The sequence below is a fragment of the Pleurodeles waltl genome, chromosome 1_1, assembly GCF_031143425.1.
Source record: "Pleurodeles waltl isolate 20211129_DDA chromosome 1_1, aPleWal1.hap1.20221129, whole genome shotgun sequence".
Classification (NCBI taxonomy): domain Eukaryota; kingdom Metazoa; phylum Chordata; class Amphibia; order Caudata; family Salamandridae; genus Pleurodeles; species Pleurodeles waltl.
In genome coordinates, this window is record NC_090436.1 from 231437804 (window position 1) to 231700356 (window position 262553).

Sequence of the window (262553 nt, forward strand, 5' to 3'; positions counted from 1 at the left end):
CTCCATGCTTGCGGAATGATGTTAGTGGCAAGAATGCAGTTATGGAGTGTTGAGGTGCTTTGCCCAAAAGTCTGGGTCCTTTTTGTACAGGGTGGCAGGGATACCATTGGGTCCCGGTGCTCCCTCATTGTACCACTTAATAATTCTCTTCCTCGCTGTTTCTGAGAGAATCGGAAAGCAGCTGCATTGTTGTTTTGAAGAGCCAGTGGAGCCACAAGCTTGTACTTTTGCCTGGGGGCGGCGTCCTCACCTATGGGGCCCTTGGTTGGAAAGCCAAAATAGCAGGAGAGGTACTGATACCAGATGGGCTCAGAGATGTTAATTGTGGGGTGTGTGTGTGTTGCAGAACTTAGGTTATTTATATGCCTCCAAAGCTGCGTGTGCCAATTTGTCTTTGATGCATACAGGAGTTTTCCTGCTAGCCATTGCTGCCTTGTCTCTTTGGTGTGCCCATAGGTGGCCTCTGTAGGCCTGTCTGGAGGTGGAGACCAGCTCTCTCAGGGCCTCATTTCTAGGTTCTTTCTGAAGATGGCGGAGGGCGATGTTTAAGTTCCGTTGTCTCTGTGCACCTTCTGGATGGAGGGCTTTGTGGGCTGTAGGGTCTTGTGCCCTGTGACTGCTGCTGGCAGGATGCCAGAAACTCTGCTACAAACTTGTCCCAGGCTGCTTGTGGTGTTTGCTCGGGCCTTCGATGTTCAGTTTAAGGGATCACATTCGCTTGGCTATTTCTGCCAGCGCAGGAGTCGTCCCCCTGGTATTTGTATATGTGGCTCGCTGCAAAGTGTCTGTAGGTTCATGATGTTCATTTGGGTGAACAAAATGCAGCTCTTGCGGTAGGTGATCACTCTCCCCTCTCCTTGCTACCTGGAATTTCAAAATTCGGCCAAACAGGGGAGAGACAAGATTGTATAATCTATTATCGTTTGCGCCTTTTGCTCAAAAAATGTAAATGAAGGGGGTTGATCCTTACCTTAGTGACCATTGGTGGATCGAAGGCCCAGTGCTTCAAGATCTGTTATAAGTTGTTTCTCTAGCCTGCCCCCTTTGCAAATTCCAGGTGGAATTTGGTCTGGCATCTGCCAGAAGACGTTCTGCGCTGTGGTGGCTTCATCAGAGAGCTCAGTTACCAGTAGGTTCATGTTGATATCACCGCTTAGAATCAGTTGGGGACATGGAATGTTATTAAGTAGTTCTTCAATATTCTCTTTCAGCAGTCGTGCAGCTTCTAGTTTGCAGGTTTTCCTTGGTGGGGTATAGGTGTTCATTAGGGGTAGATTGAGGGTAGAGAATCCTTGTGTCTCAGAGAGAAAAACTGTCAACAGAGTTGTGCACGTGACCAGGGGAATGTCGTGGTGCCCCTTCATTGTTGAGCTAAGATATGTGATGAGCCCGCCACTTAGGTGCCCAAAATGAGCCCCCCCTTGTTGCCGGGACGTGATAACTCATAAATCCTGAGATAGTAGGTTTTGAGTGATCATCTTCCCCTTCAAACCCTGTTGTAAATATCATTAACTAGCAGGAGATGGTTGGTTCCACTAGGAGAATCACTGGCATCTCCGGTCAAAAGAGTAAGGGCACTTCCATTAAGCAGGAATCTGTTAACATTGAAACTTTCACATCCCAATTGCTCAAGGGTAATTGTACTTTGTTTGAGCTTTGCTTAGACGCTGAGGCTGATGAAGCTAGTATAAAGAAAGCATTTATCACACTTTCAGAGGCAGTGTCAGGGGCACTCTGCAGGACAGCCCAGGCGGGCCCAGACAAGAAAAGGGGGTGATTTGATGCAACATGCTCCAGGTCTCATAAAGAGTTAATAGTCTCTCTCCCTAGGTCTGCTACTGAGGTTGCCTGCTGTAGGGAGACCTATAAAGGGGTGATTGCATACAGGAAGAATGTCCTTTGATTAAAAGCTTGAGAAGATCTCCAGGAATCATGCCTCAAGAATGATCAAAAGTATTTCTGGTCTATCATAAACCAACCATTCCTTAAAAATTATGATTGAACCTTTGATTGAATGTGCCATATCTGGCCTTGAGTGGGCTACTTCTTTTGGGGAGGGGTTATTTCACTAGCATGAATTAGGCAATGACAGTGATTCCACTGGTGCAGCAAAGGAGTGTTTCCTCCCCAAATATTATCCATCATTGGAAGAGTTGTTAGTGGCTATTAAAGCTAACCCTAGTGGAAAAGCCCCTGGCCTGGATGGGGCCCCTTTAGAACTATTTAAGCGTAATATAGATCCACAGGACCCTTTGGAAGCTAACAAGATTCCATCATGGTCTAACTCGCTAATCGTCCCGATCATAAAAAAAGGGAATCAAGAAGACCACAGTTTTTAACGTCAGATTTCTTTTGTGGACTCTACTTTGAAAGTGCTGGGTAATGTTCTACTCTCCCTGGTTCAATTATTTGGTGTGAGATCTTCTACCTTGCCCATGTGATCAGAAGTCAGCACAGAGCACTTTACATATAGTGTTTTTTTTGTACTTTTTATTCTTATATGTCTTCTGTTTTAACACCTTATTGATTAAGTACTTTCTGCATCATTGCACAGAAGCACTGCACTTTCTACAGTCTTTGGGCTCAGAGGAGATTGTATCTACGATATATACCTTTTTGAAGCTGGTGCTTTAAGGCAAGGAAACTGCTTGGTTAGCCCTCTTCATAGTTATGTGCCTAATGCGTGCTTTGGCTTTTAAATGCATTCCAGCTTTCCTATTCTAGTGGCCCAGAAACTCTTATATTATTGTTGTGATGAACTACATTAATTGCAATTTTGGAATAAAAATGGAACATGCCCTATTGTTCTGGCCACAATTCCACCGTGAAATATAACATTTCACTTATGATCACTTTTTTTGCGGTTCACTCTTCCGCTCAGAAGTCGTAGGTAGGCATTTAAAATTGGTGTTATCATATGCATTGTACTTGCTGTTTGTGTTTTGTTTGTATTTTAATTTTTCTCCTTTTTTTAAGGATTTTTTTATGAATTTGCAGTGTTTTGTAGAATAAGTTTGCATCTTACTTATGTGATCTATATTAATATGACCGAATAAATATTTGATTGATTGACTACTTAAGTTAATTACAATCACACTGTCTGAAAAGCCTGGATATACCCATTTCAGAGAATCAATAGGCAAAAAGCAAGGCTTATGTCTCCAGTCTCTCCAGGAGACCCCTTTGAAGTTTGATGGGAAACGATCAGTGTGGCAGTCAGGAGCAGATATTAGAGCACTCAGAGAACGGTGACCAGTAAAGATGTGAAGTCTCCAACTTGGAAAGTCCTACGAAGCTGTGCAGGAGGGATGGTACAGTGGTGGATTAATGATGTGGCATCTTTGATTTGGGTAGAGAGGCCCACTTTCTGGAACTTTCCATTCCCTGCACAAAGGACAGTCTTGGAGGTGCACTGAATTCTGCTAGACATAAAGGTCAGACAGACCCTTCATGAATGACACTCTGGACTTGTACTTTGTAGCTCTGTCTCTCTGAGGGCTAGTGGTCTCACACAATCTCTGGGGATAGTAGAGTAATGGACTTGATGGTGACCCTGCAGAAGAGGATTCCTATGGACTTCATTTTGGGCATGTCCAAAGTGCTCTTTCGCCAAAAAAGTATGCCCTCTTCCCCAGCGCCCTGATCATTGAGCCCCTAGAGAGAATCGGGGCCCTGGTAGCTGCTGCAACACTTATCACCTAGCGCTCCTCTCCTCACAATCTACTGGTCATTCATGGAACACTAGTGGCCAGAGGTATGGTGGACCAACACTGTGCTTTAATGAGAAAGTTTCAGAGGTCAGCCACATCCAACGAGAAGTGACCTGTGAGGTAGAGGGCAACCCAGGCCAAGATAGGCTCCTGGCATTTGCCCATGCAGGAGAGTCAGAGCAGCTGTTCCTCCCACCCAAGTGGGTGGTAGAGTGAGGAGTACTGGTTCTCACACTGGCACACACACAGCTATATCAGCTGGCAGGTTCATGCTTACCCAGGGGGCATGACTCTGCAATGTATGTCCCACAGAAGGGATAGAGCATCTGGATATGAGATAAGAAAGGGTGTTCTCATGAGTGTATTTGGTTAAAAAACGAATAAAATAAATAATTAAAACATAAAAGTTGACATGGCTCACCTATACACATAAAAAGAAGCCCACAGGGCAAAGAAGTGCCCCAGAATAATCTTGTGTGCATTTTTAAATGTGCATATTTGGTCAGTGGCATAGCACAAAATGATGGGACCTCCCTGCAGAATGTGTTGAGGCTCATCAGCGTCTCCCTGGTCTCACAGATATTCATTAGTCTTGGCCTCATTGAGGACCCCCTGAACAGTGGGGTCCCCCCTACTTTGCAGGGGCCTGTTCTGGAAAGCAGAATATTGTTGTTGACTGTTTAACTATTTCTTATTCCATGCCATTGCATGCATTCTGCAAGGCATGCAATTGAATGGCTTAGAGTATCAGGTGCCCCCCTCCAAAACAAGGAACCCTAGGTGCTCACTGCACCACGTATTACATCCCTGTGTTAAATATGCATTTGCCCAGGATGGCAGGGAAATTGTGAATGGAGGGCTTTGTGTTGGTGGCCACCCAGGAGCAATGGTGGATTTACTAGAACCCCTTGGGAACCAGCTGGATTGCAACCACCCTGCACCCCACTGAGCAACATTTGAAAGGTGTTTCAGGTTAATATCAATCCTTTGAGATATCACTGAGATAATTAGAGCAACACAAATCTTTTTTCATCTTTTTATTGTGGAAAGAGACACCTAAAAATACCAGGAAAACATGAGTATATTATATAAACAAAATCTAGTTTACTGATTTTTTAAAAATATTTGTAACAGTCATAACATCATGAATCTTTTATTCTAATGAAAAAGATAGCCAAACATGTTATGCTTTTAATTAACTGAAATAAAACCTCTCTTCTTCATCTTCACTAGAAGAGTAACAAATGTAACAAGAAAATAGAGTTGTAACATAGTGGAATTTTTGTTTCTTTACTTACAATCCCATAAAAGAAATGGCCTAATTTGAGTTTCGAAGAAGCAGTGTTCCGTATTTTATCAATGTTTGCTATTCTCATCTCAGTCATCAGGCAGACAGATAAGCCTGCTGAAAATAGGCAAAATGTGCTTCCCAGTAGCCTCCAGCAAAGCAATGTCAATCAGTTTGGCAATTATTGCAACAGAGAATCCATTCAGATAGCATAGCATGAATAAATTCAACCAGATGTGATTATCATGTTGCAGTAAACAGTGACATGAATAAATGCACATTTTATATTTGATTTATAATGTGTGTGATGCTAATTCTTGTATTGTGTATCATTCATTACAACGTTGGTCTTTTCAAAATAATCAGGGACACTTTCAGTTTTTTCTGGGAGCTTTGTGCAAGCTGTGCTTTGAACATTCATAGCAAAGGCCATAGGCTTCTCGGAACCAGGTCCTTATCAACTTAGGAAACCTACATGAGGCAGAGAGCAACCTTCAAATATCAAAGGTAACTAATAAGAATGATGCTGTTCAACTTAACTGTGTGGGCTAGAGGCCATCTCAGAAACACTTTTGCTGCTAAGAAAGGAGTAGCCATAGGCTAGATAGAAGAGGTTGGTTACCAAAGACTGATATCATCATTTGATGCAATGAATTATTAAAATACCACAACAACTGCCACTATTGTGTATATTGCTATTGGTAAATCTATTCATATAATCTGCCATATATTTGGGCATTCATATTAGGAATGTATTTAAAATATACAGTGTGGATTTGCCATCCTTGGGGAAAAGAGTTTTAGAACTCACTATTATAAGAAATAATCCTGTAGTGTCACATGAGTGATAGCTGCCTGTATCTCACCATTCTCAAGTATGACATATGTGGTTACTGGGGACACTTCACCAGATTCCTTGGGTCGAGTTGTTAAACTGGCTCAGCATGCACTTTGCAGAGGGTGTAGGGTTTGCAAAACTGAGCCGTATTTGTTTAAATTGTGTACATTGCAAAAGTGTATTACCATTGTGTCTGAACTTTGTTGACTACACACATGTCGGAAGCTCATAGGGCTATTGCAGCTTTAGGGTCAGGGCTTCCTGGTGTGCAGACTATTAGAGGTGCCTCCTAGATAAGTACAGAGGTAAATAATCATCCAGAAATTATTAGTGTGTGTGTAATTCAATATTTTCCTTTTATAGTAAAAATACTGACAGTGCAGCAATTTATTTAAGGTTCTTTGTTGTGGTTCTCTTGCCCACTGCAGCTCCCCTGAGTAAGCCTTGGTCTGGTCTGTCATGCTACCCTGAAAGTGAAATGCGAAAAACAGATATTGGTTCTCAGCAAAGGGCTAGTCTCGGGGCCTCATGAGACAAGTGGTGAAAGACCATATTTGTTACAATGAGAATCCAGTACCCTCTTTCTGCTCCTGGGACCCGCTCTAATCTGAATTCCTGACAGAGCTTTATATCTATATTTCGTTAGTATGATGCAAGGTGAGACTATTACACCCTGTGGGTGTTGCAGCACTGCACCACTTGGCTCAACTTCTGTGAAATGAAGGGAAAAGTAAAAGGAAAAACACTGCTACCGGAGCCAGCCACTGTTAATATATCAGCCTTTCAGTATACATGGATAACACCTCAAAGACCATTGGCATGGGCTAGAAAAGACGTCACTTATCTGGATATTAACCCCTTTGCTGCCAGGCCTTTTCCCCCTCAGGGGCCAGGCCTTTTTTGGCTATTTGGGCAGTCTGCGCTTAGGCCCTCATAACATTTTGTCCACATAAGCCACCCATGTCAGATATGCATCCTTTTTTTCCAACATCCTAGGGATTCTAGAGGTATCCAGAGTTTGAGGTTTCCCCTGAAGGAGACCAAGAAATTAGCCAAAACAGAACATTTCTTTTTTTTTAAATGGGAAAATAGGGCTGCAGAAGAGTGCTTGTGTTTTTTCCCCTGAAAATGGCATCAACAAAGTGTTTGTGTTGCTAAAATCACCATCTTCCCAGCTTTCAGGAACAGGCACACTTGAATCAAAAAAACACATTTTTCAACACATTTTTGGCATTTTACTGGGACACACCCCATTTTTACTATTTTTTGTGCTTTTAGCCTCCTTCCTGTCAGTGACAGAAATGGGTGTGAAACCAAAGCTGGATCCCGGAAAGGAAAACATTTCTGAAACGTAGACAACATTCTGAATTCAGCATGAGGTCATTTGTGTAGATCCTATAAGGTTTTCCTACAGAAAATAACACGTAAAAATAAACAAATATTGAAATTGAGGTGAAAAAACAGCAATTTTTCTTAACATTTTACTCTGTAACTTTTTCCTGCGATGTCAGATTTTTTAAAGCAATATACCGTTATGTCTGCTGGACTCTTCTGGTTGTGGGGATATATAGTGCTTGTAGGTTCATCAAGAACCCTATGTACCTAGAGCCAATAAATGAGCTGCACCTTGCAATAGGTTTTCATTGTATACGTGTTATACAGCAATTCATTTGCTGAAATATAAAGAGTGAAAAATAGGTATCAAGGGAAAATGTGCACAAGATAAGGTGTGGAGAAGCAGTGGTTATTTGCACATCTCTGAATTCCGGGGGCTTCATACTAGCATGTGAATTACAGGGCATTTCTCAAATAGTCGTCTTTTTTACACACTGTCTTACATTTGGAAGAAAAAAATGTAGAGAAAGACAAGGGGCAATAACACTTGTTCTGCTATTCTTTGTTCCCCCAAGTCTCCCGATAAAAATGGTACCTCTCTTGCATGGTTAGGCCTAACGCCTGCAACAGGAAACGCAACATCACATTTTTACTTTGAAAACAAATGTGTTTTTTGGAAAGTGCCTAGCTGTAGATTTTGGCATCTAGCTCAGCCGGCAGATAGGGAAACCTACCAAACCTGTGCATTTTTTTTTAAACTAGACACCTAGGGAAATCCAGGATTGTGTAATTTGTGGGGCTCTCACCAGGTTCTGTTTCCCAGAATCCTTTGCCAACCTCAAAGGTTGGCCAACAAACACTTTTTCTTTACATTTCGGTGACAGAAAGTTCTGGAATCTGAGAGGAGCCACATATTTCCTTCCACCTAGTGTTCCCCCAAGTCTCCCGATACAAATGGTACGTCACTTGTGTGGATAGACCTAGTGCCGGTGAAAGGAAATGCCCCAAAACACTATGTGGACACATCAAAATTATCAAATACTAAACTACCTGTTTTTGCTGGGGAAAGTGGAGACACCTGCGTTTTTAGTCCTGGGCTCAGCAGCCATATAGGGAAACCTACCAAACCCAAACATTTCTGAAAACTAGAAATCCGAGGGAATCCATGGAGGTTTGACTTGCGTGGATCCCCCAGACTTTTCTTACCCAGAATCCTCAGCAAACCTCAAATTTAGCTAAAAAGCACATTTCTACCACATTTGTATGTGGGATCACCGCACTGGGACAAATTTCCTACCACCCAACGTTCCCCTCAGCCTCCCAGTAAAAATGATACCTCACTTGTGTAGGTGGGTCAAGTGCCTGTGAAAGGGAAGAGCAAGAAAACATGTCAAAATTGAGGGGGAACCAAAGCGGGTCGAAAAGGGCAGTTTGAAAAAAAACATTTTTAGGCTGACAAGTCAGGCAGAGTTTTTATTGCTATAGATGCGACAATGCTGGGTGGTAGGAATTTTGTGGATTCCTGCAGATTCTGGAAGGTTCCATCACAAAAATGTGGGAAAAATGTGTGATTTTCAGCAAAGTTGGAGGTTTGCAGGGCAATGTGGGTAAGAAATTGGTGCGGGTGAAAGTACGGTTGTTTCACTAGAATTAGAGAATCTTCAAAATTATTGTATGGCTATGAACTCAGCTTCTCTTTTCTCTTTTGTGGCAATTAACTTGGCTTCTCTTCTCGACGTGCGTTTCGGCAACCTTGCCTTCCTCAGGAATAGCCATTAATCTTATTTTTTATTATTCTATGTTGCCTCTTGATGTGTCATCTCTCGCCAATTTATATCAGCCTCATTCTCCAGAGCCACTACTGTCTCCTTGATGAATCTTCACTATATATCCTGCAGTTTGTGAATTTCCCGCTCATTACTTTTTCTCCTCCTTCCAACCGTAACCGGAGAACACCTCAGATTTAATCTTCAGAACCTTTTCACACAAAATGTCCTGAACTTCTTTTCCCATGGGGCTCCCAGCATAATACCTACTGGCAATGTTCCCCTTTGGATGCATTAAATGCAGAAGGGCTCCCTAAAAAACCTTTCTTTTTTAATCCGAATAAAAGTGAAACCTACCTTCCACGTCACTAGCCCTAGCACTACCTTACCCCTGTTAAACACTTTGTTTAGGAGGGTGGGATTCACCATGGGAAACATTTCCTTTCTATATTCCCTACTACTCAACACACTTTACACCCTGTGACCTTTTGGAAACAGGCTCTTGAAGAGGAGATCCATGAGGCTAAGTGGCAGAAACTCTGGTGAGACATCCAGAAAAGTATCCACTCTATTGGCATGCGAGAGGCACACAACAAAATTATTTTTGATTGGTACCTATATACCACCAAACTTTAAAAAAACACCCGACCTCTGCTGGAGTGGGTGTGACTTACTAGGTGATTTTCACCAAATACGGTGGGGCTGACAAACGATTCACCCATTTTGGTCTGAGATCCTAGCACAAATCAGAGAAACTCAATCCAGTTAACCCAGACCTTGAATTACCAGGCCTCCGTGATGACATGCTTAAACTGCAAACTAAAGAAGATCAAGCCATAATGTGGCTATGTCTGGGCACAGCTAAGTTGGTGCTAAGCTGCGGCATGGAAGGGAAAAGATGCTTTGTCATTTGCACAATGGCATGCACTTCTCTGGGAAGCCATTACGATGGAAAGAATGGAAGACATCTTCCTTGACAACTATAAAAACTTTGAATTAATTTGGGGAGCCCTGGTAGCATACCTCTGCAGAGGGCTTCAATTATGTGCATATTGGCCTCGTTCGAGGGTGCTCCACCTCTTTTAATTTTAACAATGTGAGATGAAGCTCCTCGACTCGAAGCGGGCCTCCCCATTCATGCACAAAGCCACCTTCATTCCTGCTTAGCCTCCCAACACCCAGATGTAGTGGGATGTATAGCATCCACATACCTAATTGTTTTTTTATTTTCTCTGTTTCCTTCTCCCTTTATTTAAGGTTGGAGGGAATTTTTGTTTAAGAGGGTGCGGATGTTTTGGGGAAATGTTTACTACTACAGACAAGTAGTTTGACAGCAAGATCTGAAGCGGCTTTGAACAGATGTACTCCCCCTTTACAACAGATACTCTAAATTACAATAGCATGTTTGGGAAGACTTTGATGGGATCTACATCGAATGTATTGCTATTTGACACTATGCACAAAATTAATAAAAACTATTTTGACAAAAAAAGACCATTGGCAGAGCTACACCAATCAAGTTCAGGGTGTGGATATCCAATTTTGGGAAATATTTTGTGGTCAATGGTGGTAAATATTCTGAAGTGCAAAAACAGCAAGGTGATGGATGGAATGCTTCAAGTGATCACAAGCACCGGCAATTTCTTGGTCTCCACCCCCAATCCATTGTTTTTTTTGCCCACTATGCAACCTCAGTTTGGACCCAATAGCGCTTGCCAGTGGCTGAGATTTATTCAAGCATTCCATCCATCACCTTGTTATCTCTTGCATTTGCTGCCCTAATTGCGCTGAGTATGCCAGATATGGGCCCTGGGCTCACTGTGCCACTGCAACCAAGTTATACCTGACTGAAGAGCCCTAACAGTGGCGAAACCGGTCCTAGGTTGCTTGTGTTCCAGTTCAGGGATGACCTGGCCTGGCAGCTTTGGGGTGGACGGCTTCCATGAGGAGCTGGGTCAAGGCTACTTTGCATATGGCTGGGTTCAAACTGAGGTGGCATGGTGGGGAAAAAAATAGATGGATTGGTATGTGGCCATTGGGATTGTCAGTGGCTGGGATTAATTAAGGCATTTCATCCCTCTCCTTGTTGTTTTTGCAGTTGCTGCCCTAAATGTGCTGAGTAAGCCCAGATGTGGGTTCCAGGTTCACTGTACCACTGCAACCAAGCCATACCTCGCTGAAAAGCTCTAACTGTGGTGACACTTGTCCTAGGGTGCTTGTTTTCCAGTTTAGGAAGGACCTGGACAGGCAGTGTGGGCAAGACTGTTCCAATGAGGAGCAGGGTCAAGGCTGATTTGCATATTGCTGGGTCCAACCGAGGTGGCATGGTGGGCAAAAAAAGGTGGATTTGCATGCAGATGTTCTCAAGTGAACAGTTTTTTTAGAAATTGAGGAACATTATAATGTGTAGTAGCAGTTTTTGTACTCTCCATACTAGATTTATATGATTATGATTTTGCCGAGCTGCCAATCTTGACTGCTTTAACAACCAATGAATTCCATGTACATTAATTGTTCTATTTTGGAACATGGACAACCCAGGCACGAAGAAACCAAAAAATTGTGAAACGCATTTCTCCAGGTTTCCACAATGCAACAGAACATAATAATAACACTGCTCTGTTATTCCAAATTAAAACAATACAACAAAGGACAACATTCCCTCAGATTTTCATTGTACCACCAGAGGAACAAACTAAACGTAAAAATACCAAAAAGGGACGTGTAGGAAACTGGATTATTCATCTATGAGGAGAGCAGGCTCAGTCTTGATATAAGCTGCGGCTAAGTCTTGACAAATTTGAAATAATTGAGGTTTATTTCAGGAAACCTGGAATCACCTTTGGTAACTTAGCACAAGAAGCATAATCTACATTAGAAAATAAATGCATGCAGTGAACGGATAGCAACACTAAAACAACATTGTAGTTTAGAAATAATAAATTCCTAGACCAAGTGAAATAAAGAGCATAAATATAATATAATATAAAATTATTGTGATGACGTTCCTGGACCTAGGTACTCTCCGAGGCAAGTGGTGATTGAGTAGAATCAGGTTGTAGTTGGTGGGTTGCCCTATTAGAGATTCAAGCAGGACTTGGTCTTAGGCATGCTTCACAGCTGACAAAAACTGTAGAGCAGTCAGGCAAAAATTGGCGCTTCACCCAGGACTTGGTATTTCATCTGGAAGCCAAAACCAATCAGTGTTGGTAAGCAAAATATGTGGCCAAATCGTGCTATACAAGTCACGTTAATCTGCTACATCACTGTAGCCCTGAACCTTACTGCAAAAAGCTTGGGGATGGGACATGCCTGGAAACCATAGCCACTGATGTCCCATAATCATTGGGCCCATGTTTGGAGGCTTTAACGCTCTCAAGGTTTAAACTGGAACTTAAAAGTTTTTCTAGACTGCAAAATTCACCAATGATGAAAGATGAGCAGAGGTAGCAGGATAGGGCTCTACAAGTCTGGTACCTTGTTTTCACATTACAGTTGGAGCCTTGAATCTTTCTGCAAAAGCTCTGAGCAGGATAAAACATAGAATCATGTCCGTAGAGGTAATGTCTTTGTTAGGTAGGAACTGTGTCTGGGTCCTTCAGAGTTGTCACATTTTTCAAAGTCCTAACATTTTCCAACGTTCTGTAACTTCCACCTTGATGCTCCAAAAGTCCAGAAGCCTCCATGATTGCTTTATGGGAATCAGTTCACTGATTCAAGTATGAAAAGGAGCCTCATTTTGATTATTCTGTTTGCACAAATTCCAAGCCACAATAAAAGAAACTACAAAGCAGACATGATCCTTCCGGACATTTTTGACTCTCTTATCCTGAGGGTTAGCAGGAGGCAAGCTCCCGTTGCCCACAGAGAAGATTTTCAGGTCAAGATAATCAGGGCAAAGTTAGAGTCATTCACTCCAGATGTCCCTTCACAAGGCATAGGGGACTTCTATCAGCGTGCACCCATCCATTGTTCTACTTTTCTTCTTTCCCAAGAATTTCTCTCCTCGAGAGTTGTTGCAACGGCTTCTATAAAGTGAATCTAACAGCAATTGGTGAATCTTACTCTGAGAATCAAATTAGAATTTCTGGGCATGGTTTTCCTATCTTTCACTCAAAAAATTTTCAGCAAGGCAATTGATGAATAAAATTAAGTAAGACCACAATCCCATATTTTCAGTTTTACAAAATTACAGAACTGTTCTTGCCCTAGAATTACCCTCATCTTTTCTATAAACTCTCCAAAGGCCCACCTATTCTAGCTCCGCCAGGATCAAAGTAGAACCCATCTCTCTCCCTAGGAACATCTCCTATCATTACCTGGGCAGAGTATTCCTCCTAGTCTGCACGGTCATTTACATGCAAAACAGTGAAGCATCATGGGATTCCCTTGGCAGCTGTCAAAATGTAATTTAATTAAGGCTTTTGTTAAGGAAAACTTTTGTTGAGTGGAAGTAGGGCACCAGTCCAGGAGCTGCTGCTAATTAAACAAATATCTTGTGAGTCACAGGGTGCTAAACTGGAAATGGGGATTGATATAGGATTCAAAAATAAGCTGTAACTGGACCTGAAGAATGATTCTTATTTTGAACTGCGTATGTATGAAACTGTAACACATCACTACAGAGCACATAAACACATACTAATGAGTAGTTATTTTAATTGTATTTAACATTCGCCTGTACTGCACCAAGTGGTATTACCTTTCTTTACATTGTAACTACATTGTGACTGAATCATACTACTGAAATATTATTTGATGAAACTGTAGCAGCTCATGAAATACTTCTGTATATTCAGTTCAGTACTTACACAAAGGACAGCTTGATATGTAGATAAGCATTTTGATTACTGCTACTTCGTAATGCTTCGCAATGTGAAAGCAGCAGACAAGAGGTTATATGCTGCCAATGGAATCTTGTTGGATTAGGGGGCATATTTGTGAGGCCAGTGCGCTGCCGGAGCGTCACTTTTTGTGACTCTCTCGAGTGTGCAGACTGCATAATCATATCTACAAGGCCACGCAAAGCCACTTTGCGTGGCTTTGCATGGCCTCATAAATATGGAGCAAGGCAGCGTAGGTCGCTGCGTTTCCTTACTCTGCGTCAGGGAGGTGTTCCATGGGTTTTGCAGTGTGTTTTCCCACACAACATCCGTGGATTTGACGCTGCCCCAGATTTACAAAGCCACGTAAACATGGGGAAGTGCCGAAACCTTATGCCTCCCGAGTTGAGGTGTAACGAGGAGAAACATTTTTATTTCTCTTCGTTTTTTGCCCCTTCCATGTGTGCTGCATTCTACAGAGGAAAACGCCTCTCAGGGTTGTTTTTGTACGGGAAGTTACCCCTTCCTGCGCAAAGATAATCCTGTATGCAATGGAGGCACCATTGCAACATGATGCAAGGGGGCCTGCGTTGGTGCTAGGCTGCTGAAATGGTGGAAAGTACACGAATGCACCGTATTGCATAGATATGGTGCATTCCTGCCCTTTCACTGCCCTGTGCCAAATCTTCATGAACATACCCCTAGGTTTTTAGGATCAAGTAGTGTCAAATTTAATATACTGCTTTATTCTCCAACTGAAATCTGCTCCAATGTATGCACACAGTGGATGAACCACAGTTGAACCACAATATATAGACGCACAACTAATTTCCCACTTAACTTAAAACTACTTAACAATTCCTCTTCAGGAATTCATTATGTCTGCTAAAAAAAATTGTCGCAAGGCTTTCTCCATTGCGAGAGGAGAAACGTCTCTGCAGGCTCTGACGTTCAGGCACGTTTTCCCCATTTGTGATCACTTAACACAGGATGTATTAAAATATCAAAAACACCAAAAAACTGCTTATATTTTTCAGGTAAAGCACATGTAGTTAGGGCCTATTTCGCAGGCCCAAAATGCCTACAGGCTCAGAAATATCAGCCATTAGATGTACAAAAATAAATCAAGAATGTCAAACACATCAAAACAAAAGGAGGGAAGGGATAAACATGATTTATATGGTGCCATGCTATTAGAGCCACACACTCAGCATGCCGAAAAGTAGACACAACATAAATTCACTTCACGGGTAACATCACGTGCAATATTTGTCAAAACAAGGCAGACCATATTATCACGATCAATGGTTATAAAATGAGAAACAAGTATAAACACATACACAAACACCAGAGAATTAACCCAAGTCTCACGATCAAAATGTTAGTCTGCAGAAAGATGAAAGAGATTTCACTATTGCTGTGCGATTGGTTGCTGTAGAAATGGGGAAACGAATGTAAGAAAGTGTGCAGTGGAAATGCTCCTCATGTTCAAATCAAGTAGAGTGCTAACCAGGGCTGGTCTTGAAAATGTGGACATGGCAATTTGTAGATATTACAACCACCTATTGATTTCTACGCAATACATTTGAAATTTTTGTTATAAAATAAATTGTTTGGCCCAGGTCAAAAAGATGTGGGCAGATCCTCTTAAATCAAACTGGGGAGGATACAGACAACTTGCTTCACTTGTCCAACATGGATCCTGGATAAAACACTTTTTCCAAGGACGCGTTAGGGCTTAGTCCACCCGTGGATATGAGAGGGTACATAGGGTGACGATGGGATATGAGAGTGCGACTCGGAAGCTAATGGCGTTTTGACCACCTGGCTGGTATTGTTACAGGCGAATAGAGGGTCAGTTCTGGCGTTTTTCATAATAATTCAAAAATACACCCCATATCACAAAGTCTGTCAGGGACATTTTGGGCCTACTACTAACAATAGCAACAAAGCTCATTCTAATTGAATGGAATCGGCCGATTAGATATCTATACACACCTGTTGGGCTTGGACCGCCTATCCTCGAGGTGCACACAGTTAATATCAAAACCCAATTCACAACCTGAAGAAATCCACCAGCTTATGCAACTCTATAGGCAGATTCCTCCAAAAGCTTGTCTCTCCTTAGTGACTCTGTAGCTTAATGACAGAATATTTTTTAGGCCGCCATCTTCTCACATCTCAGCTTAATGTTTGCAGAAATTGCTAATTTAATTTTTGAGTTCTGCTTATCAGAACCTACGTCCTCTTCCATCCACCCTCCTTCCCTTACTCTACTTTTCCTTTACCACTTACTGTCTGCTCTATCCTGTCTCTCTTTTCATCTTCTTCTCTTTTTCAGTGTACAAAATTCATGGTAATTTTAATCTATGAAATGTTGATTGCACCGTGCCAGTCTCTATTACAGAGCATTAACAGTACTACCGCAACTTCCTTTATTGCTGAGTTGTGTAACTCTTTTGTACCTATTGACTTGTTGTTACATGCTCTTTACGCATGTCAATAATATCGTATCTTGCTGTACCCCTTCCCTCTACAACTGAAATCACCTATTACCTAAACACTTTCAATAAAAAATTCTGAAATAAAAAAGTGAACAATATATTTGTTTGGACAGGAATGTCCCTTGCATGGTGTACAATTGTTTTCCCATGCTCTGCCCAGCTGTATCTGGTAGCCTGGATATGATTTTGCCCCCAGTGTCACAATAATTTAGTGTGAGTGTGAAGGTCCAACCCTGTCCTTTGATAAGAGGGAAATCCTGGGCCATAAAGGGTGCACAAAGTGTGCTGTCAGTGACTAGACAGTGGACTGCTGCCCTGATCATTAGTTTTAGTAGTGGTGGTAGCATACCATGTTTTGTGAATCTGTAGTTGCGGCCAGACTTTTTCATCTGTAGCAATCCAGTGGAAGTGTAAAGGTCCACAAGTGTAGAGTTCCACTGTGACAAACTAACCAGGTCCTAGTGTTGACATCCCCATGTATGTTTGCTAGTCTGTCTCTCTGTGTGGCCTGCATTGTGCATAAATCATCTATGTGAGTGAACCAGAGTAATGGAGGACTGTGGGTTTCATGGTCTGTTCATGGCCACAAAATGTAGATGAGTTTTTTTTTTCCAGACAGTGGAAGTTTACCACTGACATTCCTGAAGTTGATTGGGGGAGACCTAAGCAATGAACTAGGGAAAAATGAGACAGGTTCGGTTTAGAAATTTCATTAGGTCCTTTAGTTGTAGGAGCTACTGCTGCAACTTCCGACCACTACCATTTGGCCAGATGGCGGGGATGAAGGGTAGGATTGCTGTCTGTTGTTCAATATGTGAAGAGCCATCCTTTTGTCTCTCCTTCTGATCACTGTTAAGTGTGGTTGTTAATTGCCAGGTGCAGAATGCACATATTTATTTGTGCCTGATCACTCTACACAAAGGCTTAGTCTGGAAAACATCATGGAACGGACACATGAAAGGAGAGCCGACCTACATGGGTTTGAAAGTGCATACAGAGAATAGACATCGCTTGTGAGCTTTATCTGTATAAAAGTGGGAGCTAGTGGCCCACTTGATGTAGTTTCATGTTCACTTTAACCAAGGAAGGAGGTAATTGAGTATCCCAAGGACTGCTGTGTAACCAGAGCTAGTGTCTACCTGATAGCCAACATCCCAGATGTGAGAGGACATCATCTGGACTCTAACCTGGAAAGACGACCTGCCTTCCTCTCCTGGAGTGCCTGGATGCCGGCCTGTCTGCAAAGAAAAGGGAAGGAGCAAGCCAGCACTGCAGGAGGAGGCTCTGACTACCAAGCAAGCACAAACCAACTGACTCCAGAGCTGCAGGAGGTGTTGAAAACCTAGGTAAGCTAGAAACTGCTTACCCACAGCTGTTGGTCCATCCACCCAGAAGATACTCTAGAGTGAGTGACTGGCATGCTGCTAAACTGCTGTGCCATTTCATTTGCAAGCAGAGACTTATGCAGAGGCACTGTTCTAAAGTGTCCCTAAAGCAGATTTTGCTGTTGTGATTTCAAAGAGGCAGGACCATGGCACTGCTAAAGTGTACCTGACCGACCTATGAGCTGTGACCATGAACATAGCTGCCCATAGTGGACCAAGCTGATGTGTCACCATAGAGTAGAGTCAGAGAAACCCTGTTGCTTGTGAAGTTCGGACGGAGACACCATGACCTCAGACCTTGCCCAGTGCACCTGTGCTCAGAAGAAGGTCTGTGAGCAACACGTGCTATCAGTGATGCTGATGTCTGCTGACAGCCATTCCGTGGCTAGTGGGCCAGCAGCTGCTACATCCAAGACTGGAGCCAAAGTCCCACTACAGCCAGCCAGCCTGCATGCAGCTCTCCCAGGGGAGAGAGGAGAGACCGGATGTATGAAGTAGACCCGATCGCAGTTGGCAGAGAACTAAAAGCCTTGATTGGAGAGATTGACAGTGATGAAGCAGAAAATGAAGGTTTTCATTTATTAGCGTTTAAACGTAGTGCTGCAATAATCATGTGTGACTTTAACCAAACTAATAAAGATTGTACGGGGACAAAATGTGCCCTCAGAGTAGTTTGCCAACATTTATAAGCATGCTTTATATAACGTGGTGTATTAGAATTGCACTAATCCGACATAATCATAAACGTGTGCTACGATTTGCTTGTTTGAAATGTTTTAGCTTAGCATAACTTTAGCGGAGGCTTCGGCCTAGTTGCCTGGTCTCACGGTTTAGATGCTCGTATTTTTCCAATGTGCTAATAAACGTGTATTTTTGCTTGAAGCTGTACTTTTCCACTGAGATCGTTCACATGCTTATCTTAAGGTTTCGTGCCAGCCTGGCATATTTCTCTTCTTACTCCAAGGTCAATCTGCAGGTGCGGACAATGGAAGCTCTGAAAGTGAGTTAATTGGTATAAAATGTTGCAACTTGCGTACTCGTCTCCAAGGATAATGTATGCTTAAGTAAAAGCTTGAGAACTGTTGTTTTTGATTGGACAATTTGAAGTCAAACTATGAACCCTCCAATGGAAGACCCTACTGGATTTGAACTGTTGTCTATTTAAACCAGGTGCACGAGAAGAAAGTAGCCATTGCAGCCATTATTGGACATCCCGCCATTTTGTAGACTTTGCAGCTATTATGGCCCACTTTGCTGCGACGCCATTTTGAAAGAGACTTTGAAGCTTTCTCTAATCGGGAGAAAGAGACTTTAAATTATTCTTGCCCTAGAGACTTTAACTTTAATCCCTTGCATGAAGTAGTAGTTTTATCTTGCCGCCGTGAGGCAATTGCCCCGTCCACCTTGCCCCTTTGCCCCGTCCCATGCTGATCGAGAAACGGTACCTTTGAGACGAAGACTTCCTTGTATGCTGATCGTAATTGGTAAATATGAAAGGAAATTGTAAAATTGCATTGTGTTTCTTTTAGGTAACCAACTGCTGATTTTGATAAGATCCCTAGCTAGGAGTTTTCTAAATTAATGTTGCTAAATTGTTTTTGCATGAAGTCCCACATGCCGATGCTAATTTGTGGTTAGATGAGGATTCCTTTTGTTGCACGATGCAATTTGAGACCTTGTTATGCTGACTAAATGTATGCAATTAGTTCATTACAGATTATAGTATTGGTGATTTGCATTGCTATTATCGAATGCCTTGTTATTCAAATGCTACATAGATTGCACCTGTTTCGCCGCTATGGACAGCTATTAATGTTCATTTATGTTTATCATTTGGTGTTGAGACACATCTATATTGTGCTAGCTTTGTTAATATAGGGAAATAAATTCACTAACTTTGAATAAACTGGTGTGGTTATTCCTGACTGAAAGGTCAGGGCTCGTCAAAATGTATTCTGGATTAATTGTTAAGTGTTATGTTGATCAAGGTATTGCTTATGTTCGTTATTGATTATTGATTTAATGAAATTGACTGATTAAGGGTGCCGAGGGTCCCACTTAGCCAAAAGATTCATCGGCCTAAAGAGCGTCCAAATACAGGTAAACTATTAGTACGGAACGCTCTATCAGTAGATGGTAGCAGAGGACGGCTTCGCCTTTTAGGACCCTGTACTCTTAAAGTACATGGTGTTGAATTAACGGTTACGCCCTTTGAGACCCCACTCGAGAAGTTGAATTAGATTTTCTTGGATAAAACTGATTGAGAAAATGATGATGGGCTAGGTCCACCGCGACTTTCCCGGGATCTCGGAGTTTGCGAATGAAGAGAATGGAGGTGTGAGATCAGCGTTGGCGGTACTAGTGATGGTATGAGTGAAGTTAGGGTTTTGCGCTTGCACAGCTTACTGCCGCAGATTGTGTGAAAAGGTTGCGAGGAATTTTTTTTTCTTTTTAGAGGATAGCGGAGGTGCGACTCCGAGTGTAGAAGTAGAGAAGTCGTCGAACTTCATAGAAGATAGCGGAGGTGCGACTCCGAGTGTGAGAGTAGGGAAGTCGTCGAACTTCATGTGCGTGTGGCGCTTTGTGCATAAAAAGGTCCACGTGGTTGTTGTTGTTGAGACGGGCCCTGCGAGGTCAAGAGACTCCGGAGTATGTTGTTTTATGTTGTGGTCTGGGCGGTTTAGTGGGTTGATCGGGCGTGGTCAACGAGTCGGTACGTGTGTTAAGGGAGTGAAAGAAACTTCGACTTCGGGCTTTGACAAAATTCTAAGTGCACTAGAATAGATCATTGACAAGTTGAGAGTAGGTCTGCGGGTCAGATTTGCTTGCGAAAGTGGGGACCGAGAAGGATGGAATAACTGCCGAGGCTAGTGAAAAATCCCTAAGGTCCTGAAGCGATTGTGTTACCCTTCCTGTAGTAAACCGACAGATCTGTTTTAGTTTTTGTAGCTCGCGATACATGCAAGAAGTTGTTACGAGAGGAGCTGAGTGAAGGAGGACTAGCCGCGAGGCTTTGTCAGCCGCAGTGTGTGTGAGTGTGACGTCACTAGGAGCCGCGCTGGGATAGGTTGGTTGCAGAGAAGGGTCGCGCACGGATTGGACGCAGTCCGTGGGGCTCGATTGGAAGGGGAAAGGCAAGCGAAGAGTATTCCGGGAATTAAAGTCACCTATTGATTACAAACTTTGTGAAATAAAAGACGAGAAAATGAATTTTTTTAAAGCATTAAGGAGTGCGATGAAGGGAGAGTCTTACATTAAAGCGAGCGTAGGAGAGGAGACGCCGCCCGAAGGCACACCAGCTTACATTGTAATGGAGGAAAAGGGGGTAGCTCCGTGCCTTTGGCTAAAGCAATGGCACAAGCTGACAGAGAAACATGGGAGCGTAGCATTCCCGATCCACGGGACATTCAATATAAGAATTCTAGAGAATTTGAGATTCGCAATGTACGACATGAAGGTGCCTCCAAGGCCAGCACAGTTTGAGGCTCTAGCAATTTGGGAACTAATGGCTAGACAGCAGCAGCAGAATAAGTTCGAGACCAGGATAAGGAAGGTAGAAAAGACACTAGCGGACGCTAGGTGGGATAATGCACAGAAGGTGTGGAGGTCAGATGTATTGCAGGGGATAAAATTGTTTCCCGCAATTACTAAGGAAGAAGAGGAGACAGGTAAGAAAGCTACCTGTAAGACAAACAGGAGGTGTTCCAAGGACAGAAAGGACAAGGAAAAGTTGAGAAGAGAAGAGGAGTTAGAGGATGAGGAGTTAATAATGCAATTGCTGAACGACCGTCCACCACCTTATGCGGAGAGTGGACAAGGTCCAAGTACCAGTTCCGCCCCTCCGGCACCGGTACAGAACAGTGAAACTCAGAGTTCAGGAGCATCATCGGGGTCTAAGGACCCGAGTTTACTGTTCACCCCGCAGATACCGCAGGTTAGGAGAATATATCCAGATGTGCCCATGTTGAAACCAGCAGAAAATTATCAGCCGCAGATGCCAGGGTACTACAGCAGTGACAACAGTGCAGGAATGATTCTAGATCCAACCGTAAGGGGAGTACAGAATGGTCACAGCCAGACATTGGCACAAGCTGAATCAACTCAGTTTTTGATGCCTCAAAAGCAGATGCAGGGGGGAAACGCACATGCTCAGATGACGGGGAGTCAAATGGGCATGCCGGCAATGATGACCCATAGTGTGGGAATGAATATGCCTCAGAACATGGGAAATGGACAGAACCCAGACGCGATATCGCTACCCATTACTGTAGGTCCACCGGTACCTCTGTACAGTCAGCCTAACTTAGGTATGAGCGGTCAGGGATCAATGCTGCAGAATGGGACCGAAAGGAGGTGCATAGAAAACACTCCAGGGATAACCCCTATAGCGGCTCAGCCAACTGGATCTGGGTCCTTGATGGAGTTTAGTCCCATATGTGCTCAGTCAACACTGGTGAGGTCGAGTCCCCCACTGGTGATACCGCTGTCATCGAATACTGAAAAGTTGCCGCAACCATCAATGGCAGTCAATGTAAATGCTACACTTATGGGGTTGAATGCGCAACAGCTGACACAGTGGTTCAACAGTCTGAATTCCACACAAAGCTCAGCCAGTGGGAAGGGAGAAGACTATCTGAATAGGGTCAGGTTGAGCATTGAAGCACAAGAATTGGTGGAAGGGACTATGGGTGTGAATAGGTTAGAGTCCTACTCGGAAGAAGAGCTGAGGTATCTATGTCCCAGGATTACGAGAGAAGTGGACAAGGTACATAGAAGGTTGCAAGAAATAGCAGACAAAAACGGGGTGGAGATAGACAAGATGAAACACTTGAGCAGGAGCTACAGGTTGGATTTTGGGACCACAGATTTTGAACACATGAGGTCAGCAGGCATGAAGGCGCACCTTAGAGAATTGTTGCAGAGTGCACAAGTGTGGAGGTGCTTAGACAAATGGGAAAGCAGATGGGTAAAGAGAAAGGAAAAGAGGAAAGACAGTGTCCCAGAGATCAACGAGAAAAGACCGCAGAGTAGTGATGCAGTAACCATGTTACCAATGAGGGAGACAGCAGGGGGAAAGTTAATACATGTACCATGGCACAGAAGCGACATTCAGTCTTTTACGGATGATTTTCCTAAACTGAGAGAGAAACCAATTGAGTGGTATCAACAGACTGACAGGTTTGTGAAGCTTGCAAAATGTCTTTGGGAAGACCTGAACACCCTCTTTGAGATTGTGGTTCCGGCAGATTTGTGGGAGGATTGCAAAAGAGCTGTAGGTTGGCCGACAAGTGAACCAGAAAGAGACAGGGAGACGGGTGCACCATCACCTATGGTGATGAGCCTGTACTATAAGGTGATTGAGCATTTGAAGACGAAGGTGGCCGCGAAAAATGTGGATTGGCAGAAGATCGATCGAACTGCCCAAGAGGCTAAAGAGTCGATTCATAGTTACTATGAGAGGTTGTTGAAGGCGTTTAAGAACTACAGCGGCACGGAAACAATAGAGGCGAAGGACATGCTTCATTTTGTGTTTAGATTTGTGGAAGGGCTGAGACCAGAGATAAGTCAGATGATAAAGTCGCATTTGATTTGCTGGCAATCGAAACCGATTGATGAGGTGTTGAATTATGCGAAATACTGTAGCGACGAAATTGAAGTGAAACAGAAAAGGTTGAAAGAGAAGGTGATGATGATGCAACTTAAAGCAGCTCAGACAGGTCTGCAAGGTTTGCAAGGGTTGCAAGGGTTCCAACAGCAGGTACCGCAACCGCAGCCGCAGATGCAGGGAAACATGGCGTTTCAGCCACAGGCCAGAGGCAGAGGCAGAGGAGGTTTTGTGAATAATGGTCCGGATTTGAACACTGTTGTGAATGGTGTGCAGGCAATGAAGAAGGTGATGCCGTGTCACGTGTGCGGAATTGTCGGTCATTGGAAACGCGAGTGCCCGATGGTGGTGCAGGAAGGTGCAGGTGCAGGTGTTGGTCAGCAAAACAATGATGTCAATGCATTTCAGACAATGAGGGGACCGAAAATGAGAGGTCCAAACCCAAATTTCCAGACCATAAATCAGCTGCAGGGATTACAACCTATGCAGCCGCAGCAGATGCAGATGTGTCGTATGCAGGTGACGCAAATGCAGCCAATGCAACAGCAGTTTCCCATGGTACCTAATCAGCAAATGCAAATACCTTTGGCACCAATGAGTCAGCAGCAAGTGATGGTTCCTCCACAGGTCTCGGGTCAGGTAATGAGTACAAATGGCACCGTACAACAGTTCCCACTACACAGTGAGAGTGGAATAAACAATGTATGGGAGAGTGAAAGTTCAGGAGAGGAAGGAGATTGTGTGCTTGCAGCATCTTTGGAAGTTGATCAAAAGGGTCCGTACGTGGAGGGAAGAGTAATGGGTCATTGTGTCTCATTCCTGGTTGACACAGGAGCAACACGTTCAACTGTTAAGAGCATTGAAGTACCAAATTTGCCACTCTCAGGGAGGACAGTTCTAGTGGTGGGAGTAGCAAACAGGCACCTGACGAACCCAATCATAGATCCGGTACCAGTCTGCATTGGTAACTATCAAGGGTTACACCAATTTGTGGTATGTGACTCAAGCCCGATAGCACTGCTAGGGAGAGACCTGTTGTGCAAATTGGGTTGTTCGATTATGTGTTCGAACGAGGGAATAAAAATTCAGACGAGCAGTGATGGGGAAGAAGAGGACAGTGTAGAGGGGGATGAGATGGAAACTGTCGATGAAGATTATCCTCTGATTTGCCTTTTCCCGATGATAACTGAAGAAGATATTCCAGCCGAATTACGGGAAACAGTCGGAAAGGAAGTGTGGGATATGACAGGGAAAGAGGTGGGATTGATGAAAGGAGTGGAACCAGTGAAAGTGACTGTAAAGCCCAATGCAACCTTTCCCCAGACCCCACAATACCACATGGCACAAGACACCCTTATGAAAGTTGCCCAACTCATTGACGAATTTGTAAAGCAGGGAGTACTGAAAGAAGTGTTGAGCAGTCCATGTAATTCACCAATCATGGGACTAATAAAGCCGAGTGGAAAGGTCCGAATTGTGCAGGATTTGAGGAAAATAAATGACATCATAGTCAAGTGTTGCCCTGTTGTACCAAATCCAGCTGTGATAATGTTTCAAGTCCCTTGCGATGCCGAGTGGTTCTCAGTCATCGACTTGTCACAAGCATTCTTTTCGGTGCCTCTTCATGAGGACAGCCAATTCCTCTTTTGTTTCAAATTCTTAGACAGAGTGTACAGTTGGTGTCGAATTCCTCAAGGGTTTTCTGAGTCACCGTCAATCTTCAATCAGATTCTAAAGAAAGATTTGGAAGCATTAGAATTGCCATTCGAGTCAACTCTAGTACAGTACATTGATGACTTACTGATTGCATCAAAGACAGAAAGTGGCTGCACAGCCGATACCATTGCTCTGTTGAACCATTTGGGAAGGAATGGACATAAGGTGTCTCCTTCCAAATTGCAGTTCTGTCAGAAGAAAGTGAAATACTTGGGTCACCAGATAGAGAAAGGGTCACAGAGAATAATGAAGGAAAGAATAACAAGTGTACTTCAAATGAGTCCACCAAAGACAAGGAGGGAGGTGAGGAAGTTTTTGGGAATGGTGGGCTACTGTCGCCAGTGGATTCCCAACTTCTCAACTCTAGCAAAGCCTTTACTGAAGCTGACCCAGAAGGATGCCTTGGATCAAATTGAGCTGAAAGGAGATGAGATGGATGCTTTTGTTGAATTGAAAGAATGCATGTGCAGGGCTCCAGCTTTAGGTATGCCTGACTACACAAAGCCTTTCACATTGTTTTGTCATGAACGTGATGCATGTTCTTTGTCTGTCTTGACTCAAGCCCATGGTGGCATAAACAGACCAGTAGCGTATTTTTCAGCTACTTTGGATCCGGTCGCAGCAGCACTTCCAGGGTGTTTGCGCGCCGTAGCAGCAGTTGGTATCAGCCTCACTCAGAGTGAAGGAATAGTGATGGGACACCCAGTAACAGTCATGGTCCCTCACTCAGTTGAGATACTTTTGATCCGCTCTCGAACGCAACACATGACTGGAGCAAGACTCACAAGGTATGAAACGGTAATTCTGGGCTCACCGAATGTGCAGCTGAAAAGGTGCACTACGTTGAATCCAGCAACCTTGCTTCCTGGAGAAAATGCTGAAATTGAGAACGCTGAAGACGTCGAGCATGACTGCCTTCAGGTGACTGAATTTTGCACAAAACCTCGACCTGACATTAAGGATACTAAGCTTGATGAAAATGACCAAATTGTTTTCGTTGATGGTTCATGTCAAAGAGATGGGATGGGAATTTTGAAAGCAGGATATGCCGTATGTACTGTAACAGGTGTCTTGGAAGCGGCCTGGCTTCAAGGAGTCTATTCTGCACAAGTAGCAGAACTTGTAGCCCTTACAAGAGCATGTCAACTGTCTGCATTGATGAAAGTCACCATTTACACTGATAGTCAGTACGGGTTTGGGATTGTGCATGACTTTGGACAACTATGGTCACAGAGAGGCTTCCTGACTTCTTCAGGATCCCCAGTGAAAAATGGGGAAAGAATAAGGGAATTGTTACACGCCATTCAAATGCCAGCCGAAGTTGCAGTGGTAAAGTGTAGTGCTCATACAAAAGGACAGGACTATGTTTCTCTGGGAAATGCATATGCGGATCAAGTTGCAAGATTTTGTGCCTTGAACTGTATATTACTCAGAGATGAATGGAATTCGATAAGTGAACCAGAACTCGAACCAGCTGAAGCATTTGCCTTGAAGGTTGTAGATACAATAGATGAATTAAAAACATTACAGAATAACGTCAGGGAGGATGAAAGAGAGTCCTGGATTAAATCACAATGTATAAAGAGACCAGATGAGTTATGGGTTTCAAATGAGGGAAAATTTGTTTTGCCAAATAGTCTCTTATCACAGCTTGCGCGGTTCTATCATGGGCAAGCTCACCTAGGGAGAGATGCCATGATAAGATTGTTCAAAACTGATTGGTTTAACCCCAGATTTCGTCAAGCTGCAGAAGCAGTTTGCCATCGATGTGTCACTTGCCAGCAGATGAACCCAGGAAAGGGAACAGTTGTGAACGCGAGCCACATTGGCAGGGCCAGCGGCCCGTTTAGTCGAATGCAGATAGATTTCATTGAGATGCCTGTGCATGGAGGTCTGAAGTATGTGTTGGTGATTGTGTGCATTTTTAGTCACTGGATTGAGGCATACCCCACACGTAGAAATGACAGTCTTACAGTTGCAAAGCTATTGTTGAGGGAGTTAATACCACGTTTCGGATTCCCGATCTCTTTAGAATCAGATAGGGGAAGTCACTTCAATAACGAGGTAATAAAGTTACTTTGCGAAGCGCTGAACATTGAGCAAAAACTACATTGTAGCTATCGCCCTGAAGCATCAGGACTGGTGGAGCAGATGAATGGTACACTGAAATCAAGAATGGCGAAAATATGTGCATCGACAAATTTGAAATGGCCTGACGCATTGCCCTTAGTGCTAATGTCAATGAGAAACACCCCTGATAGAAAGACTGGATTGTCTCCGCACGAAATTCTCATGGGCAGGGCTATGAGACTTCCTGCAGTTCCTGCAAACGCGCTTTTGAATATTACAGATGATATGGTGTTAGACTACTGCAAGGGTCTGGCTGACGTGGTTCGCTCTTTCTCTCACCAGGTGGAAGCAACCACCTTGCCACCGATCCAAGGTCCAGGACACGCACTGAAAGCAGGTGACTGGGTCGTGGTAAAGAAGCACGTGAGGAAGTCGTGTCTGGAACCCCGTTGGAAAGGCCCTTTCCAAGTGATCCTGACGACAACTACCGCTGTGAAGTGTGCGGGGGTTCCCAACTGGATTCACGCCAGTCACACAAAGAAAGTGTTGTGTCCCACAGATGAGGAAGTTGAAGCGCTAAAACTGCCAGTGCCTGATAAAACAGTGCTGAGTGCTGAGACAGAGCAAAACCGAACTGAAAGCGAACAGGCAGGAACGGAAGAGAGAGAGATATTCTCTGAGGACGAAGAGACCAACTCACTTGGGGAAGACCAAGGAGAAAGTTCAGACAGCGACGAAGCAGCTGAAGGTGACAAAGAGCCTGAAGCAGCTGAGGGTAGCAAAGAGCCTGAAGCAGCTGAAGGTGACAAGGAACCTGAAGCAGCTGAAAGTGATAAAGAGCCTGAAGAAAGTAACGGTGACGAAGGGCTCGAAAAAGGTGAAAAAGCAGGAGAGCCTGATCAGAGGAGGGCTTTCCCAGAAGCAGACGATACAGAAAAAGAAAAAGAGAACGTGATTGATTCCCCAGAGGGAGGGGACAAGGCAGAACAGAACAAAAAGGTTCAAGCTTCCTCAGAAAAGAGCGCAGGTCCATCAAATGGACATGGTGCAAAGAGGAGACTAAGCATATCACCAATAAAACAAAGGACTGAAGAAAGTTTGAACGACGGAGAAAGGCCAAAAGTGAAAGAGAAAAGAAAAGAAGTAACTGTCGTGGTACCATCCCCGAGTGAAGAAAAAGACTTGACAAAAGTGGAAAGTACCAGCGAAGCAGAATCGAAAAGAGAAGCAAAATTGAAAAGGAAAAGGATACCGAACAGAAGATATTCCGGTCCCGAATGGGCATATGTAGTTCATGACGATTGGACTGACGAGTTTGTATCTCTTAGCCTCGAGAACGAAGAAGAAGAGATACCAATAGAAAAGAAAAGTTTTATGGACTCTGTCGATTAAAAGGGTAATAAATTATATTGCTTGCTACAATCCAACGTGATACAAAAAAAACAGCTGAGACATTGCTAAACTGGATAAGACTTTTGCTGAACTGATAAAAGACTGAGTTATTGCCGAATTGAGACAAATGCTGCTAACCGATAAGTGACTGGCCTCCTGAAGAAGACGGTGTGAACATTGCGCTTGTTCAGCTTCGTAACTGAATTGCCAAATAGTTTCTTTATAGGTGCTTCTAGCTCTCTGATTCTATACAGATCATGACGCAAAACAGGAGAAAGAAATATTGTAAATATGCGTGTATAGGCTTGATAATTGCATGTGTACTAATAATAATGGCAATAGTGCTTGCAATGCATGGAAAGGGTGAGAATGAGAAAATAGATGCTTCTACTTTTGCTCCTGTTACTGTCACTGAACTAACTGCATTGAAAAGACTAGAATTAGATGAGAGACACTTGCATGATAAGAAAGAGCTTTCATATAATGTTTTCTATCGCTTGCTAACAGAATATGTTGAGACTATGGATGCGAAAGATTGTTATGTATGTACACAGATACCGACATTAGTAAAGGAAGGGGTGACTTATCACCACATGCCTCTTACATACGGGATTACATGTAGTATAGTAATGTCTAGATTTTATGGTCAAACTAACATACAGTATTTTTACTCAAATTATGATGTTACCTTTGCATATGTTCCTATAATAGCGCAGCTAAGCCAGATTGCTAAAGATTGGGATGCTAAAATAATGAGGGAATTTTTCGAGCCAATGCAACCGTTTGAAACGGCTCACGCTCATAGGGAAAACCTTACCTGCTCGCTCTCTGCAGTAGAAATAAGCTTTTTAGATCGCACAGATGATAGAAGGGCACAAATGAAGGCGAAATTAGAAAAAGAGCTACATAAGAGGACTTCAGTAGACAATTATGATTTTGCCGCAATAAAGACACAAGGGAGAATAGCTTTAGATGATTGGCATGTAGGGAAATTTTGTATATATCGAGGTGAATCTTATTATGATAACATTTTTGTAGGAGCGAGTGAGTGTAAACATACGTTTATCTTTAAGGCCAAATGGACATTCATGATGAACGGACTTGACCCTGTCATTCCAGGTGTATATTACATTTGTGGGTATAATGCCTATTATCGTCTTCCAAAGGGATGGTGGGGGAGATGTTATTTGGGTATAGTGTTCCCAAAGGTTTATCAACTGGATGACCTATCGATGATTCAAAAGACATCTGGATCCCATCGTATCCAGAAAAGAGAGACCGCAGCTGCTGTGGTAGGAGATATATTTGGAGCCATGATTCCTTCACTGGGAGTCGTGTTGAATTCCATCAAAATAAGAAAATTGTCTACTATAGTGGATAACATGTTGACAAAGTTTTCAGGTGCTATAATCCTGATAGATGCTGAACTTGCAGCGGAAAGAGCTATGACTCTTCAAAACAGGCTTGCCTTAGACATTCTTTTAGCAAAGGATGGCGGCGTTTGCAAAATGCTTGGTGCACGACACTGTTGTACGTATATTCCAGACAATAGTGTGAAAATTAAAACTATGCTTGCTAATCTAACAAAAGAGAGTGCAGATTTGAAGGAACTGAAAGAACCAGGAGTGTGGGAGAAGGTTGGAAAGGGAATTGCTTCAGTGGGAAGTTGGCTTGGGGGAATTTGGAATGGAATATTGCTAAAAATAATACAGGGAATTCTAATAGTTCTAATTTGCATTTTTGGAATTTGGGGAATAAAAAGGGGAATAATAATGATTATGGAAAGAATTAAAAGACGGAAGGAAGAGAAAATGATGAAAAGAATGGCAGAAGAATACAAAGCGAAAACTAGGGGAATTAAAAGGAAAAGAGAACTGACAGAATTTTAATGGAATAAAATTTGTGGGAATAGTTTGTGTGATGACAAGTAGTCATCAGAGGAGGGATTGATGAAGCAGAAAATGAAGGTTTTCATTTATTAGCGTTTAAACGTAGTGCTGCAATAATCATGTGTGACTTTAACCAAACTAATAAAGATTGTACGGGGACAAAATGTGCCCTCAGAGTAGTTTGCCAACATTTATAAGCATGCTTTATATAACGTGGTGTATTAGAATTGCACTAATCCGACATAATCATAAACGTGTGCTACGATTTGCTTGTTTGAAATGTTTTAGCTTAGCATAACTTTAGCGGAGGCTTCGGCCTAGTTGCCTGGTCTCACGGTTTAGATGCTCGTATTTTTCCAATGTGCTAATAAACGTGTATTTTTGCTTGAAGCTGTACTTTTCCACTGAGATCGTTCACATGCTTATCTTAAGGTTTCGTGCCAGCCTGGCATATTTCTCTTCTTACTCCAAGGTCAATCTGCAGGTGCGGACAATGGAAGCTCTGAAAGTGAGTTAATTGGTATAAAATGTTGCAACTTGTGTACTCGTCTCCAAGGATAATGTATGCTTAAGTAAAAGCTTGAGAACTGTTGTTTTTGATTGGACAATTTGAAGTCAACCTATGAACCCTCCAATGGAAGACCCTACTGGATTTGAACTGTTGTCTATTTAAACCAGGTGCACGAGAAGAAAGTAGCCATTGCAGCCATTATTGGACATCCCGCCATTTTGTAGACTTTGCAGCTATTATGGCCCACTTTGCTGCGACGCCATTTTGAAAGAGACTTTGAAGCTTTCTCTAATCGGGAGAAAGAGACTTTAAATGATTCTTGCCCTAGAGACTTTAACTTTAATCCCTTGCATGAAGTAGTAGTTTTATCTTGCCGCCGTGAGGCAATTGCCCCGTCCACCTTGCCCCTTTGCCCCGTCCCATGCTGATCGAGAAACGTTACCTGTGAGACGAAGACTTCCTTGTATGCTGATCGTAATTGGTAAATATGAAAGGAAATTGTAAAATTGCATTGTGTTTCTTTTAGGTAACCAACTGCTGATTTTGATAAGATCCCTAGCTAGGAGTTTTCTAAATTAATGTTGCTAAATTGTTTTTGCATGAAGTCCCACATGCCGATGCTAATTTGTGGTTAGATGAGGATTCCTTTTGTTGCACGATGCAATTTGAGACCTTGTTATGCTGACTAAATGTATGCAATTAGTTCATTACAGATTATAGTATTGGTGATTTGCATTGCTATTATCGAATGCCTTGTTATTCAAATGCTACATAGATTGCACCTGTTTCGCCAATATGGACAGCTATTAATGTTCATTTATGTTTATCATTTGGTGTTGAGACACATCTATATTGTGCTAGCTTTGTTAATATAGGGAAATAAATTCACTAACTTTGAATAAACTGGTGTGGTTATTCCTGACTGAAAGGTCAGGGCTCGTCGAAATGTATTCTGGATTAATTGTTAAGTGTTATGTTGATCAAGGTATTGCTTATGTTCGTTATTGATTATTGATTTAATGAAATTGACTGATTAAGGGTGCCGAGGGTCCCACTTAGCCAAAAGATTCATCGGCCTAAAGAGCGTCCAAATACAGGTAAACTATTAGTACGGAACGCTCTATCAACAGTGAGGCTAGAAAGTATGAAATCAAGCACACCAACTCTCAATGGTACCGGGATAGCACTGTACCTGTGCTTAAAACCTGTTACACTATCCTCACACTGAGTTAAGGGGGACGTGGGAGCAGAAGCACCCTCTCAGTGGATTAGTACCTTTATATTGTCATTTCTTTTCTAAAAAGATAAACACTGGGTTATACACCTAGTTATTATGCTGTTGGGTGAATTGTTGAGTTCTCTTCTTGATGCAACACCACACTACCTCTCTGAGAAACCTGCAAATGCTTGTGATCGCTATGTCTGAGAGTCAAACGCTGAAGGGGTTGCACTTGACCCGGTTTGCAGAACTATAGTAGGATGGGACCTGGAACGTCAGAGGCAAACATCCCCAGCACTCACTGCGATGGCCCAGCAGCCCTGCTTGCCCAATGGCCACCTGAGTGGTGAATGGTGTCTTATAACACTATTTCATGGTACTTACTAATAACTAATTGTATTATTCACCAAGTGTTGTGCATTGGGTTGACTTTGCTTTGCTATGCTTTAAACGTATGAGCTAAAGACTCCACATGTTTCTGAGCAGGAGAAACTTACCCTATTCAGCTATTGTGATGGCCTTCAGTCACCACATTTCTATCGTTGAAAACAGAAAACTGAAAATGTTTCTTTTTTAAATCTCTTTTAGAGCAACAGTCTTGTTGAGCTAACAGTTTTGGGATCTATTTTAGCTTGGCAGGGTGATGCCGGCCACTTCGGTCCAACAATGTCATGCCACCCACATCCCTGCTGGCAATTAGTAGACCAAGGCACAAAACCTTCACTTAGATTGCAGGATTCCCTTCTAAACCACCAGACCACCTAATAATGGCCAAGTTAGAACTGGCTAGTGGTGTTTACTTATAATTCTAGCATGGCATAGCAGAGAGATGTTGGTGAGGGTTTGTGGCTGTCAGCTTAGCTTAGAGCTGGCGGAAGTCTTCTGTACCACCCATTCCATAGCTTAGACAATTTGTGGGGAATTGAACAGGCTAAGGGAGTGAAAACTGGCACCTGTCACCCTTGCTGCCCCAAGGACCATGGTACACCCTGATTTACTTTTCTTGGGATGTGAAAACACCCCTGACAAGAGTGCATAACAGAATTCCCTTTTTTGGGCATGTGTGGTAAATATGAGGGTATCTGATGGATTTCCTTCCTAAAAGTTGTTGTGTGGTCAGTGATTAATTTGAGTCGATGGTTTTCAGTGTGGGGCACCAGCACTTCTTTTTGAGGGTTGGCACTTATTTTTCTGCCTCAAGCATTTACTGCGAGCAAAAGACACATATGGGAAAGACGGAGGAAAAGAAAATTGACAAAGCTTCACAAAGGGAGAAAGCAGAAAGCTGCAAGAGTGAGCTGAAGGGGCAGGGAGTGGCTGTAAATGGATTAAAAAGCTCCAAGATGGCCTCAGGATGATGCTGCCTCAGTATTATGTGCTCGCACATTTAATTGCAGCAGCTGCATGTTTCAGAGGAGAGCTTTGGGCACCGGCACATTTTCATTTACAAATTAAGCACTGATTGTGGTTAACAATCCTAGGGATTAGCATGGTCCACTGGGCCCTTGGATAACACCAGGACTCTCCTAAGTGACAGTGTGAGGGGAAATCCTACATATTCCTCTGGCTCTGATGATTATTTGCAGTTACAAATGCAGCCTGAAGACCTCGAGCACCATCAAGTACAACAGGGGAATCTGTTACATTGCATGATAGTATCCAAAACCACCACCATTCTCCAGTGGTGTAACAAAACTTGATGGCCCCTCGGTAAAGTATATGGAGGGGCCCCCCTCTGAACTCACTCAGGAGCTTGCAGGCTAGGGTACTGTGCTGAGGGGGCCCCCTGAAGCTCAGGGGCTCCCCGCACTGCAGGGGCCTTTGTTACTCCACTGCTACTCTCCTGTCATTGGCTTGGCTGCTCCTGTAATTGAAGGCAGTACTGCCAATGATAGATGGCAGCCTGTCAGGTGGGTGGTGTTGATTAATGCTGGTAGAATAAAGGTGTCTCCAACCAGACATAATATGTGTTTACTATCAGATGGTTCGCCTGATGGCTTTGATCAGAGGAGAAAGGTATGGAAATAGCGCATTTGTGTATGCCTTAATTCATGTAACACATATGTAAATAATTAAAAGTTACTTAACTAAATAATAATTAGAAAATGCATAAGAAGAGATCTTATTTTCCAAATTTTTATTTCCATTTAGAAAGTCTGTACCAAACACATGTTGATGTTTAGACACCTCACAATATAGTTAACATAAGTCTTTGTTTGTAAGATTGGATACCAAGCCAACACAAAAACTAGATTTTATAGTTGTTGACAGTGGTAGACATAGAATCAAAAAATATTTTAACCAAAATGTATGTTCATTTTTTATATTCCTAGACCTGAAGATCTCGGTGTTTAGTTTCTCGTGAATTCCATTTTGGCCTCGAGTGGTCATCAATTTATCTTCTTATTCTTGCCATGATTAGTAAAGTGATATCAAAAACACAACTATCAATGTACTCAAGTAACAGTGTTAGACAATATTTCTTGGACGTGCAGCTGATGGCATGTTTTCCAACAAGTACCTGCCAAAACAAAGAGCAAAAATAAAATATTATAGCTGATTGGTGAGCACATGAATAATTGGCCCTAATACACCGCCACACTATGACACATTGAGTAAAACTAAAGAATAACATAAGGAATGAATACAGCAAGGAACACCGAACCCTATAGGATGCAAAAATAATGATTTGATACACTGCAAAAAATGTATAGTAGGACTTATCTTTATGTAACTCCCAATGAAAACTCTAGTTCTAAACATAATCCTAAATCTAACCCACGACCTTAATACTGACCCTAAACCTAACCCCATCCCTAACATCCCTAACATTAGCCCCAACTCTAACCTTGAATCGTGCTCTAGTGCAGATTCAGAATTATCTTTATTGTTTCAGCGATTCGCCCCACAATTTGCAATACACAATTCAAATTAAACACTTAAAACAATTCCATTCCCCTAAAAAGTACAGTGTAAATAGCCAATTAAAGTGCTAACATTTGTGCAAATTTGTAGTTTCATGTATGTCCATGACATTATCCATTAAAATAATTAAAATATAATAACTAAGCTTTGTGAATCATCCCTTACACAGTGCAATCACAATAAAACAAAACAGAATAAAACAAGTAATATATACGTTCACTGTTTCGACAAGCACAGCTTTAATCAGTAAACACATTACAGGGGGAATACTGACCGAAGCATATCCAATGTACAGAATTGGTCTATAAAGCGCAAGTACTTATGCAATTTAAAAATCACAAAATATACATCCTGTCTAAACCAATTTTTCATGAATGAATTAATTAATTAATGCATCTATTATTCAGAAAAATATGCCGCCTAATAATTAGTCAGTTTCAGTACTCAGCTGATGATCATAGGTATCCCGTACATCTCTGACTAGTGGCCATGCTGCCCATAAATAGGAAGCTACAGAGTTAAAAGTTACTTCATCATCTGACCTATAGCAGAAAAATAGTGCTATCCTAGCCATCCTAGCTGCACGTATCCTATAGGACCTAAACAGGGGCAGAAACCATTTTTACGTGCACTGACAAACTTGGCGCAGAAGAGCAGATGGTGCAGTATGTTATCCTTCCCTCCAAACAGTCACAGAATTTGCATCCCTTTGTGAGCATGGCATACCCTCAGAGTTATTCTCTGGTAGGAAAAATCTGAACTCTAAATTTAGGCCTGAATTTAAGAAAAGTGGTGCTGCCTCCAATGCAGCGCCACTTTTCTTGCGCCCCTTAGCCCCACCACTGCCACCATGTGAGCGCCATATATAATATATGGCACACCATGGCGCACGGTAGGGGCAATAGCCTCAACATTTTTTATGCAATTGATGTACTGTGCGTGATTAGCGCCAACATTTTGGTGCTAATCCTGCAGAGTACATAGAGGCCCATTGAAAACAATGGTATTCCTCCTTTTAATGCCTGCTCTGTGCAGGTGTTAAAAATAGGCGCTAAAAATCTAAAACATTCCACTGCACCATTTATGTGATCCTCCTAATGGGGAAACGCCCACTTGCATACATTATGCCTGGCGCAGGCATAATGTGGCGCAAGGGGTTACAAAGTAGCGCAATGCATGCATTGCGCCACTTTGTAAATATTGCACAGCAAATTTGGCCTCGTTGGGCCACATTAGCATCATTAAAAATTATGCTGATGTGGCGCTAGGCCCTCTTAAATCTGGGCCTTAATATTTAAAGTTTGTTTCTGTTCAGGATGAATCTGATCCAAATAAAATGTATACCTCAAACCCATTTTACAATCAAGTAATCAGCCAATATCGTGCCTCGTGTTATGATGGCAGACTCTGGTTCCCACTGAAATATCTGATTGTGTTCCTTCACAATTTCCAATGTAGCACATCCTACCTTACCTGGATCAGTACATAAAAACACCAGTTGGAAGCCAGTTAGAAAGCTGCTATACGTCCACCAGTCAATTCTTTACTCCTATCCTATCACAGCTTTCCACGTCCCCCAGTTGTAGGTATGTAAGCTTTTGCATTTCTGACCAGCCGATTCCATTATAACAAAAGCTTGATTTCACCCAGGCCTGAAATGTGTGTGAGATTAAATATTCCATAGTCAGCCAACAGCGAAGTGTCTAGTCTCAACCTTAACAGGGCCCTTAGAAAGGTATTTTCAACTATTTGCAGCATATGTAGGTTTCCATAACCCCAGAGCACAGCCCTATAGAGCTTGACAGCAAAGGCTTTCTGTTTGCAAATTTGAAGTATGGTGCTGAAATATTAGAATCCGCTTTTTGTTTAAATTGTAGTACAGCCCCGATGTCTGTGATAGAATAGTACTTCGATATATGCTCCTTCCAACTTAGCTATACACTGAGCCGTCTGCCCAAGTAATCATAACACCTCTCATTCTCAATTGGCTCATCATTCACAATTAACTTCCTCATTACGCTGGAGGACGATTTAAATGACAAAATGTTAGAAATTGGGTTTTTGGTTGGCATCAGGTTGCCCTCTGTCCAAGCAAGAACCCTCACTCTAGTCAGGGTAAATCACACACAATCCAAAATCAGCCTGTGCTCACCCTCCGGTAGCTTGGCACGAGCAGTCAGGCTTAACTTAGAAGGCAATGTGTAAAGCATTTGTGCAATAAATCATACAACACCATAGCATAACACCCCAAAAATACACCACACAGTATTTAGAAAAATATATAATATTTATCTGGGTATCTTCAGGTCAAAATGATCAAAGTTGCAATACGAATTTGTAAAGATATCACTGAAAAGTGATATAAAGTGTCTTAAGTCTTTAGAATATTAACAAAGTCTCTTTCAAGCACAAGTACCTGGTTTAGCGTGGAAAAATCTCCTCAGAGGGCCACAAGAGAAGAGGTGCGCGGAAAAAGGGTGTGTGTGTCGATTTCTCCCCAGCACACACGGACTTGCGTCGTTATTTTCCACGCGGGGAGGCCGGTGTCGTTTTCCGGCGCGCGGACTGTCTCTTTCTGTGGATCGCGGGGATTACCAGATGTCCCGGGTCTGTGTGTGGATTTTCCTGCTTGTTCTCCGGCTGCGCGTCGGTCTGCGGGGCTGCGCGTCGAAATTACGATCTCACGGCAGGCGTCGCGTCGATTTCTCCTCTGGATGTCGATCTGCGGGGCTGCGCGTTGAAATTACGATCTCACGGCAGGCGTTGCGTCGATTTCTCCTCCGGATGTCGATCTGCGGGGCTGCGCGTTGAAATTACGATCTCACGGCAGGCGTCGCGTCGATTTCTCCTCTAGAGGTCGGGCGGCGTTGTCCTTGCGAGGCCGTGCGTCGGATTTTCCATCGCCCCAAGAGCGTCGTGTCGGTCAGCGTCGGTGTGCGGCGTTTTTCTCGCCGCCGAACAAGCTGTGCGTCGAAATTTTCGGCGCACGGAGCGTCCAAGTAAAAGAGAGAAGTCTTTTTGGCCCTGAGACTTCAAGGAACAGGAGGCAAGCTCTATCCAAGCCCTTGGAGAGCACTTTCACAGCCAGACAAGAGTTCAGCAAGGCAGCAGGGCAACAGCAAGGCAGCAGTCCTTTGTAGAAAGCAGACAGTTGAGTCCTTTGAGCAGCCAGGCAGTTCTTCTTGGCAGGATGTAGTTTCTGGTTCAGGTTTCTTCTCCAGCAAGTGTCTGATGAGGTAGGGCAGAGGCCCTGTTTTATACTAAGTTGTGCCTTTGAAGTGGGGGTGACTTCAAAGAGTCTCTAAGAAATGCACCAAGCCCTCTTTCAGTTCAATCCTGTCTGCCAGAGTCCCAGTAGGGGGTGTGGCAGTCCTTTGTGTGAGGGCAGGCCCTCCACCCTCCCAGCCCAGGAAGACCTATTCAAAATGCAGATGTATGCAAGTGAGGCTGAGTACCCTGTGTTTGGGGTGTGTCTGAGTGAATGCACAAGGAGCTGTCAACTAAACCTAGCCAGACGTGGATTGAAGGGCACAACAAGATTTTAGTGCAAAGAAATGCTCACTTTCTAAAAGTGGCATTTCTAGAATAGTAATATTAAATCCGACTTCACCAGTCAGCAGGATTTTACATTACCATTCTGGCCATACTAAATATGACCTTCCTGCTCCTTTCAGATCAGCAGCTGCCACTTCAACAATGTATGAGAGCAGCCCCAATGTTAGCCTATGAAGGGAGCAGGCCTCACAGTAGTGTGAAAACGAATTTAGGAGTTTTACACTACCAGGACATATAACCACATAAGTACATGTCCTGCCTTTTACCCACACAGCACCCTGCTCTAGGGGTTACCTAGGGCACACATTAGGGGTGACTTATGTATAGAAAAAGGGGAGTTCTAGGCTTGGCAAATACCTTTAAATGCCAAGTCGAAGTGGCAGTGAAACTGCGCACACAGGCCTTGCAATGGCAGGCCTGAGACAAGGTTAAGGGGCTACTGAGGTGGGTGGCACAACCAGTGCTGCAGGCCCACTAGTAGCATTTAATCTACCTGCCCTAGGCACATGTAGTGCACTCTACCAGGGACTTACAAGTAAATTAAATAGTCAATCATGGATAAACCAATCAGTAGTACAAGTTACACAGAGAGCATATGCACTTTAGCACTGGTTAGCAGTGGTAAAGTGCCCAGAGGTCAAAAGCCAACAACAACAGGTCAGAAAAAATAGGAGGAAGGAGGCAAAAAGTTTGGGGATGTCCCCGTCAAAAAGCCAGGTCCAACACAAAACCTTTGTCTTTTTTACATAGTTCATAAGTCATAATTTATATATTGCATTTTCTGTTTGTGCCAATAAAACTGCATCGTTAGCAAACATTGGACTGGATATTATAGGAACAACAAGCCGGTATCCATAATCAAGCAAAAATAATGTATCTTTAAAGTGGTGTTTTTTGTCTTCATTACCCAAAATACATAGTTGTTGTTATCACTCTTTTACATTTTTTCCCAATAATGTGTTTTGCCATTTTATTTTCTTCATTATCATAGAATGCCACTGTTATATATTTTAAGAAAAGGCAGAGTTGGAGTCAGTCAGTCAGACAAAACTTTATTCAGCTGCGGCCACAAAAACACAACAAATATCATACAATACATTAACATTTCTACGTTAAAAAACAACTGTCAATTAAAAAGCAATACAATTCATTATACATGCACATTTTCAAAAAATCCACAAATATAAGATAGGTAAATATATACCATAAGGTGGATAGCTAAGATTCATATCTTTTCCTCATATAAAAGGCTGATCGTATATAATTTAAAATGGCATAGCAAATTTTAGGGGTTTCTCAACATGCAAGAACATTAACCTTTCATTGTGACACCTCAAACCTGTGTTGCGCAGAACAGAAACTAAGAAAGAATGTCTAGGTTCACAGTACATGGTACAAAACAGCATAAAGTAACTTGTGCATTGGGAAGCAGCATTGTCACACACACAAGGTGGAAGAACCCGATGCCATGACTCTGAAAAGAGAAAAGCTAATTTACGGTGCAGCGTACCCATTCTCATAAGAGTTAGCCACTGGTGATGAGTGGGTTTGACAATCCAACCTAGGTAAGGCTCGGTACCACATTTTGTTGATACTACTTCATATTTAGCAAATTATTCCTTTGCCTACGCCGTTTCAATATGAATATTCCTACAGTGTGCCAAATAGCGTTCTTTGATGCACAGCTTGTATTCAAGTACAATAATGCATGGGGTTTCAAATAACTAGGTTAAACCTCATTTGTGAACTGAGTCTTTCAAATAAGAAAACCACAATATGCATTCGGACCTATCTAATGACAGACAGTGGGTAATATATGTTCTGGTTTAACCGGCTTCCGATGTGCCCCAGATTTTAATGCAAAGCGAGAAAGGTGTCATGCAGCTCAGGTCTTCAAAGAATGTTAACCCTAGTTCTTCAAGACATATTAGGGTGGCGCTGCCTCCCTATACAGTCGGCAGTCTTTTTAGTACAATGATTATCTGCTCTTTGAAGAATGTCAACATTGTTATAAACCACAGACCAGGACCATATGTTCCCACTGCTATACACTTACTGCTATAAAGACTCAACATCTTTGCTACTGGCTTATATTTTAACTTTTTGGCAAATCTAAAAATAGCCTCGATGTTCCTGTTCGGAGACTGAAGTCTGGAAGTTAAAAGTGAAGACCAACCAGAAGGGTTTGAGTTAAAAGAATCCCTAAATAATTAGAACTCTTCACCTTTGCTAGATTACCCTCCCTCATGCTAAGCTGCTTGGACTTTGTACTAGGACAACTGCAGGTCAGAATATATGATTTAGGATAATTTACATTAAGGTCTAAATCATTCATATATACTAAAAACAAGTCCATCAGGGTCTGAAGGTCATTTGTTGTGTGGATAATGAGCACCTCATCTGCATACAATAAGATGGGGATATGCTTATCCCCCGATACGGGGGACATCCTTCCCATTTTTGTTCAAGTAGTCATTAATCCCATTTATGTAAAGCATTTCGAGGAAGGGTTCCAAAATACACCTCTGCCTAACTCCCCACAAGGAACGGATTTAGGGCGAGCATTCTCCTGAAGAACCATACCGAACCATAACTGTAAAGTCTTGATGGAGCAGCCTAATAAGTGTTAAAAGTTCAAACTCCACCCCCATATTTGCCATTTGATCCCATAGCCTGGAGAAGTTGACCAGCTCAGAAAGCACTTAACAAATCAATGAAAGCGAAGTGCACAGAGCTCTTTTGTGCTTTGACATATTTGCCCACAATTAGGTAGAGGTTTAAGCATTGTTTAATAGTCCCTATACCAGTCCTAAACCCAAGCTGGACATCTGTCAGAACATTGTTCGACAAGGCCTACTTTTTGAAGTGGGACAGTAAAACTCGTCCAAGTACTTTGGGGCTAGAGCTATTTTGGGAAATGGGTTAGTAACAATTTGGCTCAGACTAGTCCCCCTTTTAAATATCGGGGCTATAGTGACAGATACCCAGGAATCTGGGATAGCTCCCAGTACAACTGATTTAAAAACATTAGTAAGTAGAGGAGCCCGCATGTGGGTTTTAAGTTTAAAGATGTCAGCTGGGACTCTGTCTGGGGTGCATTTATTTATTGCTGCAATTGCCTTCTGAACTTTGATCGAATTTTGAAGTTCACGAGGTTCAATGGCCAGGTAGAAACTAATCCCATCTGTCGTGTACGTTTCTTCATGGGTGAAAATGTCTGTAAAATGGGGCACCCAGGCATCTACTGGTAATAGACTATCAATACTGAGTGTGTCTGATTCCTTCAAAAAAGGACAGTTTACCACCTCACAGAATTTGGAACTATCCTTAAGTCTTCCTGCCATTTACAGATCTTCCCATGCCTTTGCTCTAATTTCCACTTTTTTTTACTTCCAGGATCTGCTTATATTCCTTCCTGGCATTCTTGACATCGCAGGCAACACCAAAGATTGATCTTCAATACCCACAATCAATTTCCTATGAGCAACTGAACAGGCTGTGTTAAAACAACGGCATGGTAATTTTTTCAACTGCTAGGTACCACAAATTCATTTAAAAAGTGAGATAGTTCAGAAGATAAAAGTATGTGGTCTATTGTCCTCCCAGTGTGGCCTCCTGTAAAAGTTGGAACACAGGACCTTTGGGAGCCACAAGTATCAACTATAAAAAACAAGTTGCATTTGAGCAGTAATTTATTCAAGGCCTCACCATAGACTGCATTGGCAAAATGTGTGACATTATTACATTGGTCATGCTAAAACCACAAACCTGATTATCCGAACACATGCAAGAAGCAATATTAAAATCAATGACACATATAATACAGACACCCTGCATGCAACGCAGACACCCTTGCACCTTGGTGCAAGTTTGCCTGCATTGGTGCTAGGCAACCAATTGCGAGCCAGCACAGGAGGAAGGAACAGGAATGCATTGTATTGCATAAATACGGTGCATTCCTGCTCTTTCACATTGGCGTAGGGAAGCGCAGCAAGAAGACTCACGACACTGCCCTATGCCAACTCTCCATAAAAAAACCCTGTATGTTTGAATGTATTTGGACCAGATCATTTACATCATCACTAGATGTAAAGAGGCAGCGTTTCTGGAGTCTTTCCCCAATCTATATGTAGTGGATACCACCAATAATGTAACTACGAACACTCACAAACTTCTCTGTTCCATGGATTAGGATACATTTCTCTGAACGAAATATTAGTTGTCTGTAACTTTTCAGCAAATTGAGTAAAATGTTTTTTGTGCTATATTAGGGAATGCCTGAGTTTAAACTTAAGGAGTAAAAACTCATGATATTTGTAAGAGGTAGCCCGGTGGTTTGTACTTTGTCCATAGAACTCCATCTACTTTTGAATGATTTGACACGCGAGGGCAGAGATTAGTTTTATCCTGCTTATTTGGTATCTCTCATTACTGAGTCTCAAATGTCATCTGGCCTATTTGAGAAGCTGCCTTTACAATTTGGTACATTGTGGGCTGTCTTAGAGCACACCATTGCGAGGGTATGGAAGGAAGACAATACTGCCCACATGTACTTCACACCCATTGACATCAGTGCAGCAGGTTTATTTCAGGGATGTCAACAGAATGTAAAGTAAGGTCTTTGTGATTTGCTCCAGTTTGCTCAATTGTCCATCACTTATCTGCCCTATAAACAATAATGGAGAGAAAAAAGAATGCAGGATTCAAAGGTAACACAGGATCACACATGCACATGGTGACCCACACAATGGATGTAAAATTTTGTTAGATCTCTATTATCCATGAATGGAGGACCTTTGTGCTGCCCCACAGTCTCCTCATTGAGGTGCCTTTTCTATGTTGGGTGAAGCTGCAGTGGCATCTTTAGGTGGCTAACTCACCTCCAAATGCACTATTGACAATCAATTAAATTGTCACTGTATATTACGTGGACAACAAGGTACCTTTTTAACTGTGCTGTTTCAATGCACAAAGACCTGGTAAATCTCATTACAGCCCTTCTAGGAGACTTACCAGGTACCCAAAACCATTTTAATTAAATGGGCACAGATTGATTTTTAAGTCACCCCATAGGTGAGGTGATTTGCCTCTAGATCCTCCAGATTGCTATGCATTTTAGGTGTGCCATCTTTGCTACTCAAGCATGCTGTCTCAAAAGGTCATTAATGTCCAAGGTGACCGCCCACAACCCCATGAACTTGAAGGAGAAAAACAAAGCAGAAGTTGGCACAAAAATGTGATAGCAGGTAAAAAAGAAAATGAGCAAGAGGCTAGGAAAACAACTAGTAGTGAAGGAAAATAAAAAATAAAAATGTGAACTAGAAATATGGAAAGACACAAGACGGAGAAAAAGAAGAATGAAAAAAGATATGAAGAAAAATAAAATACAAGGCAAAGTAAAGGGGAAAGGCATAAATAAACATTATGAAACAGAGAGAATTTGCATAGAGGACATTGATAGGGTCAGAAAGATAGGAGAGACTGATTATGAGAAAGATGGCAGAAAAGGAGAAAGCACCAACAGGAGACTGAGAGAGGGAACCCTAGAGAGGGAGAAGGAGAGAGTGAAATCCAGCTATTCAGTACAAGGTGTACAAGGGGTGTTTGGACAGAATATTGAGTTGTATATATTGTGAGACACAAATATTGGAAAACAATATTGTGGCACAATAATATTGTGATGCAAAAATATAATTGTAAATAATATTATTTTTTAGGTAAGTAATATCGTTTTTATAAATATTGTTTTTTAAATACCGTTCTCAGTAATATGGCAAATATTTTATTTTATTATTTTAATGTGGTTTAGTTCATATATTATTCTTTTGTTAGCATTGTTTGTGTAATTGTTATTAATACTTTTAAATTTAGTTGTGATGTTAAGTGATTTAGAATTTTGAATTTCCTTGTTAATAGTAATTTATAGTGATGTAGCGGGTTGTTGGGTTTGTTGGGGGATAAAGTGGGAAGTTAATTAAGCAAATCCGAATTATTCATTAATTAATCATTTTGAATTAATTATATGATTGGTATTAATTATGTAAATGATGTAATACTGATTTATTTTAGTTATAATCTAGGTGCCGGTTGCTAGGTTTGTAGGGGTTTTGGGTGGGAAGGTAATGAAGTAATAATGAATTAACAATTACATATTATACTTCATTATTAAGTATGTAAATTGTACAGTAATTATATTTTTGTTATGTTTTTGGTCCAAGGTTTAATTAAGTGATTATGAACAGTTAATTATTCATTGTTCATTAATTATTTAATTGTTTATCACTTACATACATTGTACTATACTTATTTAAATTTTATTTGTGGAATGCTAGGTTTGAAGAGGTCTAGGGTGGATAGTTAATTAAGTAATAGCTAACAATTATCTATTAAGTGTTAACTATTTATGTAATTTATTTCAAATAGGTAAGTTATAGAATCATTTTTTTTAGTTTTATTTTATGTGCAGACTGCCACGTTTATAGGCATATATGGTAGTAAGTTAATTAATAATTGATTAACAATTATTTATTAATTAATAATTGTTTATAGTAATTATGTAAATTGATTACATTTTACCCCTCCAAAGCCCAATACTTTCCCTATTGTTGCACTGACTGGAGTGGGAATAGTAAACCTCACCCCTCTGAAACCCAACGCTTTTCCTACTGTTGCAGAGACTGGTACATTTTACCACTCCAAAGTCCAACACTTTTTCTACTATTGTTCAGTTTGCAGTGTCAATAGTAAATTTTACCCCTCTAACGTCAAGCACTTTCCCTACTTTTGTGTTGTTTGGAGTGGAAGTAGTAAATTTAACCCCTCCAAAGTCCACAACTTTCTCTATTGTTGTGAAGATTGGAGTGGGAATAGCAAATTTCAACCCTCCAAGGTCCAACAATTTCCCTACTGTTGTGTAGGTGGAATAGGAATAGTATATCTACCTCCTCCGAAGTCCAACACTTCCCTTATTATTGTGGTGACTGGGGAAGGAGTAGTAAATCTAACCCCTACGAAGTCCAAAACTTTTCCTACTCTTGCATAAACAAGATTGGGAATAGTATATTTAATATTTTTGGACTCCAATAGTTTTCATAATATTTTTTAAATATATTTTAGAGCATTAATTGTTTATTTTTACATTTTAATTTACATATTTTTTTGAAATCTTAAAATGTAATTTTGTTTGTAAATGTGCTCTTTGGATTTTTCAAATGTTAATATTTTATTTACTGTTCACATTAATTGTTATATTTTTCTTATTCAATTGTTTATATTTTTTATTGCTTTATTGTGGATGTATGTTATATACATATACATGTGTTTATATAGAAGTGTATATGTATATAATGTAATATAATTTCTAAAATATATATATATATATATTGTGTATTTATATGAGTATATTTTTATGTATATCATTAGATATGAGTGGGATATGTTTAATTTGCATTATATTACATTTATATAGGGAAATATTTAATATGTACTATTTTAAACTATATTTGTATAAAACAAAATTGATATTTCTGTCTATTTTTGATGGCATTATTGTCAACAATATTTTTTTCCGATATTTTTGTACTTACTACCATAAGCATAGGAACACAATATTATAGTAAATAATATTTTTGACACAATATTTTTCTCAACTCCATTGTTTACCGTGGTATTGTGTCAATGATCCTGCACAAGGCAATAAGAAAGGTGAGTAAAGACATAACAGGATGAATGAAGATATGGAATGGGAAAGTTATATGACAGAGTAATTTGCAGGTATGAACCATCAAAAAAAGAGATAGGAGTGAATAAAAAACGTGACCCAGTAGAAGGCAAAATGGTTAATAAATAGAAAGAGTCAAAGAGGAAATTTTAAAGTGTCCACTGATAGAGAAAGACTGGAACAGGAACAAGGCGGAGTGAGGTAGAGGGAAGAGAACTGGTAAGAAGTTTAAGTGGGTGACAGAGAATCACTAAAAACTAAAAGTGGTAGAATTGGTGGATAGAGGCAAACTTTAAGAGAGATGGAAATAAATGAAATATGTGGATGTACAAACAAACACAAGAAACAAATGAAAGAGTAAAAACTGGCAGCATTAGAGGGCAAAGATTACAAGAGTGGTAAATATGAAGATTAACAGGAAATAGTATGAAATAGATGGAATAGAGGACAGATATGGAAGGAAGAGAGAAACTGGAGAGCAACGCAGGACAAAGTAGTAAAACTGGTAAAGGTAAATGTAATTATAATAGAAGAAGATGTGGAGATGAGGGGAAGTCTGAGTACAAGGGTGATGAGAAGACATCAACGAAGATGAGAGACTGAGGCAGAGATGTTGCTGAAAGTCAATGGTAGAAATTGTAAAGGAATAAAAGGTGGAATGGGAGGTTAAATGGTGAAACAATGAGAGGCAGAGATAGACAAGAGACAGACACTGGGTGGGGTGGACCAAGAAATGGATGTAATAGAACCTCTTACAAAATGTATTAGGACCAGATTTAGGAAATTCCGGCTTTGCGACTCGCAATTTGCCTGACACCATCTGTGAGTCGCAAGGGGGTCGCAAAGGCCCACCTCATTAATATTAATGAGGTGGGTCGCAATTTGCAACCCCCTTGTGAGTCGCACCACTCACAGGGATGGCGGCCTACTGGAGACAGCAGACCACCATGTCTGTGACTGCTTTTAAATAAAGCAGTTTTTTATTTGTAATGCAGCCCGTTTTCATTAAAGGAAAACGAGATGCATTAAAAACGAAAAAATGAAACGTGTCAGTTTCATTTTTTCAGATCAGGCAGTGGCACTGCCTGCTCTGAAAAAATGTTTTCAGGGCCATTCACAAAGGGGAAGGGGTCCCATGGGGACCCCTTCCCTTTTGCGAATGGGTTACCACCAGTGTGACACTGGTGGTAACAGCGAATTGCTTTGCAACCACGTTCGCAGTCACAAAGCAAGTCTGCATCACGATGTGACTCACAAATAGGAAGGGGAAAACCCCTTCCTATTTGCGACTCGCATTCCCATTTTATGAGTTGGTAACCAGGTTACCGACTGGCAAAAAGGAAATGGGCATTGCGATGTGGCTATTGCGCCTCGCAAACAGCGATTTTTGCTGTTTGCGAGGCGCAAAAGCCTTGCTACATCTGGCCCTTAGTTCTGTGAAAATGCACTTTGCACATAGGCAGCACTAATGGGCAGTAATACATTTTAGGGGCAAATATCTTTATCTGGTTCTGTTCAGGGACCCCAAGAACCTAACCAGAGACTGGTACTCTGTGAAGGTGTATGCATTGCATGTTGACCAGAATATTGTGGCTAGATTGACTGTTGTCTAGTCAATACAAAAGAACCTCGGTTTCAGTTTGAGAGCTTCCATTAGAATCTTAGAACACAACTACACTAGTTTTGGGCAAGATATGTGTCACCTCTCTGAAGAGATATGTTATGCTGGATTTAAATTGCACAATTAAACCCCTCTGAGGTGTAAATATTCTAGTTGAAACCCCACATATCTGTTTTGTTTGTGCATAAGCACAGTGTTTTCTTCTTTCATTCCATTAACCCATGCCTAGTGCATGACCTGCATTGTAGCAATGTAGAAACCCACATGCAGGGTGTGACTTATACAGTATGGCAAATCAGCTCATGCTACTATATGTAACTCATGGTATAAAGTTGATGCTGAACTATGTGAGATCTGTAAGACAAGATCAGTCACTGGTCATGATATCTTTAACAGCACATGCAAATAAAACAGCCCAGGAAATAAGCAGCCCATGTATATTTGAGCAGCACTGTTCATACAGTGAACATCAGTATCTAAGGTGAGGGACACTTTGATAGGCTGTTGAACATTGTGTTAACATGAGCGCCATCGGTCATTTGAGCATAACTCTGGAGTATTCTAGCAAATCACATGAATATTGAAAGTTATAAGATGACAGCAAACATTCGTATAATTTTGCCTTCCAGAACACTGAATACTGCTGCTATTATACTTTAATAACAACAATCCAATTGTATTTCATCTTCTGATATAAGTATTTTGATTGGCTAGTAACTGGCAAACAACTAAAAGGAATAAACAGTATCACAAACTGCTTCTGTTGTGGCACAGATATTTATCTTTAATTGCATCCAGTGTTGATAATTGTCACATTCATCTTTTGTGATTAAAAAAACATAAGGCCCAAATAGGAGTTTGACTGACGGGAAAGCCTGTTCATGAATCTCCCTATAGGCTGGCCGCCGTCTTTGTGATGACCACCCGCCAGACCTATTAGGTGTTTCCCGCTAGGCTGGTGAGCTAAAACTTCGGGATCACCGATTCCGGCAGAGATGGCAGAACCCTGGCGGTTTGACCACCAGGGATTTTATATGGTGGTCGGACCACCACAGCAGCGGCGGTCCTGACCACCACCGCGGGGCTGGCACTCTTAAGATCGCCAGCCTCGTAATGGGTCCCACAATGTTTATGGGTACTAAGACAGACTCTAAATTACTGGACTGGACTTTCAGAACTGCGTGTCAATTTTTGGATTATATCCTAATTTTTGTGTGTTGCAAAACAAACATTTGGTTCACTTTTTCTCCAAATGTTTTAGGGAGTGGGCCCTAAAGATAATTTCTTTAAGGACTGCATTGATTTTAATTTCCTTCCTGTAATGGAGAAAACAGTGAGTCCTTAAAACCCTCTCATGTCAATAACACTGAAATCAATTTTAATAGTGGAATATTGTCTCTTACTGGAGAAATGTATATGTCACATACCGATCTGTTTTTCCTTGGATGCTAACTCTACAGCTGGAACTCCTCCTTATTTTGTGAGGTCTTTGGCAGCATTGAGGTATTGTCAAACAACAGTGAGCAGAGTTATTGTCTGAAACCCCTTCAGCATACCTTTCAGGGCTCTCCCTTAAGCTTTCATTATGGCACTGCGTTTGGTCTCCACTCAAAATATTTCTTCCATCAGTAGCGGTCCACATTCTTGAATGTAATTTTGTTGTGGCATTTTGCGTTAGTCTCATGACAGATGACTCTGGTATGTATGAAAAGACTCTGGTGTTTGCTACTTCTCTTCTGTTGTTATTTATTTACAACTGTCAATATCTATAATGTCATAAATGACTCTAGTATGGTTGAACATAGTGTAAGTTACATTTCCTTAAAATAATATAATTAAACTAGCATTAACAATGAATCATGGAAATTCAAATCTAACAGTGAACACTCCCTGTAAGAGTTTTATTAACACGTTAAGGTCTTTATTGTTTTTGCAACTGCCTTAGTACAGGGCTGCAGCTAAGCAAGTCATAATATTATACTTTTTATCTTAGTGATATAATTCTCTTACCTGTAGCAATTCACATAACTATTTGATTATGACACTATATAACAATGTTTACAATGTAATAAACACCCTTACCAGATTGGCAGCCCTGTGGTGAAGGGGAGGATATTAACAATCTTCGGTTTCTACATCTATTCCTTGGCATACGCTGCCCCCAGGTCCTGGTGCCGGATTGTTACATTGGCGACGGCGTGTTTTTGTTTTGTTAACACATTCTGACCAGGCTGACCAACATCCCCATTTTCCATCAACCGGTGGAATATCTGAGCACAAAATCAGATGTAATTAGGACAAAGGCTTTTTAAGCAAAATTTACCTTTCAACATTTGCTATCTGTACTCTCTCCTCTTCCAAGTTTATACTGATCACTAAGATCAGAAATTGTGCAAGAATCTTCAACACATTAGCCTTCAAAAAGTGCTACTTCTCCCCACGGTTAAATTACCTTTATTGAGATTTGGAGCAGCCACTAAGATCGTGCCTTTTTAAACTGCAATCACTGATCCAGAATACAATTTTTTAAGCCCACGAGCTCTAAAGGCCAAATTTAAGAGTGACATTTCAAGGTGTGGATCAGAATTATTTGTGGAAGAAGGTATAACTCAAGTATGAGAAATGTAAGCATGATTTACAATGCTATAAGCATATGAAGCATAGAACCACAGAAAAGCCTGGGAGGGAGAACCACCTCCTACAAGGTGTAAACTCCACCACATCCTCAACATCCACCACTGCAGAAGATGTTGCTTTCAGATTTAGGGGCTGCAAGACTATGGTGGAAGGTGGTAGACCACACAGTAACAGTGCAAGCAGTGGTTCCAAGTGGAGACCTTTTGGGCTGATTGGAAAGGTTAGCACATGAAGTGATGCTCTAGACCAATAGTCCTTAACTTTTTCAGTTCTGAAATTATGAACTAACTAATTTAGTCCTGGGACCCCACTGAATCACTGGGGAACCCCCCCCCGCACCTCATTCAGTCATTACTGGAAGCTCGGGACCCAGCCTAAGCAATTTTGATTATTTGAACTGCAAAAGAGTCACAAACAATCTAACAACAAGCATTCATCAAACACAAACAAATTATGAAATATATCATCGAATTAGCAAACAACTATAACAAATCAAAACTTTAATTTAATGGGAAAGTTGGAGCTTTTCTAAATTCAACTGAGGCCACTCACCATCCATATTATATTCTGCTTTATGCACTTGTACTGACTGCTCCAACGAGTCAATCTGAGTATACCAACTTAAATTTTAGCCCCCAATTTCAAATTCTTTCACATTTACAGAACTCCTATAGTTTCCAATGTTCTTCTTTATTTATGCATACGTAAATGATCTGTTGATAATATTTAATTTTCTAAGCAGTTGGGGACCCCCTGAGTAGGCATCGTAGACCTAGAGGGGTCCCCGGATACAGGTTAAGAACAACTGCTCTCGGTCTGGGAGGAATTCCACAACTTCTTAATCCCTAGGATCCCAAATCACAATGATAATCTCTGGGATTACCTTCCTTGGGGTGCCCAACTACTTACAATCAAAAGATAAAGCCAGGGATTCCACTGTCAGCATTGTGCGTGTCAGACTTATAGAACAGATGATACAGATATAGATATATCACAAAATACACAGAACCATTTTATTATACTCTATACAATCATCTGGATGCAGAAGACAAATTGTTGTTGTGATGGGAAGACAGTGACCTACACCAAAAGCATCAGCTATGATCACTGGATGATGTTAACTATCATATTTATGAAAGGGTGGTACATTTACACAATTTAGTAAAGTGAATACTTGCAGGTTGCAGGTATCATATGCAGATCAGTAAAACCTGGCTATGTGCAAGTGGAAACAAGTGGCAGACCAGGGTCAACATGTCCACTAGTGCATTGGCTCTTCATCAAAATGGGCTTCACAGGGTTTGAAAGTAGTAAATGTGGAACACTTACACATGTGAGCCACCAACTGAGAGTAACTCGAAGGGGATAATATGTTATCGCAATCATCTTTTGTAAATATTTGTACATGGACAACATTACATTACTATCCCTTTATGTCCCTCTTCGTCCCCTCATACTCCCTCTCTTCTGACCCTGCCTTGTCCTCACCACTCTCTCTTCCCAAAAATCTTTCCTCTCTCTTCTCCTTTCCCTCCACGTTGCACTTTTCCAACTTGACCAACTATTTCCTATGTCTTCGTTGATCTCCCCCTGGCTCTTCTTTCTTTCAATAATCGCTCAATGCAGCAATCACAGTCTCATCTTTGGATATTGCAGTACATCTTGTTTGTAACAGCGTAGCCACAGTAATAATTCTTGTTTGTAACAGCAAAGCCAACACATGTTTCGTCATATATGGTATGATCACCTACAACTTAATCTGGACATAAATCCAACCCAATTGTGAGTAATTGAAAATTATATTTCTAAATCCTAGGTCACAATCTGTGCAACTAGTTCTCATATATCCATTGCACAAGCCAATCTTTCAGTGCATATATTGTATGTAGACTTAAAATGAAAGCAGTTCTGGTCACATTGGGGAGGGTCCTGATATACAGCATATAGGCTGTGATAACTATACAGATACAAGCAAGGCAATGCTGTGATTTCCAAGATCAACACTACGAATAAAGGACCAACTGAGAATATATGGCTAGTTGGTGTGAAACAATATTTGGGATGCTCGGAGGGTTGTTTTGTTTTTGTGTTTAGAAGCCTTGTGCTCCTTATACAAGGGCCTAAGTTGGCCCCTTCATCCTCCTCAGAGCACCATATCATGTTGTGTATTTCATACATGCAGGGTATGGAAGGGTTTGCGCCTTCTCATATCTGGTCAGGAGTCGATCCAAGGTGGTGGTGGTGTTGCGGAAGATCAGCACTTCTGCTTTGTCCGAGTTTCAGGCAGTTGTTTTTCTTCCAGTAGTTGACACTCGACATACACTTGTGGAAATTGGCTCTTGTGGTTTTAGGGTCTTCTGAGATCTTGTTGTGGAAGAAGTCAGTCAGTGTGTTGCATAGTTCTTGGGGGGAGGCGACGTTATTTTCGGTAAATAAGAGGTTCAAGAACTCTCTGATAATGTTGAAGAGCTCTTTCCTGTGGTTGACACTGACATCAATGTGGTCTTCAGGGGCATTTTTTTTAGTCTTTCTCAGTAGCTGTTGGCAGTGGTTGAGGGCAGTCTTGAAGGTGGTCCTCTCTGCGGTTTCCTTGTTAGTGCACCATTTTCTCTTCAGCTGCTTGCAGTCGTGTTTTGTCATCCTCAGTTCTTTGGTATACCATCTGGCCTAATTGATGAATCTCTTGTATCTGCCAGGCCTGATGGAGGTGTCATTGTTGGTTCAGTTGGTGATCCAGGAGGTGAAGTTTTTGACAGCCTGGTCCAGGTTAGTCAGGGTAGGAAGTGTTGAGGATGTTGGTCCACTGGCTCTCTCACACTTTGGTGCAGCTGTGGTACAGGCTACAGGAGGATTAGAGGAGGTGGTGGGGGGGCTGGTGATGTTGAAGGAGGCAAAGGTGTGGTCAGGCCAGGTGAGTTCGTGACGTGGCTGTACCTGTATCTGTTGCTGGTTGTGAAGTTAGGGTCAAGAGTGTGACTGGCTGTATGTGTGGGGCTGGTGCTGAGCTGGGTGTGTCTGAGGTTATTCATACTGTCGAGGAGGTTGGCAGAGATGGTCGTTGAGGTCATCGAGGTGGATGTTTAGATCTCCAAGTAAGATGTAGTCTTTGGAGTGTATGGCAAGAGGAGCAATGAGGTCATGAACAGTGATGCAGAAGCTTCAGCGTGGTCCCAGTGGTTTCTAGGCGAGGGTGTCCTTGGTGGTGGATTTGGCATCAGTTCGGAGTCTGAAGTTGAGGTGTTCCATTGACGGAGTGGTGTTGTCTGTGGTGGTGATGCAGTGGGTATTTTCTTTATGGATGATCGGAATTTCGCCTCCATGTTTCTTTGTGTGATTTTGTGTCTTTTGGGAGTTGCTGAGTCGATGTTGGGAGCGGATACAGGGTGAACCAGATCTCGGTGAGGAAAATGACATTGGAGTTGAGGGTGATGATGAGGACCTAGATTAGAGTGGTGTGTTTGCAGAGTGAGCATGTGTTGAGGAGGTGGCAGTTGATTGTTCTGAAACAGGTGCATTACATTGTTTTGTATGTGGGGTGGTGGTCATCATGAAGGCTGGTCCTCCGGTGTTGCAGGAGAAGGGGCTGTGTAGGCAGGCGAAAGGTTCTACTGTAGATCTGGGAGATGTGCAGCAGCAGTTGATGTTGGGGTGTCAGGGGTCCAGAGCTCAAAGTTCAATGGTGGTGTAGTTGTGTGGGAGTCAGAGAACCAGGATTCCTGGTGCTGGTCTCCTTTGGTGTGCCTTTGGTGCACTAGAGGTGTGCCCGCTGAGCATGTCCACTGCACAACTGTGATGTAGTCTCCATTAGGTAGGTACTGGGAAGAAGAAAGAAAGCTGGGTGGCAGAGACGTTGGGCTAGTGGGAGGCAGGAAACAGCTGAATTGGAAAAATGAGCAGTCAAAAGAGTCAGAAACAGGCAAAATGGCAGAGAAGAAAAGAGAGAAAATGATCAGAGGCAAAGAGAGAAAAAGCGATCAGGGGGGAAAGAGAGACACCTGAGCACAAGGTAAATAGAGACAAATGGGGCAGCATGGGGCGCGCTCTCTGTTGAAAACCTAAAGAATACAGACCCACATGTCTCCTACGCACATAGAATATATGAATGAATGAATTACATTTTTATTGCATAATAATTACTTAAAATATCGCATTCATTGCCAAAGTCAAAACAATTACATAAAACCGCAACTGTACAAGGTGGCATTTCAAGTCTTGATAAAGGCACATAATACCTAAAAGCCATCAAATACCAAACTGGATGCACCCTTCCTTCTAGTGGGAGTGCTTACAAATAGAAGGATTTTTTACACGGACCCCCTGCCCAGTCTACTAATTCTTTCTAGAGCTGATTAATACTAATGCACGTATTGCACAAGATGGGTTCTCTACCCTAAAAGGTGCTTGTCTACTATTGAAGGCCTAATGTAACCCCAGATCACCTCAATCACAAGACTAATTGTAGTTTTTCAAGTTGCAACCCCCTCCTTTCCTTTTGTTAAAGTAAAAACATTTTTGTCATCGCACAGCCATCCCTTGTGCCTCAGAAAATGCTTGTGCCAGGAAAAAATTAATCTTGTACCACAGATTAACCACACCTTATAAAGTGCTTGTGCGGTCTCAAATTTTACCAAGCCATTCTTCCCCCGTGGAATGTTTTTTTAAAACCCACCCTACCCTCCAAATCCACTACACTGTTTAAAAAAATGAGTCGGATATGTCCCACAGATTTAAGTTTGTGCCTGCCTATTCCTCTTTGCAAGCAGGCATAACAGAGAGAGAAAGCATCAGCTTTGTCCATAGGGACCGCCGCTTCACTCTGATTTACACTTACATAGTAAGCATATGCAGGTAATGGAAAAGTTATATCCCACTTAAAACCCTCTATTTATCATATGATGCAAACATCAAAGTGCTCTTTGCACTTTTAAAGTGCTTCATACTAGACCTCCAATTGAAGGCAAAATTCCCGATGCGTGTACCAATGTGTGTCCTTATGATTGACTAATACATTAACACCTTTGTTTTCTTTATAAACTGTACCTCACTTAAAGAGCCCGTGCAGCAATCATATACCGTCCAAACCCAGCCAGCTCTGAAGGCTCTGTGAAAGCAAAAAGCCATGAAACTGCCTCAGCGAATGTCCTGATCCCATGCTTCAGGGACAGTGCTCTCGTTGTTGGAGCAAGGCCGGGCAGCAACAGACAAGATGGACCAGAGTTTCCTTGTTGAATCACACAGCTGGCATTTGGCTCTCTGTCATAGATTATTCCAGCCTGGATCCAGCTCTGTGATGGGAAGTTTCACTACCCCAACCCATTGTATGTCTTTCGAGCATTTCTTGCCCACACACTTGTCAAATAAGGCTGAATTACATTGGCCTTATAGGAAGAGGTTAAGCCAGATGGCCTTCCACGTTGTTTGCATCTGGTGAGAGCCTCTTCTCAGAAAGCTTGAGATTTGTCTATTTAGCGCTTTCTTTATAGCGGGGTAATTTACTTCCTCCTGTGACCAGTTAGATGTTACTAACTGGAACTTCAATACTGCAGTTATCAAAATATTACCCCGGCAGTTAGATTACCCTGTTAATATTGCCTAAAGCACTTCCTTTAGAGTTCCCATGTCTGCTTTGAGGATCTGGAGGGAGTACTTTGCCAAGTTGCCTAGGCAGTCGTACTTCTGCTGGACCAAGCCACATTCTAACCGAATCAGGCTGTTGCTTGTGTATCTTGGAAGGCTGAAAATGCACTCATATTGCGGCATTGTGCTTTTTCCATAATTACCTCAATTTGTCCTGGGAATGCCTGCTGCGCGTAGCCTGCCACTGCTAACAGTTTTGCATTTGACACCCTCCTGATTGCTATTGTGGTGGGACTATGCAAATTCCCCTGTAGTTTTCGCAGCATGCATATGGTTGCCTGAAATTTAGAGCTCAACTTTGTGCGGTGCAGTGACAATTTACCAGAGTCACTTATCCAAGCCCCTAAATAATAATAGGAACCCCTGCCAAATCTAGATTTCAGGGCTGTTTCCTGTAATATTTCCCAAAGACCACCACTTGTCTTGCTTTCGTTGGCTGCTACCTCATTAGCCTTATTATATTGGTTCAGGGTATTTGGCCCGTTTTGTGGCCCAACTCTAGTGTGGTCAAAGATTGCCAGGTCATCTGCATATTGTAATATCTGAATTTTATACTGGCCTATTCTTGGGGTTATCACTGTAGCTCCCCGGAGAGCACCCCCCACCAGGTTCTCCTTATACAGGTTAAATAGAGTTGGTGCAAGAACATAGCCTTGTTTTAATACTATCTGTATACAGCTTCTGAGTGACTGTGTCCCTGTCCAATTTTATCCTCACCCAAGTAATATTTATAATGAGATAATGGCTCTCAACAGCTTATCCAGGATTCCCCAATTTTTTCAACGGATCCATAATCTGTTCCTAGGCATCCCATCAAAGGTCAATGAATAATCCACAAAGCAAGCAAACAATGGCAGGCTATTCTTGTTATTCACTTGCTGTGCTAACTATGATAACACAACTATGTTATTAACTGTTGCTCAGTCTTTATGGGAGTCCCTTTGGTAAAAATGAAGGATATCATAGGCCTTCAGCCTTTTGTGTAATATGACAGTAGCATGCTGGCATTTGCTTTACCTTCTATGTCTAAGGGGGCGATTAGTCTATAGGTTTTTGGTTCCGTTCTTTCGCCCTCTTTAAATATCGGCTGCAATATGGAGCCTTGCCATGAGTCTGGAACATCCCCTTGAGTCCTGTATGCACTATACAAATTGTCTAAGGTATGTGTCCAATATTCAGGTTGTTCCTTGAACAAACCACCAGGGAGTCCGTTGGGTCCTAGTGCCCCGTATTCTCTTACGTTTTTTATTATTTTGCCTACCGCCAGCGGGCTTTGAGCCTTGCCACCTTTCTCTGCTTCAGGGCCAATACAAACTTTACAACCATATGATGCTCGTGTCTCGTGGGCCCATTGTCCCGATGCCCCATATGCTTGAATGAAGCTACTGAATGCTCTTTCAGCTGGAGCAGTGCACCTATCCTTTGTCTCCTCATTGCCTAAATGATGCAGATTGAAGTCTCCTCTTATCACGGTAGCCACTGTTGGATGTTCACACAGTAAGTTTTCTAAGGGTGATATTATCTTTGCGGTGATTTCTAGCTTCGAGGCTCCCTGGCCATTCAAGTAGACATTGAAGATTAGAATGTCTTTGCCACCTTTTCCATCATATATGCCTTGTAATAGCACACTCCCGAGGATGTTGGAGTTTCTCCTATTTTCTTTAATTTTAACTTGCAAATCATATCATACATAAATAGACAGGCCTCCGAATGGTCTCCCATAGATATGATCTTTGCTTGCTGGTGAGTACAAGCCTCCAAAGTCTTCTAATTGTATGTCTCAATTGCCCATGTTTCTTGGAGGCATAATATCTCCCCCTCTTGCAGTTCTTTCCTTGCTGAATTATTATTAAGCGTACTTGTAATGCCTGCTACATTACATGAGTAGATTAGAAGAGTGGCTTTTTTTGCCCTGTATTGAGCTATTTCAACTTGATTTGATTGAGTTGCCACCCCCTACTTTGACATTGGAGGGATGGGGCCAGGACTGGACTCCTTTGGCTTAATTTGATCATGTTACCGCCTGCTGCTCTAACTTTGGGGGGAGGAGAGGGGACTTCTCCCTTTTGCAAATAATAATTGGAGTGACCACCCCACCAGGTGGTGGGCAAATGGTCCTCAGTTTCACTTGCTTTGGCAGCTGCTGTCTCACTTTCCTTGACTGTTCTCCCAAATTGCCATTTGGTTGTTCTGCATTCTATACTTAAATTCTGGAAAAGTATTGAAGATTGTAACAATGGCGTCCCGCTTAGGAGACTTTTCATACTTTCACCTTTGCTGTTAGAGCTGTATAGATTGCCTACCTGGTTATTTAGTACATGCGGGTATTTTTCTACTGGCGTTATCTGGACCTGGATACCCCAGTCCTCAAAGCATTTTTTCTCTTGCAGAACCAGTTCAGCGATCCCAGCTACCCTCCAAGTGGCAATCGCATACTCTGTTGTGCATGGCGATTTATCCCCCTCAAACTAGATACCTAGCAGATCTCTAATAGATATATGAGGCAGGATAGGGATGTGTTGGAGCAGTTTCAAAATGTTGGCCCTATTAAGGATTTCGTGCCTTCCCAGGGATTTAAATAACAGGCAAAAGATTGTTTTCTGCATATCCCCCGAAGTAGCCCACAATGGTGTCATGTTGTTTGTGGCTGTTTGTTGGGCCACACCCCCTGTCCATCTTACATTGACTCTAGCAATTTGAGGTCCCCTTCGATACTGATCACCCAGGACACCTACTGGACTAAATATTTTTACATCTTGTTGCTCAAATAGTATTACTGGTTGAACTTGTCTGACAACATCTGCCTGTGCTGCCCTAAATGTCCTCTGCCCCCTGGAGGAGCCGGTTAACTTGCTGAATGATCTTCTTACACCATTTTTTGGCCTAGCTTTAAACCCCTCTTACTACAGGTGACCTTACGTTATTCCTTTGGTTCCCTCTGTGCAGTCTCCTGGCCCAGGCTTAGCCCCTTGCTGGTCATTCTTTCATCACTTTCATCGCTTTGGGGGTCCCTCTTTCTTACACATATCGGGAAGAGATGTGTGTCTGCTTTTTCCTCCACTATTATGTCCCTTTTCCCCAGGTTCTGCTCCCAACTACTTCATGTAAGTGTTAGTCTCAATTATTTTTGCCTCCTTTTCAGCCTTTTCTTCTCTTGCTTTGTTAATGGTTTGCTCTTATTATTAGTGGTGGCCTTCTGATTGCCTTTGCTATTGTAAATATTGTTATTGTTATTATTGGGAGTGCTGCTGTCATTGAAATCCATTAGATTGCTCTTATTATTTTGATTTACTAAGTTTTTGTTCTTTGGCTGAGTGTTTTTCTTGGTGCTAATTGAAAGGCTGTTTAGTTCATTCAAGTTTGTCTGTTCCTTGCTGACCTCTGTTGTAATACTATTTGGGGGTTGGCCATCGCCACTGGGCTTTACCATTTCATCCCCTGGCCTGTTTCTCCTCCTAATGGTTACAAAACTCTGTTCTGTGCAGTCACCCTCTTCTTTATCAGAGATTGTGGCTTGCATTGTCTTTAGACTGTGCAAGTCCATAATTATTGTTGTAAGGACCTCTGGTAGTGTTGATAGCTTCTCCACTATGTTCTTACAATGGCATCCATTTACTTTGAGTCCTTCTTCCATGGCTTCCAATTTTGCAGCTATATATGCTATTGCAAGAGCCAAGGTTTGCATTGTGTCCATTTGTACCTCCAGCTTGTGCGATTGTGAAATGAGGGCATTTGTAGCTGCTTCAAGGATAGCATTAATTGTTGTCAGTAATATATCTTGAGATTTAACTGTCTTGTGACAGTTTGGCCTTGATTGGAAGCTGGCCTCCTGAATGCTGTGGGCTAACTTGATGACTTTGTTTTTGGTAACTTTTCCATAACACCCAATATCTGGGCTTGTGCAGCTTATGCAATCCTGACTTGCTTCAGCCCATTGTCCTGCACTATCTCCATCTGGCCTTTCCGGGCTCCTTGGAGGCTCTGGGTGATTCACACTGCTGTCTTTCTGCCCACATGCACTTCTCTATATATACTTCCGCCATGGTCATCCCTTGGCTGATTTGTTGTTGCTCGGTCTTGTGCCCTGGCAGTCGAGCCAATATATCAATATTGTCTAAGTCATCTGAAAGGAGCATTACAAGTGAGGTCAAAGACAGTTCTATCACAGTGGAAATGCTTTCCACCACCCATACAAGCTCTTGGGTTCCTTGACAACTGGGGAGGACGCACTCTGTTCCACTACGGTGCTGTCTAGCATCACTCAATGCAACCATCTTATATGTTGTATGATTTGCTTTGTGATATTGTCTGACCAAATCTTCTCCATAAAGAGAGTCACCCCCAGCTTCCAGTTTTAGGCTCTTCTTCTGGGTGTTTCCCCTTGCAAGTAATTTTTCTTCCTCTTCTTGGGTGCCTGGGAGGCATCTTGCCCCTCTTCTGGATTAACAAGTTTGATGGACTTGCCTTGTGTTTTACCAACAATTACGTTTGTGCTTCCTGCAGTGGGCTGCTCCAGAAGTGCTCAAACAATGATTTCCCTCCATTCTCACTGCCGTTGTATCTTTTGGGGCACGCCCTATGCCCCCAGATTTCAACTGCTGTTTACTTCTCCTCCCTCTCGTGATAATTGTCACTCTTCTCTGTAGGAAGATTCTGTGGTCAACTTTCCAGCTTGCAAAAAAAACCCTGCCGCCACTGAGGTGCCCCAGCCAGTCCAGCCATCGTCTCCCTCTATTCTGCCACAGGATATGTCTTTGACTGCTATCTAATGATCCAATGACTTTCTTTAAGCTTTTCTGGGTGCAGTCCTTTGCACTGGTCATTAGAGCGCTTATGTTACTTAATCGGCCGCACTCCAGGCACCAGGCATCTATCGTACTGTGGGCCCTTTTTAATGCTTTTATGACGTTGCTGCTTCACTGCCTCTTTGCTGCTTTACTCCTTTACTTCTGCTGCATCAAGACCCCTTCTTAATCCTCAGGTGCACTATGGTGATTTAGTGCATGGTGTTGCACTCTGATCACATGGGTTATGGGGATTTTGTGGGGCTTCCTGGATGCAAATGACAATTGGTGAGGGGGGGGGAGCTCACCCCCGGGCCACAAGCCGCGCCCATTTCTGGAAGAGGCATCTGCATTTTGAATAAATGCATATGTCGCAAGTCTGACAAAGGAGAAACTTCCATAAATAAACAAGTCAGCTTTCAACTGAGTAAACTGCATGTCAATCAAAATGAGTTTTCCCTAAAATGTATCACAAAGGAAGAAAGACCAGAAAATACTAGGTCCACCTTTGAGAAAAGGAAAAAATGAAAGTGATGGCAGTCAAAAAAATTAAAAACAGAAATGGGTACTGTACAAAAATGTATTCATATTTAGGGTAGGCGACGTCCCCACCTCAATGAATAATTACACTAGCTTTTCAGGATAAGCCCTCAACATCACTAGATGAACTTGAATTCAACCCTCTAGTTTCTATGGTACAGAGTAGACAGGCTTAACTAGGGGCAATGTAAAGTATTTATGCACTACCAAAATAGTGATAAAATCAAAACACCCCATAACAATAATCCTGAACAAATTTTTGAAAAATGAATAAATGTAATAAACAAAATGACACCAAAACAACACAAATTCAACAGGATCGGGAGATATACATTTTTAAATTTTTTAGTAAAGATAGTGCCATAGTAGTGCTAAACACCAATGACAAATCTATAGAAAAAGTAGACTAAGACGAAGATACAACTTCAGGTCAATCGCAATGGAGCTCGGGTCAGGTACACCAAGTGGACTGGTCTTGGTAATAGTCTGGAAGTCAAAAATTCCAAAACAGCTTCTAAGTCCCACCACAGGAATGGACGTTCTTGTAGAAGCTTCAGCAACCAGACAGGTGTCGGATTCCTTTTAAGGGTGCAAACGTTTTACATGTGCCTCAGCCAGTTCTTTCTGGAAGGATTTTACACTGTTGTGTCAAAAGAAATGATAGCAACTCCCACTCTGAATGTGCAGCTGAGCTCAGGGAGTCATTCCTGTCCATTCAGGTTGGCCTTTTGCTCAAAGTGGTTTATTGTGTAGCTCCTGGAAGGAATTTTACACCTCATTAAGGTCAAGCACTTGACTGACAGCTACTTGAGAGCTAACGTAGATTCACCTCCAGCAGACTCAGGGAGGTAAAAGGTGACTTTCTAACAATTACTGTTCCTTAATTATAAATCTGACTTTGCCATTGAATTGTATTTTAATTAACCATTGAAGATAGTGGTTTAAATATTTTTCTAGCAGGTCCCAAACTCGAGAGATCAATATTATTGTGTTAATGTTAATCTGCACTATGGTTTTCTGTATATGACAGCCACAGTGAAAATTGCTTTTGGGACCTTGTCACTTTAGGGACACAGTGATATTCATTTTTACATCTCCCACTCATAAGTACCATTCATCCTACATTGTCGGCAATAAGACCTATATAGGGGGGACATGTTCATTTTTAAAATGGATGTTTTTGACTGTCTAAAAGGGATATCTACACTGCAGCCTGAAGTTATGTTTTGCAGGCCCACTCCCTCGCACTGCAGTCCACAGAAGGCATGTCTGCTATGCATAAGATGACACATGTGATTACTATAATGAAACAACTCAGACTAAGCACAGAAGACTGAGCCCTCATTGCTTAAGACATCTTAGAAAGAGCAATAAGTGGAAGCATTAACGACATCAACACCCCTGGCAAGGATTGGCTTCCCATTCTTCTCCATAAAATGTGTGAAGGTATGGAAGCACAAGCAGAAATATTAAGTAGGTTACCAGATAAATAATACAAAAAACAAACTAGGATTTCTCTTGTTGTGAAAACTACCCCTCCACCTTGATAATCAATATAACAGTAAAAATCCTGGCTAAGATAATGCGTAACAGTCTCAAAATTGTGGTGACCATTTTAATATACATAGCATAAGTCATGATATTGTAGAGGGGCTCTTTATAAGATCACATATGAGTACCTCTGCATATACTATGGATCATATGAACTTACTATATGTAATAGACTCACTCACTGAGTGGCCCTCACAGCACAGAGGTAATTTATCTTAAGGAAGCTCATGGAGAGTGTTGAAAGTACCCTTTGCTGAATGTACATATATATGAGTAGGACCACATGAGTTATATAAAAGAGGTGTACCTAGTTACTCTACTTATAGCTGTTACATTTCAAAATTGGGTGTTAAGGTCCCCCCCCCCAGAAAACAACAGCATTTTGGAAAATTAATACAAATGGGGTAGTTCCAAAACTCAGAGTCCTTGTCTCCATGTGGCACATAGGGCCTAATTACGAGGCTGACGGTGTCGCGGTGGCGGTCAGCGCTGCCTCTGCTGTGGCGGTCTGACCGCCTCATTAAGACTCTGGCGGTCAGGCTGCCAGGGTTCCGTCATCTCCGCTGAGATCAGTGATCCCGACGGGTTGACGGCGCGTGGACGTCGTAATCCGCAATGGCCATAGATGCATGCAGCGCTGCCCTGCTGATTACAACCTCGTTCTCCGCCAGACTTTTCATGGCAGTTTCACCACCATGAAAAGGCTGGTGGAGAACATGTGCAGGGGGCCATGCAGACAGTGAACCTTGCAAGGGTGCTGGTGCACCGTGCAGGCAACAGCATTGCCACAGGCTCAATTTCGAGCCAGTGACAATGCTGCTGCCTGTGTCCCGCTAGGCTGACGGGAGGAAACCTGTCAGCCTAGTGGGAAACACCTAATAGATCTGGCAGGGTGGTCACCACTATGGCAGCGGCCACCCTGTCTGGAGTTTGGCAAACAGGCTTTCCCATCCACCAAACTCCAAATGGGGCCCATAGTCTTTACCAATGCAATAACAACAAATGCATGTCAATATTTACTTACTGCCTAATTGTTCTGATTTGAGGGTCTGGCAGGCGATGCCTTCAAAATATGGTGAGCATTCGCAAAGGCATTCACCATCCACTTGAAGCACTGTCCCGCCATTCTGGCATGGCTGGCACCTGCATTCACTGTATTCATCAAGGTAATTCACAATGGATCTTTCCAAGTTCTTTTTCTTTTCATATGCATTTTCCATTTTCACAGGAACAAGGTTGTATATTGGAGTGGGCTGCAATCCAAGAAATCCATAAAATTCATTTAATTAGTTATATAGGATGCATATTGAAAACAACATTTAATTTAATATGACTTTGTAACCTGCACACCATGCCATAAAGATTTCAGATAGCATACATTTCTGAACAAGGACATGGGGAGAGGAGGTTGAAATGTTACAGAGACAAATTACTATGGCCTGATTTCGATTTTGGAGGATGGGTTACTCCTTCACAAAGGTGTAGAACATCCCATCCACCGAAAAATAAATCCCATAGGATTTATATTTCGGCAGACGGGATATCTGTCACCATTGTCACAGAGTAACCTGTCTGCCGAAATCTAAATCAGGCCCTATATCATCGTAGAAAAAAGGATGGCAATTCAAAAGGTTCAAGGCATATTTTAGAAGACTGAAATAATGGGAAAATATTTACAAGCCCCTAGCACCACCGGAGCATCACTTTTTTTGATGCTCTGGTGGCGCAGTGTGCCGGCCCATTTGTACAAGGCCATCCAAAGCCACCTTGCATGGCTTTTCATGGCCTTGTAAATATGGCCCCTTTTCACGCATTACTCTGCGTGAAAGAAGCATTCCATGAGTGTTGAGGGTGTTCCCACGCAATACCCATGGAATCTGATGCATTCCTCGATTTACAAGGCTGGGAATGCCTCAGACTTCTATGTTACCTCAGGGGTTGTGTAATGTTGGCACAACGAGGAGTGCCTCAGACTTCTATGTCACCTCAGGGGTTGTGTAATGTTGGCACAAAGAAGCGAAATGTCTCCTTATTTTTTTCATCTTTCTATGCATGCTGCATTCCGCAGCACACATAGAAGGAGGAAAACAGCATTAATGATTGTTTATGTGCAGGAAGGTGTACCTTCCTGCACATAAACAATCAACCCTGCAATGCAGGCACCCTTGCACCATCTTGCAAGGGTACCTGCATTGGCGCTAGGTTGTCAATTGTGCGACAGTGGTGAGGAAAGTACAGGGATGCAGCATACTGCTGTAAATACGATGCATCCCTGCACTTTCATAATGGCACGTCATTATTTTGTAAATATGTCCCTTGGTTCTCAGTTTAGGGGTTGGGAGGTGAAACCCTTCTCAAGCAAGAACCACACTCCTTGTCAGGATGAAGTTGCACACAGTCCCTAAAATAAGCTGTGCTCAAAGATCGGGTAACTTGGCACAGAGCAGTCAGGCTTAAATCAGGGACAGTATTTGCGTAACACTTCAAAAGGCAATAAAAAGAAAACACACCGCAAAAGAGATTCCACACCAGATTAACAAAATAGAATAATCTTTTACAAATAAAACAAGACTAAAAAGCCAAAAATGCAATCAGTAGAACAGTAGATATGCAGTTTTAAGGAGTTAGGTAAAAATAGCTCCAAAAAGCATGAAGCAGCTACTCTGGATATCTTGTTGTGCTAGAAAGGACCAATGGCACAAGTTCATGTTGACTGTAATGGAGGGAGGACCAGCTACTGGAACCTAGTTAGGACCTCTGAACAACAGTACCTTAAGTCCTGGTTGTGAAACGTGTGAGGTGCGTGTCGAGGATGAAATGGCGAGGCCACTTCCAAGGGTCCAGGACTGGGTTGGCAAGGTAGGACTCACAGATGGCAGATTCCCAGTGCTCAGTTCAAGGTTGCTGGAGACTTCTGTTGCTGAGGCTGTAGCCAGGAGGTCAGCCAACAGATGCTGGTCCAGCCCTTCTCACCCAGGGACGAGGCAGTAGGTCAGCACAGCAGGGCAGTAGTCCTTCAGAGCTGCAGCTCAGCTGAGTGCCAGTCCTTTCAGAAGCATATCAGTCCTCAACCCTGGTAGCGTTCATAGGTCCAGGTGTGTATTAAAGAGTTGGTATCTGAGGTACAATATTTATACCAGGTGCCCCCTGTGAAGTGGGAGTGAGAGAAGCTTCTAGATGTTTCCATTTGAATTGCACAGGTTTCCTGCCTTCCCTGCCCTTGCTCCATACTAACTAAAGGGGGTATGCAGCTCTTTGTGTGGAGGAAGGACACAGCCTATTCAATCGTAAGAAGGGCTGCACCCAGCTCACCCTCCCAACCTGCCAGTGATGGCCCATCCAGGCACACCTAAGTCCTCTATTATGTGTGGCTGTCTAGGAGGAATACACAAACTCCAACTGTCAGATACACCCAGTCATGTGACCAAGCAACAGGCTGGCAGGCACTTAATGGCTGAGGAAGGAAAATGCCACAAAAAAGGATTTTTTTACAATTCCAAAGACACCAAATATGAACTCCTTACCTTTTCCCAATTTGGGGTTACAGCTTATTAATGTCTCATGCAAAAAAAAAACATACTGTTAGGTGGTTCAGGGATCATGCGTGTCTGGCGGAAGGTGCCATCCTGTAGTCAAACATTTATCAAGGACTGACTACCACTGCTGGGACCTACAGCCGTCTCTCAGGTAATGGGTTACTTTTACATGAGAAGTCTCAGTTTCAGGTGAGAGCTTTAGGCCTCATACATGTGCATGGAATGCATGAATAGGTAGGCAGGGATATACAGTCAGCCCTGATGAAGGCCCCAAACCCGGGTGGGCTCTTAGCAAGGGCCCCAAGCATGTTGGCAAAAACCAGAGGCAACTGAGACACTAATGCTCAATTAAACCCTGCACTTGTTTTCATTTATTTTCGTTGTACCCTACTAATAAAAAGGAATTCTTTTGGGATATACTATAATGCATTTTTAGCATTTTCACCTTGCAGGTTCCCTGCTTTATCCAGACAAATACTTTGTATAAAAACTCCCAATTCTGCTTGAGTCTGCCTTAGTGGCCCCATTCTACTAGGGAGTAGATAGGCACTGATGATGAAGCATGCTTCTATTTAGTGGGTGAGGCATCTACTCCAAAATCTTTGGATGTTTTAGTGGGACTTTAAAGTTGTTTTTCTATTTTCTTTTGTTCTTCTTTGCCTAGTAGCCCTCTTGTGTATAAAATATTTTCTGGGAGAATGTAACCAGGACTTTGTGCAAACATGAAGTGACAACTGCTATCACCTCCATGAACACCTGAGGGGCACTGGTGAGGCAAACTGAAAATGCTTGTGGCCACCTTGAACTGCAGGTAGCACCTACAGGCATGCAGGATGGGAATATGGAAATCCTGCAGGTCCAACGTTACCATGCAGCCTTATGGATGCAGTGCAGAAACAACATGGGCTAGTGTGAGAGTCTTACATTTGTCCTTCCACAGGACGAAATTTAGAGGTTGAGGGAGATCTAAAATAGGGTTGAGGCCTCCTCCCTTTTATGGCACTTAGAAACAATGGGAGTAAATCCCAGTTTCCACCTTCGGTGACAGGAACCAGCTTTTAGGCACCTTTCTCCACAACATCTCGAACTTCCACTAGAAAAATGGAAAATAGTCCTCTGAAAGCAGCAAGATGGAAAGCAATGGTAGGGTGTAGCCTTGTTGGACTATCTGTTGAATGTTATGGCTAGCTACTTGAGGAGAAAATTACTGATCCTGCCTCCTACCATGTGGTATTGTGCTGTTAAGAACAAACTAAAGTGGCTTGGAGGCTGTTGCCTGAAATGCTGAGGACTGGAAAGTCCTCTGACCCTTTGGGTCTGGGCGCTGTCTGTCTGATCCCCGACTCTGAACTCAAAAGGACTTGGGTGCATGTTAATGGGCTGGTGGGCGTTGAAACTGTTTGAAGATGAAGTTCTAGCATTGCCTCAATAAGGGTGGCACTGTCCTTTAAGGGAGCCTAATGCTACCTTGTAGCACTGTTCCTGTCAGTCTGACCTGCAGGAATACTCAAATGCAATTTTCCTGTCGGTCAGATCGGCAGGAAAATTGTAATACGGCAGGGGTGATGCCACCGCCATGGCAGTGGTGTCCTCCACTTGGCTTTGGCAAGCGAGTGGTGGGACTGCCAAATATGAAATGAGGCACAGAGTCTTGCAAGTGTTGAAAGGGCAAGGGGGTTCACAGTAACTCTAATCTCTTTAGAGTGCTCGAAGGTGGAGTCATACTCGCCAAAGAGGTGAGACTCGTCACAAAACTGATCCATGATCGATGTCTGAACATCACCCATAAAGTAGGTGGACCTCATCTATGAGAGTGTGCAGGAGCACCATACTAATGCCAACTGCCGTGCCTAAACAGTTAGTTGTGTCAAGGGTTTGACCAGATAACATACTTGGCCACATCCTGGCCATCTTGAAGGATCCGTGCCAAATTGGAGCAAATTCTTCTTGGAATGCTGGTAAGGGCTCAGCAAATGTCCCATAACGCGAGGAACTACCTTCTCAGCACACAGCTGTCACTGACTGATCTGAGGGAGAGGCTACTTATTGGAACAAAATATCCTCCTCCCAAATGCCTCAATTCTTTTAATGCCCTGTCTGGTGTGGGGAGGGTTTAGTAGAAAAATATTTGTGGTGAGTGGAAGCATGTACTTCCAGGCTCTTTGGAGTAGAATGGCAGTAAAGGTTCAGATGACGATTGTCTGGGTTGTAACACATCAGTGAGGACACTGCTGTTTAATTCAAAGTAAGCCAGCTGCAGGTGTAAGACTTCAGCGGCCTGTCTAATGATCATAGCAAATTAATCAGACTCTTATGTAGAATGACCAGAGGGAGAAACCTGCCATGTGCCAAGGGAAGGATCTAGCCCAATGGCCTCTTCTAGGTCCAGTTAAAAATTGTCATTATCACAGTGAGGAGAATGTATCCTCAATATCACCACCATCACCAAAATCTGGTTGGCTTCGGTCAAAGTATAATCTGAACAGTTGTTTGAGCACTGGGACATGGCTCCTAGGCCATATCAGAGTCAGACAGTATGGGGGCTGAACGTGTAGGAACAAAACTAGAATGCAGCTCTGGCTGAGGTTGGATGGATTCAGTTCCGATTCAAATAGGACAATGAGATTGACCTCCTTCTCTAGCATTGGCAAAATTGTGTTGACAAAACAGAAATTGGCATGCATCTTGGTGCCAGGTGTGAAGCTGGCTTCGGAGGTGGATCTGAGCCCGGAGTATGATAAGGAAGCACAAATGACACCGAGGGTGGGCCTCCTGGCGGTAATTCTACGGGAGGCCTCCACAGATCCTTGGGGGCCCAAAGTGCACAAGAGGAAGCCAAAAAGGCTGCAGAAGATGTGTATCATGGCTTCCTTAAATGCCTCAGTCTGCTGCTAAAGGATCCTGGAATTTGAGGTGCATCAGAATCAGCTGCAGAATCGGCTCTTCAATAGGGGACTGGCGATGAGAACATAGGGCAACGTTATGCCCATCCAAACTCTTAGAGGGAGAGTGATGAGGATGGAACAATGACTGCTTGGACTTCTTGTACTTCTTTTTTTATGTTGACTTATATGCGACTCCAGCTGACACTTTTGGGCTAGGTGGATTTGACATACAGCAGCATGATACCACCTCCTGCCACTCAGGGCCTGTGCTGAAAAGTATTCCAGATCCAGTCTGGTACCAGAGATATTCTAAAGGTGAGGACTCTGAGGTTAGAAGTATCCATCAGAATTTCAGTTATTAATTAACACTGCTTTTAATGCTAAATAATAATAATAATATAATAATAATAACAACTAATCATTAATACTGTAACAACTTTGATAATCAACTCTTCTGTCAGCAATCATGCACAGTGAGAATGCACATATTGATTTCCACTTGGATGTTGCCTGTCTGTATTTACACAGCATAACTTCCAATATCCAAAAATGTAAAAAAGGTTTTCTTGTTTAAGTGAAAAATGACATTTGCTTAAAATTTTTACTTGGATTTCTCATTCGAGTTGGTGCTTGCTACTGAAAAATAACACAAAGGCATTGTCTTCTCGCCCCAGTTTTACTCTGGACCATCTCTCTACCACATATTTCATATTCATATTAGTTCCTGATTCTATCTCACCCTCTTGTTTACAGTGAAAACTCAATCCCATAATGTAACAAAAAAGTCTAATAGATGCAGCCATGTGAAATAACCTAAATTTGACCCTTTTGCAAATGTTCTTTCCCTCTTCCTATCTACAAATACTCTTTCGAAGTCTGCTCCTCACTGCACAGCTTGGTCACTTGACATATCACAAGTAAAGTAGTTCTTAGTAAAATATGTCAGGTATGTCTTTTCACAAAACCATAATGTCAATAAATACCCTAATAGGAAAGGCATCTTGAATGGCATAAATACAAACTCTGGGTTGAGGGATTAATTTATGGTAAGGGTGAGGACAAATGTTCAGACCTTCTGGGTGATCAAATTATCAAAGGACATGGATCTGAAAAACCTAGACCTTCATGAAGGAAAAGTGAGGGCCACAAGGTAGATGCTACATCTCTGCAGACTGTCTGGTGGGAGACAACAAAAATGGAGTGATTGATGTCATCTTTTATCTTGAATGATGAAAACATGTATCAGCTGAAGTTGTAGGCTGAACACTGATCATCTGATTAATTTACGAGTAAAGGTGCAGGTTTGCCATGGGCAGGTTAATGTCCAATTTGTGTGTTTCATAAAAGGTAGACAGTGAATGATAGATTTCTGTATCACAGTCTTTGGCCTTCTCTGAGAAGATGAGAAGAAGTTACTGGGCATGGACTGAGGTGAATGTGTCTGAGCAGATTATTTTAGATCTGCTTAGTGAATGTTTCTCTAAGAGTACAGCGTGCTTACCCCGGAGTGGTCAAACTGGGATGCTGGTCCCACACGTTTTATTTCTAGTTTCCATGGAATGAAGCAACTATATATTTTCCTGCTTTCATCTTGGAGTTAGATATGGAGAAGTTGGGTCTTCCCACCATAAACGGCAGGTACATTGGGAACTACAGAGTGACCAATAAGTGGGTTTTTCTCACCTCCTGAAAGTCCTTGGAATAAGTAGTCAAGTCAAATGTTGTCATTTCTTGCAAAAATCCTTAAGGTGGCATAGCAGGATTTTCTCCTCATGAATTGAGAGACGCCTTTTCAAGGCTTGTTCTTAGATCCAGTGACTCAGGATGGATTTGTAAATACTGAGGTTATATTCTGATAGGCAGGTGTACTAAAACAATTGTATTTGTCTTTAAAGAGTACACGCTCTCGCTATCACTTTGGTACAATATGTCTATAAGAGTGTCTGTGGTTGAAGATGCACTGTACCATAATGTAAACAAGGCCTATGGACATTTCTGACATGAGCACTAAAACAGCCATAATGAGTGAGGCACTCAGCCAGTGCACCTGCTGCACTGTTGATAACTATGCTTCTGGAGAGAGTTTCGAATGGTAGTGATAAAATCCCTGCAAGATTTAAAAACAAATTGCTGAACACTCACTAGACCAGTAAAACCTGCCGACATTTTAAACTTGCCTCTTGTTAACAGGACTGCTATCCTCCTTACCTTTAGTTTTATCACCACAGGGGCATCCACCAGGGAAGATGCCCAGGCTACATAGTCATCAACATCAATCGTGCTGTGGTCAGATGCCAGTTTTTCGTTCAATTTGGCAGCAAAGCCAATGCTTCCTCCCTTAACAAATGGGATGATTTTTTTAATAACTCCAGAACTTCCTGGGTCAACTGAAAAAAAAGAAGTAAGCCAATCGGTTAATAATGTTTATAGCTTATTTCCCTGTAACCTGATAGATGTTAGGGTGCACAATGCTGTTTACCTTATGGAGTGATTGTTAGGTATGTTCCTTTAGCCTGGTTTAAGGTATTCAGTGTCGAGGATATGACAGAGAGAGGGTCCTATCTTGATGTTAGTTGTCACTAAACTCCTGCAGCCCCTAAACAAAAGGTTACCTCAGAGGCCTCAGTTACCTACAGGCGCGCAGCATGGGGGAGGTTACACGCGATCACGGAGAGCTGACAATAATACCTCCTTGGTCGAGGGTAGCACGATCCTTGGGAGCTTTATCTCGAATTTGGGATGGGCGACTGATTGACCAACTGACTTTGACAAATGGTCTCCAACTTGTAAGTGACACTCCAGCACTTCATGATTATATATATATAATTTTTTCGAATAGGAGAAGTAGTTTTCCGGGTCCTGACGAAGCATCATGGGATCATTTTTTGACCAAAATAAGACGCGAAACATGTTGACCATAAATAGACAGGATTAGGAGTACTACCCTTCCTTCTTTATAGAGTACAGCGGGACATTATTCCCGCCAAGACTCTGAATGTTTTTAATCTTGGCCTGAACCTTTCCTCTGATTCATTAAAATGATGTTTTAGGCTCAGATCCAATTTTATTTTATTCTCACTCTCCTTCACTTACACATCCTTACTTATCTTTTTAGTCAGTTTTCATTCCAGACCTCCACCTGGCAAATTGCCTTCGGTTGAGTACCAACCCTATCTGTGGGTGGCCCGCCAGACATTGCAGCACCGGTCTGACGAGGAGATAGCCCAATGATGAAACATGTCACCCTAATGGGTGTTTGACGGCTCTCCTGATACTTTCTGTATCTCTGTCTTCACTCGCCCTCGCTTTCCTATATATTAAATAGGTTGGTTGTTGTTTGGAACAGTGTACCTTTCTTTATAATACCTCAGAGGAAAGCCTGTGTGGGAACTATTTGCTAAGGGCTTAATTTGGAGGAAGCTCTGAATACAGAGTAGAATTCACCACGTCAATATATTTTTACATAAGGATATTACTTTTGAGGAACCTCAGGTGGTAAATTCTATATTTATTTTCCTTCAAGTATTGTATAATATTCAGTTCTCATCAAATAATAAATAGGGCCCCCTAGTTCTAACAGGGAAATTACTCTGCCGAGTGAAGGCACAATCGAATACATGTGTTAATCAGCACCCTAGATGACCTTCACTACTCTTATGACAAATATACCTGATAAATGTGTAACACAGCATGGATATGCTGGCGGCGAAAGAATAAAGGAAAAAGTGCTGTGTTATGTATTCAAGATTGCAGCAACCGAAATCAGGCCACTCACATATACATACATATATAACAAGTCGCTGCTCGCCCTGCTGTAAAGGGGCAGGCAGTGCATGGCGAGCAGGAGTGGGTGGGGGACACAAAGCACAACATTAGTTTTTTTTTTTTTTAAGTGCAAAACTTACCTTACTACAATGTACCACACTTTGCTGCTCCGCTCTTCTGGCTCCACTTGCAGGCACAGGATCCCAGCATGTCCGGTGGCCAATCCTAATGCTGCTTTCATGCTGCTGGCAGCATGAAATCAGCGTTAGGATTGGCTGGAGCGCCATGGTTTGGCACTCTGAGGAACACTCGGAGCGTATGCCTGCTGTCTCCAAACCAGCAACAAAGTGCCAGGCTGGAGAGGGCTCTGTGCACATACATACAAGCTGAGGGGAGGGCTGTGAACCCCTACCTTTCCTTGTCATGCCCCATGGCCCTGCCCCTTTTACGATAAAACAATAATAATCATAGTTTATTATCATTTTATTGTAAAAGGTTTGCAGCTCCTGCTGCTAGCGGGGGGTGTAAATGGGGTGATGCTCCTCCACCATAGTGGATGAGCCATCACTGTATAAAACCAATGTCTTAACCAATTTTGTCTTTTAAAATAAACATCTGAATACCTTCACTTTAATTAGTGTTTTCAGTGCTCTTTTCTTCATTTATTTTGCAAATGGGTGTGGCCCTGAGAACTTCACAAAGGGGAGGCAGCCGTCTCCAGTTTCGATTGTACTACTGAATATCAACCACCAGAATATTGTGGTACAAGAAGATCGAGGACAGAATATTGAGGGACAAAATATCAAATGGAAAGTACAAGAAAGAGAAGTATAGATTTTTTATTCCATATCTATGTACCTGGAAGCTATATGTCCTGAGTAAGTACATATATGTTGGGTTAGCTATAGAACATCAAGACTTGCTTACCTGTTGATGTTATTTTTGCTATTTTGTCCTTAATATTCTATCCCATTGATATTCTAGGATCAATATTTATGGTACACACCTTCTATCTACACTGCCCACTCTTTTTTCATATTAATTTGGCAGTGTTTGATGAAGCACCTTCATAGTTCCTTTAATTTTTAGGTAATTGTGATGAGTGTACTATCGCATCTCAGGGCAATGTCCATACTAGAATTTCATTCTTTTAATTTGTGGTTTCTTAAGCTCAGATTTACTAACACTGCACTAGTTGTGTGTCAGCAGAAATTGTAAAACTGGAATTTACTTTGAAATGGAAAGCAGCCCTAGAGTAACGTAAATTAGCACTATGTGCTACTTTGTGCTACTTCGCATGAAGGGGTGTTCCATTGTGTGTGGGGGGAGGGAGTGGTTCTTTCCATGCAACCACCTATAAACCCTACCAACTCAAAATGATACACACGGCTTTGCACCAATAATTTATACCTTCCATAGGAATGTCTAACATTGAAAAAATTGTTTTCTTTTCTTCAAATATTTCCAACTTTGCACGTGTGCTGTACTGTACAACACACATACAACACGGAAAAGCTTAAACTGTGCCTAGCAATAATAGTTTGCACTTGATGGGTACCCTTGCAGTACACAACCTATGCTAATTATTATGCACACATCCTGTGGTGCAAGGATGTGTTCATGGTGCAAGGCAGCCTAAAGTGCAGCACCACAGGGGGATAGAGAAACCGCAGCATATCTTAGTTAATATGGCACTGTTATGGTCGCTCTCTCAAACACAACACAGTAATGCAGCTTTGGTTGCTGAGCTGAGTTGTGTGGAAAAGCATGTACATTTGGCCCATATTCTGAAATAGGACATGCACACTTGCACAGCAAATATTATTTAATCACAGATTAATTACTTATTTGTGGCAGAATACAAAATTCAATCATTCAGTTGGATTAATCTTGTTGTACCAAGGAGCCACTGTCTTAAAGGTGTATCCGAAGAGACCTACTGCTTCCACTTGATGCTCCCACGTGAACATTGTCAACAAAACATTAGTGATTCAATTGTTATGCTGCAGATATTTAGATTTTATTACATTCACACACACGCACACGCACACACACACACATCAACAAAATACAAATAGTGCCTTGTTATGAAACATATGCTTTAGTGCAGAAATTGGCCAAAATTAATTTATGGCATTTTTTCAGTGTTTAACATAAGCACATGTGCAAAGGGGTACTGCTGATAGCACATGCACAATGACATCTCACTGTGCCATACATGTCACATAGAGAGAGGTACTTTCATTAACCCAATCTTTATTCATCAAATGTATCTAACGTTTGGTTAGTTTACTTCCAGGGAAAGCTTGCTTCTGACCACGCTGTTGTGAGCTAGCAATTATCTGAATTCCTTCTTTTATCCCTTTCACATCCAGTTGGAATCCTGAAGCAAACAGTGTCCAGTATCAACAAAGAAAGGAAGGTTGTCCACAAGGTCTTGTTCCCCTGCTAATAATTTACAAACACCTGGCAGCCTGTTTGATATGTGCATTAATGTGAAAGGAACAAAAATGGTGTTGGACAGAGCTGCTGCAAATTTGCACCATGGTCAAATATAATTCCGAAGTTTGTATTACCTTTCTGAAAGTACTGTCGTGTAGCGGATGTAAGAAGGACACAACAAGTAGAATCAGTGGGCACTGCTTTATTACTTATGCAGCATACAATAAATCTCTCTATTTCACTCCTCTGCTATTCTCCTAGTGATCCCTACCTTTCGGAACCAGCCTTTTCAACTTATCACCTCCGGCTGTGACTGTGATGACACAGCCAGCCAGAGGCAGGGTCAGAGTCCTATAGAGCCTGACTCAACACTTCCCCCAGTTCAAACATAGCACTAATGTTCTTAATATATCAGATGTCTCCAATAAGTCTGTGAGGTCTGTTAACAACTCTGCCAGACCAGGTGGTCATCACTGGGAACATCAGCTCAGTGCTCCTGGAGTCATTCAGGACAGTCGCAGGTACTTCAGAACTAATGGCCTTCGTAGAAGTGTCATCACGGTCGTGACTGTGCTCTGTGGTCTTGAAGAGTAAGGTGTTTCTGGTGATGGATTTTCTAGGGTGAAACACAGGGACCATGCTCCCTTTAACTGCTGTGACTTGAAATGGGTGAGTGCTGAAAGGAATGTCTGCTTTCTTCTGTTGCTTCTGCTTGACCATTACCCAGTCAACTGGCTCAAAGAGTGTTTCTTGTGCTCGTCCTCTGCCATCAGCATAAGTCTTCATCTTCCTTTTCTTCTGTTGGTCAATTATATTGACCATGTCAAGATTCATGTGTCGCTCTTGACTCCAATGAGGTAATTTGATGCCAACCGATCTGCCAAACATTGGTGTGGCCAAACTTTCTCCAGTTGTTGAGTGCGGCGTAGTCCTGTGAGCCCTCAGAACCTGACGTAGAGCTTCTTCAAGCGCAAGTCCCTTTTCAGTGGCCCTTTGCACAGTTCGCTTAAGGGTCCTCCTGAGCCGTTCTACTATGCGATTGGGTTGGGGTCAACGTGGGATTAATCATTGGTGTTCAATGTCAAGCCCTTTCAGAACGATACCCCTCGTGAATGGCAGCCCATTGTCGTATTTCAAAACTAGAGGTGATTCCCAGGTTGCGAAGACATCATTCAGAACTTTTTGAACCTTGCACTAGTGGAAGAGTCTATGATGTATATAGAGACTCCCTGAAATACTAAATGGTTCCTGGGGCAGGGGAAAAAACAATGTATAACACAAAATGTTTTATATAAAGAAGTGGATTCAATTACCAGTTAACATTATTACAAAGAAGTGGATTCCGTTATTGATTTTAGGAGAAATAGAGACATTGACAATTATGAAACCATAGACGCCAAAGTAAAACAATATTTGAAAACAGCAGGAACTACCAAATATACAGTTATTGGTTCTACATTATAATTTTGTTTTAGGAAATGGAGACATAAACTGGACATTTGATTATTCACTGTCAGTATTGAAACATTGATGCAGTATAATCTTGGATTTGTTCTATCATAGGTCAAATGACCTTGTAAATAAGGGGATAGGTTGGTCATCTATAATAAGTGGCTGAGGTGTGTTTAGGATGCTCATGAAGAGGTATTAATGGTAGAGAATGGGATTGTTGTTTCTAGAGTTCAATAGAGTTTTTGTATAGAGCTTTTTGATATTATGCTATGCATATTAGATGGTATGTGAAGAAAAATAAAGACAAGTTGAGAATTATACTTATTTTATGTGAGCCTTGAATATTGTGAAAAAAGGTAGTGGAAGAGACCATCTTTACTAGCAGGAGCCGAGAGTATTCATTCGTGACTAACAGGAGATACTTATCAGACTCTAGTGGGCCAAAGAAATCAAGCGCTACTCTCTCCTACACACCTTCTGGCATCTCTGACATTTCTAATGGGGCTTGATTGGAGCACCTCAGATGCAGAGATGGCATTTCCAGAGCTCCGTTTCCACCATAAGGTTTAGCCCATGGAACCACGGTCTGTCTCAGAGTGCTCTCTTTGTTGCAACTGTCCCTTGATGTCCTTCATGGGCTACATCCCCCGCTGTTTGTGGAGTGTCTTGGGATAACTATGCATGACCCTCACAATGAGCCCATCATGAATGACCATTAATTGTTTTTCGATATTGTAGAGTGCCTTGACCTCCTCAGTCTCATTACTCCACTCCTCGCTGTGTTTCCACTTATTTTGTTTAATGAGCTGCCTGACTAGAGTTAGAGTGCTATTTCTTTTATTGGCTTCTGCTATACAAGAAATTGAGAGCACCGGAGGAATGCTTGTATTGACTATAAACTGGATGTATTCCCCAGCCACTGATAAGTGTCTTTTTGGTGGATTTTGTGGTTGTCTTGAGAAGTAGTTGGCTGGATTGTGCTCCTTGCCAGGCTTGTGAACAATGATGTAGTCGTACTTTTGGAGGTGTATTCCCCACCGTTTAATTTGAGGGGGCATTTTGCCAGGACAGCCAGGCTGGCCAGATGATCATTTATGATGGTGAATCTATGGCAATGTAGAAAAACCTGGAAGTGTTCACAGGCCCATACCACAGCAAAAATCTCCTTCTTGGGTTGAGAGTAAACCATTTCAGTATCCAAGAGACTTTGACTGGCATAGGCGACTATGTGTCGCTGCTCCTCTGTGGTCCCAGAGTGTTGGGCCAGAATAGCACTGAGACCTACTAGACTGGCATCAACAGTCACTTCAGTGTACAGCTTAGGGCTAAAATAAGCGATGACTGTAGCCTCTGCAAGAGCAGTTTTCATCCGTTGGAAACTGTGCTCACAGTCCTGTGACCACTGGAAAGTTATTCCTTGCCTTGTGAGGTGTCAAAGAGGTGCATTGATTGTGAAATAGTGCTGAATACATCTGGCACAGTAACTTGCCATGCCCAAAAAGGAGTGAAGCATGTCACTTGGTGGACTGGTAGACGTGAGAGCAGCTACTTTTCTTGGGTCAGGTGTCATGCCCTCCTCTGAGAACACATGTCAAAAGATATTTAAGTTGTTTTTTTGAAATTCATATTTGCCAGACTTGAAAATGAGCCCAGCTTCACAGAATAAATAACAAACTCTATCAAGTGCAGCATCACGATTCTCAAGTCCCAGTCTGTGCCTTTCCTCCAATGTTTGCAGGCACACACAGCCATTGTCTTCAGTATGCAGATGACACATAACTATTTGATCACACTGAGGTGGGACTGCGGCATTCATTGGAGAATCTTTGGCTGTACTGTCAGAACAACAAATTATCAGTCAACCACTTAAAATAAAAAATAATGCTTTGTGGGCCAAGAAGAAAGAACATTACCATTAAATCTAAGTTTACAATGAATTAGGTAGTTCTGGAACAAATTCCAAGTCTAAAGTACTGGGCCTTCAGTTTAACCAACGTGAGTCACAGGTAACTCAGCTTTCGGCCCTAAAATCAATCTCCTTGTTTATGACAATGAGTTTTAAAAAACTGGCAGCAAAGATGCACAGCCCGGACTTTTCAGGAATATGCAAAGTGATGGAGGCCAAGTTTAAGCCAGCATTAACTTATGGTTCAATGATTTTGGACGACCAAATTAACTTATGGCTGAACGAGACAGAAACGCGATGTTATAGAAGCTTGTTCTGTCTTCCTGTTTCCACACCATTGTTGCAAATTTGATTGGAATTCGGACTGAGGAAATGATCTATCATCATGAAAGCCCGATTCTTGGAGTACCTCACCAAGCTCAAAGCAGCTCCCAGAGGATCCTCTATAGCTCTGATCTGGCATAGTGTTAAGGAAGAGAAATTTAGATGGGAGTATAAGTTAAGATTGGCAATGGTTCATCTGGGAGCCAAGAGCATTTTTTAATAAAATCTGCCCCCAAGTCTTACTGCTAAAATGCTAACTAAAAATGCAAAAATAAAATCGAAAGAAGAGAATGTACAAGAGCTCACCCACAAAACGCACCGCAACCTATGTGCATTGTTTTACAACAACTTGGGGAAAGCTGCATACTGAATGAACCTGATAAAATTGACACTTAAGAATGATCTCATTCGGCTATAGTTTGGCTTAATCCCCCTAAAGGACTACAAATTTGGGTATTTAAAAGGCTCAATGGAGCACAACTGTCACCTAAGCAATTTAAGAATAGAGTTGCTGCAGCACATTATCTGCCTCTGCCCTGTCCTCATGAGCTGAAGGTGCTACTAGCTAAAACCCATATTTAGGTGTTTGGGCCTCACTCAATGCTACAAAGCAGTCACTGCTTGCCTGAGTGGCATTGATGTCCAGCTTTCAGCCAGATGTATAAGATTTATCAGGGAAGCACTGATGCTACTGAATACAAGCTCCACGTAAAATTACACAGTTTCCGACATGACCTTGAACCATAGCTACTGTCCGCCCTCACCGTGTAGGTGGGGTTTTACACACAAGACTAGATTTGCGAGAACTGGGCATGAGTGACAACTCTTTTTCGGCACTTCCAGCACTTTATGATCCTGACAAGAGCTTGGACTGCTCATCTATCTTGCCCATTATAGTTTCACATGGTCGCAGTTCCAGATGTTCTGAGGATACCACACACTCTTTCACACAAACTGACTTATTGGTAACAAGGCTGTACTGATTAACTGATTTTATATGATTTTAGCTTGTCTCCTTTTTTTATATGGATTTAATGTATATTGCTATGTTTTTAAATAACTAAAAACAATACATTCTTACTTACTTACTATGGGCCTCACAGGTGGTCCTATAAAAAAGTATGTCATCACTGTAGTTTAGTGCGTCGGTTACAGGCTGGATGATTTTGTGAATGAGCTCCTGGAAGATTTCATCTGCTGATGAAATACAGAAACTTAGGGCCTGATTCTGACCCCGGCGGTAAGGAACCGCCGGGGCCAGTGTCGGCGGGAGCACCGCCAACAGGCTGGCGGTGCCCCGCAGGGCATTCTGACCGCGGCGGTTTGGCCGCGGTCAGAAGAGGAAAACCGGCGGTCTCCCGCCGGTTTTCCGCTGCCCAGATGAATCCAAGCTGCGCCGCCATGGGGATTCAGACACCCCATACCGCCATCCTGTTCCTGGCGGTTCGCCCGCCAGGAACAGGATGGCGGTATGGGGTGTCGTGGGGCCCCTGGGGGCCCCTGCAGTGCCCATGCCAACGGCATGGGCACTGCAGGGGCCCTCACAAAGAATTTCAGTGTCTGCTTTGCAGACACTGAAATTTGCGACAGGTGCAACTGCACCCGTCGCACCTTCCCACTCCGCCGGCTCCATTCGGAGCCGGCATCCTCGTGGGAAGGGTGTTTCCCACTGGGCTGGCGGGCGGCCTTTTGGCGGTCGCCCGCCAGCCCAGTGGGAAAGCCAGAATACCCGCAGCGGTCTTCTGACCGCGGTGCGGTATTCTGGAGGGGGGAACTCTGGCGGGCGGCCTCCGCCGCCCGCCAGGGTTAGAATCACCCCCTTAGTCTCTTGTAGCAAAACAGGCCTAAATGAGTGTGAAATGTTGTGATGTAATGGCATCTTTCTTCCAGTTCAAACTGATTTTGTTGAGTTCCAGTTTGAAAAAGAACTTTGATCCATAGAGCTGGGTAATCATGTCCCTAATAATGTGCGGACGAGGATGACATTCTCGCTGTATTGCCTTATTTGGCTGGCATAGATCAACACATATGCTGAAAGCCCAGGCCTGTCCTTTTTCAAGACAACCACAATGGGAGACACCCACTGCATGTGGCCTTTGGGTGGTTCAATGATGTCAAGGTAAAGCCAATTTTAATTTTTTCTTTTCAATGCTTTCTGGTGGTGGAACGTGACTCTTCTGGGCCTCAGTGTCACTGGGCAGACACTTTCGTCAATGTGAAGGTGGACATGGATGTATTTCAGTTTCCTGAGACCAGTGAAGAGGGATGGAAAATGATAAGTGATAGCTGGTGTTGTCTCCGGATCAAATTTGATGGAGATGAGTCTTGTTGCCGCTGCTGTGGCAAAACAGAGAAGACAGGCCCCGGTTGTCTTGCCTTGCCTTGTGTGTGGGGACTGTGATAGATTTCTTGCCATGTGATAAAGTTGCAACTAAGTACCCACAGCTATGGAGAGGCCTGGATGCTACCCACGTGTAAATCTTGATGTGTTAGTACAAGAGTTTCAGTAGTGGGACGAGTTTGTTGATTTGATCAGCTGAAAAAACATTGATCGACGCCCTACTGTCAATTACGAAAGGTATTGCTTGTCAGTTTAGACCTTAGTGGACAACCTGGCATGTGCTTGTGGTTTTTGATAGATTAACTTGGCACCTGCATGTAGTTGCACTAACCCTAGGCTAGTGGCAGTATCCAGGCACCGAACCCTGGGAAGGGGAACCCAACAGTCTGGAACGTAGAAAATGGTGCTGCTGCTGCTCTCCCCATGAGTGAGGGAAGCTGTGAATTTCCCTAGGCAGTGTATAGGCATATCTTCTCTCCACACATGGATTCTTCTTTGTGTGTCTATCAATTGAACTCAGCCACGAAGAGAGGTGAGATCTTGTTTGCTGACAATGTTGACATTGGCACCATTGTCAACTATGAAGTTCATAAGTCGTCCTTTCAAAGAGAGAGTGATGGTAAGCTGCTAGGGCACATGTCTGCTTATCAACATCATGAGGTATCCATCTTCCTCGCTATTACTAGTTGGTGACGTGGAGGATTGAGAGGATGGCGAGGGTGTCTGTTTGCAGGGATGCAGGGGTCCCAAACTGCCACAGATGGCTGCATAGGAGACAAGATTGGGAAGGGGCCCCAGTGCCCATGCAGATTCAGTACTGCAGGCCCACATCGCTCAGAGCCAGGAGTTGAGGTGAGCCACTTGGTGAGGCCAGTGGATGTCGGAGCTTGAAGGGCAATCACTGCCTGATGCTAGCCGAGTGGAATGGTGCATGAGCGAACACTCACATCCTCTTTACCAGTTGTCATATCACAGATGTAAGGAGAACACAACAAGTAGGATCAATGGGTACTTCTTTTTTATGCAGCTTATGATCATTTTCTCTATTTCACTCCCCTGCTAGTCGCCTAATGAGCTCTCTCTTTCCAAGGGCAGCCTATTTAACTTTCTGCCTCCAGCTGAGACTGTGATGACACAGCTGGCGGGAAGCAGATTCAGGGTCCTAGAGAGCCCGACTATGCAAGTATTTTGAAAGGTTCTGGAGAAAATATTAGTAATGTTGATTTCTTTTAATTGCCTCCAGTGACCTTAACTAATCATTACATTCTATATATATCTTAAATCTAGGTAAGATCAAACATAAATAAACATATCAGGTATGCTGATGACTGAGTCCCATCAATGCTGATAATATGTAAGTTATTTCAGAAGATCGTATTACATGCTTTACTCATACTACGAATGTTAACAGGTGTATTTGTAAGTATATGGTAAATTAAAGCAACCTAAATATACCTTAATAACATCATATAAACAATAGGCTACTTACTTGTTCCTCTCTCCCCTGATTTGGAGCATTTCTTGCCATCTATCTTACCACTTCCAGTTATTCCTTCAGCTGCTGCTTCTACATTGACATTATAACCAAGGCAATCGGACACATCTTTAGCAGTAACCTCTGTCAATATGAAATATTTAGAAATTAGTACTTTGCTTTGGCGAACTAGAAGCTGGTTCAAACAAAAGGAATTATGTCTGAAATACGACGTGCTATCTGACGCAGTATATGAGTGAACAAATAAAAAACATAAGAATTAACACAGCAGACTGAAGCCAGTATCATTGCATTGTATGCTTGTTGTGTTTTGTTGAAGCAGTACATTTCTTTGCAGTGTTGTACTGGTCTATAGTGAGCCTGAAATAGCAGCTCTACTGCTTCTGTGGCTCAGATATGGTCGTCGCCTTTCATCCTGCTTCTATCCGTATGGCCTAAGGTTACAGTGCCACGTTTTAGAAAGTCTTGCAGTCCTATCCAAGGACTGCTAAAGTAACAAGCATTTTCAATGCAAGGGGTCTCACATTTGTTTGAGTTAGAGCTATTAGCATTGTAAAGCAAAAAAACGCAGCGCTATTGTGCTGCGTGGAAAATAAACAGATAAAGTAGTCCAGACTCCAGCTGAAAACATCAAGCTTCGTATGTTTTTGGTACTTTACCGGTGCTGTGTAGGTGGGATAAACACCGGAAAAGGCATGACGTATGCATGCCTTTCACAAATGAAAGCAAGCGGATTTTAAAAGGCAAGCCCACGAACCAATGTAAGTGACTGACGTGACATGGGCTTGTTTTGAAGCCCAAAGAGAGATTACAGAATGGACGGAGCACTTTGTGCTCACCCATAAAAACGAGAAGAGAACAGAAGGCATTTTGACAGTAAATGTGAGGCAAGGTTTGGTGGGGCTCAGACCCACAGGTGGAATAACAGCATGAACATTATTCCTATATATAATTTATTTATTTTAATTCATATACAATTTTTTTTTAACAATTGTCATTCCTGCATTAGAAATTCAAAGGGAAGGGGAAGACGAGCAAAAGGGGAGAGCACTTCAAAAGATCACACAGAGGTGGGGACAGTGCTATGGAAATCACTGATCTTATACCTCTATTGCAGGACAGGTAAAAGCAGGGTACAGGACAACCCAAAACCAGACTTGCAGAAAGATCAAAAACAGCCACTGAGGAGTGGGTGATGGGTCATTGTATGACTGGGCGATGGGGTGGTGGTAGAAGTGAACCAGAGGGAGCGAGGCCCAACATTATACATGTGATCCTTTGGAAAAAGACACTGTATGGTCAGTGAGATTTTGCAATTGATTCCACAGTTTGTAACATATGTAACTAGGGGCCAGATGTACCAAAGGATTTTACCCATTCTGTGTCTATGGGAAAAAGCTTTCGTACATATGGCCCTAGAATCTTACCTTTTGTTTTCAGCACATTGCTATCCAGCACATATACAAGTTCATATTTTCCCCCGAGGTTGCCAGAGACAGCATAATGAGTTCCGTAGGTTTCCAAAAATCCGAAATATTCCCCTTTATCATAGATGAGAGGCAGGGCTTTGAGGTCATCAATAAAAGCATCGGTCAGCATAGTCTCCCGTGATCTTATCTGAAAAGTTCCTATCTGCAGTTGTCCCTTCACTCTCAAAAACTCTTTGTTCTGCAGGAAAGAAAGAAATGTGTGTTGGTATGATATTGTACTTCTTTCGGTTGCACAGACATTTTGGGGACATGCTTAAAGCTTCCCTAGGAAACCATTCCACCCTTACTTTACCATTGGCTTTGTGTATTGTAACTCAACGTTTACTTTCTGTTTGCTGGCGTTATCAGTTTTAGGGAGTCCAGCATGTCTTTGGTCCTCCTGTGGAGCATACCCTGTTTACCACCTCTCAGGCTGGCTCTTTGTATGAGTGCTCATTTTAAGGGAACTCTTTTTTTCTTTTTCTAGATGCACTTCACAAGCTTACATGTGTTTCCAGCTGTATCCCTTGTATGCTACTTCACAACAGTAAATGTGCTGTGTTGGTTTTAAAAGGTTTTCTCCCTACATTCTGCTTGACTGATTCGAATTACCTCTTCCACTACCAGTTCATCAATCTTCTGTCTATCAGCTTGTTTATTTTGGTCAGTGTTCTTTACCAATACCATAACCTAACCCTATGATACATTTTTATGCCCATGCCATAGGCATTGGAAATAGGAGAGTGGGGGCTTTGAAGCACCCCCAAAAATAAACATGCAGGAGTTCAGATGCTGAATGATCAATCAAGAGTCCTTTAAATTTTGTTTTCTATCTTGTCTCTTTTGCTGTGTGCTCAAAGACAGAGTTCAAATGTCAGACATACCTCTGTTTAGTCTTCGATAAAGAATGGAGGGTTTACCCCTCTTTCTCTGACTGCTAAATTAGAGGATTTGCAGCGAAAATCTTGCTGGTTGTTGAGATTGTGAAAAGTGTGTAGGATTTTAAATTTTTTCTTGTATATAATAAAATTGAAATGCCTGTAAATGAACTACACAAATATTTCACACCATATCAGAACAGAATTAGGAAAGTACAAACAAAGCGAATTTGCTGTAATTCTGAAGTGTGGTGGAAAGAAAGCTATGATCAAAATAAATCAATACACTAAATGAAGTCGATTTCCACACTTTATCATTTGTGCACTGTATAGTTTGATCAGCAACACTGTGGCCCTCATTCTGACCCTGGCGGTCTTTGACCGCCAGGGCGGAGGACCGCGGGAGCACCGCCGACAAGCCGGCGGTGCTTCAATGGGGATTCCGACCGCGGCGGTAAAGCCGCGGTCGGACCGGCACCACTGGCGGGGTCCCGCCAGTGTACCGCGGCCCCATTGAATCCTCCGCGGCGGCGCAGCTTGCTGCACCGCCGCGGGGATTCTGACCCCCCCTACCGCCATCCAGATCCCGGCGGTCGGACCGCCGAGATCCGGATGGCGGTAGGGGGGGTCGCGGGGCCCCTGGGGGCCCCTGCAGTGCCCATGCCACTGGCATGGGCATTGCAGGGGCCCCCGTAAGAGGGCCCCTAAATGTATTTCACTGTCTGCTGCGCAGACAGTGAAATACGCGACGGGTGCAACTGCACCCGTCGCACAGCTTCCACTCCGCCGGCTCGATTCCGAGCCGGCTTCATCGTGGAAGCCTCTTTCCCGCTGGGCTGGCTGGCGGTCTGAAGGAGACCGCCCGCCAGCCCAGCGGGAAAGTCAGAATTACCGCCGCGGTCTTTCGACCGCGGAACGGTAACCTGACGGCGGGACTTTGGCGGGCGGCCTCCGCCGCCCGCCAAGGTCAGAATGAGGGCCTGTATGTCTGTGCAAATATAATGTGCTTTTCAGTGGAAAATGTGTTGTCTGTAATGTGTGCTACCACACCATGCTTTAGTATATATTTGAAGCAGTGTGCTCCAAAACGTACCACAAGCTACATACTACAACCTTGCTCCTCTCCTTCTGAATACATTGGCTACACTTGTTTTTTGTTTTGCACAAGGATTTTTCACAATCCTGAGAGAGATCAAAATGTAATAATATATTAATGGCATAGAAGTTAGTTTAGGGTGATGCATTAACCTGCATTTGAAAACCTAACAGAGAAAATAACACGAGTTGTAAAATGTGCACGTTTGAGTTACAATGAGACATATGGCCACCATTCGTATTGTGCACCATGTTTTAACATGAGTTTTGCATTTTATTAAATGACAGTATTAAAATGAGCTAACGTTAAAAGTGTTGTATGAACCCCTTGGGTACCCCGGACGTAACCGTAACATCCAGGCACTGACCCACAGGGGAAGCGCTTCCCCCGTGAACCACCCCCCTACATGCCCCGGCAGGGAAGGCTGCCACCCGACCTCCTCCAGGCATCTAATGACTTAAGAGCACACCGCTCACTGACATCCTCAGAGGCTGCTGGAAGCCATTTGCTTCCAGTGCATCTAGGAGAAAGAAGGTGAGTTTCTTCTGCAGTGGGGGGAGGGGGGAGGGGCTGGGGTGGTATCTAAAAACCCAAAAGAGTCATCAGGGGAAAGAAAAGGCTTTTCCTTTCCCTCAATTTCTCTTTCAGCATTCCTGCTGCCCGATCGCACAGCGATCGGGCAGCAGGAATGCCCACTAGACACCAGGGATATTCTTTGTAGTCAATTTCAGAGAAGGGGTGCGGCCCCTTGAGCAAGGGTCACTCCCCAAAGGGGGCATAATATCAATGGCCATTCCTGCCCCCTTTGGGGACAGATATGCCTATTTTTTAAGGTCCATCTGCCCCCAAAAGGGACAGAAGCCACTAAGATGCTAGGGATTATTTTGTTTTTTTTTGTGGGGGTGGGGACGGCCTCTTGGGCAACAGTCATCCCTCCAAAGGGGGCATATAACTGTTGGCCATTTCTGCCCCCCTTGGGGGCAGATCAGCCTATTTTCTTCAGGCCCATCTGCCCCCAAGGGGAGCACAAGCCATTAGACATCGGGGAGTTTTTTTTGTTTCTTTTTGTGGTGGTGCGGCCCCCTGGGCAAGGCTCGCTCCCAAAAGGGGGCCTATAACTGTTGGAGTTGGGGGCATATCAGTGTTTTATTTTTTTTAGGCCCAACTGCCCCCATGGGGGGGTAGAAGCCACATAGACAGCAGGGATTGTTTTTTTGGCTGTGGGGAGTGGCCACTTGGGCAAGGGTCTCTCGCCAAAGGGAGCTCATAACTGTTGACCATTTCTGCCCCCCTTGGGGGCAGATTGGCCTATTTTGTTTGGCCCATTAGCCCCCAAGGGGGGCAAGAGTAATTAGACACCAGGAATTATTATTTATTTTTGTGTGGGGGGGTGGCCCCCTGGGCAAAGGTCACTCCCTAAGGGGAGCACATAACTGTTGGCCATTTCTGCCCCCTTGGGTACGGATCAGCCCGTTTCTTTAGGCTCATCTCTACCTCAAAGGGGGCAGAAACCACTAGGCACCAGGGATTATGGGTGTGTTTTTTATTGTTTGGTGTGGCCCCTTGGCAAGGGTCGCTCCCCTTAGGGGGGCAATAATTTTGGCTGTTTCTGCTCCACTTGGGGCCAGATCAGCCTCTTTATGTTAGGCTAATCTGTCCCCAAGGGGGAGAGAAACCACTAGACACCAGGGAAAATTTTGAAACGTTTGGTGGCAGGGTGCGTGTCGACTGGCGAAGTATTTCCATTTGTGATTATAATGTTCCATTTCTCCTTTTTGTTCCACTTCAAAGCTTTTGATTCCTTTGTTGTGACTCCTTGTGGTTTTGGCAGTGGTTGACCTGCAGTCTGCGTAGTTGCAAGTGTTGGGTAAGAAAAACTATTTACTCCAAATGAGTATCGTTGCATGTATAAATTACTTTTTTGTAAATGGTGTACTAAATGCAGGATTGTGTGTGAAATTGTCCTTAGATTTGTGCACAATATTTGTGTTGTTTTCTGCATAATTTTATTTTATTTTTCCTCTTCAGTGGAATATCATTGGTGCTTGCTGTACCTTGTTGTGCCTGTGCAGAGTAGTTGCTGGTGAGCCTAGCATTTCAGGCAAGTGAGTGGTACTGTTTTTGAGTACATAAGCCTTTGTGAGCCAGACTTTATTTATTACTTATTTTACACAATGTTGGCTGTTGTTGGCGCATTTGTCAAGTTACTTTTATTAGGAAGGATCATGGCTATCCGCTGGATGACCACTCAACAGGTTGTTGGTATGCTTTTTGACCCATCTTCTGACCATGAATATGAGACTGCCTCTGCATCTGAAGCAGAGGAGGAAATGCAAGATTCTGGCAGTGAAATTTCTGTCCAAGAGGAACCATTTGATGATGAAACTACTCTCAGTGTGGATGAAGTTTTAGAGGAGGGCACTGATGTGCCAATAGTGCAGCAGCCTGGGGCAAAAAGGCTTCTCATATAAGACTCTGGGGGGCCCCAAAACATGGAGCAGCCAGCTTTGCCTGCTTTAAATGGTCTCCCAGGGTATAGAATGAATACGGAAATTTCTTGCCTATCAATTTCTTTCAGCTGTTTATGGATGATGCATTTTTGTCCACTGTTCCCCCCGGTCTCCTTATAAAAATTCCTTATTAAAATGCTACCTCACTTGTGTGGGTGGGCCAAGTGCCCACGACAGGGAATGGGCCAAAACACAGCGTGAACACATCAAAATGATCTATTACAAAACTATTACAAAACTTCCTGTTTTTGCAAGGGGGGGCACCTGCATTTTTGGCCCCAGGTGAGGTGGTCATCTAGGCAGTCCTGCCAAACCCAGACATTTTTTAAAAGTAGACACTCGGTGGAGTCCAGGGAGGCTTGGCTTGTGTGGATCCCCCATCATTTTCTTGCCCAGACTCCACAGCAAACCTCAAAATTTGCTTACAAAAGCACATTTTCCTCACTTTTCTTTGTAGGTTCACCGTGCCGGCACAAACTTCCTACCACTCAGTGTTCCCCTCAGTCTACCAAATAAAATGATACTTCACTTGTCTGGGTCCCCATAGCAGAGTCAGCCTAAAAATGTATAAATAAAATTGCGCTTATTGACATGCTGTGATATTCCCTCAATCTCTACACATTTTTGGCCCTTCCCTGTTGCAGGAACATGGGCCGCCAACACAAGTGAGGTATCATTTTTATTAGGAGACTGAGGGGAACACTGGGTGGTAGGAAATTTGAGCTGGAGTGTTGCTCCTACACAGAAATGTGACAAAAACGTGCTTTTGTAGCGAAATTCGAGGTTTGCAGGGGATTCAGACTCACTGCACTCCACTGGGCATCTAGTTTAAAAAAATGTCTGGGTTTGGTAGATTCCCCTAGAAGACCTCCGCGCTCAGCACCAAAAACGCAGGTGCCCCCTTGCAAAAACAGGTTTTGTAACAGATAACTTTGATGTGTCCATGTTCCATTTTTGGGCATTTCCTGTTGCAGGCACTAGAACTACCCACACAAGTGGGATACCATTTTTATTGGGAGACATGGGGGAATGCTGGGTGGAAGGAAGTTTGGTCTCTCCTCAGATTCCAGAACTTTGCATCGCCGAAATGTGAGGAAAAAGTGTTTTTTTGGCCACATTTTGAGGTTTGCAAAGGATTCTGGGTAATAGAACCCAGTGAGAACACCACAAGTCACCCCATCCTGGATTCTTCTAGGTGTCTAGTTGGCAAAAATGTACAGGTTTGGTAGGTTTCCCTAGGTGCCGGCTGAGCTAGAGGCCAATATCCCCAGCCAGGCACTTTGCCTAAAACACTTTGGAAAAATTTAATGTGTCCACGTTGTATTTTGGGGCATTTCCTGCTGTGGGCATTAAACCTACCCACACAAGTGAGGTACCATTTTTATTGGAAGACTTGGGGGAATGCTGAGTGAAAGGAAGTTTTTAGGCTCCCCTCTGATTCCAGGACTTTCCATCACCGAAATTTGAGGGAAAAGTGTTCTTAGCCAAATTGTAAAATTAGCAATAGATTCTGGCTGACTAAATCTGATGAGAGCCCCACAAGTCACCCCATCCTGGATTCCCCTAGGTGTCTAGTTTTATAAAATGTGTGGGTTTGGTAGGTTTCTCTAAAGTGTCGGCTGAGCTATTGGCCAAAATTCACAGCTAGGCATTCTGTAAAAAACACATCCATATTCACTGGAAAAATGTGATGTGTCTACGTTGTGTTTTGGGGCATTTCTTGCCGCTGACATTATGCCTCGCCACACAAGTGAGGTACCATTTTTATCGGGAGACTTGGGGGAAAGCTGGATGGAAGGACGTTTGTGGCTCCCTTCCTATTCCAGAACTTTGCATCGTTAAAATATGACTAAAATGTATTTTTTAGACACATTTTGAGGTTTGAAAAGGATTCTGGGTGACAGAACGTGGTGAGAGCCCCACAAGTCGCCCCATTCTGGATTCCTCTATATGTTCTAGTTTTGAAAAATGTATGGACTTGGTAGGTTTACCTAAGTGCTGACTGAGTTAGAGGCCACAATCCACAGATAGGCACTTTGCAAAAAACACATCTGTTTTCATTAGGAAAATGTGATGTGTCTACATTGAATTTTGTGGCGTTTCCTGACACGGGCACTAGACCTACTCACACAAGTGATTTACCATTTTTATTGGGAGACTTGGGGGAATTCTGGGTGGAAGGAAGTTTGTGGCTCCCCTCTGATTCCAGAACTTTCCATCACCAAGATTTGCAAAGGATTCTGGGGGACAGAATTTGATGTGAGACCCACAAGTCATCACATCCTGGATTCCATTAGGCATCTAGTTTTGAAAAATGTGTGGGCTTGGTAAGTTTCCTTAAGTGCCGGCTGAGCTAGAGGCCAAAAACCACAGCTAGGCACTTTGCCAAAAACGCATCAGTTTTTATTGGAAAAATGGGATGTGTCCACATAGTGTTTTTTGGGGGAATTTCCTGTTGTGGGGACTAGGCCTACCCACACAAGTGAGGTACTACTTTCATCAGGAGACTTAAGGGAATTGCTGGGTGGAAGGATGTTTGTGTCTCCTCTCAGATTCCAGAACTTTGCATCACTGAAATATGAGGGAAAGGTGCTTTTCAAACCACATTTTGAGGTTTGCAAAGGATTCTGGGTTTCAGAACCCAGTGAGAGCACACAAGTCACCTTTTTATGGATTCCTCTAGGTGTCTTGTTGGCAAAAATGTATAGGTTTGGTAGGCTTCCCCAGGCGCTGGCTGAGCTAGAGGCCAACATTCACAGCTAGGCACTGTGCAAGAAACGCGTCAGTTTTCATTAGAATAATGTGATGTGCCATTTTTTAAGATTTGCAAAGGATTCTGGGTGGCAGAATCTGATGAGAGCCTCACAAGTCACCCCATTCTGGATTCACCTAGGTGTCTTGTTTTGGAAAATGTATAGGTTTGCTAGATTTCTCTAGATGCTGGCTGAGCTAGAGGCCAAAATACACAGCTAGGCACTTTGCAAAAAACGTGCCCGTTTTCATTAGAATAATGTGATGTGTCCACGCTGTGTTTTGAGGCATTTCCTGTTGTCGGCAATATGCCTACCCACACAACTGAGGTATCATTTTTATCAGGAGACTTGGGAGAATGCTGGGTGGAAGGAAGTGTGCAGCTCCCCTCTGATTCCAGAACTTTCCATCACCGAAATGTGAGGAAAAAGTGTTTTTTAGCCAATTTTTATGATTTGCAAAGGATTCTGGGTGACAGAATCTGATGCGAGCCCCACAAGTCATCCCATCTTGATTTTCCATAGGTGTCTAGTTTTGAAAAATGTGTGGGCTTAGTCGGTGTCCCTAAGTGCCAGCTGAGCTACAGGCCAAAATCCACAGCTAGGCACTTTGCAAAAAAACACATCAGTTTTCATGGGAATAACGTGATGTGTCCACGATGTGTTTTGGGGAATTTTCTGTTGTGGGTACTTGGCCTACCTACACAAGTAAGGTACCATTTTTATCAGGAGACTAGGGGGAATGCTGAGTGAAAGGAAGTGTGTGGCTCCCCTCAGATTGCAGAGCTTTGCAGCACCGAAATATGAAGAAAAAGTGTTTTTGTAGACAAATTTAGAGGTTTGCAAAGGATTCTGGGTAACAGAACCTGGCTGGAGGAGCACAAGTCACCCCATTCTGGATTCACCTAGATGTCTAGTTTTGAAAAATGTATAGGTTTGCTAGGTCTCTCTAGATGCCGACTGAGCTAGAGGCCAAAATACACAACTAGGCACTTTGCAAAAAACATGTCCGTTTTCATTAGAAAAATGTGATGTGTCCACGTTGTGTTTTGGGGCATTTGTTCTCACGGGCAGGAGGCCTACCCACACAAGTGAGGTGCCATTTTTATTGAGAGACTTGGGGGAATGCTGGGTGGAAGGAAATTTGTGGCTCCCCTCAGATTCCAGAACTTTGCAGCACCAAAATGTGAGGAAAAAGTGTTTTCTTAGAGAAAGTGTGAGGTTTGCAAGGGATTCTGGGTAAAATAACCTGGTGAAAGCCCCACAAGTCACCCCATTCTGGATTGCCCCAGGTGCCTAGTTTTTTTTTTTTTTAGACTTGGTAGGTTTCCCCATGTGCCGGCTAAGCTAGAGGCCAAAACCCACAGTTAGGCACTTTGCAAAAAACGCATCCGTTTTTGTTGGAAAAATATTATGTGTCCATGTTGTGTTTTGGAGAATTTCCTTTTGTGGGGACTAAGCCTACCCACACAAGTGAGGTACCATTTTCATTGGGAGAAAAGGGGGAATGCTGTGTGGAAGGAAGTTTGTGGCTCCTCTCAGATTCCAGAACTTTGCATCACTTAAATATAAGGGAAAGGTGTTTCTTTAGCCACATTTTGAGGTTTGTAAAGGATTCTGGGTTGCAGAACCCTGTGAGAGCACCACAAGTCACCCCATCCTCGATTCCTCTAGGTGTCTAGTTGTCAAAAATGTATAGGTTTGGTAGGTTTCCCTAGGTGCTGGCTGAGCTAGAGGCCAATATCCACAGTTAGACACTTTGCAAAAAACGCATCCGTTTTCATTGGAAAAATGTGATGTGTCCATGTTGTGTTTTGGGGCATTTCCTGTCAGTGGCAATATGTCTACCCACACAACTGAGGTACCATTTTTATCGGGAGACTTGGGGTAATGGTGAGTGGAAGGAAGTTTGTGGCTCCCCTCTGATTCCAGAACTTTCCATCACCGAAATTTGAGGAAAAAGTGTTTTTAGCCAAATGTTAAAATTAGCAAAGGATTCTGGGTGACAGAGTCTGATGAGAGCCCCGCAAGTCATCCCATCTTGGATTCCCCTAGGTGTCTAGTTTTGAAAAATGTGTGGGCTTGGTAGGTTTCCCTAAGTGCCAGCTGAGCTAGAGGCCAAAATCCACGGCTAAGTACGTTGCACAAAAACGCATCAGTTTTCATTGGAAAAATGTGATGTGTCCACGTTGTGTTTTGGAGCATTTTTTGTTGCGGGCACTAGGCCGACCCGCACAAGTGAGGTACTATTTTTATCGAGAGACTTGGGGGATGCTGGGTGGAAGGAAGTTTGTGGCTTCCCTCAGATTCCAGAACTTTGCAGCACCGAAATGTGAGGAAAACGTGTTTTTTAGACAAATTTTGAGGTTTGCAAAGGATTCTGGGTAACAGAACCTGGTGAGTGCCCGACAAGTCACCCCATTCTGGATTGTTCTAGGTTACTTGTTTTCAAACATTTATTGGTTTGCTAGGTTTCTTTAGGTGCCTGCTGAACTAGAGACCAACATCCATAGCTAGACACTTTGCAAACTACAAGTAAATTTTCATTAGAAAAATATGATGTGTCCACGTTGAGTTTTGGGGCATTTCCGGTTGCGGACAACAGACCTACCCTTACAAGTGAGGTACTATTTTTATCGGAAGACTTGGCGGAATGCTGGGTGGAGGAAGTGTGTTGCTCCCCTCAGATTCCGTAACTTTGCAGCACCGAAATGTGAGGAAAGAGTGTTTCTTTGCCAAATTTTGAGGTTTGCAAAGGATTCTGGGTAAGAAAACCTGGTGAGCACACCACAGGTCACCTCATCCTGGATTCCCCTCGTTGTCTAGTTTTAAAAAACGCACATGTTTATAGGTTTCCCTAACTACCGGCTGAGCTACAGCCCAAAATCCACAGCTAGGCACTTTCCAAAAAACATGCCAGTTTTCAATGGAAAAATTTGAAGAGTCCATGCTCCATTTTGGGGCGCTTCCTGTCGCGGGTACTAGGCCTACCCACACAAGTGAGGTACCATTTTTATTGGGAGACTTAGGGGAACACAGAATAGAAGAACAAGTGTTGTTGCCAATTGTCTTTCTCTACATTTTTGCCTTTCAAATGTAAGACAGTTTGTAAGAAAGAAGTCATTTTGAGAAATGCCCTGTAATTCACAATGTTAATATGGGGAACCCCGAATTCAGAGCTGTGCAAATAACCACTGCTTTTAAACTCCTTATCTTGTGCCCATTTCAGAAATACATAGGTTTCCTTGATACTTGTGTTTCATTCTTTATACTTTACTTTGCTGTATACCCGGTAAACAATGAAAACTCATTGCAAGATGCATCTCATCTATTGGCTCTGGGTACCTTGGGTTCTTGATTAACCTACAAGCCCTATATATTCTCTCAATCAGAAAGGTCCACCAGATGTAACGGTTTATTGCTTTAAAAAATCTGCCATAGCTGGAAAAAGTTACAGAAGAAAACGTAGACAGAAATGGCTGCTTTTTTCAACTCAATTTCAATATTTTTATTTCAACTGTTACTTTCTGCAGCAAAACCTTGAAGGATCTACGGAAATGATCCCTTGCTGAATTCAGAATTCGGTCTACTTTTCAGAAACGTTTAGCTGTCTGAGATCCACAATTGTTTTCCCACCCATTTCTGTCACAAACTGGAAGGAGGCTAAAAGCACAAATGGGGTATGTCCCAGTAAAATGCCAAAATTGTGTTAAAAAATGTGTTTTTCTGATTCAAGTCTGGTTGTTCCTGAAAGCTAGGAAGATGGTGATTTTAGAAATGCAAATTCTTTGTTGTTGCCACTTGCAGAAAAGAAACCATGTGCTTTCTTCTGCAGCACTTTTTTCCCCAAAAACCCAAATGTTAGCTGTATTTTGGCTAATTTCTTGGTCTCCTCTAGGGAACCCCCAAACTCTGGGTACCTTTAGAATCTCCAGAATGTTGGAAAAAAGGATGAAAATTTGGAGTGGATAGCTTATGTGGACAGTATGTTATGAGAGCCTAAGTGCAAACTACCCCAAACAGCCAAAAAAGGCTGAGCACAGGAGGGGGAAAAGGCCTGGCAGTGAAGGGGTTAATATGAAGATGAATAATTGAAGTGTTGAAACGAATATGAATTAATTGTACATATATTTGAGTGCATGAGTTTCATTAATATCAATTTCATATACTAAATGCATGTTTAAAATTAATTCTAACATGTTATGAATAATGTTTGCAATTAAATAATTTGCTTTCCATATATGATCGGTAAGGTGCCCAATAGGTTTATTAATGGATTCGTGTGTATTAAGGCTTTCTTAACTTGAGTAGGCCTGAAGGAAATTCATTTTGATGCAGTAATGGAAAATCACTTGTTTATTCTGTCCCATCTAACCTGAATTCTTTCCCTAGGTTGCTAATGTGAATGCTGAATATCTAATTGTATTGTAGGCAGGAGACGTTTCAGGTGCAATAATGTAACACTATTTGTTATAACTGTTGAACAGGACAGGACATCTATAGTTCTCATGTGAAATGCAGGCCAATTGCAAAATGTCAATTCATGCATGAGCATTTGCTGGTGCACATTTCTTTATAAACTATCCTGTTTCTGAGCAGGTCTTGAAGGAAGCAGCACACTGTAATTTAAATCACATTTGCTCAAGTATCTGGGAGCTTTTCTCAGCTTTTACTTCAGGACAGAGTGTTAAAACACAAGTTTTGAAAGACACAAGTCCTCATTGATGAAGCATATATACTGTGTTATTTCTAATTCACATTCAACAAAGCATTATAACAGATTTTATTAGGATTGCCAAAACAAAGTGCAGGCACATATTTGGAGGGGTTTTCACATGCGGGGAAGTCTTTGTCAAAGAGGTTTTATAGCATTTGCTACCTTAGTGGATCCTGTTTCTAGGCATTCCTAGTTTCCTAATGTTTATAAATGAAAGAACAAAGGAATTTTGGGCCAGATGTACAAAGGCTTTTACTGGTCACAAACGGCCCATTGGGCCATTTGGGACTGGTAAAATGCTTTTTGGATTGTTCCTACCCTATTTTGTGAGTCAGTAACCTACTAGCAACTCTCAAGATAGGGTTTGCGACAAGCTATTAGGAAGGGATGTGTTGCACTGGTATGTAGAACTTTTTTGCAATGGGAATGTGGTCGCAAAACATTCACAGTTACAACCAACTTCAAGTTGGTGGTAAGCCAATCCCAAAGGGGAAGGGGTTCCCAAGGGACCCCCATTTTCCTTTGTGAATGGTGATGCAAACATTTTTTAAGAGCAGGCCCACGAACCACTACCTACTCTTAACAAAGTTAAAGAAAACTTGTCATTTTTCTTTTTGTAATGCAGCCCATTTTCCTTTGAGGAAAATGGGCTACATTACAAAATAAATTGCTTTATTGACAAAGCAATCACAGACATGGTGGTCTGCTGACCCCAGCAGGGCACCATCTATATGATTGTAGCCATTCACAGTGGGTCGCAAACTGTGACCTGCCTAAATGATATAATGATGGACAGGCCTATTTGCGACCCACTGGGAATCAGTAGCAGTGTTCAACATAGTGTTCTACATCGCAGTTTGTGATTTCCTAATAATGAATCAATAAAATTCACTATGAGGACGTAGGAAATCGCAAACCAGCAATGTCCTTCATCTGGCACATAGTGATTGAGAGGCCATTCAAATTCAAAAACCAAATTACTGCCTTTGCACACTTGACCTATTGGCTTTGCCAGTGCTTATTTAGGTCAGGCATTAGCCAAGACTATTTGGTTTTAATGAAATATTATGTAAAATATACTTTCAGACAGCCTCCATTCACTGCTCTGTTCTTGTGTTATTCACATTTTTCTACAGTCCACAACAGCATACAGCATGGGACAATGAATGGGTCAGCCCACTTCAGCCTTCAGGCTAATTTCAATGTGTGTGACACCACTCTGCTTTTTCATAAAGAGCACACCCACACACAAAGTAGTTCCCTTCACTGCAGGGACTAATTTGACAATGCATTTTTTTTTTACCAAAAATATTTTGCCTATAGCAATATTTTTTCCCATATTGGTTATGGCCGGCCAGCTTCTCAAACAAGAAAATGTAACATTAAAACATAAAAAATAAGCTCAGACAAAGACAAAATGCTGGCAGGCAACACCTGACTTATTGCCTTTCCCAGTGCTATTTAATGATAGGGTGGGAGTGAAAAAAGATTTAGCACCAGAAGACACTGTTGTGTTCGATGAATATTAATGAATATGTCTGCAAGCATTTTTGAAATCCTCTTCTGAGCTGCCTATTATTTCATAGCTTTTGACTCAACTGTTTATTGAAGTGATTATGGGGGTCATTAAGAACACGGTGAGAATCCCAGCCGTGTTCATGCTGGCTGTCTTATTACAGACTGTCAGCCCCCTTGAGACACCGCCTGCTGAATAATAAACAGTCTGCTGGGCCGGGACATTGCCGACGGCTCCATATCGGCAATGCCGATGTGTGGCGGGTGCAGCAGCACCCGTCGCTCAGATCACTGCCCATAAATTGGGCAGTGACCTGTGTGACGGGGCACTGCACAGGGGCCCCTGCACTGCCCATGCTAGGTGAACCCACCAGGGAATGGCTGCGGAACAAGGGTTCTTTATCCGCATTGGCAGCGCTGCTTGCAGCGCTGCCCTGTCTGATGAAGAATTCCGCCATCCTCAGGCTGCCTGTCAGCGGTAGCCTGGTGGTGGTGGAAGGCCACCTGTGGCGGTCCCCACTGCCTTCATTATGTGGCGGTCGAGACTGCCATGCTTGTGGCAGCAATTTCCGCTGCCACCGGCATGGCGGTCTCGACCGCCAAGTTCATAATGAGGGCCTATATGATCAGCGTACGTATATAGATGTGCAAGCATGGAATACTGAGGCAGCGTAATCCTGAAACCATCTCCGGGCTCTTATATCCATTTATAGCCACTTCCTGCCCCTTCAGCTCACAATTGCAGCTTTCTACTCTCTCCCTGTATGTTGCTTTTTCGTTTTTCTCTTCCTCTGTCTTTCCCAAATGTGTCTTTTGATCGCAATAAATGATTGAGGCAGAACATTAGGCGCCGGCCCTCAAAAATAAGTGCTGGTGCTCTGCACCAGAAACAACTGGCAGAAATTAAGCACTGCCAGTAACTGAGTCCAGTGGAAAGGGGGACCGCTCCAGATACTTTGCAGGGTGCCCCCTCAAGTAGATTGTTATGAAGAGATTGTTGTACAGCTTAGACCCCAGACCAGAAAGTGACTTCCCAGTCAGACAGGTCTGATCCTAGCTACTTGCATAAGTATTTGAGGATTCGTGCATAAGGCGAGGAGGGGTCGTGTCTTGAAAACTTTCTTTGAAGTAAGATTTTTTGAGACTGTAACAGATCCTGATCATAAAACAGCAGACATTAAAGACTATACGCCATTTAATGGGAAACCAGTGTGGTTTTCTTATGGCCTCGGGTACATGATCACATTTCTGGGCTGCAAGGCCCAAACATATTGCAAAATTCTAGATTCATTGTGGCTTGGCAGCTTCAGGCATGACCCAAAAAACAGAATTCCAATAAATGATTGCAAAAGGACACATGACGAGACAATATCGCATGCACTTGTTTTGTAATGGAAGATAAGGTCTTTCCCACCATTCTTAATGTGTGGCAGCCAGATGAGATAACAGTGTTAACCCGTGATTCCAGAAACAGATGTTCATCAATCAGCTCCACAACAGATTTGACCTTGGTTACTGCAGTGGGAAGGGTTCCCAGCTTAGAGGGCCACATGGATTCATGCTGAAATGTGTTTTGCAATGTAACCGCGACATCTCCCATTTGCCCTTGTGCATATTGAATACTTGGTGCTCATCCAACATTCAGGGTTGACCAGGGAAGTGGGCCTTCCTCATCCAACCTTACTAAAAGTTGGGTGTCACCTGCATACCTTAGAAAAACCATGAAGCTCAAAGATTTTGAGAAGGAGGTCTCACATATGGAACTCTGCAACTACCCTAGTGATTTTGGGATCTAAAAGATAGTAAGGAGAGCACCTGGGTGGGGTCGAAAGAGGCAACATAGCTTCCGACTGTTTCAGAGATGCTACCACTCCAGTTATTTGACTAAAGAAAGCCTGGTCAACTAAATAAAGTGCAAGGACTGAGTGAGCAATATCAGTATCACTTGATGTTATTCATCCTTGCAGTCAATACCAGAGATAGTTCTGTTACTCTCCTCCTCCCCAAGCCTAACTGCCATTGTTCCAGGTTCTTTGTAGTCCCTGAGAAATCAGAGTTGAGCTACCACACATTGTTCCAGAGTTTAGCCAAGCATGGCTGTTAAGTGATGGACACATATTTGTTAGTTACTGTGGTGACAAGACTGTTTTTGAGGCTAGGGGAGACTACTTCTATTTTGCAAATTGCAGGAACCTGCCTCATAGTGATAAGTTAAAGAAGTCAACACTGATTTTCTTTCGCCCTGTGTCCGAGATCATCAGATAAATCTGACTTAGCCTCTTCCATTCTTCCTCTTCTGGACCATTTCAGGAGTAAATAATAAAAAGAGGTCTAGGTGGCAGGGGTATCTGCAAGAGGTCCAGTGTTGCAGCCAGAGCACCAATTAATAGGTTTGCATGTTTGTTGCTTTTTTATGTTTTGGTATATCCTTTTATTTTGAAAACAAAAATCTGTGGCTGTTTGTCACAATACATTTGTAGTGAATTGGCTTCTATAATGATACAGTTATATAGAGTTATGCAGAGTTTTTGTTTTCTGAAATTATTTTGTTTGTGTAAAGGGATTTTGTATTTGCCAGAAAGATAATATATTTTCTCAGCAGTGTTTTGTACATGTGGGCATCTAAATTGGAATATGGCCTACGCCATGCTCTGTCCAGGCTATTTTAGTAGTTTACCCATCTATAAACCATGCATGGCTGGGCTTATTGAGAACCACCCTGTTGAACATGGAATGAATACCAGCATTAAAGTCCTTTAGAGCTCAAGCAACAGTGGAAATTATGCTGACTCTGTTTTAAACCAAAAGTACACAGTGTCTTTGCCTATCTTGCAATGAAAAATGTATGTGTGCTAATGTCACCTGGAAGCTGATGAATGTTTGATCAGTCCAGGTTTGTACTGAGTGTAAGAAACAGACGTTGGTTTGTTTGGCATAAGAGCAAGGCCTTTCTAAGGGTTGTATTAGAGACCATTTGAGGTAGCCCAAAGGTCTCTGAGGTGATAGCTACTTCTTATACACTAGAGTCAGCTCCACATGCAGGCATTCTCTGATGATTTTATTGGATTGCAGCATAATCGGATCTAGACCTTCAAATATTTAGACCACTTCTCAAGGCCCTGCATACGGAGGACTGCAGATTACCACAAAAGTCAGGGTAGCATCTGAAGGGATTTGGTTGGGCTAAAAAAAATCTCTATTGATATCTAGACCGGGTCAAAGTTGAAAAATATGGCTGACAGCGAAGCAGTGTGAGTCAGATATGAAATGTAGATTGGGCCAGGTCAGGACTTACCTTCTGACATTGAAGAAATGTTGACAATACGTTGCTCGAGAAAGTAATATTCAGAGGGGCAAGGCAGGAGGCAGTGTTCGAGGAGGAGGAATTGTTGTGGAGGAGGAATTGTTGTAGGGAGCTACTGGATGAAGTCACAGTAAAGAGTTCCATGTTCAGTCTTAGGGGTTGATTTAAGAGCCCCTAGTGCCTCTTTGCACCACATAAGATTAATTTGTCTTTTACACTAAGGTGACCCAATGAGGCCAAAATCACGTGCCAAATTTACAAAGTGGCTAAATGCATTAATTGCACCACTTCGTAACCCTTTGTGCTACATTATGGCTGAGCCATGCATAATGTATGCAAAGGGGGCATTCCCATGTTGGGGGGCGGCAAAAGAATGGCGCAAAGAAATTTCTTTGCGTCATTTTTTTCAGCACTTTTAATGCCTGCTCAGAGAAGGCGTTAAAAGAAGGCACACCATTGTGTTCAATGGGCCTCAATGGGCTTTGCACGATTAGTGTCAACATTTTTTACGTTAATCCTGCACTCCTCCGAAGTAGCGCTAAACATTTTGATGCTAGTTCCCCTAACTACCGCAATGGTGCGCTGTATCTTAGATATGGCGCACACATGGTTGCAAGAAAAGTGGTGCCACTCTGAAAATCTTCAGTGGGACAAGGCTGGAGGCTGTAGCCGACAAGAGTTCCACGAGGCAGGATACCACTTCGGTGAAGGGCCACTGAACAGGATTTGCTGCTGCAGAGGATAATGAGGGAAGAGCTGACGCGAAGTCAGGCCAACCGGCATGCACTTTGGTTCCCAAAGCAGTTTTCAGCCAAAAATTTTCTAACTCCCAAGTTTTGGATTTAGCACCATCACCAAGGGTCCAGGACTATGGGAGGGGTATGACTGGGGGAGTTAGGAATCACTCAGGCTGGGTCCAGGTGCAGGTTCAAGATGGTTGGAGTCTTTTCTGTTCCTGAGGTTCTGATCAGGAGGCCAGCAAACTAGTCCTTTGAGTCACTCTGGTAGTACTGGGTCAGCAGTAGATCAGGGCTCAAATCGCAGGGCAGGCCTCTGAGAGTTCAAGGCAGGCTTCCTGCAGCAGAGCAGTCCTTCTGGGTGCAGCAAAGCAGTTTTCTGAAGTACATATCAGGTGACTACTGCAGCCAGTCCTCTGAGAGTCCTTCCACAGGTCTAGAATGTAAACTGAAGATTTGGGCCTGAGGGTTCTATTTTAAGATCGGGTGCCTTCTTTGAGCAGGAAAAATGTCTAGAGAATTTCCTTTGAAGTGCTTGAAGTTTCCTGTTTACCCTATTCTGGTTCTAAGCAGCCTGCATGAACAATGCAAGCGGTGACAAGGTCTTTGTGTGAAGTCAGAGCACAGCCTATTCCATTGCAAGCAGGGCTGCTCCCAGCTCTGACCTTCATCCTGCCAGTGATGGGCCATCCAGACACACCAAATCCCTCTATTCCCTCTATTGTGTGACTGTCTGGGAGGAATAAACAAAGTCCATCTGCCAACTACACCCAGGCATGTGACCCAGGAAGAAGCTGCAGCCACCAAATATTTAGGGCAAGAAAATCCAAACTTTCTAAAAGTGGCATTTTCAAAATTGTAAGTTAAAAATTTGATTTTACCATTAAAGTGGGTTTTAAATTACAATTTCTCAGACACCAAACATGAAATGTTGACCTGTTTTGAATCAATAGTTAGCGTTTATTAAATGTGATAAGATAACACAATGTTTTGCTATGGCAGAGGTGGACCTCACAGTGGTGAGAAATGAATTTAGGCATTTTTCACTACCAGGAAATGTAAAATGTGTATGTTCAACATTTTAATTACAATACACCCTGACCCATGGGCTACATAGGGCTTACCTTCGGGACAACTTACATGCACATAATGGGGTGTTTCAAGGATTGGCAAGGGGATTATTTTGCCAATTCAAAATGGAAGCTTAAAACTGCATTCAGGCCTCAATGGCAGACCTGGTACATATTTTGAGGAGCTACAAGTAGCATTTAATTTACAGTCTATGGGTAAATAATATACAACTTTACAAGGGACTTATAACCAAATTAAGGGGCACATTTACAAGAAAGTGTGTATTGGTCCCGATGCGCCACTTTTCTTGTTTCGCCCCTGCCCCACCTAACAACACCATGGTTGCACCATATTTACAATACAGCACACCATGGTGGTCGTTAGGACAATAGCATCAACACTTTGGATTCTATTGTGGTGCTTTGCTGCACTGGTGTCAAAAATGTTGTTGCTAGTGCAGCAAAGCACAGGGAAGTCCAATGATTAAAATGAGTGCGTCATTTTAACGCCTGCTCTCAGCGTAGGTGTAAGTCAAATCTACCATGTTTTAGGAAGTGAGCACATGCACTTTAGCACTGGTTAGCAGTGGTAAAGTGCAGGGAGCCCTAAGGCCAACAAAAATGAATTCAGCAAATAAGAGAGGTGAAGGTAAATAGTTTGGGGTGATCCTGCAGAAAGGTCCAAGTCCAACAAATGGGAACAGTCCAGCCCAAACTGCCAGGCCAGTTCTCCCTTAACTGGAACACCAGAAACCTAGGAGCAATTTCACCCTAATTAGGGTTCATCAGCCAGGTATAGTTTGGTTTCAGTAACATAGGCCCTGATTATGACTTTGGCGGATGGCGGACTTTGCCGAAGTTCCAAAGGGTAGGTTGCTGCCAGTGTGGTAGTCTCCCCGCCAGGGCCATTACGAATTTCCCGCTGGGTCAGCGAGTTTCCGTTCGCTAGCCCAGCGGGAAGCAGTCTACAGCATTGTCTCCAGCTTGTGATAGAGCCGGCGGCAATGCTGTAGTGCGTAGGATACACTAGACTTTAAAGACTGGTTTGCTGACCTCCTGCTCAGAGCCACAAGGACATAACCGGTACCCTCCATCTTGAAATCGCACCTGGACCTCTCCTGAGTGAGTCCTGAACCCCCCAAGAGGTCTCCGTACCCCGCAGGACCCTTGGCTGTGGTGCTAAAGGTGTCCAGATAGCTCATTTCCAAAACTGAGGACATAGACAAAATTGGACCATAAAGTGCTTTGAGAACCAGGAAGAGACTGGGACCAACTCGCTCGCCCATCCACCCAAGGTGCATTGCTAGACGGATTGATTTTGCGGCTTCTCCCGCTACGTTCTCCGCAGCAGCAAATCCATTTCAGTAGTCCTTCGCGAAAGGAGCAACTGACATTGTAGAACTGTCTTTCAGCTACAGACTTCTGCTTCGTCCTGCAGGGGTTTTGGACTTCCATTTCGAAGACTAAGGGGGTGAGTCTCACCCTGGCGGGCGGCGGAGGCCGCCCGCCAGAGTTCCCCCCTCCAGAATACCGCACCGCGGTCGTAAGACCGCTGCGGTTATTCTGGGTTTTCCACTGGGCTGGTGGGCGACCGCCAAAAGGCCGCCAGCCAGCCCAGTGGAAAACAACCTTCCCACGAGGACGCCGGCTCCGAATGGAGCCGGCGGAGTGGGAAGGTGCGACGGGTGCAGTTGCACCCGTTGCGAATTTCAGTGTCTGCTGAGCAGACACTGAAATTCTTTGTGGGGCCCTCTTACAGGGGCCCCTGCAGTGCCCATGCCATTGGCATGGGCACTGCAGGGGCCCCCAGGGGCCCCACGACACCCCATACCGCCATCCTGTTCCTGGCGGGAGAACCGCCAGGAACAGGATGGCGGTATGGGGTGTCAGAATCCTCATGAGGATTCAAAAGGGCAGTGGAAAACCGGCGGGAGACCGCCGGTTTTCCTCTTCTGACCGCGGCCAAACCGCCGCAGTCAGAATGCCCTGCGGGGCACTGCCAGCCTGTTGGCGGTGCTCCCGCCGACCCTGGCCCCGGCGGTTCCTTACCGCCGGGGTCAGAATCACCCCCTAAGTCTAAAGGTAAAAATCTTCACAGCAGTTTTGCTCCATGATGATGCTCCTTCCTCTGAGACTCCTGAAGCCATGCCCTGCTGAACTTCCACCTTCTCAGAGACTTTTTCTTCAAAAATGTTGTAAGTCCAAAGGTAAACGCTGACCAGGCCCTATCCACTCTGTGGCCCATATTTATACTTTTTGACGCTAAACTGCGCTAACGCAGTTTAGCGTCAAAAAGTTTTGCGCCGTCTAACGCCATTCTGAAGCGCCAAGCGGGCGCCGTATTTATGGAATGGCGTTAGACGGCGCAATCAGACCGGCGCTGCCTGGTTTGCGTGGGAAAAAACCACGTAGACCAGACAGCGCCGGCGTAGGGGGAAAATGGCGCATGGGCGTCTTAAAATGGGGCAAGTCAGGTTACGTCGAAAAAATCGTCTTAACCCGACTTGCGCCATTTTTTAACGACGCCCATCCCCCATCAACATGACTCCTATCATTGTAAAGATAGGAGTCATGCCCCCTTGCCCAATGGCCATGCCCAGGGGACTTCTGTCCCCTGGGCATGGTCATTGGGCATAGTGGCATGTAGGGGGGCACAAATAAGGCCCCCCTATGCCACCAAAAAAAAATATAAAAAATAAAAAATTATACTTACCTGAACTTACCTGAATGTCCCTGGGGTGGGTCCCTCCATCCTTGGGGGTCCTCCTGGGGTGGGCAAGGGTGGCAGGGGGGGTCCCTGGGGGCATGGGAGGGCACCTGTGGGCTCATTTTGAGCCCACAGGCCCCTTAACGCCTGCCCTGAGCAGGCGTTAAAAAGTGGCGCAAATGCGCCGTTTTTAGCCACGCCAACTCCCGGGCGTCTCTTTTGCCCGGGAGTATAAATACCACGTAAAGGCCTGGGAGTCATTTTTTAGACGGGAACGCCTCCCTTGCATATCATTAACGCAAGGAAGGGGTTCACGCTAAAAAATGACGCACATTCCGGGAACTTTGGCGCTATTCGCCTCTAACGCCATAGTATAAATATGGCGTTAGTTGGCGTTAGTTTTGCGTCGAAATTGCGTCAAAAAAAACGACGCAATTTCGGCGCAAACGGAGTATAAATATGGCCCTGTGTATCTGAGCCATGCTTCGTCCTGGTCAGCTTCACCATTTGACTCTGACCTGATGTAGTGCAACCAGATGTCCAGGGTTGGCATTTTTTGCTTTTAAGCACTATTTGAAACCTAAAACTTAAAAAATGCATATCTCTGGTTCTACTAGTTGGATTATTGTCATTTTGGTGTCAAATAATTTATTAGAATGTACTCTATTCATATTCTGTTTTCACTGTATTACTGTTTGTGTGCTGCATAAATACTTTACACGTTGTCGTTAAGTTAAGCCTGAAGGATTTTTGTGCCAAGCTACCAGGGTTAAGCACAGGTTAATGTAGTGACTTTTTGTGGTTCACCCTGCAAGGGATTGTGGCTGTTGCATGACCAGGGCTCACACCCCAGTCAACCAACAACCCAATTTCTCACAGCGCACCAGCCGACAAGACAGACTCCAAGGCAGCCCTCAACACCTACCAAGGAGAGTTGAGAGAATCAAAGAAAAAGGCCTTAGCCTCAGGCATTAAATAAAGCTCTAAGAACAGCAAATATTGTTCCAATATTGTCAAAGAAATCCACTCACCTACAACAAAAAACATTATCCCCTCACATGAACTCTGTGACAACCTTGCAAACTTCTTCCACGACAAGATCATCAAAATTAAGAGAAACTTCAAACCCCATCCCAAGGCCACTGACTTTTTCAAGCAACGCAACCACCCCACAACCACCACAGATAACTGACTAACCAAATGGAGCCAGCCCTCCCCACTTCTTCAACATAGGCGAAGCCAGAATTAGCCATGTGTTCATCACCTTATGAAACACCTCAATTGCCATGCCCCACCTTCCCCAAGGACTGGACACATGTAGAGTCAATGCCCTACTAAAGAAACTATCAGCAGACCCCAGCCAATGTATTTGAAAATGCCATCAACTATCATAGTGGCTACTGGCGACATCTGACCCCTACTCAACTGAGGAGAGACTGCGGCTTTGATCAAATCTATTGATTGAGTGATTAAAGGAATTTACATGTTAAGTGTTATTGGTACCTACATTACTGGTACTCAATTTACCACACACAAAAAGATGGATGGCTGGATTATCTTAGTCCCTGAAATCTCTTTCCTGCCCTTCTCTTTCACAATTAGATATTTTGTTCAGTTTTCTCATATCTGAGCTCTGTCTTCCTTCTCCTTGCTCCTGTTCCCACCAACGTCCTGTTATCTGAACCCTCACTAGGACTTTTCCATCTTCTTTTGTTCATTATCTCCTGCCTCTCCCTCCTTTCTCTCCTTCCCATATTTCTCTCACATTTTCTCCCCTTGCTACCATTCATCTTCCAATTTTCTTTTCTCACCTCCCTCCGTTCTCAATTTCTCCCTTCTTCCCTTCCTCCATTTCAAGTTCATTTGCACAACTCACACTTTTCTTGTTTTTCCACTCTCCATTCCTCCCCATACTTACTATCTCTACAGACATATTCTTCTTCTCCCTCACTCTCTGTGACAGAGACCCCATTTGCCCTCAACAGGGGAAGAGCCGAACTGTAAAAGAAATTCTGAGAATATGTGGAAGTTCTGTTAAATAAACAGCTGGTTGTATAGGTTAGAGTGTGCCCATCACACCACTCAGAAAAGGGGCAACTGCACTGGCTCCACCATCAATAGCTACAACTCTGTCAAAAATATTAGACATAGCACGTGTGTTAGACCTGGCATCCTTGGCGTAGTCTCCCCTGTATTTTTGCCTCTGCTTCCTATGCTTTGACTGTGTGCTGGACTTTGTGTTTGCTGGCTTTGGTACTCTGGGCACTTTACCAATGCTAACCAGTGCTAAAGTGCAAGTGCTTTCTGTGTAAACTGTATGTGTAATTGGCTTTTACCCGATTGGCATATTTGATTTACTAGTACGTCCCTAGTAAAGTGTGCTAGACGTGCCCAGGGCCTTTACCCTCAAATGCTACTAGTGGGCATGCAGCACTAATTGTGCAACCCGCATTAGTAGCCCTGTGAACTTGGCACAGACCTGCCACTATTGTACATTGTATGTGTACCCACTTGAAAGGCCCCAAACCATCCCTTTTTGTACATGTAAGATACCCCTCAGGAAGTCCCTAGGTAGCCCCATGGGCATGGTGCAGTGTATGTTAAATGTAGGACATGTACTGAAGTGTTTTACATGTCCTAACAGTGAAATACTGCCAAATTCGGTTCTCACTGTTGCTAGACCTATCTCTCACATAGGTTAACATGGGGGCTGCCGTTGAATATCTTTTAATTGCAGTTTCCCATTGGGAGCAGATAGAAATATGGAGTCTGGGGTCTCTGAACTCACAATTTAAAAATACATCTTTTGGTAAAGTTGTTTTTTAGATTGTCAGTTTGAAAAGCCCACTTTTAGAAAGTGGGCATTTTCTTCCTTAACCATCCGGTCCCTTTGCCTGCTTGTGTATTCCATGTCTGGGTCAAACTGACAGTTGGGCTGTTTGCGAATCCCCTCTAGACAGTGACACAAAGGGAGCTGGGGTATAGCCTGCATATCCTGATTAGCCATCTGGGCTAGAGTGGAGGGAGGAGTGGTCACTTACACCTGAATGGTCTGTGCCTTCCCTCACACAATGCAGTCTCCAATGCCCTGATGTGTGTCTGTGGTCAGGCCTGTGCAAGGCAGGATTTTGTGAACAACAGAGACTTTCATTTGAAGTTTGCCTACTTCAAAGGCAGAAAGGGATATAAGTAGTGGACTCAAAACCCCGGACTTTTAGATTACTTCTGGAGTCAAGAGGAACCTCTGCCAAGGAGAAGAGCTGAAGAGCTGGAGGACGAGTACTGCCCCTTTGCCTGTGACTGTGCTTTGCTGGGTTGGACTTCAGTTGCTGCTTCGGCCTGAATGGGGACAAAGACTGGACTTTGTGGTATATTCCTACTTGTGAAGTATCTCCAAGGGATTGGACTGAGCTTGCCACCTGTTTTGATGCTTAGGGCCATCAAAGACTTCCTCTGTCAGCAGATGGTCTTTCTTGCTGAGACTCCTACCCTACCAAGTGGTGCCCACTCCAGTCCCTAGGCCCTTGTAAGGTGAAGCTGGTGGAATCAAGGCAGATATCCATGCATAGGATCCATGCAGGGAAAGATTTGATGCACCATCTGCAATGCAGCTGTAAAAATGATGCACCACCTGGATCGCGGCTGGGAAATCGACGCAACACCTGTATCACAGCTGGGAAATCGACACATCACCTGCAGCGCGGCTGGAGAAATGACGCAACACCTGTTTGCAGCTGCTGAAATCGACACAACCCCCATGTAGCACAGTTCCTCATCAGCGTGTGGCTAGACTTCACACGCATCATCGCTGGGTGTCAAAATTAACGTGAACCTGCCTGGATCCAAGGTGTTCATCCAGAAATTGACGCACCACTCTCTTGCGGAAGAGAAAAATTAGACATTGCCTATCCGACCAGAGAAGAAACAACACATGGCCTCACTCACAAGTAAGGAATCAACGCATCGCTGAATTTACTGATGCACACTCGTTCAGCTTTGTTTTTGACACAAACCAGGTACTTTGTGTAAAATCAACACATCCATTGATTTCTATGGAGTAAGATGTTTTAATTTAAAAATGTATATCTTTACTTGTGTATGTTAGGTTTTTGTCATTTTGGTCTTGTTTGATTTAGATAAATATTGGCTATTTTTCTAAACCTGTGTTGTGTCAATTTTGTAGTGTTTTCACTGTATTGCTGTGTTGGCTCAAATACTTTACACATTGCCTTTGAGATAAGCCTAACTGTTTTTTGCCAACCTACCAAGGGGGTGAGTAGGGATTATCTTAAGTGTTTATCTCCTTTCCCCTGCAAGAGTGAGGCTCCCTGCTTTGACTGCCAACCAGAGACCCCATTTCTAACAATGTGTGATACAGCTTACATGCTTTCAGGTGACCTCCATGGAAGCAACTGTGAAGTAAGGTATGAGAGATGCCTCATCAAATCTGTGCTGCGATAAGAGCAGTACAAATAACTTATTAGAGACTTCAAGTGTTCTGATGAAGGTAGGGTGCTCAATGCTCTGACAGACAGTGCACTGCTTGATGCTGTATGGCTGAACACAATTTCAGCAAACTTAGTGTGTGAATAAAACTTTATTCAAAGACGTGCCATTGCTGTGATTAATATAAGTCAGTTCAGTAGTTTTCAAGAAATTAGCATTTAAAATGGGGTTCAGACTGGCATGAAAATGATGATTTATCCAGCTATCTGGACTATTATTCTGGAAAAGTCAGCAAACTTGGATTTGTGTACCTCATGCACCCCCAAATAAATAAAAAAAACTCAAATCTGATAGGGTGAGGTATGTTCTTCTCCTGACGGCCATTTCAGTTCTGTATAAATCAAGGGTAACTGACCTGAAAAAGCTGACTGGGTGGCTGCAAAGAGCACACACAAATGTGTTATTACCACTAATAAGGACTTGGTGCTTTGGTCCCTGAGTCATCAAAAATGATTGAAAAGAGCCAAAAGGAGGCATGCGTAGCCTCCCTTGACCCCCTAGCTCAAATGGGGATGGGGATCCAAAAAGGACCTCCCAAAGAACACAATGAAAAATAATAGGCTTGCCCACCTGCAGGTTGATCAAAGGGCCTGACTAGCCCCTGTTGCGGCCACCGTGCTTGGCCAATTCCTGCAGTCAATTCCTCTTGCACATGGACTAAGAATGTGTACATTTTGGGTTGGTTATAAATAGGGGGTCAGTGCAGGGAACAGCTGGTGTGGCAAATGATCAAAAAAGAAATTCCCTGAAAAATTAAATTATGGTTAGCTTTTGCTATAAGACCTTAAAATGTTTAAAACGATATTTAAAGTAAAGTTTTGGTGAAAAAACAACATCTAAAAACCAATTAAATGTATTAGTTACTAGTGCCCATTCTTATGGACAAGTGGCGCAGGACAGCACCACATGCCTTCTTGCTCCGCTGCCCTACGCCAATGTGAAAGGTCAGGAATGCGTGGTGCATTCCTGTCCATTCTCCCTGCACTGGTGCATAATTTGCTGCTTAGTGTAAATGCAGGCACATTTGCATGCAGGATTGTTTTTGTGAAAGAAGGGGCACCTTCCTGCACAAAAACAATTCAGAGATGCATTTCCTCTTTCTATGTGTGCTGCTGAATACATCACACATGGAAAGAGGAAATAACAAGGAGAGATAAAAATATTTCTCTTTGTTATGCCTGTTTTGGGGAGGCGTAAGGTTTTGGCACAGCCCTAGGTTTACATCACTAAGTAATTCTGGGGCAGCATCAAAATCCATGGGAGTTGCGTGGGAAAACCTACCACAATGCCCATGGAACGCCCCCTTGCACACAGTAAGGCAGCACAGCAACTTGCACTGCTTTGCCTTACTCCACATCTTTGAGGCCATTCAAAGGCATGCAAAGAGGCTGTGCGTAGCCTAATAGATATGGTTGAGAGGCTTGCGCCAAAGGAGTGTCAAAAATATTAAGGGGGTCATTATGACCCCGGCGGACGGCGGTAAAATGGTGAAAAGTACTGCTAACAGGCTTGCTGTACTTTTCCCCATATTATGACATTGGCGGTTTGGCCCATGTACCACACCGTCCAGCCAGGTGGCTGTCACTAGCCCGCCCGCTGGATTATTACCCCGCCTACTGCCATGGTTTTTGTGGCATCCTTACCGCCATGAAAACCATAGCGGTAGGCACCATCAGTGCCAGGGAATTCATTCCCTGTCACTGATGAGGGTCTTCCCTGCCCCCTCCCCAGGTTTCCCCCCCAAAACCTCCTCCCTCTTCAGACCCCCCCACGACATACACGCACCTTCACTCAGCAACGTACACATGCATACATACACTCATACCCACATTCATCCATGCATGCAGACATCCATTCAAACACACATCCACACACACTGACATACATACATGCACACATGCATTCACACAGCACAACAAAGGTGCACTCACACATCCATACACGCACACACAGACAACACGCCTCACACATCCGCATTCATGCACGCACAGACATACACACACACACCCACACACACACAACACCCCCCACCTCCCTCCCCTGTCGGAGCACCCGACTTACCTGTTGTGAGGGGGTCCTCTGGCAGGAGATGGAACAGGGCGCTGCTACCAGCAGCAGCGTCCGCCAGCAGAACACCGCCAGGCCATATCATGGGTCATGATACGGTCTGCGGCGTTCTAATGGCGTGGTGCTGCTGCTGGCAGCAGCACCACCTTACTGCCATCCGCCGGCATGACCACAGCTGGATTTCTGCCATCCTTATGGCGGAAATCCGGCTATGGTCATAATCCGGCTGACGGCTGGTAGCTACGGCGACGGTCTTTTAGCGGCCGTCACCGCGGCGGTAGGCGGTTATTACCACCAATGTCATAATGTGGGCCTAAATATGCCCCATGAAATGGACAGCTAAATTAACCATAACTTGTGTCACCATCCTGCACTGCTCATGACCTCACACATGACATGTTGATGATACCAGCAACCAGTCCCAGGATGCTTGTTTCTGATCCAGGGAGGACTTGGCCTGGCAGGTCGTGCTGGACTGTTCCCCTGGGGAGCAGGGTGAAGACTGATTTGCATATGGCTGGGTCCAAACTGGGTTGGCATGGTTAGCAAAAGAATGATGGATTTAACCCAGATCTATAACTGGAGGTGGGTGTTTGAAAAGTTTCAGCACTTTGTCCATCATCTTGTTGTGAGGCTAAATCACATCAATAATGACATCCCTGAAAACATCTCGAATGGCATAACTGATCCGGTGCTCCATTACTCTGCTCATTTCCCTTTATGAACATTATTTTTGTATGGATTATTTTCCAATAAGTGCCTTGCCGAAAACACAGAGCTAATGAAACACTCACTGCTGCACTGTTCATCCATGATATTAATCCACAATTTGCCTATGAATACATCATGTGATAATACCGCAACTGCAAAAACATATCTTTCCTTCAAACGTTAACCCACTATAGTCATGTCAAAAACTATTTAATTTAAAACGTGCAGCAGTTTATCCACATATCAACTTCTTGATGCAATGAATGATATCATTCTTATGAGCAGAGGCTTCCAAATGCATGTAGTTAGTCGTGTCTAGTGACAATTATTCATATGACTAGCAAGAAGAAATACTAAATTTCAGGCCAGGCCCAGGAAACCACTGAAAAGTCAAATTCAGTCAAGATACTAACAATGAATATGTACAAGGCATACTTACTACATGTGTGTTGGATATTCCACATTAACTTTATTATTAATTGTGTTTGCACATTAAACATACCTCTAACACATTATCAAACTCTATTGCATTTGAACTAGAGGTGACAACTGCTGAGTGAAGAATAATAGAAATATAAAACAGAATCTTACTGTGTCTTGTGAATACTCCTTAATATTTTGTAGACTTTCGTTCTTAGCATAATTGAGGCCGGCATTGAGGGAAAGACTGGCGTTGCTTTCGGTGGGTGTAGTTTTGACAGACAACCCCAACTGAAATGTATTGGTTTCTTCTCTGATGACTGATGTCATTACCGCCATGGAGCTCTTGAAGACGTCAGATGAGATGTATTTGTCTGCTTTTGTCTTGAAAAAAAATGTTAGTTGCCACATGCCATCTCTTTTCATGTCTAAAGCAAATTTGCATTTCAGCAGTTCCTTTGAAGTTCCAAATTATGTTTTAATTCTCACAACCCTATTCCTTGTAATCAGCATCCATCCCCATTTTTAAAACTACGATTGGCATGAACGGATTAACGCTGTCGGTCTGGTTACATGAACAGATTGGACATTAATAATTCACCATTGAATGCTACTTAAACCTCTATTGTGTATTCATAAGGATGGACTTTTCTGCTCTCTTCCTTTTTGTCAGTCAGTGCTGTCAGCGTTGTATCAAAAATGAATGTTTGTATTTTTGGCACAAGTGTAAATATAACTTGGCACACATCTGTGAAAACTAGCACCACACTGACAGTTTATGGTATCCTTTCCTGGTTGTACATAATACCAAATGTCTGTTTTTCATACAGTAACTAATAATAATGTGCACATTAATTCCCTAATCGTTAGCAGTTCCATATTGTTTGAGACATTTGAGTGGTGCAGATATTTGTTTTTTAGTTAATGTTAAAATCTCCAGCCCCTTGATGGTGAAGCAACAGCCTCAGCATCAAAGGATCATGGTGATGACGCCTGTAGAATACTTTCTACAATGTGTCAAATACTCGAGAGCAGAGGTCAGAGACCGTACACAATGTTCCTATATGAAATCAGTAGATATCCTCCAGTTTAATGCTTATTCAAACTATGTGATTCTATGACGTGTAGCAAAGCATTTGAAAGTTAAAGGTAATGGCCAAGAAAGCTCCTCTAAAAGATTCAAGTTTGTGCTCATTAGTAGGCAAAGTTGGGATGAGAGCCCTCTTGGTGGCTAAACATGTTTTGTATGCATAGTAAGTGAAAAGGTAGGTTGGCAGACAATGGACACACAACAATCATAAGTTTTTGATTTGGATACAACTGGATTATCACGATATGTGAAAAAAACACGTTTACACAGCCTAGGCAAGACTTTTTCTACCTATGCACGCCAAGCACATTACCTTCTTGTCAGACTTCCAGCACCCAGCTAGACACCCGATTAGGAAAGCTAGAAGATCATAACAAACAGAACTCACCCTGTCTGAAAGACATCTTCTTTTGGAAGAAGAGCAATCCTTATCACTAAGACTGAAATTCTCAGAGTGCACATATTAAAAGGAAGTATATTTTAGCTGTACAACCGGTTCTCTAGGTTTCAAAAGAAGTTTAGCAAGATCACAAAAAAATCACATTACTTCGGGGGATGGAACTGTTTTACTGACAAGTTTCAAAAAGAAGGAAGTTAGTGATTCCTGAATAGGTGCAAGCGAAAATTCCATTCAGCACGATTTCTCGCCATTAGAATGTAGCTGAATAGAATTCTTGGTAAGAGCTGAGAAGGAGCCCAGCCAGGGCTCTAACTTGACTCTAAGAGCCAAGTCAGCAACAACATGGCAATGTGAATACTGATTTTTTTTTTAAATCGTAATGATTATCGAACGTTGCTGTACATAGATGTATAGATCAGTCAAGACTTATTAAAAATGTATAAATGAGCAACATTTTCATGGATGTAGGCAACAGTACAAAAAACTATTAAGATACAAAAGGAAGATATTTCCACATAAACTTTGGAAAACTTTACTGCAAGCAATAACGGCAGGGAACTCCAAAAAGTTTTGGGAGATTGTCAGGTGGGGATGCGAAGGTCCTCAGAAAAACCTAGAACTGAATATCAACCCTCAACTTTGGGTAAAGCATTTTACTGCCTTGTATCAGGAAGTGGCCAAAACAGCACCAGGGATGACCAATAACCCAAACATCCTCACTCAAGGGCTGGCAGGCAGAAATCAAAGATTAAGTAAAGTACTTCCTCTTCAAAAGACCCACGCAGCATCTTCAAATCGTCTTGTTAGATCGGTAAACGGAACCCAGAATGTACTAGTCTCCAGCGAATTTCCCTGCACAAATTCCACGCAAGTAGCCCATGTCATTCCACGTGCAACGAAGTTAATATCGGAATTCAGCGAAAAAGAGATCAAACAAGTTATCCTTCTCCAAAAGCCGCATAAGGCTGCAGGCCCAGATGGCATCCCTTCAGATGCTTACCGTAACCAGCTAACGTTATGGTTACCTGCTCTAGCCCGTCTATTCAACAGTGTTTGGCATTATGAGGTAATCCCTCCTTCTTGGAAGGAATCAATAATCGTTCCAATTCACAAAAAAGGGCCTCGGGACATGGTGAGCAATTATAGACCTATCTCGCTGCTTGATAGTGTTGGAAAGATTTTTGCCAAATTGATCCAGTCGCGTCTAGACCAATGGCTAGAGGATGGAGATTTAATATCAACACACCAAGCTGGTTTTAGTCGAGGCCAAAGTACAACAGACCAACTTTTTAAGCTAAACATGATCTGTGCTAAATACGCCACCCTTAAAAACTGTCCACTATACCTGGTCTTTGTGGATCTCCAAACAGCCTTCGACAGCGTAAATCGCCAAACATTATGGCAGTTATTGTCGGACATGGGCATACAGGGAAAAATCTTAAGGCTGCTAATTCTATTGCATACAGGAAACACTGCCAGGGTCAGATATTCTACGAGAAATGATTATACGGCCGAAATTCCAATTGAGCGAGGTGTAAAACAAGGCTGCGTTTTGGCCCCAACCTTATTCAACTGTTATATAAATAAAGTAAGTCAGGTTTTGAAGGAATTAAATCTGGACGTGCCAAAACTAGCCAATGAAAGTATACCTATCTTGCTCTTTGCTGATGACGCCGTACTACTGGCAAGAACAGAGATAGCAATGCATGGACTACTTAGGGGCTTCGAATCTTTCTGTACCTCAAGGAGCATGGTAATCAATGAGGGGAAAACAAAGTTTATGATTCTCAACCAAAAACAGACGTTGCAATCGACTTTTAGGGCAAATAATAAGCCTTTGGCCCGAGTGGCCACTTATGATTACCTGGGCTGCAGATTAGATGAAAAACAGACATGGAAACCACAAATCTACAAAAGCAGAATTTCCTTGGCCCAACAAGCCGGAGCAGTTCTCAGATTTGCAAAAGCTACAGGCAATCACTCCGTGAGCTCCGCACTGCTTGCATATAAAACAAAAGCAAGAGCCGCAGCACTTTACAGCGCTGAGATCTGGGGATTCAGAAAGATTCCATCAATACAAGTAACCGAGAACAAATTTTTATGCCGATTACTTTGTCTAGGCAATGCTACACCAATGAATGCAATAAGAATTGATCTACAGATGAGAAAGGTTGAGGACTACATCGCTCTGGCTCCAGTAAGATACTGGATCCGTATTTGGACAAAAGAGGCTCTTAAACCATTTAGAGACGTACTTAAGGATATCATGAAGTTGCAAAACCATCGGAAACTGCCCTGGTTCAAACATATTTCAACTATCCTGGCTGCTATTGGCCAGGATGACTTTTGGCTCCATCCAGAAAAAATTGGAAGGCCTAGTCTAGCTGTTATAAAAAAGGCATATTGGGAGCGAAAGACAGAAACTATGTGCGAGTCTCTTAGCCCTTTATTCAAGCGGTATATTTTGTTTAACCAAGAGCTTAAACCAGCAATGTTCATAGACAGTATTTATCCGGAGGAAAAAAGGGCTCTCTACTTTAAATTCCGTATGGGCACACTACCAGTGACAGCGGTGGTTAACAGATGGCAATCCGCTCCTCCGGGTAGATCAGAATGCTGTCCATGCCTTCATGGCGGTCCGGAAACACTTTCCCACTTCCTTTTATTATGCCACTTTACGCTCAGACTCCGTAAACTGTACCTTCGTCCACTTTTCAGATCTTACGGAGTTAGGAAGTGCAAGGAGGCAGAAGCGCTATGTATGCGTTCAGATGAGAAATACATTGTGATAAAGGTCTCAACTTATATCTTGGAAGCATGGAAACTTCGTCTATCAATGCACCCACAGTTGGTACAGGCATAATAGCCTATGTTATCCCGTAGCTATTTAGCCTGGGAAATCGGTGCAGGGTAGTGAAAAACTGGGTTAGGCCTCGGGCTTTTATTAAATGGTTGGAAGGCAATGCAAGGCCCCAAATGATTCGTCCCATAATAAGACATTTTAAATATCAGACTTATAATGTTTTTCTAGAATAAGTTAAGTTTTTATGTAAATTATGGTCAAATTAGGTTTTACGATAATACATGGTAAATTGGATACATTTTTGGCACATGTTAAATCAAAAATTCAAGCATATTTTTCTTTTATTGAGATGTTTTATTCGATGTATAAATACATGTTTATTTACTAAACATTTGTGTTTTTGTTTCATTTACAACAGCTGTAGTTTGCTTTTAGTAACATCAGTATTTCAAAATGTGAAGGTTTTAGGATTGGCCTCAGTCTAGATATATTAGTCTTACTGAGTAGCTTCTCACTGGATGTGTCTTGCATTACATGGGTCTGGCCCAATTCCTTCACTCATCTATGTCAGAATGCCAAATATCCTGGTTTTAGCCTGTCACGGAATAACCCCAATACTTTCTGGTAATCTTCATTACTCCTAGTCCAGGTCCTCCTGTCCCAGTCCTCAATGAGTGGAACAGAAGGAATCAACACAACAATGGTACAATCAGAGTGCTGGGGGTCTGGGCTGTGATGATGTAGTTGGGGGAAGAGGAGCAGTTGGACTTGGAAGACAGGAGTCTGGAAGATGGTGAAGTGGTGGATGATGATGACCCAGTAGCGGTGGAGCAGAGATGGTGGCAAGGTGGTCATGCAGCGGGGGTGAGGGGCATCATATTTTGAAGGCTTTCCCGGATGCACGGAAGGATTGTGGGGTGGGTGGTGATTATGGTGGTCCTTTACAGCTGATTAAGCAGTGGGATCCAGTGCAGATGCTGACCTTGACACCAGATAAGGGTTTTTTGGGGCCTAAGACCTGTATAGTGCTGGTCTCCACATGGGTAGATGGTGGAAGAGATGACTGCAGGAAGTTCTCAAAAAGATCTGTAGCTTTATTTGAATATATGGACATGATTCAGAAGCACAGGTCAGTATGATAATGAGTTCTGAGCTCGTTTGGCCCTTAACTTGGAGGCCAAATAGGGGAGATTGATATTGATTTGTGGCAGCACACAATGGGGCCGGAGAAATTTAGCAAGACAGTCTTTATGGTGGGTGGCCTCCCTTTCAAATGTCACTCCTTTCAAGGGTATCCCACTCGAGGGGGGGGACTACATCCAAAGGACAGGGTGGGGCTCATGGAGCCTACTGGGACTTTAACAAGGGTCACCGTATGCAGGTTCAGACATGAGTGCTCTAAGTGCACTGGAAGGCATGTCCTTGTGCACTGCTGCGGGACAGCAGAGGATTCCCAAGGGCAACAGTCAGGCCAGAGGACCAAACAGATCTGGTGGTGTGCACCAAGGAGGTGGGAACGCAGGATTTCAGGGGGCTGAGGGTAGGGGGACGAACAGACCAATGGGGAAGGGCTCATATGCCAACTAAACAGGATCGTCTTGATTTCTGGTTGGCGCTATACTCTCACAGAGTGGCCCTGTGGCTTCTAAAGTAAGGTTTTCAATGGGGTTTCTGGCTGGGATATTTAGGGCTACATAGAGGAGGTAGGCTGAGAATCTAAAATCTGCCAAGACATACAAATAGGTGGTTCATTTCAAACTCCAGATGGAAATTTGTGAGGGTAGGATGGTGGTCACCTTCGAGGATTGGCCAGTGGCAGATTTAATTGTTTCGCATATTGGCATGGTACCTAAAAAGGAGGACAGTCAGTTTTAGCTTCTACGGCATTTGCTATTGCCAGAGGGAAACTCAGTCAATGACTTCATAGCGGAAGACATTGCAAATGTGTCTTATTCATCAGTGGATGTCGCTATGTTGCTGGTAGAGCAGGCAGGAAATGGGGCGCTTGTGGCCAAGAGCAAAATAAAGTAATTCAATTTGACGGTTACTGGTACATGGACAAGGATTTGCCCATGGTTTGCTCCATCTCATGTGCTTTGTTTTAGCTCTTTTTTTACTGTGGTTGTTTACTTATTCCAAAGGGCACAAGACAGTAATACATTAACTAGACAACTTCTTTTTTGTGGGTCAACCCGATTCTGTGGACTCCCAACAGCAGTTGGCAAGTTTCGAAGAGCTCATGGGTGACCTAGGGGTGCCTCTGGTACCTGAGAAAACTATGGGACCCAGCACGGTCCTCTCATTCTTGGGAATTGAACTTGACTCTATAGCCATGGACGCCTGCTTGCCACAGGACAAAAAAGTGACTATGGGTTTGCTGGACACAATGCTATCTGAAAATAAACTGAGTGACCGTGAAGGAGGTACAAGTGTTGCTGGGGCACCTGAACTTCGCATGCAGAGTAGTTTGTGCAGGCAGCACCTTTTGTAGACACCAGGGGCTATCCCTGATGGGTCTGTCACAGCCACATCATCATGTGAGATTATCCAAAGGGACACATGAGGGCTTGTGGATGTGGCACAGATTTCTGGAGGAATCTATTGGTATATCATTGATGGCACTGAGAGAGTGCAAGCGGAATTCTCAAATCTATTCTGATGCAGCGGAAGGGATGGGTTTTGGTCTCTACTGGAATGGGAGGTGGTGAGCGGAGGAATGGCCTGCAAGATGGAAGAACAGGGGGTGGATTATTGCCTTTCTGGAATTTTTACCGCTGGTGGTGGCAGTGCCCCTGTGGGGGTAAGGCTTGAAACATAAGAGGGTGTTGATCAGGGCCGACAACATGACAGTAGTACATGTGGTTAAGAAGCAGTCAGCCAAGGACACACAGGTGCTGAAGCTTTTGTGGGTGTTAAAGTTGTGTTGCATGCAGCATGACATCATTTTCAGAGCACGCCATATGTTGCCAATGACACTGTGAACAGTTTGTCTCATTTTGGAGAGGGAGAGGTTCCATGGGCTCGGCATGGACGAGGACAGGGTTAAGATGCTGAGGGAGCTGTGGAGTGTAAGACACAGAGGATGCTGTGGCTGGTAGTATGGTTATTTTCCTGGCTCCACCAGGCGTTCTTATGTCATGGGGCACATTTGAGGCCTGCGGGTTTGTCCAGGACTGAAGATGTGGTGCAGTTTAGATTGGCTTTGATTGAGAGAGATTTGTCTGAAGTGACGATCACTGGAAAGTTAGCAGGGATTTCATTTGTGGGGAAACTTCTGTAGGGGTATGCTCCATCAGCAGTAGAATTGGGCAAGTGGATGCTTGAAGGCTGGGCTAGAGAGCGTGGTGGTGAACTTGACGGAGGAAGCTGCTTTCAAGGCATATGTTAGGCATGATCCTGGAGGCTTTGCCTGGGGTATGCGATGGGGTGAGTGAAGCTAGTTTGTTTTTCACATTGATGTCATAGACTTTTTATGGAGCCTTTCAGGAGTCTGAGTTTCTGAGGGTGTCCAGTGAGAAAGGGGTAGGTCCAGAGGATGTAACAAAGCTTGATAAGAGTATGAACATATGTCTGAACAAATCCAAGACGGATAAGAGGAAGCAAGGCAACACAGTAGTGTTGCAGGCATAACTGATGCAGCAATTGTGTCCTGTTCGGTGGGGTGAGAAGTTGCGGGTAATGAATGGGGATGCGCAGGGGGAAGTATTTTGCCATACTAATAGACCTAAAGTGATGTCATTTAAGCTTTTGGCAGTTTTGTGCAAGACCCTACCGCTGCTAGGTGAGGAGGGGGTTGCTTATGTTACAAACTCATTCAGGATTGGGGTGGTCACTGAAGAGGCCCGGCAAGTTTGTAACAAGGACAGAATTATGGGGTTGGGGAGGTGGTTGACTGACTATTCAAGAGATATGTGTGGGGTTGAGTGGGAGGAATTGTTGATAAAAATATTAGTTGCTGTGTTGCTTATTCTTGTTATCTTTTCAGAGGGAGGCCCGGAGGTTGCAATACTGTCCATTTAGATTTTGGGCCACTCTTTCATTAAATGGGCAGAGAGGCACAAGGTGCAGAGGGCCCTGGTCCTAACTTAGGTTTCAGCAAATCTTTATGTAAAATATATTGGTATGGTAAAGGGGGGACGACTGGAGGGACTTGTTGCACTGCCTTAGTAATAAGCTGCGTAACAGTTGCTACCCGGATGTGTTGTTACTGCATTTGGAGGAGAACAACTTAGTGGTTTCCAAGGGGTTGGGATTGTTGAAGGAGATGAAGCAGGATTTGAGAAAAATAAAGTAGATGTGGGCAGGTTGCCACATCATACTTATGGAATTTGTTCCCAAAAGGGAATGGAGAAGGGTGAGAAAGCCTGCTGCCATCGATAAAGCAAGGAGAATGGTCAACAAAGAGATTAGGTGTTCCTGCAGGGATGAAGGCGTGGGCAGGTTGGAACATCCAATTGAGATGTGAGAACGTGGAGTTCTTTTGTGGTGATGGGTTGCATTGGTCTCGTTTCGGGGTGGAATTGTACTTGTTGGAGATTAAGGAGGAGCTAACCAGAACACTAAATTTGGATAGCTGAAGTGCTGGCCCTAGCTGGGGGAGGGTCAGAAAAAGTGGAAGGATAGGCACTTTTTCTGAGTGCTGGTTAGCCTATGAGTTGCATGTTTTTTTTAGATAAAGTTATTGTTGTTGCCATATGTGAATCAGGAAAAGGGGAGAGTGTTGAGGATTGTCACCTGGACGAAGCAGGAAAGCTAAAGTGATGTTGTAGGATTTTAGAAAGGTCGAAGTTGATAGATGTTGGTTAAGAGTAGGGGAGGTTAAAGATCAATGTCTATTGTGGAGCAGGATAGGAGTTAGAGGTAGGTTGTAGGGGGATAGAACGTTAGGAGTTGGAGGGTATAAATCGTAGGTATTTTTATGAATGGTGAGGTCTTAGTTTGCAAGGCAAAGGCCTAGGGCTGTTTTGTAATATGCACCTGTCTTCAATAAAGCGGCCGTTTAGGTGTCTGTGGTATGTACCATTTCCCTCTCATCGCACAGCATACATGCTGCATGTTTGTTGCTCTGTTTTGTGGGCGCACACAGACAGAGACATACACACACAACCTATTTTATAGCCTCAGATCAGTAGGGGCCACGTTTGGCCTTTTTCGGCTCGAGAGTCCCAGAGGACTTCAAGATGAACCAGAGGCAAGCACTTGGCTCCAGCCTGGCTCAGTTAGTGGTGCTCTGTGCTCTACTCTTGACATATGGACAGTGTTTACACTGCACCCACCAGGCAGCATGGCCCACAATGAGTCAAAGCCTGGGAGCAACGGCAGGTCCATGTTAGCAGCACACAGACGCGCATGGAACTTCGGATGACTCGCAGACCAGTGTGAGACAGTAGGCAGGGATGGCGCACTGCCTCTAATCAGGTACAGGCTCCGAATTACGTAATGTCAGTCATTATGTAACTACCCTCCTCACTTGCTGGTCTAAGTTTGAAATCAGAAAGGGGAGAGAAAAGGCTGTCAGATTCCCTTTTTAGTGGAGTTGGGTGAAGTGGCACTCACCCAGTACTGCTATAATGCGGATATACGCCTCAAATGCGTTATTCCAACCCCTGATATGTGGCACTAGGCAAGGCTCCTATTGCAATCACCAAAAATGGTGAGAAGGTTGCTCCAGTTATTATCCTTGTGCAAATAGCATTCTTCAAGTGAGTTCTACAGGAATACATAATTGTTTTTTATGGTTACTGGCAAAGCACAATCTGTTAATGTCTACATAGTGAACCAGAGACAGATGAAGGGGAATGTTGGAATAGTATAGCAGTCCATGTCGTCAAAATAATGCTTTCAGTCCTGACGTTTTATATTCTCAGTACATTGGCTCAATTAAGCAAATTAAATCTATAATGCCTAGCCTCACATTTGTTAAATTAATGTCCATGAGACACGATGCCCTGCTTACATGGAGCGATACCCTGGGGACATGTTCTTATGCAGCTACTTCAAAGAAACCTGTACTACAAAACACAACACAACACAATAGGCAAACATTGCTAAAGCCAATCGTTCTGGTTTTAAAGTGCTGACATATACAAGCAGAGGCATGCACAAATTTGGTTTGCATGTATTAACACATTAAAGCCGGACTATTACCTTTGTAAATGCTTGTTATCTCTTGTTGAGAGAGGACTGTAAACTGGTGTGTGGATGTTTTGACAGAAGATGTATTTTTTCATAAGTGCCAGTTATATTCGTTCAGTACAAATATTTAGATGTCTACCTTCTGATTGTTTCTTTGCCACATTCTTTTTTTTCTACAAGCAAAAAAAGATCATCTATCGAGCACGCCAATGTTTAATATGATCATGTAGAAATGGCCTTACCTCATAAGTAAGAGCAGCAGTATTCCATGGCTTGCGAAAGTATATTCTTCTATGGCCATCGAAAACTCTGTCGCAGAGCCCGTGAAAATATTCATTATTGAACGGATTGCTCCTCGTATCCATCCCTAAAATGTTAACTCTGTAAAAACATCAAAAGCAGGTAAGCCTCGAAAGAGCAGAAATTCAGAAAATTCACTAGTAAGAGGAAACTAATGCAGGAGGTGTGTAATATCAACTGAATGCACCAATAAGCGATATGATTGCACTGCAGATACTTTAATGCTCAATGTCTGGGTTCAGAAACAACCTCAGTTACAAAATGCCTGGAAAGGTTTTATGTCTCATTTAAATCAGTTAAACAAAAATATGATGTACAACTAACCACCTGCCATTTGAAGGTCATGCCTAAAGACAGATTTTGCTGTTTGTTGTTGAAAGACTGACTATCATGTACAATGCCACTATTTACAGCGGGCTTTGGTCAGTCCCTTGCTTAACATTAGTTGGCTCTTTTGTCATTCTCATGGGTTGGCTTCCTAATCAGTAGTTTCCCTTCCTCTTCTTTTCTTTGAGCCTCTCCTCCATCATTTTGGGACCAGATGTATCAAAGGGGCAGATGTATCAAACATTTTTCTGATCGCAAACGGCCCAACTGCCTTTTTCTGTTTTTTTTCTTCATTTTGGGAGTGCCCAGAAACTGCCAAATTCTACTGAGTAACGTCTTTCACACTAATGCTCTTCAGCATACATTTTGTTAACTCCCTCGTCCAAAATAGGTCGACTATCGTTGAATAGAAAATTAAAAGTAACAAAATGGGCTCCTCAGCGTTACCAGACATACATGCAGATGCGTGGTCATACATGTAAACATACACGTAATCATGCTGGGCAGACCATAAAGTCAAAAACATGTGGCAACCAAAGCACCAAGACCCATATGTGTGCATGTGTGGTGATGCCTGTGTGCGTAATAGTCCTCAAACTTGGGAAAGCCATATTTTTTATTTTTTTAATTTTTGCTATTGTTCACCATCAACAACAAAACCTGGCAAAGATAAAAGTGAAAAACACTTACAAAAAGTACATATTAAAAAAAGATACCCGTGTATATCTTGGGGCTTAGTCTCCATACTGTCCCTGAAAAAGTGACATTATGTCTCAGGCCTGCTGGGTTCGCTAAGCTCCGCAAGTCCACCCATGTGATTTTCCATTTTAATTAGGTGCTTGCAACGAGAAACCTCCTTTCAACTTCCTTTCAAACATTCTTTCATGTGGTGAACCATGCAAGGTGCAGGAGCTACGGTAGTTGGAGAGACATGTGAAACCCTACGTTAAAGAGAAGGTGGAGTGCCTATTATATAGTAGTATTCAGCAGTGTTTGATGTCAATCTCAAACTTCTCAGGCAGTTTCCCCAAATTTCCACTCTTCCTCTGCTTTACAGCCAAAGCCATCTCAGAAGGCAAGAATGCGATAGGGAGTCTAAGGCCCTCTGGTTTATCTGAGCACCATATGACCAAGAGGGGTTCAGGTGATGGTCCATTACAGTGGGGTCTAGGCTGTTTAAACTGGTCAGATAGTCCTCAGTTCATAAGGCACAACTTAGAAACTTTCGGAAAATTATACCTGTCACATTGTTACTACAAATCTAAGTTTCTCAATGGTTTAGAGATGTGTTATTTACAACAATGTCACAAACATAGTCTCCATACCCAGTTCTGAGATTAAGATACACAAAGGTACTGTTTAAAAATAGTCATAATATTGGCAATGAAAAAATGCCATCAGCCTCGCAAAGAGGTCATTTCTTAATAACTACTACTAAAATGTGAATTTAGCATTACATTGATATTTAATTTCTGAACATTTTTCACCTGGGCGTTGGATATTAAATGCAGACCTACAAGTCACTTAACTAATGTTAGAGAAGAGCTCCCACATAGCAAAACAATTTTATTCTGACACGCTAGCACTAAGGCTGGGCCTGCAGGATTATATAGCGGATTTGTTTTAAAATCCCACATGTTGGTATTGTAAGGTATACCTGCATCCTACGTTGGCCAGTTTACACTTCTTCCACTTGCACACATTTTGCTCACATTGACTGTTAGCTTACTTAAAAATCAAAAAAGGCCAGTTGATGTTTGCCAATTATAGGTATATTTTTAGGGGTAGAACAAGTGGTGGGGGGTGCACTTTGGCTGTCCCCTCTTTGTTAAAAGTCAAAATATACTAGTTAACCACGGCCATAAACAATCATGGAGACCACACAACGCAAAAAGGCAAATCTGTACACAGACCTATAGGCCCAGATTTAAGAGGGCCTAGTGCCATTCTAACAACACATTAGAGTCATTTTTTTACTTTAATGTGGCGTTATATGGCCAAAAACGCTACACCATATTTACAAAGTGGCGCAATGTATGCACTGCTCTACTTTGTAACCCTTTGCGCTACATTATGTCTGTGCCAGGCATAATGTATGCGAAGGGGGCATTCCCTTGTTAGAGGGGGCTGAAGAAATGGTGTAAAGAAATGTAAATATCTTTGCGTCATTTTTTTCAGCACTTTTAATGCCTGGTCTGAGCCGGCGTTAAAAGGCAGTTCCCATTTGTTACAAGGGGCCTCTGGGTGCTTTGCAGGATTAGCATCAACATTTCTGATGCTAATCCTGCAAAGCGCCAAACTAGTGTCAAAAATTCTGAGGTGAGTTCCCTAACTACCGCCGTAGTGCACCGTATAATAAATATGGTGCGTTAGGGGGGCACTAAGAGGTGCAAGAAAAGTGGTGCTGCACTAGGTGCAGCACCACTTTTCATAAATACGTCCCATAATGTGTAGCAGTAAACAAGTTACCTTCCAGAGTAGGCCATATTTTGTAATCAGATCAGACATATTGTTCCACAAACTAAAGCACCACAAATCGGGAATTAACTACAGTACCAAATTGCTGCTGTATCTAAATGAATGAAACAGTGGCTTCTATGTAAGGTCTATACATTTCAATAATTATCCTTGAATTGAGGCATCTACTAAAATAAGCCATGGCATTGGAAATCAATCCCGACAAACACAAATTTATATTGGGTTTGTAATTTGGAAATGTTATGTTGCTCCTTCGGAAGTAGGCATCATTCTGTGCTTGTTCTGCACTGAGAAGAGCCCAGACAAAACGAGTCAAAATGCTGTAAAATAACACTGTCACATTAGTTTTCTCTACTCACCACCTTTAACCACACAGTAAAGTCATGTAGAAATTTTAATAACATTCTCAAATTTAGAGTGAGGCTTACAAGTGGATATCTGAGTTTTAGATTGTTATCCTTAGGCTACGATCGTTTTTTAATACGACAAAGAGACTAAGGTCCTTATTATGAGTTTGGCAGCCCCATCGCAGGACCGACAAACTCGTCAGGAGAATGCCATTGCCATGGCTGGGGCATCCCCGAGCATATTTCAATGTTACCGCTAGGCTGACTGGTGGGAACATTGTAGTACGCAGTTCCCACTGGGTAGTCCTGCGGGAACAGTGCTGCATTATTGGTCTTGGCTCTTGTAAGGGAGCCAAGGCCAATGCTGTAGCACACAGCACCCTCAGAATGCGCACTATCTGCAAAGCAGACAATGGGCATTGAGACAGTGCTGGGCAAGGGGGCCCCTGCACTGGCTTTAAGCCAACTGTCTTATAGTAGGGACCCCACCATGAGAAATCTGGCAGAAAGCTGAGTTGTAATCTGCCAGGCAGTGCTGAACTCAGCACCACCCTGGCTGAGTATAATTCAAACCACCGTCGGACCATCTAGAACCACATTACTGGCGGACACGGCGGATCCTTGGTGGGTCAGCCCACATGGGTAACAATATGATGAACAGAGCACCACGGTTGAGGTGGTCCGACCTTCCCCGCAAGGCTAAGGGTCAATGGACCACCAGCCTTGTAATGAGGCCCGAACTCTTTAAAAAACAAGAAGACCTCATAAAGACACCCCTGTAAGAGGTGTGTCCAGTGTGTGGTGGACACCTATGGTGTTACACTTTATACTTGGTCCAGGCAACCCTCATTAGATTTTGTCCCAGTGTCTAGATAGCCAGGTCTCTCTAGTGGTAGCTGTGGTGGGCAGCCATGACTTATCTAGGAGGAGTGTGAAACACTTGCAGTACCCCATTAGTCACACAGTAATTCATCACACTCTGTTGTAGTTTAGCAGCGATTAGATTAAGCATTAGCAGAAGACATCTGTATTTGTAACTATTTTGAACATTTCGCGGAATCCATTTTGTATTCATGGCAGCCATTTTCTCTACCACATGCTGCCATGTGCTCACCATGTGCTCTGCCCTACCTTTCTGTTAACTACTCTTGAAATCTGCCTAGTGACAAGTTATATTTAGCATCTCCCACTTTCGCACATGCTCATTAAGGTCTGCAGCTGTTAGTCCTTGAAAACTGTTAGCTCCTCCTACCTGTCGACTGTGCATTTTCCACATGACCTTACATGTATACAAGTCTTGCTTCTATAATTGTACCACCTCCTTTTAGCCCCTGCGTGGGTATAAAAGGACCATACTCTCTCAGTTCAGCGTGCTACTTCAGACATTACCTAAGGGTGCTGTTTGAACTGTAGTACCACCTTGTGTGGTTAATAAACGTTGTTGTTTATTTCAGTTCCTGTGCCAACTTCTTCCTACATGGTCTAAGGACTTTGTGCAGAGAAAGGTGAACCCCTTGCACTAGTAGGCCTTGCTGAGGCTCACTTCAACAAATTGCCGCCCGAACAGGGACTCATCTTTGACTCGGATGCCCAACGGATTGGTCGCAACAAAGGATTGGGATCTCGCTGCGGATGATCAATGCCTGAGGAGACCCGAGTCTTGGCAACCACGGCGTTTTTCCCTTCTTTCTGATTTGACCATCCAGGTGGCGCCGGTCCTCGACTGAGATCCTTTTTGTTCATTCGTCATGCAGTGACCATTTGGTCGATTTTAGAACTTACCAGTTGGAACCTGGACACCCTGTGATTGGTAAGAGCCGTTTTACGGCACTTGCTGTGGGTTTTGATGCCTTTGTTTGGTAATTTAGTTTAGCACTACTTACTGTGGCTCTCGTGTTTTGGGTGACTAGTCAATTTGTATCCTTTGAATTGATATATAAATTGCAATTTATATAGGCAGGTAATGAGGAGAATTTTCTCCAATGTAATTTTGATTTGAACGGCACCTTAAGTGCTACTTTGATTATAATATTGCATATTTTGCACTATTTTTGGTATGCCTGTTTTTAGCGCACTTCGTAGGATGTGTTGCTTTTGTAATGGTCCCAATTTGAGACTGGAAGAATCGCAACCGGCACCCCCAGAGGGGACCCCAAATAGAGATATGTATGTTAAACATGGTCTTTCTTCTATAATGTCCAGCACATTATGGAATAAATACACTTGTGCAGATCCTGAGTTACGTTGGCCTATGCATGGGTCATTTGATTTGCGAAAGATTGAGTATGTGGAACAATGTATGTGTAAGCGAAAGTCTAGGCAAGATATTTTTGACTGTGTACGAATGTGGGAGAAAGAAGTGCGTGGACGAGTGAAGCGTGAGCAAGCCTTGCTTGAGAAAGAGCAGCAGAAGAATGTATATGTGAAAGCATTGGAAATGAGAAAGAAAGAAATAAATGACTTAAAGGAGCTAGAAGAGAAAGAACGTAAATTACAGGTAACTGGCCAATACACCGTTAGGCAACCTCTCTATCCTATCCTTAATAAACCACATGATGATTTATTGTTACTAGATCGCCCTCCACCTCCATATGTCGTTCCTTCTGCCCCTCATGAGTTAGTTAAGGTCTCCAGTTCGGAGCAACAGAAGATGCGAGACAGTCGCTCTATGTTGCCTGCTGACCGTGCGTCTGAGCTTAGATCTATTGCTCGTAAAACAATTCATAGCGTTGTCTCTGCTTCTGAACTTTTGTACAACATGAAAGGGTGGACGGAAAAGGAGCAGCTATATTTTACTGAGGCATTTGGCTCGGAAGTTATTGAACTATATCGGAAATATTCTGATGAGTTAGAGCACGAAGATGTAGCAGCTGATCATAAGCAAATGTGTTCTGGTCTTTTTGTTTTCTCCCAGGTGGCTGATGCAATCAGGCGGTTGGTGAAATTATGTGTTACGGCAGTCCGCTTGCAAGAGGAGAAAAGGGCTGTGGATGTAGGTGCACGCACATCTCAGACCGGTGGGGTGCAAGCTTCCATCTTCGGAACAGATAAGACTATGATAGTTCACGCGAAACCAATGCGGGAGGCCGCGCCTTTGTATGTTCCTCCTAAGGGATTGGGTACAAGTGATGATAAAACTTCTGTTGATGCTAAGGGTTATTTTATTTATAATTGGGTGTATACTCCTTGGAATAGGGCAGATGTAATGGCACTTAAAACAGCATTACCTGACCCGGGGAAAAATCCAGCCCCCTTTTATGAGCAAGTTGAGGGAGCAATTAGTTCTTGTACTATGACTTTGGCTGACATTGATTTATTTTTTGGATTGATATTACCGCCAGATATGTGGAGAACTGTTCGTAAAATTGATGATCGTGCAGTTTTTTGGGCGTCATGGAAAGAATTAGAACAGATGGACGGGGATAGGGAACCTGCGAAAAAGCCATATCAGTGGATTCTAGATCTTCCTGCAGCCATATTAGTTAAGTTAAAAACGATTATTCCCCCTAAAAAGATAGATTGGACTGTTTTAGCGTCTTGTAAGCAAAAGGCAGATGAATCGGTCTCTGATTTCTTTACACGCTTTGAAGAAGCATTTCATGATTTTAGCGGTCAGTTATTGTCAGATGATACGGGCAGACATTTGTTTGTCAATAAATATGTTGCAAATCTGTTACGAGGAATAGCTAGTCGTCTAAAAGCTAGTGAAAGTTCATGGACTACCTCTACTCCGGTTTCTCTTTTGACTATGGCTCAGTATTATGAACGTCAGGAATTAGAAGCAAAGGGTAGCGAGGACAAAAAGATTAAAGAATTAAAGATGAAGGTTATGTTGGCTCAAGCTTATGGTCCGCCTTTTAGAGGTAGTGATAGAGGTGGACGTGGATCTTATGGTTCTTCTTACACTCGTTTGAATTTGTCTGTTGATCAGTGTGCGTATTGTAAGAAATTTGGGCATTGGGCTTCAGATTGTCCAGCACTACGTGTTCAGCAGTGTTCACGTGGTCGGGGACAAATGAGAAATCGCTCAGGATATTCAGGACCTAGAAGAAGCACGAATGATCATGCTAGGGTTGATGCTAATGTACGAGGGCAGGATGGGTTTAACACTTTTGATAGACGGAACCAATACCATATGTCTAACTATGTGCAGCCTGATTTCCAAGATTCTGCTTATGCATAGGATTGCTTAGGATGGGGTAAGGAATCAGTTGAAGTTCCAGTAGATCAGAGGGATCCCTATCTTACAGCACATGTTTTGGGTTCTACTGATCAGTTTCTGGTTGATACAGGAGCTACTCGTACTGCCTTGTCTAAACAATTGATTCCAAGGGCTCCCCTGTCTGGCTTAACCATTACATCAATAGGTTTAGATGGAACACCTTCCCCTAGCCCATTGTCACAACCACTTGCATTCCATGTTGATAAATTTACTGCTCCATGTCCATTTTTGCTTTCTCCAAATACACCAGACAATATTGTGGGTCTTGATATGCTCAAGTATTTCAGGGCTACAATACGATGCTCTCCTGAAGGGGTGCGTGTTATTTTAAATGATAATCATCCTGTGATGGAAAGAGTTTGTCTTGTTAAAGAGGATATTGCATTAGCTTCACTCCCTAGTACTTTGTGGGCTACTTCAGATACTGATGTGGGACAAATGATTATTCCACCGGTACATATTAGTGTTAAGGAGGGAGCTGTATTGCCACGTTTGCCTCAATACAAAGTTTCACAGGAGGGCGAAGAAGCACTCACACGAATTGTGCATGATCTTATTGCAGTTGGAGTTGTTGAGGAAGTTCTGTATAATGTTTGTAACAGTCCGATTCTTCCTATTCTGAAAAAGGATACTGATACTAGGATTTACCGATTCATTATTGATTTACGAGAAGTCAATAAGATTGCGATACCACAATATCCTGTGGTATCTCACATCACGACACTCCTCACTTTGGTTCCCCCGACAGCAACTACGTTCTCTGTGATAGACTTGAAGAATGCTTTCTTTTCGATCCCTATTGATCCTGACAGCCAATATTTGTTTGGTTTTACTTTGAATAAACGATCATTTAGATTTTGCAGAGTTCCTCAAGGCTATACGGAAAGTCCAAGTATTTATAGTCAAGCATTAAAACGACAACTTGATTCTTTTGTTTTGCCTGAAGGTGTGGCTCTCAGACAATATGTCGATGATATTTTGTTGGCGGCTGATACCCCTCAGCAATGTGAAAAGTGCACTTTGTCCTTACTTTCTTTTCTTGCTTCACACCATCATAAAGTGTCACAAAATAAATTGCAATATTGTAGACCAAAGGTAACCTATTTAGGTCACCTTTTGTCTAAGGAGGGCCTTGCACTTACATCAGATCATATTCAAGCAATTTTAGACACACCCGTACCCTCTACTCAAAAAGATGTTCGGCATTCCTTGGTCTTACTTCTTTTTGTAGGCAATGGATATTAGGGTTTTCACACATTGTCAAACCTTTGCTAGCACTTTTGACTAAAGATACTCCAATGCCCCTCCCATGGACAGATGTATGTGAGGCTGCTTTCAGGCAGCTGCGACAAGCCCTTTGTTCCGCACCAGTGTTAGGTACTCCGGATTACATGAAGCCTTTTGCACTTTACGTACATGAGAAAGATGGATGTGCATTGGCAGTTTTAGCACAGACACATGGCGATAAGCAGCGTCCCTGTGCATATTTTTCAGCAGTACTTGATCCTGTCGCTCAAGCGTTGCCTGGGTGTTTTCGTTCAGTTGCCGCAACAGCTGTGTCAATACGTCAGAGTGAAGGGATAGTTTTGTCACATAAGCTGTTGGTGTTAGTACCCCATGCGGTTGATGCTCTTTTAAATCAAACAAAGAGACAACATTTAACTAGCACCCATATAACAGGATATGAGTTGACATTGCTGGCTCCTCACATTACACTGAAGAGATGTGCAACACTAAATCCAGCCACTTTGTTGCCATATCCGGTGACTCAGCCTCAGTCACAAGAAACACATGATTGTATATTCCTTACTGAAGAACAGACAAAGGGTCATATTAATTTACAAGATACACCCCTTTTAGATGTAGACGGGGAATTGTGGGTTGATGGGTCTTGTTTGAAGTTGCCAGATGGTACGACCTCAGCTGCATATGCAATCACCACAATACACACGGTAGTGGAGACAGCTCGTATACCACAGAAGTCAGCTCAAGCAGCTGAACTAATAGCTTTGACACGAGCATGTGAGCTTAGTACTGACTTATGTGTGAACATTTATACAGACAGCCGCTATGCTTTTGGAGTGGCTCATGATTTTGGTATGCTTTGGAAGGAGAGAGGCTTTCTCACATCCCACGGGATGCAGATAATGCACAGAGAATTAGTGCATAACCTCTTGACTGCATTGACATATCCAAAGAAACTAGCTATTGTGAAATGTAGTGCACATAAGAAAGTGACCGATAAGATAGGGCAAGGTAATGCTCTTGCAGACCGCGTAGCACGTGAGACTGCGATGCAGCGAAGTACTACTTCTCTGTATGTAGAGAAGTCACAAGCTGAAAGTTGGCATAATGCTAGACAAGACGTATTAGATATACAGAAATCTGCTTCTGTGAAAGAACGTGAGCAATGGTCTGAAGATGAAGAATTGGATGATGAGGGCTGTTGGCGGAAAAAGCAGATGGATAATTGGAAATTGCCTATAGCTTTTGTACAACCTATGGTTCAGATGGCACATGGGCTAGCACATGTTGGAGCTTCAACAATAACAAAGTTGCTTACACAAGTTTGGGAGCATCCAGAAATTTCCAGTACAGCTAAGAGGGTAGTACAGTCTTGTTTGATCTGTTTGCAATACAATCCTGGAAAAGTGATACGTACTCCTGCGGGAGGGTTTGCTACACCAACTGCACCTTTTGAAGTTCTACAAATGGATTATATTCAGCTTGAACGCTGCAACAATTTAAAGTATGTCTTGGTGGTGGTTTGTGCCTTCAGTAAATGGATAGAGGCGTACCCCACAAAGGATAATACTGCCATTACCACAGCGAAGGTGCTTTTGAAATAATTTTTCCGTAGGTTTGGTGTTTTGCAGACTTTTATGGAGTGATAACGGACCTCATTTTGTTGGGGAAGTTATTAAGTATGTCCTGAAAGGATTAGGGATCAAACAGAAGTTCCATGCGGTTTTCCACCCACAATCAGCAGGGTTGGTGGAAAGGTATAATGCTACTTTGAAGCTGAAGTTAGCGAAGATACAGGCTTCCACATCCTTAACTTGGCCGGATGCATTACCGTTGGCATTATTGTCTATTAGCTCAGTGCCACACTCCCGACTCGGCCTTAGTCCTTATGAGGTGGTATTCGGGAGGCCAATGAATATTTGGGGAGTTCCTAAGCCAAAATCTGAATATGATGCACCTTGTGTCCTGATAAATGATTATTTGGCACAGTTAACCGACAATTTGGTTTCTATTTGAGAAGCACTTCCTGACAGATCTACAGGTGAAGGCCATGATCTCCGACCTGGTGACCAGGTGATGATTAAGTCTTTTGAAAGATCAAGCAGCTTGGAACCAAGGTGGCGAGGCCCAGAACAGGTGCTCCTTGCGACAAGGACAGCAGTTTGAGTGATGAACAAAAAGAATTGGGTCCATAGTACTCACTGCAAGAGAGTGCTACCTACCTTGGTGGAACCTGCTGTGCTGACCGATCATCAAGAGATTTTGACTACGGAGAAAGGCTGTGCTATATCACCTGACGAATCTGCAGAGGTCTTCCCGGACCATACGACTTCTGGAGTGTCGCAATATAATTTGAGACCGAGGAAAGAATCTGAAAATGTTTTGAAAAAACTGGTTGAGCTACCGCCCTGGGTTAGTGAAACGGAGAGCCAATGTGGCAAGGGGGGGGGATCAGCCATGCAGTAGAGTAGTGACACCCGTCTTGGCCCGTGGTGAAGAAATCAGCGGCTGCCCAGGGATAAGAGCTCCAACGATTGTTTTTAATCCATTTCTGAAAGGGTCGATTATCACTGTTGCTAAAATGAATAACAAACTGATCATTAGCACTATGGGGTTTGTTGTTGTTTTGGTGGTTACAGCAACAATCACCTGGTTTGTTGAAAAGAAGGCTCCTGCTCGTGAGTTTTTTGTTGCCACTACTCCAGTACCAGAGGATCACTATTACTTTACGCTTACCTATCAGGAGCAGAAGCACCGTCCATCGTACTTCAATAATACTTTCATTCAGCTGTTGTATCATACTCATAATGCTACAAATACTACTAACTGTTGGGTATGTGGAATGATACCTGCGCATCAAAAGAAAGGAGGAACACCTTTCATTCCTCTTCCTTTTTCACACAATGGTTCTTGTCAAGCTTGGTACACGCTTTTGTTTGCATCTGGAAAACGTACAGAGGGCGGACTTCTTTTTCGCCTTAATAAAGTATGCTACCAAGACAAAGATGGGTATCCCCAAGCCAAAGGAACTAAATGGGAATAGGAAGAGTATCAACCGGACAATGTTTCAATACCATATGTCTTCACAAATATAAGAGACTCTGACAAGAAAGAACAATTTGTGATTTCTGTTACAAAAACTAAAGCAGATTTATGTATACGTAGCATTGGGCGAATTCCAGTAGGGATAAGCGATTGTACCTTGATTTTTAATATTGAGGGTGTAAATAATAGTAGTTTTACAGCTTCACATAACACATATTTTGTTTGTGGTAACTATGGATATTACCAACTACCTGTTGGTGGTCAGGTGTGTGTTATGTATCTTTTCTATTACCCCCTGTGTTTTTGGCCCCTGCATCATATCACCTAGATTTAAAACTGTTCAATGACATCATTAACAATAGATATAAAAGGGAAATAAGTACAAATGAGGTAGACCAAACGGATACTAGCCTGCAACAATATGTTGATTTTAATTTAGGATTGTTCCCCTTTGTGGGTGCTGCGTTAAGCAGTAGGAAAGTGAGACGATTGACTAGGGTTGTGGAAGCTGTTACCAATCAGGCAGCTCTGGCACTTGGGAATATTACTGAGGAGCTCCAAATTGTGAGGATTGTAGCGCTCCAAAATCGTATGGTACTAGATGTGATATTAGCTGACCGAGGTGGTGCATGTCGCATCATCGGTAGTAGTTGCTGTGTTTTTATTCCCGATCACTCACCTTCAGTATATGATGCAATATCTAAATTGCATAAAATTGCTGCAGAAATCCACACAGAGACTGGTACTTGGACTTTTTCTGGATGGTTTTGGGCTCTTGTTTCCGCCTGGGGCTGGAAACTACTGACTATCCTGTGTGTAATGATTGCAATATTTTTCACATGCTGTATCTGTATTCAGTGTGGTCCAATGTTCTGCTCCATGTGTATTACTGCTTGTATGCCTACCAAAAGAAATATCACAGAAATGAAACCACAACATATGTTAGATAAAGAAATAGCTGAAATGATGAGCATAAATATACAAGATGAATATTTAGATTATCCCAGAAAGACAAATGTCTTCAGCTAATGCTGAAAGGGTTGTCTGTTGTAGTTTAGCAGTGATTAGATTAAGCATTAGCAGAACACATCTGTATTTGTAACTATTGTGAACATTTCGGGGAATCCATTTTGTATTCATGGCAGCCATTTTCTCTACCACATGCTGCCATGTGCTCACCATGTGCTCTGTCCTACCTTTCTGTTAACTACTCTTGAAATCTGCCTATTGACAAGTTATATTTAGCATCTCCCACTTTCGCACATGCTCAGTAAGGTCTGCAGCTGTTAGTCCTTGAAAACTGTTAGCTCCTCCTACCTGTCGACTGTGCATTTTCCACATGACCTTACATGTATACAAGTCTTGCTTCTATAATTGTACCACCTCCTTTTAGCCCCTGCGTGGGTATAAAAGGACCATGCTCTCTCAGTTCAGTGTGCTACTTCAGACATTACCCAAGGGTGCTGTTTGAACTGTAGTACCACCTCGTGAGGGTAATAAACTTTGTCTTTTATTTCAGTTCCTGTGCCAACTTCTTCCTACATGGTCTAAGGACTTTGTGCAGAGAAAAGTGAACCCCTTGCACTAGTAGGCCTTGCTGAGGCTTACTTCAACAACATGAAAATAACCACACAGTGTTGTAAAAATAAAGCTACTTTATTTCAGGAACACCAAACTAGATTACTATAGGTAAACTCCTTTCTGGAGGTAAGTACACACCAAATATACACAGGTAAGTATTTGGGAAATAGCATAAAAAAAGCTAGGGCCCTATAGGGGGGGCAAGCCATATACTAAAAAGGTGGAATGTGAGAATGGGTCCCCCACCAGAGGATATGTAGTAGTTAGCCAAAAGCTGAGAGAGACTGGAACCCCAAGAGGTAAGTATCTCCCACAACCAGGAGAGGAGACTAAGTTACCTGGTCGTCACACAGGCTAACAAGGGGACTCGTAAATAGAATATTGAAAAAGCAGAACCAGGCTGGGGGGACCCAACAGTGGATTCCAGATGAAGAAGACATGTAAAAGAAGGGAACAGAGTCCTGTCCATGCAGGAGTGTCCGTATGGGGCAGGAGGAAATGCCCACTCTTTTGTGGGTGAAGATCCTGGTTGACGGTGATGGATGAAGTACAGCTGCAGAGGAGTCACTGAAGCCACCTAGGAGCTTTCCCTCATCGGTCGTCGAATTGCAGATGGGTCAGAAGGACCACCAACAAGCCCAAGCAAACACAACTGAAGTTGTTGGAGATATGCAGAGCTGAAGAGGACCAGCAAGGTCCAGGGGACTTGACCCTTGGAGGGGAGACTGGGCTGACCCTGAGAAGACAGGAAATGCAGGAGAAGCAGTCGGAACCCCCAAAAGCAACTCACTAGCAGTAGGCACAGTAAGTTGCAGTGAGGCCCTGTCAGCACTTGAAGAGGAGTCTCACATTGCTGGAGCAGCAGAGAGGAGACTGTCCTTACAGAGGTAGAGGGCTGGGGGCCAGTGCTACTTGGAGCCTGTAGAGTCAACAAGCCTTGGTTGCTGCAACAGTCACAATGCACAGGGGTTCTGTTTTGTAGGAAGAGGTAAGGGCTCAACATCTTCCAAGTCAGATAGAAGGCAAAGTGGACCCACAGGACCCCTCAGAACCACAACCTGTGTTGAAGAATCTCCGAATGTCCAGAGGACAACAGATCCCATCAACCAAACGTCATTGACTTAGGTTCCTGCAGATGCAGAGGAGTGACTCCTTCACTCCAAGGGAGATTCCATCTTGCTTCTTTGGTGCAGTTGAAGTCTTGCTGACCCCAGATGATGCACAGCCATGGAAATGTTGCAGTTTGCTGGTAGGAACAGCAGAAACAATGCTGCAAGGAGAGGTCATCTCAGGTGTTGCAGTCTTGTTTGGTTCCTGTGAAGTCCAGCAGTGGTTCGATAGCCAGGAGCAGAAGATGTCTTTGCAGAGAGGTCCTGGTGGGTTCTAGCACACTGATCTGGGGACTCAGCTGCAAGGGAGTCCCTAACATAGCCCAAAAAAGGGGCTTGGTCATTCTCTGAGGTGAACACCTATCAGAGGGGTCACTGACATCAGCTACCTAATCCTGACAAGTCACATTTTCCCAGGTGCCTCTGCACATCTTGTTTCCAAGATGGCAGAATTAAGAGGCCACCTGGAGGAGCTCTGGGCACCACCCCTGGGGTGGAGGTGATGGACAAGGGGTGGTCACTTCCCTTTCCTTTGTGCAGTTTTGCACCAGAGCAGGGACCAGGTGGTCCCTGGACTGGTGGAAACCAGAATATGAAAGGAGGGCACCAAATGTGCCCTTCAACGCAGTCTGGTGGCGTGGGAAGGCTACCCCTCCCCAGCTCAGTAACACCTATTTCCAAGGGAGAGGATGTTGCATCCCCTCTCCTACAAAAAATCCTTTGTTCTGCCTTCCCCTGCTTGAGCTGGTCAAGCAGCAGGAGGGCAGAATCCTGTCTGAGGGGCTGCAACAGTGTGGGCTGCCTGCAGACCCTGAAAGACTGGAAAGAGCAGTAATGGCGGTCCTCTGAGGAGCCCCCAGAGTACATAGAATCATGCCACCAACCTGGCATCAGTATTGGGGTATGATTCTGACATGTTTGATATCAAACATGCCTAGGTTCGGAGTTACCATTTTGTAGCTGGGTCACGTGACACGTGGCCAGTATACAGCTGAAATGGCTTCCCCACACTTACAAAGTCCAGGGGATTCGAGCTGGAGTTTGTAGGGGCTCTTCTGCTTATGCAGGAGTTCCCACACACACAGGGACCTTCACTCTGTCCTTTGGGCTGGAAGGGCCTATAATAGGAGTGACTTACAGTGACCTGGTGCAGTGACCAGCAGTGAAAGGGTGCATGTGTGTTTTCATGCATGCTGCAAATGGTAGGCCTGCAGACACAGTTTGAATGGGCTCCCATGGGTGGCTTTATACATGCTGCAGCCCATGGGGGACCCCTGGTGTACCAATGCCCTGGGTACCTAGGTACCATATACTAGGGACTTACAGGGGTGCACCAGTATGCCAGTTGTTGGGTGAAAGAAGTACCAAAGCAACAAAGGGCCAGATTTTAAAAAAGTGGCAGTGCACCCAGTGCAGCACCACTTTTCTTGCGCTCCTTAGACCCCACCATGTGTGCGCTGTATTTAAGATACAGCGCACCCTGGCAGTAGTTAGGGAACCAGCATCAAACTTTTTGATGCTATTTCGGAGCTTTGCAGGATTAGCGTAAAAAATGTTGATGATAATCCTGCAAAGCCCATTGTAAGCATTGGTGTGCCTCCATATGCTCTGAGCAGGCATTAAAAGTGTCGAAAACAATGAAGCAAAGAAATCTCTTAGATTTCTTTGTGACATTTTTTCGACCCTCCCACCCAAACGGGGATCGGCCCCTTTGCATACATTATGCCTGGCTCAGGCATAATGTAGCGCAGAGGGTTACAACGTGGCACAATGCATGCACTGCGCCACTTTGTAAATTTGGCACAATTTTTGCCTTGTTGGGCCACGTTAGCTTAAAAAAATTATGCTAATTTGACACAAGGAGGCGCTAGGCGCTCTTAAATCTGCTCCCAAATTGAAGGAGAGCGCACAACAATTGGGGTCCTGGCTAGCAGGGTCCCAGTGAAAACAGTCTAAGCACACTACCATCAGGCACAAAGTGGGGGTGTCAGAAAGAGGGGACTTTCCTACAACCCCCAGAATGTTTAATGTACTGTTAAATAGCAGAACACGCATATCATGTTATGACACCACATGTTGCATCTGTTATGGCCCAGAGGATAATGTTACACCCATATGTTTTTATGAAAGGCTAAAGTTACCCCTTTCCAGCTGTTCTTCCGATCTCCGACACCTCCAGGTCGAGATGAGCACGACAAGGTGTTTTCGGTTCATCTTCACAGCTTTCATCTGAATAGTCTCCACAATCATTGTCCCCATTGCACACAAGTCTCTTCTTTATGCACCGACCTTAAATTAGACATGGAAAAAAGATTAAATATTTTTATTGTTTGTTAACATGCATTTATTTTCCCTGTGCTTTTGTGGTTGTTCAATTTCATCGAAGCCAGAATACTTTTTGTATCATCAGGAGAGCATTTCTTATTTTTTAACTGATAAAGTTAAGATATGAAACGCAAACATTTTGTGATCCGGAAGTTGTAATAAATGCTATTCGGCAGAGAAACACTTAATCACCATCTAAAAATTAACCTCAGGATTTCTTCTTAGAGATAATTTGAAAGCAAGCAATCCAGCACCCCCAGATCTCTAATTCTAAACACATTCTATTCCTGAAATCACTAGAGTAGTTAATTCCATAAAGACTCCACTGTTATGGGATGATTGTGTTCGGCCTTCATGCAGAAAAGAAAGCACCTAAGCACTACATCTGCCACAGAGACAGACCAAATAGGCATTAGGACATTTATAAAATCACTTCCATCGGTCGTGGTCTTCTCCTTTATTTACAACCTTTTTGAGAAGTTTGACCGCTGGGAATACACAGTCACCGTTGAATTAATGACATTTTGCATAATAGTAAAACCTATGACTTCAGCCCCTAATGATGGAATGAAACAAGCGGGGAGGAACTGCCTTACAATATTATCTAGTTAACACAGATGCCCCCCGCTTCCTGGGCCTGCCAGTTGTGTGTGAAAGAATGGACTGCACACATTGGTAGAATGCCAGCATTTAGAGAGCCTAATCTGCTTCTGTTCACGCTTGAGCACAGAGCCAACAAAGGCAGACCCTATATTGTCTGCACACTTTGTTATTGCAACACTGTGTATGTAGGCCTGTAATGGTTCAAGAGCACTGGTGAGAGAATGTGCCCTTGAGGGATCCTCAGGAAGTGCATTGGGACTGGAGGTCTCAGCCAACTTAAATTATTGCTTCTCTCAGAGAAACAAAGAGATTGCTGACTAATGACCTACGCTAATCAATTGCACAAGAAGTTGACGAGACTCAATAGGTAGAGATCTCCCTTGTTTGCAATTCAGAGTATGAGTAGAATACCACAATTCTGACTGTGCACCGAGGTGGGATCTCAAATAGCAACCCTTTCGATCGTGTCCATCTTTTACTAGGGTATTAGAATGATACTGTAATATTTTTCCCGAGATTATAGAACTAGAAAGAAAGAAAGAGGTTTTGAAGATGGAAAGGAACTCCTTAATATAAAACTGTTGGAACATTTTCATAAGTCCCAGGTTACTCATGGGATACTGGCTTCGAAGTGTATCCATCAAAGCCCTTTATCGTTGATGGTTTGGGGATTTATCCTACTGTTTAAACCAAAAATTAGCACCGAATCCCTCCACCCTCAGGATAGCACAGTCCAACTCTCCAAAGCTCCATAAGACAAGTAATATCAGTCACTAATTCATTGTCCAGCCAGTGCTTTCATTTATGTAAAAAAGTACTTAACCTCTGCACACAACGCCATGTTATACAGAAAAGTTACACTGCAATACTATGATATGATAACTCTTATAATACGCGGGGGCAGCCAGTGCTGACTTAGGCTGCTGCTATGGGACAGGTATTACTATTTTCATTGCAAGTCCAAATATGTTGCCTGCACGGGAGAAAGGAATACCAGATTTGATTCAGATGTGCCCTCTGAGTCCCTGTACACCTTTCCTAAAGGACAGTGATTGGGTGGAGGGTGGCACATCCAAAAATGTCTGCAGTGTCTTGACTGCTTCCTGTGCATTGTCCTTAAGTATCTGCAGGCTGTGGCTACTGTTGACTGCTAGGGGCGGTGGACTTGCCTGCTTCTGGTAGTGAGTTTTTCACACAGTCCACGGAGCGGAATTGCACTGACTCTGCCCCAGCCTATCTGACACGGGTATACCTCTGGTGGAAGGAGGTGGGTTGGCATGAGTGCTGGTGGAAGAGGAGATGGCGCTCTGCTGTATCCAGTAGTAATCAGGTGAGTCCTCATTGTGGGATCTCCCTCTGGTTTAAACAAAAAAAACTCCACCCAAACAAAATGAAGAACCAAGGCCATAGTGATGATCCAAAGGGAGGTTGAAGTAATTTGATTGCAAAGAGCAATCTGGGGCTGGTGTGAAGGCTCACAAAGAGCTGTATTTTCTACTGATGTGATCTCAACATCTACCAATGATTTCTCAGTGCCAAGACATCTCAGGGCTATCTCTTTCTAGTGGAAAGACTATGGGATGAGAAAGTGATTTTCGTGACCACTCAGTCGCCACTGGTGCTCCTCTTTCTGGGAACACTGGAGGGACACCAGGGTCTGACTGCCCCATCACACAGCTTGGAGGTACAGATACATGCCTTAGTTGCAGCGGAAACCCTGGCATTTTTCCTGCCACAACTACTATCAGTCCTCCCTATCTATAGTTTAAGTGGCATTGCAACTCATTTGTCGGCCCATGATATTTGGCCCAAACATTAACAGAAAAAGAGCAAACAGTGACTAAGGGCCAGATGTAGCAAAGGTTCTTATCCATTCTGTGTCTATGTGAAAAAGTGTTCGTACATATGGCCCTAAATTCTTACCTGAATCACATTCAAAATCAATTCCGCATTCAATTGGCTCTTTCTCACAAGGTTTGGTAGGCTTGCACCTTTTTGTTTCACCCAGTGAATCAAGACATCTTCTGCCACCAAACTGACCAAATCTCAAGATGCTTCGGGAGCGGAACTTAAGGAAGAGAAAAAGCTTATTTGAGTACCTGTTAACAGTTTTATGCAATTTCTCTTTCGGAACAAAATGTGGAATACAAATGTGAGAAGCCATCTTAACATGGCTCACATGAGTCCTGATTTTCCCCTTTTTGGATTCCCTCTCCTTCCCCCACTGTTTTGTTACTCCAAGTTTCTTTACTGTAACTTTCAAGGAACCACCCTAGGACCCCCAAGTTGTTTTTTTTATTGCCTTTTACTACTGCTTTTCTTTTGGGTCTCAAACCCTCTGTCCACCTACAATCTCAACCTTCTTCATTTAAAAGGAGAACTTGAGGTGACCCCCAGAAACATTCCTCATTTAGCAAGTCACTGAATCGTTATTTGTTTCTCCCCCTTCTCTACCTGAGATTTTCATAGCTGTCTTTGTTGCTTTTTTTAAAGAATGGACAACCCCTTCCTAGTACTTAGTTTATTTTCCCCTCCACTGTACTCTCTGTAGGAATTTGACTGAAACTGAAAAAAAACTCCAGCAACACTAATTCTTTTATCATCTTTCAGACCAACTTTGTACTACTAAAGCTACATAGTACAGAGCTGGAATGATACAGGATAGGCTTCTAGAAGGTGCACAATTACACTATTCCAAGTTACAGCCCTTAGATTAGGGGGTACAAATCACACATTTTGTATCTTTTTCCAGGTCAGAGCTGTGCAACATCTAAATCTGCTGTACTGGCACCAGTTTTTTTCCTGCCACCTGTTATACAGCAACAATCTGGAGCTGCTGACATATGGGTGCATTTATTACCAATAGCCATGTGGGAAGGGAATCTTCCACGATTCATAGTGATTTTATGAATTGAAATGAGAATAACACCACATTATGTGGGTGCCATACATCTTAGTGTATAGGTGAACTTTGTAATATACCTTTGTTTCACTTCTTCTTTATGTGCACCTTCTTCTCCAGTCACATCTGGGATTATCAATTTAAAATCTATAACTGCGTTAATCTTCAATTTCTTCTACACATTTGGCATATATCGCAAAGCCTCCTCACTGAATACTATCATACGCATTATTCTTTCTAATAGTGTTACCTTTTTACTGATTGACTCAGAGAAAATCCTACAATTACCTGTTCTTCTCTGCATGGGTCACACTCACTCCATTCACCCCATCCGCTCAACTGGCAGTCTATTGGAGAAGGAGCGCCAACTTCTCTTCTCAGCCTATTCGAAAGACCATCTGAAAACCTAACACAAAAGGTTGCTTAATTAAAACACAATTGCACTTTACAATCTTACAACAAATTATCACATAATGGCATTTTATAATAATTTGAAAACAATACAACGCAATGCAGTTAGAAGTCTGGTACTGGGATAATCATTTAATAAGTAAAATGGTAATCACAGATTAGATCAAGGGGAATTTGTGCTGCATTCATTGCTCATTTGCCCCAGTGACGTGTAACTAAAGCTTACTGTACTGGTTTATTGCACTTGACGTGGGGTGTGAAGATGGAGACAATAAAGGAGACTTTGGGACTGATTTAGATCTTGGTGGATGGAATACTCCATCACAAACATGACGGATATACCGTCTGCCGTATTACAATCTCCATAGGATTAATTGGAATCATAATAGGGTCGATGGATATCTGTCTGTGACGGAGTAAGATCCTCTGACGAGATCTTAACCAGGCCCTTTATTTGCAATGCAGTAGCATACTTTGCTTGCCCCAATGATTATGTTTGTCAACAAGCAACTCACAAGACAGGCATGGACAAAGCCAATAGGTCAGGCATTGACTTTCAGACTTCTGGCTTTGTCAGTGTTTTGTTTTGTCATGGTTTTTGTGAAACTGTACTGTTGGGCCCTCTCCAATGTATAAGAAAGCATTGGCTGAAAGCAAATGTTGAAAAGGCACATGTTGCCGTAATAGTTCCTGGCAGGAAGGTAAATGCTTTCTGTGCGGATATGAACCTTGTGAAAGGGCAGAATGCCTTCAGTCACAGTAATATTAGCTAATGACCTATTGCATTTATTTTTTAAACGCTTTTCAGATATAAGAAAAAAAACATAGTCAAGTCAAACCTATAGTATTCTTATATTTGCTGTTTTTCACTGTCTCTCCGGAACAGTGGGGGGAGCTCATGCAAAGATAAGCAGGAGCATAAAGCCTCCAAATCAATGACAAATAAAGTTCAGCCAGTATTAACAATGAAACCAGTGTACCCACTCCTTTCGTATAGGTAGGAGTCGGCCAGAAGTCCCTGGGGCCAGGTACCCACCCTAACCATTTGGAAGAGTGGATAGAGCATGCTAAATGTGCTGCCTATAAAGTACCAAATTCAGTAAACTTCGTGTGGACCCTACAGTGGGTACAGACCCTTGAGAACCTTGCTCGGAGAAATGTGTTTTGCTAACAGGAAAGGATGTGAATGGGTTCTTGGAAAGATAACACCTCCGATAGGCTGTGACTGTAGCGCTACTGTGTCTCAGGCAGGGGCAGCATCGACTGAGCAGACTGCCTTCTGCCTGTTGTGGTCCTATGGGCCCAGAAAAGTACAGGCAAGGGGCCGGTTGAGTGTAGGGTGTCCTACAGGCAGTGTGCGCTTGATGTGTCTCCCCTTGGAGTTATCTCCTGCTCTGCAGAACATAGTTTTAGGGAACATGGAGGAAGCAGAGGCCGCACCTCCGTGATGAAGAAAGAAGGTTTCTTATGAATAGGGAATTGTCCCATGCCCTCTCAATTTCTCCATTTGGTTATTAATTCGATGCATGACCTGCTCTTAAGTTTCCATGTTGTGCATTGCCTGATGCCACGTGTTGCAAGTTGCCTCTGTTGCAAGTGAGGACCTCCTCAATCACAAGACACACACTTTAGCTACACCTAGAGCTGTGGCAAACCAGCACCTATATAGGTGTGTGATATCAGGGTAGAGTTATTGCACATGATGATCCAAACATCCACAAAGCATAGGGTAAGCGTGGGGCATTCCCATATATTGTGCTCCCATATATTGTGCATGTTGCCACAGTTGGTTGCAGCACACTTCCAGCATGTGACACCCGGTAAGAGACTTGTGTCATGCAATTGGTTCAGGGACCAGTGACTCCTATGTAGTATTTTGTAATAGCTCAGTTTAAGGACCATTCTTTCAATACTTTGTCATGTCTCAATAAAAGCTCCACCCAACCCTCATCCGAGTACTCTAGGTTGTCAGGTGTCACCAGACAGGGAAGGAGAATACGTGCCTTGTGAGTAGATTCCTGACACTGCCCCCTTGAAACGTTCTTAATCTCCTCAGGTATTAGAAAAGTGAGGATTCAGGCAAAATAGATGCATGTGTGTGAATAGAACAGCTCGACAGTGATGCAGTCTTCGGTCGTGCCAGGAGTAGGTCTTCTCCGATTGGAAGTCCGCCTGTGTCTCAGTGAAGGTCTTTAGGAGATCCGGTGTGACCAAGCAGTCCAAGACTAGCATGCTGCTGGCGCTGGAATGCTTCCAGTTCAGTCCTTCTCCCCCAATGCGGATGTGACCATTCCTCAATAATGGGGCTCCATTAGAAACCTGTGGCTCTCACCTAGAAGTTTGTGTCCTTTTCTCCATGCATACACCATTGCATCTATTATCGGGTTAGGAGTTCCCTGCCATACCTTATTATACTTGTACAGTGGTTTGAGCGATCCAGCCTGCCTCCAGAGGGATCTCTCCAGGGATACCAGAACAAGTTATCAAGGGAATCTTGCATCATGGTCCGTATTTGCGCTAGATGGGGGGCTAACCAGTAATGTTCTACGTGGGGTAAGTGGAGCCCTCCACTCTCTGTGGCAGCATATAGCCTATGTAACTTCAGTTGGAGTTTCCTTCCTGCCCAAATGTACACCTAGAGCAAGCAGTTGAGATCATGCAGCATTCATTTTTGTATAAGGACGGGAACCACAAGAAAAAATAGTTCAGTCGCCACACTCGACCCCACAAGAGATGTTAGTGTCATCCAACGGGCGGGGTCATTTTATTTGGCAGCCATCAAAGGGTTTAGATTGGCTTCCATCATGTCAACAAGCCCATATAGATATGAATACCTAGGTAATTAAGGCGTGGTGTCTATCATTTAAAGGGGTGGCCAGCGCTCGTCTCCACAGTGGTATGATATGTGAGCAGGAAGGCCTTGCATTTGTCCCAGCTAATTCTATAACCCGAGAACCAGGCAAAGTGGTTTATTGAGAGGGATAGACCGCCGTGGGTCAGAGGAAGGAGGAGATCGTCCGCATAGAGGAAACATGTTTGTTCCCTACCACATGTCTGTATCCCTGTAATGTCTGCGACCCTAACTGCATTTCAGTAGTTCAGTAGTTATTAATATTTTTGTGAAATTATCATGCTTTTAAAAATCTAGGTGACTTTCTGATTTATATTGACAACTAAATTGTGCTGGGAGTGCAAATTAAATAACATCTAATTTTGAAAAATAACTTCTGTGACATGACTGGAATATTATTTCCTTAATCCTGAACAGTCATCCCTAATTCTCTCTCTTCCAAGAAACACTGATCGCTCATGATCTTTCCATCCCTCTCTCTTCTCCTGCTTCCATCCTGTTTCCTATATCACTCTGAAGCAGCTTGAGGGTATCACAAACACTACAAAAGGTAGCAACTTGGCAATACGAGGCCAACGACACAGGCACTGAAAAACGGCCATTGACATTGGAATGCGGACACAAACATGGAGGATGTGTCAATAGCATACTGACCCGGGGCTGGAGCCACTGACAATAGCACAGGAACAGTAACATGAGGGCACTGACTGCGGCAATGATATGATGCATTGGCACTTGAAACACCAGCACCAATGCAGATAGGGAACACTATCACTGACCAAGGGACTAGGAGACCTAAATAAGTACACTGAAACATGGACACTGACACAGGATGAGGGTTCACAGTAAAGGGGGAGAATGCAATACTGACGCTCACACAAGGAGACTCAAATTGACAGTGGGCCACACAGTGACATTGGGAGGTACGGTTATTTCTACAGAGGCACAGACATACATATACAGAAGGAGGGAAATGACCCTGATACAAAGACACTGTCATTGAAGCATTAGCATACTGACTGTAGGAGACATTACAATTGGCGATTGGCAATGCGACACAGATACAGCCACATAAATGAGGGAACATAGATACCGGGAAACATATATAGGGTTAGCTGACACTCAGACACTACAACTAAGTCTCTGGGACCGAGTCATGAGGACATAGGCAATGACAGAGACCAAGGGCCTTATTTATAATTTGTCATATGGTGTAACTCCGTCACAAACATGACAGATATCCTGTCCTCTGTATTATGATTTCATTATATCCTATGGACATTGTAACATGGTGGATGGGATATCCGTAACATTGGTGATGGATTAAACAGTCCGCCAAACTCTAAATCAGGCCCCTAGATAGTATGCAACAAAATCAGGGTCAGAAAGAGTGGAAGACTACAGACTCTTGTAGGCCATGGACATGGAGGCATTGCCACATTCTGTGACATTCTGTATTTCCATTTCCTGAAATGTAATGCTCTTCTATCAACCACTTAAGGACCTATTCAGAAATCAAACTGTTTCAGATACACAACTCTACAGGTAACTACAAATGCCCTGATGTTTCGGGACCCAGGTCAGAAAACACACACTAGTTTTACTGGGTACAAATTCGCATCTGCAGAAACTGAGAATGACTTCATGCAGGGGCTGCAGGGAGAGATGTAGCCTGCACCGCCCTTGCGCCTGCTGCACCACAAGGGAACATATGATACACCTCAGGCTTTGCCCCGCCTCCTGTGATGCTCTCTCTCCTCTGTCCCCTGAATCGCAGCACTACCCTGGTCTCATTTACGACTTAGTGAAAGCAGGTAGTAAATGGCAGTGGTAGAGGACCTTTCAAAAGTTCTAGAATTGTGAGTGACATGCAGAAAAGGACCCAGTATTCCCGGGTTTTATTTGTTATTCACAATCCTTGATTCAGTAGCTTGTAATGCCCATTATTAAGTGTGGGTTTCCTAGCCAGAATTGGACATTTCACACCTAGGATATCCCCACACTAAATAATGGGACATTAGTAATCAGACAAATTCGGAAAAACAATGTAAGTGTACATATTGCAGTCTTTTCTTCCTCACCTTATGCCATTTAAATGTTTTCCTTTTTATTAAAAAATACAACAAATCAAAACAAACAACCATATACAGGCAACCCTGTGGAGTATTAAGCAAAGGAGGGGAAGAAGTGTGGAGGAGAGAGAAACAAAGAGGCAGCTTTGGAGTCCGTTTTCTCAGGGGTGCAAAAGATTAAGCGAAAGTTCCAGACTGCTGGAGCTGCGGGAGGAACCGTGGATTAAAGTTTCTTCTTTCCTCAGCAATCCCCTTAGATTGTTTCGGTGTCTATGGTATTTTCTTTGGAGGTTCCGTAAATTCTGTGGAGCCTTTCCTTTCTCACCAAGCCGGATAATTTGCCATTCTCCGGCCCACCTGGTTCTTGGCCGAAGACAAATTCGTTCAAATAGAAGCGTTTCATCTGTCAATATCGCCGTAAATGTTTCCATAGAGTAATTGTGCTGGATCTTTGGCTCCGAGAAATTTAGGGGGGGAGAGAGGTGCTTTGCTTCCAACAATGGATTAAAGTAATTCTGCCAGCTAATGGGAAGTGTACAATCAGTCTCCAATGTCTGAGTGCATGGCATATACTCTAACTCACTCCTTGGTGACGAAGCAGTATTGGATTGAGTGGTGTTTTTATAACTGTTATATTCTACATTAGATGTAATGAAAATACCCAGTAAAACGTGTCATCATTCCCTTCCTCTTACAATCCTTCTAACACCTGCGAGAGCCCTCAAACATTGCCTTGATTCTGAATAGAGTCATAAACAACTTGTTCAGAACTTAGGAAGTGTTCTCTTTATAATTTTGTACAAATGGTAGCAGTTGCTACCCTTAATTTAAATGGATTCCCCTCCTCCTCTTTGAGAATCCTTGACAGCTCTGCCCCCCCCCACCTCTAGCTGTACTAAATTGGGTCAGAGTTCATGTGTAGAGACTGGTATAGGCAGAAGCTACCCCTCTGAGTGGAGGTCTCTCTTAAATTGGAGAATCTATAATAGTTTGAACCTATCTCCATAAGGGATTCGTTTATGGCTTTTAAGGTTCCAGTTTCGTTCAATTTATGTGGACTCAATGCCCTCACTTCAGAACATGTAGGTGATGTTGCCCCAGTGCAAATTTCAGATTAAGTATTAGTGGGGACAGGAAAGATAGACCAGGCCCTAATGGTGGGAGAGAGTACTTCTATGTGGCCTGTGGTATGTAGGGAGCAATAGCAGGTTCTGTAGTTTACATAAAAAAACAATTCTTTCAAATCAAGCTTAATTTTTAAAACATTTGCACTCTGCATTTTCCTTATTCTATTCTGCAATTTAAGCTAATTAAGCAATAGCACCTATGACTGCCACACTTAGAAACAGTAAAATAGAAGTGTATAGAATATTGTTACTAACAATAGCTAACAATGTGGTTTGTAGATAAGGTATCTGTTTAAAATGTTTATAACTACCCCATGTGTACCCAGAGGTTTTACTCCATCTATCCTTTGCAGGATTGAAGAGATTTTTAATAAGGATATATGATTAATCACTTTGACACTGTGGAATATCTGTAAGATCATCACTGCACTATACTATGATCTACAATAAAGGCAGCCACAATTTCTGCTTGAATGTTAAAATACAATATTCATTTATCTGGGGGATCCAGACTGTTACTGACGTCTGGGGAAAGAATAACTCAATATCTTAGGGCCCGATTTACAACACAGAAAAATAGAAATTTGCACCTATAAGTCTAGTACCTCATATGAGGTTTCCTAGGATATCCCTAGAATCTTGCAAGAGTTGCAGTTTTCCCGATACTGTCTGTAGATAGTTGGCTCTGTATATACTATCTCAAAGTGAGACATAGTGTGCACAGGGTCCAAGGGTTCCCCTTACAGGTTGATAGTGGCAAAATTAGATAATACAAATGCTCTATTTTGTGGTAGTGTGGTCGAGCAGTAGGCTTATCAGAGGGTAGTGTTAAGCATTTGTTGTACACACAAAGGCAATAAATGAGGAACACACACTCAAAGACTTAACTCCAGGCCAATAGTTCTTATATAGAAAAAATATATTTTCCTAATTTATTTTAGAACTACAAGATTCAAGATTTGAGGTAAGTACATAAAATGCAAAATACTTCACACAGGTAAGTATGGAACTTTTATATAAAACAGTATTACACACAGTTTAGGTTAAAATGTCAATAAGCTATTTTAAAAGTGGACACAGTGCAAAAATCAACAATTCCTTAGGGGAGGTAAGTTTGGTTAGGTTTTTCAGGTAAGTAAAGCACTTACACAGTCAGTCTCCTGAGCATAGGCAGCCCACTGGTTGGAGGTTCAAGGCAACCCCAAAGTCACAGCACCAGCGACACAGGGCCGGTCAGGTGCAGAGGTCAAAGGAGGGCCCAAAACACATAGAACTATGAAGAACAGGGTTCCTCCGGTCCTAGTCAGCTTACAGGTAAGTACCTGTGTCCTCGGGGAGCAGACTAGGGGTGGTTAATAGAGCACTGGGGGGGGACAAACACACAAGCCCATAAGACACACCCTCAGCGGCACAGGGGCGGCTGGGTGCAGTGGACAGAGTAGGCATCAGGTTTGCTATTGAAAGCAATGGAGGGACCTGGGGGTCACTTAGGTGATGCAGGCAGGGCACAGGGGGGCTTCTCGGGCTAGCCACTGACTGGGCTAGAATGAGGGCCGCCTGCTGGTCACTCCTGCACTGGTAGGTGGCTCCTCTCGGTCCAGGGGGTGCAGTGCTTGGTCCAGGCGTCGAGCTCTTTGTTACCAGGCAGTCGCGGTCAGGGGGACCCTCTAGATCCTCTCTGCAGGCGTTGCTGGGGGGATTTAGGGGGGTCGACTCGAGGTGCCCACGTTTTCGTAGTCACCTGGGAGTCCTCTCTGTGGTGTTGGTTCTCCTGTACTCGAGCCGGGGGTGTCGGGTGCAGAGTGTGAAGTTTCACGCTTCCGGCAGGAAGAGAGAGTTCTTTGAAAGTTGTTTAAAGTTGCAAACTTGTTGCAGTTTTTGAACAGTGCCGCTGTTCTTGGGAGTTTCTTGGTCCTTCGGGTTCAGGGCAGCTGCTGGTCCCTGTTGGATGCGTCGCTGTGCAGGTTCTTTGAGGCTGGAGACAGGCCAGTAGGGCTGGGGCCAATTCAGTTGTCGTCTCCGTCATCTCTGCAAGGCTTTCAGGTCAGCATCCTTCTTCTTGTTGTAGGTTGCAGGAATCTGATTTCCTGAGTTCAGGGTCGCCCCTAAATACTGAATTTAGGGGTGTGTGTTAGGTCTGGGGGCAGTAGCCAAAGGCTACTGTCCTTGAGGGTGGCTACACCCTCCTTGTGCCTCCTCCCTGAGGGGAGGGGGGCACATCCCTATTTCTATTGGGGGAATCCTCTAAAACCAAGATGGAAGATTTCTAAAGGCAAGGGTCACCTCAGGGCACCTTAGGGGCTATCCTGACTGGTAGGTGACTCCTCCTTGTTTTTCTCATTAGCTCCTCTAGACTTGCCGCCAAAAGTGGGGGCTGTGTCCAGGGGGTGGGCATCTCCACTAACTGGAGTGCCCTGAGGCATTGTAACACGAAGCCTGAGCCTTTGAGGCTGACTGCTAGGTGTTACAATTCCTGCAGGGGGGAGGTGTTAAGCACCCCCACCCAGTGCAGGCTTTGTTTCTGGCCTCAGAGAGTACAAGGGCTCTCACCCCATTGGGTCAGAAAGTAATCTCAGTGGCAGGCTGGTACAGACCAGTCAGTCCAAGAAAAACATTGGGAAATTCCTAATATTTTCCAAGAAAAACAAAGAAGATATAGCACAAACCAGGCTCACTAACATGAACCTTGAAGATTTCGAACCCTAGCTCTCACTGAATGTCAATTCACTTGGATTCACCCTGGACACCAACCTTTCCCTCAAGGAGCACATTACCAAAAAAACAAAGACTGCCTGGCGTCAGCTCTATCTTCTAAAGAAATTCAAATTGTTTCTTCCAGAAAGTGACTTCAGAACTGCTGTTCTCTTGCATTTAAATAGCGGTAATGCCCTACTCTGTTGCCCTCCAACCTTCTCACTGGCAATGCTTAGGGGCATCATACATGTTTCATCAGGTCTCATCTACAGCTTGACGAAATACGATCACATCACTCTGAACCATGATGGACCCCCTTAGGCTAACCTTGCCAGCCTGGGCCACCTCTGAAATTAGCTACATCATTTACAAAGCCACCATAACCAGCAACCCTGCTTATCTTGCAGACAAGCTCATCAACTCTGGTGGTTCTAAGCATAGCCACAGGCAGGACAGCATCAAACTACAAACTAAACAGTGTCAAAAAGAAAAAACACGACAATAGGCCTCTTCTATCTATGCACCCAGGATCTTGAACAACATACCTGTATCCATTAGAACCATCCCAATGCTGTTGCAATTTAGGAAAGAGCTGAAGACTCCTTTAAATAACACTACATAACAATGCATTAACCAATCACCACTTAGCTTAATCTCCTATAAAACATCAACTTTCAGCTTACCTTTGACAATGGGCAACGCTCTGCTTCCCTTTGACTAGAGTTGGCGGTACAGAAAACTTCATATTTATGTACATTTGCAATTGCAGCCAGTCACATATGGACAAAGAAATACTACTACATGTGCAATTGCACTTATCATTTTGCATTCTTCCATAGTGAACATATTTTCTCTGTGTCTATGTGACTCTTTATGCCCACAGAAAATTGTAAACACTAAAGCTTGATTCAAAGTTAGATAGCATTGGAACATCCTGTGATTTGTGGAGGAAGTTCTTAACCAGGAAGAGAATTGACATGTGGAATTTCATCCCCTATAATACCTCCAGGGTGACGCAAGATCCTTTAACTGATTATCCTCCAGATTTAGTACTTCATCGAAAAACTGAAGATGTTTTCTTTACAAGCAGACCAAGGATAATGACAATTGGAGGAAGGAAGACTACAGGGACTGTTAAGCTGTGGGCAGCGATGGCACTGCTACAAAAAGCAGGTTAAACAAGCCATCAATCCACCTTTTACCTCCTTGCCTTATTTAGAGTTTGAGGATGACAGCTTTCCTAAAAATGGTGTGACTGTCATTTCCACTTTCAGAAAAAGTGTCAGGGAATTCCAAACATTGGTGATAATGGATTCTTTCAAGCAGTCGTTCTCACGCAATGTAAGCTTGCTTCAGTTACCTAAGTGACAGAAGATTGTAGTTTCTTCACTTCAAATTAACCAATTGAAGAAACACAGTACAGTTCCATAGGAAATGCCTTTTTTGTTTGGCTAATAACTTTGGCACTATTTGATGAATCTTCAAGGATCATTTTGCTTCATTTCCTCATGGAAAGTTCTGGGTGATCTGTCAAGTCGAGACCAAAAAAAGGGGGGGGGGGTGCAAAAGTCAAAATCCCCATGTATTTCACATGGAGTTTTTTTGCTGTACAGAATTACATCACATTTGGCAGGAAGCTGGATCTTGGACCAGAATGCATGTTCTTTGTGACTTGCTCTAAATCCATTCAGTAGTTTTGGAGAAATTAAGGATCAACTATAATTGTTTACCTGTAAGATTGAGATTGAGAGATTCTTGCAAGAGTTGCTTGAACCCAATTTCATAAAATAGATAGTCATGATTGGCCTTGATGGCTTTGTCCCTTGGGCCAAACTCATTTCCATGGGAGTAGGGCTCTTGCGGGAACAGGTGCTCCAATTGGCTGGCTGCAAAATAGGACTCAAGGTCTTAGACCCCAGTACGAAGATCTTTATACAAAAACATTATAGAGGGAGCAGGGTAGTGATACCTTGACCCCCTAGCCCTTGTGGGGGGAGTGGGGGTCTTGGAGAGGCTAAAATAAAGAAAAATACCACCATTGGCCCCACCCCCGTGCAATACTTTACAGTGTCCTGAGGAGCCTAGACCCAGGACTCTGTGATTTCCTATACCCTGTCCGCACTCTCTTAGGCAGGGAGCCCCACCTTACTCCCAGATGGGGAACAGGTTAAAAAATGCTGCTCCTGCCTGGCGGCATCAAACCAGCCAATATAGAGCTAAGCCATTCTGAGAGAAAGCATCGGGCTCACAGGGCTCATGGACTTTGCGGGGCTCGCGACATGGAGTGCTGCCTGAGTACTGCCTGAGTGAATCAGGCATCGGACCTGTCCTCGGGCGTTGCAGGATGCAGGGTATAGGGCACAAGACACAGAGGAGCTAAAAGGAAACCTTACTGCACCATCAGGTTAGTCCAGTGCAGTCGGGGGGCATGGTCGGGCTTGCAACACCTCATTGCATCAGCATTGCACTTCATAGCATCAGTGCAACTCAGCCCTCCAGCGGCTGCCCTGAGTTCCACTCAGACCCTGGGCCTCAAGTGAGCAAAAGGGTGCCCACCGAAAGAGCAAAGAGGGAGCAAAAAATTGTCCAGTTAAGAGATACTGATGAAGATTTCGCACCTCTACATTGGATGACACGTTCAAGTCTTTTGGAGGCCAACTCTGACGGATGCGACCAGATGATTTTAACAAGGTCCCCATCTTGATGAGTTTGTTCTGTTTTCTCACTAGCAATTACAACCTATTCTAAATCAACAGCTCAAACATAAGCAGCGTATCTAGTCTCCGCTGTCCACCAGAGCAGAAGGGTATACGTGGCAGGCACTAGGGCGTCCGCTCAAGCTGTACTTATTCACTGCGTAGGGTTACGCATAACAAAAGGGTCCTACTGACCAGTAGAGGAGCTCTTGGTGGAACACAGACGGCATGCATAAAATATAAACAAAATAACCAGACAGCATAAAAACGGAAGGCTAACTTTTGTGTTTTTTTAAAAATGCTAGCCTCATATTGCTAGTATCTAGCTGCACGCTCAAATGATCTTTCACTGTGGAACCCTTTACATTGGAAATCTGTTGCTGCACAGGACACGTGCTGTGCTGCTTAAACGTTAATGGATTTAAAAATAATGCATACATTAAAGTCTGCTCATCCAGGTGGCATGTCTCCCATTGAAGGTGTTTAACATGTGAGCAAATTGTGCAGCCAAGAGATTTCTGCTTTATTTGCAGTTGCCTTCGCTGGTATGTTCAGTCTATCCTGAAATCGGCATCTCTGTGAAGTCAGGAAAGGCTTTGGCATTGTGGTATATCTTCCTACTTGCTTTCTACTTTTTTGTTAGAACGATCTAACTTTTGGTACATGGTTTTCATTACGACAAAGTGTAATAACATAAATACTGAAGGAATTAAGTATAAAACAGTGTGCTATAGTGCAGTTGTGGCTTGTGGGAGAGAGAAGGTGTGGGGCGGCGTGGGGTGGGAGAGCAATAAAAAAAATTTAAAAAAATTAAATGTACCTGTTTTGCCACACCCGAGATGGCCTGCCAAACATATATGCGCACTCAGGGGGGTCTGTGCCCTCTGTCCCTGCCACCCCTTTTGCAGTAAAAACACAATAAACATAGTTTATTATGTTTATTTTTACTGTGAAAGTTTTGCAACTGCTGTTGTGGGTGAGGGGGCGAGTAAGGGGTAGACGCTTCTCCACCATAGCAGAGGAGCTGCACCTGCAATAGTGTTGGAAGGGGAGGAGGAGATATTCGTAACTGATATGTTCAAGGAACTCAGGCTCCGATCCTGGCTTTCTTATTTGATCTAATTGTGTGATGCAAGGCAAATCATTGTATTTTACTGATCTGTAAACATCAAATTTGAGAGCATCTTCAAGCAATTCAGTTCAGCGTGTGTACCGGACAAAATACTAATTTGTACATGGTTAAAAACGCAATATGTTACTCCCTATCTCAATACTATTTACCACATATTCAGGGCGCATGACAAACTGAATAGATATACCAACTATATCATCCTTTGTTGACCCGGGGGAGTGCATGTTAAACAATTAATATTAATACACGTGTCTCTGTGTGGTGATACAACCTAACAAATAATTGAAACAGTAATATCAAAAAATTCACTTATTTTTACGTGACGTTTTGCACTTTTTACATGCCTAAAAAAATTATAATTGGGAAGTGCATGTTCACTCCGTGGTGCCCATTGCACCAAACTCAGTGATCCCAATTTTATCAGCCTCAGAAGGATGAATGGCTGAGTGTACACTGAGGTTTGTTTTTGTGACTGTGATTTGTGATGTCAAACACAGATTTCTGAAGTGAATATATAGTCTTTTGAAAAGACCAGACCTTGGTTATTTGGCCTGCTAAGACAAAAGCGCCTCCTTCGGCTCCCATGGCTGATTCAGACCCCTTGCTCAGCTCTGGCTTGGCACTTCTTATTACTGTGCTCGATTGCCTACATTTGCTACTGAACTACTACTTCATGAGTCAAGTTGAATTTTGAAGGCCTCCACATAAACACAGTAGGAACTGGAGGCTGCACACTACCTGCAGACTCCCTGTTAGAAGGTAGACTGACTTGATTTAATTGTCTATCAGATATTGACCTTTTGCATCCACCCTGCGCCAGATACAGCACAAAGGCCCACCTCCTTTAATGATGGTACATTACACACTATTTGTGGAAAATCAGAACTTGATATCCCCCACCGCAGCCTGCTAATAGTCAACACGAGCAGCTATGGACATAGTGTATCTACCAATTCTACTGTTTTGACAAGGCCTGATTTAATCACACCTAAAGTAATTCCCTGTCTAGGGAAACTAAACCCAGGAGAAAACCCTGCAGAACCTCAATTAGGATCATTTCATCCTCTTAATATCACTAAACAAAAGACATTACGCAAAACACATGCTCCAAGATTCGATGAGCAGTAGACTACACAGCTAAGAAACAAAGGCATGTTGTCCAAATTATTGTTCCAACCAGACTACATCTCACAAGGACACCATGATGTTCTTAATAGAGGTAGCTGAGAGGTACTGAAAGAGACCCCAGAGCTCAAAATCCTAACCTCCGCAGAGTTCACAACTGTTGAATTTCTGCCGGCTACCACTTGTATTCCAACAGAAACCACTTTAACCACATGGAAATTAAAAGCAATAGTAGGTTCAATTTTGCCCTTTACCTCAGTCTTTGAAGGTTGGAGGATAGTGTTAAGCAGACTTCAGGTATTCAGGTATCCTCTTCCACTTTCACACCAAAAATGTCGGTCTCCTCTGCCAGTTAAGATGGTTAAATCAGTTCTAAGGGGTGCAAAAAGTGGCTTTGGGGATCAACCAGAAGATCAAAGTGGTAAATCAACTTGTTCAACTATTGCCTATTTCGATGGGACTCACTCCCCCAGGCCCTAAATGCCTCTTACTGTGCATGAGTAGATACACCAAATGTAATTTACCCTGAAAGGGAGTACCTGCAAGCTATTATCTTGGAACATTGCTGGCGCAAAATCATTACTACAAAATAGTATTCCACCCAAAAACTGGGAATATATAGATGTAATTGGCCTCCAGGAAACCTGGTCTCAACATGATCTTCTAATAGTGTTTTTTACATCTTATCAAACCAAGGCAGTCAAGCATAAGCAATTTGGTAGACCCAGTCGGGGTCTAGCAGTTTACTTTTCATTGCGCTTAAAAATAATCATGGAAGAGTTACGGTAAGTGGACCCGGATTTTCATAAAACGCAGCAATTTTATGACAAGACCGGAGGCTCTATTATGCGTTCTTTTCTTACTTTAATTTAAACAGCAGCAGTCAAGAAACTACAACTCCCAAGAGGGTTAGAAGAAAACTAACCAATGGGAGCAAAACAAGACCAAAATTGGACCAATAACAACGAGCCACCAACCATAGAGTGTACCCTTGACTGCAAGCAGCCCTCTTTTCTTGCTGCTCGCAGTCAAGATAAGTACACTTTTTTCGTCTTCTATGTTCTAATTGTTTTCAGAGTATATCTTTGGGTTTTGTATACTTTCAGATTCCAGTTCGGGGAATACCCTAGTGTTTCTATTCCTTTGCCGCTCCGCGGCGGTCTTATATAAGCTCTGTTTGTCTAATTTTATTTCTTTTTTCCGTTCCTCTTCGACGGCCTCGCCCGTTACAGCCGCGCGCTCCCCCGAACGTTCTAAGCCGAACTCAAGTCTACGAACCCGTCAGCGCGCGTCTCAGTCGACGCGCTTCTGACAGGGGAAATCCTTTCCGGCTCAGCTGTTCGCCGCGCTTCTTGTAGAGCGCTTCTACGCGTCTCCCTCTCACGACGCTGTTCTTTCAGGAAAGCGCTAACATTACAGCGTGTTTTTCTCTTACCGCTGTCTCCAGCACCGCCTTGCTCCTCGTCTGGCTGTCTTACCGAATCCCCGCCCCAGGGAGGAGCATAGCTTCTTCACACGGAGCGTCCTGCTCCTGTTAACCCTTTGCTGCCTCTTCACTGTGAGTTTCTGGACTTCGTTTTCTCTGGGTTTTTTCTGCCCTATCTGCTTCTGCAGCTATGGAATCAGGGAGTTCTCCCTCAAGGTCTGCCTCTGAGGAGGAAGAAGAATCCTTTCAACAGGATTTGAATAAATTAAGCCAGTCCTCTGTTAAACATGCCATGAAAGCATCCATGGAAAAAATGTCTAAAAATATCGAAAATTCTGTCATGTCCATGGTGTCCAAAACTATGGCCCATTCTGCGGGGGAAAGCAGAAAACGGAAATTATCATCTGTTAAATCACGTAAAGGCGCTCAAACAGAGAGTGAGCTTGCTTCACACAAGGATGAGGACTTGATTCCTCCCAGGCCTCCTTCTAAGGAGGGGATTTCCATCAAAAACACGATCACTCAATCAAAATGTAAATCAAAATTAAAACACGTTTCTGCGCCTAAAAAGATCGTGATTTCAAAAATTTTGGACACGGACGATGAGGACATGGATGATCTATCTCAGTCTGACAACCCGGATGATACGTTTTCCTCTCCCAAACGTATTAAACTTACAACAGATGGTCCCTCTACCAGCGTGGTTGACTCAGAGGGCGTCCCTATGTTTGACCCGTCACTCATTCACCACCCCAATTCTACTGAATGGCTCCCGCTAGACCATGTTGGTGATTATATCACTTCCCGCTTACGCCTCCCCTTAGATAAGCAAACCAGATCCAAGTTAAAATCAGAATGTCCCAGACCTTCGTTGGATTCCAATATTACGGCAACCCCAATTATTGATGACTCACTTATCACCTTTTTCACCAAATTCGGCAAGGATCCCAGAAAGGGAGTCGACAAGGCTTGGACCACTTGCCAGGACAAACTCCTGGATGTGGTAGGCCCACTGGCAAGGATCTTTGACATAGCGGAATCTGCTAGGTTGGAGGAATCGCCTATTGATCCTTTAGATCTTTCTCTCTGGACCCAGAGAGCTTTTTGTCTTTTGGGTAACGCCAACTCTGCTATCATACATGAAAGGCGTAAGGGCCTTCTCCTCAAAATGGACCCCAAGCTAGCGAACCTAGCTACTCGAGACCCCGGGATCCAGGCCAACGGAAAACTCTTTGGGGATAACTTTATAAAAGATGTAAGCCGTTTTGTCTCAACGTTCTCATCCTTGGACAAAGCACAACAAAATCTCAAGAAGGTTTTCAACCAACGTGTTTTTTCCCGGGCCGGTAGAGGTAGGAGCCGCTTTACCGGCCGCACATACAGAAACCAAGGCTCAAGAGGATATTCCAACCCCTCCTCCTCCTATCCCCAAGAGTTCAAACCCCACTTTTACCCACAAAGAAATAGAGGTTTCCGCAGCCGTGGCCAGCGTTTCTCCAGACCGCCCTCTAATCAAGGTAAGCCAACTTTCTGGCCCTCCCGTAGGAGGTCGCCTTCGCTTCTTCCTCCAGAAGTGGAAGTCAATCTCTGCAGATCCGTGGGTCCTCTCCACGGTTCAGGGATACCAGATCGAATTTCTTTCTTCCCCCTTCCAGCTATGTCTTCCTCCTCCCCCAAAGTTTTCTCTAGAAATGTCTTCTTTAATCTCTTCAGAGATTCAATCTCTCTTAAGAAAGGAGGCCATTCAACTTTGCACTCCAGACCCTTCCGGGTTCATCAGCTCTATATTCCTCGTTCACAAAAAGAACAAAAAGCTCAGACCGGTAATCAATCTCAAATCTTTCAACCAGTTCGTCATCTATCGACACTTCAAGATGGAAACTATTATCCATCTCAGGGACATTTTACTCCAGTCCGATTGGCTAGTCAGACTAGATTTACAGGATGCATACTTGACCATCCCTATTCACCATTCTCACAGAAAGTTTTTGCAATTTCATTGGAATTCAAAAACTTATCATTTTTCCTCTCTTCCTTTTGGCCTCTCCTCCGCCCCTTGGTGCTTCACAAAACTGTTGAAGCCGGTCATAACCTTCCTACGCTCCTTGGGTATCAGACTGATTATTTATCTCGACGATATTTTGATCATGCACCAAAACAAAGCCTCGTTACTCTCTCACCTCCAGCTAACCTCCTCTCTCCTCTCGGACCTCGGTTTCTTGATAAACCTCGAAAAGTCAGTTCTTTTACCTTGCCAACAAATAGAGTTTCTAGGCTTCCAAATAGATTCCGTTTCGGCCGCTCTGTCACTTCCCCATTCCAAAGTGTCCGCAATAAAAAAAGAACTAATCTTAACCCTTCAAAAAGAGTCTATCTCCCTCAGATCCCTCGCAAGGATTGTCGGTCTTCTCTCATCCTCTATTCAGGCCATCTTTCCAGGTCCCCTTCACTACCGCGCCCTCCAGCGCCTCAAAATCCTCCATCTTCGTCGAGGACTGGCCTATTCCGACCTTGTCTCTTTGGACCCAGAATCCCAGATGGAAATCCAATGGTGGATATCCCATTTAGAGGCTTGGAACGGCAGGTCCATCTTCCCCTCTGTGCCCGATCTTGTGTTAGAATCAGATGCAAGTCTCACGGGTTGGGGCGCCCGCTGTGGTTCGATATCGACTGGCGGTATATGGTCCGCAGGGGAGTCCAGATTGCACATAAACTGTTTAGAGCTTCTTGCAGGCTCCTTTGCGATCAAGAGCTTCACAAAAAACAGAGCACGATGCTCCATTCTACTCCGGATGGACAATATTTCAGCGGTACGCTACATCAACCGCTTAGGGGGCACCAGGTCCAGACCACTAGCCCTATTAGCCAAAAGCCTCTGGGACTTTTGCCTGTCACACAAAATTTCCCTCTTGGCGGAGTATCTACCAGGTTCATTGAATTCAAATGCGGACTGGCATTCCCGTCACCTCACCGACTCCAGCGACTGGAAACTTCACCAGTCAGTCTTTCATCAGATAGAAAGGAAATGGGGTCCTTTCCAAATAGATCTCTTTGCGTCCAGACTCAACACCCAACTTCCCCATTTTTTCAGCTGGCGCCCGGATCCTCTTGCTTTGGCCACAGACGCTTTCTTACAAGATTGGTCCGGTTCCCTCAACTATGCCTTTCCTCCTTTCATCTTGATCAACAGAGTGCTGAATCAGGTCAGACGTCAGCAGGCATCTCTCGTTCTGCTAACTCCCTTTTGGCAGTCTCAGGTTTGGTTCCCTCCCCTTCTCGAGTTGGCTGTGGATTTTCCTATTCTTCTCCCAACATTTCCATCTCTCATTCTAGATCCTTTCGATCGTCCTCACGATCTAATATTAGACCAATCTCTGACTCTCTCAGCCTGGTTCATTTCCGGTCTACCCAACAGACCCATACTATTTCGGCAGAAGCTTCAGAGTTCATCAATAACGCATGGGCACCCGGCACGAGACGAGCCTATAAGTCAGCTTGGGCTCTTTGGTCAAGCTGGTGTATGGGAAAGTGTGCCAATCCCTTTTCAGCGGATCTAAATCTTATTATTAATTTTCTAGCTGCCCAGGCGGGCTCGGGCAAGGCGTACCGCACAATAAACCTTTACAGATCAGCTATTTCTATGAACCATTCAAATATTGACGGAAACCCTGTTGGGTCTCATCCTTTAATTTGTCGTCTCCTAAAAGGGGTCAAACTCTCTAAACCTCCTTCTGCCAGGTACTCTCATATCTGGGACGTCTCTCTAGTTTTGAACCTCTTTCTCTCTTGGCCAGATAACCCTTGTCTTTCGCTTAAAATGCTTTCTGCTAAACTTACCATGTTACTATGTCTAATTTCTATTAAAAGGACTTCGGACATTAAGTCCCTAGACGTCTCGGCCCGTCAATTCTTACCTTCAGGGGTCCTATTTCACATTTCTAAACGTACCAAAACTAACTTACATTCTGTTTTCTACCCTTTCTTCCCGAATAAACCTAAGCTATGTGTGGGTCTTTGTCTAAAAGAATATGAAAAAAGGACCGTCAACCTGAGAACGTCCTCTTCCAATCAATTGTTAATTTCTTTTCGAAAACCCCACAATCCAGTGACTTCGGCAACTTTAGCCCGCTGGATTAAGTTGATTATGTCCCTAGCGGGAATAGATATCTCCGTTTTCGGAGCACACTCCTCCAGGGGGGCTATAGCCTCAAAAGCTTTCGCTATTGGGTCCAGTTTAGAGGACATTCTCAGGTCGGCAGACTGGTCAAACGATAATGTTTTTAAAACTTTTTACTGTAAACCTGTTAGGACTGCTTCGTCCTTAGTTGTTGACCAGCTTTAAACGCGCATAATAGAGCCTCCGGTCTTGTCATAAAATGTAGATTTTCCTAGTAATTTATGACGGAAAGTCTTAATTTTATTAAAGACACGGAGGCGAATATTATCCCACCTCAGTACGATTATTAATATGTACTTTTTCTTTCCCTCCCAGCGATTCCGGCACTGCCTCCAGCTTCCGGGTAACACCGCTAGTTCCATCACGTCTTTCTTCATGAACAGAACTCTGGAGTTGCCAGCACATACTATGCAGGACCAGCTTCCTCATCCATCGCCCTCTCGGCTCATCGCGGTGCTTCAGGACTTGTGTTCCGTTTCCTTATCCTTGGCAATTGTTGGACTTATTTTTCCTTTGTTCCATGACCCTATTTGACTGGCTCGTTCAAGAAAAGAGGGCTGCTTGCAGTCAAGGGTACACTCTATGGTTGGTGGTTCGTTGTTATTGGTCCAATTTTGGTCTTGTTTTGCTCCCATTGGTTAGTTTTCTTCTAACCCTCTTGGGAGTTGTAGTTTCTTGACTGCTGCTGTTTAAATTAAAGTAAGAAAAGAACGCATAATATTCGCCTCCGTGTCTTTAATAAAATTAAGACTTTCCGTCATAAATTACTAGGAAAATCTACATTAGGCGTCAGGAGACAGACCACCACTATTACTGGTTAATCTTTAGATTTACCCTAGTACTTTCCCAAAAGAAAGCCACAATAGAAAAGTTATGGGCAACCATCACCAACTACAGCCAATTTTATCCTTATTGGGATGTAATACTGACAGGTGACTTCAACTCTAATTGAATACACACAACAGAGGAGGATAAAATACTTAACATTGATAGCTTATGCTGGAACATTCCACCTCAGGCAAATCGGAATGTTAAACGTCGTGATCAACAAAGAGAGCACCTAGTCACCTCACTTGAATTTTTAAGAATGTTGGTCCTAAATCGGAGATATCGGAAAAACACTCAACCAAGCTATACATACTATGGTACTTAATTGTGATCGATCATTGATTATACAATAGTTTCTTTACCTTTGATCCCCCGGGTACAAAAATTTGCAATCAAATATAGCACATCTGGTGACCATTGATTTCAAATATTATTTTTGGGATCTTTTCCGCCAGTTCACATTTGGGCCCCCACCCAAGTGGGCATTATCAAACCAACAAACCTAAAGCGACTGTGGTGGTCATCGAAACGATAGCAGACATAGCATTATCAGCCAAACTGATAATGATCGAAAGTCTAAAAACCAACAACCACATAGGAGAAGCCTGTGCACACTTTGGAAAGATACTGCTAGGGCATTGTTCCAACCCAACACCACATCGGCCTCCTACTCATCGCTCTGGCCTTGCAGGTTCCATTTGTCTCTCTAAATCATGCGGATTGCTCAAAAAGGAGCAAAAGAAATTGGCAAGGTGCTTGGAAGCTCATCCAGGTAATCTCTTTCCTTTGGTAACTCTTGAAGAATTCAAATAAATATTACAAGAAGCAAATCTGGAAGGAAAAAATGAAGCCAAAGATCTCTGTGAGACAAAAATAATATACAGTACTAGGCAGAATAGCCCCAGGCAATTCTGGGAAATTGATTATTGTGTTAACATCAGAGGAAATCCATTAATAACTCGGAGACTGATTGGGTGAATCATCTTACTGAAACCTTCTCTATGAGGTCCCAAAGTAGAGCCATTTCTACTTCAGTAAATATGCTGGCAACAACCCTAGTAAAACGTTCTCAAGGTCCAGCAGACTATAACTTTAATCCCAGTTCATTTTAGCAAAGCCCACTGTGATAGAGCTCCTGGGCCAAATCGCCTTCCATTTGAATGCAGAATGCAGAATTTTGGTCCAGGGTGTTACTATCTTCATATCATGAAACCAGAATGAGCAGTGCTATTCTTGATAGCTGGCGTGGCTCCATTAATAATCCAATATACAAGGGAGGGGATAGGGCCAACTATGCCAACTATACGCTCATAGCTCTCCTTGATGTAGAGGCAAAATATTATGTCTGGCTGCTTCACACAGACTTAACAGACTGGTCCAATAAAAATACCATCATTTCCCTAAAGCAAACAGGCTTCAGAAAAGGAGTGGGCACCATGACGAATATACTAGTGACTGCCTCTCTTGTAGAACAAAGCAAATAGCAAAATAAGAAGCTATATCTTGGTTTCATCGACTTCAGGGCTGCTTTTGATCACATCAACAGACAGTAGCTCTGGAACAAGCTGAAAGATTGGGGCTTACCAGACCCACTACTGAAGGCAACAATTTGACCTTACACATGCACATGCGTTCAAGTAAAAATTGTCTGTCACAAGACTCTAGAGAAAAATCTCTACGTATCTCAACCTGAAACAAAGCTATGTGCTGGCCTCATACTTATTCAGTCTATTCATGGCAGACCTCACCCCAAACCTGGATGAAGCAAACTTGCACCCATCCTGTTTGGGAACTCTCCCCCTCACCCATCTATCATGTGCTGATGATCTTGTCTTGCTTAGTCAAACAAAGGTGGGCTTGCAAAGATGTTTAACTATATTGGCCAACTATGCAAATTCTAACCAATTGGAGATCAATGCGACAAAATCTAAAATAATACTAATCGGCCCTCAAAGGCTGCCTTCTATGAGAATGGAGATGAATAATATTTCATTGGAATCAGTGCCACACTACAAATATCTGGGCATATGTTTGGATGCCAGGGCACTTTCTTACAGCATAAACATTAGATTGGAAAAAAGGCCGCAGGTCTAAAATATGCTTTTACCTCCTTGGCAAAAAATGTAGATGGTCCTTCATACCATCCGCTGCTAGCAGTGATTTCCTCTAAGATTCTTCCTACCATCACCTATGCCAGTGTGTCGATACATGGCTTGGAAGCGACACTTATAGATAAAATCCAGCTTAATGTTTTCAGGCGAGTTTTCAACTTACCACGATTCACAACTCCAGCACAGCTTTGCCTGGAATTGGGACTAATGAGACAACAGTTAGCTAGGAAAGCTTTAACAATTAAGACATGGAATGAAATCAGTTGTGCTCAAGAAGTTCTAAATAGTGCCCTCTGGTCAGCTCTGAAAAACGATTGACAATCGTCTCATAACAAAAACCTGTGGACCTCCATCAACCAACTGCATTTGGAAGAGTTATGGGAATCCGGACTCCAGTATGACTCTTTTGAAGAGGGAACTAATAGGTCCACCAAACTAATGCAATTTATTGAAGATAAAATGAAATTCAGTTCCCGCTCCCATGCATGGATGATCATAGAGCACTATACAAATGGCTCCAGCTTCTTATCTTTCCACTCCATTTCCAGCATGAATTAAAACATAGCTTAATGACGTTGCTCAATGGGTAGTATAAAAACATTGGCTAATATAGCAGCATGGAGTTCAGTGTTATGCAGGCATTATAACCAGCATAAGGAATATCTGATCTACATAGTCCGCACCTGCCCCACCTGTATAATCTAAGGTAGAAACCTTTGAAAAGAAGCTTTAATGACAGAGCTATTCAGAATTGCAGAGCAGCTATAGTAGTGTGTCTTAACTCACATGACCCACTGCTAAATTGTACATTTGTTATATTTTTGATACTAGCACTGTCACAAAATAATTGTACAGTTTACATTTTAGAACCATTCTAGACAAATTTGATATTATTGCTGCTGGTTGCACAAGCACTTTAGGCCAGCTGTGCATTTCATGTAAAAAATGAGCAGGTTCTTTTAAATAATTGATCAAAAGGTAAATTTGCCAGATTTGGGGTATGGGTATTATTATGAAACTTTTGTATTGTTTAATCTTCAAATCTGTTTTAGTAAATTTGACACTATTGCTGCCAGTTGCACAGGCACTTTAGTTCAGCTGTGTTTAACTTGCAAATTAAACAGGATCCTAAACTGTCTTGAAACTTTTGTATTGTTCAATTTTAAATCAGTTTAACAAATGTCATATTAGCTGCTGGTTGTATAGGCATTTTAATCCAGGTGTGTTGAATAGGCAAATCAATTATGTCCCGCACGTACTAAACAATCGATCAAATGAAATTCTGCACCTCAGCTCCATTTAATCATAAGAATGCCTACCGAAGGACTTATAATATGCACTTGATTCTTTTTTTCTTAATTGCATTTAATCTTAATTAAACATAGTTATAGCACATAAGTTTTTGTATAATTGTTATGGTTTTATTTTTATTTTAATTGATTTTAATTTGATACTCCTCAACCAGCACCTACTATAATACTGACTGGGGAGGTGACTAAGGCCTTGGGGCGCACCCAGTGAGCCCCAACATTGTGGGTACATAGGGTGGACACCCACATATAAAAATAAAATGGCTGGCTCCCAGAAGGGGAGCCGGTTGGAGCCATGAGGGCTCTCTGGCTCCCCCGGTGGCCCCCAAATAAATAATAAGGAGCTATGGTGCCCAGGTGGGCACTCGGGTACCCATGTAATAAAAGATATGCTGGTTCCTACTGGCATACACTAGTGTACCAGCTGGGGAGCCGGCTGGGGCTGCAGAGGCCTTGGGGCTCCCCCCCCGCAGCTCTTAAATGAAATAAAATATGTGAGTGTCCTGGGTAGGCACCTGGACACCCACAAAAATCTTTAAAACAAAAACAAAAAATGAATAGTAAATGAGCGGGAGGAGCCACTCATTCATTATTCACTGCCCTGTGAATGAGTGCCCCATAATGGCTTGCAAGGGCTCTTTAGATTTTATTTTACCTTGGTGATGTCCTTACAAGTAGCATTAGCAGCACCAACCATTTTTTGAACTGTTACGGGGGCTGCAGGTAGTGTAGCAGCCTCCCAGCAACATAAAAAAAACGTAAGACTCCTGACCCAAAGAGTCCATGACTCGCGAAGAAATTACTATAATTGTTTTAACTCTCTGCACTTTAATTGGAGTGCAAGGCCCTCTTGTAGTTGCTTTTATGGTTGTATTTTGATGGTTTTGAAAAATGTTAAAAAAAGATTTAGAGACATGTTGCTTTAATTGTTTTTAAAAATGCCTCTCAGGCTTTCTTTTAACATTTTTTACCTACAAAATGCAATAATAAAAATTATGTTACAAGAAATACTCACAGCCATGAGTTTTTCATAAAGCTTTATTAAACATTTTTATAATGAGCACTATTATTAAAGACTGTAAGCTATTGAAATAAACATTAGATTCAAAATACTGGTGATTTTTTGAGAAATATGGTATATATATATATATATATATATATACCCACCCCTTGAGAAAGACAGTATTTATATTTTGATGTTATGACTCCTTGACCAAGTCAACAAGTCTGCCTGAGTGTGACTAGGACCTGTGAGACCAAGCACATGCTACGCATACCAGAGGGCCCATCCACCAACCCCACGCCATTCACGACAAAAGGTCATGCGTGACAGGGGTTGGCTTTGCATATCTTATTAAAATATGACTTCATGTTAAAAAACACTAGAAATTAACTGCAAAAAAACAAAGGCTAAAGGGACATTTTAATTAGGAATTGTAATTATATCTTACTTTACCATAAAAACCAGAGGAAATTCACTGAAAAAACAAATGTTCAAGTACCATTATAGGTATGTGAAGCTTTCAGTGACGACTTAATGTTTTAACTAAAAGAAAAACACAAAAAACCTCCAGTTATAGTTATCTTTGGTAGCTATATTATTTACCCTAAAGTAACTATAACTCACACCCTCGCTTTGTACAGCAAATTACCCCACATATTACATCACTCATGACATGTTATATGACATCATCAATAACATCACATCAGTGCTACATCTGAAATTATGTTATTGATGACAAAACTGTGCATGGCGGGGACGCAAGTTATAGTTACTGGAGATAACAATAACTGGTGAATTTTTAGTTTAAAACACTAAGTTATCATTCAAAATTTCCACCTAACTATAGTGTTACCTTACCAAAGTTAACCTTTGTTTTTATCAGTGGAAAAAAAACAAATATATATATATGTTGCACAGCTTAAATGCGCCTTTCTGTGTCACTGGGTCAGGACTGGCCAGATCCATTAAACAGGTTTAAATCTATCCTTCCTGTCTTTGAGGGTTGGCTCTCTCTCATACGGGAGTTTGGGAGGTAGAAATATATATATATATATATATATATATATATATATATATATATATATATACACATATATATATATACATATATGATTCTGCAGAGCTTTACCATTATCAATTTTACATGATTTATATGGTAAGCTTATCTACATTATGTGGAATGGTATTTAAATTATGTGGCAAAAAAGACAACTTAAACAGCGCATTTTCTGACAGTATTACGTTCCTCCCTTTCAAGTAGAATACACTTTTTGTGAAATCTGGCAAATTATGTTGCACATTATGTGGCAAACGCTGTAAATACATAGTTATATTGTAAAAATGCAGCTACAGAACCTGATAAATCCACTGTGTCTATTGTTTAATCATTTGTTTTCTGAAAAGAAAACAAAGCAAAAAAATTTCAATTCCATGCAGTGCTCACAGTTAGCTGCACTTTCCATGACACTTTGCATGATCTTTTTGAAAATGAACCCCCCAAAACAAACATATGATATTGTTAGAAATTAGGTCTCTATTTGGCAGAGGTATACACCCTTGGACAAATAGGGATCACAAACCTAGTCAGGGTAATGCACACACAATCCTGTGCCCACCCTCTGATAGCTTGGCACCGAGTGGTCAGGCTTAACTTAGAAGGCAATGTGTAAAGTATTTGTGCAATAAAAGATGCAATAACACAGTGGGAACACCACAGAAAGACACCACACAGGTTTAGAAAAACATAGCATATTTACCTGGGTAAATTAAGGTAAAAACGATCAAGATCTGATAATCACAAGTAGAAATATCACTTTTGAAATGATAAGGAGAGTCTTAAGTTCCTAAAAGCAACAATTGTCTCTTGTAAGCACAAAGTACCTGGTTTGCGTCAAAATTACATGCACGAAGACAGCAGAGGAGGAGATCCGTGAAAAAAGGTAGCTGTGCGCCAGATTTCCGGATGCACACAGACGATACTTCAATTCATTTCCACGCGGCAAGGGCTTTGTGTCAAATTCCAGTGCGCAGGCTTAAATCCTCTTTGCGATGCGGGGTCTTTTGATGCCTAGGGTCAATGCATGGAAATTCTGGGGGGTGAAGTCACAGCTGTTGCATCGATCCTGTGGGTGATGCAGCAGACTTTCTGCCACACAGCTGGCGCTGTGTTGAGTCTTCTCACAGGAAGTCGTGCTGCGTCATTCTTGCTCGGCGATGCGTCAATCTGGTGGGCTGTGCGTCGAAGTTCCGGTCACAACGTTGGCACTGCGTGAATCTCCACTCAGGGACCGGGGCTGCATTGTTCCTGTTCGACGATGCAGTGATTTTCTCACTGTTGAACAGGCTGTGTGTCCATTCTGGCAGGCGGCGCGTTGATTTTCGTTGCACAAGGAGTTCCTTTGCAGAGATGAAGTCTTTTTGGCCCTGAGGCTTCAGGAAACAGGAGGCAAGCTCAATCCAAGCCCTTGGAGAGCACTAGCCCAGGAAGACCCATTCAGTATGCAGATGTGTACAGGTGTGACTGAGCATCCTGTTTTTGTGGTTGTCTGGGTGAAATGCACAAGGGAGCTGTCAACCAACCCAGACGTGGATTGGAGAAAGGCTGTAAGGCACAAAAGGATTTAAGGGCAGGGAAATCCTCACTTTCTAAAAGTAGCATTTCTAAAATAGTAATATTAAATCCGACTGCACCAGTCAGCGGGATTTTGTATTACCATTCTGGCCATACTAAATATGACCTGTTTACCCTTTTCTAATCAGAATCTACCACTCAAACAGTTTATGAGGGTAGTCTTAATGTTAGTCTATGAAAGGAGCAGACCTCAGAGCAGTGGAAAACAAATTTAGATATTTTCCACTACCAGGACATATAAAGCACACAGATATATGTTCTGCCTTTTATCTACACAGCACTCTGCCCTATATGTTACTTAGCACCTACCTTGGGGTGACTTATATGTAGGAAAAGGGGAGTTTAATGCTTGGTAAGTACTTTTAAATGCCACGTCGAAGTGGCAGTGAAACTGCACACACAGACCTTGAAATGGCAGGCATGAGACATGGTTAAGGGGGGAAACATCACTTACATCCCGGTGAATGCAACGAAATGTATTTACCACAATGCATTTACAACGCATATGCGTTTACCATGCATGGCTTTACCACACATGCCTTTACCAGTATGTACCTTTACCACACAAGCCTTTACAACTAATTTCATTGTAAAGGCATGAATGGTAAAGGTATTTGCTTGGTAAAAGTTTTAAAGGTAAGTGCAGGTAAGTAGCAAGGGGGTTGAATGATATTTATATATATATATATATATATATATATATATATATATATATATATATATATATGGGCATTTTTAGATTTTAGGGTGGGTAAGGGTTTTGGGGTGGTAAGGGCATTTTTAGGTTTTAGGGTGGGTATGCGTTTTGGGGTGGTAAGGGGTGTTTAGGTTTTAGGGTGGGTTTGGGTTTTGGGATAGTATGGGCATTTTTAGGTTTTAGGGTTGTTATGGTTTTTTTGGGTGGTAAGGGGTTTTTAGGGTGGGTATGGGTTTTGGGGTGGTAAGGGGTGTTTAGGTTTTAGGGTGTGTATGGGTTTTGGGGTGGTAAGGGCATTTTTAGGTTTCTAGGGTGTGCATGGGTTTTGGGGTGGTAAGGGCATTTTTAGGTTTTAGGGTGGGTATGGGTTTTGGGGTGGTAAGGGCATTTTTAGGTTTTAGGGTGGGTTTGGGTTTTGGGGTGGTAACTGCATTTTTATGTTTTAGGGTGGGCATGGGGTTTGGGGTGGTAAGGGGTGTATAGGTTTTAGGGCAGGTATGGGTTTTGGGGTGGTAAGGGCATTTTTAGGTTTTGGGGTGGTAAGGGGTGTTTAGTTTTCAGGGTGGGTATGGATTTTGGGGTGGTAAGGGCACGTTTGGGTATTGGGGTGGGTAAGGGTTTTGGGGTGGTAAGGGCATTTTTAGGTTTTAGGGTGGGTTTGGGTTTTGTGGTGGTAAGGGCATTTTTAGATTTTAGGGTGGGCATGAGTTTTGGGGTGGTAAGGGTAGGTTTAGCTTTTAGGGTGGGTATGGGCTGGTAAGGGGTGTTTAGGTTTTAGGATGGGTATGGTTTTTCGGGTGGTAAGAGCATTTTTAGGTTTTAGAGTGGTTATGGGTTTTGGGGTAGTAGGGGGTGCTTAGTTTTTAGGGTTGTATGGGTTTTGGTGTGATGAGGTTATTTTAGGTTTTAGGGTAGGTATGTGTTTTGGGATGGTAAGGGCATTTTTAGGTTTTAGGGTGGGTATGGGTTTTGGGGTGGTAAGGGCATTTTTAGGTTTTGGGATGTTAGGGGTGTTTAGGTTTTAGGGTGGGTATGGGGTTTGGGGTGGTAAGGGGTGTTGAGGTTTTAGGGTGGGTATGGGTTTCCGGGTGGTAAGGTAATTTTTAGGGTTTAGGGTAGGTAGGGTTTTGGGTTTTTGGGTGGAAACGTGTGTGTGCGTATATGTGTGTGTGTATATGTATATATCTATATCTATATAGATATAGATATATATATATATATATATGGATATATATAGATATATATATCTATATACATCTATATAGATATAGATATATATATAGTATGTTATACTTACCTCTAGTTTTTACCATCCATATGCCTTTCTCAACTATGCCTTTACTACGGAATTTTTGTGGTGAAGACATTCGTAGTAAAAGCATATGCATTGTAAAAACATTTTGTGGTAAGTGCATGCGTGGTAATGACCATGCATTGCACTTACCGAGTAGTAAAGGCATGAGTTGTAAGTGTATGCATTGTTCCATCATACAACCGGTTAAGGGGCTACTTATCTGGGTGGCACAATCAGTGCTGCAGGCCCACTAGCAGCATTTAATTTACAGGCCCTGGGTACATGCAGTGCACTTTACTAGGGACTTACAAATAAATTAAATATACCAATTGGGCATGAGCCAATGTCACCATGTTTTAAGGGAGAGAGCAAATGCACTTTAGCACTGGTTAACAGTGTATGGTGCGCAGAGCCCTAAAACTAGCAAAAACTGTGTCATCAAGTGGAGGGAGGCAGGCAAAAAGTTGGGGGTGACCACCCTAAGGCTGTAAGGTCTAACAAATATAGAAATACAAATTGGTTAACATGAGTAATATGGCACTATGTTACCGTACCGGGGTTCAGGTCAAATTCACATATTCAATAACTCAGCCTTCAGCCTTGTTGTTTGTCATCACAACCCCTTGACAGCAATACTGGACTATATTACACAGCTATCCGGAAAATCATGGCCATTAGAGAATCAAATAGCATTGTTTCCCATTTTAACTCCCATAGGCTTCTTTGCTCTCAGCTAATAAAAAAATGGTGAACAGATTAAGACTAAGTTGGCGTGAATCTAGAACTTTAATTTGAGGAGTGCCTTGGCTTTGTTTGGTGTAAATCTGTTCAGTACCGTCTAAGAAATTAGCATTATGAAAATGTGTTAGGTGGGCTTCAAGGAGTTGATGATTACAGATAGCTGGACCATTAGTCCATAAAGGGTCAACAGTTCACGGACCCTTTTTTAAAAAAAAGGCCCTATGAGAGAGCTTTTTGCTGCAGTCGTCCTTTTCAGGTGTGCAGACCCAAACCTGTATACACAGACTAAGGATATCATTGGCTAGCCCTAAGAGAAAAATTGCACTTGCAGCTACAATTAATGGACACATGGTTCGGTCCCTTCATTCTCTGACCCCCTGTGCTGATTAGTTTAAGGGATTGAGGGTGTGCAGGAAGCCTCCCAGGATTTAGAATAAAAAAATGTTTTTTTACACAGTTCACATACCCTAAATCCCCCTGCTAGGATTTGTGAGCCTGGAACTAGGGTATGCAAATAGCCACAAAAATTGCACGAAAAAACATTGTTAAAAAACAAAAAAACAACTATACAGTAGATGAATGAAAAATAGTCCTAACAATTAAACATAATGGGAAATATTAAATAAATATAATTGGATCAAGCTCCACTCTATACGGTTGAGGTTGTATGCAGCGGGTCCGCTGGCCACAGAAGGCTGCGCATAGGTGCTAAGGATCTTATTTATAAAGAGTGCAGGGCAACAGAAAAAAATGCAATGATATTTACCAAGCCATGCAAGGCCACCTTCCATGGCCTTGCATGGCTTGGTAAATCTGAGGTGATGCAAGGCAGCACAAGTCGCTGCCTGGCGTCACCCTACTGCCTGGTGTTCCCACACATCCACTCATGGCTCCTAAAGCAGTACCACATTTACCAATACCGGTAGACCTGGGAATGCATAAGAATGCTACGCCATCCCAAAGGAGACGTAACAAGGAGAAATATCTTTATTTCTCCTTGTTTTTACCTTTTTCTACATGTACTGCATTTTGTAGAAAGACGAAAAAGTGTCCGACCCTTGTTTTTGTGCAAGAAGGTATCTCTTCTTGCCCCAACACAATCCTGTCATGCGTTGGCACTAAGAAGCAGTTTGTGAGCCAGCGCAGGCTGAAAGCAGAAATGTACCATATATTGATATATATGGCTCATTTCTGCCCTCTCCCTTTCATGGCAAACAGCGCAGAGCAGCAAGCTGTCTTGCTGCGTTGCGTGAAACAATGATAAATATGGCCCTAAATGTCTTCTTTGCTTCAATATTTAATTCAGCAGGTATGTTCTTCCCATTGATCTATGCATACATGTAGTATGTGGTGAAAGTCCCTGCTTTGACAATAATTATACACAAAAGAGAAATACAGTCCAATAAACTAAAAACAAAGCTTTAAATGGTTCAGGATTTAGCTTTTTGGTGGTAAAATAAATGTAATACTGTAAGAAGAGGAACACTTTTTTAATTAAAGAGTATATGTAGGTTACCACAACTTTCCTGTCGCCTATACTAGTATTAACCACTGCTACTTTAGGTTCCTTTCATAAAATAATAAATATAATGCTTGTCTAAGTTCTTCAATACATTGTGTTTGGGGTAACCAAGTACGTTTTTTTAAAGTTTTCAAACTCTTGGTTTTACCGTGTCTGTTCAAAGTTTTACGATGGCTTAATCAAGAGTGCTTTGTATGACCACCAGGTAGTCCGAAACGTTTTTTTTAACGTTAAAGAGGCTTTATCAATGTTTGCAATAGGATGTAAATTGTGAACATGTTCTCAGAGCCAAGCCGGACCCTCATTTATCAAGTTATCATCTCCGTAAAATACAAAAATAACATTCTTTCTCCATTTTCTTTTCTCAATTTCCTCCAAATCTCCGTCCTCTCTCTCTCTTTCTATTCTCTCTCCCTTTCTATTTATCTCTGTTTCATTCCCTTACTCTATCTCTCTTTTTTCCTCACTCGTTCTTTCTTTATATCGTTCTTTTCCTATCTTTAGCTTTCTAGCTATCTCTTTATATTTTTCAATCAGGCTTTTTTTCTCTCTCTCTCTAACTCTCTCCTTCCACTCTCTTTATCACTATCTCTCCCTACTCTCTCTCGCTTCATCTCTATCTCATTCTTTCACTTTCTTTCTCCCACTTTCTAAATCTTTAAACATTTCTCGTTTTTACTGTTTCTTTTTCTATCTCTCTCTATTTCAATCTCTCTCTCTTTCAATTTCTCTAACTCATCTAATTCTCCCCCTCCTCCAACTCTCTCTCTCTCTCTCTGCCACTATGTCAATATCTCTCTCTCGCTAATGCTCTCTTTCTCTCTCTGTCTTTAATTTATTGTTCTCTATCTTTCTCACTCTCTCTTTATCTCTGTCTCTGTCTAGTTCTTTCACTCACTCTGTATCTCCCGCTTTTCTATCACTCTTTCGCTCTCATACTTTCTCTCATTATCTCTTTCTTTCTATTTCTCTATTTCTCTCTCTTTTCTTACTTTCTTCCTCTACCTCTTTCTTTCTCTTTCTCCCTGCCATCTACCTCTCTACCTTCTCTCTTTCCTTTCTTCTTCTATTCCTCTTTCTCCATATCTCTCTTCCTTCTCTCGTTCTATTTTCTCTCTAAATTACTCTCTTTCTCTCTATATTTCTGTTTCGTTCCCTGTCTCCTTCTCTCTATTTTTCACACCCTGCCTATTCAACTCTCTTTTACACTTTTGTAATGTCTCTTTCTCTCTTTCTCTCTAGTTCTGTATTTCTCTCCCTCGTCTCTCTCAATTTTACTCCTCTCTATCTATTTTACTCTCTACCCTCTCTCTCACTCTCTCTCTTTAGCCCTTCTCTCTATTTCTCTCTCTGTTTCACTGTTTCCCTTTATTTCTCTCTTTCATTACTTTCTTTCCCTCTCTTTACCTATTTATCTATATCACTATCTCAATCTCCTTCTCTCTGTCTATCTCTATGTTTCTGTCTTTCGCTCTTTTTCTTTCTTTCTCTCCTCATTCTTTCTCGCTCTCTCTTTCTCCTTTTCTATTTCTTCCTTTCTCTATTTTTCTCTCTTTCTCTATCTCTCTTTCTCCCTCCTCTCTCACTATCGCTTTCCCTCTTCTAACTCTTTCTCTTTCTCTATGCTTTATCTTTTTCTCTCTCTTATATTCTCTTTCTGTTTCTCTCTCCCATGTACCTCTCTCCCTCCTCTACCTCTCTCTCTTTCTCTTTCCTCTCTCTTCATTTATTCCTCTCTCCCCATATCTCTTTCTATCCTGTTGCTCTAGTTTCTCTCTCTCCTGGTCTATCGTGCTCTCTTTCTCTCTCTATTTCTCTTTCTATTTCCATTTCTTTTTCTTCCGTTCTCTCTCTTTCTTTCACTCTCTATTTATCTCACTCTCACACTTTTCTTAATATCTTTCTCCCTCTCTTTCTCTCTCTATTTTGCTGCTATCTCTCTCCCTCTTCTCTCTCTATTTTACTCTTCTCTATCTCTTTTATTCTACTATCTCTCTCACTCTTTCTTTCTCACTTTTCTCTATTTCTCTCTCTCTCTTTTTCTCTTTCTTTATTTCTCTCTTTGATTATTTCTTTCTCTTCATGTACCTATATATCTATAGCAATCACTTTCTTTCTTCTTTCTTTCTTTCTTTCTTTCTTTCTTTCTTTCTTTCTTTCTTTCTTTCTTTCTTTCTTTCTTTTCTTCTTTCTCTCCTCATTATTTCTCTCTTTATCTCTGTCTAACTTTTTTCTCTCTTTTCTCTTTTTCTCTACCTCTCTCACTCTCTCCAGTTCTTTCTTTTTCTCTTCCTCTCTATCTTTCTATCTCTTCTCCTGCTCTTGTTCTATCTTGCTCTATCTCTATTTCCCTTCTATTTCTCTCTCTCTGTCACTCACTTTCTCCTCTGTTTATCTTACTTTGTCTTGGCACTGTGCACTATAAGGAATAATTAGAAAATTTCACTTCATCACTTTCTTCTATTATCTTTTCTCTCCGGACTGACAGGTTACAAAACTATGGCGGTGATTCTAACCGCGGCGGTCGCCGCCCGCCATGCGGTTACCGCCAAATGACCGCACCGCGGTCACAAGACTGCGGCAGCCATTCTGGCTTTCCCGCTGTGCTGGCGGGCGACCGACAAAAGGCCGCCCGCCAGCACAGCGGGAAAGACCCAGCAACGATGATGCCGGCTCCGAATGGAGCCGGCGGAGTTGCTGGAGTGCGACGGGTGCAGTAGCACCCATCGCGAATTTCAGTGTCTGCTAGGCAGACACTGAAATTCTTTTAGGGGCCCTCTTACGGGGGCCCCTGCAGTGCCCATGCCATTGGCATGGGCACTGCAGGGGCCCCCAGGGGCCTCGTGGCACCCCCTACCGCCATCCTGTTCCTGGCGGGAGACCCGCCAGGAACAGGATGGCGGTAGGGGGTGTCAGAATCCCCATGGCGGCGGAGCGCGCTCCGCCGCCATGGAGGATTCTGTAGGGCAGCGGAAAATCGGCGGGAGACCGCCGGTTTTCCTAGTCTGACCGCGGCCGAACCGCCGCGGTCAGAATGCCCTGCGGGGCACCGCTGGTCTGTGGGCGGTGCTCCCGCCGACCCTGGCCCCGGCGGTCTGAGACCGCCGGGGTCAGAATGACCCCCTATATTTTTTCAAAAAACTAGTATTAGTATGGTGATCTCTAAGGACTATTTTCAACATTACATTCTAAGATCAAAACTATATTTCTACTAAAGTTTTTTGAAAAGCGTACATAATAATTGTATATATTTTAATAATCTATCCTTATTACATATTATAACCGTAATTCAAAACAACATAACTTCCTTGTAACACTATAACTTTAAAACACTCATAATATTGTAGGGAACCTTCTAATTTATTTCTCTCAGCACTCCTCCATAGCTGTACTCTGTCTTTTTAAATATATATATATATATTAGCCAGCCATCAACTCTAATAATAGAGTGGTTAAAGTGGAATTATTTTTCAGTAGCATAACAGTTTAAATTAGAATGTAAAACAGCATCATTATCATATTTTGCTAAAGATAGAAAAACATGCTTAAATTATATGCAAAGCCACTGGATTATATAGCTGGAAAGCACACAATTAATCACAAAGGAGACCAATTCACATGCCATAAAAATTCAAATTAACCATTTACAATACCAATAGCTCAAATTCCTACAAATGCAAGACCCATTGCACTGAAAATGCTTGTTTTAAGTGTTATACCCAGACGTGTGGATTAGCCAAATTTAGTCCGAACACGTCGAATTAAACTGACTCAAAGTCTAGATTTCCTTTTTTTCGTAGGCAGGAGAGTTTACAAAAGCACAAGGTACATCACACTGAACATAGACATGACTTTACCTTCCAGAAACGCGGCTTTCTGCCGAGTAAAGCACACTTATCAGCGCGAGGACAACGTGCAGCGTGGTCATTGTTGCTGTGAAGAGGAGCGGAGCACGAGCCACGAAGTTCGATCCAAGGCTATTTATTCAGTCTGCTGTCATTCATTATAAGAAGCACAAACAAAATCCATTCAGTCGGAGGAAGCTGTGTTGCAACCACACAGGTAGCTTTACGGTAAATAATTCAATTAGGCAATGCAAAGACAGCTCAAGGAAATTCCCAGAGCAAATAAATTAAGTCTGCATTGTAGTGAGGCAACCAAGTGGAAGATATTTGTGGCAGGGTTTGTCTCATAGTGTGCTTAGAGGTCGCTAGAAGAACCGCTTCCAATCCTGGGCTTTCTTTTTATAAGTTTTTCTAATTCGTTGTGTTAGTCTAATTAGTTCAATTGAAGCAAAAGAAGACTACAAATCACAGAATATCCCGATTTGTGTACATTTTTTTTTTTTTTAAATGCTGGCTCAGGACTGGAGAATTTGGATCATGGCAATGGTCATATGACATCATACGGTCAACCAGGGAGACTATTATCACAGGCTCAAGTCTCAAGTCAAGTAAGACCGCATGAAAAACATGATCAAACAGGCCAGAACCACTAGGATGAAATAATTGTATACAGTTCCACTAGCTAGATCTGCGAATCATGGGAGGAACAGGTAGTTAGTGAAGAGTTGTTCCATTGCTGCGCACCTCCACACTACGCTGGAATGAAAAACTAAGAGGCATATTTACACAGAAGTGGCGCAGCGTGGAGCTGTGCCAAAATTGGCACTGCCACGCTACGTCACTTGTGATACGCAGGGATACACCGTATTTACGTAAATATGGCACACCCCTGTGTTTTTTGCCTGTGCTAAATTTAGCTGCCAGAGCCAACACAGGCATCTTTGCACCATAGTGCAGGGGTGTCTGCATTGAAGGGAATTATTGTTTATGTGCATGAAGGTGTCCCTTCCTGCACTTTAACAATCTACAATGGAGATTTGTTACTTCTATGTGTGCTGCAGAGTGCAGCACACATAGAAGTAGCAAATCGTCATTATTGAATGATTGTTTACGTGCAGGAAGGTACACCTTCCTGCACATAAACAATCATTCATGGTGTTTTGCTCTTTGTATGTGTTGCAGAATGCAGCACACATAGAAAAAGCAAAAACGAGGCAAAATAAAAGTATTTCTCCTCATTGCGCCATGCTAACACCACCTCTGGGGTGGCGTTAGTTTTTGGCACTGCCACTGATTTACGAATTCTTGTAAATATGGGGTGGCATCAAAAGCAATGGGCATTGAGGTGGAATGCCCACAACAACCCTCATTGCACACCCCTCTGCCACAGAAAACTGCATCAGGGGGGCCCTTATTTACAAGGCAGTGTTAAGCCACAAAAAGTGGCTTAGTGCTGCCTTGTAAATATGGTGATAGGGGCATTTAAATATGCCCCTAAGCGTCAGGCAAACATACAGGATACACCATCACAAGCATGGGGTTTATCTCGTTTGCTGTGTTACAAGGGCTGTAGGTTACAATGCAATTGTGATTTGGCAAACTGAATATCTGCCACATGTGATGGAGTATTTCGTCCTCCAAACTTTAAATAAGGCCCTTACTTTTCAGTGGTTCCCCTCATCTGCTTTGAAGGGGGTACAAAAACCTCTCTATGTCCTCTTGGCCCTTAATATATCTCAATGCGAGTGATGAAAGAACATAGGTTCAAAGGGAAAAATGCATGGTTAAGTGCGCAAGCAGAGCATAAAGAACTCCGCAAAATGGGTAGGTATTAGATGCCTTGGATTTTACACTACATTTGGCCTGAACCTGCTGACACCAGTCATAGGAGCAGGAGGGTGAAGGGGACTGCCACATTCCTACAAGAATTTGAGCTGTACCCATGAAGGAGCTTGCAACATGAAATGGCATTACCTCTTTTTGTTCGAATATGTAAGTCCTAGGCTTGTGACAGTGGCTCATGCTAAGCATGCACTGGGCCTTTTGACTTGTGCATTTGGATTGCATGTGCAAACTCTCCAAAATGTAGTCTCATTATAATGCTGGGAAAAGACAGGTGCAATCAATTGTGCCCCTTACAGCATGTAATGATATAAAGGAATCAGGTAATTTATTTTATTCTAATTGTTTAGAAGATTGGGTTACCTTAAAAGAATACACCACACACATCTACAGGTTGGTGAAAAGGGAACTAAATAGAAGCTACTCTCTAAGAAATCCCTTGTTGTGGGATAAAAATGCACTCACCCACTATTCGTGGCATGCTTCTTCATCAAGCTGCTACTACTCAGTTTTCCCCTGATATATCTTGGTAGGTTAAACCTGGTGAAATTTATAAAGGCAAAAGGCACAGAAAAAGGCAAATATTCTGCATGTTATGCCCTATTTTACTTTCAACTACTCAGAATAGCAGGTACTTACCAACATATGGTAAATACCTCACTGGTGGTGATGGTAATTACCATATGTAGTATCAATCAATAGTTTATTCGGTCCAAATTTGGGCCATTTAAAAGGTTTAAAAATATATACATACGTACAGAAAGATAAAAACCATAAACCAGTACACAATAAAAGGAACAATAATAAAAAAAAGTAGGGGTCCAGTAGCTGCCTGAGAAAGATTACATAAATAGGTGGGGTGAAAGAGGTGCTCGGAATAGTCTCTGGATCTTACCCTGTACATAACCCTGAACAATAAAATAATAATAACGTAAAAGCTGTTGTGTGGCACATCTCTATATAAAATCAGGCATTGAAACTCCAGACAGTAAAACTGATTAAAAATTTAAGAAGTCAGACAGAGGTAGATGATGCTCTAGGTTAATTAGTTCTTTTGGGTTAATTAATCCAATAAATTGCATCTTGACAATTATAAAATTAAATATAATTTTAAATTTATAAAACACTTTAGTTAAAATAACTCGATGTAGCACTTATTTAGAAATACGGTCTTTTGTGCTCAATAAGTCGCGGTTTACAATTAGAGCCCAAGGCTGATATAACAGGATGCTGATTTACTGTTTTCTAGACAGCTCTTCAAACAGTGAGTTAAAATCTAGAATAGTCCTATTACCAATTTTCCATGCTGCTGCCAGATATTTAGAAACAGCGCTGATTATCAGTATGAAAGTGTCGTATTTACATATTCTGAATAGACTGTTGCGGGATAGTGGATGGAGTGTTCTGCACAGGGGAATAATCCACTTCCCTCGGGGACCTTTGTACAGAGGGCAAAAAAATAGGATGTGTTCAGCTGTTTCCTTGCATAAATGACAATTTATGCATTTGTCCGATGGGGAACTGTTAGTCGACCAACCAGCCGTGTAGCTATTGACCGCCAATGTCCCGTACCTGAGCTGGAGTAGTAGAGAGCGAGCACGGGCTGGTATGGGTAGATCCAGGGAGCTTTCAGGGAAGGGAACGTGTTTGACCAGCAGGAATTCTGCTGTCAGCCGACCTGACCCATTTGAACCGAGAGATTCCTCGTTGATTTTTGCCCAATAATGTTCTTTGATCAGGCGTTTAGCACTGCCAGGAATCATCTCGGGGTTCTCCCAGTACTGGGATAGACTCAGTTTGGTCCATGCCGCTTTCATCTCCCTGAGCCACCGTACCTTTTCCCATCCGTGATGAGGTGGTAATAGTTCTTTAACTGCTGCCCTGTAGGGTTCAAGTTCGTCTGTTTTCCATAGTCTGACCCAATACAGGAGTGGTCTTAGATATGCTATGTCTTTGATACTATTTAAGCCCAGGTCCAGTCTGAGGGGGAGCATTGGCGTGCCCCTCCCCAGTCTAGATATGTGTCTGAGGAAGTTATTTTCTTTGGTTTGGAGAGTATCCATCTGTCTGTGTAATCCCCAAAGTTCTGCTCCATATAGGGCCGCAGCACGGATTTGTGCTTTATATATTTCAGAGATAAGGATCAGAGGGGGGCTTGTGGCAGTGCTAGCTTTGCGTCCTATTACTCCACATCTTTGGCTAATTGTTAGTGCCCCTTTCCTTATGGCTGGCTCCCAGCTGCCCTTGTCAGATAGTCTAATGCCCAAGTAGTCATATTCCATTACTCTCTCCAGGGGAGTTAAATCCATCTTTATGTTTGCATATGTAGTAAATACCGCGTCCTATGCAGAGAAACTCATAATGATGGTCTTAGACAATGGTAAGTAGTTGCTTTTCATACGGACTTTCAAGGCATGTGAGTTTTTGGCTGGAAATGTAGCAGCATTTGTTGAAATCTCTGAGATAAATAAGAAAATATAACAAAATTGCATACCAAAAGTAACAACATAATTAAAGTATAGCAGGGCTGTTATAAAGTGGGTTTTTGGTTGGCATAGGTATTCACCCTGTCCAAGCAGTACCCACAATCCTAGTTAGGGTAAGTCAGATTCACACCATAAATTAACTTGTGGTCACCTTCTGGTAGCTTGACACAAAGCAGACAGGTTTATCTTAAGAGGCAATGTGTAAAGTATTTGCATAACACTTCAAACAGTAAGACACCACACCATGTTAGAAAACTAGAATATATTTTTATGAACAAAACAAAATGAAAACAACAAAAATGCAATAAGTAGAAGTTGAGCTATGAATTTTTAAAAACTAAAATGCATTATACTGCCTAAAAGCATGAAGCGCCAACCGGGTTTATCTGCTCACGCAAGACAGGGTGAAATCTGAAAAGTGAGGCCGACTGCGATGGAGTGCGAGTCAGATACAGGAACCATCCTTGTCTCACTAAAAATTTACCTTCTTGCCCAGTCAATAGGGTCTGATGCAGAGAGCAGAGGAGGAGATGGCTCGGCGTCGATCCCCCTGGATGTAGGGGATGCATCATCATCGAGCCACGCAGCCAGCGATGCGATGTCCTCGAAGCAGGTGATATGTTGGTCCCAAAGGAGGTGCGTCTGTTCTGATCGGTACAATGGTGGCAATGCACAGGTTCAGGAGGTTGCAGCACTTTATACCCTTTTCCAAGGACCCAGGACTGGCTTGGCACCAGTTGGAAGGGCAAAACTTGCAGCAAGCAAAGTCTAGGTGCTGTTGCAGGGTGAAGTGAAGGCTTTTTATGTCCCTGAGACATCAGAACAGGAAGCAAGCCAGCAAGCCGTTGGTGTCACTTTGGTTCTGGGGATGTAGAGATGCGGGTCCAGTCCTTCTCACTCCCAGTCAAAGAGGGCAGCATGCAACAGGGCAGGCACAGCAGAGCAGGAGTCCAGCAAAGTCCAAAAGAGTCCAGTAGAGTGGCAGTCCTTTTTTAATCAGTACTTCTTCCTAGCAGAATGTCCTCAGGTCCACAAGTGTACTGATTTAGTGGGGTCAGAAGTCTGGTTCTAATACCCAGTGGTGCCTTGGAAGTGGGATAGACTTCAAATAGGAGATTTGAGTCGCACAGAGTTCCTGCCCTTCCTGCCCTGGCTCCAGGATACAGTCCATTCGGGTGTGTCAGCTCTTCTCTCCCATCCTGCCCAGGATGAGCCATCAGGATGTTGATTGTACATCAGTCACACTTACATTCCTTTTACATGTGGCTTTCTAGGTGGAATGCTTAAGAGCCCAGTTGTCACTCACCCAGACGTGTATTCAGAGACAGGCAGAATGCACTAGATGATTTAAGGTAAGAAAATGCAAACTTTCTAAAAGTACATTTTCCCAATTACATTTAAAATCCGATTCCACCATCAGTTGTGATTTTAAATTGTTATTCCAGAGACAATAAACTTGTGGGTCCCATCTCTTCCATATTGGAAATTACACTTATAACATGTAATAAGGCAAACCCAATGTTAACTAACCTATGGGAGAGACAGGCCTTGCAGTAGTGAAAAACATATGTAAACGTTTTTCACTACCTGGGCAAAACTTAAAAGTACATGTCCAACTTTTTAAATACACTGCACTCTGCCCTCAGGACTGTCCATGGCCCACCATAGGGGGTTATCTATTTGTATTAAAAAGGAAGGCTTGGGATTGGCAAGAGTCTTAACCTACCAGGTTGACATGACAGTTCAAAACTGCACACACAGGCTCTGCAACGGCAGGCCTAGGTCAAGTTTTAAAGGGCTACTTAAGTGGGTCACACACTCAGTGCTGCAGGACCACCAGTAGCATATAGTTTTAGATCCTGGACACAGGTGGTGCACTTTACTAGGGCCTTATAAGTAAATTAAATATGCCAATTGTGGAAAAGCCAATGATACAGTGCTTTAAGCAGAAAGCACATGCACTATAGCACTTTTTAGCAATGTGAAAGTGGCCAGAATCATAAAGCCAGCAAAAGCATGGTCAGCAAAACAGGAGGTCAAAAGGCAAAAAAGTAAGGCGAAACCATGCCCAGGATGCCAGGTCCAGCAGGTGCCTCCCTCCCTCCTAATTAAAAGTGGGGAGAAGTAACCAACCCCTTGGGAGTTCTCTTCACTAAGGCAGAAGAATCTGGAGAGGCCAACAGCATTGCTGTTGTCTGTTCCAGGTCAGTGTTCCACCATAAAGTTCACTTCCCTGTAGGGAAATGGACAACCTCCACAGTTTGGGATTTTCACCCCTCATCTTCCTCAACTATCTGAGAGACCTGTGGTCTGTCGGAAACAGGAAGTGTTTACCAGAACAGTATGGTCTCAGCTTCTCCAGAGTCTAAACCACAACAAAGGTTTCCCTTTCTATTGCACTCCACCTCTGTTCCCTGGGAAGTAACCTCCTACTGATAAAGACTACAGGCTGATCCAGGCCCTCTTCATTTAGCTGTGAGAGCACGGCCCCTACACCATGCTCTGAGGCGTCTGTCTGCACATTGAAATCTTGGGAAAAGTCATGGGCCTTGAGCACAGGTGCTGTGGCCATGGCCTCCTTCAGCGTGTCAAAAGCTTTCTTTCACGCCTCTGTCTAGATCAGCTGACACGGCTGCTTCCTGAAAGTCAGATCTGTTAAAGGGGCAACAATGGTGGAACTACCCCTTGACAACTCTCCTGTAATAGCCAGTGAGGTCTAAGAAACATCTCACTTCTGTCTGGGTCTTGGGGGCATTCCCAAACGAGAATGGTTTTGATTTTGGCCTGGAGGGGCTGCTTTTGCCACCTCCCACTTAGTGACCCAAGTAGACCATTGAACCCTGGCCTTTTTTGCACTTACTGGCCTTGATAGCAAGGCCTTCCCTCTGCAGAGCCTGAAGCACTTCCTTGAGGTCGTACAGGTGGTGCTCCTAGCTAAAACTGAAGACTGCAACGTTGTCTTGGTAGACTGCACTGAAGTTCTCCAGTCCAGCTAGGACCTGGTTAACCAACCTCTGGAACGTGGCAGGGGCAATCTTCAACCTAAAGGGCATCACTCAGAACTGGAGATTCCTTTTGTGGGTGGAGAATGCAGACCTATCTTTGGCCCCCTCTGTCAAGGTAATCTGCCAGTACCCAGATGCTAAGTCAAACGTGCTAAGGAACTTGGGAGCTCCAAGCCGATCTATGACCTCATCAGCTCATGGGATAGGGTGTGTTTCAGTCTTGGTGACTACATTGAGCCCACAGTAGTCTACACAGAACCTAAGTTCAGCTAGACACCTAGAAGGGCATCCTTGGGGACCAACATCATTGGGCTGGACCAAGGGCTGTTTGAGGGCTCAATTACCCCTAACACCAACATCTTGGAGACCTCCTCTTTGATGCTGTCTCTCACCTTATCAGACAGCCAGTAAGTCATGGTCTTCCCAGGGGTGCCGTCCCCAGGATCAATATAATGGGTACACTATGTAGTGAGCCCTGGAGTAAGGGAGGATAGAGAAGTAAACTGCCCCAGCAACTGTCCACAGTCTTTCTGTTGGTCTAGAGTCAGTGTAGGGGAGAAGCTAACACCCTTCAATGACCCATCCTGCTCCTTGGAAGATAGGAATCAGGGAGAGACTCACTCTCATCTTCCACACCATAATCTGTAACCAGGAGAATGGGAAGCTCAAACCTCTTGATTAGGGACTTGAGGTAATTAACATGCAGGACCCTCAAGGGTTCCTAGGAGATTTGAGGCACACCAATTAGGTGACATCAATCTTGCGCTCCTTCACCTCACCTCATAAGGCCCAGATCGGCGGTCTTGCAGAGCCCTGTGATCCACAGTCTCCATCATCCACACTTTTTGGCCTGGCTGAAATGTCTGGTGATATCAGCGTTTCATGTGCTCCTTTCTGCCTTCCAGATTCTCCTGGGTGAGCTTCCAGAAGTGCACTGTTTGGTTGCAGAGGGTCAGCATGTTGCTGACCACATTCTGGAGGGCCCTCCTGGGAGCTTGCTACCAGCTCTCTGTCACTAAACTGAGAGTCCATCTCACAGGGTGCCTTTACAGAAGTGCAAAGGGGCTGAAGCCAAACCCTTCTGTGGTAGCTCCCTATAGGCAAAAAAAGCATGGCAGAAGAACATCCTATTTCAGCATCATGGGTTCTGGTGGACTCAGAATCATGCCTTTTAGGGTTCAGTTGAATCTTTCAACCAACCCATTGGCTTGGGGTTGGTAAGAAGTGGAGAACTCGTAGGGTACTGCACACTCCTTCCACATGGCCTTCATGTAATTGGACATGAAGTAGGTACCCCAATCAGATACCACCTTCTTGGGAAACGCCACATGGGTAAAGATCCCTACCATTGCCTTGGACACTGCAGGTGCAGTCACAGTCCTTAGGGGGATAGCTTCTGGGTACCGGGTGGCATGGTCCACCAAGTCTAGAACACATCTGTTGCCCATGGCTGTCTTGGGATCCAGTGGCCCAATTAAGCCGATGGCCACACTCTCAAAGGGGGTGCCCACAACAGAGAAAGGTTCTAGGGGGCCTTACACTTCCCCTTGTCTGGCCAATCACCTAGCAAGTAGGAGAGGGCCTACAGAATGCACCTGAAGCCTTCCTCATTTATGTGGGTGACAAGACTGTCAAAGGTCTTGCCTTGCCCCAAATGACCTGCCAGTGGCATGTCATTAGCCAGACCCAGTAGGAAGGTGCTATAACCTGATGTTGTTGTGATGCATCCTCTCCATGGTTACGTAGTTCCCTTCTGCTCAGCCAGTGTGAGTGATGGAATGGAATGTTGCAGGAGTGCTTGAGGGGAGAGACTAGCAGTTGGTGAGAGTGGGCTGAGCAGTAGGATGCTTCTCCTTGTGGGGCATTTACTCAACTACTTAATTACTTTTAACTTGAAACCTAAGAGTCTTTATCTTAGCAAATGTATGTGGCTAGCTATGTGAATTCCTGCCTACAAGAGTGGTATCTTCATTTATAACAGTGTTGATGACTGGAAAACAAACCTATGCGTGAGGAGGATCTTGAAGAGAAGGCAGATTGGAGATTAAGCATTGAACTGAGGAAACAAAAAGAAATACAGATCAGCAAATGAAAGAAAAAGAAGTGCCCCACCAGTGTCTATTACAACAGACAGCCATATCATTCTAACAGCTCAATTATACTAGACCCAAACTTTACTCAACTGTTTCTCCATTCATGTTTCAATCAATCAAGGATTTGTAGAACACGGCTAGTCACCCATAGGGTCTCAAGGCGCTGTATGTGGTTGTGCTGCTCAATCAAAGAGCCAGGTCTTGAGGTCCTTCCTGAACTGCTTCAGTGATGCGGTCTGCCTAAGCTTGAGAGGTAGTGCGTTCCATGTCCGAGCTGCTAGGTAGGAGAAGGATCTTCCTCCTGTTGTACTTTTCCGGACTTTGTCGTCGGCTGCAAGGGAGAGCTAGGACGACCGGAGACATCTGTTGCTTATAGAAGGTGAGGCGGTGAGGTATGCTGGTCCTATGTTCTGCAGTGCCCAATGAAGACCAGATGCTCTGATAAGGAAGACATTGCTGCCTGCTGATCCATTTAGGAGAGGTATAAAATTGCAATTGTCTTTCTTGCAGGTTTTCCTTTTTTCATTTTAGAAAATCCAGCTGCATGGTTTTAGTTAGGGCCACAGTTAGATGTTTCCCAAATTTATTTTTGTCTTATTTTTATTTTTGCATGAAGTCCGGACATGCTTTCCAATTAGAGTAATAGTTAGGGATACCTGATCCAATGTCTAAAATAAATTGTTTATTAATTGTTTGCAATTAATTTTTATCTGTGATACCTAAGTGTATACTGTTTCTCTTTTCCTCTTGATTCTGTTGTTATTCTGCATTGTTTTTTTAGAGTGTGTAATGATAAATGATTTGGCTAGATTATTTAGATGTTTTGGGGAGCCTGTGATGTTTTTGTACTTTTTTCATTCGGTCCTGCGCATGATTTATGTGATCTTAGGTTTGTTTAGCTAAAGGGCAATACATTTATAAACTTTACCAAACTGGTGTGGTGATTCATGGCCATATAGGTCATGGTGCATATAAATTACTGTTTCTAAATTGAATAATTTGAATATTCGGATGATATATTTGATGTTTATTGGTTCACAGTGTCTGATTGGATGTTCTCTCACTCCTGTCTGAGTCAAAAGATCTGAGTCGACCTCTGAGGGTAATAGCTGACTTACCCTATACGTGACATCTTATCATAAATAAATACAATAATATAAGCTCTGTCACACCCAAACTATTTATGATTATGTAGTTCCCTTCTGCTCAGCCAGTGTGTGTGATGTAAGAGAAAGTTGAGGAGTGCTTGAGTGGAAAGAGTAGCAGTTGGTGAGAGTGGGTTGAGCATGAGGGTTGTAGTATGCTTATGCTAGTAAGCGTGTTTCAAATAGAACAAGTCTATGATCTAATGTAGAACTCCTCTTGAGACGTTCGATTGACTCCTCGTTCCACAGTGTCAGTTATTCTGTGGATGTGGAGGTGATCAGAGGCCTTGGTTGTAAGCTTGTTCTTCCCTTGAACTTTTCCGGAATAAATCTTGTGTGCACATAAAATTCTTAACTGGACTTCCTTTGTTTCCTGTATCATTACAACATCAAGTACCAGGAGTGGGGTTGAAAGAAGATTCTTCAAACAACGAACTCACTGCCGAAAAGAAAAACTTAGAGGAAAGAAAAAAACTTACCTTCGCGTTCAAAACAGTGAGCTTCGATTATATGTGGCTGATGTTGTGGAGTGCAGGATTTGAAATTGCGGCACAGTCTTGAACTTGTTGTTGCTCTTAAAACTGTGCGTTCAACCTGAAGCATGTGCATTTTGAAGTGACGCGTGCATCATCACACGCGTGTCTGAAGCTGTGCGCACGTTCAACCTCATGCGCAGCGCATCCTGGGACATAATGGAAACCACGACGATGCGCTTTGAGTTAAAGCTGGGTGCGCATTCATTCCCACACGCAGTGCATCCTGGGATATAATTATTTAAAAAAAAGAAGAGAAAAAAATAAATAAAGAGAAGAAAATGCTTTGAGTTTTGAGTGCAGGGCATTCTGAGAACTCTATGAATAGAGACTCATCAGCTCTTCGTTTTGGCAGCCATTTTGAATTGGGACACTTAGTCAATTTACATAAAACTCATCAGCTCTTTGTTTTGGTTGCAATTTTGAATTGGGACACTTAGTCCATTAAAAAATATATATATATATATAAATAATAAAATATAGTAAAATACATAAGAGGTGGATTTTAACTAATTGTTTGAATGGCGACATCACAAGGAGTGATTCAACCACCACCATTTTTGCAAAAACACAGTAAACCTGACATTAAATGGAAGGAGCGGTTACGTATTTTTTAAAATTACATCACTGCTATTGACACAATTGAATATTCGCCGATCGGGAAGATGGCCTTGCCTTTCAATCATGTAGGTATAGCTGGACAAAAAGTTTTTGATAACCTTCTGGTTATACTTGCCCCTACTAATGAAAACACTCCCTGGAATGTGTACTTGGAAGCAAAGAAGCCTATGTACAAGCAGTATTCAGAAGAACCAAGCGTTCTTTTGGAAAGACATAACTTTTTCAAATGTAGACAATCCTGTGACAAGTCTGTGGAGGAATACATTGCCACATTAAAAGTTTTGGCATCCAGATGTGATTTTGAAAATAGTGTGGATATTTACATAAGGGATCAGTTTGTCTTCAATTGCTTTTCAAAGAAAATACAAGAAAGACATTTGACTTGCAGAAACCCATCTTTAATAGAAACTATAGACAAAGCAAAGCATATTGAGAGGTCTATTGTTACTACCCAAGTGATGTCAAACCATGGGGAAGAACACCAAAGTCAGAGCGGTTTGTCTCCTATTAATTGTTTTTCAAATGAAACCTCATCTATATGTGCTTTGAGGAAGGAAAACAAATTCTGGAAGAACAGCAACACTTGCTATAGATGTGGATCTAAGAATCACATCGGAAATTCTTCATTGTGTCCAGCACAAGGAAAGAAATGTAACAGATGTCACAAAATAGGTCATTTTCAGTCTGTATGTAGAGCATCGGTGGGAGTCTACAACAAAACGAAGATCAACAGTCTCAGCTTACCTGATGAGGAAGAAAATGTACAAGACTATCGGGATACATTTTCAAAACTGCTATTGACAATAGATTTGGACTCAAGAGAAAAAAATATTTTAGTTGTTGAAGAAAGTAATACTTTATGGGGACCTCCATTTGTTGACTGTTGCGTGATCAGCCTGCTATCTATTCTACCCTCCCACCTTTCCCCCAGGACCCTGAATAAGTGTGAATCCGCCCGCAATTGGCCTAGTATCCGGGAAAGGTTGCTTTCATCATCAGTTTGTAGGGGGTAGGGTAGTAGGGATCCATTGAAAGGTGCAGGGAAGTTTTGGCTCACGGGGTCTGTGAGTACAGTGACAACTGACCTGCCGGATATCAGTGCACCACGCTAGGGTGCTGAGGGCGAGTGTGTGAGAAAGTGAGCTATTTGAGTCTGCCTGATATCTGTGGCACCACGCAGCAGTGTGGAGTGAGTGTTTGGGAGTGATTGCCTGTGACTGACTATACCATATAGCAGTGTTGCATACACATTGTTTGCTTGCCAAAAGACTATCATGGTTGACATTGGTTCTTTCCTGTGCGGCTTAAGCCATGGAGCTACTTAAAAGTGCTGGAATTATGTGTGTGTACACATTGCTGCTAACATTGTGAACCGGGGTGCGCCCTAGAACTGTGCGATACAGAATTGGGATACTTGCTGGAACGGGTTTAGTGCTAACAATGTTTTGCACTTCATGAGGGTGATGGGAGGGAATATAGGATTCTTCCCTAGTGTACATATTGCTAATATTGTTTTCAACGCTGTTGGGCCTAGTACTATTAATGACATTTCTGAATGTGATTTATGCCCAGATTTAGATGATGTTCTGGTTTCGTTAACTAATGCATGTGTTGCCTGCAAACTTCCTTTATATATGACACGCTCAGTGTATTTACTGTGCAAGAGTGCTGTGCCAATGCTTTACACATTGCCTCTGTGATAAGCCTGACTGCTAAGTGTCAAGGTACCCAAGGGTGAACGCAGTTTATATAGTGAGTGTAATCATTCACCCCTGATTGGAGTGGTAGGTTCTGCCTGGGTAGGGCCTCGCCTAAGTTAACCAAAACATACTGCCTCCAATACCCAATGTTTATACTTCCTGGTATTATCAGGCATGTGGTTCTCTATACCATCTCTCTGCCACTCCAGAAAACTGGGCTAACCTCTAATCTGTCCCCTAAACTTGCTGAGACAATCTTCTCCCCAGGTGCTACACTAGTCAACCCCAGAGACTGCCCACTGGTGGGGGACTGTGCACGCTTAGGACACTTGGCATCCCTTGTGTAGTGTCTTTCCTTCTGACACTCATAACACTTAGGGGTGCCGTCCCTGCAGATCCACTGTCAGGGAACCATTTATTTTTCCTGTTGGTATGGGGATGGGAGCCCTGACACAAAGAACTGTTTTGGAGCCATTTAGAAAACTCCTTGCTTTTGTTTTTGTCCCCTCACCTTATGGTGAGGACCCTGCCCCCCCTTGTGGTGATCTCCCTCCAGATGCCTTCTTGTGGTTCCGGGTGCTGACCCAGCAATCCGCCTCCTTAGCAAGCTCCCTGGGATCAGAGAGCTTACTGTCAACAAGGTGTTTGTGCAGAGCTAGAAAGCAAAGACTGAGCATATGATGTTTTGCAAACAAAGCATACAGCTCCTGGTAATTCTTTATCTAACTGCCCTTCACTCAACCATCCAGTGCCTTGCATAAGGAGTCAATACAATGTGCTTGAAATGAATCATGTACTCAAGCAGCCAATTTTCTGAAGGGCCTATCAGCAATTCAGCGGTCCCTACTTTTTTTTACCAACCTTTCTGACATAATAGTAAATATCCCCTTTCTAATTTGTTAGTCGGATCACTTTGTGATCCCTTTCTCCATCCCTAAAATAGGAAATAAAAAATCTAAAGTACTGCAATCAAGGATTACCTGATAGTGGTCTAAATTGGACACCTCAAGCTAGAAAACGGCCTTGCGTAGCTCCTCTCCCATATTATCTGGAGATACCTCCTCATTGTACTTAGTTTCTGAGGAAGGGTAATCACTGTTTTAGATGTGTCAATCCCTCTAAAAACCAGCAAGAAACTGCAGCCATGGGATAAACCCCAATGGTTTTCGCCAGAGCTAAGAGAATTAAAGAAAGAATGTAAAATATGTTAAAGGAAGTGCAGGGTTTACTATGATGATACATGTAAACTATTCCATGAAAAAGCCCTGAAAAATATCAACATACCATGGGTAGGGATCAAATGGACGATCTTGCAGATAGGGTTAGTCAGTCATCAAATTCCCCCAAGGAAAATGATACTATTGTTAATCCTTCTTAAAAACCGACACCTCAGGAGTGAGCCCTCCTTCTGTCTAAAGCATGTTGTGAGCTACTCACTAATCACTTTCTTGAGAAGGTCAGGCTCATCTATGAGGCTCTGTCAGGACTACTAGATCATAACAACAGGACCATTGCAAAGACCTTAGCTAAGAAAATGAAGGTTGAGCTCTTTACTTTCCTTCAATTGGGTAAAAATGAAATTCTATCCATAGCTAGTACAGTTGTTTAATGAGAGCAGGGCTCAGCCTATTGATGTGCAAGTGGGACACTGCCCAGCCCCGCCCCCCACCCTGTCACTTATGGCCTACTGAGGCACACCTAGTCTCTACATTGTGTGGTTGTCTGGGAGGAATATACAAAGACCAATTACCATTCACACTCATTCATGTGACCAAGGAATAGGATGCAGGCACCAAATGTTTAGGGGAAGAAAGTACCAATTTTGTAAAAGTGGCATTTTCAGAATTGTGACTTAAAACCTGATTTTACCATTAAAGAGAACTTACAATTCCTCAGATACTAAACATACGTTTCTACCTGTTCCCAATCTAAAGTTAGTACTCATTAAATGTAATAAGGTAAACAGTGTTAACCTTTGGAAGAGGTAGGCCTCACAGGAGTGAAAAACAAATGTGAGAGTATTTTAATACAGGACATGTAAAACTTAAAAGTATATGCCCTACTTTTTTATTACAATGCACCCTGTCATATGGGCTGTCTAGAGCCTACCTTAGGGGTGACATATGTAATTTAAAGGAAGTTTTTAGGCTTGGCATGGAGGTTATTTCATCTTAAAACAGACTGCAATGGCAGACCTGGGACAGGTTGTAGGGGCTATTAAGTGGGTGGCACAATAAGTGCTGCAGGCATGCTATTAACATTTAATTTACCAGCCCTGGGTATATGGCGTACCACTTTACTATGGACTAGTAAATTAAATAGATACACAGCAATTGTACCATGTATTAGCGAGTGAACAAAAGCACTTTAGCACTAGTTAGCAGTAGTTAAGTGCACACAGTCCTAAGACCAGCAAAAATGAATAAAAAAAATATGTGGATGAAAGAAAAATGTTGGGTGGAAGACCATCCTAAGGCTGACAGGTCTAACACACTGCCTAAATTTGTTACCAAAGACATGAAAAAATGGAAGTGAAAATGTCTTGGGATCCAATCCCTGATGTTCTGGTTAGTTCCTCTACTGAATGCTATGTTGGTGTCAACTTCTTTTCTTTCTAAATTTCCATGCAGATTTCTAACCGAGTTTTATGCTGTTTCTGCATACTTCCAATATATGATCCAAGTGTGTTTCCGTCTTTCCTAATATGTCTTTCTTTCCCGTTAACTTTGATACCCTGGTCTGTCCGTTCTTTCTGTATTTGGTTACATTTGCTCTATTCCCTGCTCCTAAGAATGCAGTCCTACTTTTTCCCTGAACCATTTCTGCATTGTTATGCTTTATTTGATTTGTGTTTGTTAAAATCCAAGTATGTCTATCTTCACATCCTGTTCCTGAATTCCGTCACTCTTGCTGCAGTACCAGTTTCTTAGAAAATGAACTCACTTTTTCCTGAGACCTGCTTCAGCATTCTTTTCTCCTTGCACCAGTCCCTTTGTTGTATCTCTTGCTGTTGAAGATGGCACATTCTGGTTGTCTGAAGCAGGACCCTACCCAGCCAGAACCCGCCACTCTCATCAATGGTGGGTGATTAATCTTACTGTATAGCATGTGCTCACCTTTGAGAAGCATGGCACAGAGCAGTGAGACTTATCCCAGAGGCAATGTGTAAAGCAAAGCACAGTACTTCCCTGCCACAACCATGTTGTGTGGCACAAAAGAAACATCACAAATAGGGTATGCGTAAAAAGACTGTCTTCAACACACACCTTCTTGACACAGTATAGGTATAATATAACTCTTGGCCTATTCCCCAGTTTGCAATGGAAGACATTATGGTGGTCATTATGAGTTTGGTGGTCATGGCCCACCACGCCGGCGGTGGTGGTAGTAGGCCACAGTCCCCTGTTGCCAAAGAATAGTAGGCCAATGCAAAATACAATGCATTTCCACAGATCCCACACTAGATCGTGCACACATCTCTTTGTCACATATATGATGACGCAGCAATGAGAACTTATGATACAAAATCATGCCATGTTGATGACAAAAGTACAATATCCTGGAGGAGGTGACATGAAAATACCCATGTCACAATAGAAACATATCAACAATGTACTTCACCAAGTGAAATTTGTCCCAATAGTGTCATGGAGGTAGTATTAATGCTGCTCAGAGAGGCCACACATTTGGCATGGAAATGGACACTGTAGACATCATGTGCAATATGTCAGGGAGGGATGTCCCCAAAATTCACAATGCAATGAATCAGTAAGCCCTATGGTAATCATCGCTTATATCTGGCACCCCTTACTATGACACACACTGAGTGCATCAGCAGAAGCCATTAGACCCTTGAATGTTGGAGAGGACCTGAGATTTGCAAGTACTTCCACATTTTGGTCATGCAAACCCAGATGTCTGTCTGTGAATGAATACCGGTACCCAAATACATTTGATTTCTACATAACTGCAAGTCACTCCATGATGCATGCCAACAGTCAGGGCACATACCTTATCCGTTACACATGTGAAGTGCACTTTTCCGCCTGACGTCACATCAAGGGCATAGAAACTCACACTGTGGCTCTAAACTCTAGGCCTACCTGTCATGTCCCTCATTGCCACTGCAGCTGTACATGTCAAATGACATGCTATGGTGGGTGAGGGCATGTGTCAGCCAATAAACAATGATGACACACTCCTGTATGTGGCACAACATGAAATCTATCCTCATTGTAAATGACCTATTCCACAAACAGTGTGCCATGCACATATGTGTGAAGGAATGCAGGCATCTTCCCATCAAAAAAGTAGACAGTGTATGAAACTGCAGCTCACAAAAGTTTACTAAAGAGAAAGGGACACATGCTGACATATAGGTACAAGGAATGTTGGCAACAGTGATGGCACATAAATCATGTCAATGGACATTCCCCACATACCAAGAGAAAGTAGTAATCCATAGCTGCATCCAAAGACCAATGTAATCCCTGTCACATGTATGTTGGATATCTTCACATTACAGTTTGCAGTCAGGCACGAGCACCCATCATACGCCAAAGACAAATAGCTTCTGGGTGGCAGATGCTTATATACACATTTACCCATACACATGGCACAGGACAGTGACCCATCACATACCTACCTTTGGCCTGGAACATTGAAAAGTAGTGGTCTGTTGCATAGAAATTACACCCACTACAACAACAAACAGTACTTGACTGATCATTGTACACAGCCATATGTCATCTCTGCAGAGCAAGTGGTTTGTGGAGCCCACCCAGTGGTGCCTATGTGCATGAGCCAAAAGGCAAGGTACATCAGTATACAACACATGACACGTCAACGCAAATAATCACTCATCTCCTGTGTGACACATGGCTCATCCCTCACTGTCACGAGAGCTGTCAGATGTGTTTCATCATTGCAGGCCACAGTGCCTGGCCAGCAACACTGACATATGTTTGTGTCATGCAACCATATGCAAGTTCTTTAGATTATGATGGACCTGTGATCAGGGACTATTGTACTGTCCTCTGTCTGTACCTAGTTTTTTGTGATGTTGGATTACTTTGGTTTGGTATTTGATAATGCTCAATCTGGTGACTCCATTCACTTTTCAGTTAGCCTATTCTACAGGACAAAGTCTGACAAGGCCTTGCCTTCCGTGGTCTGTGGCACTGTACTTTGATATGTGTACCGGGACACAATATGAGTCAGGCTTTCTTGGCTATGACAGCCACAATATGTGGACAGCCTATTTGCTGCACAGTGAAATAAAATGTTTGGTTCGACCAGACACTTGTAGCAATGTGTTTGTGTGTGTGTGTAGTGTTCCTTAGCAGGACACTGTGGGGGTCATTCTGACCCCGGCGGTCCGAGACCGCCGGGGCCAGGGTCGGCGGGAGCACCGCCGACAGACTGGCGGTGCCCCGCAGGGCATTCTGACCTCGGCGGTTCGGCCGCGGTCAGATGCGGGAAACCGGCGGTCTCCCGCCGGTTTCCCGCTGCCCTGCAGAATCCTCCATGGCGGCGGAGCGCGCTCCGCCGCCATGGGGATTCTGACACCCCCTACCGCCATCTGGATGGCGGTAGGGGGTGCCGTGGGGCCCCTGGGGGCCCCTGCAGTGCCCATGCCAATGGCATGGGCACTGCAGGGGCCCCCGTAAGAGGGCCCCACAAAGTATTTCAGTATCTGCTATGCAGACACTGAAATACGCGACGGGTGCCACTGCACCCGTCGCACCTTTCCACTACGCCGGCTCAATTCTGAGCCGGCGTCCTCGTGGGAAGGTTGATTTGCCCTGGGCTGGCGGGCGGCCTTTTGGCGGCCGCCCGCCAGCCCAGGGCAAATCCCAAAATACCCTCAGCGGTCTTTCGACCGCGGAGCGGTATTTTGGTGGGGGAACTTCGGCGGGCGGCCTCCGCCGCCCGCCGAAGTTAGAATCACCCCCTGTATCTGTAACATATCACTCCTTGCATTAGTATTGTGTGTCTTCCTCATTTGCTTCACATGGTCTTACATCTCTACATAGCAAAATGTACAACAGAAGCAAGCAGACGATGATTTTATGATAGGTGGATTTATTGAAAATGTATTTGTGCTTTAAAATTATATTGGGGCATGGTTGAAAAGAACAGTGAAGGGATCAGTCATGGTGGATGGAATCATTGGAGTAGATGCCACACAATTGTAAGTCTTAAGTCCAGTGTACTCTTCCCATAGGAAATGTTAGGTGGTTGAGGAACAGTCAACAGAGTGAATATGTGGCACACAAAGGAGGACCTTTGGGAAGAGGTCACTTGCTGGCAGTAGTCTGCACGTACTGGAGTCTTTGCTGGACTTCCCGCTTGCGTGGTGGTGGGGAATCTGCTGCTACAGAGGCAGGGATTTCTGGGGCAGGTTCTTGTCCTGACAGGGCCTTCCTTCCAGTGTCTGGCACAGATGAAGGGCCGGGTGTTTTTGCACCAAAGGAAGGGGTAGATTGTTGTTGATGATCCCTGATCAGGACACTGTTTATGTAACTCAACACTCCTGTTAAGGAGGCCATATTGTTATTGTGAGCCTCCCACTGTTCATGCATATCTCTATGGCTATCCCTCTGCATCTGCTTGATCTCCTGGAGTTCTGCAAGTACCAGGCCTATCACGCCTTGGGACTCCTGATAGACCCCCAAGAAATGGCTGAAGGTGTCCAGGCCAGGAGCATCTCCAGTGGCCTCACCCCGCTGGCTCACAGAATCCCTCCCATATACCCTACCACATGGGCCTCTGCCCTTGTCACAGGGTGCTCCCTCCCACTGGTTCCAGGACCATCATTGTCCAAGGTGTTGTGCTGCAACTCAGGATATTGGACTGGGGGGCACAAAATGGTAGATACTGTACTAGGGACACTGGTTTGGGGGGTAAATGGCTGACTGCGATGTCAAGGCAACCAGGCTGGAAGGTGTTGATGTGGCCACAGTGAGATTCACTGTTGCAATCTGACCAGGTTGTCCAGACAGGCATGAGTCATCCTCTACGTCCAGACATCCAGAAGTGTCTTCTTCACTGAGGGTTTAATTCATGGGGGTAATGGCACTCTTTTCAGTGGCCTCTGTGTGCCCAGTGACAGGTTGACCTGTTGATATGAAAGATATAATGTTACTGGTTGTATTGTTGTGCCATTTTGCAAAGCCCTTATACATAATTCATTTGCAGGTTTTCCTACTGTAACAGGTACCCACGCTATTGGTTGTATTAACGTAACATTTCTAAAGCATACCAATTCCATTTAAGTCAAGAAGCTGTGGAATTGTGCAGGTCATTTGCAGATGGTAATTACATCTTGCCACCAGTGCAGGCAAAACAGTGGCTGGGCAGAATGTGGCGTTGACCATTTTGAGGCCTAGTTGATTGTCATGCAGGCAGACCCAGATGTTTGTTGCATATGTAATTGGAGTCATCATGTGGTTAGTGCTTTATGTATGTGTCTGCTGCCAATACCCTTCTGGTGATGCATCTTGAGGCCTTTGGGATCCTTGTTTTGCATGCAGGTTAAGGTGTCCTTCCTGACCTCAATATTTTCATCCCGGGTCAGTATATCAAAATGAAGTTAGGTAGCAAGACACATCTCTGAGCTGAGCATGATATATAGCTTGGTCCCTCCCAGGTGAGTAAACTTCAATTGCAAGTTAGCAGGCAAGTGTCTTTGGACAAGTGACCACTGTTATGCTGTTTGGAGTCACTTGAATAGTGCCTTCTGGGAGTTGCAGTCCAGTCACTCTCACTACTTCCCAACACTTGACAATAGGTATCCTCCCGGGTGAGTAAACTTCATTTGGGAGTTCACTAACAGATACATTGAGACAGGTAGATACTGGGCTGGTGACTGGAGTTAGCGAAACAGGGCCCACTGGGCTTTGAAGTCATGTCACGCCCTCTATTTCCCAACACTTGACAATTGGCAACCTCCCAGGTGAGTAGGCTTCATTTGGGAGTTGGCTAACAGATGTATTGGGGCAAGTGCACACTGGGCTGGTGATTGGTGTTCAAGGAACAGGCCCTCCTGTGAGTTGCAGTCATGTTACTCCATGTACAACACACAGTATACAAATGTTATCCTCCCAGGTGAGTACATTTTCATTGAGAGTTACCAAACAAGGGTATTTGGACAAGTAAATAATGGGCTTGTGTTTGAAGTTGGAAATACAGTGCCTCCTGGCCTTGTTAATCATGTCACTCCCTCTACGTCATACATTTGGGAAATGTCATCCCCCCTGAGTGAGTACACCTCATTTGTGAGTTCCAAAACATGTTTTCTGGGGAGGAGAACTCTGGACTGGTGGTTGGAGTGAGAGTAAGAGTTAAAGTCATGTAACTCCCTGTACTACACATAGTATACAAATGTTATCCTTCCAGGTGAGTACACATCAATATAGAGTGGAGATCCAGGGGTCGTTGGAGAAGAGAACACTGTGCTGGTGGTTGGAGTTACAGAAACTGGGCCTTCTAAGATTTGTAGTCTGGTCGCTCCCTCTAGTACACACACTATACAAACGTTAGTCTCCCTGGTGAGGACACTACAATTGGGAGTTAACAAAGAAGGGTATTTGGTGAAGAAGGCACTGGGCAGGCTGTGTGGTGTAACAGTAACAGTGTCTCCTGGCCTTGGTAGTCATGTCAGTCCTTGTACTACACACACTATTCATATGTTATCCTCCCAGTTAAGTACACAACAATTGGGAGTTAACAAACAATGGTATGTGGTGAAGAGGAAACTGGGCTGGCTGAGTGGAGTAACAGTAATAGTGCCTCCTGGCCTTGGCAGTCATGTCAGTCCCTGTACTACACACTATTCATATATTGTCCTTCCAGGTGGATACACTACAATTGGGATTTAACAAACAAGGCTATTTGATGAAAAGGACACAGGGCTGGCTGTGTGGAGTAACAGTAACAGTGGCTGCTGGGAGTTGTAGTCATGTTAGTCCTTGTACTACACACACTTGACAAATGTTATCCTCCAAGGTGGGTAAACTTCAATTGAGAGTTTTTAAACAATGGTATTTGGAGAAGGAAACCCTGGGCTGGTGTTTGGAGTTGCAGAACAGTGCCTGCTGTAATTCAAACACTATACACAGATGTTATCCCCCCAGGTGAGTACATTTCAATTGTGAGAAGCCAGACAGGGGTCTTTGGACAGGTGGACACTGGGCTAGTGAGTGGAGTGACCATGAAGGTGGCAAAAGGTGAGCAGTGAGCATACATGACTGGGCAGTGGGTATAGCAATAGGGAGTAAAAAGACAGTCAGGTGGGTGGGTGAATATACGTGATATTATTGTGGTTCACTTATGTCTTTATAACAGTCACTATCTGTGGTCTTTAGGGTTGGTGATCTCCTCTGTTCTCTTCTCCTTCAGGATTCCCGGTGCCTGAAGATGGTATTGTCAGGAAGACCAGAAAAAGAGGAACGAAAGGCAGGTAAGTCGTGTATCTGTGAACTGATTTGTATTCTTTATCGGGTAGGGAGGGTATGTAGAGAGAGAGAGAGAGAGAGAGAGAGAGCGAGAGAGAGAGTGTGTGTGTGACTGGGGTGATTAGGGTAAATGTTTCCACTCCCGAGGGGAAATAAAGAAAATAGGAATGACTGAAAGGGGGGGTTGATAGGGTCCCGTCCCATCACCTCTGTGGACTTAAGCTCTTTAATTATAGAGCCTTTCTATTTCTGTGCTCCGTGTTTGTTGCTTCTCTTACAATGTGAGATTTCCCTTCCCAAACTCCCCTCCCTGCCTCCCTCTACTCGCCCTCTCCACCCTCTTCCCTTCCCACCATAGACCATAATTTGTCCCTCAGGCAGGACTGTACCTGCTTTAGCCACGTCCCTCCAGGGACGTGGCGGAGGTCAGGCTTCTTGGGACTGTCCTGTCCCTCTGTGGAGTTGTCTCAGGAGATAGGGGTTCCTTTTACCTCAAGGTATGGGTCGAGCCTCTTCTCGTTTTCTCCGCTGTCTCCTTTATTCGTGTTCCCTGTGTCTTTCCTTTCGGCGTCTTTTCCTTCTTCTGCCTGCCGCGCGTGCAGTCCTTCCTCACTTTTGAAGCTCTCGGGAACCCGGATGTCTGGGTTCCCGACTCCGGCGGCTTCAGCTTCAGCTTCCTCCACGTTCTGCGCTTCCGGTCCGTCTTTCATGGGCAGATTTTCGGGAATCCGGATGTCCGGATTCCCGACTTCGGTGTCTTTGCTTCCTGTGGTACCCTCGGGATGCCGTTCTGATTGGGTCCCGATGCTGAATGTAGCCAGTAAGTCAGCCACACGGCTACAATGACATAGCATTTTGGTGACATGTTTCGTGTTGTGACTTACCACACTCCAATCCTCAGGTATTCCTGTCGAGCACTCAGGATGCAGGATGACCAAGAACTTTTCCTCCAAGGGATAGAGTTGCAATGAGGGAGTGGGAGGGTGACTGCCAGTCTTATTCGCCTACAGCTGGTGCCTGGAGACCAGGGAATGGACCTTGCCCCTGAGGTCGTTCCACCTCTTCCTGATGTCCTCTTTTGTGCACAGGGTAGTGCCTACAGCATTCACTATGTTGACTATCCTGTCCCACATTTCCTTTTTCCCTCCGAGAAGAGTATGCTGGACTTGTGCTCCAAACAATTGTGGCTCTACTCTTATGATTTCATCTACCATGACTCTTAACTCTTCATCTGTGAAACAGGGATTTTTGTAATGTGACGTGGGAAGAAAATTATACATTTAGAAGAGTGACAGGGACTTACTAAAGGGGGGCAGTGCAAAAGAGTGTGACTGGGCAAAAGTGTGCGCAGGGTGTTATATGGGAAGGTGAAATAAAATGGTGCCTATTATCTGTGCAGTGTGTCTTTCTGGGTCTCTCTGTGTAAATGCAAAGGATTGTGGTGTGTGAAGGGGTGTGTTTTATAGTGTCCTTTGCAGGTGTGTCTAGTGGGGCAGTGTGTGTCAGCTGTGCTGTTTTCAAATTCGTCCGATGTGCCATTGTGGATTACTTTGGTGACCGCAAACCACTGTGGTTCGGACCAACATGGGTGCCCACCACTGCAACTTTGGGCTTGTAATACGGTCAGTGGTTGGTCGCTGTGCTGTTGGGACTGGAGTTCGGACCGCCTATTTCCGGGCCTCTGCACCACTGCCGGTCTGGCTTTTTTGGTTGGTGGTCAGCGGTCCTGCCTGTATGACTCGTAATAAGATGGTCTGTTAGAGTGCCAACATGGGGGTGTTTTTGGGAACACCAACATTGCGGTCTGGTGGTTTAACCACCAAACCCGTAATGAGGCCAATAGTTCTGATTCAGTCTTCCACTGCATGTCTGCATGGCCTTTAGCGAAAAATCAGTTCCAACCTACTCCACGCTAAGGATTCAGTTCTCTCCTTACTCTTCCAGAGTTCAGGTACTCCCTGGTGTGTATATATATATATATATATATATATATATATATATATATATATCTATATCTATATAGATATATATATATAGCAGTCTCTCCTCCTGAATTCCTTTGCTTCTTATCAGTATTATTCCATCACGTCCTCATAAGATACAGGTCACTTAGTAGCTAAATTAGCATTTTCCTTGCTGATAGTATAATTTCTGAAATATATAAAAGATTATCAGAGGAGTCCTCATGTATTTAGCAGCAGAATAGTAGTTTATATTGAGGGGGAATGCTTATATGCCAACCATGGTCTTGCTATTCCAGTTGGGCAAGATGCAGCTAATGAGAAACATCAGTGCTGAAGCCTGCAACCCATAGTATTGAGTTTCACTTTCAGATGTATTTTCCTCCTTGTTGCAATGTTTATTCCAACCAGGTTTTTCAGCTTTTTATTGTGTTATTTTATGACACGTGGAGGCAGGACTTTGGTTTAGAAATCAAGCTACCCTACATAACGTAATTCCTTCTCCAACATTTTAGTTTTTGTTTTTCAAATGAAATCAGTCTTTTGGTATTCTTCTCAACATACATCTCTGAGAGTGCCTCTTGACGGCATAATACATCAGTTACCTCCCATTTTGGGTATATTTTATGGCACTGTACTTGCGGTGCCCTCCATTGTACCAGTGCGTATGCATTGTTGGGTTTAGGGATGAATAACTACATTTTCTTCTAAAATGTGAACGTTATGGCATCACTGTCTTTATATAGACATACCACTGAATCATGACACATCTGTTGGGGAATTCTGGTCAAGGCTGTTTTTGCAGATTTTACGTTCCCCAGACTGTGCTCAATGTGCAAACATATCACCTTTATCTGCTATTAATGATTAAGCCCAACAAGGCACTGTGGGCGTCAGGGTTGTGCCACTGATGTAGACATGCACTTGTCTGCCTGTTTTACTCTTCATAACCTAGGCAGAGGTGTGTATTTTTCTGTCACTGACAAAACTCTGAAAAACCTTCTGAATCATAAGCATGGACAAGAGTGATTTTACAGCAATGCATGGATACTAATAGTATGCATGCCTTCTTTATTGCTCCCATACACACTAGCAGAAAAGTAAGAACACACAGATGCAAATAATCATAACATCCAGCACATACATGCATGAAACCCTGAAATGATCTTCCTTCTTTTGTTGCTGCTCGGGCACAGGTAGGTACAGTGCTGGATAGCACAAAGTGGTATGTGTGTCAAGGGCATTATACATGTTTGGAATGGTTGTGCCTTAGAGCATCATGTGTGTTTAAGAGGTGGAGGTTGGGCTTGAAGGGGACGGAATGTTATATTAAGGTACTGTGTTTAATCCAAAGCATTTTCTCATTGTGTGTCTTGAGTATGTTTAGCAAAGTGCCTCTGTTCTGTTGGCATCCTGGTTTTTCAGTTGGGCACAGCGGGGAGCAGAAGGTTGTGCAGGGGCGGTTTCTCCTTTAGGGTTAAGCATCTGCGGCCCTCTGAAATTCCTGCACATCTACGCTAAAAATATTAAATAGATCAATTTGTTTGGAGATACGATTGTATCCACCTGCTAGCTTAGTGAGAAACTCTTAATGGATCCAAAGGGGAGGTAGCCAGTGTGGTGGCAACCTCTCCATCGGAAGTCACCCTCCGCCGATCTCCTAATGAGGCCCAAAGTAGGAAAAGTTTTAAAGTGTGTCTAACCATAGTATTTTGTACTGGAAGAATACCCTTCCAGTACAAAATCTATGCTAAACACATGCTCCCACCCTTGCACTATGACGTAAATGCGTGTGTGTGGTGCACGGCTGCTGAAATCAGTGCTGGCGTTAGGGAGAGTACCATATCTTTGTAGATATGGCGCTCTCCTGCCCCCCGTCACTCAAGGCAGCATAGTTTTTGTTTCCTGCTACGCTGCCTTGCCTGGCGGTTTTATTAATATGGGTCTAGTTGTAAGTTGATTGCAACAATTGCTGAAGTGTTTTTATTTGTGAAATTCTCTAATGAGGAGCTGTCAAAAAAGCATGAAGATTGGAAGGATTGGCTAAACCTGTAGAAGAACATTTTGGGAGGGTAGACTGTAGAGGTTGGTAGCAAAGGCTTTTTGTGAGATGGCTAGCCAGCGAGGGAATCAGCTAGATGATTGAATAAATTAATGCCGCTTTTGAATATAGTGTCATGGGCAGTTACTAGGAGAGACCTTAAGGCTATTGGGGGATGAGGAAAGGTAGTGGTCAGCTGAAGATAAACAGCAATTGGTGACGAGGCTGAGGAAGGAAAAATATACTCAAAAGAGGAAGCATATTATAAACGTGAGGTCTAATTTGAGTCAACAGAGGAAATTACATCATGGTCCTGTATCTCTGGATGAGACAATTATACAACGAGTCATTGGAAGAAGATGATATACTTAAAAATAAGGGAAAAAAGGTACATGCTTTTGTGTCATGAAATCAATCCTCTGGAAGTGGGGAAGTGGAGGTGTCCTCTTTAGCTGTTCCCCTGACCTTTAATTCAGATTTGGATGTGTAGGGGGGTAAACAAAAAAGAAAGTTAGACCAAGGACATTTTGATGACAGTGTTAATTGTTTGCTAGACTCTTTGGGAGGTGACGTGTATTATCTACTCTTAGTACAACATCCTTCATTCTTGGGTTATGCAGAGAGATATGTAAGGGTGTGAGGTGAAGGTTCACGTATGAGTGCCCCAGGCCACCTATGTAAGGTAAGACAGCTACCATCATGGAATTGGACATACAGTTCTTGGCATTCTTGAATAAGTCAGGCAGATCCCCAAGAATATGGTTGGACAAAGAGTTAAATAGTTGCCAGCAGGCAGCGGGATATATTGTTAGATATATTGAGCTCACTGTTCTGTTTCTTTTTTCTTAGAAAAAGCTAAGTTTTAGACACACACAGAAGTATTGATATCATGTTTGCTTCCTAACTAGGCTGATATAGTCATGTTATTTTTATTGTGAACAGTGCCATTACATTATGACATTTACAGTGAAAACTGACATATTTCCATTGTTTACATGTAAAACGAGATGACAAGTTTACCAGTAGAGGCTTTTTGACATACACATTTCACAAAAAACATGTGAACAATATTGCTCAGGGGGTTTGGCCATGTGTCGCAGTACACCTAATTTGTATTGGTACATTGAACTGAACCCTTGAATAAGGGGGTTACAAATCGAAGCATTTTGGCTCTTGGGTGAGTAAGGGGGAGGGGGACCTGATAGAAACATTGGGTGCCCAATGTGGGACACTGAGATTATTTGAATTTTTGAGTAGTTTGTGATGACACACTCCAAAAAAATATTATAAACATATGGAGACATCTGCTGTAATATTCATACCCTCCTTCACTGTAATTTGGAACCTCCTGTTTACTGTAGATTTATCAACTGTGACTCTCAAAATGGTATTTCCCCATCTGTGGTCCCTGTGTTTTGAATCTCATGTTAATTGACTCTGTTCATTAAACATGGTAGCCCCTATTGTGATAGGAATACAGTACAGGCAGCAGTTACACAAAATCTCAAAGATAGAAGTTTCCCTGACATAGGTGGTACAGTAAGGTTTGTTGTAGATGAAAATGCTGCATATGCCTTTGCAATGTTTTACTCCTGGCTGGAGTTTGATCCTATAGATGTCAATGCTGGGTGTTTCCACACATGCAAAGCTGAAGCTCTTCCTACAAAATAGCAAGTATAGCATGACTTGGACGTTCCTTTGACCTATCAAATACACCACAAAACCAGTTTGGTGGTCAAATGCCACACACACACATAACAATGTCAGTTTGAGTCCCCTAAGTAATGATGGGCCACTGGCCTGTATTTGCCAGGAATACACCTTTTCCTAATTGTTAGAAAAGGGGTCTCTGGTTAGCAGTTTCCACTCTTTCCAAGCAGTGCTGAGCCCTTTTTTGGCTATTTGGGGTAGTTTGCGCTTAGGCCTTCATATGTTTTTGCCACATAAGCTATCCATGCCTAATTTTCACCCTTTTGTTCTACATCCTAGGGATTCTAAAAGTACCCATAGACTGTGGGTTCCCCTGGAGGAGACCAAGAAATTAGCCACATTACAGCAAACATTTAATTTTTTCTGAAAAATGGGAAAGCAGGGCTGCAGAAGAAAGCATGTAGTTTTTCCCTGAAAATGGCATCAACAAAGGTTTTGTGGTGCTAAAATCACCATCTTCCCAGCATTCAGGAACAGGCAGACTCGAATCAGAAAACCACATTTTTCAACACAATTTTGGCATTTTCCTGGGACATACCCCAGTTTTACTATTTTGTGTGCTTTCAACCTCCTTGCAGTTAGTGACAGAAATGGGTGTAAAACCAATGCTGGATCCCAGACAGCTAAACATTTCTGAAAAGTAGACACAATTCTGAATACAGCAAGGGGCCATTTGTGAGGATCCTTCAAGGTTTCCTTAAACTTCGCACTTGTATAGCGCACTACTCACCCGTTAGGGTCTCAAGGCGCTGTAGGCATACCGCTGTGGAACACCTCCTGGCTTTTTCCTTATGAGTCGCCCACTCCTGGGCAACCCCCAGGGTGAAGCCAGGCATCCAAGCGCTGTCAGGACTGTTGTGATTAAGCAAGCTATTGCCCAGAGTTACAGAGTAGGACCCATTAATTAGATTAGGCACCGAGGCAAGAATTATCTGGTCCAAGGGAATTGAGCCCAAGACCCGCCAAGGCGGGAATTGAACCCTGGTCCCGGGCCAGACCTCTGCATCAGGGTCTGCCGCTCTAACCATTTCCTTACAGAAAATAACAGCTAAAATTAAAGAAATATTGAAATTGAGGTGAAAAAAACAGCGATGTCTGTCTACATTTTCTTCGATAACTTCCAGCTATGGCAGATTTTTTAAAGCAATATTTCATTACGTCTGCTGGACTCCTCTGGTTGCGGGGATATATAGGGCTTGTAGGTTCATCAAAAACCCTAGGTACCCAGAGCCAATAAATGAGCTGCACCTTGCAATGGGTTTTCATTGTATACCCGGTATCCAGCAATTCATTTGGTGAAATATAGCGTAAAAAATAGGTATTTAGGAAACCTTTGTACACAAGATAAGGTGTTGAGAATCAGTGGTTATTTGCACATCTCTGAATTCCGGGGTCCCAATACTAGCATGTGAATTAAAGGGCATTTCTAAAATAGACTTCTTTTTTACCCACTGTCTTGCATTTGGAAGGAAAAAATGTAGAGAAAGACAAGGGGCAATAACACTCACTTTTGTGGGTAGGCCTAGTGCCCGTGCATGAAATGCAACATGGGCACATCACATTTGTACATTGAAATCTGACGTGTTTTTTTGAAAGTGCCTAGTTGTGGATTTTGGCCTCTAGCTCATCCGGCACCTAGGGAAACCTACCAAACCTGTGCAATTTTTTAAATTAGGTACCTAGGGAAATCCAGGATGGGGTGACTCGTGGGGCTCTCACTAGGTTCTGTTGCCCAGAATCCTTTGCAAACCTTGAAATTTGGCAAAAATACACTTTTCCCTCAGAATTCAGTGCTGCAAAATTGTGGAATCTCAGAGGAGCCACAAACTTCCTTACACCCAGCATTCCCCCAAGTCTCCTGATACAAATGGGGCCTCACTTGTATGGGTAGGCCTAATGCCCACAACAGGAAATGCCCCAAAACACAACGTGGACACATCACATTTCCCCAAAGAAAACTGACCTATTTTTTGCAAAGAGCCTAGCTGTGGATGGCCTCTAGCTCAGCCGGCACCTAGGGAAACCTAGCAAACCTAAATATTTTTGGAAACCTATATATTCCTAGGGGAATTCAGAAGTGGGTGACTAGTGGGGCTTGTACCAGGTTCTGTTACCCAGAATCCTTTGCAAACCTCAAAATCTGACAAAAAAACACTTTTTCCTCACATTTCGGTGACGGAAAGCTCTGAAATCTGAGAGGAGCCACAAATTTCCTTCCACCCAGAATTCTCCCAAGTCTCCCGATAAAAATGATAACTCACTTGTGTTGCCTAGTGCCCGTGTCAGGAATGGATCACACAATGGTCAATGTTAGTCCTTACATGAGGGCAACTGTTGACCTTAGGGTGATCCATTCCTGATGCAGATAGTAGGTACAGGCACTCAAGTGGGGTAGCATTTTTATCAGGACAGGTGGGGAAACACTGAATGGTAGGAATTTTGTGGATCCCAGCGTATTCCTGTAGTTTGTGTGACAGCAATGCAAGAAAAAATTGAGTTTTTATTCAACATTTCACATTTGCAGGATATTCTGGGTAAGAACCCTTTGGGGAATTCACACAAGTCACACCTCTACGGACATTCCCTGGTGTCTAGTTTCAAGCAATGTCTGGGTTTGGTAGGTTTCCCTATATGGCCGATGAGCCAGGGACCAAAAACGCAGGTGCCTGTCTTACAAAACCAGGGTGTTTTGTGATAGATAATTTTAATGTCTCCACAAAACTATTTGGGGGTTGGAATTTGGGGCTGAAATAAATTGGGGAGCTCCCAAGAGAGCACTCTTTCTGTGCTTGCCGCCACATGCATCTGCTCTCTGGGTGGGCTAACCCGATACTGTCCCGCTTCACAGACTATTGCTGGAGAAGGGACAGCAGGACTGTCCTCATCACCTCCCTCAGAATCACAAGAAGAGGAGTTGTGGGAAAAATCACCCTAGAGTCTGCACCATTGTCCTATCCCTCAGATGCTGTCTCAGTATCTGCTGTCTCAGTCTCTGATCCTACGTCAGAGCTGTCCTCTATAACCTGAGTTAGGGCTTGAGAGGCAGTCATACAATGAGACACCATCTCTGTTACTGGCTAAACTCTCGCTCTAAAACACTAGCCTACATAGACAGTCACAAAATTGCTGGTGTGTGTGTGTGTGATGAGTGCAACAGTAAAGGTCAGGCACCTTACCTTCGCTTCTTCCCTCACTCACCATATTCTCTCAAGACACTCAAAAAAAAAAAAAAAACACTATTACTTCACCTTATCACATACGAATCAACACAGTCTTTAGCTCCTCTGGCGCCCAGTCCAACAATCATTATTGCTGCTCTCCCTCTCATGACCTCCTCCTCAGATTCCCCCACTACCACCCAGCAAAAGTGCCCTTCATCTCTCCATAGCCCCCCTTGCACATACATTTCATTTGTATTATAGCACAGGTAATGGCTGGCTTTACTAATCCACTCAGCTATTAACATAAAATACAGATTTGATCTTTGCAGTAGGCATATAAACATTCAGCGCTACTTTCTGGCATAAAAATTGCCACTAGACAAAGGTCAGATCCATTTATAGCAGAAACATAATCACAAGAGTTACTTGACTTTTTTATTGCTGCCTAAAAGCTACAGTTGAAACATGTCAGTTGAAGTATGTGCATTGCTTTGAAGACGCAAGCTGCAACTGCAAGAGAACTGGGGGTGAATATATATATATATACATATAGAGAGAGAGAGAGAGAGAGAGCAAGAGAGAGATATCACTTTTATATGTGGGTGTGGTTTTCATGGGGAGAGTTGCACATCCAAACATTGCAGTGGCAGGTCTGGGCCATGTTCTCAGGGCTGCTCAGGTGGGTGGCACAATCAGTGCTGCAGGCCCACCAGTAGCATTTGATGTACAGGCATTTGATGTACAGCAACTCTAATGCACTTTTACTAGGGACTTCCTAGTAAATCAAATATGCGAATCATAGATAAACTAATCACCAATACAATTTACACAGAGAGCACATGAACTTTAGCACTGGTTAGCAGTGGTAAAGTGCCTAGAGTACTAAAGCCATAAAAAACTGGTCAGAAAAAAATAGAGGGAAGGAGGCAAGAATTTGGGGATGACCCTGCAAAAGAGCCAGGTCCAACACTAACCCAGAAAACCTATAGGCTAGAAAAATAGTAGGTATACTAAGTTAGACAGTAGCCATATATAGGTGACAGTATGTAATGCAGACCATAGCAAGCAGAGCAGTTCCAGAAGGACCTGCACCACAAGCATAGTTTGCTATATAAGCAAGTAGTCCACAGACTAAAAAGGCTATTATGGGTAACATGCCCATGAAACATGACAAAAGTAACTTCTGGATTGCTCGCAAGACCAACAAATTCGAGTTGGTATGTCCTCATCCAACACTCCAAGACAAGTGTAGAATTGAGACTGTGGGGGTCATTACAACCCTGGCGGACGGTATTAAAGGTGCGGTAATACCACAAACAGGCCGGCGGACAAAAAAAGGGAATTATGACCCTGGCGGAAACCGCCATCAAAGACAGCCACTTTAACACACCGCCCGCCACGGCGGTACAGACAAGCAGCGCGGCGGTTACCGCCAACAGACAGGCGGCAGACAATGTACCGCCCACACTATTACAACCCGCCAATCCGCCACCTTTTCCGGGGCGGATTCACCGTGGATAAAAACACGGCGGAAACAGTTTCTGCAATGGGAAAATGCTCACCTTAGCACATCCCACGAGGAACGAGGACACCATGGACCCGGAATTACAAATCCTACCTGCCCTTGTTTTTCTTCTCCTTTACGACCAACAGCTATGTAGGCGCAGAAGATACCGGTGAGTAATGCATCTACGACACGGGGAGGGGGAGGCAAAAGTCAGGGGGACACCCATCAAACATCCCCACCCTCGCATTATACAACATACACACCAATGTAGTCACAAAAATCACAGTAACAACCCACAATTGTAATGTGCCAATGTACATGTCATACAAAAATATACTGATATATATCTCAAAATCACTCTTATTTACACATACAATCCGAGAAGTAGTGCAGATATGCACACAACAATGTCCGTGCACCAACAGTCCAAAAAAGCATGGGCGAGGCCCACAATAGATACCTGACCAAAATCGGAGAGAACACTGCCGGGGCATCAGATAGAAACACTACAGGCACCTCAGGGGGAAGGGAAGTGGGGGCACCTCAGCCAGATGAATGCAAAGCCAGATCCACGACGGGGCTCCATGCCCATTGATGTATCCTGGGGAGTGCAAAGCCACAGTCTCTCAAGTCTCTACAGTGGGTGGGTTGCCCACTGTGCCATCCTGGGGAATGCAAAGCCACAGTCTCTCAAGTCTCTACAGTGGGTGGGTTGCCCACTGGACCATCCTGGGGAGTGCAAAGCCACAGTCTCTCAAGTCTCTACACTGGGTGGGTTGCCCACTGGACCATCCTGGTGCGTGCAAAGCCACAGTCTCTCAAGTAGATGCAGGTCTCCACTGGTTCTGGAGGGGGACTGGTGCCCAGACTGGATGAGTCTCCCCGTGAAAGTACCTGTCCTGTGACTGTCCCAGCTGCACATGGGATAAGGATGCCTGATGTGGCGGTCCATTCAGTCCTACACGGTGCATGCCCTGTTCAACGGTGCTTTACCATGGCGGTCTTTGCCCTGTTCGGCGGTGCTTTGCCATGGCGGTCTTTGCTCTGTTCACCGGTGCTTTGCCATGGCGGTCTTTGCCCTGTTCAGCGGTGCTTTGCCATGGCGGTCTGTGCCATGTTCAGCGGTGCTTTGCCATGGCGGTCTTTGCCCTGTTCAGTGGTGCTTGCCTTTGCTCTGTCTGACCTGTTCAGCGGTGCTTTGCCATGGCGGTCTTTGCCCTGTTCAGCAGTGCTTTGCCATGGCGGTCTTTGCCCTGTTCAGCGGTGCTTTGACATGGCGGTCTTTGCCCTGTTCAGTGGTGCTTTGCCATGGCGGTCTTTGCCCTGTTCAGCGGTGCTTTGCCATGGCGGTCTTTGCCCTGTTCAGCGGTGCTTGCCTTTGCTCTGTCTGACCTGTTCAGCGGTGCTTTGCCATGGCGGTCTTTGCCCTGTTCAGCGGTGCTTTGACATGGCAGTCTTTGCCCTGTTCAGCGGTGCTTGCCTTTGCTCTGTCAGACCTGTTCAGCGGTGCTTTGCCATGGCGGTTCTGATACGGACATTGCTGTGTGGCATGACGATCTCTACACTGGGCATTGGTGTGTGGCATGACAATCTTTACACTGGGCATTGGTGTGTGGCATGACGTTCCATCATTGCCCAGCGGGGCTGTGGCATCCTGGCCCCTCCTGGGCTGTGCCTCCGGCGGTGGTCTCCTGACCAGTGATGATACTTGTGCCCTCCTGGGCAATGACTCCGGCAGTGGTCTCTGGACCAGTGACGATACTTGGGCCCTCCTGGGCTGTGACTCCGGCGGTGGTCTCCGGACCAGTGACGATACTTGTGTCCTCCTGGGCTGTGACTCTGGCGGTGGTCTCTGGACCAGTGACAATACTTGTGCCCTCCTGGGCTGTGACTCCGGCGGTGGTCTCCTGACCAGTGACGATACTTGTGCCCTCCTGGGCAATGACCCCGGCGGTGGTCTCTGGACCAGTGACGATACTTGGGCCCTCCTGGGCTGTGACTCCGGCGGTGGTCTCCAGACCAGTGACAATACTTGTGCCCTCCTGGGCTGTGACTCTGGCGGTGGTCTCTGGACCAGTGACGATACTTGTGCCCTCCTGGGCTGTGACTCCGGCAGTGGTCTCCTGACCGGTGGCGATACTTGTGCCCTCCTGGGCTGTGACTCCGGCAGTGGTCTCCTGACCAGTGACGATACTTGTGCCCTCCGGGGCAATGACTCCGGCGGTGGTCTCTGGACCAGTGATGATACTTGGGCCCTCCTGGGCTGTGACTGCGGCGATGGTCTCCGGACCAGTGACAATACTTGTGCCCTCCTGGGCTGTGACTCTGGCGGTGGTCTCTGGACCAGTGACGATACTTGTGCCCTCCTGGGCTGTGACTCCGGCGGTGGTCTCCTGACCAGTGACGATACTTGTGCCCTCCTGGGCTGTGACTCCGGCAGGGGTCTCCGGACCAGTGACGATACTTGTGCCCTCCTGGTCTGTGACTCTGGCGGCGGTCTCTGGACCAGTGACGACGGTGCTGGCGGTTGTGTCTGGACCGCCGGTAATGATGGCGCACTTCTCCGCCGTGACACTCACAACAGGCTGGGCAGACTTCCTCTGGACCTTACCCACCTTTGTTGGAGTTACAGCTGACTCACCAATCCCCTTCGATCCCATGTCACTTGTTGTCCCACCAGGAGTCTTAAGACGGTCCCGTCGTCCCCTCTCCAATCTTAGAGCCTTTACAAGGGGTGGGCTGCCAGTGCCTTGGCTCCGGGTCCTATTGCCTGCCCTGGTGGCCTGTGCACTCCAAAAACCTGGAACACGCACCACTGGTACTGGAGGCTTTTTGCCTGAGTCGCTACGACGGGACTGATGAATTGGAGGGGGGGTTGGGGGCAAAAAGGTCAATTTGACATAGGGACAGTTTCTGACGGACACTGGGATGGGTAGCTGGAGGGGGTCTGGGAGTGGAGGAAGAGGAGGTGGTTGTAGGAGGTGTCACTTTAGGTGTTTTTGGTGCAGGTGCAGGTACTGGAGGCTGTCGTGAGGTGGATGGATGTTGGGTGAGTGATTGCCGGCGTTTGTGTACTTTGGGAGGGGGCGTCACAGACACACTGGGAGAGGACACAGGGGACGTGTATATGGCAGTGGAGGTGGTGAATGCAGGTGAGCGGCTTGTGGTGCTGGGTGTCCTGGTGCGAGTCCTAGTGCCTGTAGATGTGGTGCATGCAGGTGTGTGTGTAGACAAGACTGGGAGGGAGGAGGGAGAAGAGTAGGAGGGGGACACAGTGGAGACAGTGGATGTTGCTGTGTCTGTATGTGGGTGAGGCTTGCGTGAGTGCCTGTGGTGTGTGTGGTGCCTATGTTTGCTTGAGCTACTTGTGTGTGCTGACTTGTGTGCATGCTGGTCTGTAGGTGTGCTTGGGATGGGCTGGGGTACAGGAGATTGGGTCTGGGTGGAGGAAGTTGGAGGGGGGGGGCTAGACACAGGGACAATGGCTGCCATCAGTGCTGAGGCCAGAGATTGCAGGGTTCGCTGAAGGACAGCCTGACCAGAATGAATGCCCTCCAGGAATGCATTACCGTGTTGCAACTCCCTTTCTACACCCTGGATGGCATTCACAATTGTAGACTGCCCAACAGTGAGTGACCTGAGGAGGTCAATGGCATCCTCACTGAGGGCAGCAGTGGTGACTGGGGCAGGGCCTAAGGTGCCTGGGGCGAAGGTGATGCCCACCCTCCTGGGTGAGCGGGCACGGGCGAACGCTGAGGGGCTGCTGGGAGGGCGGTGCTGGTAGGGGAGGTGGCGGCTGTACCTGTAGAAGTGGGGCGCACAGATGGTGCCGCCACCACAGGGGAGCTCCCATCGGCGGACGAGTCCGTGTCGCTGGTTGGTGATCTGGTGGCCGACGTGAAGCTCCCCTCACCCTCCGTCCCACTGGTGCATTCAGAGTCTGTGGTGTGGCCCTCCATGGCCATGTGGGATGCAGCTCCCTCGTGCTCCGGTGCCACTGTACCTCCGCCTGATGATGCTGATGTACAAAAGGACAGGGAGAGCAGGAAAAGGGGGGGAGACAGAACAAAGAGAGTTTTAGTGCATGGCATGCAGCTACCGTTGGCGGACAAGACAGACGAGGCAGCCCCCTGCATTACGCCGTGCTCCTGACCTCTGCACATGCAATTTCTGGGATATGGCCTACATGTCAATGGTGGACATCTGCTCACATGGATGCCACAGGGGCAACTATACCTCAACTTGGCACTCTGCTGAGGTGGGGTTGAGTGCCACATGGCCTTCATTACGGAGGGGCCTTGCCTACCTAACTCGCCCTGGCCTAGGGACACCCACAGCCCACCTCCCCCACCCAGACACCTCCACTGCACGCAAAGTCTGCAGAATGAGGTTGTACTCACCCCCTGGTGTCTGCTGTGATGTCCTCAAGCGCCCATCCAACTCCGGGTAGGTCACCGCCAGGATCGGGAACTTCAGGGGGGTCATGGTGCGACGGGCAACCCTCCCACGTTGGGAGGCCATCCCCAGCTGAGCCTCCGCCGTCTTCTTGCTGCAGCGGCGAATGTCCTCCCATCTCTTACGGCAGTGGGTGCCCCATCTCAGGTGGGCCCCCAGGGTCCGGACCTCCTTGGCAATGGCACGCCAAATGTCCCTCTTCTGGTGGGCGCTGACCTACATGACATGCACAAGGGAAGAGGAACAGTCATTTCCAACTGCACTGTCGTTGTGAGTGGCCCCCTCCCTACTCTGGCCATGTGGCCCATTCATTCCCATGCATTATTGCTCTATGAACTCTGGCCCCTTCCCTCTTCCCCCCAGCCCTCTCCATCCAGGCCTAGCCCATGGAACGTGCTACCTGTGTACTAACCTGTTGGTCTGGAGGACCGTAGAGTAGCATGTACTGGGGTAGGACCCCATCCACAAGTTTCTCCAACTCCTGCGCAGTGAAGGCAGGGGCCCTTTCCCCAGACGCAGCAGCCATCGTCGCTTCCAGACCGAGGTCACAGCAGCACTAGCAGTGTAGGTCCTCTCCTGTCGAAGGTCAGGTATCTAGTGATTGAACAGATAGAAAATGGCGGTGACGTCCGCGGCGGTGACGTCCGCGGCGGGGCGCATCATCACCGCCGGCACACCTGTTCATTGGCTCCTGGCACACCCATAGGGTCCAATGTTAACCAATGCAGCATTGCGCCGCGGTCTACGACCGCCTACCGCGACGGTGTGCAACGCCAGCGCAGTTACCCCACAATCCCATTGTCCCAGTTCAGAGGTCAGGCAGCCGCCATTTCAGGGGCCCACATGGCTTCATTTACTACTGCGTCACACATAGCTAGGCCTATACTCAACACACATTCAGGAAGGGTTTATTGTCTGGTGTAGTCTTGTGTGTAACTGTGGGTACATACCTGGAGGAATAGTGACTGGTTCTTCGCTGTTGTCCTTCTTAGGCACTGTCAGCTGGGACATATGAGAAGATGGCGGAATCCTCCGGTGTACCGACCGCTGGTGGACCTGTTGACAATGGAAGAAAGACATGTCATCGTCACCTACAGGTTTGACCGTGCCACAATCCAGGAACTATGTACCCAGTTGGAGCCAGACCTGATGTCACCAATCCGCCATCCGACTGGAATTCCCCCTGACGTGCAGGTGCTGTCAGTGCTCCATTTCCTTGCAAGTGGGTCTTTTCAGACAACAGTGGCCATGGCATCAGGGATGTCCCATCCTATGTTTTCCAACGTGCTGTCCAGAGTGTTGGCTGCCCTGCTGAAACACGTAAGGAGATACATCATTTCCCCTCAGGTGGAGGATATGCCTACAGTGAAAGGTGACTTCTATGCCCTTGGACATATCCCCAACGTCATAGGTGCCATTGATGGGACCCATGTCGCTCTGGTCCCCCCTCACAGAAGTGAACAGGTGTACAGGAACAGGAAGAGTTATCATTCGATGAATGTCCAGATGGTCTGTTTGGCAGACCAGTACATCTCGCAGGTAAATGCTATGTTCCCTGGCTCTGTGCATGACGCCTACATCCTGCGGAATAGCAGCATCCCTGATATGATGGGTCAACTCCAGAGGAACGGTGTATGGCTATTGGGGGACTCTGGACCAGGGCAGAGGAGCGGTACAATGAAGCCCATGGGCAGACTAGGAGGGTGATCGAACGCACCTTCGGCCTCCTGAAGGCCAGGTTCAGGTGCCTCCATATGACAGGTGGATCCCTATTCTACTCACCGAAGAAGGTGTGCGACATCATCGTCGCCTGCTCCATGCTCCATAATTTGGCATTGCGATGCCAGGTGCCTTTTCTGCAGGAGGATGATCCAGATGACGGTGTTGTGGCAGCTGTGGAGCCTGTGGACAGTGATGAGAATGAAGCTGAGGAAGAAGAAAACGACAACAGGGATTCAGTCATACAGCAATATTTCCAGTGACACACAGGTGAGAACATTTTCAGGTTTAACATTTCATCAACTTTCACACGTCTACCTCTATCCTGTACCTACATTTCACTCACTATTTGTTAATTGAGTTGTACCCTTCCATTTCAGTTTCACAAGTGTGGTAACCTACGTGTCAACTGCTTGCATCCTTGAAGGGCTTGTGATGTGTGACATTGGTATGTCAGCCTTACAATGGGTAACCCATTATGACACTGTAATTGATAATACAAAGTTCCAAATAATAGACTGACTCCAGAATTTTTTGTGTTTCAAGGGTGTTTATTTAAGTGCTCAAAAAAGTGAAGGGGGGTTGTAAACTGGGGATGGGTAATGGTGGAGGAATGTCCATGGCAGAGTCCAGTCTATTAGTCTCACAGGTGCACTGCCCATATGGGCATTGGAAGTGGAGCTGGGGCAGTTCAAGTATGGACAGGGTGACAAAGTGGGACAGTGGGGGGACAATCAGGGTGGTCTCATTTCCTGGCGGGGGTCTTGCCATCTTGCGCTGTCCTGTTCCTGGATCTCAGGGCCCGCTTGTGTGGTGGTTGTCCATCTGCAGGGGGTGGGGTGCTGGTGTGGTGGTCCTGTGGCGGGGCGTCCTGTCCACTAGCGCTGGCGGAGGTGGTGGGCAGTTCGTCGTCCTGGCTAGTGTCAGGGGCCCCTTGGAGTGCCACGGTGTCCCTCAAGGTCTTTTGAATGTCCGTCAGCACCCCTACGATGGTGCCCAGGGAGGAGCCGATGGTCCTGAGCTCCTCCCTGAACCCCAAATACTGCTCCTCCTGCAGACGCAGGGTCTCCTGCAACTTGTCCAGTACCGTCGCCATCGTCTCCTGGGAGTGGTGGTATGCTCCCATGATGGAGGAGAGGGCCTCGTGGAGAGTTGGTTCCCTTGGCCTGTCCTCACTCTGTCGCACAGCAGCCCTCCCAGTTCCCCGGTGTTCCTGTGCCTCCGTCCCCTGGACCGTGTGCCCACTACCACTGCCCCCAGTTCCCTGTTGTTGTTGGGGTGGTGGGTTACCCTGGGTGCCCTGTAGTGGTGGACACACCGCTGATTGAACTGTCCTGGGTAGGGAGGTTTGGGCCCGCTGGGTGGGTGCTGTGCTGGTGTTACCAGAGGGTGGCAGCTCGGTGTTGGGCTGTGGCTGGGCAAGGGGAACCGACTGTCCTGAGGCCCACGATGGTCCGGGCTGATCATCAAGATCCAGTGGGGCAGAGCTGCTGTTGTCACTGTGGGCCTCTTCTGGGGGTGGAGTGGCGTTGTCTGGACCCTCTGGTGTGGTGACAGTCCTTCGGGTTCCTGCAGGGGTATAAGAACATGATAATTACATGTGTGTGTTTCATGGTGTGCAATGGTTGGGTGTGCGTGAAACCCAGTGCAGGCATTCCTGTGTGGGGGCTTGTGTGATGATGGTTTGGGGGGTGTTCTGGGTATGTGCAGTGAGCATGCTTTGGTGAGGGGTGACCATGCTTAGTTGTGTCATGCAGGGCTTGGTGTTGGGATGGGTGGTTGGTGTCATGGGTAGATTAGTGATGATTTGGGGTGATAGGGGAGGGTGTGAGGGTGGGGGTGTGTGATAGCATGCAGGTAGGGTGATGGATGTGATAGTTAAGATTTGACTTACCAGTGTCCCATCCTCCACCGACTCCTCTGAGGCCCTCAGGATGCATAATGGTCAAGACTTGCTCCTCCCATGTTGTTAGTTGTGGGGGAGGAGGTGGGGGTCCGCCGCCAGTCCGCTGTACCGCGATGTTGTGCCTGGAGACCGTGGAACGCACCTTCCCCCGTAAGTCGTTCCACCTCTTCCTGATGTCCTCCCTATTTCTTGGGTGCTGTCCCACGACGTTCACCCTGTCGAGTATTCTGTGCCATAACTCCATCTTCCTGGCTATTGATGTGTGCTGTACCTGTGAGCCAAATAGATGTGGCTCTACCCATAGGATTTCCTTCACCATGACCCTGAGCTCCTTCTCGGAGAAGTGGGGGTGTCTTTGGCGTGACATGGGGTGGTGTGTGTGATGTGTGGGGTGGTGTATGTGTTGATGAGTGTGGTGAGTGTAGTGGTATGTGGTGTTTTGTGCGTGGATGTTGCATGGGTGATGGTGTTGTGTGCCTCTGTGTGATGGGGTTGTCAATAGCTGTGCTCTCTCTCTCGCCTTCTCTCAGAATTTGTGGTTGTAGGGGTTTGTGGGTGCTGTGGGTGTGTATTTTATATTGTTATGGGTGTGTGGGAGTGGTGTGTGTATGTGTATCAGGTGTGTGTATTTGTAATTGTCCAATGTGGCGGTGTTTTGGAGATGTGTGTGTATTTTGAGCACGGCGGTGTGTACCGCCAATGGAATACCGCGTTTGAAAGACCGCCAGGTGGATTCGTGGGTCGTAATAGCATGGGCGTGTTTCTGTTGGCGTGGAGGTGGAGGATTTGTTTCCGCATGTTTATCGCTGACCTTTGTTGTGGCGGAGTTGTGTGGGTGTCTGAATTTCGGCGGATTCCGTGATGTGTGTCATAATAGCTGTGGCGGTCTACCGTGGGCGCGGCGGTGTATTGGCGGTCTTCTACACGGCGGTAAGCGCCTTATACCGCCAATGTTGTAATGACCCCTTGTGTGTCTTCCCCTTGTGATGATGCCACCTGTAGAGGAGTGCAACACTTATATTCGCATGTATCTATGCTACTATGCATGACACACTCTCATTGGTCGTACTACTAGATGTACTAAGGATAGTACAAAATGAGCACAGAGCTGCATCAGCTCTAGGTCTAGGAATTTAATAAATGTGACATTTTCAAACAGCTTCCTTACTATTCTAAGTAACATTCACAGGGAAGCAACAACCCTGGCTATACGTCAAGGCTTGCAGTGGTTCTTGTTCTAGAATGTGAATGGGAGCTACCGGAAATAATTTCTGAAACATACACGTCTGTCGGCCCTGCCTCCCTGGCATCATGAGCTGCCAAACTGCATCTCAAAGTAAAAAGTCAGATTGAGCATACAGCAAGGAAAAAGCTATATGTCATAAAATGAGGGGTTTTATGTTTGGGAGTTGCAAACCTTTTATGATTGTGTTAGAGTCCTTGTGTTTCCGGTTCATCTCAAAGAGTGGGAGAGCCCCTTTCCCACTAGAATTTAAGGAAAATTGGGGGATGCGAGATCAAGTCTGACATATCAGTATTCTTAATCACACTCTGGATGGAGAGTTGAGGATCCAATTTAAAGTTCTACACACTCTGCTTTATTTTTTAAAAATCAAACCCAAATTCAAAAAAACACAACAGCCAACAAGTGTTTCACCTCCTCATGCTGCACAGACCTGAGAATTTGTCATGGCTGACAAATTTTGTCAAAAGAATGATAAGAATAGAACGTGTAGCATGTACATACCACTTGTGAAACAAATGACTAGCATAACTATAAAATTGTATTTGTATAACAGAATCAACAGATAAGCAATAAGAATCCATAGGTGACAGGTATCCCATTTTGCATTAGTATAAATGAGAAGAATTATGTGTCAATAACTGTCCCAATTTGATCGTAATACACAATTATACACGTATTATAGAGGAACTCATGATGCAAATAATCCAATAGGAAAATATATATTCCATTAAATGGAGATACATAAGGAGTTCATTGAGATGCATAGGTGTCACGGTTCAAAGTATTCATGTGCACGTTGTCTAAGAAACGGGGTCGAAGAAAATAAAAGGATAGGCAGGGAAACAAAAAAAGAAAACACAAGAGAGAGTACAAGAGAAAAAAACATATGATATTATTGTTGTAGCCTAGTATATTCGTGACTTGTCCCCATGGCTACCATTCTGTAAAGGGTTAGGAGCATGAAAAAGAGGTGATTGACTGACCCGGAAGGCAGTCATAGAAAAGAGAAGAACCGGCAAAGTTTTGAAGTTAGTATGCCCAACAGAGGAGTCCAAAGTTTATACTATTTTTAATGCACCAGTAGTAGTAAATTTATTGTTTAGTTACTTAAAACCATAACAATTGTAAAAAAGATAATAGAAGCAAAAATGCATTGCTAATCATCATCAAGGGGTTATGCGCATTCTCCAGTCATTTCAATATGCAATCCGTAGGAGCTTGTGAGTCACAGGGAGGATAGTGCTATTTTGTTAAATGTGGCTTTTGCATCCACAGTGATAGAAACTTCACTAAGGCACAGTTCAGCTGCAGGTCCCCAGGTGCGAAGCATGCCATCACTGCTTGTCTCTGTGCCCGTATGCCTTTTTTGTTGAATTTGTTCTTTAGTATGGCTTTTCATTCCAGCGCAAGACGGTTGCATGAGCAGACAGACAGCAGATAGAATTGGTTATGTCCCTCAGCCAAGGGGCTGCATTTGAAGCAAGTGGTAATAGACCAAGGCGATACTTTAAGAATAGCTCCTTTGTTTGTTTCGAGAAACCCTGGCCTAGGTATGACTGTGGTGCCAGAGACGTGTATGTGTGCAAAGTCATCCATGCATGAGACCTCCGTGAGAAGGCTGCTTTGTCCTCCAGTAGTGACTGAAGCCAATTGATTTCCCAACTGCTTTCATAGAAGTGCTGTGTGGGATTGGGATCCTCCAAAGGTCAGTAACCCCGGTCTTCTTAAGCAAATCGTCTAAGTGGATTCTGAACGGGGAGGTGTTCTTACATTCAAAATCTTGCTAAATATAGTAATTGAGAGTGTCTGAGGTGGCACCACGGGCTTTGCTCCAGAAGTTTATATATGCACAGGGATTGGTTCAGTAGGCCAAACTCCAGTCTCAGTTGGGTGGGGAGATGAATCTGGGGATGTTGAATATCATTTGGTAGACTTTGCTCACAGCGTGGTTTAAGATGTCTAGATCCCTGCCTCTTTGTACTTCACTCCTGTATGTTATTGTGGGCAAGAACTTGGCTTTTAGCACTTGTAGGAGGGGGGTGTATGAAGGCCCATTCAGATACGTATTTAGTCTCTTTAAGGATAGTGCTATGGCAAGACTTTTTCCCGTTAGGATTTTTCTTTGATGTACAAAGTTCCCTGATTTGTCAATAATGACTCCAAGATATTTATACTTGTCTGTTTGAACAAGTCGTGTCTTACCCCAAAACCATGCTCTCGTAGCTGCCTGAGATCTAATTGTCAATGTTCATGTTTTACCAAAGTTCGCTGTGAAGGCGTTGGTGGCTGAATAGTGTTAAATAGCATTTAATAGTCTCTGAAGGCCTATTTCCTTGTGACTGATCAGTACGAGGTCATCAGCGTACATAAGGTGCGAGTTTGTGACGGTGAGTGAGCCCACCATGTCTGCTAAATAGAGATTGAACAGTATGGGGGCCAAAACACAAACCTGTTTTAAACCTTTGGTAGTAGGGATCTGCCTTGACAGATGAGTACCTGTACCCAATTTTATCTGGACCCATGTGTCTGAGTGGAGGGCTATTATCAGGCGTAAGAGTGGATGTGGAAGCCCCCAGTGTTCAAGCTTCCGCCACAACAGATTCCTGTCCACGTGGTCGAATGCGGCCTTGAAGTCAACAAAGCATAGCAGGAGCTGACGTTTCAGTGATATAGCTTTGTCCATTAAGAGTGCCATAATGTTCGTGATGGTGCCAATATGTTTGGAAAATCCTGTTTGGATCATGGGGATTATTCCTTTTTCAGTAGTCCATGCACGCAGATGGTCCAGTAACAGGCCTGCAAAGTACTTTGCGTCATTGTCAATTAAGGCAATCAGGCTATAGCTATTGGGGAGCAAACTGTCCCCTGTTTTAGAAATGGGGGAGAGTATGGACCCCTTCCAGGACTGTGGGATCGTTCTGGTCAGACCTATTTCCAGGTAGAGAGGTTCAAAAATCTTTTCCCGGAAGGGGTTGTTATGCTTAAAGACTGACGGCGGAAGCGCCCTCTCTCCTGCCCTTGGCAATCAGATATTTTATAGTAACTGAGTCAGTGAGTAGTATAAACGTGGTCTCTAAAGAGGGCCTATGTGGGAGAAGAGTTCCTGGCGAAGGCCTGCTTTGTGTAGCCATACTGAGTGATGTCTGGCCATTGAAATGGACTCCTAGATGTTGGGCCCAGACAGCTTCTTGTATATGCGATGTAATGTCACTGTGATCTGGACGCGTAAGGTTAGATATTGTACGCCAAAAGAGCATGCTGTTGTTGCTCCTTGCGCCCGAGTGTAGCTTGGCCCACAAGTCTTCACTGCGTTTCCTTTGATTGCCATTTTAGCTTGTTCAGTGACTGTTTGTGATGCATTAAGGTTGCCAGAAGATCTGGATTGTCAGGGCTGCCTCGGAGACGCCTTATACTGGAGTTAAGTTTTCTCTTTGCATCTTGTAGTGCTGTCCTGTGGGCATGTGCCAAGTGTGTTAAGGCTGAGGAAGGTGCCAATCGCCTGTCTGTGATTGGCTGCGCAAATGTTCCACTAAGCCTGGTTGTGAGTTGTTCCCATTTCTGCACTTCGCTAACATTGTTTTTTCCTAGTTCAAGTGCAAGATCCATTGCTGCTTCGGTGACAAGATCCATGTTTGATTGCCCACATTTGACCCATTTGCAATTTGTGGTGAAAGTTGTTAAATTGTGCAGTAATCGTTTCCTCCATTCTGGTTATCTCCAGGTTGAGGGATATTTCCTGTGGGCAGTAGTCGCTCTCACTCCTGTTGCCTAGATGGTAGGAGGCTACTTGTTTGAATAGTGGTAGGGTGACAAATGTGTAGTCAATTGCGGTAAAGGCTGTGGTGGAAAAGTATGTTGCTGCTGGAGGCAAGTCCTTCATAAATCTACAGTTCAGGGCTCTTAGCTGTAACAATTCTAAGCCATTGAGCAAAGAATTGCAGATCTTTGAGGAACGGCAGTGTTTGGTGGTCCCCTGTGTAGGAAGGTCCCAAGCGCTGGAAAGGGCATTTGAGGTTTCATCTGTGGAGGATCCTAGTAGATGCAGATTGAAGTCACCTGAATCGATGATATTGGCTATACCACCGCTGCTTACATAACTCTCGAGTAGAGCCATTAGATTATTGGCATCACTAGATTTGAGTTTGGGGTGAAGGTACATGTTTACCAGAACTATCTCTCCTTTAGGCACACTTGTCATGTCGACAATTGTCACGATATTGGTAGAGGAGCAAGTGGAGAGCAAGGGGGTGACTCTGACCCATAGTGCTAAAGAGACATAAGTGGCCAGGCCACCTTGCGGGTGACCATACTTCACCTTTCTGGTTCCTGGGGTGATGAAGTACATATAGCCCACAAGTGGAATGGTTCATCCAGCCAAGTTTCCCGCATTAGTATAATGTCAAAGGTGCTGATGTATTGGATGAAGTCATGGCCCAAAGCTTTAAAAGGGAGGCCATTTACATTCCAAGAACACAGGCAGATAATCTCATTTGATGATATAGGGCCCCACTTTTTATCTGAGGTTTGTCACCCTTGCCTGTTGCAGTTGTTGATTGTTTTTGAAAATCACCTTAAGTTGTTGTTGTTTAAAGAGAAGTTAGTTGAGGGAAATAGTTTTTTCGGCAGGGAGTCACCCCCAGCAGTAGAGGAGGAACTTGAGGACACAGGGGAGCAGCCCCTGGTGCTCCTGAGAATGGAGCCTGTTTCCCTACGCTGAGGGTCTGGTTCAAAGGCAGGACTAGGTGTTAATAAAGGGGTTGGGTAGCCAGCCTCCCGATGCGTGGTAATACTAATGCCCCAGTGTTCGAAAGTTGAACTTTCTCCTAAGATTGTTCAGGTGATTAATCTTGTCTTCCATGTGGCCTTGGTAGCTTTGGAGGCAGTAACGTTGGCTGGGTGGAGAAATTCTACTACTAGGAGATCAGTTGAATTCAGGCTGCTTGTAGAGGGGATGTGTGAAAGTAGGCGAAAAATATTCCCCCTTTTCAAGATGTCGCCAGATCCCCTGGATTTGTAGTGAGGCTGGAAAATTAATGAGTTAGTGGTTGAGGGATCTGGTCAAGTTTTGAATTCTTGCAGCAGATGCAGCGACTTCCCTAGGAGGAGTCCCTTTCCAGATTCCTGCAGTTGTTGGACTTGTTGGTTTTAGAGTTCCCCACTTGTGCTTGGTGTGTGGGGCTTGAAGGTGTAATAATTGCTCCCTGGTCCTGTGGCGGAGGGGCCATTAGCTGTTCGGGGAAGGGAGTAGGGGAAGTTGCTTGTGTAGGTTCACTGTAACTGCTGGGAGATGGGGCCACAGTGGTGCACTGGGGCTGCTGTGATTGCATTGCCTACACTTTCTATAGGCCAGGGGTAGACATTTTTTACTGCGTTCCTCTGCCTGATAGCCGTATTTAAAGGTGGGTCCTCAGAGGTTGTTGCTGCAGCAGGTGACCCAGAAGACGTAGCTTCATTGGAGGCCTAGATGTCGAGTATAGTTAATATGGGGTTAGCTGCCAAGTTCAATCCAATCCCTGCGGTTCCCTTCTTACGGGCTTTCCTCCCCTGAATGCGTCTCTGCTTGGCATCGGTTTTCACCATGGCGTTGACATCCACAGCGCTGTCGGTTGGGAGTTGGTTCTTTAAAGGTTCGGGTGTTGTAGCTGTTGAAGTCAGATTGCAAGGGGTTGCTATTCCAGGAGTTGCCTGGTTGGAGTCGCCTGTTTTGTCATTGCTTCTTGTACCCAAGCTGATAGATGTGATCTTGGAAGGATCGACGTAGGTTTTTTCCAGGACATGTGTTGAAAGGTCAGATGGAGGGTGCGAGTGTGGGTGATGACTGAAGGCTCCCACTTTTAGGGATGCACAGAGGTATAGAGAGCATGGAAGGTAATGTGGATAGTTTCTCTATTTTTGGCCCACATGAGCAACTCATTGGTGTGCTCCTGGGGTTTCCTTGTAAGTGCATAAAAAGAGATTTGAGGTCATCTAATTTCTCATCAGTACCAGCTATAAATATTGCCAAGGTGTTGAGCAGAGGCAGCTGCACGTCCATTTTGTCCGAATGATAGTGTAGTGCTTCCACTAGGAGCTGCATGGTTTTGAGCAGGGAGGCCCAGGCGCCATCCGTATGCGGGTTGTAACGGTTTGTGACAGGGTCCTGGACAGTTGGTGATGCAGCGCTTGTGTCTGTGCTTGCTCTGATCTTTGTGCACTCGTTGGGAGACGAGTGACTGAAAGGTGGAATGGTCACGTTGATCCTTGCTTCGTCGTCAGGAGAATGCTGGCTGAGATCTAAGGTAAATCGAGTAACAGAGGGGGAATCCTGGGAGTATGCGACAAGCATATCTTCCCACTCTTCTGTGTTTAGGTAGGATAAAGTTTCTTCATCCGCCCCATGCTAAGGCCCTCTGTTTACGTATTTGCTGGAAGAGATGTTGGGGATGGGGGCTGAGATCCTTCATTTATTAGCGTTCCCTGGCAAGCAGCATCTGTAGGCAAGGGTGTGGGCAGGGGGCCTGTGAGCAGCTGGCCCTCCTTTTTGATGAAGACGGACTGCACTGCTTTCAGTCCATGGAGCGCTAGATTGATATGATGGGTTGCACTCTGTTGATGGGAATCCCATCATGGGCTTACTGGAGACTGCCTGGGCTCCTCATGCAGCTCTGCCCTGATGAATGTCACAGGTTGCCCCTAGGGCAACAAGGTTGTGATAGTTACGGAAGGCTGAGCAGGGCTTAGGCTTGATGTAACCCCCGTTGCAGCAGAGGCAAGTCGAAACGGAGAGCTAGCTGCTGTGTTTGTAAGGATTGATGGAATTAATGGTGGCTGTAACCCCTTTGTTTCAATGCTATCTGAGAGGTGGGCGGGTCCACCATTTTTTTGAAAGGAGAACTTGGTATAAAGTTTCAGTTGGCAGTTAGTGTTGCGACGCTTTTTAGATTGTTCCGGGCTGTTTTTGAGTTCCAGACTGTGCCCAGCATGAGGTCTGGAGATGGGTTGCTCCCCATCCTAGTCTGGCTCTGATTCAGTCTTGATAAGAGGTAAGACATTCTGTGCCTCGTGACGGTGATTGCCTGACTGCATGGTCATGTGTTCCCCTTCCCTCTCTTCCTTCCTTTATTTGCCTCCTGCAGTTCCCCTTGGGCTTCTGCTGATGAGATTGGGGAGGTAGTGGAAGTGGTAGCGCAAAGGAGTTGACGGTTGACTGTTGAAACTGTCGCTCGTAAGGACACTGGGTTCCGCTGGGACACAGTCAGGTGCATATTGAAGAACATCTGGAGGACCTATACTGGTGCCACCAATGCTGCTGGCTTGGAAAGTGGAGCTCCCGGCCGTCCGCAAGCCACACCCACAAAGGAGGGCCGCTTCCGTGGATGCTGGGGCACACCCTTAGCGGTGGCTGAGTACAGTCGCCGCACTCCCCTGTTACCTGGCGCCTGCGCGCAGAAGAATAGATACAGCTGCTCCAAGATTTGTCCCACGAAGCTGTAGACAGATTATGTTTGCCTCCCGGTAGCAGTGTCTAGCCTGGGGTCAGAGAGTCCAATGCAAGGGGCCTAGAGGCCTGGTGAGCTGCAGGGGCACCGTGGGGGGAGAGACCAAGGGCTGCCCTCTCCCTCAGCCTGCCCCTACTGCTCGTGGCACGACCTGGCCAGCCAGAGCGAGAAGGCTCACGAAGATCAAGAGCCCAGGATCTGGGAAACTCTGGGTCTCAGGGCCCGGGGGATTGAGAGGCAGAACGCAGGACGGAGGGGTATGAAGTGGATGAGTGAGGACAGGGGGGCAGAGAGGCAGAGCTGAGTGGGAGGAACCGAGGTAACAAGGAGGGAGGCAGGGCGCAGATGCCAATGCAACAGCAGGACAACAAGCCAGGCGGGTGGGTGAGTGAGTAAGTGGGCCCACACAGCCCCCCACCTGGTCAGTCTTGCCTATCCTGAGGCCACGGACACCCCTTGTGACCACACAGTGCAACCCGGCCTGACACCTCTCCAGCCCCCTGCCCCCACACACCACCGTGACTACCACCCTGAACTTCGCACCACCCCTTAGCCATCAACCCTCTCGCCTTACCTCGTCTCTCCCTCCTGTCTCCTGTCTTCTGTCCCCTCCCTTGAACGGGGGTCTGAACATGGACGCAGAAGGCGTTCCTCTCTCCCACTGCTTCACTGCTCCACTGCTCTACTCGGCTCGCTCGGCTCAGCAGAGTTTCTGCTTCCTGTCAGCTGAGCAGCTGGATCAGCCTGTTTCGAGCAGGAACCAGGAGACGTTTACCAACTTGAGAACGATGGAAGTGCTTACCAGCAAAAAACAATGAACTATGCAATCGTCAATGTTATCAGGAGAAAGTAGAAGTCATATAGATCATAACTGAAACAGTAGTTCTTCGATTAGGTACACTCCAAAAGTAAATATGTATTGAAAGGACAATGTTAGTTGTCTTAAATCAAATACCTGTATTTAAATGTATAAGCGATTGCTTGCTGCCTCAGTATTGTGGTCGGCGAGAGCACGAGCCCAATTAGGACTCCCAAAGTGATTGTCAAGACATTTGCGTTCCAAATTAATCCTGTCCTACATATCAACATGAATCAACATACTTCATGGGTAAAGCGCCCCTTGACAGAAAAGGAAATAACCAAATATTAGGAGCATTAGGGATGACCCAAATATTAGGATCATTTGCCATTAAATTACCTGTTGTATGGCATGTAGAGTATTACATGCGGTCCCAGGAAGTGAAGGCTCAGGCACGGTCCCATTTGGCTTGTCTGTATGCCTCATAGAGATCGTCAAGAATTTCAAGGAATAGATTTTCGGTCTGGAGATCATGGTCACAGGAGGGAGGCATAGAATTCAGATCCTAGTCTTGACTGTAGCGCAGCGGGAAAATATCACTACCACATTGTGTGTATATATATATAAACAGTGAAAAGCACTGGGAGATTCACAGTAATGAACAGATATAGGAACAATTTAGAAAAGTTCATATGAAAGCAAAGAAATATGTAAAAACACATTCTGGCAAGCACTCAAGGTATATTTAGAGGGAACAGAGAGCCCATATAATCTGAAAAAGAGATGTTTCAATACATTGTCAATCGATGGCAGCCAAATGTATGTCTGTGAAGAGGACATTCCAAATGTGAAAGTGGAATGACTGGTGATAGGATAAATAGCATGAGTTGATCCCCAACACACAGGCCATTTTAAGAAAGAGAGTTTATATGCACACATTCAATTCCCTGAATAGCAACAGCTGAAATGTTTCATTACCACAGTAATACAAGTTTAGTAATCAAATAATCAATAATGCATTTCAGAGTCTTTAGGCCTGATTATGAGTTCGGCGGACGGGATGACCCGTCCGCCAAACATTCGACATGGAATTTGCTGCCATACTAGCTACCTCGCCGCTGGGCTCATTATGAATTTCCCGCTGGGCTGACAGGTGGAAACCAAGGTTTCCTCCCATCAGCCCAGCATGAAAATGGCGGTAGCAGTGGCTCTGGTTCGTAATAGAGCCCGGGGGAATGCTGCCACCCGCAGGGTACACCAGCATCCTCAAGCATTGCAAGGGTGCTGGGCAGGGGGACCCCTGCAATGGCCACTGCCCCCGTGGCCCTTTACTCCTGTTTTCTGCCAGCATTTTCATGGTGGTGAAATTGCCATGAAAAGGCTGGTAGAGAACCAGGTCATAATCAACAGGGTGGTGCTGAGTTCAGTGCGCCTTGGCTGAATCCAACCTGGATTGCCATCAGCCCGTTGGGAACATTGTTCCCTGGCGGAGACGGCGATTGTTTGGTGGTCGGACCGCCAAATTCGGCGGCGGTCAGGACCGCCACCGTGAGGCTGGCGGTCTCAACACCACCAGCCTCGTAATGAGGCCCTTTGTTAGGACCATCAATTGCTGTGCGAAATCTGATTACCAGTACACTCTCTCTTGGCTGCAGTTTTAATTTGCGCTTGCCACCATGGGTAGATTTGGGAATTACTTCAATGAAAAGATTTTGTTATATGGATGGAATTCATGGAAATGTTCTGTTAAGTAATAACCAGTTGTGAATATTTTTTAAATGCTCTTGAATTACTATTCTTAGTGGTCGGATGGTACTACTTACATATGGATTCCGCAGGGGCAAAGAATAATATATAAAGTAAATAAATTCACTATTGAAGTCAATCCAGGTACAGATTTTTACAAATGAACATGTTAAGTTTGAGTTCCTTCATTTTTCTAAGTCCAAGTTCACATATATTGCAATTGTGGCAGATGAAGAACCCCGCTGGTCTTTCTAGAAAGGTTGTTGTCACTGTTCTTGTGTTGATGAATTCTGATCTACACAGCATTTGTTTAAGATTCCTTGCCCTACAGAATCCTATTTCAGTATGATCCATGGTGGAGTTCGTAAGACAGGGATTGTTTGTTAGTAGATGCCTGTGTCTTTTGAGAGCTGTCCTGATTATGTTATGATCATTATGTTAGTTTGCAAGGAAACATGCAGGTTCACCTTCATTTTTCTTCTTAGTTGTTTCCACTTTAAAAATATCTGAGTGTTTGGTATCTGTAATAGTTTTCATGGCTTCTTGGAGATGTTTTTCGTTATATCCCCCAGTCCACAGTTCCTCGCGTACTGCATCTATGCCATCAGAGTGTTCAATGGTTGTGTAGAGGCTAACTAAATCTATTGTTACTAGAGCATAGTCATCGTCCCATATGATATTTTGTAATTATAAGAATATCCTTGGTGACTGTAAGACCTGACAGCCTTAGGATGTAGATCCCCAACTTTTGGCCTGCCTCCTTCCACTTTTCTGGCACAGTTTTTGCTGATTTTAGGACTCTGTACACTTTACCACTGCTACCCAGTGCTAAAGTGCACATGCTCTCTCCCCTAATTCTGGTGACATTGATCATCCCCAACTAGCATATTTAATTTCTTTACAAGCCACTGGTAAAGTGCACTACATGTTCCCAGGGCCTATAAATTAGATACTACTAGTGGGCCTGCAGCTCTGATTGTGCCACCCACATAAGTAGCCCCTTAACCTTGTTTCAGGCCTGCCATTGCAAGGCCTGTGTGTGCAGTTTCACTGCCACTTTGACTTGGCATTCAAAGTACTTGCCAAGCCTTAAACTCCCCTTTTTCTACATATGTCACCCCTAAGGTAGGCCCCAGGTGACTGTTATGGCAGGGTGCTCTGTAGGTAAAAGGGACAATATATGTGTTTTATATGTCCTGGTAGTGAAAAACTCCTACATTCGTTCTCCACTACTGTGAAGCCTGCTCCTTTCTTAGCCTCGCATTAGGACTGCCCACATATACTTTTTGAGTGGTAGATTCTGAACTGAAAGGAGTAAGAAGGTCATATTTAGTATGGCCAGAATGATAATAGGGAATCCTACTTATTGGTGAGGTTGGATTTGATATTACTATTTTAGAAATGCCTCTTTCAGAAAGTGACTATTTCTCTGCACTTAAAACTATCTGTGCCTTACAGCCAGTCTCCAATCAACGTCTGGTCTATGCTGGTTGACAGCTCCCTGGTACACACCACCCAGACAACCACAAACACAGGACACTCAGTCGCATCTGCATTCATCTGCATGCTGAATGGGAGGGCCTGACACTTACATTTAAAAGGCCAATTAGCCTGCTCTCACACAACGGACTGATAACCCCCAACTGGGACCCTGGCAGACAGAACTGGGCTGAAAGGGGAACCTGTGCACTTCAAAACCACTCTTTGAAGTCTCCCCCACTTCAAAGCCATTTTTGGGTATATAAACTGGGTCTCTGTCCCCACCAACTCAAACACTTCTAGACCTGCACCTGCACTCTGTCAGAAGACCTGCCTGGCTGCCCAAGGACACTTTGGACTGCTTTGCTGAGAAGGACTGCTACCCTGCTTTTGCCCTGCTATTGCCCTGCTGCCTGCTGGCTTCTGACTGCGCTGGAAGGACTCTGCCTTCCCCCAAAAGTGCTATCCAATGTCTTGGATCCTTGCCTCCTGTTATGGGGTGTCAGGGACCTCCACTTCTAGGTTTGTGCTAGTACACCGACTTCAGCAACTTCGGAACAACTTCAGCAATGCCAGTGATGCAGGGTACTGCTCCCACTCCATGGGCCTCACTGCAGGCAATGACCTCCACCTGCAACGCAAGTCCGACGTTGCCATGACTGCACTGACGTCACACCGAGTTATTGTGACCCTGCGAAGTCGGCACATAATTTCCTGACGGAACAGAACTAGTGACCCCACCAGGTCACAATGAATCAACGCATTGCGAAGCATTGCAGACGCCGACGGATCATCTCTTCCAGCATCTATTCCAGCATCAGGTAGGAACCGACGCCGCACCTCCACCTGCTTCACAGCGCGGAACCAATGCCTCGCTCCTCGGAAGCCGTAAGGGCTGAGGCCGCACCAACACCAGCGATGCCTCTTTTCCACTCCTCACAATGTGCTTGTTCTTCATTTTCAAAAGGTACTGTACGAGGGGGTCCCTGTGACTCTGTGACTGACACCGGTGGGGTCGGATTATTGGGAAAGACTCCGTCAACTATGCTGTTATAACCCCAGCTGGAGCTATTGTGTTTTCTAGGCGCTTTTGTTGGATTTAATCTTTAAAAATTCATACATTTGCTTGTGTACATTGGATTTTCATCATTTCAACAGTATTTTATACAGATAAATAGTCTCTACCTGTGTGGTATCTTTTTGTGGTATCTTCACTGTGTTATTGTATAAATTCTGCACAACTACTTTACACATTGCCTTCTAAGTTAAACCTGACTGCTCAGTGTCAAGCTACCAGAGGGTGGGCACAGGATAATTTGGATTCTGTTGTGACGTACCATGACTAGGATTGTGGTCCCTACTTGGACAAGGGTGTACAAGGGTGTATAACTCTGCCAACTAGAGATCCCATTTCTAACAGTGCCCCTGATGTAGGAGGGAAGATCTTTCATATATAGTTGTAGGTGTTTGTCGATATATCCTTCCATATGTGAGCACAAAGAATTTTTACCTACAATGATTGGTCATCCCGGGGGGGGGCCACCAGCTTCACCAGAATCTTGGATCCCGGCAGTCTTGAGGTGGTAGAGATTCTAATCCACCAGGGGATTATGACCTCTTTCTCCCCCAGCCTTTTCATGGTGGTAACACTGCCATGAAAAGACTGACAGAATAGAGGTGCAGGGTCTACAGAGGTGCCCCTGTGCTGCCCATGTACTTGGCATGGGCAGTGCAGGTGCACCCCTGCCTAACACCATCGCAATGTTCACTGTCTCCTTTGATTATGAGCCAGGGACAATGCTGTAGCCTGTTTCCCACTAGGCTGGCATGCGGAAACCGAGGTAGTCGAGCCAGCAGCAATGCTGTCAGCTGCAGGGTGCATCAGTACCCTCACAATGTTCACTGTCTGCACAGAAGACAGTGAACATTGCAAGGGTGCTAGGAAGCGGGACCCCTGCACTTCCCATGCCAAGTGTATGGGCAGTGCAGGGCCCCCCTTTGGCTCCCTGCACCTGTTCTCGGCCAGCCTTTTCATGGCGGTAATACTGCCATGAAAAGGCTGGCGGAGAACCAGGTCGTAATCGGCAGCATGGATAACCTTCCTGGCTGATTCCGAATTCCGCCATCATCAGGCCGTCAGAATCACTGATCCCGGCGGAGATGGTGGTACCCTGGCAGTCTGTCCGCCAGGGTCTTAATGTGGCAGTTGGACTGCCCCAGTAGCTGCAGTCCTGACCACCACCATGAAGCTGGCGGTCTCAAGACCACCAACCTCGTAATGAGGCCCTTTGTTTTCATAAAGAAAATTATGATAGAGCACCCATTAGGACAGGAAAAACAAATAATTATAGTTTCTCCTATTCTTGCACTAGAAATTACGACAAAAGCAAGCATTCCTGTTCCTTCCGCTCCACACCTTTGATTGGTGCAGTGGGACTCATCTTTTACTGCAGTTAATGTAATGTTTGAGTAAGATCTGACTCACTCCACACCAGAATTTCTACACACAATGCTAACTCCTAATTTCCTACCCATAGAGGACCATAAGAGTGCTTTCTATACAGAAGGCTCTGCACAGCCTGCAGTTAGAACTAAACAAATATACTCCACAGCTTGCAGAGCAGTGCGTGGAATGTTTGAAAACAGCAAAACCAAACCACTGTATACATACACCAAAATTCAAGATGATTGCATGGTATTTGGACAAATATCAGAAAAATTATTGTGATACAAAAATATTGTGTCAAGCATATCAGGACGTCAAACAAATCATTAGCAGGAATATTGAAAGAGAAAATATCATTTTAAGTGTTGTTTTTAATATTGTTGTCAAATTTATTGATGTAGAAAATATAGTTGTATGTAATATATCTAAGTATTATCTAGTATGTAATTATTGCAGTGTGCTGTTTCCTGTATGTTTATTAATTTCCTTATTTGTATTTTTATTAAGATCATTTATTAATTATGAAATTCTTCACATTTGCATTTTTAGTTGTATTGATGTTAATACAATGCTTTTATTATTTGTTTTAGTCACTGGATATTGGGTTTTAATAGGATAAGGTGAAAAGATGTTTTAAAAGTCTATATTTTACAGTAAATATCATGTTAAATATTTTAATGCTATGTAAAATATTTTGCAATTTAGTTTGTTACATTATTACTTGTATGCAAATTTGAATTATAATTAATTAATTATGTAAATTGATCATATTAAATAAGAAAGAGCTATTAAATAAATATTTAAATTATAAGCATATTTTAAAAGTTAAAAATAAATAAAACATTTAATAAATTAAAATAATAAAAAATGTTTTAAATAAGCATTTTTAAATGTTATATATTTTTAAAGAAAATGTAAACTATACCAATATTTTAATTTTTTTGTTTTATAATGATTAAGTATTTATTTTTATTTTTTAAATTTATATTGTTTAAATATATGATTGTTAATTTTGGATTATTATGTTATGTTTTATTTTATGTTTTAAAGTTTAGGAATAGTAGTAAAAATGAATTATTTATATTAATAAACATATGTTGTTTAAATATGAATATATAGGGTTGTAGTTTTGATTAGAGTGTTTTTAGATTAAATGTTCATATCAATATGTGTGATCAGTATGGTCCATGTGAGACCTCTTGAAGAGCCACCAGTCGTACAGAGTAAACAGTGGTACATAACACCAAGTTGTTGAGCTAGCTCATCTTATGAATCAATAAAACCTACACCAGGTGATCCCATCAACCAACAATAATGTACATCCTTATGTGTCCTGTTCACTTTGATTCATGTCCAGAGCCCCATATGTATTAAACTCATCTAATTGCTGCCTCCAGGCTGCCAGCACCTCAGGTGCCTCCCTCATCTGTATGGAAAAAAGACATTTATGGAGCACTTCTGCAGTCCCCTACTCCAGCACATTACAGACCCTCAGATCCACACTGGGCACCCGGGATCGCATCCACTCTATGGCCAATCTATGCTTAGCAATAAGCAGTGCTAACTACAGGAATTTGCAGGATATTTATGCCTATGGGGTCTTTTCACCATCCCCAGCAGGCATACCCCAGGTGTTCAGAGGATAAGTATACCTGTGGGTACCCCTACTTTAGGGACCACCACCCTTGAGAAACCAAGGACCTCATCACACTAAGGTGGCATTCTTTTCCCCACAACACACGCATTTCACTATCTTAGTGGGGTCTATTCTATTAAGCTGAAGGGGGTTATGCATGTCCAAAGTAAAAAGTTATAGTGCAGCAGTTTAAACCTATTATTGCAGGAGAACCCCCTCACCAAACCACATGAAATGTCCCTATCTGAACCCTCGAATTGGGAACCCAGTTCCGCTTCTCATGCTGCTCTCCCCTGATGGGAAGTTGTGGAGAGGTCTGCCTTAAGAGCCTTATGGAAGAGCATAATGATATGTCTACCCTCTCCCCATCAAATCAGACCACCCAATGTCCAAGACAGTGCCGGAGCTGCTGGTTGGTAACGCCAGACCTCTTTACCAGTGTTTTCCAGTTTGGCGTACTGAAGGAAGTGCCCCTGCCCTATATTGAAAGTATCCTGTGCAGCTTGGAAAGAGAGGAAGAATTCCTCTGGGTAGAGGTCCCCTGCAAGTAGGCATCTCCTCTTCTTTCACCTATCCATGGACCTATCCTGCTGTATGGACAGAAAGGGTTCTGGGTCCCAGATCTGCAGTACCCTGTCAAAGGAGGTCTGACGCAATACCTTCTTCACAGTCATCTCCCACACACAAGCTGTGTATTGTAACAGGTAATTGGCAAATTAGAGCGACCACCCCTCATCAGCAGGCGTGGCAGAGTGTCTGTCCCAGGCATTTACTGCAGCAGTCTCTTTTCCCAGTTTTCTGTGTTCATTACCCATCAGGCTGCATGCTGTAAGTGTGCTTCAAAATAGTAAAGTTGCATGTCCCCTCCTCCATGTGCCTCTTAAGAACCATCAGGGCGACCCGACTGCACCCTCCTGCCCATACCAGGGAAGTTACCAAGCTATTTAGACGACAGAAGAAACCGTCCCCAGGAGGAACAGTGAATCCTGGACTAGGTATAGATAACGAGGGAGAAAGACCATTTTCACAATGGCTGCTCTTCCAAGGGAGTGTTTTCCCGAACTCAATTGCCCAGGTCAGGCTCCCGCAACACTCTGTCAACATTCTGGCATTTGTATTCATCCTCTGAATGTGTGAGCATCAGGGCTAGGTAACGGTAGCTCTTTCTCTCCCAATATTATTTTATAGTTAAAACATTTTGAGTGAGTGTGGAATATTGATTGTGTATGAAAAGTGTTTAATTTGTATTACCTTGTATGAAATATTCCAGATTGCAGGGAAATAGGGCATTTCAAATCTTTAGTGTCTAATAAACTCTTCAAATAGGTTTAGTTTGGAGTGAAAATAGTTAAGATCATCCTTTTAATGTCCATCACCTTCCCACAATATGGTTAGATTGGATTGGGAACAGTGGGCCAGATGTATCAAGCCTTTTTGTATTCGCAAATGGTGCGAATGCCTGTTTGCGAATGCAAAATTGCCTTTCAGTATTTATGAAAGGCATTCGCAATGCAAAATAGTGATTCCTTAAATTTGCGAGCCTGTTCAGAGAATCGCAAATTGCGATTCTCTAAATAAGAAATCTCAAATAAGGAATCCTTATTTGCGATTTCTAAACCACATGTAACAAGCAATTCCTTAATGAGAATTGGGCATTAAGGAATCGCTATTACCACCAAGTTGAACTTGGTGGTAACCATGTGCAAATTTTAAAAATGCATTAAAAATGTATTTTTAAAATTGACATGTAACGCACACATGCCCCTTTGGCATGTGTGCGCCTTACTTGTCCTTTAAAAACTTCTTGGGGTGCAGCAGAGGGGACCTTAGGCCCCCAGCACCCTGGGATTTGCATTTCCCAAATTTGCGAATTCCAGTTAGGAATTAGCAATTTGGGAAATGCAGAATATTTGCAAATATGGGCCTACAGGCCCATATGTGTGAATGGGTCCGGTATCGCAATTTGAGATTCGGTAATAGCATTTGCGATTTTTAAGAAATCGCTATTACCGAATCGCAAATATGATACATTGCATTTTGCGAATCAGAAATAGCGATTTCTTAAAAAACGCTATTTCCGAATTGAAAATGCCTTTTTTGTTACATCTGGCCCAGTCATTCTTACCGCTTTAGTGTCCAGCACCTTTCCCCAATATGGTTAGACTGTTGTGGTAATAGTAAATATCACTCCTTTAGTGTCCAACACCTTCTCCAAATCGATATAATTTGGAGAGGTAATAGAAAATTACACCAGTGTCCAACACTTTTAGTGGCCAACACTGTCCCCAAATTGGTTTAGATTGGAGGGGGAATAGCATTTTTCACAGCTTTAGTGTCCAACACCTTCTTCAATTTGGTAAAGATTTGAGTGGGAATAGTAAATGTTGCCCTTTTAGTGTCCATCACCTTGCCCAAATTGGTAAAGGTTAGAGTGGGAATAGTAAATGACACCCTTTTAGTGTTAAACACTGTCCTCAAAGTGGTTTAGATTGGAGTGGGAATAATATTTTTCACCACTTTAGTTCCCAACAACCACTTCAATTTGATTAAGATTGGAGTTGAATTAGTAAATGTTACTCTTTTAGTGTCTAATGCCTTCCCCAAATTGGTATAGGTTGGAGTGGGAATGATAAATGACACCCTTTCAGTGCCCAGCACTTTTAAGTAGGAATAGTAAGTGCCACCTTTTTACTGTACAACACTGCCTCCAAATTGTTGCAGATTGGAGTGGGAATTAGTGTCCAACACTTTCCTAAAAATGGTTTATGTTGGAGTGTGTTTATTCAATTTTATAATTTTAGTCAGAAATATTTGCTTTCATTTTATTTGTGCATAGTAGAAACCATTTGTGTTATTTCATTAGTGTTGGTGGTGTTTAGAAAAGTAATACAAAAGTTAATTAAATAGTAATACCATTTACTCCATTTTGCTGCATAATAAAGACATGAAACACATTTTTCTCATTTTACTTATGTTTTCAAAGTTTATTAAATGTATGCTTTCACAAATTTAAACTTATATATTTCAATTTCCAAATTAACATTTATATAGTTAAATAAATACCACATTTTTAATGTTTTTAAATCTTAAATAAAATTGCAAAATATTTTTAAATACTATTGTAAATTGTACATTTTCCACTTGTTTACATTAACACTTTTTAAATATTTCTTAAATTGTTTTGTATACATATTTCAACATCAATTTAACATATACTTTAACATAGCTTATATTAAATAATTGTATATATTATTTAATTTGTACTCTAAAAATATGTTTACAACTTTGTGATATGTTTCACACTCTTTACCATAGCTTCATTTAGCAGCGATTTTTCTAACTGCTAACTTTTATTTTGTAATCTGTGTTATTTTTAATCTATTTTCTTTGAACCAGGTGGCAGTAAAGTGTTGCTGTTGTTGCAACAGGTAAGTTCTTTTTAAGGATTTTATAAGAGACTTGAAGGTAAGGGATGTTTAGAGGGGAGGTCTAGAAGTTCGGTATAGTGCTGTTTGTGAGTTTGTTCTATATTTAAATGCATTAATAGTTGTGGTTTTCACTAGTTTGTAGTTGTAGGGTTTTCAAACATTGTTCAAAAAATGTATCTTTGTCATGTTAAGTTGTGTTATGCTACTTTATTATGATAATATGCATTTTGTGGGTTGGTTTTCTTATTTACTTTACAGGTTTTTGTCTACAAACGTGTCCAATGGACATTGGGAGTTTCATTTTTTTTAATGGAAATCACTTTTGGCTTATAATAAATCAATGCTTTTTACCCTGATTTCCTTTTTTTGGGTGTCATGGAGGGTTAATTTTTTAAAACACTTTTCCAGGTTTTTTTTGGTTATAGACACTTTGGATTGCTGCAAGAGATCTTTCTTGGACTTGGTTTATTTTTGCATTTTTTGGGGCTTTTTCATTAATATTTTTCCTGTTTGTGGGGAATTACTATTTTTGACTGCACTGATACAGAGGAAGTTCTGCAGCTGCACAATTGTAAGTCTTATTTATTTTGTTTCTTTTTGGTGGGAAATGTTATATTTTATTGTGTGTGTAAATATTTTGTGATAGTGATTCGAAATTGTATGGTTTATGTGTTTTAGTTATTTTGTGAGATGGTTGAGGTTGTTTTTTAGTTTAAATAATTTATAAATAAATTTTATTATCTCAGTCTTCATTAACATTGGAGTTGTATTTAATTTGTCATTTGGTGTAATGAAATATTATATTTATTATGTATACAAAATAATTTGTCATATTGGTTTTGCTATTTTAATAGTTATGTAGGACCTTGGTAGGTCAATATTTATTTTCTAAGTGATACATTTATATGCTACGTGTAAAGAGTTTGACTTTACATTGCAGCATGTCTTACATTATTATGGTTTGTTTGCTAAGTTTTGGGACAATTTGGCTACCAGACCTCTCCATTTGTAGTTGTTGGTAGCTTTGCTCTTTTTGTAATGTGTCTATGAACTTATAGAGTGAAGGTTGGGTTTGTTGTGGCTTCCTGTGCCAAGGTGCTGTCGTAGAAATTCCACCACAGAATTAGGAATTTCGGTTGGCATCTGTGTCCAGAGAGATTCAGTCTATGAAGTGTATTTGAAATAATCCATTACAGGATTTAGGGCCTCATTATGAGTCTAAACTCGCCGGGAGGACCGTGTCGTCATGCCGGTGGCAACCCCCATCATATTACAATATTCTCACTAGGCTAAGCGAGGGGAACATTGTATTACGACGTTCCCGCCATGCTGACCAGTGGGAACAGTGCTACACATTGGTGTCAGCTCCCTTGAAGGGATCCGAGGCCAATGCCATAGCATACCACTACACTCAGAATGTGCACTGTCTGCAAAGGAGCCGTGGGCCTGGGCAGTGAAGGGGTTCCCCCGTGGCCTATTTCCTGCCCTCAACAGTACTGGCCATGTGGGTTTTTTGGCATGGCTTGGCTTGCTGAGCCACGTTTATTTGGAGCCAAGTCCAGCACACTACTGTTGGCAGGAAAATCGAAATGTGGCAAAAGATAGTCAACAGAGTGAATTCTGTAGGCCCCACACCTCGCACAAGAGATGACACCAGGAAGAGGTGCATTGACCTTAGGGGGAAAGTCCATTCCATGTCATCCAGGCACCAGCTGCAAGTCCAGAAGACTGCCGCTGGTCACTCTCTCCTACCGTACAAATCCCAACCTGGCAGGAGAAGGTCTTCTCCATCCTGCATCCTGAGGGTTTGGCAGGAATACCTGGGGGAGTGGAGTCTATCCCACCAAAATGTATTGTCATGCATGCTCACTGCTCACCTTTTGCTGCCTTCACTGTCACCCCACTCACCAGCCCAGTGCCTTCATGTACATAGACCCCGGTCTGGCATCCCACATGTGAAGTAGACACACCTGGAGAGCAACATCTCTGTATATTGTGTGTAGTACAGGGATTGACAGCACTACAATTTCCAGCGGACACTGTTCAACAGTTCCAAAGACCAGAACAGTGTATCCTACTCAAAATTACCCCATTAAAGTCTACTCACCTGAGAAGATGATATCTGTATAGTGTGTGTGTAGGACAGGCACTGACAGGACTGTGAAGGCCATGAGGCACTGGTACTGTCACTCCACTCAACCAATACAATGTCCTCTGCTCCAATGAAGATTGTACCTGAGCTCCCCATTGAAGTGTACTCACCTGAAAAGATTACATCTGTATAGTGTTGTACAAACTGAGTCCGCACACAGGTAAGAGGAGATACGTTTATTCCAGATGTGACCAGGAGGGAGACCCTCAGCAACTGCTGAGCTCCTCCGTTCCAAGCCCCTACCATCTCCTAGAATCCTCAGACAATATTCAACAGCGCAAGGCTGTATCGACATAACATAAATAAAGAACATTACACATCCCGTCCCTCACTAGGTTACAATGGCCTAGAACAACGTTAACACTGTGGAAAAGAAGGACTCTCTATTTCTTTATAAAGTCCTCCAATTTCTTGGGCAATCTTAACATTGCCCTGTCACGCAATCTCACTCCCTGACCACCATCCTTCGTGACCAATGATTTGGTATTGACCTTGGTAGATTTCTGCCTAATACATTCTGGAACCCTTACAACTTTTTCAGCGATTCCACATATTCCCATCACTCAACAACAGAGAATATTTGTACCCCTTCACCACATCCAACCGCTCCAACAATTTGGACTCACACTTATTGATCTTCCCGCTTTCACCACATGAACCTTATCACCAACCATGTAATCACCTTCCACGTCATCTTTCGCTTCTTTCTTCTTTGCCACACCCTTGGAGGATAAGGCTCTATGCTTACTTCCTCTCATAATCTCAAAAGGAGATTTAGCAGTCACACTGTGGGGAGTCGTCCAGTATGACCGAATCAAATCCCTGACTGCTTTCCGCCAATTTATACCGTTACTCATCACCAGTTGCGGACCATCCTTCAAGGTTCTGTTCCACCTCTCAACTAAACCATTGCTCTGGAGATAATAAACTGATGCTCTTATATGTTCAATGTCATAGCTTCGAAAAAAGTCAATCATAACATTCAACACAAATTGCACTCCATTGTCAGACACAACTGCTTCAGGTACACCTTCAGAATCAAACAAATCCATTAAAAACTCCACCACAGTTACTGTGTTAACATTCTCTACAAACTTTACCACAGACCACCTAGAAAAATAATCCACCACCACCAAAGCATACTTTGGCACCTTCCCTAAAACATAAAATGGACCCATGACATTGATGGCTTTTTTCCCAACGGTCTGTCCAATTTATCTGACCCTATGAAAGGGTTTTTTACCACCTTCTTAGACTTGTCACTCCAAGTACATAAAACACCAAAGGGTAGGTCGCTCCCCCTGCCGCTGCAGCTCCACCAGCCCAGGCTCCTGAGACCTCCTAGCATGCCCAGCGAATTCACAGTAAGTACCCCCCCCCCCACGCCCAGCCACTCGCCCTGCCCCGCGCTACTCACCTCCTCTCCTGCTTCTTTTCTTCATCTCTGTTCTTCCTCTGTGCTCTTCTTCTGTATTCTTCATCTGTACTCTTCTTTCTTTCCTGCTCCCCGTCTTCTGTCTTCATCTGTGTTCTTCTTCTGTGTGCTTCTTTCTTTCTCCTTTGCACCGCGACCTGCGTGTGCTTTCTTCTTCTGTGTCCCTCTTCTTGGCTCTTCCCTCTGCTGCTCGTCGCTCCTCTTCTTCTTTACCTTCTTCTGTGTTCTTCTCTCTTCTGCTCTTCCGCTCCTCTTCTTCTTTACCTTCTTCTGTGTTCTTCTGCCTTCTGATCTTCGGCTCCTCTTCTTCTTTACCTTCTTCTGTGTTCTTCTCTCTTCTGCTCTTCCGCTCCTCTTCTTCTTTACCTTCTTCTGTGTTCTTCTGCCTTCTGCTCTTCCCTCTTCTGCTCCTCTTCTTCTTTTACCTTCTGCTTGGTTCTTCCTGCGTCTGCCCTCCTGCTCCTGTCTCGTCTCCCTGACCTCCCTCACTCGCCACCCCCTCTGTAACGCCCCCATCTACCTATCGCTCTATCTACCTATCTCTCTATCTTTCCCCCTCACTCGCCACCTCCTCTGTAACCCCCCCTAGCTTCCTATCCTTTCACTCTATCTCTAACCCTCACCCTAATCTATCTTCTACCTCTCACCCTCACCCACCTCCACCTCTATAACCCCCCTCCCCTATCTTCCTAACTTTCCTCCTAACTTTCCTCCTAACTTTCTTCCTAATCTCCCCGCCACCCTTAACCCCCCCTCCCCTATCTTTTCTCCCCTCTACCTGTCCCCCCTCCCTCCGCTTTCCCGCCGCCACCTCCTGCATGCCCCCGCCCACCCAGCTCCCATTTGTCGCCCCACTCCCGTCCCCCACCCCCAGCTGACCCTTCCCCCCCTCCTCCCTCTTATGGCGCCCGCTGCGCGTCCGCGCCAATGGCGCGCCAAAGGCAAGCCCGTCTGCGCCTGGCCCGCGCCCAGCGCCACGACCCCTGGCCCTCAGCACTCCCAAACCCCGCTGCACCGCTACGACCCCATCCCCCTCCACGCCCTCAACCCAGGGCGCTCCAGTACCTGCTTCCAAGCTAACCCGAAACGTACCCACCGACCCTTCGCATGTCACACCTGCAAACTTACCTTCCACCACGAAACAACCCCGGACCGCGCACCCTCTTCAGCGACTCCATCACCGACTTCATCTCCCCGCACGCCTTCGCCTCGCCAGACTACATCCTCCTCGGCGACCTCAACTTCCATCTAGAACAGAACAACGACCCCAACACCACCGCCCTGCTCGACAATCTCGCCAACCTCGGCCTCAAGCAACTGGTGAACACCCCCACCCACATCACCGGACACACGCTCAACCCCATCTTCTCCGCCAGCAAACACATTTCCTTCAGCCATGCCTCCGCTCTACACTGGACTGACCACAGTTGTGTCCACTTCACCTTCCGACACGACACTCGCCACCTCCGCACTCAACCCATCCCTCGTCGACAGTGGAACAAAATCCCCGAAGAACAGCTTTTCTCCACGCTCATCGACAACCAACCCACCTTATCTGCCGACCCCAACGACGCAGCCCTCAGCCTCACGAACTGGATCACCAACTGCGCAGACAACCTCGCTCCCCTCAGACGCCTTCCAAGACAGTCCAACACCAAAAAACATCTCTGGTTCTCTGACACCCTTAAGGAATCAAAGAAAACTTGTCGTACCCTCGAGAAAGCCTGGCGTGAGGACCACACCGCAGACAATATGACTGCCCTCAAGAACGCTATCCGCGAACACCACCACCTGATCCGCGCAGCCAAAAGGAATTTCTTCACAGACAGACTGGACAAAAACAGCCACAACAGCAGAGAACTCTTCAACATCGTAAAAGAGCTCTCCAACGCCAATGCCATCACGCCCTCACAAGACCTGTGCAACTCCCTCGCCACCTTCTTCCATCGTAAGATCACCGACCTACACAACAGCTTCGGACACCAGACCCAGCCGACCACCACTGAACCCACACCCCCAGCCATCACCCTCAACGCCTGGACCCACATCAACACAGAAGAGACCAAAACCACCATGAACTCAATCCACTCCGGTGACCCCTCGGACCCCTGCCCACACTTCATCTTCAATAAAGCAGACGACATCATCGCCCGCACCTCCAGACCATCATCAACTCCTTGTTTTCTTCTGCCACCTTCCCCGAGAGCTGGAAACACGCTGAAGTCTACGCCCTACTGAAGAAACCTACGGCTGACCCAAGCGACCTGAAGAACTTCCGCCCCATCTCGCTCCTCCCCCTCCCTGCCAAAGTCATAGAGAAGACCGTCAACAAGCAGCTTACCAACTTCCTTGAAGACAACAACCTTCTCGACCACTCTCAGTCCGGATTCCGAGCCAACCACAGCACTGAAACCGCCCTCATCTCAGTCACAGACGACATCAGAACCCTGATGGACAACGGGGAAACAGTCGCCCTCATCCTCCTCGACCTCTCGGCTGCCTTCGACACCGTCTGTCACCGCACCCTAATAACCCGCCTCCGCTCCACCGGGATCCAAGGCCAGGCCCTGGACTGGATCGCCTCCTTCCTCTCCAACCGCTCTCAAAGAGTCTACCTCCCTCCTTTTCGCTCAGACCCCACCGAGATCATTTGCGGCGTCCCACAAAGCTCCTCGCTCAGCCCGACACTCTTCAATGTCTACATGAGCCCCCTCGCTGACATCGTACGCAAACACAGCATCATCATCACCTCCTACGCCGACGACACTCAACTGATACTCTCCCTCACCAAGGACCCCACCAGCGCAAAGACCAACCTGCAAGATGGAATGAAGGACGTCGCAGATTGGATGAAACTCAGCCGTCTGAAACTGAACTCAGACAAAACGGAAGTCCTCATCCTCGGTAACACCCCGACCGCCTGGGACGACTCCTGGTGGCCCACGGCCCTTGGCACCGCACCGACCCCCTCAGACCACGCACGCAACCTCGGCTTCATCTTGGACCCACTTCTCACCATGACCAAACAAGTCAATGCCGTATTGTCCTCCTGCTTCCTCACCCTCCGCATGCTCCGGAAGATCTTCCGCTGGATCCCCGCCGACACCAGAAAGACCATAATCCACGCCCTCGTCACGAGCCGCCTGGACTATGGCAACACCCTTTACGCTGGGACCACCGCAAAACTCCAGAGACATCTGCAACGAATTCAAAACGCCTCCGCCCGCCTCATCCTCGACATACCCCGCAACAGCCACATCTCCGCCCACCTGAGACACCTGCACTGGCTTCCCGTCAGCAAAAGGATCACTTTCCGTCTCCTCACCCACGCACACAAAGCCCTCCACAACGAGGGACCAGAATACCTCAACCGTCGCCTCAGCTTCTATGCGCCCACCCGTCTTCTCCGCTCAACCAGCCTCGCTCTCGACGCCGTCCCTCGCATCTGCCGCTCCACGGCGGGTGGGATGTCCTTCTCCTACCTGGCGGCCAAGACATGGAACACCCTCCCCACCATCCTCAGGACCACCCAGGACCACTCTGCATTCCGGAGACTCCTCAAGACCTGGCTCTTCGAGCAGCAGTAACCCCTTCCCCCTAGCGCCTTGAGACCCGCACGGGTGAGTAGCGCGCTTTATAAATGTTAATGATTTGATTTGATTTGATCTCTGTCTATGCCAGGCCACCAGTACTCAGATCTGATGCGCATCTTAGTCGCACTCATGACCAAATGGCCCTCATTGGCAAGCTGCAACACTCGCTTACGCAACACAGTGGAAGCAATCAATTGTTACCCTCTCATCATCACACTCCCTTCTAGAAACAATCCATACTAACTGGATGGAAACATTCTGCTTCGATGGAGGCATCCCCCCTTAACGGCCAACCATTCTGTACATATTTTATAACCTCCTGCAAAACACCATCTTCTTGTGTTTCCTTTACCCATTCATCATGAGGGATTCTGCCATCTCTTAAACTTCCTACGTCCATTTCCACAACAGCTATAAGCACCAACACATTAATTTTCCCTAGTACATACTCCAACACATAGTTATATTCTAACATCCTTGTCACCCAGCGAGCTTTCCTAGGAGTGGCCCTACCAAAACCTTTAGTTGAAAATCCTTCAACCAAGGGTCGGTGATCCATTCTTAGTACAAAAGTAATTCCCCACACAAACTTCCGAAAGTAGTTTACACCCCACCAACGCGCAAGAACTTCCTTTTCAATAGTGGAGTAGTTCTTCTCAGCTTCTCTCAAAGGTCTGCCCTCTCTCACTTGCAACAACACCACACCTAACCCAACAGAACTGGCATCCGTGTTCATGATGGTACGATCTCTGGTGTCAAATGGTTTAAGTGCAGGCGCAGAAGATATCTGTCTTTTCAATACAGTCTCCAAACTCTGACTCACACTCATCACACCACACAAAGTGCTCTTTCAGGCACAATAACCTCCTCATGTATTTTGTTTTATCTACCAACATCGGAATAAACTTTAAGTAGTACTCCGCCAGACCCAAAAAAGATCTGAGCTGGTCCTTGTTGACTGGAGAAGGTGCATTTCTGATAGCTGCCACCAGATTCAATTTGAGAGAAATACAATTTTGGTCTATCCAATGACCTAAATATTCCACACCCGACACATTCATCTTACACTTTTCCAGTTTGATGGTCAAACCACTCTCCCTCAATATATCAAGAACCGATCTCATAGTGCGATCATGATCAATCTGATTTTTCCCAAACACCAAAATGTCATCCTGAAAATAAGCTACTTGGGAAATATCTTTCAGGAAATGGTGCATCGCCCTTTGAAAACCAGCTGACGCCAGACCAAATGGCATGTGCTTATGTGAGAAACTGGGGCTGATTGCAGAGGCCCCCTAACTTTTTGCCCCCATTTTCCACTTTATGCTGGTGTTTTCCTGACTCTGATGGTGCCCTGGGTACTGCTAACCAGTCCCAGGGCCTGTGCTCTGTGTAAAATGGATATGCAAATTAGGCTAATTATAATTGGGTAAGTTAACCTACCTATAAGTCCCTAGTATATGGTAGGGCATGTAGGTTTAGGGACCACAGTATAGGTGGCGCACACCTAGGTGCATTGCTGAGGTGCCCAGTGTCATTTTAAAAGCAAGCCTGCCTTGCTGGCTGCTTTTAAATTAAAGTTATATGCAAATTCGACTTTGGAATTAAAGGTACTTCCAAAGTCTTAAACTACCTTATTTTTACATATAAGTCACCCCTAAGGTGTGCCCTATGTGCCCCTAGGGCTGGGTGCCATGTAACTATAAGCAGGGACTTTATAAAAATAGATTTATAAGCCCTGGTGAGGTAAAAACAGCCAAATTCGTTTTTCCCTCATTGAAGTAAATGGCCTTCATAGGCTAGAATGGGCAGACTTTATTTTAAATTTTAAAGTCTCCTTAAATGTTACATACCAAGAATTTGGTATCAAATTGATTGTTATAATAAATCCCACAACTTCCAGTTGTTGGATTTAATATAACTAGTGCAGGTAAAAAGTTTAGACTTTACCTAAAAAGTTGCCAATTTCAGCTCTGCATTGTTTTTGCTGCTGTGCTCTGATTGGCCAGCCTGCAGCAGCTTCTGCCAGGCTACTTTAATGAGGTGTGAAGTGGCCTGACTTCACACAAAGGAATGTGCTTGGGGGAGAGAATCTCCCCTCAGCAGATGGTGAGGCAGGAAGGGGGAGGGCTGCCAAACTGGTCTTCAAAGGCAGAGAAGGACATCTGGAGCACCCAGCAACACCCCCACATCCTGCAACCCCAGACAGCTAGGGGCCCCCTTGATTAGATTAGGAGAGGGCAGGAGAGGGGTGTGTTTATGATTTTTAGCCACACCAGTGGGTGGGCTCAGCCAGATCTCTCCTCTAAAAATCAGATTCATCCATTTTGGATTTTTAGAGACTGTTGCCTTCTGGGATGGATTTTTGCCACACTTCCCAGGAAGTGGTCATCACAGGGGGACGACCCTGTCCCTGATTGGAGGACCAGGGCCCCCCTGCTTTTCACCCAGGAGCAAGGATAAAACTGGCAGACCTGCACCCACGCCTCAGATCCCCACCAAATTTCAAGAAGAAAGAACTACAAGGAGAAGAAGGACTGCCCTGCTGGACCCCTGGCCTGCAACTGGACCCTGCACTCAGAAAGACTGCACCAGCTGCACACTTGGGCTTCACCACAAGAAGGACTTTGCCTGGCTTCCACTGGTTCAAGGAGGGACTCCCTGTTTGCTACAGGTGAAAAATTGCTAACCAGAGTCCCCTGCACCAACTCCTGAAAAAGTGACCAGCTGACCACTGCCCAGTGGCCAAAAAGGAGTTTGCTCCAGGTGCACTCTGGGAGTTGAAGTCCGCACTTCCCAAGGACCATCACAGAACTTCTGGACCCTTGGGGTGAGCTGTGGACCCCAAAAGAACCTTAAAAGAACATCTGGGTGAAGCCCCAGAAGTTTGGAAAAGATTGGAGAAATTTTAGAAAAAAGCTCCATAAAGTGACCGACTCGACGCGGAAATTCTAGCCGGCTTGCCTCAACCGCGACCCGGCCTGACTTCGTGGTTCGTCCCGGTCAAGAAAAACATCCGAAAAAGAGACTAAGTCCGAACGTAAAAAGTTGACCGGGACCTTCCAGCCATCGTATCCGAGAAGGGCTCCACGGACGTCGGATCAAGATCCAGGTTTACCCCGGTCGAAGGATTTTCATCTCGAAAAAACGACTAAGTCCGAAGGTAGAAATCACCACCGAGGAAACCGACTTCGCGTATCCGGACAAGGGCTCCAGGAGGTCGGATCCAACTGGCAGGTTCGTCCCGGTGAAGAAAAACTTCAAAATAAAGACTAAGTCAGAAGGTAACTTTTTAACCGAGGCCTCCCGCGACCTGTAGCCGAGCAGGGCTCCATCGCGGTCGGCCTGAAAGTTTGACTTTGTCCCGGTCCTGGTGCAACCAGATGACCCGATTGGCGCTTTTTGTTTCTATGCGCTAGAAAATAATAATACTTTAAAAATTCATATCTCCGGTTCCCCTGAACCGATTTTAATCGTTTTTGTGTCATTTTAAAGATAAAAATATAAGCTATTTTTATAAATTGGTTTTGGATTTTTAAACTGTTTCATGTGTTTTATTTAATTACTGTTTTGTGATATTTGAATGCTTTACACTTTGTCTCCTAAGTTAAGCCTTGACGCTCGATGCCAAGCTACCAAGGGTAGAGCTGGGATTAATTTACTGAGACCTAACTGTACTTTTGTGGAGGTTTGTGGCTTGTTGCTAGGTGTAGGTACCTACCTGCCCTATCAATAACCCATTTTCCAACAGCTTATATCTGTAAGCACCTTCTGGTGTGATGAAAGACGTCAGCACACGAGAATCAGGATGCAACATTATCTGGTGGTAAGCAGATGACAAATCAAATGTGGAAAACACTTTAGCTCCCTTCAAGGTGGACAAAATCTCCCCAATATTTATTTGGCAGTGGATGTCTATCCACCCAGATTGCTGCATTCAGATCTTCAAAGTCCACACATAAGCGTAGATCCCCGTTGCTTTTCCTCACAATCACCACAGGAGCTAACCATTCAGAAGGTTCGATCTCTTCAATCACATCCTGCTCACACAACTTTGTCAACTCCTGACGCAACTGCTCCTTCAACACAATTGGAACAGAACGTGACTTATGAGCTTTGGGCACCGCATTTTCCTTCAAAATTATCTTGTGTATGAAACCCTTCCATTTTCCCAACTCCTTCCTGAATACCTGCGAATAATCTTTCACAAAATTGACATTCTGTACATTGCCTAAAACATTGCCTGCCACAACAGTGCATCCCCCCAGCACCTGTTCAGGATGGTTGGGATCTAACCGTATTCCAAGATTCTTTTGCTGTGGCCACCCTAAAAGATTGGCACCATCTTCAACAAAGTACACCTAGGAAGATACTGCAATGCATTGAAACTCCAACTTGGCCTCCATGTAACCTACTAAATCAATTGCCTTATTTCCATATGCAACAAACCTCAAATCAGGGTGTTTGATTTTGTGCTTTTGAAATCTTGACAAGTTCTCTTTTCCAATCAGCGTGTAATGTGACCCCAAATCAGCCATCCCATTCATCTCCACCTCATCAATGTTGATGACACAGTATGGTCCAGATGCATTCACACTTCCAACATCCACAACCTGCAATATGAATTGCTGAGCATCATCGTCAATATCGTCACACTCTACGGAACTGATCTCCCCTTTAACCTTCTTCACATCAAACTGTCTCCCTTTGCACACCCTGGCAAAATGCCCTTTTGATTTACATCTCCAGCAAATCTAACAAATTGCAGGACAATGAGAATCAGTTGATCTGTGCCCCTTTAACCAGCATTTAAAACAAATCAAATCAATTTTCTCCTCTGACATCGTAAAAGCACTGGGTTGACCCTTCTGCTTAAGTTTCAGACCCTCGGCATTGACAGAATTTACTGTTCCCGCAGGGGTTGACAACTCTTTTAAACCCTCATTAGTTATTTCCACTCTTTTCATTATGTCTAATTCCATCTGAGTCAAATCCTCCGTGTTCAACAGTTTCTCCTGTATTTTTTTGTTATGCACCTTTAAAACAAGCTCGTCTCCTAACATCTCATCCTGAAAATGTTTGTAGTCACATGAGGATGCCAAAACCCTTAAACCAGCAACATAACTCTCCACCGACTCGCTGGGTAATTGGCATCTTTTTAAAAATGTTAATCGTTCCACCACAATGTTTTTTTTCTTTCCAAAATTCACAGCCAGCTGTTCTATCGCGGTCTCATACTCATCTTTGTATTGATCATCTTCATCATCCGGGTCAGGTAAATGTTTTAATACACGCCTTCCCTCAAGCAATGTTTGAGCATTGCCAATTTTCAAGATGCAGTAAAAATATCACCTCCCCCACAGCCAAAACATAGGCTTCAAAACCCTCCTTCCAATATTCCCAGGCTGTTATTGGTTCACCAGGAGTGTTAAGGAAGAATACTGGAGCTGCAAAACCCTCCATAGTGTTATAAGTAGGTGAAATGTAGGTCTTGAAGAACTACAAATACTGTTTATCTTTGACACTTTAAGTAGTCTGCCATAATAGTTAACAAAAGCACACAAAAGAAGGTTGGAGCTCCAAAACTGGTATAAGATGGAAAAATGTTTCCAAAAACAGGAGTTTGCCAAACGAGGATGCTCCGAAAACTGGTTTAAATGGAGAAATGTCACTAAAACAGGGTTTTGCCAAACGAGGACGCGTAGAACAGTTCCTAGGCAACAAAAGGCGCAACCAGAGCAGAGGTTGTCACGAACGGCTGTTGCTAGGAAACTAAGTCAAAAGCATTGTCGAGTTGTGCCAGAGGAAACACTGCAAAGGACAGCTGTTGCTAGGCAACTTCTATGCGGAAGTTTGCTCGAGCCGCCGAGGCCAACGCCCACAAAGTATCCCAAAATAGAAAGTCGCACCCCTTCCTGCCGTAGCGGACACCGGCAAACACCCGCTACAGACTGCAGAGCCACAGCAGCTCTGACCATCAAAAGAAACGCCGGAAATGCTGTTGATTGCCATGAGATCAGCTACGTGGACCTCCAGAGAACACCGATAATGCTGTCTCTCCTCCCGGTCATGAAGCCACCATCGTCGTCGGTGTAAAAACTGAGTCCGCATGCAGGTAAGAGGAGATTTGTTTATTCTAGATATGACAGGGAGGGAAACTCTCAGCAACTGACAATCTCCTCCATTCCAAGCCCCCACCTACTCCTAGAATGCTAACACAGTATCCTACAGCGCAAGGCTGTATCAACATAACCTAAATTAAGAACATTACAAGTGTGTGTGTAGTACAGGCACTGACAGGCCGTCTAAGGCCAAATGGCACTGGTCCTGTTACTGCAAACACCAGAACAGTGTGCCCTTCCCTGAAGACAACAGTATTTCAAATCTCAAATGACTCACTGGGGAAGTTGCCATCTGTCAGGTATTGTGAAGCAGTGAGAGTGACAGGACTACAACTCACAGCAGGCAATGTTCTCCTAACTACAAACAACAAAACTATGCCCCCGCCAAAATGCACCTGTGTACCAAATCATCATTAAAGTGTACTCACCTGGGAGGAGACCATCAGTATAGTTTGTGTAATACAGGGAGTTACATGGCTGCAACTCACCAATACAGTCTACACTAGCAAATATACCCCTATTTTGGAATCCACACATGAAGGGTACACAACTGGGAGGATGACATAGAAAAAGTGCATGAAGTACGGGGGTGACATGACTGCCAAGGCTCTGTCTCCGCAAAACCAAACACAAGCCCATAGTGCATATGTTCAAATATCCTTGTTTGTCAACTTGCAATGGAAGTGTACTCACCTGAGAGGATGACTTATGTATAATGTGTGTAGTACTTGGAGTAACATGACTGTAGATTCCAAGAGGGCCAATCTCTGTAACTCCTGTAACTCCTATAACAAGGCCAGTGGCCATATGTCATTGTGCATCTGTCTGTGAACTCACAAATGAAGTTTACCCACCTGGGAAGGACCAAAATACAGATCATGGTACCCTGTGATGTGCCTAACCACCTAGATCCATCTTGAGCAGCTAAGCCAAGATGAAAATATAGTGGATAGGAAGGACAGCTCAACATGTGTGCAACAAAAACAAGAACAAATCAAAGGCTTCAAGATGCATTACCTGAATGGTATTGGCAGCAGACACATTCACAATGCACTGACCACATGATGACAACAATCACATATACAGCAAAGTTCTGGGTCTGCCTGCTTAACAGTCAACTAGGCCATAACATGATCTAGACCACATTCTGCCCATCCACTTTTATGCCTGTACTGCTGGCAAAATGTAAGTCTATGACCATCCTCGCAAGTGCTAATGTACTCATATATTCTTAAGCTGGTTGACTGAAATGGAATTGATATGGTACTCAAATGTCAGGTCAATACAATCCATAACATGTGTACTGTCACATAAGGAAAACTTGCAAATATAATGTGTACAAGGCTTTTGCTAAATGTCACTGTAAACTATTGGAGGTAGGTGTCACAATACAATATGTAACATTGTATCTCTCACATCAACAGGTCTAGAAACCACTGGGAACACCAAGCCCACTCAAGAGACTGCCTCTACCCCCATGGATGAAGTTCTCAGTGAGTACAACACTCCTGGACATCTGGACATTAAGGACAGTACCGGCCCATCAGGGCAAGCTGGTTAGATGACAACAGTGAGCCTCACCCTGACCACATTGAGTCCTCCCAGCCCAGTTGCATCTACATTCACCCCCAATCTGTGTTCTGAGGACTGTGACAACCATATTTTGCCCCCCAGTCCAGTATCCTGAGTCACAACAACATTCCTCCGACAATTATGGTCCTGGAACCAGTGGTGGGGGGCAAGCTGTGCCAAGGACGCAGGCATGTTGGGGTAGGGCGCGTGGGAAGGATGTTGTGAGCCAGCGGCATGAGGCTACTGGGGATGGTCCTGGGCAGGACACCATCAGCCAAGTCTTGGAAGCCTATCAAGATTTCCAAGGTGTGATGGGCCAGGTACTTGCAAAACTCAGGGAGTTCAAACAGCTGCAGAAAGACTTCCATTGTGAGTCTTTGGAAAAGCGGGATGCCACCAACACCATCCTGGCCTGCCTATCAGGGGTGTCCAGGGAGATCAGCAGTACCCTGATCAGAGACTGTGAGCAACACCACACCCCTTCCTTTGGCCAAGCAATACCAGTACCTTCAACATCTGTGGCAGCCAGTTGAAGTGAGGCCCTGTCAGGGGCCTCTGTAGCAGCTGAACCCATCTGCAAGCGGGGACGTCCACTCAAACATCCAGGAGCATCGGATGGGAAGACACCAACCACTGCCAGCAAGTGACATCTCCCTGTAGGAACTCCTTTCTTGGCCAAATATTTACTCTTTTGACTGTTCTTTGACAACTCTCAATTTACTATGGTTGTAGGACACTGGACTCTGGACTTCAAATGTTGTGGATTCTAATATGATTACATCCACCATGACTGATTCCTCCACTTTACTTTTCTGTTGCATCTCTCAATTATGTCCTGCACCTATGTCTATAAACTCACCTATCACTAAAACATTGCCTGCTACCTTCTTTTCCACATTTTGAAATGTTGAAATGTAAGCCTATGTGATGTCCATGAGGAAGACACAGGATGGTAAGGGAAGGAGGGATATGTCCCAGGTAGTGGCATGCTGAGGATTACTTGCAACACAATTATACAAGTGTCTGGTAACACTTACCATTTTCTTGCACTGTACAGCACATAGGCTGTTAAAATGTCTGGAGTGTTAAAGCCAAGAATGGCTGAACCATATTGAGTCAGGCTAGATACCCCAAGGTACCATCCCCCAGACCACAGAAGAAATGGCTTTGTCAGATCTCATCCCGTAGAATAGGCTAACTGACTGGTGGATGTTGTCACCAGCTTGAGCATTATCACATACCAAAGCCAGGTCTGCAAACATAACATTCCCCATGGCACAGAAAGGGGGCAGTCTAACAGTCCCTGATCATAGGTCCATCCCATTACAATGACCAAGCATCTGGTGATATGATGCGATCCCATGTCAGTGTTGTGGCAGAGGCCCTGTGGCCTGCAATGATGAAACACATCTACAGCTACAAAAAGATCATACTGGATAATTGACAATGGAGTGCCCACTGTCGCAAAAGGTGGGATGACCTCAGATGCTGGGCCTAGAAGATCGCGGAGGCCCAGCTGGGGCTGTCCTCCCGACGTGGGCAAGGTGCCCATCGGACAATGACCCCTCTAATGGCCTGCATTCTGGCAGTGGCCTACCTGGAGCGTAATGGGCATTTTAGAGCGGCACAGCAGCCACAAGGGGGTGAGTACACAGCTAATTCCTGACTGTCCCATTTCCAGGTGATTGAGTGAAGTACTGACTGGTCCCCCAGACAATTATGGATGAGCCATGTGTCACTCAGTGGATGGGAGAGTGTGTTGATATGTCAGGTATATCAAACTAGTGTGCCTTGCCTTTTGAACATGGGACCTAGTAGAAAACTGGAGGTAATCCCCAAACCACTAGCTCTTCAGGTACCACAAATGGCCTTGTACAGTGATCATTCATGTATTGTTGGTTTTGCAGTTGGTGTAATTTCTAAGCTACAGATCATGTCTAGAGCATGTCCCACCAGATATCAGTTGATCTAACTTATCAGTGGAGGGCCTGAGCAGGGTGGCAGGTTGGTCAGCGGATAGGGAACTATTTGAAGCCATGTCCCTGTACTCAATGGCTAGTATGTACTGTGCCATACTTGGGCAGTTTTGGCAAAAGGAGAATGTTTTTAGCTTTGTGTACTGACATGTATGTGACTCAGCCATTTTGGATGGGACTTGTGGGCATAATTTCTTCTCTTGTCTTTTGCATCCATGCAGGTCAACTCCCATCATAAGAAAGGGATCTTGAGAGCCATTGCCAAGAAAGTGTGGACCCAGGGGGGTCCACAGCCAATGGAGTGCTCACTGTCGCAAAAGGTGGGATGACCTCAGATGCTGGGCCTAGAAGATCGCGGAGGCCCAGCTGGGGCTGTCCTCCCGACGTGGGCAAGGTGCCCATCGGACAATGACCCCTCTAATGGCCTGCATTCTGGCAGTGGCCTACCTGGAGCGTAATGGGCATTTTAGAGCGGCACAGCAGCCACAAGGGGGTGAGTACACAGCTAATTCCTGTCTGTCCCATTTCCAGGTGATTGAGTGAAGTACTGACTGGTCCCCCAGACAATTATGGATGAGCCATGTGTCACTCAGTGGATGGGAGAGTGTGTTGATATGTCAGGTATATCAAACTAGTGTGCCTTGCCTTTTGAACATGGGACCTAGTAGAAAACTGGAGGTAATCCCCAAACCACTAGCTCTTCAGGTACCACAAATGGCCTTGTACAGTGATCATTCATGTATTGTTGGTTTTGCAGTTGGTGTAATTTCTAAGCTACAGATCACTACACCTAAATGTTACAGGCCAAAGGCAAGTAGGTAATGGATCACTGCCCTCTGCATGTGTCTGGGTGTACATGTATGTAGACATTTGCTGCCCAGAAGCCAGTTATCTTCAATATATGATGGGTGCTGGTGCCTCAATGCAGTTTTTGATGTGTAGGTGTCCATCATACATGTAACATGGCTTACATGGCTAATTGTTTGCAGTTGTAGTAATCTACTTTCCCTTTGTAAGTAGGGAATGTCCATTGACATGAATTATGTCCCATGACTGTTGCCAAAATTCCTTGTGCCTACATGTCAGCATTTGTCCTTTTCTCTTTAGGAAACATTCTTAAACTGCAATTTCATGCATGTTCTACCCATGTTGATGTGATGATGTCTGTATTTCCACACACATATGTTCATGGAAAAGTGTTTGTGGAAAACTACAGTTACAATGGTGGTACAATTCATGTTGGGACACAGTAAGGAGTGTGCCACCATTGTTTTTTGTCTGACAGCTACCTTCATGCGCCATAATTTGTCATTTACCATGTAGAACTGCAGTAGCAATAAGGGACATGACATTTAGGCCCGGTTTGCGGAACCCCTCTGTATTTATCTATGCCCTTGATGTGGATTCATTTGTAAAAGTGCACTGCACATGTGTAGTGGTTGAGGATTGTGCCCTGACTGTTGGCATTCATCATGGAGTGACTTGCAGAGTTGTTGACATCACATGTGTTTGGGTAGAGGCATTCAACCCCAGACAGACACCAGGGTTGTCATGTTCAAGATGTGGATAGTGATGTTACTTCTCATTGGACAATTTGAGGTCCTTCTATGAGTCATTGGAAGTTCTGTGTCGCTCCAACATGCAAAGGACAGATGGTTACTAAAGAAACACTCGGATAATGACATTGTACTGGGTGTCAGAAATTAGTGGTGACTATTTTGGGGCTTACTGATTCATTGTTTTGTGTATTCCGGAGACATCTCTCCCTGACATATTGAACCTGATGTCAAAGGTGTTCCTTTCAATGGCACATATGAGTCCTATCTGAGTAACACGGATACTACCTCCTTGACTTTATTGGGACAGGTGTTACTTGTTGAAGTGTATATTAGTGAAATGTTTACAGTGTGACATCGGTGTTTCCATGTCACCTACTCCAGGAAATTGCCCTTTTGTAATCAACATAATAGGATTTCATGACATCATTTCTAATACTTGGTACATTATGTATGTGCCAAATAGATGTGTGCAAGACCTTGTGTGTGAAATATGGGAGTGTACTTTACAATGAGATACCATTATTTGCCAAAAGTTAACTTAGGTCTGCTGCATGTAGCACAGCTTTGAGGATGGAGAGGTCTCCTAGTTGTTGTACGGTTATTGTGGTTGTAAGACCTCAGCCATGCAATTGTAGTTGTCTGACATCCTGATTTTCCCGTGGGCAACTTTAGTAAATCTAGATGGCATACATGCATTGGTTTTGACACATGTAAGTGCCACTTAGATGGAAGTTATTTCTGGGGCCTACTTCATATGTTGGCATTGTATGTCAATCAGAGTTGTGATTGAAGTGTTATAATGGACATGGTATGACCCTATTTCTCCTTCTTTTTGTGGCATTTGCACAGGCAAGCGAAGGAGACAGGGCCAAGCCAAGTGGTGAAGCATCTAGCCATGGGACATCAGGTCAAGAGACCACAGACACAGAGGGGCCCAGTGGCCCTGAGAATAAGGGAAGTGCCATGGGGGAGACCGGGGCATCGTCATCATCCTCAATTCCTCCTCCAGTGGCCACTGTCGAGACGTGGCCACTCACCTGAAAAGCAGGACGCCTGCAGGGGCAATGGTAGTGGAAGAGAGAGAGACAAAACACTGCCACGTCTTGCCGGTCCAACCAGGCACCCTGTATCTTCGGGGGGCAGGTTGTTGTTGACAGAGTGATAGTAGAGTTAGTGCACTCAACTTTCTTGAAACTAAACATCTCTCTCTGATATGGGCATGGGAGTGGTAGAAGAACACCGGGGTGCTCCAACACTTTTCTTGGATAATAATAACTGTTGCCACAATTACTAACACTGCATTACCAAAAACCCAAACTGAATACCATAACAATAAGTACTGCGACACTAGGGCTGGCTTCACAGAGATTCATTGTTGCACACTATAATTAGAACTGTGGTTGCACTTATCAGGTACAAGAAAGACAAACAAGGGCATTAATTATATCACGTATAACTTTCCTGCATGCATAGGGTTAAACTAAAAGGAACAAAAACAATCCAAGAAATACAAATGCCCACTCTGGGTTTAAACAGTTAGGGTGGCACAGTTCGGTTTGGTTTCACTGTGTGTGTGAAAAACCCTTCAAAAGCAAATTCCTCAAACCTGAAACACAGGCTTGAATGACACAATTTAAATCCAAGAGTTATGCTATTCGAGAAAGAAAAGTCACGTAAATGCTCTTTTAAAATTGCACTGTCACTTTTTGTAGTACTTGAGCTCAAGCAGATTTCCTGAAGCACATTTAGGCAAGTAACTACAATAATAATGTAGAATGTTCAGAAATGCATTTGTCTCTTCAAGATAAGCACTCTGCCAAAATATGAGGTCTGAATTACATCAGCTGTTCTAGGAAAGCCCAGCGCTCAAAGAACAAACTCCCTGGAGAATACTAGTCACTTAGCTGCAGTCTTTTGCGGAGTGCTGGAGGAATGCCTGGTGTCAGCTGGTACAGGAACCAAGAAAAGAATTGCCTCAAAAGTCCTGAATACGAGGATGACAGCAGGAACGGGACTGCCAAATCAGATGCTGAGATCAGGAAGCAAGACAAAGCCAAGCAGGAAGGCATGCTTCACTCTACTATTTACAGCCAATCGGGAAAGCATTTGAGTTTCCACATGTGGATGAGTCACCACACCCATTTAGAAGCACTTGTCTACACCTGCTCACATTAGCAAACAAGCATTGGTAAAACAAGCATTGATAAAACCAATTGTGTAACACAGCACATTATGTTTACTTAGAAACATGAAGGTTTAACAAAGAACAAAGATATGATTTAACCCTAATCCCTGGGGATGCTGACAGATAAC

At 43.9% G+C, this 262553-nt stretch overlaps 1 protein-coding gene across 2 annotated transcripts; it reads right to left on the bottom strand.

Annotated features, from left to right (window-relative positions):
- Positions 1-34173: 34173 nt before the first annotated feature.
- On the bottom strand, positions 34174-230980 carry C9 (complement C9). Of its 2 annotated transcripts, XM_069221361.1 has the most exons (14): positions 230872-230976; positions 191281-191560; positions 180243-180378; positions 144825-144942; positions 143558-143702; positions 140848-140995; positions 124295-124433; positions 113796-114008; positions 84595-84835; positions 83162-83290; positions 71651-71829; positions 64046-64274; positions 49955-50142; positions 34174-34572 (listed from the first exon to the last, which is right to left on the bottom strand). In XM_069221361.1, exons 3-13 carry the CDS (start codon positions 180311-180313, stop codon positions 49988-49990), a joined length of 1767 nt encoding a protein of 588 aa, XP_069077462.1. In that variant the 5' UTR covers positions 180314-180378; positions 191281-191560; positions 230872-230976; the 3' UTR covers positions 34174-34572; positions 49955-49987. The 2 variants fall into 2 exon arrangements, with proteins under 2 accessions (XP_069077462.1, XP_069077460.1); XM_069221359.1 differs by lacking the exon at positions 191281-191560 and having other exon boundaries at positions 230872-230980.
- Between the last annotated feature and the right edge of the window lie 31573 nt (positions 230981-262553).

What these genes read in the sequence shown, in the direction of transcription:
- C9 (XM_069221359.1), bottom strand. Translation starts at nt 180,313, where the DNA reads ATGACCACGCTGCACGTTGTCCTCGCGCTGATAAGTGTGCTTTACTCG. An exon ending in ACCCATGCAGAGAAGAACAG is followed by an intron (nt 143,703 to 144,824) that starts GTAATTGTAGGA and finishes CTCTTCCTTAAG; the next exon opens with TTCCGCTCCCGAAGCATCTT. An exon ending in CAAATCAGAACAATTAGGCA is followed by an intron (nt 50,143 to 64,045) that starts GTAAGTAAATAT and finishes TTTTGTGCTCAG; the next exon opens with ATATTCCACCGGTTGATGGA.